General features: G+C 41.2%; 7 protein-coding genes, 1 long non-coding RNA gene, 7 other non-coding genes and 1 pseudogene across 34 annotated transcripts in view; 13 read left to right on the top strand and 3 right to left on the bottom strand.

Moving 5' to 3' along the window:
- Nucleotides 1-487: 487 nt before the first annotated feature.
- Nucleotides 488-37,414, bottom strand: RAD51C (RAD51 paralog C). The gene is made up of 9 exons (XM_015088413.3): nt 37,196-37,414; nt 33,705-33,957; nt 32,916-33,082; nt 31,608-31,741; nt 21,721-21,852; nt 12,955-13,021; nt 11,967-12,027; nt 3,535-3,595; nt 488-2,083 (listed from the first exon to the last, which is right to left on the bottom strand). The coding sequence occupies exons 1-9, from the start codon at nt 37,311-37,313 to the stop codon at nt 1,994-1,996; spliced, it is 1,083 nt and encodes a 360-aa protein (XP_014943899.1). The 5' UTR covers nt 37,314-37,414; the 3' UTR covers nt 488-1,993.
- Nucleotides 37,415-37,464: 50 nt separating this feature from the next.
- On the top strand, nt 37,465-150,089 carry TEX14 (testis expressed 14, intercellular bridge forming factor). 8 transcript variants are annotated; one of them, XM_027034238.2, is made up of 32 exons: nt 37,465-38,005; nt 66,990-67,126; nt 86,354-86,468; nt 92,361-92,526; nt 93,549-93,685; nt 97,688-97,769; nt 98,661-98,791; nt 100,524-100,637; nt 101,693-101,816; nt 104,967-105,145; nt 109,922-110,073; nt 111,212-111,402; nt 112,020-112,170; nt 113,744-114,645; nt 117,952-118,058; nt 120,362-120,450; nt 121,793-122,074; nt 122,940-123,040; nt 124,615-124,734; nt 126,142-126,208; nt 129,134-129,215; nt 132,263-132,325; nt 132,839-132,966; nt 133,881-134,086; nt 135,126-135,222; nt 136,625-136,699; nt 139,406-139,483; nt 140,217-140,316; nt 145,216-145,308; nt 147,563-147,672; nt 148,918-148,969; nt 149,427-150,089. In XM_027034238.2, the coding sequence occupies exons 2-32, from the start codon at nt 66,991-66,993 to the stop codon at nt 149,461-149,463; spliced, it is 4,467 nt and encodes a 1,488-aa protein (XP_026890039.1). In that variant the 5' UTR covers nt 37,465-38,005; nt 66,990; the 3' UTR covers nt 149,464-150,089. The 8 variants fall into 8 exon arrangements, 7 of the variants coding, with proteins under 7 accessions (XP_026890039.1, XP_053068343.1, XP_053068347.1 ...); XM_053212368.1 differs by lacking the exon at nt 37,465-38,005 and adding an exon at nt 53,298-53,340; XR_003412571.2 differs by lacking the exon at nt 37,465-38,005 and adding an exon at nt 147,966-148,042.
- On the top strand, nt 47,434-47,596 carry LOC113592742 (U1 spliceosomal RNA). Its single transcript, XR_003412705.1, has one exon. It is a non-coding gene; the product is annotated as a U1 spliceosomal RNA (small nuclear RNA).
- Nucleotides 51,435-51,983, top strand: LOC113592652 (60S ribosomal protein L10-like; annotated as a pseudogene).
- Nucleotides 54,661-54,795, bottom strand: LOC113592751 (U4 spliceosomal RNA). Its single transcript, XR_003412712.1, has one exon. It is a non-coding gene; the product is annotated as a U4 spliceosomal RNA (small nuclear RNA).
- LOC113592740 (U1 spliceosomal RNA) lies at nt 56,524-56,688 on the top strand. The gene has a single exon (XR_003412703.2). It is a non-coding gene; the product is annotated as a U1 spliceosomal RNA (small nuclear RNA).
- LOC113592773 (U1 spliceosomal RNA) lies at nt 64,342-64,505 on the top strand. Its single transcript, XR_003412728.2, has one exon. It is a non-coding gene; the product is annotated as a U1 spliceosomal RNA (small nuclear RNA).
- Nucleotides 70,674-70,893, top strand: LOC113592750 (small nucleolar RNA U3). Its single transcript, XR_003412711.2, has one exon. It is a non-coding gene; the product is annotated as a small nucleolar RNA U3 (small nucleolar RNA).
- On the top strand, nt 75,712-75,924 carry LOC113592748 (small nucleolar RNA U3). The gene has a single exon (XR_003412708.2). It is a non-coding gene; the product is annotated as a small nucleolar RNA U3 (small nucleolar RNA).
- Nucleotides 85,459-85,673, top strand: LOC113592749 (small nucleolar RNA U3). Its single transcript, XR_003412709.1, has one exon. It is a non-coding gene; the product is annotated as a small nucleolar RNA U3 (small nucleolar RNA).
- LOC113592653 (uncharacterized) lies at nt 149,518-159,801 on the bottom strand. The gene is made up of 4 exons (XR_003412572.2): nt 159,240-159,801; nt 158,794-158,841; nt 152,088-152,361; nt 149,518-149,656 (listed from the first exon to the last, which is right to left on the bottom strand). It is a non-coding gene; the product is annotated as an uncharacterized LOC113592653 (long non-coding RNA).
- Nucleotides 159,802-159,828: 27 nt separating this feature from the next.
- Nucleotides 159,829-162,377, top strand: LOC113592650 (serine/arginine repetitive matrix protein 1). Of its 2 annotated transcripts, none has more exons than XM_027034242.2 (2): nt 159,829-161,552; nt 162,197-162,377. In XM_027034242.2, exons 1-2 carry the CDS (start codon nt 159,968-159,970, stop codon nt 162,247-162,249), a joined length of 1,638 nt encoding a protein of 545 aa, XP_026890043.2. In that variant the 5' UTR covers nt 159,829-159,967; the 3' UTR covers nt 162,250-162,377. The 2 variants fall into 2 exon arrangements, with proteins under 2 accessions (XP_026890043.2, XP_053068355.1); XM_053212380.1 differs by having other exon boundaries at nt 159,829-161,532; nt 162,197-162,243.
- Nucleotides 162,378-171,391: 9,014 nt separating this feature from the next.
- Nucleotides 171,392-183,355, top strand: SEPTIN4 (septin-4). Of its 6 annotated transcripts, none has more exons than XM_027034234.2 (12): nt 171,392-171,552; nt 176,451-176,744; nt 177,124-177,217; nt 177,661-177,747; nt 178,252-178,375; nt 181,301-181,435; nt 181,548-181,665; nt 181,754-181,855; nt 182,042-182,138; nt 182,227-182,389; nt 182,553-182,652; nt 182,864-183,355. In XM_027034234.2, the coding sequence occupies exons 1-12, from the start codon at nt 171,550-171,552 to the stop codon at nt 183,338-183,340; spliced, it is 1,794 nt and encodes a 597-aa protein (XP_026890035.1). In that variant the 5' UTR covers nt 171,392-171,549; the 3' UTR covers nt 183,341-183,355. The 6 variants fall into 6 exon arrangements, with proteins under 6 accessions (XP_026890035.1, XP_053068352.1, XP_026890038.1 ...); XM_053212377.1 differs by lacking the exon at nt 176,451-176,744 and adding an exon at nt 176,777-176,833; XM_027034237.2 differs by having other exon boundaries at nt 182,907-183,134.
- Nucleotides 183,356-184,707: 1,352 nt separating this feature from the next.
- On the top strand, nt 184,708-210,612 carry MTMR4 (myotubularin related protein 4). 5 transcript variants are annotated; one of them, XM_015088405.3, is made up of 19 exons: nt 184,708-184,833; nt 186,024-186,062; nt 189,769-189,858; nt 190,216-190,332; nt 190,872-190,954; nt 192,980-193,140; nt 193,252-193,348; nt 193,519-193,632; nt 194,482-194,678; nt 194,927-195,055; nt 195,484-195,595; nt 196,083-196,278; nt 196,510-196,695; nt 196,772-196,942; nt 197,094-197,248; nt 203,362-204,760; nt 207,435-207,545; nt 207,781-207,869; nt 208,313-210,612. In XM_015088405.3, the coding sequence occupies exons 2-19, from the start codon at nt 186,060-186,062 to the stop codon at nt 208,488-208,490; spliced, it is 3,588 nt and encodes a 1,195-aa protein (XP_014943891.3). In that variant the 5' UTR covers nt 184,708-184,833; nt 186,024-186,059; the 3' UTR covers nt 208,491-210,612. The 5 variants fall into 5 exon arrangements, with proteins under 5 accessions (XP_014943891.3, XP_053068350.1, XP_053068349.1 ...); XM_053212375.1 differs by lacking the exon at nt 184,708-184,833 and adding an exon at nt 185,062-185,080; XM_053212374.1 differs by lacking the exon at nt 184,708-184,833 and adding an exon at nt 185,424-185,657.
- A 257-nt stretch (nt 210,613-210,869) lies between these two features.
- Nucleotides 210,870-261,113, top strand: HSF5 (heat shock transcription factor 5). Its single transcript, XM_027034232.2, is given in 7 exon segments — nt 210,870-211,925; nt 211,928-212,755; nt 217,906-218,280; nt 229,686-229,783; nt 232,357-232,878; nt 235,177-235,354; nt 258,855-261,113. Coding segments are annotated over 7 exon segments (2,280 nt in total). The 5' UTR covers nt 210,870-211,717; the 3' UTR covers nt 258,926-261,113.
- Nucleotides 261,114-263,971: 2,858 nt separating this feature from the next.
- Nucleotides 263,972-287,402, top strand: part of RNF43 (ring finger protein 43) — a 64,145-nt gene continuing 40,714 nt past the window's right edge. Inside the window, exons 1-2 of one of the 3 annotated variants that reach the window (XM_027034231.2) lie at nt 263,972-264,577; nt 265,626-266,265. In XM_027034231.2, the coding sequence (XP_026890032.1) occupies nt 266,014-266,265 (252 nt within the window). In that variant the 5' untranslated portion in view covers nt 263,972-264,577; nt 265,626-266,013. Of the gene's footprint in view, nt 266,266-287,402 lie in introns of all 3 variants that reach the window. The other 2 variants (XM_027034230.2, XM_053211707.1) reach the window with 2 other exon arrangements.

Below are 287,402 nucleotides of genomic sequence, written 5' to 3' on the forward strand. Positions count from 1 at the left end.
AGAGACTCATAAATATGGAGAACAAACTGAGTGTTACTGGAGGGGTTGTGGGAGGGGGGATGGGCTAAATGGGTAAGGGGCACTAAGGAATCTACTCCTGAAATCATTGTTTCACTATATGCTAACTAATTTGGGTGTAGATTTTAAAAAATAAAAAATAAAACAAGTTAAAAAAAAGATATAGATATTAATTAAAAATAAAAAAAAGAAGATGAAGAGAAAAAGATCTCTCTCTCCATGCACATTCACCAAGGAAAGGTCCTGTGAGCACTCAGTAAGTAGATGGTTGTCTACAAGCAAGGAAGAGAAGCTTCACCAGAACCAGATATCCGGGCACACTGATCTTGGACTACCAGCCTCTAAAACTGTGAGAGAATTCTGTTGCTTAAGTTTATGGCATTTTGTTATTGTGGCCCAAGCAGACTAAGATTTAAGTATATTATAACTAGAAGAACAGTGATCTTTTTAGCAAAAACAACTTTGAAAGGATATTTATATAAAGTTTATTTATAAAGAGTTGCACACACACAAAAAAGTTACAACCAAAAAGAAATACACGTGGCTTTGTCTATATCCTGGGTTCTATAGTTCTTTACAGTGGTATGATGCTTTATAAAATGAGATTCGTATAGTTCTGCTCCCTAGTAACACTGATATTTATCACTAATAACCCCCTGTCTTGATTTTGTGATTGGAGCATAGAGAATATAAAATGATGGGTAATTTTTTTATAATGACTGCATTAATAAAAATATATGCCTTAAAGACCTCAAAAATAATTATAATTAGTCATCCTATACTCAAATAGTCATTTGAAATTAGTCTTCTATAATTAGGACAACCATATGCCTGATTTGCCTGGGATGGTCCTGGTTTATGTCCAGTGTCCTGATGTGATTGTTAGCAGTGTCTAATTTCATTCTCAAAAAAGTCCTGGCAAACCCTAGTTATTCTATGAATAATCAATTACAGAATAACTGTGTTTTTTAAAACTTTATAAATTTAGTGTTCACTCTGGGAGAGGAGGAAATACCAATTGCCTCTAAAATGTGGAGACCATGGTTGTCACAGTACATAATATTCAATTATTTAAATAATTTTCTTCCATTGGGAACCAGAGTAAATTTTGTGAATGAATTGAGAAGTACTAAAAAGAATCAGGTGCCAAAACACTTTTAGATGATTTTAAAACCATTCAAGAATCCAAATTTTTAATTCATTCAAACAGTGTTAAGATTATTCAAAGGAAAATGTCAATACATCTAGAATTCTAGAATGGATCACACCGTGTTTCAAAAATATAGAGATAAACAACTGTAAATTTATCAACTTGACTATTCTGGAAGATGTATGTTATAGACAATTTCTAGATAGGGTAACAGCTCCAAAGTCCTTCCCTTAACATTATAAAATAACATTAAAAAAATACACAAATGGGTTAGATTTTAGGATTGGGGTGACTAAAATCACATTGGTCATGTAAAGTTTATATCCTACCATTAAAACTGAATACAATAATATGCTGACTCATGGTGCTGGCTTTTCATTACAATAATAAAAACAAGTCATTTTTAAGAATTATGAAAACTACATTTAAAGAGGAGAACAAAATAGGAATGTGAAAAAAATATTTTCTTCCAAGGGTTTTCTACGCAATTAGCAAAAGAGGAAAAACAGTCTGAATGGTAAATTCACACTGGCCACATGAGATCAGCTTTCCACATCTGCAAAAATACAATACCTGTATCATTTCTGCTGAATGTTACTAAAAAAGAAAATGGGGCAAAATATAATTGTAAAACTGCTTTTGAAAAATTCAGAGAATCATACTAATTAAATGTTTTTCACATTCAGTTCCTATGCTCTTGATTCAAACATCCCATAGTGTGTGTTTACATTTTATAATGAGTCTACTACTTTGTATACATTACATCTTACAGCATCAATACATATGTATACTTTAAGATTAGTCTTTGGATTCCTGTTCTTCTTCTCATTCTCGTGACCGTTTCCGGGAATTCAATGAACCTTCTGTTTGCCAAGAACATGCAGGAGCAACAACAGCATCTCTAAATCCCTGAGGCTGGAAGATGAAAAAATATATATGTATGCTTTAAGAACATCTAAAATAACAACTGGTCTTCCAAATATTTTTAATTGATAAGAGAGCTACTTTACTGAGACAGAAGTTACCAACCACTGTGAATGAAGAAGTTAAACCTCATGAGTACGTGTCCAAACCAGAGCTGTACTAAAGTATTTTATATCTAGAGTATTTTTTATATGTATGCGTGTATTTATTTATACATATATATATACATATATACACACATACACATTTCAGTGCATTATAAACATATACTCTAAAAGACAATCCTTTTATTTATTTATGTTTATTTTTTAGAGAGAGAGAGAGACAGAGCGTGAGCAGGGGAGGGGCAGAGAGAGAGGGAGACACAGAATCTGAAGCAAGCTCCAGGCTCTGAACTATCAGCACAGAGTCTGATGCAGGGCTCGAACTCATGAACCACGAGATTATAACCTGAGCGGGTGGGATGCTTAACCAACTGAGCCACCCAGGTGTCCCTAAAAGACAATCCTAACAAACTTTATGGTGGCTCTATTGGAAGAGGTAAAAGGAAGTAACAGGTATTAATTACTTAGGTGCTTTACAAATTATTTTCACAACTAAATAACATTTTCCAGTTAGGATACTTTACTTTAAATTTTAGTGTTTTATTTATTTTTGAGAGAGAGAGAGAGAGAGAGAGAGACAAAGAGAAAGAGCACACATGAGTAGGAGAGAGGCAGAGACAGAGGGAGACAGAATCAGAAGCAGGCTCCAGACTCTGAGCTGTAAGCACAGAGCCTTATGCAGGGCTTGAACCCACGAACTGCGAGATCATGACCTGAACTAAAGTTAGATGCTTAACCAATTAAGCCACCCAGGTGCCCCTCCAGTTAGGATACTTTAAATGCACCTAGGCAGTACAAAGACTAAATCGATGATTCAATTTCAGAATCTCTACTTCTGTTTTTGTCCTTAAAAATGAGACACCAAGAATATATTTGGCTCAACACTACTGATAAATATGCATATTTCAGCCAAAAAGAGTGTGTTCTATGATTTTAAATTATAGGAAAATTAACATTTTAAAGTAGGATATATTTGGTGGCTATGATAGATCTATAATATCTACAGACTAAAATGAGTAGTGTTAGTATTTTTTCTTGGAAAATCTTTAACAACTTTCACTTAAAAAATTTTTAATATCCTGACATTACATATGGCATGGAACACACTAGCCTACAAATAAGTATTTCCTCTGTTCTTAAGAATAAATTTCAGTCCAATTGTGACTAGAATATTCTGTATATATACTACTATTTTGGGGATAATGTTCTAAGCATCAAAAGCTGTCCTCAAATATGCTTGCTGCCTACAGGAGTTAACAGAAGCAATTTGTAAATGCTCTCTTCAGATAATTACTGCCCACCAACACCAAAATCCCACTCTAATCAAATGATACTGACTGTGATTTGAAACAGTACTGTAGATTCCTTCTGGCTTGGTGATTTGCACAATGTTGCCAACCTGCTTAGAGAAAAAGAATAAATATACACAAATACATGATCTTAATTAATTAGTTCAGATGACTGATTTAATAATTTAAATTTAGTTTTTTCCTACAATTCTATTGCTTTGTTCTCTAAGGGCACAGAAAGTAGAAAGCAAAGAAATATCAAAAATACTCCCTTTAATCAATAGCTATATGTATGCACATAATAATTATTTTATATAATAATAGATTTGTTTACCTAAGTGGAATTTTAAGCAATCTAAAAGTCCAATGACTAATTCAAATAATTTTCGATGTGACAAAATACTATTGATGTTTAAGAAAATAATGTGGAAGAAAATATTTAATTAGATGGGAAAACATTAATAATATATTAAGTAAAAGTTATGCTGTATGATTCCACCTTTATGAATAAGTATGTAAATACACATAGACAGGAAAATTAGTAGAAGACCACAGTCAAAAAGTTAAGCTGTTATTACAGGATAAAAGGAGTTTTTTTGTTTATATTTTTCCAACTTTTTGCAGTCATCATGTATTTTTTGTTATGATAGAAGTATTAAGACAATTTCTTGGGATATAAATGAGGAATACATACTCAATACTAATACAAATAAGCAAGGAAGACACATTCTTTCAAAATGATTACGTCCAGAAGAATCACTGTCATGACAAGAACAAGGTCTGTTTAGGCAGAATTCAAAAAAATTTTTAGTGTTTATTTTTGAGAGAGAGAGAGAAAGCAGGGGAGGGGCAGAGAGGGAGGGAGACACAGAATCCGAAGCACCTGAAACAGCCTCCAGGCTCTGAGCTTCAGCACAGAGCCTGACGCGGAATTCAAACCCACAGACCATGAGATCATGACCTGAGCTGAGGTCGGACACTTAACCGACTGAACCACCCAGGCACCCTGTTTAGGTAGAATTTTATCATGTACTATGCAAAGTAATATAAAACTAAAAGCTGAAAGTAGTTAGAAATAAAATTCTAAGTTCTTATTAACTTTGCTCAAATATTGTAACAGCAAACAAATACAAGAAAAGCTTTTATTTTATTATTTAAAAAAATTTTTAATTAAGTAAGCTCTCTATGCCCAACTTGGGACTCAAACTCATGACCCCAAGATCAAGAAGCACGGCTCTACAGACTGAGCCAGCCAGGTGCCCTAAGCAAAAACTTTTAAAGTTCCTTTTAAAATCACTTTAAAACTGATATAACTTATTCACAATAGGCAAAAGATAGAAGCAACCCAAGTGTCTGACAGATGAATGGAAACATAAAAAGTGGTTTCTATGCATAATGGAGTATTATTTAGTCTTAAAAAGGAAAGAAATTCTTGTCACGTGTTATGATGAACATTGAAAACTATGCTATGTGAAAAAAGGCCAGTCATAATAGGACAAATATTGTATCATTTTACTTATATGAGGTGCCTAGAGTAGTCAAATTCATAGACAGAATGTAGAATAGTGGTTGCCACAAGCTGATGGGAGGGAAGAATAGGGAGTCAGTGTTTAATGGGAAGAGTTTCAGTTGGGGAAGAAGGAAAAGCTGTGGAGATGGATGGTGGTGATGACTGCACAATAATGTGAGTGTACTTCATGTCACTAAACCGTACACTTAAATGAAAAAAATGATGAATTTTATGATATGTACAATTTACCACAATTTTATTAAAAAAAATTTTTTTTAAGTAAGCTCTACGTCCAACATGGGGCTTGAACTCACAACCCCAAAATCAAGAGTGGCATGCTCTACTGACTGAGCCAGGTAGATTTACCACAATTTTTAAAAATGGATAAAACTGCACAAATAGCAGTTTCTAACAGAGAAAAATCACAAACTCTCAGAGTTAAAAGGTTCATTAATTTCCACACAATATAATGTTAATTTTTCTTTCTTTTTTTTTTATTGGCTGCTTGGAGTTTATTTTCCACTTGGTGCAAGGCACAAGGTTACAAGGTATGTCAAGATGCCTTGCGTGTGGCTTAGAAAGTAAAGAGTGGGGTTCTCTCAACTTCCTTTTTGGTGTTTTGCCGTTTTGATATAAAAGAACCCAACTGCTTCTGCTTGCTGCAGCCTACCTAGTCTATGAGGAGGGGAAAGATGGGTAGGGGTTGTGATATGAGCTTAGGGTCTCCTAAAGCCTAGCGGCTGGTAGTGGCCACTCAGGGCTGTGTTGGCTTTGCCAGGCTGGCCACCAGGCTGCTTCCTCATGGTTTCCAGAGCCAAGTCACAGGTGATCGTGCCATTGGAGGCCTGGGGATTCCAACACTGTAGCCATGAACAGGAGAGTAGACTTCCTGAAAAAAGAAGCTTGCTTACCACTGACCCAAGTCAGCCTTGGGGAGACCAGGGTGGTAAGGGATGGCTTCCCCAGGATACTCTGCACTTATGCAGGACCTGTTACTGGAAGTGGAACCCTGGAGGCACCAGTATTAGTCATGGGTGGCCACGAGCGAGCCACTGGAGAGGATGACTGCCATGCTGTTGCTTGTAGGCTGATGGAAACTTTGGCACCAATCCCTTACGGGCCTTGGTGTGTGATCACAGGTGGTAGGGACAGGGACGCTAGGCCACATAGCCCATGGCAGAGGAAGCCACAGAAGGCCACTCCCTGACCAAGATGCAAGCAAAGTCTAATTTGTTTTCAAAGAAAATTCGAAAAGGACATCTTGGTTTATGATCTGTTACTCTTCAAATTTTGAAATTGCCCCTCCACACAGGCACAATTCAAAAGAGAAGCAATCAGAGATCACAGTCCATTAGCTTAATGTCTTAGGTTTGTACTTTTAGGACAAAAATGGCAGAATCCAAAATGTCATATACTCTGTAACTGCAACTGTATACAAAAATGAAATAATTGCTGAGTAATATGTAATATAAGAATGGCATTAGGGACTGAGATTATAAGTTTTTACAATGCTTTAGAGTTGATAATTCTAACTTTAATACAAAATATAACAGAAAAATTGGGGCACCTGGCTGGCTCAGTTGGTACAGCATGGGATTCTTTTTTTAATTTTTTAAAACATTTATTTATTTTCGAAAGACCGAAAGATGGCATAAGAACAGACACTCAGATCAATGGAACAGAATAGAGAACCCAGAAATTGACCCACAAACGTATGGCCAACTAATCTTTGACAAAGCAGGAAAGAATCCAATGGAATAAAGTCTCTTCAGCAAGTGGTGCTGGGAAAACTGAACAGCAACATGAAGAATGAACCTGGAACACTTTCTTACACCATACACAAAAATAAACTCAAAATGGATGAAAGACCTAAACGTAAGACAAGAAGCCATCAAAATCCTCGAGGAGAAAGCAGGCAAAAACCTCTTTGATCTTGCCCACAGCAACTTCTTACTCAATACGTCTCAGGAGGCAAGGGAAACAAAAGCAAAAATGAACTCTTGGGACCTCATCAAAATAAAAAGCTTCTGCACAGTGAAGGAAACAATCAGCAAAACTAAAAGGCAACCGACAGAAAGGGAGAAGATATTTGCAAATGACATAACAGATAAAGGGTTAGTATCCAAAATCTAGAAAGAACTTATCAAACTCAACACCCAAAAAACAAATAATCCAGTGAAGAAATGGGCAAAAGACATGAATAAACACTTCTTCAAGGAAGACATCCAGATGGCCAACCGACACATGAAAAAATGCTCCACATCACTCATCATTGGGAAAATACAAATCAAAACCACAATGAGATACCACCTCACACCTGTCATGAACAACTCAGGCAACAACAGATGTTGGCAAGGATGTGGAGAAAGAGGATCTCTTTTGCATTGCTGGTGGCAATGCAAGCTGGTACAGCCACTCTGGAAAACAGTATGGAAGTTCCTCAAAAAATTAAAAATAGACCTACCCTACGACCCAGCAATTGCACTACTAGGCATTTATCCAAGGGATACAGGTGTGCTGTTTCAAAGGGACACATGCACCCCCACGTTTATAGCAGCACTATTGACAATAGCCAAAGTATGGAAAGAGCCCAAATGTCCATCGATGGATGAATGGATAAAGAAGATGTGGTATATATATATACAATGAAGTATTACTCGGCAATCAAAAAGAATGAAATCTTGCCATTTGCAACTACATGGATGGAACTGGAGGGTATTATGCTAATTGAAATTAGTCAGTCAGAGAAAGACAAAAATCATATGGCTTCACTCATATGAGGACTTTAAGAGACAAAACAGATGAACATAAGGGAAGGGAAACAAAACTAATATAAAAACAGGGAGGGGGACAAAACAGAAGAGACTCATAAATATGGAGAACAAACTGAGGGTTACTGGAGGGGTTGTGGGAGGGGGGATGGGCTAAATGGGTTAAGGGGCACTAAGGAATCTACCCCTGAAATCATTGTTTCACTATATGCTAACTAATTTGGATGTAAATTTTAAAAAATAAAATTTAAAATTAAAAAAAAAAAAAAAAAAAAGACCGAGAAAAACAGAGCATGAGTGGGGGAGGGGCAGAGAGAGAGAGAGACACCGAATCCGAAGCAGGCTCCAGGCTCTAGGCTCTGAGTTGTCAACACAGAGCCCAGTGCAGGGCTCAAACCCATAAACCGTGAGATCGTGACCTGAGCTAAGTCAGACACTTAACCAACTGAGCCACCCAGCCCCCTGAGCATGGGATTCTTGACCTCTGAGTCATGAGTTAGAGGCCCACTTTGGGCACTGAGATTACTTAAAAAAATAAAAATAAAAGTAAAAAAAAAAAATACATATCTATATAGACACATATATGAACACACACATATGTATACACATATATGTATATACATATATATGTAGACACATATATGTATATACATATATATGTATACACATATACATATGTGTGTGTTCATATGTGTCTATATAGATATGTATTTTTTTTACTTTTATTTTTATTTTTTTAAGTATGTATATATACTTTTTACTTTATAAGTATAAAAGTATATATAAGTATACTTTTTACTTTTATTTTTATTTTTTTAAGTATATGTATATATATACATATGTGTGTACATATATGTATATATACATGTACATATACATGTATATATGTATATATACATACGTGTGTGTGTGTGTATATATATATATATGTATATATAAAAAGAGAGGTATGGTGTATTTTAACCTGTCTTGTTAAAAAATCATTCTTTTTGATTCAATAAACATTAGCTAGCCTTCTGAAAAATTATCTAAATCACGTCATATCACAATATGTCCAAAAAGATACCCAATACATCTGAATTTTCTGAGAAAATTATTAAAAAGTAAATGAGCTTTTCAGAAGCATTTGCATGTTTATTAAAAATCCTAAAGTCAAGTAGGCATTAAATATTCAGGGTGAAAATTTTCCTCTAATTTCTAGGTAAAAATAAAATTTTATATTTCATATCTGCATCTCAAGAGATCTTTTTAAACAACAAACTAAACCAAAGAATCACTTGGCTCATGGCCCCAGCTAAGATGAAGCTTAACATATGGCTGAACTACACAGTTTGGGTCAGGAAGAAATAAGACAGAAGCACAATTTGTGCTCTAAAGCTGAGCACACATATGAAACACTATGTGGGGGTGTTGATGTATTACTCCACTCTACCACCAGATCTTTCTGGCAAAAAGTGATATAATTCTGAAAAATCTCAGCCTCATATTATCATGAATATGAAATTTGGAGGAAATCCCACACAATATACAGGACAGAGATAAAAGTATTTATTTGAGTAACTGTTGGAATGTTATTTCATTGTTAGAGGGTAAAAGGGGTTTCTGGTTAAAAGATGGGGACTGAAGCATAAGATAGGACACTTAAGTTCAATTCTCAATATAAATTTGGCTAGTCAAGGTTTTATTTTTCTACTCTAACTGGAAGTGTTCATTTTTATAACTATTTTTCCCCAGTGTGAATTTCTATTTTCATCCTTTCAAGATAAACTAAATGTTAAAACACATACAAGACTTCATGCAACTTTAATGACTTAAAGATAACTGGTTTTAAACAATGAAGAACAAAACTATTTTAATTCTACTAAATGAGGTCAACTTATTCTGATCATAATAGAGTATGCAAATTACTTACATATATATCTAGCTGGGGAGAAAAAAACAGTTGGGAGAAAAAGGATTTTATCTAAAAAGGAGGATAAGAGCTATACTTTCAGATTTGCTGGCAATCAACACAATACTATAATTACATTCTAGAAACAGCAATTATAGGAAAAGAGACTATTATAGAGTCAGCTATAAACTTTGGATACTACTACTTATTTCATAGAGTTATTTGGAAAATAAAATGAAGTATTATATATACATACACATAATGCTTAGTAAAGGATAGTTAATAAATATTCAATAAGTGGTAGCTATTATTTACTACTTAATTAATCTTTCTGGGCAGCCTTGGTATTCTCACTTCTATGTAAGTATAGATCCCTCAAAAAATTATCGAAGGGATTATTGAAGGAAATGTTGTATACAAAAACTGCCCAGTTAAATACCTAGTATCAGCAAGTAGTCACTAAAATAATAGTCTGGGATATAGAAAAAACTTATGGAACAGATTTCCCCTAAATCCATCTAATTCATTGTCAAGTGTTCTACACCATTCTCCAATTTCTTGGAAAGGATCAGTAAGAAGCTGGAAGTCATAAAATGGCTAACTCCTAAAAAGTAAGCATAATCTTCTGATCTCATGGGTACCTAACCAGTGCTAACTTCTACAATCTGACAAAGAAGGCAAACATCTCCTTCCAATGAGTGCATTAAAAGAGGAAACATCTTTGGGGCACCTGGGTGTCTCAGCCAGTTAAGCATCCGACTTCAGCTCAGGTCATTATCTCACAGTGAGTTTGAGCCCCGTGTTGGGCTCTGTGCTACAGAGCCTGGAGCCTGCTTTGGATCCTGTGTCTCTCTCTCTTTTTGCCCCTCCTCTGCTCTCTCTCTCAAAAATAAATAAACATTAAAGAAAAAAAAAAAAGATGGAGCATCTTAAAAAACAAAAAGACCCCAAACAAAAAGACTGAAACATCTTGCTTTGCTTGTATTATTTTTATTTTTTAGATGTATTCTATTAGTGAATATTTAATAGTAGAATAAAAGTGGCCATTTAAAATGGGAATTCCTAAAAACATTTAACAGTGGGATGTACTTTACAGAACACCTAAATCTGAGAAAATACAAGTAATATGTTCATAAGATTCTCATCTGCAGAACTGTTGCCAAATGTTTACAATAGAGTTTGTTGCCAAGGAAAGAATTCCTTTTGTGATCCAGAATACAATGACTTATTTACAGAACTGGGGGATGGAAGTTAATTGTAAAGCACTACGTATTATGGGGGATGAGGGGGGGAGGAGAGTTACCTGAGCTCTTTGGAAATGCCATTTTTAAAAGGGACACAAACCATGTGAATTAGTTTCAAAAGATGTATATAAAAGTAATAAATTCTGCTATGAGTTCAGAGTTAAGTAAAACCTAATTTGGTCAGGCATGATTTTTTTCAGTTTGGAGAACAGAGAAATGTAGATAAAGAACTAGACAATATCACTGACCAAACCTGATTTATATTTAAGCAACTCTTTTTTTTCATCTTTGCCCACCTGCTGTCTCACTTTCCCCCCATTCATTAGAGCACTTCCAAACGAAGTTCTCTCAGTTATACCAATTAATCTCAAAGCAGAGAAGCTGCATAAATCTGACATTTCTAGAAGTGTATAATAAAAGACTCCACAGCTTTCATTTGCCTATTTTAAAGAAAATGAAAGCTGGTTTGTTCACTTGCTCAGCAGCTTTAAAAACAAATACAAAGGTTTCACGCTGCCATAGTTTTATTTTAAAGAACAATACTTGTGAAAGGCAGGTAAGTAACTGGATAACAAAAGTAGGATAGCAAAATACAAAAGAAAACAAAAATAAACACAATTTCATACCCAAAATATATTAAGCAACTAAGAAAAACCATCCTATTTTCCACATAAATTGGCCTAAAGCTAACCTCAAAGTTTTCCTTTTGTCCTGGTTTTATTCTTCTTTCAATCCCTTCTAGGAACAGAGAGTACCCACCTCCTTCTGCAAGACTAATAAATGGTACTTGGTTTCAAAGAGCTTTAGAAGGTAGCATTTCTTGGCCACCTACTCATTTCAGGTGCACCCCATCATTTAAATATTCCAAAGCATTTCCTATGTTAGCTAAATGTGTAGTTTAACAATATGTTTCTATGATTTCTCTAGGTGATAGAGAACAAGGCAACAAAAGCTTTAGTTCATGGGGGCACTGTAGATTTCATCCACTGGAGTAGATCTAAGAAAACATAACTGTTCGTGTAATTAACCCAATATTCAAAATTATTAACTTGTTTCTATACTGACCTTTGATTTTGGTCCCAATGAAAGATTAGCCGTATTGTAGCAGCATGTCCCCAGCTTTCCCCTAGTGGGAACAAGAACAGAACAACTGTATATTACCTTACTGACAAGGTTAGAAGTCTTTCAGAATGCCTCTGACCAAAACAGTTTTATTTTACCTAATTTAACACAAGAATATACTTACACTTTCAAAATCCCTTGTATATGGGTGGCAACTTGAGATTAATAGATTTTTACCTATCTATGGAAATACTGCAGATCATTATCCTTTATTTGCTTTCAGAAAACTTTATAGTTTGAGTCAACATATTTGTCAATCTTCCTTATCACACTTACTAACATATTTCCGGCTATCAGAAGAAAAACTCGGACAGAATATTCTTAAAGAATTTAGTACAAAACAATCTTGAAACACTGTGTCCTAACAAAACCATGACTGAGGTTAGGAAAAATCATAAGTCTATTCACTGTAGTGTGATCAGTATTTAAATGGATTTACCCTTCTTACTGCCTAAGACTTTCTGAGGGCAAGAGTCATCTTATGAATACTGATATGCTCAGTACCTGACACAATGGTTGCCGAATAGTAGATGCTCAATAAATGTTTGTTAAATAACTGAAAGGATGAGTCAGTGTCTAAGGACACTGTGCTCCATGCTCACTTGTCAGTGAGGAAGACAGATACAATCTCTGCTTTCATGGAACCTACAGTACTCAACAAGCATCAAATGAAAGAGGTAGAAAAAACTGTGTTAAATTAAAAATGCGGGGTGCCTGGGTGGTTTAGTTGGTTAAGTATCTGACTCTTGATTTTGGCTCAGGTCACGATCTCACAGTTCTTAAGACTGAGCCCCATGTCAGACTCTGCACTGAGTGAAGCCTGCTTGGGATTCTCTCTCTGGCCCTCCCCTACTCACACACACTCTTTCTCTCTCAAAATAAATAAATAAACTTTAAAAAATTAAAAATTCTTATCTGATTAATTACCCACCCAATGCAGGAACCAGCAAGGCCTGATTTCTATCAATTTTTGTTGTCATCTGATTAGTTAAAAGTACCTAAAAAAGGTGAGAAAATTAGGTGAGTCTCTCCCCCAAATTATCAAATAGTCCTGTGACTTTACTATTCTGAATACAATTTAAAGAAAAACATATTTAGGTAATGAAAACTTTTCTGATAAATTCTTAAAAATTTACCCATTAAAATGACTAATTATCTGAAAACAGGTTCTATTGAACATAAACATTTTTAACAGACAAGAACAAAGTTCTAATTGTGAAAATGGAAGAATAAAAATAGATAATACATAATACATAAAGGTCTCAAGAGACCATGTATAAAAACTTCCTAAATGGGAGTATTGGAAAAACCTCACTTTTAAAAATTAAGTTTTGGATAAGCCAATAGAATCTACCAGACCAACAGTAGCAATATCAGTAGTGGTAATAAACATTTATTGAGTACTTAATAAATATCAGAAGCTATGCTAAGTGCTTTACCTTCATTATCTTATTTAGCCTTCACAACTACTACATGAATGAAGTATTATTATTATTCCAGTTTAACACATGAGAAATCAGAAGCTTACAAAGATTGAGTCTTTTTTTTTTTTAACCACTGTTGCCTCTCTAGAATATATTTAATCAAAAGAGTGTGACATACTTAATAAATACTCACTGTTTCCTCTTCAGGAAAGAGACAAATACAGTTATTACCATTTCTGGTTTTATAGGAAAAAAAAAACTGAAGCAAAAATTATGAGAAAAGACCTAAAATCATAAAGAAAATACAGAAGAAGTGGGAAAAAATGAAACCCAGTAATCAGGTCAAATGACTCCAAATTATGACTATACTCGTCTGCTGATAATAGATATAGGTGTTACTTTATTCAAAGATGGCCCTCAAGGCTAAAAATATTACTAATTCTTTTGGATTAAATAGTGACTTACAGAAAAGATTCCATGGTTTGAAGGAGAGCAATTTTATTATTTTTGGTATTTTAAATTAAATTTATTTATCTAATTAAAAATTTTTGTTAATGTTTATTTTTGAGAAAGAGAGAATATGAGCTGGGGAGGGGCAGAGAGAGAGGGAAAGATGGGGGTTCAAAGTGGTCTCTGCACTGGGGCACCTAGGTGGCTCAGTCAGTTGAGCATTCAACTTCAGCTCAGGTCATGATCTTACGGTTTATGAATTTGAGCTCTGCATTGGGCTCTGTGCTGATGGGTCAGAGCCTAGAGCCTGCTTCAGATTCTGTGTCTCCCTCTCTCTGCCCCTCCCCTGCTCATGCTCTCTCTGTCAAATGTAAATAAACATTAAAACATTTTAAGAGAAACAAAACAAAACAAAGCGGGCTCTGTACTAATAGTGGAGAGCCTGATGCCAGGCTCAAAGTCATGAACTGTGAGATCATGACCTGAGCTGAAGTCACTTAACCGACTGAGCCACCCAGGCACCCCTCTATTTTTTAATTCCAGTATAGTTAACATAGTATTATATTAGCTTCAGGTGTACAATATAGTCATTCAACAATTATATACATACACATACACACACACACACACATCTTCCTTATCAATTCATCTGTTGATAGATACTTGGGTTGCTTCCATATCTTGGCTATTGTAAATAATACTGCAATAAACATGGGGGTGCATATATCCTTTTGAATTAGTGTTTTCTTATTCTTTGGGTAAATACCCAGTAGTGTGATTACTGGATCACATTACTTCTATTTTTAATTTTTCAGGAACCTCCATACTGTTTTTCATAGCGGCCACACCAATTTGCATTCCCACCAATAGTGCTTGAGGACTCCTTTCTCTTTACAACCTCACCAACACTTGCTGTTTCTTGTGTTTTTGATTTTAGTCATTCTGACAGGTATGAGGTGATATCTCACTGTGGTTTTGATTTGCATTTCCGTGATGATTGGTGATGCTGCATCTTTTCATGTGTCTGTTGGCAATTTGTATGTCTTCTTTGGAGAAATATGTGTTCAGGTCTTCTGCCTATTTTTTAACTGGATTATTCAGTGTTTTTTGGTATTGAGTTGTATAAATTTTTTAATTTTCTTTATACTGCCCTAACCCAAAAGACATTTATTCTGCCCTGTAAGCAGTGAGTTGTATAAATTCTTTATATATTTTGGATAACTCCTTATTGGTTATATCATTCACAAGTATCTTTTCCCACTCAGTAGGCTGTCTTTTAGTTTCATTGGTTTCCTTTGCTGGGCAGAAGTTTTTTACTTTGATGTAGTTTCAATAATTTATTTTTGTTTTTGTTTCCCTTACCTCAAAATGAAGGACAGTAATTTTAAAGTAGAGAAAATGAGTGTTTAAAGCTGACTTAATGCAGTAAAAGATTATCTGGCACTTCCCAGCCCCAAATTCTCCAGAAAGAGTTCTTTTAAATATTCTTCCAATACAGACCTTCCCACCAGAAATATGACAGATACAATTGCAAGCTGAAACTGATAAAGAACTTCTATGAAAAGCAATGAAAAAAGGTACCTGTTCTGAAAAAGTCATCAGTTCCATAAGAAAATGGAGAAAGAAAAGGCTGTTTGGCTATTCCCACTGCAGTGGTATTTTTATTTGTCTACAAAGGAGAAATCTGTGCTCCATCTAGATTTCAATTAGCCGCCAACTGGACGACACATTTTCTTCTAGCTCCTCTTCCTTTTAGTGCCACAATGGCTTCCCCATGTACTACCTCATGCCATGCATCTTAGAACAAGCTAAGCGGAATGTAAACTGATAATTACCTGAAATATAGGATTAACTGGCATCCCCAACATGCTGAATAATACCCTTTAAAGACTACCAAGTGTTTAAACTCTAGTAACTGGGATATTTATTTATACCACCACTTTTTGGTTAGAGGTGCACCGTCCAATTCTGCAGCCATTAGCTACACATAGAGCTTTTAAAAATTAAATTAAAATCTGGGACCTCTGGATGACTCAGTCAGTTAAGCATCTGACTCTTGATTTCGGCTCAGATCATGATCTCACAGTTTCTGGGTTCAAGCCCCACACCAGGCTCTATGGTTGATAGCTCAGAGCCTGTTGGGATTCTCTGTCTCCCTCTCTGTCTCTCCCCTTCCCCTGCTCATGCTCTCTCTGAAAAATAATAAACATTTTTTTTAAAAACACTCTTTAAAAAATTAAATTAAAATTAGACATTCAGTTCCTTAGTAGCACTAACCATTTTTCAAGTGCTCAATAGCTATGCAACTGCTATATTACACTGAGCATTTTCATCTTCGCAGAAAAGTACTATCAGACAGCACTGGTTTACAGAGTACAGGTATCTCCTGATTTTCAAAAGTTCCTGTTATGCCATTTCACTTTTATGAAAGACCTATATTAGTACCTGTTTTTGCTAACCAAAATAAATCCAAAGAGGATTCGCACTTTTATGGAAAAAAAAAAAAGCAAAAAGCAAATACAGCATTCAGCATTTGTTTTGCAGTGAACCATTATAGAGGCAGAGAGCACCCAGACAGGGAGAGCAGCATCACCAAGCTCCTTCCCCTAGGAACAATACTCAGCATCTTAGCATCAAGCTGCCATAGCTTTGAACTGTGTCTGTAAGCATCTGTGCTTTATCTTGATTTACTTCGTGCACCAAATTAATCTGTCCTAAGGTATCAGAAAAGCCTAAGAAAAGTTACTTTTTTGGGGCACCTGGGTGGCTCAGTCCCTTCAGTTTCTGACTCTTGATTTCAGTTCAACTCATGATCTCATGGTCATTGAGACTGAGCCCTACATTGGGCTCTGTGCTGGGCCTGGAGCCTGCTTGGGATTTTCTCTCTCCCTCTTTATTTGTCCCTCTCCTGTTTGCACACGTGGGCTCTCTCTTTCTCTCTCTCTCAAAATAAATAAATAAACTTAAAAAAAAATAGTGAAAGTTAAAAAAAAAAACCAAACATCTATATAAAGGTGTTTGGTTGGCTCAGTTGATAGAGCATGCAACTCTTTTTTTTTCTTTTTTTTTTCAATATATGAAATTTATTGTCAAAATGGTTTCCATACAACACCCAGTGCTCATCCCAAAAGGTGCCCTCCTCAATACCCATCACCCACCCTCCCCCTCCCACCCCCCATCAACCCTCAGTTTGCTCTCAGTTTTTAAGAGTCTCTTATGCTTTGGCTTTCTCCCACTCTAACCTCTTTTTTTTTTTTTTTCCTTCCCCTCCCCCATGGGTTTCTGTTAAGTTTCTCAGGATCCACATAAGAGTGAAAACATATGGTATCTGTCTTTCTCTGTATGGCTTATTTCACTTAGCATCACACTCTCCAGTTCCATCCACGTTGCTACAAAGGGCCATATTTCGTTCTTTCTCATTGCCCTGTAGTACTCCATTGTGTATATAAATCACAATTTCTTTATCCATTCATCAGTTGATGGACATTTAGGCTCTTTCCATAGGGCATGCAACTCTTGATACAGGGGTTGTGAGTCTGAGCCCCACTTTTAAACAAAATCTTAGGGGCGCATGAGTGGCTCAATAGGTTAAGTGGCCAATTATAGCTCAGGTCATGATCTCACTGTTCGTGAGTTCAAGCCCCATGTAGGGATCTGTGCTGACAGCTCAGAGCCTGGAGCCTGTTTCAGATTCTGCGTCTCCCTCTCTCTCTGCTCCTCCCTCACTCATGCTCTGTCTCTCTCTCAAAAATAAACAAACATTAAAAACTAAATTTTAAAAAACCTTAAAATAAAAAAAATATGTCCATATACATATATAGAGAAAGGGTAAGTTTGGAAAAATATGTATACCAAACTCAACAATAATCATCTCTGGGTAATAGATAATTTACTTACTTTCTACTTAGAAAGTTTAAAACTTTTTATAGAAAACATATATAACTTAAAATTGTGAAATGTAGGGGTGCCTGGGGGGCTCAATCAGTTACGCATTTGACTCTTGATCTTGGCTCAGGTCATGATCTTGTGGTTTGTCAGTTTGAGGCCCGCGTCAGGCTCCATGCTGACAGTGCACAGCCTGCTTGGTATTCCCTCTCTCCCTCTCTCTCTGCCCTTCCCCTGCTCATGCTCTTGCTCTCTCGCTCTCAAAAATAAAAATAAACTTAAAAAAAAATTGTGAAATATATTTAAAAAAATTTTTTTAATGTTTTTGAGAGAGAGAGAGAGAGAGAGAGCAAGCACACACAAGGAAAGAGAGGGGAAGAAAGAGAGACAGAGGATCCGAGGTGGGCTCTGCGCTAATGTGGGGCTCAAACTCACCAACTGCAAGATCATGATTTTCAAACACATGAACTGCAAGATCATGACCTGGGCTGAAGTCGGACGCTCAACCAACTAAGCCACCCAGGTGCCCCTTAAATTTTTTTGTGATGTTTATTTTTGAGAGAGAGAAAGAGAGCGTACTCCTGCGAAAGCGAGGAAGGGGCAGGGAGAAAGGGACATGGAGAATCTGAAGCAGGCTCTGTACCATCAGCACAAAGCCCGACTGGGGCTCAAACCCATGAACCTTGAGATCATGACCTGAGCCGAAGTCACTCAACCACCTGAGCCACCCAGGCGCCCAGTGAAATGTATTTATTGTCAAAGGTCACACATGATTCTATACATAGAAACTTGGAAATTAAAAATCAAACAAAGAAGAATTTATAAAGTAAGAGGGGAAAGTATGTCCTCAGCCCTACAAAATCCTACTTCTAGAAGTAGTCATTATGACCATTTTGATCCTTTCAGATCTTTTTGTCCATGTAAATATAAATGCACATATATAATTTTTATTTTTCTCAAAAGTGGGATCACATAAAATATATTATAATGTGACTTGAATGTTTTCACTTAATCATATATCTGGATATATCTTGTTCTGTGCTAGTATGTCTACATTTACATTACTCTACTACATTACATTATATATTTACATTACTCTTCTTAAGCACTGCATAGTATTCCACTGTTTAGATTAGTTATTTAGTCAGAAAATCAAAAATATTTCTGTTAAAAAAACAAAAATAAAAAACCCTAAGGAACTATGTAACCCAATAGTCTTGAGTGCCCCCTACTGCGTGCTCTTCACTGATATTAACAGAATGCTAAATTACAAATTAATGACAATAATTCAAACACAGGACACCATGCTTTTTGGTATATGGCAAAAAAAAATAAATAAAAACTCCAAAAAAAAAAGATGTTTTGAAATGATTTCATCAAGGAGTTCTTTATCTACTTGTATCATGGATATGTGCTAAAGACTCTCTAATTAGGGTAAGTACAAAAAAATTAAGCAGTTTACTCTTTTCCCATCTCCCTCCTGGACAAGTGTGTGTATTTGTGTGAGAAAGTGGCATGGGGTTGCAGAAGTGGAAAGTGATGGCAAATAGTCAAAAAAAAAAAAAAAAAAAAGATTGTTACCTCACTCCTTTTTATGTCTTCACTTCTGAACTTATGTTTGTCTAACCTCATATTTGAAATCTAGAAGAGTTAGCTCCATCTCCAATCATCCAGGTTATTCACACTATGTAAATTTTCTATTGGTCTGGGTCTGTGATTATACAACACGTACTAATAAAGGCCCAGAGTAAAAGAAAACTGGGGATGTTAAAAGAGCTTACCTGAAAAACATCAAGCATATTTATTTAAAAATATTTTTTTTAGGGGTGCCTGGGTGGCTTGGTCAGTTAAATGTCCAACGGGCTCAGGTCATGATCTCACAGTTTGTGAGCTCAAGCCCCACGTCAGGCTCTGTGCTGACAGCCCGGAGCCTGGAGCCTGCTTCAGATTCTGTGTTTCCCTCTCTCAGCCCCTCCCCCACTCATGCTCTGTCTCTCAAAAAAACATTTTTTTATATGTTTATTTTTTTGAGAGAGAGAGAGAAGATGGGGGGGAGGGGGGGAACAGAGGATTCGAAGACGGCTCTGCACTGACAGCAGCAAGCCTGATGCAGGGCTCGAACTCATGAAACATGAGATTCTGACCTGAACTGAAGTTGGACATTCAACTCACTCAGCCACTCAGCTGCCTCCCAAAAAATCAGGTATATTTAGACAAGAAAAACCCAACATTGCAATTACCAAAGGTAGTATTTCTTTATCAAACAAGTCCACTTTAAAACATGGCATCTTCAAGACAGTATGGTACTGGCACAAAAACAGGCACTCAGATCAATGGAACAGAATAGAGAACCCAGAAATTGACCCACAAACGTATGGTCAACTAATCTTTGACAAAGCAGGAAAGAATATCCAATGGAATAAAGATAGTCTCTTCAGCAAGCGGTGCTGGGAAAACTGGACAGCAACATGCAGAAAAATGAACCTGGAACACTTTCTTACACCATACACAAAAATAAACTGAAAATGGGTGAAAGATCTAAATGTAAGATAGGAAGCCATCAAAATCCTAGAGGAGAAGGCAGGCAAAAACCTTTTGACCTCAGCTGCAGCAACTTTACTCAACACGTCTCTGGAGGCAAGGGACACAAAAGCAAAAATGAACTTGGGACCTCATCAAAATAAAAAGCTTCTGCACAGTGAAGGAAACAATCAGCAAAACTAAAAGGCAATCAATGGAATGGGAGAAGATATTTGCAAATGATATATCAGATAAAGGGTTAGTATCCAAAATCTAGAAAGAACTTATCAAACTCAACACCCAAAAAACAAATAATCCAGTGAAGAAATGGGCAAAAGACATGAATACACACTTCTCCAAAGATGACATCCAGATGGCCAACCGACACATGAAAAAATGCTCCACATCACTCATCATCAGGGGAACACAAATCAAAACCACAATGAGATACCACCTCACACCTGTCAGAATGGCTAACATTAACCACTCAGGCAACAACAGATGTTGGCAAGGATGTGGAGAAAGAGGATCTCTTTTGCATTGTTGGTAGCAATGCAAGCTGGTGCAGCCACTCTGGAAAACAGTATGGAGGTTCCTCAAAAAACTAAAAATAGAACTACCCTATGGACCCAGCAATTGCACTACTAGGCATTTATCCATGGGATACAGGTGTGGTGTTTTGAAGGGACACATGCACCCCCATGTTTATAGCAGCACCATCGACAATAGCCAAAGTATGGAAAGAGCCCAAATGTCCATCGATGGATGAATGGATAAAGAAGATGTGGTATATATATACAATGGATTATTACTCGGCAAACAAAAAGAATGAAAGCTTGCCATTTGCAACTACGGGGATGGAACTGGAAGGTATTATGTTAAGTGAAATTAGTTAGAGAAAGACAAATATATGACTTCACTCATATAAGGACTTTAAGAGACAAAACAGATGAACACAAGGGAAGGGAAGCAAAAATAATATAAAAACAGGGAGAGGGACAAAACCATAAGAGACTCTTAAATATGGAGAACAAACAGAGGGTTACTGGAGGGATTGTGGGCAGGTGGGTGGGCTAAATGGGTAAGGGGCATTAAGGGATCTATTCCTGAAATCATCATAGCACTATATGCTAACTAACTTGGACGTAAATTTAAAAAATAAAACAAAAATAAATAAATAAATAATAAATAAATAAAAATAAAATACAGCATCTTGATTATGCTTATTATTCTCTAGGAAAACTGATAGAAACATTTATGTCTAGAATTAATTTTTTCCAGAAATCAAACCAAAACTACATTCAAAACTGTGTCTGCATTATTTGCTTTTAGTCAAATTCTATTTTGCTATTTCTAGACATTACTATGTTATACAATCTTGACTTCATTATAAAGTTCTCTTGACTAATAATACTTACAGCTAATCTGTGGTTATTTGCAAGGCTGATCATTTGCTGGGCTAGACCATTTAGTAATCGACTACGAAGGGAGAGGTCATCTAGGTCATGACGAAAAGGAAAAGCAATACCATCCACTATCACTAATCGAACCTAAATGTGGAAGAAATAAGGATATTAGGTTTGGTGTTAAAATTTTAAAAATGACATCCAAAAAGCATAGTTCATTACAGGAAAAAAATTCTTCTATTTCTATTTTTAACTCTCCAAAAGCTTTATTTTGGAGAGTTATAAATCTATTCACCCAATGCTTTCTGCATTAATCATTGAAAGTTAAAATGTACTCTGGTATGATAATTTATCAACTTGGGGCACCTGGGCAGCTCAGTCAGTTAAGTATCCAACTGGATTTTAGCTCAGGTCATAATCTCATGGTTTGCAAGTCTGAGCCCCACACTGAGCGTGGAGCCTGATTAAGATTGAGTTCAGAGTCCTGGGTCTCACTGTCCCTACCCCATGCTCATGCTCTCATGTGCATGCTCTCTCTCTTTCAAAAATAAATAAACTTTAAAAACAAAAGATAATTTATCAATTTAAAAAGGTAATTCAACAAAAGAAAAAGAAACAATTTTCTTATACTTTGCCACTATAACACAATCGTTACAGAGGCATTTTACACTGATAAAAAGCACTTCTAAAGTCTTAGTAAAACAAATTCTTCGATTCAATGTCATTTTACCTTCAAGATTTTTTGGTTAAAAAAATCATCAAATATTAAATTATTATACCTTCTTCAAAACCTAATTCTTAGCACACTTTCTCCCCTTAATTTTAAATATACTATAAGGCAATTAATCATTACAGAATCTGTTATAATATAGAATTCAGCATGAGACAGGTTTGTGTTGAAGTTCTAATCAAGAAGGTTCACTTATAGATAAATATTTTCATCATGACAGTTACAATATAGTCCAAGATCTAAAATCCAAGAACAAACAGAATTTGCGAACTAATCCAAATATAAACAAGTTTTAAAAACCTTAAGATTATATATTTTTCTATCTAATAAGGATTACACTAAAGAAGAGAATTTGATAAAGCCATGTGTAAGGAAGCCATTTTTATCTTTTATTTAGAGTATTCATTCTTTCATTCAGCAAATATTTATTGATACCTACTATATGTTAGTCACTGTTCCAGGCAGTGGGGAACAAGAGACAAGGTCCCTGTTCTCTCGGAGTTTATGGTCTAGTGGAGTAAAGGACAATTAACATGCAAGCAAATACATGAATAATTTCTGATAATACTAGGAGTTATGAAAAAACTACACTGGGTGAAATGATGATGAATAAGTAGGTGATAAAGTAGAGGGAAGTTAACTCAGACCAGATGTGAGAGAAGGCATCAATGAAACAGGAGGCAACAGAACTGAGTCCTGGATAAGAACCTCCAGGAGGGAAAGACAGCCCACATATAAAGACATACACACATACCTTTGTGTATGGTGACAGATGGTAACTAGACATATTGTGGGGATTATTTCATAATGTGTAAAAATACCAAAATACTATAATGTACACCTGTAACTAACAGGATATTTTACATTAATTATACTTCAATTTAAAAAATATGCCTTTGTTGTTTCATTTTCATCACACTTGTTAACATAAGCAAAAATATCAATCAGCATTCATGTTAAAATAGTACTTGTTCACCACGAGGTTAGCAACTTCTTTTGAACTGGATAGCAATCAAATGCTAATTGGTAGTGTGATTTTGCCAAACAATCCCATAGGTTAGATAAGGATACATAAGTTTAGCAAAATTAAAATAACGAAAAACTTCATATGTTGGTGGTAAGAATGTAAAATGGTTCAGCAACTATGAAGAAACAGTTCGGTGGTTCCTCAAAAAATTAAACACAGGGGGCACCTGGGTGGCTCAGTCGGTTGGGCGGCCGACTTCGGCTCAGGTCATGATCTCGCAGTCTGTGAGTTCGAGCCCCGCGTGGGGCTCTGTGCTGACAGCTCAGAGCCTGAAGCCTGTTTCGGATTCTGTGTCTCCCTCTCTCTGCCCCTTCCCCGTTCATGCTCTGTCTCTCTCTGTCTCAAAAATAAATAAACGTTAAAAAAAAAAATTAAAAAAAAATTAAACACAGTATTACCACATGACCCAGAAATTTCATTTTTAGGTATATGCCCCAAAAAACTGAAAACTGGTACCAAAAAAAAAAAAAAAGTATGGATATACATGTTCATAGCAGCACAATTTACAATAATCAAAAGGTAGAAACTGCCCAAATGTCCACCAACAGATAAAAGGATAAACAGATTGTGGTGTATACATACAACAGAATATTACTCCACCATGAAAAGGAATGAAGTACAGATACATGCTACAAAGCAAATGAACTTTGAACCTATTATGCTAAGTGAAAAAGCCAGACCAAAAAGATCATGTATCATATGATTCCATTTTATATGCAATATCCAAAATAGGTAAATCGATAGAGACAGAACACAGACTGGTGGTTGCCAGGGTCTTTGCAGGGGGAGAGGAAAGGGAGCAACTCTTTAATGAGTTTCCTTTTAGGGTAGTAAAAATGTTTTGGAACTAGATACAAGTAGTGGTTGACAACATTGTGAATGTCCTAACTGCACTGAATTGTTCACTTTTATTATTTTTATTTATTTATTTATTTTTAGAAAGAGAGAAAGAGCAGGGGAGAGAGGCAGAAGGAGAGAGAAAAAAAATCCCAAGCAGGCTCCATGCTCAGCATGGAGCCCAATGCGAGGTTCAATCACACAACTCTGGGATCATGACCTGAGGCCAAAATCAAGAGTTGGATGCTCAACCAACTGAGCCACCCAGGTGCCCCTGAATTGTTCACTTTTAAATGGTGAATTTTATTATGTGAAATTAATCTCCATAAAAAAATCAAATCAATGAAAGCTTTCTGTAAGACTTAGTTGGCTACAGATTTACAATATAGAGTACCATTTGGGGGAACCTGCCTGGCTGAGTTGGAAGAGCATGCAACTCCTGATATCCAGATTATGAGTTTGAGCCCCCCACTGGGTGTAGAGATTACTTAAATAAGTAAAACTGAAAAAAAAAAAAAGAGTATTCTACATTTTATTATTATTTATAAATGGTGTACTATACATCCTTTATATCAGCAACTTTATAATAAACATGTATGCATATATGTGCATACATTTTCTTTCCTGGAAAGCCAGTCACTAAACATTTACCAGCATACCAATGGAGAGGTAAAAATGAGATTTTACACACACACACACGCACGCATGTTTGTGTGTATTTATTCATTTACTCATTCATTCATTGGTTCTCAAAGGCCAGAAAGTGATAGGATAACATATACAAATTGCTGAAAGAAAAAATACTGCCAACCAAGAACTGTGAATTTGGCGAAAGTATTCTTCAAAAATGAAGCAGAAATTAAGATATTCCCAGATAAACAGAATTCATTGCTAGATCTATTCTACAAGAAATACTATACAGAGTCCTTCTGGCTGAAAATGAAAGAACACCAGACAGAAACTCAAATCCATATAGAAATAATATAAAAAATAATTATAACTCTATGTTGACGGGTACACAATGTATAAAGAAGCAATTTGTGACAATGACAACATAAAGGGGGGGTAAATGGAGCTATACAGCAGCAAGATTTTTATATACTGTTGCAACTAATCTGGCATTAATTTAAACTAGACTGCTATGAATTAGGATGTTAATTATAATCCCCAGAGCAACTAAGAAAATAACTAAAAAATACATGATAAAAAAATGAGAAGGGAATCAACATGGTACACTGGAAAATATCTAACAAAAAAGAAGACAGTAATGGAGAATTTGAGAAATAAAATAGAAATGTTCCTCAACTCACAATGGGGTTACATCCCAATAAACCTATACCAAGTTGAAAATACTGTTAAGCCAAAAATGCATTTAATACACTTAACTTGCTGAACATCATAGCTTAGTCTAGCCTACCTTAAATGTGCTCAGAACACTTATATTAGCCTACAGTTGGCCAAAATTATCTAACACAAAGCTTATTTTACAGTAAAGCACTGAATATCTCATAATTTACTGAATACTATATTGAAGTTGAAAAACAGAATGGTAATATGGGTATAGAATGGTTGTAAGCATATTGGTTGTTTACCCTTGTGATTGCATGCTGACTGAAAACTGTGGCTCACTGCCACTATCCAGCAACACAAGAGGGTATTGGACCAAGTATCACCAGCCCAGAAAAGATCAAAATTTGAGGTAGTTTTTACTGAATGTGTACCACTTCTGTACCATTGTAAAAGAAAAAAAATTTTAAGTTGAACCACCCTAAGTCAGAGACTTAGGCACAGATTGGCAGATGGATTTTTTAAAAAATGATCTAACTACAGACTTTCTACAAAAGACTCACTTTAGATTCAAAAATACATATAAGTTAAAAGTGGAAGGATAGAAAAAGATATTGCCTGCAAGCAGTAACCAAAAGAGAGCCGTAGCAGCTATACTAATATCAGACAAAAGAGACTTTAAGAGAAAACTTGTTACAAGAGACAAAGAAGAATAATGATAAATAATAATTTACATAAAATAATTATATAATAATAAGTCAATTCATCAAGAAGATATAGCAATTATATAGTGTGATGGCAACTGCAGAACCCTCTCCTCAGCTGCTCCCCAGCATCCTGACTTGCCTACCACCTGCCTGCTTACCAATAAAGAAAAACTGACCTACTTTTTTAAAGAAAGAAACAATCATCAATACATATACACAATAGGGCTAACAACAGAACCTTAAAATATCTAAAGCAAAAACTGACAAAACTAAAGAAAGAAATGAGACAATTCTACAATAACAATTGGAGATTTCAACACCCTACATTCAGTGATGGAGAGAACTGGACAAAAGATAAACAAGGAAAGAAAAAACCTAACACTAGAAGCCAACTAAAATGAACATATAAATATATATAAAACGTTCCATTCAAACAGCAGAATGAATACACATTCTTCTAAAATGCACATGGAACATTCTCCTGGATAGACCTGGATGTTGGGTCACAAAATAAGTCTCAATAAATATAGAAAGATGGAATCACATAAAGTTACCTTCTCTAACCAGAATGGAATGGAATTAGAAACCAGCATCAGGGGTGCCTGGGTGGCTCAGCCAACTAGTGCCTGACTTCGGCTCAAGTCATGATCTCACAGCTCATTGGGTTCAAGCCCCACATTGGGCTCTGTGCTGACAGCTCAGAGCCTGGAGCCTGCTTCTGAGTCTGTGTGTGTGTGTGTGTGTGTGTGTCTGCCTCTCCCCACTCATGCTGTCTCCCTCTCTCTCAAAAATAAACATTAAAAAACAATAAAAAAAAAAAGAAACCAACATCAGAAAGAAATTTGGAAAATTCACAGATATGTGGAAATTAAACAACACACTCTTTTTTTTTTTTAAGTAATCTCTACGGGCACCTGGGTGGCTCAGTCAGTTAAGCATCCAACTCTTGATTTCAGCTCAGGTCATGATCTCACATTTGCCAGGTGGAGCCCTGCATTGGACTCTGTGCTGACAGTGCAGAGCCTGCTTGAGATTCTTGCTCTCCCTCTCTCTCTTGCTTCTCTACCGCTTGCGTGTGTGCTCGCTCTCTCTCTCAAAATAAATAAAAATGAAAAATAAATAAGTAATCTCTACATCCAACATGGGGCTCAAACTCATGACCCCAAGGTTAAAAGTCACATGCTCCACCAACTGAGCCAGCCAGGGGCCCCTATTTCCCCTTTTTGTATCTTCTTTACGTGTTGCATGGCATTAACTGGTCTGATGTATATTTATAGATCAACCTGTATTTCAGGCATGCTACCCCCAAATTTGGCACCTTGGCATACTGAATATCTTAAGTTGAAGTTTGAGAAAACAGAAGCAGGAAGCAGAAGCAGGAAGGTCAAACAGAAGCAGGAAGGTCACTTTGACCTCCTACTCTCTCCCTTCTTCCCTGAAAGGAGATAAATCTCCTGTATGAAAGGTATCAGAAGAAAAGGAGATGCCCTTATCACCAGAGACAGGGTATTTAGGGCTGAGAAGGCATATAAACAAACCTTGTTAAACTAATTTTTTTTAATGTTTATTTCATTTCTGAGAGAGAGAGAGAGAGAGAGAGAGAGAGAACGTGAGTGGGGGAAGGGTGTGTGGGGGGAACAGAGGATCTGAAGGGGGCTCTGCACTGACAACAGTGAGCCTGATGTGGGACTCAAACTCATGAACCTTGAGATCATGACCTGAGCTAAAGTCAGATGCTCAACAGACTGAACCACCCAGGTGCCCCTGTTAAACTAATTCTTATTTTCAAAATTATTTCTTCACAAATTACCACCTCTAGCCCAAATCCCCTCATCAATTCTTCACATATTTACATGTTTTTGCCTAAAAGGTATAAAAGTTTCTTGTTCTGGTCATTTCTTTGGGTTGTCTTGTAGAAGGCTGCCATGTACACATAAAAATTCAGTAAAATTTGTGTGCTTTTCTCCTGTTATGCTGCCTTTGTCGTTTTTTTCAGATCCATCCATGGACTTTCAGAGGGTTGAAGAAAACTTCTTCCTCCCCTACTTAGAGAAGTAAATTTTCATGATCATCTATTTGGCAATAGATTCTTATACATGACACCAAAAACCTAACAACAACTAATAAATAATTGGACTTCACCAAAATTTAACACTTTTGTGTATCAAAGAGCACTATCAAGGGACACCCGGGTGGCTCAGTCAGTTGAGTGTCCGACTCTTGATTTCTCTCTGGTCACAATCTCAAGGTACGCAGGACTGAGCCCTGTGTCATGCTCCGTGCTGACAGTGTGGAGTCTGCTTGGGATTCTCTCTCTCCCTCTCTCTCTCTGCCACCCCCCGCCCCTGCTCTCTCCCTCAAAAAAATAAAAATAAACTTAAAAAAAAAAAAAAGCACTATCAAGAAAGTGAAAAGAAAATTCACAGAATGGAGAAAGGATATTTACAGGAAAGATAAACGGGCCCTTAGAAGAATAGGCAGGAAATCTAATAGATTATGAAAATGTCTATTTTGGTGAAAGTTCCACATGAACTGAGAAGAACATGTATTCTGCTGTTGTTGAAGTAGCCTACGGATATCCACTATATTCAATTGACTGATGGTGTTATTGAGTTCATCTATGTCTTTACTGGTTTTCCGTCCATTTCTAGGAGGTGCTGAAGTCTCCAAATATAATAGTGAAGTCATCTATTTCTCCTTGCACTTCTATCAGTTTTTGCCTCATGTAGTTTGATGTTGTTGTCAGACACATACATGTTAGAAACTGTTATGTCTTTCTGGGGAACTGACCGTTTTATCATTATGTAATGTCCCTCTGTATCCCTGATAACTTTCCTTGGTTTGACGTCTGTTCTCTAAAATAAATACAGCTACTCTTGCTTTCTTTTGATTAGTGTTGGCATGATAGATCTTTCTCTGATCATTTACTTTTAATCTACAAGTATCTTTATATCTAAAATGTTTTTTTTAAGATTTTATTTTTTTTAAGTAATCTCTACACCCAACATGGGGCTCAAACGCACAACCCCAAGATCAAAAGTCACAAGCTCCAGTGACCGAGCCAGCAAGGCAATCCTAAAGTGGGCTTCTTGTAGTCAACATATAGTTCAGTCTTGTTTTTTTGATCCACTGGTACAACCTTTTTAAAGGGCAATTTGTGTAAAAAAAAAAAAAAAAAAAAAAAAAAAATATATATATATATATATATATATATATATATATATATATATATATATTTTCTGGGGCACCGGAAAATAAAATGTCGGACTTGACCTCAGCTCAGGTCTTGATTCAAGCCCCACGTTAGGCTCCATGCTGGGCGTGGAGTCTTCTTAAGAATAAAAAAAAATTTTTTTTAACTAAAAAAGTTATTCTGACGCTTGTTAAAACAGTAATGAAGAATTTATTCAAGAAGATATCAACAGGGTGGCACCTGGGTGGCTCGATCAGTTAAGTATCTCACTCTTGGTTTCAGCTCAGGTCATGATCTCATGGTCTTGAGATCGAGCCCTGCTCTGAGTTGGCAGTGTGGAGCCTACTTAGGATTCTTTCTCTCCCCCTGTCTGTCCCTCCCCCACTTGTGCTCTCTCTCGAAATAAACATTTAAAATTTTTGAAAAACTTAGCAATAGGGGTTTTGCAACAGGAGAGAGAGACTGGGTTTAAACCCAAATACAACAAGGACAAGTGGGGATTTATAGCCAAGAACAGGGTGAGTGTCAGAAAATGGAAAATTACTAAGAGGAGACATCAGGGGTAGGATTCTTGTTAAAGTGACCTAACACAATTCTTGCTACAGGCAGACCAAAGACATATACATCAAAAGTGGGGAATGAGGAACTTGAGATACCAAGGTTGATTAGGTATGAAGGGTAGGAGAGTCTAATTTACAGGATTCTTTATTATTGTACCCCTATATTCACAGCAGGATTATTCACAGTAATGAACTGGATTAGTCAGGCCTAAGACAAGATGTGGATGAAGTTCAAGGCCTATTGAAAAAGAAGGCTCAGAGGAGGCTGACTAAAGTTTGGTCAAAGAGAATCTTTCTCATGCGTAATATTTATCAAAATTAAGTATGCGTATACTCTTTAATGTAATTCTAATACTTAGAATTTATCCTATAAACATACTTACAAATGTATCCCAAGATGGTATGTATAAGGATTATCTTCAAACAATTATTAATAATAGCATCTAAAAGATCACCAATAATAGGATTGGTTAAATAAATTAAGGTACTTAATTTTTCCCCAATTTTTTTAATATAGTAAAATACAAATATTTGTCTTGTAAAACTGAAACTCTATACCCATTAAACAATAACTGCCCATTCTCCTCTCCCCCCTAGGCCCTAATAACTACCATTCTACTTTATGTCTCCATGAGTTTGACTACTCTTGATACCACATATAAGTAGAATACAGCATATCTTTTTTTTTTTTGTGACTGGCTTATTTCACCAACAAAATCAACATTTCAACATAACATCCACAAGATTCATCCAAGTTGTAGCATATGTCAAAATTAGATTGTATGCATATACCACATTTTGCTGATCTATTCATCCATCAACGGACACTTGGGTTCCTACCATGTTTTAGGTAATATTAATATTGTTGCTATGGACACAGGTGTATAAATATCTCTTCAAGACCCTGCTTTCAATCCTTTTGGTTATATACACAGAAGTGGAATTGCTGGGTCATATGGTAATTCTATTTTCAATTTTTGAGGAATTGTCATACTGTTTTCTGAGGCAATTGTATCATTTTATGTTCCCACCAAGAGCAAAAAGCACCTTCTTAAAATGAAATAATATGTAGCTTACAAAAAGAATGAGGTCTATCCACATGTGGTGATATAGAAAGATAGGCAAAACTCTCAACCAAAATGGAAGGTGCAGAACCATATTACAGTCTTATCCCATTAACAAATATTAAAATACTGCAAAATACATAAAAAATTTTTTGGGAAGACACAAAAAAACAATAGTGGTCAACTTTAGGGAGAGGTATTAGGAAACAATAGAAGGGTAGCTTTATTTTCCATTTTATACCTTTCTACAGAGTTTGTTAGAAACTATTCCACCATTACTGGAGGCAGAACCTCTTTCTATATTATTTCAATTTCTTACTTTGGGCATAAAATATATATATGCTAAATATATGAAAATACAAATAAACTGTAGAACAAGGAAGAGATTTTTGAATGGGTTTATGCCACTATACTATTTACTTATTTTTCATGTTACTCAAACACCTCCAAAGATACTCCAAAGGTTAACTATATTTCAATAGTTTGAGCCATACCTTTGAGTGTTCTGAAAGGAAGTCTGGGAGGAGATAAACTTGTGCCAATAGCTCTGTGTAGTCACGACAACGAAAATAGTAAATATGGGAAAGAATATTTTCAAGAGTGAAATCCTCCAAAGCTTTTGGGTGCTCTAAAATAAACAAAACAATCTTAAAATAATTAGTTTTATTTGTTTTGATATATTGGTGATAGTAGGAAAACAATACCTTTGAAAAACAAAATGCTTCACCGTGAATAACAAACTCTCCACTTGAATTGAAAGATAACAAAATTGTAACAAAATTACTATAAACTATCATTGCATAATTCCTGGCCTCTTATTTTCACCTTCTCCACTGTTTCCTTACATACTAGGCTATTGAGAAACTGTTTATACACATATACAACTACAGTCTTAATGCCTGCCTTTTCGTATTTCTAGTTATTACTTTCACTGAATAGAAGTAACATAACGGAATTTCTCTTTGTTTTTTTCATATGACTGCAAATTAAGGGGTGCCTGGGTGGCTCAGCTGGTTAAGCGACCAACTCTTGATTTCAGCTCAGGTCATGATCTCACAGTTGGTGAGATGGAGCCTGCTTGGGATTCTGTCTCTGTCTCTGCCTCTCCCCTGCTCACGCTTTCTCTCTCTCAATCTCTCTCTCTCTCCCTCTCTCTAAATAAATAAATAAATAAATAAATAAATAAATATTTTTAAAAAGTCAGATGCTTAACCGACTGAACCACCCAGGTATCCCATCTTTAAATGTTTTTTAAAAAATCAAACACTCTTTCTACATCACAAGCTTAAAAAAAACTTCCCAAACACTTTAATGATACAATTAAACAGCCATGAAGTCAATTACATTCTACTCAGAGCCCCCTAAAGTCAATCAGCTTAATATTCCAAACATTTCCAACATGGTTTTTCAAAGCTACCTTTGGTTTATTAAAAAAGCCAGTATGGCAGTCAATATAAACTGAATGCATTGAATATACTGAATGCACTGGGATAAGATTTACTTACATTAAATGTCCAACAACATTAATTTACACCTGGCAGGTCAGAGCATGATGATTTGAAATCATACACTGAAATACACACACAAGTTATGTGGCCCAGAAGCAAGGGTCATAAAAGGAAAAGAAAAAGCCAGTCTAGGTTGTGGCATTTCTAATTCTGTAAAAGAGATCTGAAGGTTGAACACTAGGACACTGTCAAGTCATTAAGCTTCATTCTAAATGGTTTCTTGCTGAGGCCTGAAAGGTACAATTGCAAATTACTTTTATTATACAGAAGAAAGAGGATCACTTGCTAACTTACCCTCTCCCATATGTGCTTCTGCTATAAGGTGAAGGTGCTGAATGCAGGCAGTAGCAAGGTCTACCACTCTATCAACCATAAAACTTCCTTCAGTATCAATAAAAACTGCTTCACCTTCCACTCCTCCAAAACATTCTGGTATCTGCACATCTACTGCCAACTGCATACTGTCAAGAGAAAGCTGAATGACCAAATCATAATCATCATCATAATCCTCTAAGACAATGGTTTTCAATGCCACATCACCATCCATTAGGTACCACCATTAGGCTACAGATGTGGCTAACTCTCTGCTCCAAATATATGTATATCAATTGATATCTGGATTAGTGGGGCAGGGGGTGTACTCATAAAACCATGACTAAGGATTTTTTCGTGGTTTTTAGGCCTCTGGGAAGGAAACCCTTTCTTACACATAAATGTAGTTTCAAATATTTGACTTTCAAATATACTCCCAGGAATTAATTATATAATAAAATAGAAGACTGCCTATTTACCCTAATGAACACATTACAATGCTGCAAAAGAAACGTTTTTGGATATCAAAATAATCCATATCAATTTATCAAAATGGGGTGCTGATGTAACACAAATGGCAAATTGATTTTTGTCTGAAGCATGTACACACACAGACACACACACACACACACACACACACACACACACACACAATTAAGAGCACATACATATCATTTTTGGTCTCCTGAATATAGACCCACAGCACCATATTCTATCACTTACATAAAATGTTATTAAGCCTACCCTTAAGAGGGGAACATTTAACTTTACCATAATTGTGTTTTTCCAACACCTGGTACTCCACAAATTTCTGTTGTTTTGGTTAAGGGTATTCCACCCCCAAGAATATTATCTAGTGCTGAACAGAAGGTAATTATGAAGCTCTGGGTATGCTCCTGCTCAAGAAGTTCCAGTGCTGTACACTTCTTGCCTGACTCAGCAGCATATCTTGGTTTATTTGTGAGACATTCTCTTCCTATAATTTGCAGAGTTTCTAATGCTTCCTCTTTAGATATCCCAACTTCTGAAAGTAAAATAAGGAAAAAAAAAACAAAACACGCTGATTTTAGAAATTTAAAAGTCTAACATGTTATTGGATTGTCTTCATTAATTCTAATTTTACATAATAAGAGGGATGCCAAGAGTAAAGAAACATAAAAACGTAACATTCCACTAACTATTGAATTTTTCAAGTTAATAAAGGCAAGTATCTGTATTTTTTACTCTTTACATACTTTATGATTTACTTATTACCTCAAAAATAGAATTCAGAAACCTAAACCTTTAAAGCATTTGAATACTTACAAGAGTATCTAGAGGTAGAAATAAAAAAATTGGGGCGCCTGGGTGGCTCAGTCGGTCAAGCGTCCGACTTCAGCCGGGGTCACGATCTCGCGGTCCCTGAGTTCGAGCCCTGCGTCGGGCTCTGGGCTGATGGCTCAGAGCCTGGAGCCTGCTTCCGATTCTGTGTCTCCCTCTCTCTCTGCCCCTCCCCCATTCATGCTCTGTCTCTCTCTGTCTCAAAAATAAATAAATGTTAAGAAAAAAAATTTTTTTTTAAAAAGAAATAAGGGGCGCCTGGGTGGCTCAGTCGGTTAAGCATTCGACTTCAGCTCAGGTCATGATCTCGCGGTCCGTGAGTTCGAGCCCCGCATCGGGCTCTGTGCTGACAGCTCAGAGCCTGGAGCCTGTTTCAGATTCTGTCTCCCTCTCTCTCTGACCCTCCCCCGTTCATACTCTCTCTCTCCCTGTCTCAAAAATAAATAAACATTAAAAAATAAATAAATAAAAAAAAATTAAAAAGAAATAAAAATGTACCCGCAGTCCCTTTTGGTCCCATGAAGTCATAGTTGTCTTGCTCTAATAAGGTATCTAAATTATTTTCAGAAGAGAACAAAATGGCCTCCAACTGCCTAAAACAAGATTTAACTTTAAGAAATATATGTGCATTGGGTGCCTGGGTGGCTCAGTCGGTTGGCCGTGGGACTTTGGCTCAAGTCATGATCTCACAGTTCGTGGGTTCGAGCCCCACATCAGGCTCTGTGCTGACAGCTCAGAGCCTGGAGCCTGTTTCAGATTCTGTCTCCCTCTCTCTCTGCCCCTCCCCTGTTCAGGCTCTGTCTCTGTCTCAAGAATAAATAAACATTAAAGAAAAAAAAATTGAAAAAAAAAAGAAGTATATGTGCATGTATTATTCATAATAAAAATTTTTATGGAAACACTGTCATGAAAAATTCATATATCACTTCAAAATTATTTACTGAGAATAATTTTAATGCACAAATATTTTAAACAATACACTTATGCTTCCTTATCTACACAATTTCATTCCTATCAGACAATATGGCTTAAGGAAATGGCAATTACAAAAGAAGCTGCTGGGGCATCTGGGTGGCTCAGTCAGTTAAGCACCAGATTTCAGCTGACCTCATGATCTCATGCCTTGTGAGTTCAAGCCCGACATCGGGCTCACTGCTGTCAGTGTGGAGCCCGCTTTGGATCCTCTGTCCTTCTCTTTTTCTCTCTCTCTCTTCCTCTCTGCTCCTTTGCTCATGGTCTGTCTCTCAAAAAGGAATAAACAGGGGCACCTGTGTGGCTCAGGCAGTTAAGCTTCCAACTTTGGCGCAGGTCATGGTCTCACGGTTCATGAGTTCAAGCCCCGCATCGGGCTCTGCACTGACAGCTCTCTCTGCCCCTCCCCTGCTCACACTCTGTCTCTTTCTCTCTGCCCCTCCCCTGCTTGCACTCTCTCTCTCTATCAAAAATAAACATTTAAAAAATGTTTTAAAGGAATAAACATTAAAAATACAAAAACAAGCTGCTAATAAAAGAAATAATGGTGAAGGTGACATCACTTATGAATTTGATATGCCAGTGCTTTAGTTAGGATATGAATGTAAATTTGGTGCTAACAAAAGACAACAATGGTGATAAGGAAATGAAAATCATGCCCAACTAAAGAGTCTAAACTCTGGAGTCAGCTTTCTTGGGTTTGTAAACCCTGACTGAACCACTTACTATGTAGTTACTTAGTATGGGCAAGTTACTTTTTTTGCCTCAGATTTTTTCTTTTGTAAAACGCTCTTAAATTTTTTTTTTTATGTTTATTCATTTTTGAAAGACAGAAACAGAGCACAAGCAGGGGTGGGGCGGAGAGAGAAGGAGACACAGAATCTGAAGCAGGCTCCAGGCTCTGAGCTGTCAGCACAGAGCCCGACGCGGGGCTCGAACTCACCAACTGCAAGATCATGACCTGAGCCAAAGTCGGACGCTCAACTGACTGAGCCACCCAGGCGCCCCATCAGATTTTTTCTTTTGTGAAACGGGAATAACACAATACATGATGAAAAGTTTGATAGAATACAGACGCCATCCAAAATGCTCAATAACTGTTAGCTATTATCATGCAGATTCTCTCATTTCTTTTTTGTAAAATCAATATATTGAAAGAGCCCATTAAAATTTGGGAGGCAATGTGCAGCTTAAATTTAAAAGTTAACTTGGGTCTACATTTATTCTTGAATGACAAGTTGAAACTTCCTTATTTTCCATTGTTGAGGGCCAGGATTTAAAATTTTTTTCTATCTTAAGAGGACAGTTCTGAGCACACCATAATATAGCACGTGGAATGGGACTGACAGCATACAGCTTCATTTTTGTATACCTCATGACACAGTGGTTCCCACCAATGTATCATTTACAGTGTTCTGGAATAAGAGGTTTGCGGGGGCGTTTTGTTTTGTTTTCCAGTGAATGACATAAAAGAAGCAATGTCTTCTTTGTATTGCTTTCTCCAGGTTCTGGGGATTCTGCTCCCTTTCTCGCTCAGTGTCTCAAATCCTCTCACGAATCCTCCATTTCTCAAATGTAATCCCCTGCCCCTTCGATTTTGGAACAGCGAAAACTAGATAAGCTGTCTGGGTACCAATCCTGGCTCCACGATATCCTAGCCCAGTCATCATAAAAAATTACTTAACCTCTCAAGCATCTGTTCCTTCATCAACACATTGCACATAATAATCCACGTTAAAAGGGCTCTTCTTGAGTAATAAATGAGATAATGAGTAAATGTTTTCAAGGCCACAGTTCTAACCGTTCAAACCATGTTTAACTGGAGTCAAGGAGCGGTTTCACTTTACAAACGCAGCGTTGGGCGGAGGAAACTGACGGACACTGGGCTGAAGCCTGAAGGCGGAAGAACCGAGATGGAGGCGGCACAGACGGGGGTCCGTGTACCTCAACTTGCCATCAGGAGTCATTACCTTTGCTGAGCTCGGATGGTTTCATCTCTAGGAGTTCCTCAGCAGTCTGGAAACCTGCAGACACCAGCTTCACCCGCACCGCTGGGGACAGCGGGAAACTCACTAAATCCCGCTGCATTTCAAAGCCCGACACCCACGCGCGCAGCGGCGCCAACCCAAAGTTGCTAAACCCCTGCCACAGCGCCGCACGCTCGCGCCGGCCCGCGCCGTGTGACGTCACGCGTAAGCGGAAGGGGCGGGGTCTGCGGCCTGACTGCTCGAGGCCTAGGACTTGGCCTTACTGAGGAGGAATGCCGGGTTTTCAAGCACCCGCACCATTTTAGTCGTGGTTCTTCCAAATCCCGTCATGTAGGGTTTTCCCATAAAATGCACATCCTGACAGTAAAAAGATGGATGAAGACCGCAAGACAGAGACCAGGCCCTACACACGACATCTCACCTCAGCCCTGCCCCTTGAGTGGAAACCTCAGAGTTATTAATAGGAATGAGCTCCCTGAATGGGGGTAACGCACACCCTGGCTAGTTACCGGTTTGGGGTATAGAATGGCCATATAAGGATTAATCGGTGTTTCCATTATAGGGTTCCACTTTCTTGGCTTTTCTTGTCGGGTGTCCCCCTTGCCTTCCCCCTTCTCCTTTCCGGCCCTCGCCTGCGCGAGGGATTGTGGGCCAGCCCCCCAACGCCGCTGGGAGCACCGGGCGCCCAATCCCCGCACACACCCACGCTTTCTCCGCGAGTCCAGTGTGAAGCATGGTGGTTTTCGAGACCGTTGGTTCAGCGCCTACCTGGCTTAAGAAGTAGCTGGAAAAGTAAGCAAGTAATGTCCCTGTGGTGGGCTGGGCTCCCCGTTCTTAAGAGGAAATAGTTGGGCTACGCAAGATCTCCTACTCTGGTACAGAGTTGAGAAGGGCCCGATTCTGAAAGAGAACTTTGAGGGAATTGAGGCGGTTTGGAAGGTGGTTTATGCAGTCTTTCCTTGGCTAGGTGAGTATGATTTCTTTAGGGGAGTAACTCGTTCACTACCTTTTGGTAAGATTCTTAGCCTTGATTTTTTTTCCCCTAGCTTAAAGGAACTGCCTAAATATTGCAAATCAGAGCTCCCTAACTACTTAAGATCTAAGGAAGGAAACACGTTGAGCACTTTAGCAAATCCCACACATTTTAAGTGCTCACAATCATACCACGAGGTGTAAAACAAGGACATAGAAGCTTAGACAGTTTTCTTGAAACAAAAATTAAAACCTAGTACCCTTTCTTCTACCCTGAACTACCTCCAAATTGTGAACCCATCTTGGGGTGGGGGTTGGGAAGTAGAAAGGAAGAAGTGTTTGTCCCCCATTTGGTAAGGCGGGGAAAGTCTGGTAGGACAAATCAAAATAAGGCTTGTTTGCCACTCAGTGCTAACTACTGGTATGAATCACATCTGGGCACACAGTGGGCATTGCATAAACGTAAGGAGAATTCATGATTATAAAGCAACCAGTCTTGGGTGAAGAAGAGGTGGTGTTAACATATTCAGGGTTAGTCCTTCAGTTAGTTTGCTCAAACTCAGTGGAATCGGTCGTGTTTAGAACTTAGTTTCATTGACAGTGGAGAGTTAAAAGTAGACTCTATCTGTAGTCCTACAATTAAGCGTTATTAATATCTTATTTTGACCCTTGAGTTGCCTATAATTATTGTCAGAAATTGCCTATAATTGTTGTCAGAAAATTTTTAAGATTTCTTTAATGCATTTTGCTCTATAGTTAGGCTTTCAAAGTAGGATCCAGGTTTATGAGGCCAGGCACTAGGAACTAAACAAAGCTATGAGATTTTTATGTACCTTCCTATGCTGTCAGAGTCTCAAAAAAAAAATTTTTTTTTTTGAGAGGAAAGAATTGAATGATTTAACTGGTAAGCTACTTAAAACACATTAAATAAACCAATATATTGTAAAGTAAAATGCAAACATAAATTTTCGGATAAATATAAGACGAAAGATCCAGTTCAAACTGGATACCTCTGTAATCATCCAAAGCCTCCTGGGAATATGGGTGTTTTTTCCTTTGCAATTTGTGGTCACTTGATGAAAAAGTTTGAGAGGCACTGCTATGGACAAATGAGCATGAGCTTTGGAGTCGTACAAATTTGAGTTTCTATCACATCTCAGGAAATTACCATCTGTGAGACTTGCAGCAAGTTACTCAGTTTCATCTCCTTCAGGTGGAAAGTAATATTTCCTGGGGTTATTGGAAAGATCAAATTAACAAATGTAAAGTCTTTAGCACAGAAAAGGTACATAATAAATTTTAGCTTCTTCATTTTAAAATACTCTAATATGTGTATTCAGCTGAATAAAGCTTTGTTACACACTAGCTCAACAGAGTGCTAATGCTGTGAAACATGTTTTTTAAATGCCTACAATTGTAAAGTGCCAGAGAAAGGTGCTTTTATATATATTTAATTGAACTTGATGCTTACAATAATTCTGTGATGCTTACAATAATTCAGTTTACTGGGCCATTTTCTAGAGATACTAGAGAGGAGTAATCTGAATATTTCTGTTATGGCTGAGGAGAAATTTATTTTCTTTTAACCTAAAAATATAGAACTTCTAAAAATGGTGACCTTGCATGTTCAAGTGGATTTGGGAATGGTGAGAGAAATGAGTGCTGTTTGGACTGAGAAAAAACTTTGAATCCAGGCTTAGCTTTAGAGGTGGTTATGATAAGGGTACCTGGGTGGCTCAGTCGGTAAAGCATCTGACTTCAGCCTAGGTCATGATCTCGTGGTTTCCGACTTTAAGTCCCAAGTCAGGCTCTGAGCTGAAAGCTCAGAGCCCGGAGCCCGTTTCAGATTCTGGGTCTCCCTCTCTCTCTCTGCCCTTCTCCCACTCATGCTCTGTCTCTCTGTCTCTCTCAAAAATAAACATTAAAAAAAGGTGTTTATAATAAAGCCTGTAGCCTCAGACACATATTTGGAACATCACTGTCAATTGCACAAAGCCTTATACATGGTAGGAGCTCCATATATATTTGTCCTCCATAAACTCTTGAAACATTCTTCTCATTTCTGTGATGCTACACTCCTCCTTCCTACCCAGCTGGCTTTTCTGTCACCCTTGGAAACTCCTCTTCCATAACCTGGCCCTGAAATGTTACAGTTCTTTTAAAGCCTCATAGCAGACCTGTTGCTAACTATTCTGTCTCTCTCCTCTCTTGTTCCCTCTCATTCTCTCTTTCTCTGTCTCTCTCTGTCTCTCTCTTCTCTTGTTCCCTCTCATTCTCTCTTTCTCTGTCTCTCTCTGTCTCTCTCCTCTCTTGTTCCCTCTCATTCTCTCTCTGTCTCTGTCTCTCTGTCTCCCTCTCTCTCTCCCTTTCTTTGCTATCTTACATTCACAGTTCAGTGACTATATGCCAGTGATTCTTAAATTTATATTTCTAGCCCTGCCCTGTTCTCTGACCTATAGAAGCAAATATCTGATAGCGTTCTGAGCAGTGCAAAGTCTCTCAACTCAGCCTGTCTTAAACCTAACTTATCTTCTTCAGCCCACTCCCAAAACCTTGTCCTTTTCCTGCATTTCCTGCCTCCAGAATTGAATATCCATCCTTCCATGTGCACAGACCACTTCCCTTCCACTCCCCATGTTTGATGCACATGCAAGTACTAACAATTTTCTCTTTGACATATCTTGATGATATTCACGTCTCTACCTCTAGGTCAAGCTGCCACCATTTTGCTTGCAGGTACATAAGATCATTTTAGTTGGTCTCTCTGCATCTTCTCTTCCTCTCTAGTTTGTTCACCCATGCTGCAGCCAAAATGTTCTTTCTACAGTACATTTCAGTTCAGGTCACTTCCTATTTTGCTCTTAGGATACAGAACAAATTTCTTAGACTCCCTTTTAAGGCTATCATAGCACCAAATGCCTCTGTGTGATCGTTTACTTAACATATGTCTCCCCAACTAGATTGAAAACTTCAGTACAGCAGGACCATATGGATTTTACTCACTGTTGTTTTCCTAGAGCCCCTAGCCCATTGTATGACTTTAGTAGGTACTCAGTAGATACCTGTTAAAAGAAAGGATGATTAGATGATTGACCTGCACCTCTCTCCCTATACTTTTCTATTTTGTACCTTGGTGGAAAATATATGGTAGAAAATATATACTTACAGGAAATATATACTTGTAGAAAACAAAATGTAGGAAATATAAAGAAGAAAATAAAATTGAGTCACATTCTGTTTAACTCAGATAAATTTTGGTTTATTTTATTTTTTTGGTTTATTTTAATCTTTCTACAAGTTCACATAAAAGTGTTTATTTTACATATTTGTGGTTAAATTATGAAGAAATTTGTATATCTTTTATTTTACACTTAATATTTTGTCAGAAGCTTTCTCCCGTGTAATTACAAATTATTTGAAAATTAAGTTTAGTGGTTGCATACTGTTCTGTCCTGAGGGCCATCTTTCTAATCAGTGGCCTATAAATGTACAGTTGAATTATTTCCAGTTGTTTTGCTGTGATGAAATAGCATTCTGTCTCTCTCTTTCTCTCTCTGGATACATTTCTGGAAGAATTCCTGGGTCCTCTAGAGAGTATGTACATTTTCATTTTGGATCATACTGCCAAATATTTATACCACTTATACTCCTATTGACAGCATATGAGGGCTAGTTTTCCCACCTCCACCCCAGCACTGGCCCTTAGCAGTCTTTAAGTCTTTTTCCCCCTTCTTTGTTATTGAGGTATAATTAATTTTATTTTTTAATTTTTTTTAATTTTTAAAATATTTTTGAGAGAGAGACAGAGTGTGAGTAGGGGAGGGCAAGAGAGAGAGGGAGACACAGAATGCTTGATTTTAAATTGTTATCTTTTATTACTAAAAGAGGTTAAAAATTTTTTTCATATAGTTTTCATGGATAAATATACCTTATCATTGTAACTATCTCATTTATATCCTTTGCCCACTTTTAATTTGTAAAAATGGTAAAACACACATAACATAAAATTTACCATATTAACCATTTTTAAGTGTACAGTTCAATAATGTTAATTATATTCACAATATTGTGCAACCAATCTCCAGAACATTTTTATCTTTCAAACCTGAAACTCTGTACCTATTAAACAATAACTCCCCAGTCCCCCTTCTCTCAGCGTGTTCTACTTTCTGTTTCTGACTACTCTTGATACCTTACAGAGGTGGAATCATGTAGTATTTGTCTTTTGTGACTGATTTATTTCACTTAGCATAATGTCCTGAAGGTTTATCCATGTTGTAGGATGTGTCAGAGTTTATTTTCTTTTTAAGTCTGAATAATATTCAATTGTATATCCATACCACACTTTGTTTGTCCATTCATCTGTGAATGGACACCTTTTGGCTATTGTGAATAATGGTGCAATGAACATCTGTGTACATTCTTTCCTACTTTATAACTGAAGTACTTTAATTGAAAAAACATATTTGTGGGCACCTAGGTGGCTCAATTGGTTAAGCATCTGACTTTGGCTCAGGTCATAATCTCAGGGTTTGTGAGTTCCAGACCCACATTGGGTAAGCTTGAGCCCCGTATCAGGTGAGCTCGAGCCCCGCTTCAGGTGAGTTCAAGCCACGCTTCAGGTGAGCCCTGCTTGTCTCTCTCTCTCTCTCTCTCTCTCTCTCTCTCCCTCTCTCAAAAATAAATAAATTAATTAAATATATATTTGTAACAGGCCTGTTTTTTTTTAATTATCAGAAACAGTAACTAATATTTATTGTGCTTAGTGTAGGCCAAGCATTCTGCTCATCTTTGACATCAAAACCCATATTCATAATGCGTATGCTGCCTACCCTGTCTGATGTGCATATTGCGTTATATGGGCTATTTGCCTAATCTGTACATCACAAATATCTTCCTACTTTGTCATGTGTATTTAAACTTTGAGGTTTTTGGGATGCCTGAGTGGCTCATTCGGTTAAGCATCTGACTCTTGGTTTTGGCTCAGGTCACAATCTCATGGTTTGTGGTTTCAAGCCCCTCATCGGGCTCTGCGCTGCATGGGATTCTCTCTCTCCTGTTGTCTCTCTCTGCCCCTCCCCTGTTTGCACGTGCTTGCTCTCTCTCAAAATAAATAAACTTTAAAAAAAAAAAAGATTTTAGGGGCACCTGGGTGGGTCAGTCGGTTAAGTGTCTGACTTCAGCTCAGGTCGTGATCTCATGGTTTGTGGGTTCAAGCCCTGCATCGCGCTCTGCATTGATAGCTCAGAGCCTGGAGCCTGCTTCAGATTCTGTGTCTCCCTCTCTCTCTGCCCCTCCCCTGCTCACACTCAGTCTCTCTCTCTCTCTCTAAATAAATAAACATAATAATTTTTAAAAATTAAAAAAAAAAGATTTTAAACTTTAAGATTTTCTACTTTGTTCATGTTTTTTGTATGCAAATATAGTCAGTTTGTATTTAATTCTGACTTTGATAACATGCTTAGGAAGTCTTTTCTTTGGGGCCCCTGACTGGCTCAGTTGAAAGAGCATGTGACTCTTGATCTTGGGATTGTGAATTTGAGCACCACATTGGGTGTAGAGATTACTTTAAATAAGAAAATATTTTAAAAAGTCTCAGGACGCCTGTCTGGCTAAGTTGGAAGAGTGTGAGTGTCTTGATCTTGGGGTTGTGAGTTTGAGCCCCACGTTGGGGGTAGAGATTACTTAAATAAACTTTAGGGGTGTTTGGGTGGCTCAGTCAGTTAAGCATCTGACTCTTGATCTCAGGGTTGTGAGATCAAGCCCTGCGTTGGGCTCTGTGTTGGGCTCTGTGCTGGGCATGGAGCCTACTTAGAAAAAAAAAAAAAAGACTATTCTGAAATAAATAAACTTTAAAAAATAAATCATAGGGGCGCCTGGGTGGCTCAGTCAGTTGGGTGGCCGACTACAGCTCAAGTCATGATCTCATGGTCTGTGAGTTCAAGCCTTGCATCTCTGTGCTGACAGCTCAGAGCCTGGAGCCTGCTTCCAATTCTGTGTCTTCCTCTCTTTCTGCCCCTTCCCTGCTTGTTCTCTCTCTCTCTCTCTCTCCCTCTCTCTCAAAAATAATAAACATTTAAATAAATAAATAAATAAATAATCATAAATAAATAAAAATTAATTTTAAATTTTTCCTTCAAAATTATAAACATAATTACCTGTATTTTTTCTACATATGATTTATAATTTAATTTGGATATTTTAGCCTATCTATTTTTAAATGTAAAGTAGGAGGAAGAAAGTAATTTTTTCCTTATTTCCAGTGGTGAGCCAAATTTCTAAGCACTCTTTTTTTTTTTAAGTTTATTTATTTATTTTGAGAGACAGAGAGAGTGAGTGCATACACACTAGCAGGGAAGGGGCAGAGAAAGAATCCCAAGCAAGTTCTGTGCTGTCAGCGCAGAGCCCAACATGGGGTTCAATATCACCAACCATGAGATCATGACTTGCAAGTCAGAGGCATAACAGCCTGAGCCACACTAGCACCCCTCTAAGCACTCTTTATGAGGTAATCTTTCCCCCCATATGACATGCTACTTTTATACTTTATAAATATAAATACATACATATATACACACACACACTCACACACACTTTTATACATATACTTTTATGTACTTAGGTCCTATATTCCTGGTATAAAACCTATTTAATTTACTGTGTATGTTATGTTAATACTCTACAAGATGTTAATACTCATAAAGATGTTATCAATTTGGTTAAGAGTTTTGCATTTTTATTTGTGAGATTAATTTGTGAAGTTATTATGTCTACTTTGTCTGGTTTTGGCAATAAAGTTTTGCAACCTTTGAAAAATGAACTAAGAAGATTCTTTAGTTTTTCTATGTTAACATGTTATTATTTAACAAACACCTGTATTTCCTTATATTTTTCCAGTCAAAGAAATATGGCTCTCCTCAGGGGATACTGAGTTCTATAGGGCTTCTGTGAGGATTATAGCACTAATGTCTTTTTTTCTTCTTCTTCTTTTTTTTTTAAATGTTTATTGTTTAGAGAGAGAGAGACAGAGCGTGAGTAGGGAAGGGGCAGAGAGAGAGGAAGACACAGAATCCAGAGCAGGCTCCAGGCTCTGAGCTGTCAGCAGAGATCTCTATGTGGGGCTTGAACTCACGAACCGTGAGATCATGACCCAAGCCAAAGTCGGATGCTTAATTGTCTGAGCCACCAGGTGCTCCAGCACTAATGTCTTCCTTAACCTACTTGAGCTACGAGAAAGTGAGAGAAAGTTACCTTTTTTGCCATAAGGCACACTGTGTCAGATGAATGTTTTGATAACTAGGCCGATAGCAATAAGTTCTTGTGAAATATTGGAATTAGTCTCGTGAAGAGTATGGGTGGTTTAAGAGCTGTGTGTTATTTGTTTAAGAAATCTTCTGAAAATGGCATTTTGAATTTAAGAGTTGTTTGGTGGTAACAGTAGTTTAGTTCTTAGACATCATCTTTCTCCCTTACATGAGTGGTTCCTGCCAGATTTCAAGGTATCTTAACTTTTATTTCACAAAACAAAACATAGATATTTTGTTTATAGATTAGACTGTGTATACATATATATGTTTATGTGTATATATGGATATATATTACATAGTTGTTCTTTGGGGGAGAAAATCTATAAAAATCAAACTGGTTACTGTCAAAAGGCCAGATTTGAGGAATAGTTGCAGCTCACATCACAGAGTCTCCTCCCTACTCTGCCCCAGAATGTTTTTCTCTCTCCATGTTAGACACCTGTATGTTCTCAGTTATTACTTGTTAATCTTTAATAAGATTTTTAAACAGCATTTTTTCTTCCTGTTTTAACGATATGAAACTCTGGCTAATTTGTTTTGGCAGAGGACAGAACACCAGAAGAGTTTTGTATAATAAAAAGACTTGGGAAATAAGGTGATTCTGGTGTGGTCTTGGAGAAACAATTGAAGAACAGTTGGAACTTGTAAACTCCAATTTTAATTTACAGTGAAGAAGGCAGGAGAGGATTAAGACTATTTATATGTCGATGTGAAATATTTGAATTATTAACCATTGCCTGAGACAGGATTTACTCCTTTTGAAGAGTCTAATATGAATCAATGAAGGCTGGGTGGCTTCTTGTAGGATGGAATCGCCGGTAGTATTGTTTTGGGTTTCAGAGATATCCGTTCAGGGAAGAGTGGAGGGTTAAGGATATTTGGAAGCACAACTTATTTTTGCTTGGGAAGACATCCTGGTCAGTCAGGCTTCCAGTCCTATAGACCATCATCAGTGCTACCTGAGCTGTTCTCTAATTAACTCAGCTCAGAATTAGAACTAGTGTTTATACAACTGCTCTTTTTTTTTTTAAGAGTTTCTTTTAAAAAGTCACCTCTACCCCAAACGTGGGGCTCACACTCACCCTGAGATCAAGAGTAGCATGACCTACTGAGCCAGCCAGCTGCCCTCCTATACACCTGCTCTTTTAAGTAAGGGTGATCATTTGCTGCATATTTGAAAGAGCATAGTTTGTACTTGTGCTGGAAGCCTTGGACAAGCTATTTAGCAATCTTAGGACTGGATTTTCTTTTCTTTTTTTTTTTTTCATGTTTATTTATTTTTGAGAGAGAGAGAGGAGTGCATGCAAGCGGGGGAGGAGAGAGTGAGGGAGACAGGATCCAAAGAGGGCTCTGTGCTGACAGGAAAGAGCCCGAAGTGGGGCTTGATCTCATGAACTTTGATATCATGACCTGAGCTGAAGTCAGACACTTTACTGACTGAGCAACCCAGGCGCCCCACTAAGACTGGATTTTCATACGCAGTTTTGCCAAATTTAATCTTTTTAGTCTTGGTATTTCAGTCATGTGGATAGCGGCTTACTGAACTGTGCTAGACATCAGTGATGTCATCAGCTCCAAAACCTTAAAAGAAGGAACTCATTTATATCGTTTATCTTTAAATCTGTAGAGCATCTTTACCTTTAAATGTTATTTTAACAGCACCACTAACTATATAGTAGATATAGGATGTGCTAAATGAGATCAACAAAAGGGGTGTGGAATATGTAGATGAGCGCAGTGACTGCTGGTCATGGTTACATTTAGGCATATATTTTCCAAGATTTTGGCAATATTCAGATATACAAAATATTTCTTCATAGTAACTGTAGTTTGGAAACTCTTTATTTCAGAAGCAGTGGGGTGGATAGAATGCATGAGGAAAGTGATCCTATCTGTAGAATGACTTGAATCTGAGGGTGAGGTGCTGGGCAAGGCATGAAGACCCTTACTGGTAGGAGACATACCATGATTATGAGGGTGGCTTTCCCAAGGTGAGGCTTACCCATTAAATCCAGGATGTGCTGACCACAAAGATTTCCCCAAATGTGCGAAGCTCAGCTGTATAACTTGTGATAGTAGGGGATTGCATTTGTGCTTTACCCTGGTCTTCCCTTAAAAAGAAGAAAAAAAAAGAGTATGTCTTGCACATTCCAGGCCACATTAAGATGGAGAGCTTTTCTTAGGGTCTAGTAGTGAGCTGTTTCATTTACCTATAAGGGTATGGCTTGTTCTGTATAATTTTGTGTAAGTGTTTTTTCTATTACAATTTTTATATCCTTTCTTCATACAATAGCCTTATGGTTACATTAGGTATGTGTGGATGATTAGGGACGTCCTACCCTTTGCAGATCTTTTGGCCACACCGTCAGCATCATGCCTCACAAAGTAAGAGAATACTCTCACAGGTTTTTCGAATTAGGAGAGCGGTATTTTTTTGTAGGCAATTATTTAGCATACCACATCATCGAAACCAAGCATACAGCAGTGTCACCCAGAGGGACTTAGAATATGTAAATGAGCAGTGTCTGCTTGTTTATGTTGTACATACATTTGTCTGTTTTGCAAGTATTATGGTACCCAAAATGTTACTGTCTGGCTTTTACAGTTTGGAGAAGTCTTCATTTCCTAAGTGACAATCTAGAGTTTGCATGAAGAGTGAAGAGAATGACCACATGTCTAGTGCTTGGAATGAGGATGAAGTACCAACAATGCCATTTGCTTATACTTACCTGGTAGAGGAGAGATACCAGGATTGCAAAGGTGATATTTTTCTCTGGGCACATCTTACCCGTTGCACTCCAGGTGCACTGGCCTCTGTGATTTTTCTCAACTATGGGAAACTGGACTGCATGATCTGTGGTAGAGAGGGATTATGTCTGTGCTCTCCACTTGTATCTTGCATTTTGAAAAGACAGTTGATGATTGACTTATTACTGCTTGGCTTTTAAGCCATCAATATTTTTTGTAATCATTCTTTTTCTAAAAAAAATGTTTATTTTTGAGAGAGAGAGAGAGAGAGAGAGAGACCGAGTGCGAGTGGGGGAGGGGCAGAGACAGAGGGAGACACAGAATCCAAAGCAGACTCCAGGCTCTGAGCTGTCAGCACAAAGCCTGATGCGGGCTCGAACCCCGGAACCGCTAGATTGTGAGCTGAGCCGTGGTGGGTCGCTTAACCGACTGAGCCACCCCTTTGTAGTCATTTTTCACAGGTTTTTTAAAAATATATATTTATTTTTGAAAGAGAGTGTGAGCGAGGGAGGGGCAGAGAGAGGGGGACAAAGGATTCTAGGACTGAGCCATCCAGGCGTCCCTGTAATCATTTGTGTAACTTGATGTGTGCGGCCGTTATTGCTTGCGTGGGTGTTCACTTTCGTACCAAGTTGTCTAGCCAAATGGAGTGTACTCTTCTGTCGACCACTAGAGGGCTCACTTTGCACCACCTCAAGCTACCTGCATCTGTTTCTGCTCTTGATTGTTCCCTAGGTGTTTACAGTAAAAGAATAGGAAGAAGAGGTTTCTAGGAAAGTTTGAGCACCTAGAAATGCACCTAGGACAGGGGATAAAGGGTGTAAATAATTTAAAGGACTGTCTTCACTTTGTTGATTAACAGTGTGATGTGATGGCTGGCAGTCTCAGTCAGTGGAACATGCAACTCTTGATCTTGGGGTTGTGAGTTTGAGCCCCACACTGGGCGTAAAGATTACTTAAAAATAAAATCTTTTTAAAAAGTGCAAAAGGACAGATTACTTTGAAGAAAGCTGGGAGTTTATAATTTACCACTTATATTCTTAACTGAGTAGTTATAATTTCAGAGGGGTTTTTCACTCCTTTTCAGGTATGTCTCATGAGCAGTATCCTTAGATTTTCCCCAAAATGAGAAACTGGACTACAGGTATAATCTCTGCTAGTGACAGTGTTTTATGTTTTCTCCTAGACCTTGATTTTTGCCCCCAAATAATTTTACTAAAGTAATGTTATGCAAGTGAAAAGCATTATACAGAAAGACTCCATCTGAATAGTAATACTCCCTTGATCCACCCTTTCACACTCTGCCCCCATTCCTCTCCCCAGAGCATTACTTTTTTTTTATTTTTAAAGTAAGCTAGAGGTCCAACATGGGGTTTGAACTCAGGATCCCAAGATCAAGAGTCACATGCTCTACCTACTGAGCTAGGCGACTCCCAGAATACTACTTTTAAAACTTGTTTAGCTGTTTTTTATAGTCAACTACAATAAATGTTTGTGCTAGTGTTTATATGAAGGATTTGGCTGATCTTCCCCACCCTAGTACATTCCTTCCTCTATCCTGTCATTTATATTCCTGGAATAATCTTTTAACTTCTTTAGTCGGTTCCCTTGGTAGCTTTAAGTCATGTATCTTTATTATTTGTTAGGTCCTCAGTAAGAAAGACAAGGATATTAGCAAGACTTTGGGGTTTTAAAACAAAGTGTTATAATTTTTCCCCTTCCAATCATAAAAATAAATTTATTAATAACATTTTTGTAAAAAAATAACATTTTTGTAGACTATGTACAGTCTACAGGAAGAAATGTGAGTGGTAGGAAAATGTGAAGTTTTTACCACTTGTAAATAGTATTGATTTTGAAATTTCATTTCCTTTTTATTTTATTTATTGAGATATAATTGACATACAATATTATATTAGTTTCAGGTGTACAGCATAATGATTGGACATTTGTATACATTGTGAAAAAGTTACAATAGTAAGTCTAGTTACCATCTGTCACCTTACAAAGTTGATACAATACTATTGACCAGATTCCCCATACTGTGTATTATATCCCCATGACTTCTTTATTATATAGCTGGAAGTTTGTACTTCTTAATCCCCTTCAGCCATTACACACCACCATCCCCCCCGCCGACAATCAACCATCAATTTGTTCTCTCTATTGATGAGTCTAACAAACATTTTGTTTTTATAGATGCTACATATAAATGAAATCATGTGGGATTTGTCTTTCTTTAACTTAAAACCTTAATTTTTTAAGTATTCATTGCTGGAGGGTGCCTGGGTGACTCAGTCAGTTAAGTATCCGACTTTAGCTCAGGTCATGATCTCACAGTTCGTGAGTTCAAGCCCCGCATCAGGCTCTGTGCCAACAGCTTAGAGCCTGGAGCCTGTTTCAGATTCTGTGTCTCCCTCTCTCTCTGCCCCTCCCCTGCTTGCACTCTGTCTCTCTCTCAAAAATAAACGTTAAAAATATTTTTTTAAGTGTTCATTGCTGGTATGTAGAAATACAGTTGATTTTTGTGTATTAATCTTGTATCCTGTGACTTTGCTAAATTCAATTATGAATTTTAGTAGGTTTTTTTGGTGTAAATGCTTTAGGATTTTCAACATAAACTGTCATGTCATATGTGAATAGAAACTGTTTTCCTTCTTTCTTTCCAAACTAAGGCTTTTAATTTATTTTCCTTGCCTTAACCTCTAGCTGGAATAAAAGTGGCTAAAGTAATCATGCTTGTTTTTTCCTTATCTGGAAGAAAAATACTTTCACCATAAAGTGTATTAGCTGTAGGATTTTCATAGATACCATTTATCGGTCTAGTGGTACTTTGCTAAGTTTTTTGAAATCATAAATGGATATTGAATTTTGTTTACTACTTTTTCTGCAACTACTTCTTAATCTGTTGATATGATGAATTATATGGCTTGATTTTCTAATGTTAAACCAACTTTGCATTCCTGGGATAAACCCTACTTGATCATGATGTACTATTACTCTTTTTGTTTATTGCTGGATTTGGTTTGCAGTTTTAAAGGAATTAAAGTAATTTTGTATCTATGTCCATGAGGGATAATATTCTGTACTTTTCTTACATGGTCTTCATCTGGTTTAGGTATCAGAGTAATGCTGCTTCATAAAATAAGTTGGCTCCATCCCTTGGGTGCACCATTGAAGGTCCTTGGTGTCACATGGGGCAGAAAAAGGCAAAAGTGGTTGGGTTCCCACTCTGGCCAAATGGTGTTGGATGAATGTGAGCAGCTCTCCTCCCAAGTCCGGGTATTTGTGCCAACGAGTATATGGTGAAAAGCTGTGGCAAAGATGGCTTTCATATTTGTGTGTGGCTCCACTCCTTCCTATCATCCACATCAACAAGATGTTGTCCTGCACTGAGGCTGAGGGGTGTCTTCAGAAAGCTGCAGGGCACATTGGTCCACGTTGGCCAAATTAGCATGTCCATCCACACCAAACTGCAGAACAAGAATCATGTGATAGAGGTCCTATGCAGGGTTGAGTTCAAGTTCCTTGGCTGACAGAACATCTACATCTCCAAGAAGTAGTACTTTACCAAGGTTAATGTGGGTGAATTTGAAGACATTATGGCTGAAAGGCAGCTCATCTCTGGTGGCTGTGGGATCAGATATATCCCTAATTGTGTCCCCCTGGATAAATGTCAGGCCCTGCACTCATGAGGGTTTCAGTGCTGCCCCTCCTTACTCATACCCACCAATAAAACCTACTTCTTGTCCAAAAAAATTGGGGGGGGGGGGTAGGTAAGGAGGTAGGAAATGTTTCCTTCTCTTCTGTTTTCTCAGATTAGTTTTGTGCAGAAGAGTGACATGATTGAATTTAGGCTTTAGCAGGATACTTGGCTACTGTGTTAATAGACTGGGAGTGGTGAAAGGATGGAAGAAGAGAGATTACTTAGAATGTCACTGCACTCTTCTAGGCAGGAAATGAGAATGGCTTGTACCAAAGTGGTAGCACTGGAGGTGGTGAGAAGGGGTCAGATTCTGAACATATTTTTAAAGGAAAAATGATAAAGACTTGCTGTGGATTGAATGTGTTATATAAGAGGAAAGAAAGGAGAAAAATATGACCCCTAAGTTTTATCTGTACCTTTAATTTTTTTTTCACCTATTAAATGTAGAATCCAGGAAGCTGTACCTCCTGCTCCTCCTCTCCATCATTCTTATTCACAGATGGGGAGGCCAGGGTATCAACATCTCAAGGTACTTAAAATCATGTGGGAAAGGATGGTCTCCTTCTTTACATTGTAAAAAAACTTTTTTGCGTGAAAAACTTCTAATGTAAATTAAAATAGATTAATAATAATAGTATTCTATTTAGCAACACTAAGTTAAGCTTCAGCAATGAACAACTCAAGGCCAATCTTGTTTCATCTATACCTCTACACTTTAAACCTCCAAACCTATCTTGAAATAAACCCATACATCATGGTGTTTCAGGCATGATTATTTCAGTATGTATCTCTAAATATAATGGCTGTACTTTTTCTTGACATTTTAGCTACTTTATTGAAGTATGATATAAAATAACATTCAACCATTATTTGGTTTAATGATTAGTATTTTATACAGTTGTCAAACCATTACCACAATCCAGTTTTAGCACATTTTTATGACCCTCCCCACCCAAATTCTCCTGTGCCCATTTGCAGTTGCCCTGGTTCCCATGCCCCAACCCTAGCCATGGGCAACAATGGATCTATCTCTTATAGATTTGCCTTATCTAGAAATTTCATATAAAATGGAATCACATAGTGTATAGTGTGTCTTACTTCTTTCATGTAGCATAATGTTTTTGAGTTCATTCATACTGATAAATTTATCATTATTTTATTCCTTTTTATTGCTAAATAGTATTCTGTTGTTCTGCTTATTTTTCTATTCTGTATTTTTATCAAGCAGGTAAGCCTGTACCACCTAATTTGTGGCACTGGAATGCTAACTTTATTTGTTGTTTTTCCTGATTTTATCTCTTGTGAAAAAGGAGGTTTAAGATTTATTTCTGGCTGGTTTGTTTTTCTCTAGGTCAGTTTGAATTCTGGACTCTTGAGGCTGTTAAAATAACCAGGTATATTACTCTTTTTTTTTTTAAATGTTTATTTGTTTTTGAAAGAGAGACAGAGCATGAGCAGAGGAGGGGCAGAGAGAGAGGGAGACACAATCCGAAGCAGGCTCCAGACTCTGAGCTGTCAGCACAGAGCCCAACATGGGGCTCAAACCCCCAAACTGTGAGATCATGACCTGAGCTGAAGTCAGACGCTTAACTGACTGAGCCACCCAGGCACCCTATCGGCTTTTTTGTTTGTTTATTTACTTCTGAGAGAGAGGGAGAGCATGACCAGGGGAGAGGCGCAGAGAGAGAGAGAGAGAGAGAGAGAGAGAGAGAGAGAGAGAATCCCAAGCAGGCTCCCTGCTGTCAGCATAGACAATTTCCATGAACCATGGAATAGACAATCCCATGAACCATGAGATCTTGACCTAAGCCAAAACCCGAGTCAGACCACAACCAACCCAGCCACACAGTTACCCGGAGCATCCAACTCTTGATTTTGGCTCAGGTCATGATCCCAAGGTCGTGGGATCGAACCCCGCAATGGGCTCGCGTCAGGCTTGTATCAGGCTCTGTGCTGAGCATGGAGCCTGCTTGGGATTCTCTTTCTCTCTCTCTCTCCCTCTGCCCCTGTCCCCCACTTGAACTCTCTCTCTCTCTCTCTAAAAAGAAAAAATAAAAAACATTTTTTCCACCTACATGTTTTTTCCCAACCTGTATATTCAGTTTTTTATTTCTACAATCATATATTTAAGATCTTTATTTGTTTTTCTTTTCTATCCATATACTTTCTTGTACTTGTTTTTCAGGTGCAAGGTGTTTTAGCTGAGGATTTTTTTTTTAATTTTTGTTAATGTTTATTTATTTTGAGGGAGAGAGAGACAGAGTGCAAACTGGGGAGGGGCAGAGAGAGAGGGAGATACAGAATCTGAAGAAGGCTCCAGACTCCGTGCTGTCAGCACAGAGCCCCTTGTGGGTTCAAAATCACAAGCTGCGAGATCATGACCTGAGCAGAAGTCGGACACTTAACCGACTGAGCCACCCAGGTGTCCCAGCTCTCTAATGATAGTTTTTATTTTCATTTTTAGTTTTCTTCCCTTTGCATAATCTGCCTTCTCCAAACTGTCTTCTTGTGGTTGGTTTGTTTAGCTTCTTTCATGTTAGAGGCTTTTGTCTGACCAGATGTCTGGTCATCCTTGGTGGTTCAGTGTTCCTTGATTATTTATAAATGTTCAATGTACCATCTCTACCCATTACCCAGAATTATTTACAGTGGTGAAAAATTGAACCAACCTAAGTGTCCACCATTAGGGGAATGATTATATAAATTATGGGCCATCCATAAGATGGATTGTCATGCCGAAATTAAAAAAAAAATTTTAAGTTTATTCATTTTTGGGAAAAGTTTTCAATTAGCAATAATCGCGCCTCGGATAAACCTCATTGGCTACGATACTGCCACTGTGCAAAGCTTAAGTTTATTCATTTTTGAGAGAGAGACAGTGTGAGTGGGAGGGGGGCAGAGAGAGAGGGAGACACAGAGTCCGAAGCAGGCTCCAGGCTCTGTTGAGCTGTCAGCACAGAGCCCGACACGGGGCTTGAACTTGGGAATGGTGAGATCATGACCTAGGCTGAAGTCGGGTGCTTAACCAGCTGAGCCACCCAGGTGCCCCAGAAATTTAAAATTATATTAACAAGTAGGGAGTTAATTGGAAGCACTTAGGGCCAAGGCAAGGGCTTCCTTGTAGAGTAATCTGCCTAGGCCCTTGTAGCAGAGAAAGCCCATGGCTGACATCTTTGGGACTTTGTTTTAGGGTGTTCACATTTTTCAGAGGAAATTTCCAGTATCCTAGAAGGTAAAGGTTTGTTGCCAGTGTCCTGGAAATCAAATGGAAGTTGAGAGGGAGGTCTCAGCATTCAGCCTTTGGAAAGTATATGTACATTTTCTTTTCAGTAAAAGTTTGAGTTTTCATCTGAGCTTCTCCAGAGAGCTCCAGAGATGCAGAAATTTAAAGTCCTGCTTCCTGTATATTTTTAATGAGAATGAAGTTAGTTGGTAAAATAATGTATGCATTAATTATATGTTATAATTATATGTTGTATTGTCTTCACTATTTTGTTTTTCTAATTTTTTAAAGTTTGTTTCTTTTGAGAGAGAGAACACACGCAGCCCAATTCAGGGCTTGAACTCAGGTACCATGATATCAGTACCTGAGCCGACATCCAGAGTCAGCCTAATCGATGCTTAACTGACTGAGCCACCCAGGTGCCCCTGTCTTGACTATTTGAAAAAAAACAAACAAAAACCCTGCTCTAGAGACCCAGAGTCTAGTGAGTAAGGGAATTGAATGCCAGGCAGAGAGAAAGTAAAGAAGCAATATAGGCACAGGCTAAACTGCTCTCAAGGAAAGCAGTCCGTCCTTAGGGGGCTAGGTGTTAACAGACCATGGGCAGGAGTAGGAGACAAAGCTTGGAGCCTGAGCTGGGTGGGAGAGCTGGCTCAATAGTTCTTCCCCCTTCTGTACAAACTGAGGAACAGATTCAGAGGCTAAAAGCTTATCTAGAATTGTGCAGTGTGTACGCTGAATTGCATTCAAGATCTTGGATGCCAAAACCCTCACTCTGCAATACACCCTGCCAGCATGTAGCCGCAACATTCTCCACTCCTTGCTCTTCCACCTCCTGGAATAGGAGAAAATGGTATGGAGCATTGATATCCCTAGAAACCCTGAAGCTAAACTGGCTTGCGGCTAAAGGCTCATTTGTGTTGGTTTGCTGAAGGGTACTTCACACAGGGAGATCTGAAGACCAGCTACACCAAAATTCGGGAGAGGGATGGATGGATTTTTGTCAAGAAAATAGCCTGTAGACATCAGTTAGGTTGGGGCAAATAGGAGGAGGAGCTGGTCTGAAGAGGCAGCCTCAAGGGGACTCACTCAGGTGTAGGCTTAACCCGCCCAGGGTGTATGACGTTATAGTTGGAAGTGGAGTATGTAGACTCAAGACTCAGGGCATTTTGGAACTGTGTTTTCTGGAGAGATGTGCGTGATTATTTGCCGTTACCAATTAAGGTACGTAGTAAGAAAATCAGGCTTTGAGTGTCGCTATATGGATAAAAGCCAATTAGAGTCGTTTCAGGAGTGACCCCAACCTCAAAGTGGTGTGCGCAGCAGTGGGTATCACTGTGATCACTTTCATCTCATACTTACCTAACAGGGGAAATAACCATGGTTACAAAGGTAGCTGCTCAGGGTGAGGTTTATCCATTGTACTCTAGGTGTGCTGCTGGTCCCTGTGATTTCCCCAAATGTGGGAAGCTAAGCTGCATGACTTCTGGTAGTGGGGAACTGTGTTCTGGTTTCCCCTATGTGGTTGTGTCCCAAGAACAGTTACTATAGTTGTTTTTTGGTGCGTTACTAAGGCATTTTGGAGGAGATTGGCCTGAAATTCTTGCTACTAAGATTGCTCTGTTTTAGCCTATTCAGTTGGTAATGCTTTTTGGTGGTAGTGAATTGCTTATGTTTGGGTAAGTTAATTCTATAATTACTAAGCTTGTTTCTTTATACCATGTTAAACTTGTTTTATATCCTATTGGACAGCACTGCTACCCTTACCTAAAAAGTTCCCACATTCAGCTTTCTTTTGTGAAAGCTGCGGGGTGCGGGTACGGGGCGGGCCTAGAGTTCTAGAGAGTGAGCCAGTGTGGAGCCTCTCCCCTGCTTGCTCAAGGACGGGTGCATGCGCGTGTGCTCTCTCTCTCTCTCTCTCTCTCTCAAGATAAATGAAGTTTAAAAATATATGTTAAAAAGAAAAAGAGCTACCTGGGATCCACAGAAGCCACTATTGAATTCAGGGTTGGTTTAAACATTTAGGTACTGTAGGCAGGGTGCCTAAAACAGTTTTAAAATCAAAGAAAAAAGGTGAATTTTTAAAAAAAAAAATTTTTTTTTCAACGTTTATTTATTTTTTTGGGACAGAGAGAGACATAGCATGAACGGGGGAGGGGCAGAGAGAGAGGGAGACACAGAATCGGAAACAGGCTCCAGGCTCTGAGCCATCAGCCCAGAGCCTGACGCGGGGCTCGAACTCACGGACTGCGAGATCCTGACCTGGCTGAAGTCGGACGCTTAACCGACTGCGCCACCCAGGCGCCCCCCAAAAAAAGGTGAATTTTTAGGTGGAAGAAAATGTCATATATGGGAATGCTTGGCTGGCTCAGTCGGTAGAGCATGCAACTTTTGCTCTCAGGTTCATTATGAGTTCGAGCCCATCTTGGGGGTAGAGGTTACTTTCAAAAAAAAGAAAAGAAATGTCATGTATAATAATATATTTATCTTCTTATAAATGCAGTCACATAATTTTAATGTGTATGGTTTTTTTAATGGAGGAAGGGTCCATGAAGGCAAAAGTGTAGGGCCCTTTAAAATCATAACATAGTCCTGACTGAAGCTGATTCTTACTTTCATTAGTTCTCACCACTTTTCATATAGTTCTGGCAGGCAGGTCTATTTTCCTTACAGGTTGTGATCTTATTATTGAAGGCAGAATTGTTTCTTTTAGTATCTCTAGTGCTTAGGCTGGTAGCTGGCACCTTAAAAGTTTAGGTGGCTTGGGGTGCCTGGGTGGCTCGGTGGGTTGAATGTCCAACTTCAGCTCAGGTCATGATCTTATGGTTCGTGGGTTCGAGCCCCATATTGGGCTTTGTGCTGGCAGCATGGAGCGTGCTTAGGATTCTGTGTCTCCTTCTCTGTCACTGCCCCTCCCCCACTCGTGCGCAGGTGCTCGCTCTCTGTCTCTCTCTCTCAAAAATAAATATTTTTTAAAAAGCTTAGGTAGCTGTGAGAAGTGTGTACTACATACATTTAAGTAATGACTTGAGAACAGTTTTTCATTTTGCTTAATCATTAGCAGTACTGATAGAAATTCAAGAATACTTTGTGAATACTGAAGATACTAGAGTAGACGGTGTGGCCCTCGGAATAGCAAAAAGTCTCTGAGTACTTACGAAGTCAAATCTGTGGGGGACACAAATAGCCCTAGAGGCCTCAGGGCTATAGCTAGCCTGGCATTCATGGATACCATGGAAACAGCCGAAGTTTTACCTTCCTTCTGTGAAATCAAATCTCCTGGAATGAAATTAGGAAGGTAGTTCAATAATGAAATGATACTTTATATAACTGAAGTGGGCTGGGTCACACTTTGTTGATGAAGTTATCTAGCAAATGTCTAACTAGCGTGACTGAAGCCAGGGCCGATGTGTGAATGGGATCAGCTACCTGCAACCCCGGGTAGAGTGGCTGTAGAGTGTTACTCATGCTTTCCTGGTAGTGGATTAGATTCCGTTTGTTTGTGCTGTGGGCAACTTCTTGACAGTTACACCTGCTTTATAAACTTACATAACAAAACTCAGCTTTTAAAAATTGAATATACATGCCACCCTCATTATATTTCTACATATCACTCCTTCTCTGGTCCCATGAGTCTAAGGAATGGATGGAGATTGAGAGATGGAGATGAGACTCACAGACTGAGGGGCTTGTCAATTGGAACAGAACATCTGAATTGGCAGAGAAGCCATGATCTAGGAACTCTCCAAATACTCACTGTACTGAGGGAGGGGCTGTGTTTCTCCATCTTGGCTTATTTGGGGCCTTTGATTTAGTTGGTCATTGTAGTTGGTTGTTTTATTCTCTATGTATATACAAATTATTACTGATAATTATCATTGTTTCTAGAAGGTATATTCAAGCACTGATACCTAAAATATGGTTAAATCACAATTTCAACCTAAGACTATTTGATGTTAAACCCAGTATTCAAAACTCTTTATTTTTAAAAAAAAATTTTAATGTTTATTTTTTTGAGACAGAGAGAGAGCATGAGTGGGAGAGGGGCAGAGAGAGAGAGAGAGTCAGACACAGAATCTGAAGCAGGCTCCAGGCTCTGAGCTGTCAGCACAGAGCCAGACGTGGGGCCCGAACCCATGAACTGTGAGATCATGACCAATGCTTAACAGACTGAGCCACCCAGGCACTCTGCGTTCGAAACTCTTTAAATACTATGCAATACTCCTGCAGTGATTCAACTAGGATTTGGTGGTCCCCATATTTTTTTTAAGTTAATTTATTTGTTTATTTTGAGAGAGAGTGAGAGTGCATGGGAGGGACAGAGAGAGAGGTGGGGGGGGAGAGAGAGAGAACCCCAAGCAGGCTCCACACAGCTCGGAGCCCAATGCCGGGCTCAAACCCACAAACCACAAGATCATGACCTGAGCCAAAATCATTACCTGATGCTTAATGGACTGAGCCATCCAGGCACCCCTGGTATTTCCTTATTATTCATAATCTCCTTATTATGGAGAAGAAACAGTCTATTATGAAGAAAAAACAGTCTAACAATATTATTGAAATTCTGTAACCTGTATTTCACAACTAATAAAATTTATGTCTTTTGCATTTCCTTTCAGTAATTTTCATTAAGGATACACATTTTTACAAAATTGTGGTCATGGTATACATACCATTTCATATTCTGTTTCCTCCTAACCTTTTATATAATTTTTTCATGTTGTTAATTGTTATTATTTACTATTACGTTTTTTTAATATTTCCCCTATTGTTTTGACGTCAAAGGTTTTTGGGCTACTTTGGTTTTTGCAATGGTAAATAAATCTATGATGAATACCTTTGTACATAGGACATTGTCTTTCTCTAGAATTACTTCCTTCAGGTAAATTAAAAGAAATTTCTGGGTCAAAAAGCATTTTTTGGCATGAGATGTATATTAAAAAATGTAAAAGATGTATATAATTAGGGTTATTTATTTATTTATTTATTTTGCTGTAAGTAATATTACAGTCATGTTACAGAATATTTAGGGGAAAAATATTAGTCCATAGTTCTTTGATGACACTAACATAATTATATTAGTTTGCATTTTGGTGTATTTCCCTTAAGTCTCTTAAAGTTAGAAATAGCTTTAGAAATAGCTTTTTTTTTTTTTTTTGAGAGAGAGAGAGAGAGACAGAGGAGAGAGAATCCCAAGCAGACTCTGCACTGTTAGCATGGAACCCAACAAGGGGGCTTGAACTCACAAACAGTGAGATTATGACCTGAGCCAAAATCAAGACTCAGATGCTTAACTGACTGAGCCACCCAGGTGTCCCAGAAATAGTTTTAATCATATTATATATTCAATTTCGTATGCTGCTTTTATGGCATGCAACATTATATAATTTAGGCTTTCTTCTCATTCTTAACAAACTTGAAGTTAGTTTTATAATTAGCTATGAACCCTGAAATTAGAGATCTAGACTTTGAAAGATAAAAGAAAAGTTGTTTCTAAAGAACTTGAAAATATTTATCACATGTCACCTCTTCTCCCCACACCCACCCCCAATAATTTAAGGCACTTCTTAAGATGACTGTAAAATAACAGGGAAAAAAACTATTAAAAATTACCCCAAGGGGTATGCCTGGCTGGCTCAGTTGGTAGCATATGTGACTCTTGATCTCAGGGTCGTGTTTTTGAGCTCCACTTTGGGTATGCAGTATACGTAAAAATTTATTTAATTAAATAAGTAAACAAATAAAATTAAAATTACCTTAAAAATCATCATTAATTACTTACAAAGATATATCTACAATGCTGTTCATATATATATGAACAGTGGCAATAAACTAGAAGCAATAGAATACTGATTATACAGTTATCTGTGACCCAGTATATGTAGCAAAAGGAATGGAAAACATAAAGCAGCACATGAAGTATAATCCTATTAAAATATATATTTATATTGAAATTAACCATGTTTAATATCAAAGTGTTAACAGTAATAATTTTGTAGTGTAATTGTGGGTTTTTAAAATTTAATGTTTATTTTTGAGAGAGAGAGAGACAGAGTGCGAGTGGGGGAGGGTCGGAGAGAGAGGGAGACAGAATCTGAAGCAGCTTCCAGGCTCTCAGCTGTCAGCACAGAGCCCCAAACGGGGCTCAAACTCATAAACCACGAGATCATGACCTGATCTGATCATGACCTGATCTGACCTGACCTGATCTGATCTGACCTGATCGGTTTGGATGCCTAACCGACTGAGCCAGCCTTTTTTTTTTTTTTTCTCCTCCAGCATCTAAATAGGCTTTTATTTTTTCTTTTACTTATTTGGACAGAAAAGAAAATTCATCAGCTTTCATTATAGTCTCCCTAAGTGTTGGAAACACATTAAACTCACCAATAGTGGACATTGTAGAAAAGCATCACAAATTAAAAATATATTTCTCCATGTGGTAAAAGTACTTTCAATCCAATTAAAGGACACGGCGAAGGTATTTTGAAACACAGTTTTAAAATTTGGCCTACAATCCGTGGCATCGAATTCAAACCATAGGGCAAGGGGGATCATCACGAACGCAGGCTACAGGAATGGCATGGAGTTCAGGAGCATGCTGCCAGCAACACGTTTAATTAACTGAGTGTGAACAAGGAAAAAAGTCCCAAAGCCTGAGTAGAATAGATTTTGCATTTCTAAAAAAAAAAAAAAATGAGGGGGCTATATAAACCAGGCTGGAGGGGGATCATGTAACTCCAGGAATCACTCATTTCTTGTCTGTGGGAGATGGTCAGACCAGTGGACCACCCTGGTAGAGGTCTCCCCTGGAGACACGCAGACCTGGGCTAAGAAGGAGCCCCAGATGTCATGGGAAATAATGGAGCCCTTGCTCCCTGTGGTTTAATTTTTTAAAAACACTTTTCTGCCTTTGGGGTGCCTGGGTGGCTCAGTCAGTTAAGTGTCTGACTCTTTATTTTGGCTCAGGTCATGATCTCATGGTTCCTGAGATCACAACCCTCATCCGGCTCTGCGCAGACAGCGCAGGGCCTACTTGGGATTCTCTCCGTCTCTTTGCCCTTTGCCTGCTCAAGCAGTCTGTCTGTCTCTCTCTCTGCCTCTAAATAAGTAAATAAATAAATAAAATTTAATAACACTTTTCTGCCTTTTCCAAATTATCTACAAGGGACATTTATCAGAATTGTAATAGTTTAAAATACCCTCAGGGTGCCTGGGTGGCTCAGTTGGTTAAGCATCTGACTTCGGCTCAGGTCATGATCTTGCGGTTTGTAAGGTCAAGCCCTGTATCGGGCTCTGTGCTGACAGCTCAGAGAATTGGATTCTGTGTCTGCCTCTCCCCCACTCACGCTCTGTCTCTCTCTCAAAAATAAATAAACATTAAAAGAAATTTTTTTTAATGCCCTCAAAAATTTTAAACAAAGGAAAGCTTTTTACTTATTTTTTTTAATGTTTATTTTTGAGCAAGTGCTTGTGCCTGTGCACAAGAGGGGGAGGGGGAGAGAGAGAGGGAGACAGAGAATTCCCACAGTCAGGCTCCCACAGTCAGAGCAGAGCCCCATGCAGGGCTCAGACTGTGAGATCATGACCTGAGCCGAAATCAAGAGTTGGCTGCTTAATGAACTGAGCCACCCAGGTGCCCCAAAGCAAAGCTGTTTTAAAAAAAATCACATGTACTGGGGTTCCTGGCTAGCTCAGTTGGTAGAGCATGCAACTGTTGCTTTCGGAGTTGTGAATTCAAGTTGCACGTTGGGCATAGAGACTACTTAAAAAAAAATGAAGGGTAGCAGAATATGCCACCCCCAAATATGCCCACCTTGGCATAAGGATTCTTTTGAGCTAAAAGCACGTGAAAAACAGCATATAAGAAGAGGGTCTTGACCTACCCTTTTCTTCCTGAGATCAGGAAATAAAACTCCCATGTAAAAGATGTCTTCCCTATACCAGGGGATAAGAAATGTTCTCAGAAAAGGGGAGTCAGACCTGAGAGAATTTTGTACAAACCTTGTTAAAAAGAATTCGTGTCTATCTATAACCTCCTCATTTATGTTACTTTTGCACAATTGCCTCTCCTTGTTTAATCTAATATGAAAGCATTTAGTTTTGCCATTTCTTTATTTCCTTATAAGAACTTCTGTGTCAGGTAAATTTCTGTTAAATTTCTAATGCCTTAATCCTGCTGACCTGTCTATGCCAATCTAATTCTCAGGCCCAGCCAGAGACGCTAACAGGGCAGAGGTAAAGTTTTGCCTCTCTACACCATGAAAGCCTTCAATACTACAGTTGTTGCAAACACGATGGTTTTGCCCAGAGCACCTGGTCAGCAGGGGCAGAAAGGATAACCTAATGTGCTATTTATTTTTGTTCTCTAAAAAGAAGGAGGCGCACTTGGTTTGTTATCAAATCCAGGCTGGTTGCTTTTTCCCTTTGTGTGGAAAATTGCAGGCTCAAATCATGGCGAAGCCATCTTTGGGTCCCCAACTACACAGGGCACCTAACCCTGGAATGTGGCCGGGGTGGAGGTGGAGAGGCTTGAGGCTGCATTTCACATGTATTCTCTTATTCCGTCCTCACAGAAACCTTGTGAGGTAAAGGTAGGCAGGCAGTATTATTTCTTTACAATTTTGGGAAATGGAGGCTGAGGGAGACTGGGAGTATGACCTAGGCCCTCAGTGGAAGAGCAATTCAGACCAGCGTAACGGACCGTGCTATTTTCCCTCCCGGTGGCAAGTCACTGCCTCCCAAACTGCTCTGTCCTGCAGCACAGAATTTAGACTCGTGACAGATGCAAGGCCGGAACCTTTGCGTACGCGGTTGGGAAGGCAAGGATTTTAAAATCTAACCAGCTACACCCGTGGGTGACAGTCTTTTGAATCGTTTCGAGGAATAGCTAAAATGAATTTTTCCGTTTCTCTAACAAGTGGAGTGACGTCAATAGTGACGACAAGTGACAAGAGGCGGGCATATGGAGATGAAGGGTGAGGTGACTGCGTGTTGGAGCTCATTTTTCACGAGGCAGAGTTTCCACTAAATATCCACTGGTGTGTTCTGGTCAGTGTCATGTGAATAATGCCATAGTTTCGAACCAAGAGCCTAAAGAACTTGGAATATAATTGACCATGACTGTATAGTGTGTTGAGGACGAGGGTGAAGTACCAGGCAAGTGTCAGAATTCATACTTACCTGGCAGGGGAGATACCATGATCATGAAGGTGGTTTTCCCAGGGCGAGGCTCACCCATTGCACTCCGGGTGTGCTGACCCCTGCGATTTCCCCAAATGTGGGAAACTCGACTGCATAATTTGTGGTAGTGGGGGACTGCGTTCGCGCTTTCCCCTGGCAAAAGTCCTAAAAGCAGAATTGTCATCTGGGCTATAGTTTCTCTTTCTTGCCTGCTGTGTATGGCTTGGTGGTGTGTGTTACATGTAAGTTTTAGGAGTACCTGGGTTAAGTCAGTAGTTTAGGTTTCCATTTCAGGTCATGATATTATGGAAATGACATGGTACAAAAAGATGCCTGAAATAAGTTTTATCCTGCTCATTGACGCATGCAAATTTCAGCGATTAGTCTTCTAGTGTTGGGATGTTGATTGTTCTGCAGAGGAACGTGGACAGCAAGGTTAAAGAGCTGGATAAAAGCTGTCTTACCTTGCTCCTGCAGTGCTGATTCCACACCTTGTATAGGCTTTAAGGTCCACTCCTTCCTAGAGACTATTTTTTGACAGTAAGCTCTGGTGGTTACTGGAAAAAAAGGAAGACTAGAAATACTAAGGGAATGAATGTCAATCCATGCTTCAGTTCTCAAGGGATGTATGTGTTCTGGAGTTTTAAGAAAAAATAATCCTGTGACACTGAAGTGGGTCTCAGGGTTTTTACTTATGTTTTATTTGAACTTATTATGTTAAGAATGTAGTCATGTATTTGTGTAAATGCAATTATATAAAAAATAACTTTAGAGAGATCAAAAACCATTAAGATGACTATTATTAAGCGGCACCTGGTTGGCTCAGTGGGTTAAGCATTCAACTCTTGATCTCACCTCAGGTCTTTGTTGTTGTTGTTGTTTATTTTGTTTTTAATGTTTTTTATTTATTCTTGAGAGAGAGAGAGCATGAACAGGGGAGAGGCAGAGAGAGGGAGACACAATCTAAAGCAGGCTTGGGGCTCTGAGCTGTCAGCACAGAGCCTGATGCAGGGCTCAAACCCATGAACCGTGAGATCATAACCTGAGCCGGTCAGACGCTTAACCAACTGAGCCACCCAGGTGCCCTGAGCTCGGGTCTTGATCAGGGTCATGAGTTCAAGCCCCATGTTGGGCTCCCCAGTGTGGAGCCTACTTTAAAAAAAAAAAAAAAAAAAAAAAAGATGGCTACTAAAGAAAAGGAAAAAAAACAAAACAAAACAGGAAATAACACCTATTGATGAGGATCTGGAAAAACCAGACCCCTTGTATAACTGTGGTGAGAATGTAAAATGGTATAGCCAGTATAGAAAACAGTTCCTCAGAAAATTAAACATAGAGTTACCACGTGATCTAGCCATCCCACTTCTTTGGTATATACCCAAAAGAATTGAAAACAGGGGTGCCTGGCTGGCTCAGAAGAGCATGCGACTTTTGATTTTGGGGTCATGAGTTTGAGCCCCACAGTGAGTATAGAGATTACTAGAAAAATAAGTTTAGAGTTAAAAGAAAAAGAATTGAAAATGGGATTTGAAGAGAGATTTGTACACCCATGTTCATAGCAGCGTTATTTACAATAGCCAACAGTAGAATCGACCCAAATGGTCCATTGATGGATAAATAAGCAAAACATTGTATATACACACAGTGGAATATTATTCACCCTTAAAAAGGAAAGAAATTCTTAGATAAGCTTCCTGTATGGTGAAAACCTACTGAATGTGTTAGCCTTCTTGGCTTTTTCTTTTGCTTTACCTCTTTTACACCCTCTATGTCTCTCCATACAAGAAACAGTTACGCCCCTGATGTGCATGTTGTCAACTCATGTAGTTGCGGATTCCCTCTCTAATCCACTGTCCATGGAGCATCAACATGATACCTCTTGTCTGGCCCCTGCTAGACCAAGCATTTGTGATGGCAGAGATCCAATTTTAGGTGTCTTACACAGTACCTGTCACGTTTGAGACACATGGTAGGTATACCACAAACTTGATTGTATATGATGGTCAGGTGTGGTTGCAACACATGGAAACTTATAATTTCTCTGCACGGATCTTATTGTGCATACTAACAGCTAACAACTACACAGAGCTAGCTTGGTGCCAGGCACATTTCTAAGCACTTTACACATATTAGCTCATTTAAACCTCTCAGCAACCCTCTGGTTATTATTATCTCCATTTACAGATGAAGAAATTGAGGCCTATCAGGGTTAAATAATTTCTTCAAGGTTACAGTTAAGGAGGTGACAGGGCCAGGACCAGAGCTTCGGAGTCTGAACTGTGAACTTAACCCACTACAGTATACTCTCTACATCCCCACACAGTAACTGCATTTGTGTACTAACCTTTCAAAGTTAATAGGCTCTTAGTTAATGATACAACAAACATATATATTTCTAATTTTACTTCCTAGGAGTCATCACTTTTTAGTCCTGGGAATTAGTGCTAAATATATTGTTTTTCAATTTCACCAGTAATACTGAGAATAAAATTAATCTTGTAGGGTTTCAGTAATTGTTTCCCTAATCCTGTTAATTATAAATGAAAGTGGACAAAAAGTGAAAGAAATGTGAAAGAATCTAAGTTGCGTGCTTGCATTTCTGATTCAGTTAAAATAGCATGTTGCTTTCTTTTAAAACAGGATGTCTAGGGTTGTTCATCTTCCAGTCCCCTGTCCTGTTCAACTTGGTTCCTTAAGAAATGACTCATTGGAAGCTCAGCTTCATGAGTATGTCAAACAAGGGAACTATGTGAAAGTGAAGAAGATTCTTAAGAAAGGTAAGCACTGTACTGAAATTGCAGCACATTTCTCTCTCTCTCTCTCTCTCTCTCTTTTTTTTTTTTTTGTTTATTTTTGAGAGAGACAGCAGGAGCTGGGGGAAAGGTAGAGAAAGAGAGGGACAGAGGATCTGAAGGGGTCTCTGCGCTGATAGCAGAGTCTGATCGGAGCTCAAATTCACAAACAGTGAGATCATGATCTGAGCCAAAGTTGGACGCTTAACCGACTGAGCCACCCAGGTGCCTTGGTCCACATTTCTGAATAGTGTTGGAAGGAAAATCATAAAACTTGGAGTTCTTGGAGAAATAGAAAGTTAAATTTAGAGATGAGATGTTCTCTACCAGTGCAATCATATTGCTCAGTAGAGGTTTTAAATTGTTTTTGGAGACTGTTTTGTTTTGTACTAGGGAACCATAAGTCTTCCAACTATTAGACTCCTAAGATTTCTCCTCAGGCCCCAGCCACCCACTTTTTTTTTTTCAATAAAGTTTGTTTGTTTATTTATTTATTTTGTATTTTTTAAGCTATTGCCACACACAACACACCCACTTTTAATTCTACCTGATTAACTTTTCTTCTTCTTAAAAAAATTTTTTTTTTAACGTTTATTTTTTTGAGGGACAGAGAGACAGAGTACGAGTGGGGGAGAGGCAGAGAGAAAGGGAGACACAGAATCAGAAGTGGGCTTCAGGTTCTGAGCTGTCAGCACAGAGCCCAATGCAGGGCTCGAACTCATGGACAGAGAGATCATGACCTGAGCCAAAGTTGGACACCAAACCGACTGAGCCACCTAGGTGCCCCAACTTTTCTTTAATCTACACCATCTGATGGAGTCTTCTGAAGCCTGTGGTGGAGTGAGGAGACCGGCTTTCACAGTTCTCTTCCCCCTTTGCTCCTCCAAGGCTCTTGGTGCTTTTGGTTTCCAGGGTTTTTTGTTTGTTTGTTTGTTTGTTTGTTTGTTTTGCTGGATGCTATAGGCAGCTCTGCCTACAAGGGAGATGGAAATAGCAGATGTAGCTCAGGCAATCTTCAAAAGAACAAACACACACTAAACCATACATGGACAAAACCACTGCTGGTATTTGTCCTCTATCTACAGATCCAGACCTGCTTTTTTTAGAGTAACTAGAAGTCCTGCTGAATTCCCCCCTCTCCCTACTTAGTATAAAGGGAGAGGTTTATGAAGGTTCTCTCAGCTGGTTTGTGAGACAGTCAGGATGACCTAATTTCCCTGCAGTGTTTCTCCTATTTGCTTTAACGGCATTCCTGAGGACTTCCAGAAAGGTAACTCCCAATTTTTGCAGGATCCAACTATCCCACAAAATAATTCACCCAGAAGGTTCTCAAATATTTCCATGTATCAGCCCTGGAGTCTACAGATGACATAGCTGACAGTGAATTCAGTAATTTATTTGAAAGGTCCTGTTGGTTTTCCCCGTCAAAATTTTGCATTTTATTCCATAACACATTCATGTGTTTGTTAACATAAAAATGGATGTTTAGGATAGGTATACTATGACTCCTAGTGTCTGTCTATCCACACTCTCCAGTGTGGGAAGCAGAATATTAGAACATTTATTATATCTTAGACATCTGAACGTCCTGCATCTTCAAATTCATGACACTACAGCAGGAGATGGGGTTGACAGGTATAACTGGATATGAAACAGGACTTCATCTGTGTCTGGGAATTTCATCTAAAGCCTCAGAGTAGAGAACAAGGGGTGACAAGTTCCTCCACAGTCTCAAGCAGGGCTTCTTAGGAGATAGCCAAAATAGTCCTTGGACCTTAAACTCCATCACCCACCTCGGGCCTATCTAGGAGAAGGCAGTGGGGTAGTGGTGGGGTATCAGTGGAAAAGATTCCCTAAAAGGCATTCATAGGAATAGAAAACTGTGGTTTTTTCCCCTCCTTCCCAGCTCCAAGCCAGTAAGAGGCCCTTCAGGTGAATCTCATGCAGAGAACTGTAGCACTTGCAAGCAGGATAGCTGGGAGCCTTTGTCTCAGCCTCCTGAACAGTTTAGACGTCAGCCCACACCAGCTGTCACCAAGGTGGTGTGAAGAGAACCTGGGATGTGACCTGGAATTTAGGGGTCGGGAGGATTGTCATCTGCCTCCTTCCTGGAGCTGCTCTTGATGGTTGGGTAAGCATGAGAAGCCAGCAGTTGGATTAGCTACACTACAGAGCATTCTGTTAGAAGTGGTTAGATGAGGGGCGCCTGGGTGGTGCAGTCGGTTAAGCGTCCGACTTTAGCCAGGTCACGATCTCGCGGTCCGTGAGTTCGAGCCCCGCGTCAGGCTCTGGGCTGATGGCTCAGAACCTGGAGCCTGTTTCCGATTCTGTGTCTCCCTCTCTCTCTGCCCCTCCCCCGTTCATGCTCTGTCTCTCTCTGTCCCAAAAATAAAAATAAAACGTTGAAAAAAAAGAAGTGGTTAGATGAGATAAACCTGATGGTCATATTAGTCATATTAGTATGAAGCAACTGAAAAATGTGGTTCATTAAGAAAGCCATGGGCATGGCCACATGGCACTGTGCTTCCTAGCATCCTGGAAGATACGGGGCAGAAGCATTTTTACAACAGAGTTAAGTAATAAAAACAGTTAACACACATTCGTATATAAGGTGTGTTCTTTGAGGAGAAACTGGGAGTAACTTTTGCCACAGTAAATGGGTAGGCTGTTTCTGAGATTTACATACAAATCAGGAATACAAATCATTCACTACTGAACTACTTTGAGGGACGATGTACTCAGTGCTTTATTAGAGAAATTGATTTGATTGGAGACTAGACTTCCTGAGGAAGACCACTATGGCTTACCAGAAAGAATCCAGACTTAATTTAGTACCAGACATACCTAGGTTCCAACAACAATGGTTCGTTCCCCCAGCTGTGTAACTGATGTTATAGCCTGCATCTGTAAGAACGAGAAAATAATGACACCTTTCTTCAGTTGTTTAGAGGATGAAATGAAACAACGGATTAAAGTGCCTGTCATCAAGTAGGCATTCAATAAATCATCATGGTTATGATTACTATTATGTGGTAGTAGAAGTGTACACTGGTTCTTAATTCTGCTTCTATCTCCTCGCTGCCTCTTCCCCCCTCTTCTCTCTTTCGAGTCAAAGGAAACCTGGCCTCCTCAAGTCAGCGGGACTGTAGCAAGCAAGAGGCAGTGCAACGCTAACCAGTGGCCTAAACACCGTTTTCTTAGCCTGTAGTGGGGCGGCGCGACCTGACTGGGACCCATTTGGTGCCTAGCGCGGTGGGCGGGGTAATACAGTTCCCTCTGGGCTGGAGTCGGCAGCATGCAGCGTGTGATTGGCTGCTAGGAAGCCGCATGTTAATAAGGCTTGTTACTGTTTTAAGTGTTTCTGGAAGATTTCCAGGCAAAAACTGGTATTTTGAACTTTGTCATTTGCCTGAATTGTTATGAAATAGAAAATAAGACGTATTTAAGTAGGCAAATGAATTGACAAAAATGTCGCCATGACTACAAAGTATGTGACTGTCGTAGACCTGCAAGAGGCAGCAGCCTGGGGGGTAAGACTATACTTTCAGGGATCATTTTTATAGTTCGCTACTAGAGAAATTTCTCTGAAAGTGTAGAGTACTCGGAACCACGAGGAGGAGGTGTAGTGTCCTTTCCTGAGCGTGAGGTTGACTTTGGGTGTTGCTTTTACAGCTGCCTTTTGTCGTTGATGATCGTTCTTCTCCCCTTTTTTTTTAGGGAGAGAAAGAGGGAAAGGATACTGTCTGAGTGGTTCCTTATTGGCTTAAGTGTCTCTAGGAGTGAATTTTGCTGTGTTGCTCCAGAGGTTAATTGTGTGTCTAGCTGTGGTTGTTGGTAATTGACTTAGCGGTTGCATAGAGCTTTTTGGGTTTGGGCCTTTTCTTATTAATTTTTTTTTAACTTATGTATGGCTATGTGTTTTTAGAGAGCGTTTATTTTTTTCTATGTATGGTTGTACTTTGTATTTGTTTTTCTACACCTTTGCCGCACTGGTCTTACAACTTTTTTGAGGTAGGTATTCAGCCTTACAAACTAATTTCTGGAGTACCCAACTTTTCGTTTTCTTAGTTTGTGTTACTTTCTGGGTCTTTTGGTTTTCATTACTAAATTTTGTATTAAATCCTTTGTGTGTTTTAGTTTTCAAGAGTATTTTTTAAAGATTTGTTATAATTGACATGAACGTTTGTTTCTATACAACGTGATTGTGCATTTGCCTATATTGCAAAATGATAACCACAGTGTTTAACATCTGTCGCTATACATACAGAAATTTTTCTTGTGGTGAGCATTTTTTTTAAAGATTTTAAGTAATCTCTATGCCCAAGGTGGGGCTCAGACTCAGGACACTGAAGGATCAAGAGGCACATACTGTACCCGCTCTACCCAGGGCCAGCCAGGTACCACATGATGAGCACTTTTAAGATATATTCTGTTAAGGGCGCTTTGATGGCTTGATTTTGGCTCGGGTCATGATCTTGCGGTTTGTGAGTTCCAGCCCCACCCCCCCATCCCCCCACCAGGTTCCACGCTGAATGAGGAGCCCTGATTGGGATTCTCTTTCTCCCTTTCTCTGCCTGTTCTGCTTGTTCTCTCTCTCCCCAAATAAGTAAACTTTTTTTTTTTTTTTTTTTTTTTTAAGTAAAGTAAGAAGAAAACAACCCTTCCTGGGGCACCTGGCTGGCTCAGTTGGAGGAGCAGGTGACTCTTGATCTCAGAGTCTCAAGTTCGAGCCCCATGTGGAATGTAGAAAATAAATAAATAAAACTTTTAAATGATCTGGCAGTTTGTGAGTTCGAGCCCTGCACAGAGCCTGCTTGGGATTCTTTCCCTCTCCTCTCTCTCTGCCCTTCCCTCACTCCTGCTCTCTCTCTCAAAATAAACTTTACTTTTTTTTTTTTTTTTTAAGTTATTTATTTATTTTGAGAGAGAGGGAGAAAGAGCTCGGAAGGGGAAGAAAGAAAGGGAGAGAGAATCCCAAGCAGGCTCTGCACCATCAGCATGGAGCCTGATGGTGGGGCTCAAACTCATGAACCCTGAGTCATGAGCTGAGCCGAAGTCCGATGCTTGAACAACTGAGCCACCTAGGCACCCCAACTTAAAAAAATGTAAAAAAAAGTTTGAAAGGGAACTTGGTCTCTGCTTGGGGAATGGATTAGATAGAGAAGGGCAATGGTGAGTATAGGCTAATCTCTGTCCATCTGAAAGATGATCACTTGACCAGCCAGGGAGGTGGTAGTGGTGAAGAAAAGTGGAGGAATCTGAGAGGTATTTGGGGGATAAATCATCAGCCTTATGACAGGTTGGTGTGAAGGAAGCTGTCAGAGATGACCCTTGTTTTCTGGTTTGTGCTCCTGGTGGGGTAGACAGTGATACCATCACCAAGGCAGGGAACTGGAAGAGGCCTGGTTTTAGGAAGCAGACGAGTAGTTTAGTCATGTTGAGTTCAAGGTGCTTTTGAGACATTCAATTCAAGATGTCAGTCAACTAGATGTCAGGTAAGCAGATCTACAGCTGGGGTCTGGTGTCTGCTATGTGCTGCATGTGAGTCAGACCTCTTGGATTGAAACCTGGTCTGGCATTGTCTCTCAGCAAACAGAAGTTTCTTAAGTTCAGTGTGCCTCCATTTCTTTGTAGAACAGAAGTAATAACAATAACACCCCTCATACAGGTATTGTAGATAATAAATAAAGTACTTTGAAATTATCAGAGTTAGAAGGGACTATCAAAGCAGGTCATTTAGTCCAATTCCTTATTTCAACATTTTATAAAAGTTATGTTTCTTTTTCTCCCCCCACTACCTTTATCTCACTCTTGTACTCAGAAGTGGGGTGTTTCTGTGTGTGTGTGTGTGTGTGTGTGTGTGTGTGTGTGTGTATCACATGGGTGTGAGATATGCAGGGCGAAGTCTCAGCTTCCTCCAGGGAGGCCTACCTTGTCTGAGTACCCAGTTGATGACTCGCTAAGTCTACTGAAGACAAACTGCCGTTAGTTAGTAATCTCCTTGAGAAGGACAGGAGTTTGGGGTGTCATTTTCTTTTTGATCTGTCACAGAGTTGCCCAGTACTGTTCACTGGGCAAACAATACATGGCTGTTGTCTGTCAGGAAATGACCAGAGGGCCTTCAGGTCAGGATATCCTGTATCCTTAGCCTTTTTCTTTTTGTAGCACTTCTGACGAGTAAGCCAACTCCCATCAGTGGTTCATTCCCAGCCACCCTTTCTCAGGAATGACAGCCCTATGATTTGCTTCCTTAGCATCTGTAAGAAATGCCTAAAAATGATGTGTCACTGCTCCTCAGTGCACCTGGATTCCCCCTTTTTTTCCCTTTGCAACTTCTGCACCCCCTACGCCACCCCCCAGTACTTCTGCCTATTTCTCTCCTTATGGGTTTACTTTAGCTAGGTCAGTTTATTGAGTTTACCTAGTTCTAGTCTTAGGCAAAACACAAAGAGCCTCTCATGTGAATTACTGGAAAGAGATAAGGATTTACAAGATACAGAAAGGTACAATGTCAGTGCTGAAGGCAGCAGGAGACAGCCTTCTGGCCTTGGTGAGCCACTTAATAACATTTTAAGTTTGTTTCCTTAAACTCTTAGGGTTATTTCCAAGATTAAATCGGATGATCTATGTAAAAGGGTTTAGTAGAAGGTCTGGAACATCGTAAAGTAGTGGAGAAATGATAGGGTTTTTTTTGTTTTGTTTTGTTTTTGTGTTTTTGTTTCTTTTTTTAACAAATAAGAAATCACATTTAAGTCTGGGTTTTTTGGAGGGGAAGGGTAGAGGTTTGTAACCTGTCAGACTCACCTGGCAACTTATTTAAAAAAAAAAAAAAAATCTAAGGGGCGCCTGGGTGGCTCAGTCAGCTCAGGTCATGATCTCACGGTTTGTGAGTTCGAGCCCGCATTGAGCTCTGTGCTGACAGCTCGGAGCCTGGAGCCTACTTTGGATTCTGTGTCTCCCTCTCTCTCGGCCCCTCACCCACTCATGCTCTGTCTCTCCCTCTCAAAAATAAATAAACATTAAAAAAAAAAATCTAAGACTTACTTAGGTTGAGGGGTGTAATGCCCCGATTTCGAATCCGAGAGACCACCAAGGAGCCCATACCGATGCAAACGCATGAGGGTTTATTTGCAGGCTCGAGCTTGGGCCCAAGTATACCCGACACAGCGGAGCAGGGACTTGGACTCCTAGGTTAACAGGCGTAGCAGTTTTATGGGGGCCAGTGGCCAATGAAATTGTAACACACACAGAAGGTTGCACATTCATGTCAGTCCACACGCAGGTGGCCAATTGAATTACAGTTTACCCTATAGTAACTGTTTGAACTAGCCTATCACTCTGGTCAGAATTGGCGCGCAAGTTTGGCGAGCAAAAGGCGGGATTTACATTCTTTGGCGGTTAGGGGTTCCACATTCCTAAATGAGCCGGTTTCCAGTAAGGGTGTGCTCAGCGGCTTGACTAGGGTGGGGGAGTGTCTTAAGCAATAAGTAGGTCATATGGGGGTTATACATGAGATGGTGGGTGTAGCACAAAATGGAGTTAGTCTTGCTCTGCTTGTCCAGGGGTAGGGGATTTTTGTTAAATTTCTTGGGTCCCACAAAGGGCAGTTGGGTAGCTCAGTTGGTTAAGCGTCCCACTCTTGATCTGAGCTCAGGTCTTGATCTCAGTGTGGTGAGTTCAAGCCCTGCATTTGTGCTCCCCACTAGACCTGGAGCCTGCTTAAAAAAAAAAAAAATTATTTAGGTGGATTTGTTATTAATACTGAGCTGCACCGGGAAGAAAGCTAAAAATAGGCTGTGATCTGTCTAGACAGACCTGATGATATGTGAAATAAAGGTGATACAATTTAAGATTTAAAAAAATTCAAACAATACAAAAATATACAAAATTACTAATTAAAGCAGACCTCTCCTTCCCTAAAGTCCCCAAAGTAACCACACTACAGTCGTTACTTTTTTCCTAATTAAAAAAAAAAAATTGGGAGGAAAAAACGTTTTTCAAAATAAACTAATACGTTCCCCATTTAAGACTGGCCTGGATACATTGTTTTGAAAAGCTACCCAGGTGAATCTGGTTAAGTGCCCCTCAGGTCCACACTCAAGTGAGTAACCAGCAGCCCGTCTCAAAGTAAAAATGTCAAATTAACCTACCTATTAGCTTTCGAAATTTCGGATCTTAGAGGCTTAAAAAATTTAAAAAAATTAAAAAAAAAATCCCACCCACAGACGCTGCGTGTCGTACTTGAGATGCAAATATTAATTGGCGCCGCCAAGCGCACCTAGTCTCCAACTAGTCCGGAAGTGCTTGTGTTTAATTTAGAGTCAGAAAGACAAGAGCTTCTGATTGGCTGTCAATCCGTAATAGGTTAATTACAAACTAAAAGGCTTAGCATCTTAAAGAAAAAGCCTCATAAGAGTATTCAGAATTTTTTTTAAAGGTGGCGTATGAAACAATACTTTGGAAATATGTTTATGTGGTATTTCTCAAGCAGGAGGAATGTGGAAAAATGTCGCCATCAGCGTAAAGTGGACGGCTGCTATAGACCAAGCAAAGGTTGGCAGTCAGACGCTAAGACTATACTTTCAGGGATCATTTCTATAGTTTGTTACTAGAGAAGTTTCTCTGAACGTGTAGAGTACCCGAAACCATGAGGAGGAAATGCAGTGTCCTTTCCTGAGCGTGAAGTTGATACTGGGTGTTGCTTCTGCAGCTACCCTTTGTCGTTGATGATCGTTCTCCTTCTCTTTGGAGAAGGAAGAGGGAAAGGATGCAGTCTGAGTGGTTTCTACTAGCGTAGTTGATTAAATACGTGCAATATTTCTTTCGTATTTGGGGCTTCTTGGTAGGTTTTTTTTTTTTTGAGTGGGTGACTGTAGTTGTAAATTTCCAACCACGTTGTTTAATTTTTATTTGAAATCGCTCCTTCCTGTTATTTTCAAGTTGGTTTTTTTTTTCTTTTAAACAGCTCACTTATATTTTAAGGCGGGTGGGGGGATGTAGAATCCAAAGCAGGCTTGAGCTGCCTGCACAGGTCCCGTGGTGGGGTTCGAATTCCGGAAGGGTGAGTTCTGAGCTCGAGACCTGAGCCAAAGTTGAATGTCTAGGCGACTGAGCCATCCAGGCACCGCTAGTTGTTTGTGTGTGTGTGTGTGATTGTGTTAGATTAAATGGAAAGATTTGGCCTTAAGCCTTTGTGAGAACTCAATTTTCCTTGCCATCCTAAAGTTAGTAGTATGCTATTAAAAGAATGACTTAGTGCCCTGTGTAGCTTAAAGTCACTAACACCGCGTTGGCAATTAGCGGCAGGAGTTGAGGTGCAAATGTGAGGCCAGGTTAGGCACCTACCTTCTGCATTCATCAACATGGAAGGAGGATGGTGGTGGTGATGGAGAAAGATAAATTGTTCAGATCTGAAAGATATTTGAGTAATATTGGCAGAATTGGGGGGATTGGTTCAATGTAGGTATGAGTGAGAGGGGCTATTAAGGATAATTATCAGGGGCGCCTGGGTGACTCAGTCAATAAAGCATCCGACTTCGGCTCAGGTTATGGTCTCGCAGTTTGTGAGTTCAAGCCCTGCGTTGTTGGCCTTGGTGCTGGTAGCTCAGAGCCTGGAGCCTGCTTTGGATTCTGTTTCCCTCTTTCTCTCCCCCTACCCCCTCTCTCAAAAATAAACATTTAAAAAATAAAAAATAAAAAAAGGATAATTGTCAGGATTTATGACTTGTGCAAATGGGTTCCTTGTGTTAAGATGGGGAGAGTGGAAGAAGAACTGAATTAGGTAGGGCAGTGGGGTGGGAAGTGATGATAGAATTCAGTTTAGGGCACATTTAGGAGAGATTTCTGACCTTTAACACATGAATGGCATAAGGGACAGCCAGACAGGTAGAAGGGAAACCACATGAGCCGTGCTTGACCAAAGCCAAGGAAGGGGAGTGGGGACAGAGAAATGTGTAGAAAGCAGATGAGAGATTAAGAGGCAGTTAGAAAGGTATCCATGGCATTTAATGGTGACTTTCTTGGTCTTGTGATAGAGAAACTGTTTTGGGATGAGCTGATCAGTGAAGGGGTGGGAGGGCTTGCCACTAAATGGGTGTAAAGAGCTCCCAGAAGAAAATCAAGTTGTGATGGAGAGTATAGAGGTAGATGTGCATTTAGCTGGGGGGTGAAGGGGGGTGGTGAGGGGGGCGGCAGGTAGGGGTGAGGGGGTTGGGGAGTGAGGGAGGTGGGGGTGGGGGTATATGGGATATAGATGGGGTTTAATTAAAGATAGGAGAACAAATCTGAGTGCAGATGGAAGGATTGGGTAGAGCAGGAGAAATTGAGATTTAGGAGAGAGCCACTCCCAGTGGGCAGCCAGAGTTGATGGGGAGTGCAGGTGTAGGTGGTTTGTCCCTGTAGTGAGACCACACTGAGGGTTTTTCAACTGCTAGCTTCAAGTTCTGGGCCAAGTGTGAGGCAAAATCATTGCTGAGGTAGGCTGATGAGGAGGGTTGAGAATAGAGTTGAGAAAAAAGAAGGAATGAAGGGTATTTGGCTGGCTCAGTCGGTAGAACATGAGACTCTTGATCTCAGGATTGTGAGTTCAAGCCCCACTTTGGGTGTAGAGATTACTCAAAAATAAAATCTTAAATTTTTGTTTTAATGTTTATTTATTTTTGAGAGAGAGAGAGAGAGAGAGAGAGCGCAGCAAAGGGGCAGAGAGAGGAAACACAGAATCTGAAGCAGGCTCCAGGCTCTGAACTGTCAGCACAGAGCCCGACTCAGGGCTCAGACTCACGAACTGTGAGATCATGACCTGAGCCAAAGTTGGACACCCAACCAACTGAGCCACCCAGGCGCCCCTTAAAAATAAAATCTTAAAAAAGAAAAAAAAAAGGGGGAGGACTGAAGTAATCATTCCAGGGTGCAGGTGTGGAAAAGGTACCTCCTGAGGGGCACCTGGCTGGCTCAGTTGGTGGAGTACAATGGGTAAAGAGATAACTTAAAAATAAAGTTAAAAGGAAAGAGGGGGTGCCTGGGTGGCTCAGTTGGTGGAGCATCTCTCTCGCTCTTTTTTTTTTTTTAATTTTTTAACATTTATTTATTTTTGAGAGACAGAGTACAAGCGGGGGAGGGGCAGAGAGAAGGAGACACAGAATCCGAAGCAGACTCCAGGCTCTCTGCTGTCAGCACAGAGCCCAATGCGGGGCTCTAACCCACAAACCGCGAGATCATGACCTGAGCCCAAGTCGGACACTTAACCGACTGAGCCACCCAGGTCCCCCGAGCATCTGACTCTTGATATTAGTTCAGGTCGTGATCTCATATGTGGGATTGAGCCCAAGTCAGGCTTCATGTTAGGTTTGGAGCCTGCTTGGGATTCTCTCTCTCCCTCCCTCTCTCTCTGTCCCTCCCCCACTCATTCTCTCTGTCTGTCCTTCTCTCTCTCTCTCTCAAAATAAACTTTAAAAAAGAAAAGAAGAGAAAGAAAGAAACAGCACCTCCTGAGGGTGTACCTCCTTTCTTTTCCTGGCGTTGAAGCTTTGAGATTGCTTCCTGGTTTTGGAAGTACCTCCCCAGACCACAGTTAATTTCTCTTTCTTCCACTCTAGCTATGTACCATGTAGTTCCTCCTTGATTTTCTCCTTTTGGATCTACAGTGACTAGGCTTTTACTGTGAGCCGTAAATTAGTTCTTGGTCATCTTTACAGGTTGGGGGCTATGAGGGAAGTATATGCTCTGGAGTTGGCTCCTTGGTTTGTTATTTTCTAGCTGTGGGTTCTTGGGAAGTTTTTAAAAATTTTTTTAAAGATTTTTTTTTTAGTTTATTTAATTTTGAGAGAGACAGAGTGCGAGCAGGGGAGGGGCAGAGAGAGAGAGGGAGACACAGAATCCAAAACAGGCTCTAGGCTCTGAACTGTCAGCAGTACTCATGAACTGTGAGATCATCACCTGAGCTGAAGTCAGACACTTGACTGAGCCACCCAGGCCCTGGGAAGTTTCTTAACCTCAGTCTTTCCCTCTAACCTAGGTAGATGTAGTAGTAATAGCATCGATACGTGGGATTCTTGTAAAGGTAAATTAGATAAAGCAAGTGGAGTAGAATACTCCCCCCATTCTAAAAAAGCCCCTCCCTGAGATGAGAAATCCCTGTCTCTTCCCCAGTCTTTCCTATTATCAGCACCATGCACCAAGTTGTTCCAGGCACAAACCAACTTGTCACCTTTGAAACCTTTTTTCCTTCACCCATCAGTGTGTCCATCAACGTGTCCTATTGATTCAACTTCCAGAACAGGTCAAGTTTCTCCTTACAAATGCAAGCCATGATGATGACTCCAATAGACACCTGAGGCAGTGGCCTCAGAACTAGTCCCCACAGCTTTAAACTTCTCAGTGGCTTTCTGTCACACTTAAAATCCAGACTCCCCTGGCCTTGCCCTTGCCTAGAAATCCTTCAGATATCTGGGCCCTGCCTAACCTCCCCTCTCCCTCATACCCGTATGCTCTCTAGCTACCCTCAAGTTGCTGGAACGTACCACTTTGTTCCCTTCTTTGAATCTTTGCATTAGTTATTTTTCCTGTTTAAATGTAACGTCCAAAGAGAGGCTTCTTTGACTACCTAAATTTAAAGTAGCCACCAATCTCTCTGTTTCAACACTTAAAAAATCCTCAGCATGCCTCATTATCTGACATCCTCTCTCCCTCACTAGAGTATAAGCTCAGTGTGAGAGTAGGGACCTTTACTCACCTCCATACCTCTGTATATCCAATTCCTAGAATAGTACTTTAGCACATAGAAAAGTGGAATAATGGTTAAGGTAACCTCTGCTATTTAAGAGCTGTGTGACCTTTGGCAAGTTACCTAATCTTTCTGTGTCTGTTTCTCCATCCATAAAACTGGGATGACTAACAATTAATTGCATTTATCTAATATGCAAAGCACTGAGAACGATGCCTGGTACCTGGCAAGCCCTCAATAAATAGTAGCTAGTATTATCAAGAGTTGGCACTCAAATTGTAGCTGGCGCCCAGGAGTGTAAGGGGTGCAAGAGCACCTGGGTCTGTGGTTCCCAGATAGACCAGCTTAGCCATTTGCCACTGACAAAACCCAAAGGCAGAGAAGCGAATGGAGGTGAAACAAGAAAGGAATCTATTTCAGTGAGGCCCACACCGGGAAGACAGCAGGCTAGTGTGTGAGACTGTCTCCAAAATGTCCCAAATCCTTCCAGGTTTATATAAGGAAAACGTGGGGTAAAGGTGGGTGGGCACATGCAGGTAGGCAGTGAAGGTTAAATCGATAATTGTCTTGAAGTTAATCCCAGGTAGGGTCTTGCTGGCTCAGGGAAGTCCTTGTTGCTTGAGGGAGTAGTTTTGGTTCCCAACAGGTTATGCTTTTTCTGCAGGATCTTTGCCTGAGTTAAGAGATAAGCTAGAAAGAAAAGCTTAGGGGAGCCTTTGTGGCTACTGAGTTAAGCACCTGACTCTTGATTTCGGCTCAGGTCATGGTCTCACAGTTTGTGCATTTGAGCCCCACATAGGGCTCTGCACTGTCCCATGGAGCCTGCTTGGAATTCTCTGTCTCTCCCTCTCTCTCTGCCCCTCCCTGCCATCTCAGAATAAATAAAAATTAAAAAAAAAAAAAAAAAACTTGAGAAAAAAACTTTAATCAGTTAGAAAGTTTGAGGTCATAGGTGTCTGGCTGGCTCAGTCAGTAGAGCATGCAATTCTTGTTCTCAGGGTTATGAGTTTAAGCCCCACACTGGGCATAGAGCTTACTTAAAAAATACATACACACATACTCAAAAAGTGTGAATAGGTAGTGCAAACATATGGCACAAAACCCAAAAGGTTTTGTTTTTCGGCACTGGTTCTCAGCCACCTGGTTCCCCTCCCTGCCACAGTCATAGTGCCCTGTCTCTAATTTACCAGTATTTGAAAGTCAAACTCTTAGGACAGCTGTTTCATGCAACTGCTAAAATTTACTGATCACTCCAAACAGCTTGCTTCTCACTAACAAAGGCCAAGGCCTACCATTTCCTTTAGCTTTCGGTGTGGGTGAGGCTGCTTTAACAGAAGGGAATGTTTCCTCAGCTTTAAAGATGCAGGCTGTGATTGGCTGGCATTCAGTATTATGTTAATTAAGCATGGCCATTAAATATATTTTTTTAAGATGTTACGTTTCCACTTAAAACACTATCATTTTTTTTTCCAACGTTTTTATTTATTTTTGGGACAGAGAGAGACAGAGCATGAATGGGGGAGGGGCAGAGAGAGAGAGGGAGACACAGAATCGGAAACAGGCTCCAGGCTCTGAGCCATCAGCCCAGAGCCTGACGCGGGGCTCGAACTCCCGGACCGCGAGATTGTGACCTGAGCCGAAGTTGGCCGCCCAACCGACTGAGCCACCCAGGCGCCCCAACATAATGGGTTTTTAATATTCAAAATGGGATTTCTGGATCCAGCTTTTAATAGATATTTAATAGATATTGCCATATTGCTTTCCACAAGCATTATAACACTTCATACTCCTAACTGCATTTAGGAAAGTGTCAACTTTCCCACCTCTTCTCCAACTGTGAATGTTTTCTCATTTTTAAATTTTTTTCAGGCTTCACAGGAAGTTTCATGTTTTTTTCCTCTATTTCAGCCCAGACACCATTTTATATTGGTTCATGGACTATTGCAGAGTAGAGTGAAATATCTATCCTTCCTATACAACCATTATTTGTTTTATCCTCTCATTCCCTTTACCCTCCATCATCCTACTTCCACCCAAAGCTGTCGAGGTTTCCTGCTCTCAGAAATTAACACTTTCTCTCCCCTTTGTGTTTAACGCCATGGACAGCATTGTTTAGTTACTAAAGGCTTCTGTAATACTGAGCAGCAAGGCTGAGAAATTAGGATGAGAGGAAGACAATATGTTGCAGTGCAGGGACTTTGGAGCCAGATTGTTTTGTGATCCCTGGAAAATTGCTGAACCTCTCTAAACCTTGTTTTTTCAATCCATAAAACAGTGATAATAGTATCTTCCTCCCATTGTACTGTTGTGAGGATCGAGTTAGAATGGTGCCTGGCACACATGGTTATTAATATCAGGTCTTGGGGCGCCTGGGTGGCTCAGTTGGTTAAGCGTCTGCCTTCAGCTCAGATCATGATCTCAGGGTTCGTGAGTTCAGGTCCTGCATTAGGCTGTATGCTGACAGCTCGGAGCCTGAGGTCTGCTTTGGATTCTGTATCTTCCTCTCTCTCTCTCTGTCCTTTCCCTGCCCATGCTTTCTCTCTCATTCTCTGTTTCTCTCAAAAATACATAAACATTAAATAAAAAAAGTTAAAAAAATAATATCAGGTCTTGCTTCCTAGGAGGCCCAGAAATTAGGTCACTGACCCATCTGGAGGCCCCAGGCTAAAAAAGTTGTCATTAGGACTTCAACACTTGAACCCAGTTCTTTTGACCTTTTTAGTCAGTCTTTGTGAAAGCTGCCTTTGGCCACTTGTTGGGGGGGTTACTTTGGTCACCTTTATATCAGTCCCAACATGGCTACAGTGGGACTGGCCTGAAATAAATATTTGTTGAATGAATGAATTAATGAGTAAATGAATAAATGTTTTCTACTAGGAAATCACCGAAAAGCCGTTGTTTGTGTAAGTTGTGGGGACACTGGTTTTCAACCTATTTTTCTCTGCAGCTATCTGTATATTCTCAAGACTTTGTTGCTCATTGCCTCCCTAAGTGTTTCTCTAAGCCTTCAGAGGCCCTGGTTGGTTTAATGTGTTACTTCATGAACCCCAGGGATTAACCAGTCTGCTTCCCTAAACTGTAGTTCCTTCCTGTCAAGAATTATGAATAGTCTGCAGTTTTACAAATTCGCCTGCTACAGGTTTATCAATTCAGGCAGCAAACATGAGATTCCTGGGTAGAGAATTGAATGATAATTTATTACTCATAGCAGCAGCAATAGCTACACTTTTAGTTTTTTTGGTCCTGGTTCCTCAGGCCCTAATTCCCTCAGAGCCATGCAAAGAGCTATATAATATTGCACACGTAGTGGGTTGCTTTACAGCAGAAGTATCCTGAGCTTGGGGAATCCAAATCTTCTATAATAGACAGTATGCCCTTTGCTCCACAAAGAGCCATTATCTTTATTACACTGGGCAGTAAGCATGACTGCACTTTGCTCTAAAGGAGATACTGTATCTTCCGAAGTTTGGTATACAGACATCTTCAAAAAGATAGTCTGGGGAGCCTTGGCTCACTCATGGGTAGAGCATGTGACTCTCAATCTCAGGGTCATGAGTTCAAGCCCCACGTTGGGCATGGAGCCTACTTTAAAAAAAGTCTAGAACACAGGGTAGTTAGTGCCTCACTCTCATGACATGTAGACACAGGAGCCATCCACGGAGAATGTGGGAGAATTGTCTTCCCACATTGTTCTTTGCTGCTCTTCTCTACCCTTAGGCTTGCTTTTGTTGGTCAGATAAGTTTACTTGGAACCAAAGGACTAATTTGGCAGTTTCTGCCCTCAAGGTTAGGGGAGAAGGTTTGGTAAAGAAGACAGACATGGCACAAATACTTGTAACACGGTGAGACCTGAGCAATAAGAAATATGAACCCCACTAGTACTGCTCTCACCAAGAACATTGATCCTTCTTACTAGATTTCTCCAGCTCTGATGCTGTTGACTGATCCTCCTTATCTCCCTGGAGCATCTGGGTGGCTCAGTCATTTGAGGGCTCAGATCATGATCTCATAATTCCTGAGTTCCAGCCCCATATTGGGCTTTGCATTGCCTGTGTGGAGCCTGCTTGGGATTCTCTCTCTCGCCCCCTCTTTCTCTCTCTCAAAATAAATAAATAAGCTTTTTAAAAAAGTTAAATGAAACTCTTATTTCCCTTGTCACTGTGACCCACTTGTTCTAGGTTTTCTCTTACCTCTTTTGGTTTCCTTCTCCCTACTTTTTGGCTTTGTCCTCTCGGCTTGCCCCTTAGATGTGAGTGGGCCTCAGGGCTCCATACTCAACTCTTTGTTATTTAGGTAGGATATTTTGTGACTCCTTTTCACCCATGGCTTAAAATGGCCAATTACAATGTTTACAACCCCTATCTTGCCCAGTTCTCTGCACTGACACCTTTGCTTGGATTCATTATTCGATACTAGGTGTTTGGGATATTGTTGGTATACAAGGGCAGTTCATAGTCTCTGCTCTTCTGAGACACAGTCTTGTGCAAAGAGCAGGCATTAAAGAAACACACAGAGAAGATGTTTGATGTAGTTAAGGAGGTCAGGGAAGGGTGCCCTTAGAGGACACTTGGACAGATGTCTTAATGATGAATTGAAGTTAAGTTGAGAAGGGGTTTGGAGAGAATTCCTGTAAGAGAACAGCTTGTGCAAAGGCTCTGTGGCAGAAGGTAAAATGGTGAGCCTAAGAGCTGTTAAGTTCAGTACGGCTGAAGTGAGAGGGAATTTGGTGCAAAATAAGGCTGGAGAGCTGATTGTGGGCCAGACCGTGAACGGCCTAGTAAGCTATGTGTATTGTCCTTAGCCCAAGAGCTGAGAGCTCCTGAAACTTTAAGCAGGAGAATTATGTATTGTGTTTATTTAAACACAACTTTTATGTAAATAAAAATTTCTTCATTTGTTAAAAAAAATCTCCAAAAGAACATTTATGTCTGGTATTTTGATCACAGGATTAAGTTTAAAAACAGGGAGTGGTAGGGCGCCTGGGTGGGTCAGCCTGATAAGCCTCCAATTTAGGTCATGATCTCACGGTTATGAGTTCCAGCTGCATGGGGTCTCTGCTGTCAGCACGGAGCCCACTTAAGATTTTCCGTCCCCTGTCTTTGCCCCTCCTCAGTTTACACTACCTCTCAAAAATAAACATCAAAAAATAAAAATAAAAAAGGAGTGCTTTGCAAATGCAAGTCTTTGGTTTTGGGCTTAAGTTTCATCATCTACTTCTTAACATATTTCTCGCAAAAGGATTCCTCACTTACACGGTTGGTCTAAACTGAGGCGCATCCTGGACTTCCGGCGCGCTTTGTAGTCGTCATCATTCACCTAAACCTGACGCTGCGGCAACGGGGGTGGAGGTTGCAGAAAAATGGCGTGTGATTGGCTGCTTATCAACTGTATGGTAATCAAAGTGATGACTTGAATTGTCTTCTGAAATGCAATTTATTTAAAAACGCTTTGTCTAACTTTGGTAATGAATAATTCTTTGGTAAACACATAACAGTATACACCTGAAAAATTATTGACGTTTAAAGAAAAAAAACTTCACCATCAGTGTAATGTAGGTGGGTTTCTTTCACTCTGGAAAGTTGGGTTATTTGCTGTTAAGACTATACTTTCAGGGATCATTTCTATAGTTCGTTACTAGAGAAGTTTCTCTGAATGTGTAGAGTACCCGAAACCACGAGGAGGAGGCAAAATGTTCTCTCCTGAGCGTGAAGTTGGCTTTTGGTACTGTCGTTACAGTTGCTGATTGCCGTTGATGATCGTTCTTTCTCTCTTTTGGAGAGAGTTAGAGGGAGAGAGCATAGTCTGAGTGGTTTTCCTTTGTTTCAGTCGTGATAGGTTAGGACGCTTTTATGGTAAGTTAAAGCTATTGGCCCGTTGGGCTTTTGTGTTGTAAGACTGTAGTTGGTGTGGGAACACTTTGTAGTGGTGTTTTTTTGGTATGTATCTTTTAATGCTTGTGTTTATTTTCTGATGGTTGGTGTTTTTTTGTTTGGGGATTTTTTTCTTTTTTTAATGACATTTCTTGAGTGTTAAGCTAGTTCTGTAGTTTAGCGCTGGTTTGTGTGTTTTTGAACCAATTACGTTGTTGGTCATGGAACCTGATAGTTTAAACCCATTTCATAGTAAGAAAGGGAAAGCACAGGTGCGGGAGACTGGGAGGGTACGGAGGGAATCTGAAGTAGGCTCCACAAGAGTCAGATGTTCAAATTATTTAGCCACCCAGGTGCCCCATAACCTGGAAATAATTTTAATTGGGCTTTTAGAGTGCTGGGGTGGGATGCTTTCATACAACCTTCTGTAAGTAGTATTTTTGATGAGTGGAATGCTGGTTGCCTTTAGCTAATTTGTGAGTTTTTATGTTTGAAAAAAAGCTTACAGTAGTAAAACATAAAAATACTGTATAAGGGAATTCAAATTTTCTCCTGGTAGGAACTTCTCTAGTTTTACGGGATTTCGTGATGTTTGTATTGACCCTTGCATTTGTTTTGCAGGAATTTATGTTGATGCAGTTAACTCCCTGGGCCAGACTGCACTTTTTGTTGCGGCATTACTAGGCCTTACGAAGGTAGTTGATGTTCTGGTGGATTATGGATCAGATCCAAATCAGTAAGTACAGTAACATCGCTGTCTAGAAAATGAGTAGTATGCTTTTATTTAAAAATTTTTTTAATGATTATTTTTTGAGAGAGAGAGCGAGCAGGGGAGGAGTAGAGAGAGGGAGACACAGAAACCAAAGCAGGCTCCAGGCTCTGAGCCATCAGCAGAACAGAGCCTGATGTGGGGCTCGAACTCACGAACCACGAGATCATGACCTGAGCCAAAGTTCAACATTTAACCGTCTGGGCCATCCAGGCAACCCCCCTCCAAAATTTTTTTTAATGTTTATTTTATTTTTGAGAGAGAGGGTGTGAGTGAGTGAGGGAGGGGCAGAGAGTGTAGGAAACACGGAATCTGAAGCAGGCTCCAGGCTCTGAGCTGTCAGCACAGAGCCCAATGTGAGGGCTTGAACGTGAGATCATCTCCTTAGCTTAACCAACTGAGCCACTCAGGTGGCCCAGTAGTATGTTTTTAAAATGAGTTGGGGCATTTAGGAAATTATTTGGGAAGATATTAAAAGAGTCTTACTAATTCATATCAGTGAAAAATAGTTGTATTAGCTATGTTGAGACATACTTTTAACTGCTAATAAAAAGCTTTCTAAGCAGTTTTACTAGGCCCAGTGAAATAATGCGATCTTAATTAATTAGTTATTAACAGCACAATTGCCATATTTCCACCCCAGGTTACAATTTGTATGATTCACTTAAGCAGTTTAATATACCCACCAACCAAGTTCTTCTTTAATATACTTGGCATCAGTTTCTCAGGATGACTTGTAATTGTGGTCTAAAAGAATCTGAGTTTAATCGTTGGCCCAACTTATAATATGGTACAGCAGTGTAATGTAATCAATAAGCTACGCTTGAACATCTCTTCTCTGTGTAGCACTTTTGCTTTTCCCAGGGCTTTCCCAGGCACCAGCTCATTTGATCTTTACAACCACCTTCTCAAGAGGGAGGGGACAGTAGGTATTTTTACAGTTCCTATTGGACAGAACCAGAAACAGATTTTGAATACTTACTTGATTCTGGCTGATTTTCACAGGAATTCCAGAATACAATAATAAAAGTCATAAAATAGCATTCCCATCTCACATGAGGAGGCCCTGTTTAATGTACTTTAAAAAGTATTGATGTCAGGGGCGCCTGGGTGGCTCAGTCGGTTGAGTGTCCGACTTCGGGTCAGGTCATGATCTCATGTTTCATGGGTTCGAGCCCCGCATAGGGCTCTGTGCTAACAGCTCAGAGCCAGGAGCCTGCTTCAGATTCTGTCTCCCTTGTTCTCTCCTCCACTCATGATCTCTTTCTTTCTCAAAAATAAATAAACATTAAAAAAAATTATTGATGTCAGAAGATTTGGGGGGGAGGTTTTATTTGTTTTTTGTTATAAGATTGCTTGCTTAGTGGGAGAAAACTTGGAAGCTTGCAAAAGTATAATGAAAAAATGCCAATTGACAAGTATTAGGTTTGTATAACCCAGATATAACTTAATACAGTGAACATTTTGCTGTTTCCTTCTAGACTCACATACACTCTCCTGTCCTGTATTAATGTTTAATTTCAAAGCTCAGGGGCTCAGGGTTTAATTTCAAAGCCTGAGTGGCTCAGTCTGTTAAGTGTCTGATTTAGGCTCAGTTCGTGATCTCGCAGTCCATGAGTTCAAGCCCTGTGTGGGGCTTTGTGCTGACAGCTCAGAGCCTGGAGCCTGCTTCAGATTCTGATTCTTCCTCTCTCTTTCTCTCTCTCTGCCTCTCCCCTGCTCATGCTCATGCTCTCTCTCTCTCAAAAATGAATAAATGTTAAAAAAAATAATAATTTCAAAGCTCAGAAAGGAAAGGCTGTCTCACCTGTTTGTAGGTAAGAGCATTGTAGGAAGCCACACTGGGGAATCCCTGGAGTTCTCAGCAAAAATGCAGTATTTTCCAGTCATCTTCAATTACATCTGTTTTGTGCAGACTTAGAGTTGGGCTCATTAAAGATCAAATCATTCAAACATTTAATATTCCAGTTTAGGGAACTGAGGCCCAGAAAATTTAAGTGACTGGCCCATAATGGTGCATTAATGATAGAGATGAGACCAGGAGCCCAGGCCTTAAGAACTCAGTTTGACTTTCCTTTTTTAGAAGTCCCCATGGTACCAGGGGGAGGTAGGAAAGGATGTTGTCAAAGGGAGGAAGGCAAACCACATGGGTTTGTATTTTGTGATAGGACCATTTTCACATTTATCTTCTTCTGAACTTCTGATCAAGGTGAAGGAAAATTTCTGGGGGGAAGCTGTATTCTTAAGTACTCAAAGGAAATGCTGTGGTGGCTGGAGCCTACTGAATGCCCAGGGTCAGATGCCTGTGGGACCAAGTGGAGTCAATGAGTACAGACTCTAAGAAGGGTTAGGAATTTGTTGCTGGGCAGGAAAGGGAGCCAGGGAGACCAGATCTTCCAAATTTCCAAGTGGCTGAAAATTCTAGTTTTTAATGTGAAGTCTCCCAGTATTAAATATTGTCTGTTGTTAGGGCACCTGGGTGGCTCAATCCAACCTTGGCTCAGGTCATGATCTCACAGTGTGAGTTCGAGCCCTGCATCGGGCTCTGTGCTGACAGCTCAGAACCTGGAGCCTGCTTGGGATTCTGTGTCTCCCTCTCTCTCTGCCCCTCCCCTACTTGTGCTCTGTCTCTCAAAAATAAATACAATGTAAATATTGTCTGTTGTTTTAAATTCCTTTTTATTATTTATTAATTTTTTTAAAGTTTATTTATTTACATTGAGAGAGTGAACACAAGCTGGGGAGGAACAGAGAGAAGGAGAGACAGAATCCCAGAGAGGCTCTGTGCCATCAGTGCACAGCCTGATGCAGGGCTTGAACTCATGAACCATGAGAACATGACCTGAGCCAAGATCAAGAGTCAGACGTTTAGCCACCTGTACTACCCAGGCACCCCTTAAATTCCTTTTTACAACATTGTGTGGGCCAAATAAAACATGCTTCTGGGTTGCCAAATCAGTCTGCAGGCCTCTAGTTTCATCCTCTAGGAGGATATTATAGTTCCTACAGTTTAGTGTGCCATTGGAGACTGACCCAGAAACAGGAGAGTGTTCACAATGAAATCTCAAGTGTGTACAGGCCAACCTTGTTGGCACCACCTGGGGAACTTGTAAAAAACACACATTCCTGGGCCTCATGCTTGCAGATTCTGACTCAGTCTGGTGTGTTCTTTGACAATCTGTATTTTTGACAAATATCCTAATGGCTCATTAACTAAATTATGGTATACCCACACATTAGAACATTATGCAGCTGTTTAAAATAATTGAGATGTCTTGGGACAACTGGGTGGCTCAGTTGGTTGAGCGTCTGACTCTTGATTTCGGCTCAGGTCATGATCTCATGGTTTGTGAGTGTGAGCTCCACATTGGGCTTTGTTCTGTCAGTTTGGGATTCTGTCTCTTCCTCTCTAGCCCTCCCTAGCTTTTGCTCACACTCTCGTTCTCTCTCAAAATAAAAAAAAAAAAAAAAAAAAAAAAAGAAAGAATTGGAGTGACTTGTATGTTGTCATATGGAAATTTCTCCAAGATACATTAAGTGAAAAAACTTAAATGCAGAACAGTTTATGTAGCATATTCTTATTCCTACTTGTATATGCAGAGAACATTTCTTTTTAAAAATTTTTCTTTAAAGTTTATTTATTTGGAGAGAGAGAGTACGCGTGTGTGCCAGTGGGGTTGGGGCAGAGAGAAAGGGAGAGAAAGGGTCTGAAACAGAATCTGCAACAGGATCTGCGCTGTCAGCATGGAGCCTGGCCCATTCAGTGCTCAATCTCACGAACCTGTGAGATTACTCATAAGCTGAGCCAAAATCAAGGTTGAGGCCTAACTGCTTAATCGACTAAGCCACCCAGGCACCCCTGCAGAGAAGACTTCTGAAAGGATATAAAAACTTGTAACAATAGTTGTCTTTGAGCAAGAGAACTGAGGATCTAGAACTAGGAGACTTTTTTTTCTTTAAAGATTTTATTTATTTATTTATTTATTTATTTATTTATTTATTTATTTAGAGTGCAAGTGGGGGAAAAGGGCAGAGGGAGAGAAAGAGAGAATCTCAAGAAGATTTCATGCTCAGCGCAGAGTCTGATGTGGGGTTTGATGCCATGACCGTGAGATCATGACCTAAGCCGAAATCAAGAGTTGGAGGCTTAACCACTGAGCCACCCAGAAACTCCTAAAGATTTTGTTTTATTTTTTATTTTTCTAAATACTTTGTCTTTCTTTCTTTTTCTTTTCTTTTCTTTTTTTTTAGTTCATTTAATTTTGAGAGAGAAAGAGACTGTGAGCAGGGGAGAGAGAGAGAGAGAGAGAGAGAGTGAGTCCCAAGCAGTCTCAGTGCTGTCAGCGCAAGCCCAATGTGGGACTTGAACTCATGAACTGTGAGATCATGACCTGAGCTGAAATCAAGAGTCAGACACTTAACTGACTGAGCCACCTATGTGCACCAACATTTTATTTTTAAGTAATCTGTCTACCTAACATGGGACTCAAACTTAGAACCCTGAGATCAAGAATCATATGCTTTACAGACTAAGCCATCCAGGGAGACTTTTTCTTTTTCCTTTTTTTTTTTTTTTAACTTTTTAAAGTAGGCTCCACACCCAGTGTGGGGCTTGAACTCATGACCTCAAGATTCACATCACCTCAAGAGTCACATGCTCTACTAACTGAGCCAGTCAGGCACTACCACCTTAAGACTCCTCTCTTTCTTCTCAACTTCCTCCTCCGTTTTCATTTTGTTTCTTCTTCTCCTTCTCTTTTCCCTCTGCCTTCTCCTGTTTGTGTTTCTTTTTCACAAGAACCACAGTAAGCTTCCTGTGTGGTCCTAATGTGCAGCCAGGTTAAGAAACCACAGCTATATATCACATATCACTGTTTTCTGAACACAATAAATGCCACCCCCTTATGCTTCAGATTGTTAATTGGCTTTGGTGACGTTTTCCTGAGTTGCAGGAAAGTTTTGTTAAGTTTATTTATTTATTTATTTATTTATTTATTTTGAGAGAGAGAGAACACAAGCAAGGAAGGGGCAGAGATGGAGAGAATCTCAAGCAGGCTCAGTACCCTCAGCACAGAGCCCCATGTGGGGCTTGAACTCACAAACCATGAGATCATGAATTGAGCCAAAACCAAGAGTCAATACTTAACCAACTGAGCCACCCAGCTGCCCTGTAGATTCTTTTTTTTTTTTTAATTTTCTTTTTTTTTTAATGTTTATTTTTGAGAGAGAGAGTATGAGCGGAGTACGGGCAGAGAGAGGGAGACACAGAATCAGAAGCAGGCTCCAGGCTCTGAGCTGTCAAGCACAGAGTCCGACACGATGTTCGAACTCACGAATCATGAGATCATGACCTGAGCCAAAGTCGGACGCTCAACCCTACTGAGCCACCCAGGCATCCCTGGGCCCTGTAGATTCTTGATCAGATTGCTGGTGCCAAGGTTTTGCGGGCCTCTACTGGGGGATTTGGGAGATAGAGACATTCTCACAAGAGAGGGATGGTGTCTGGTTAGGTTGTGCTTCACCAGCCTGACCTCGAGACCCTACACACATGAAGAAATTGTTTCAGAGCAGCCAGTATCAAAGGGCAATGGGAAAAGGGATACCAGATTTGGAACCAGACCCATACTTGGGTATGAATTTCAGCTTTGCCCTTTTGTTTCCTTATCTGTATATTGGAAAATGATACCACCTTGAAGGGTAGAGGTAGGGTGGAAAAAGAGGATGTGTATAAAGCTCCTGTTGGCAAAGCCTCACAAATGATATTATTATAATCCTCCCAAAGGTTTCCTTTGTAAAAAGAGAGCTTTTTCTGTCACCCATTGAATCCCCCCCACCTTATACTGCTACTTTCCCCTCCAGCCGCTGCTTTGATGGGAGCACCCCTGTTCATGCAGCAGCATTTTCAGGGAATCAGTGGATCCTCAGTAAACTGCTGGATGCAGGGGGTGATCTTCGACTCCACGACGAGAAGGGTCAAAATCCACAGACCTGGGCCCTGACAGCAGGGAAGGAGCGCAGCACTGTGGTAAGGTTGGGCCCACTCTGTAGCCACAGCCAAGGCAGAGCACTGGGCTGGGAACCAGGAGCCCAGGGATCAGGGGCTGATCCTGGGGACAGCACAGGGCTTGTAGTGGTCTTGCTTTCGGCACTGGACACACAGGCCTGGGTTGAAGCAAGTTACCCAGCTATAAAACCTCAGGCAAGATTAGTGAACTTTTCTTTCCTGGCCATCCATTCAGTGAGAAGGAAGAAGAGTTTTTTTTGAGAGACCATGTGCAACAGGGGAGGGACAGAGGGAGAAGGAGACACAATCCAAATCATCCTCCAGGCTCTGAGCTGTCAGCACAGAGCCTGATGCGGGGCTTGAACCCACAAACTGTGAGTGAGATCATGACCTGAGCTGAAGTTGGCCGCTTAACCGACTGAGCCTCCCAAGCACCTGAGGAGGGAGAACAGTTGTAATTTTGACCCTTGACTAGCACTTAACTACACATCAGAGGTTCTGAATTAAATTAGCTCAGTATTAAGTCATTTAATCTTCACAATAAATCGGTCATGTAGATGCCGTTATTGTCCCCATTTAACAGATGAGGAAACTGAGGCCCACTGACATTACATAACCTGTTGAGGCTGCACATTGGCAGGTGTGATGCGTTTGAGGTCTAAATAACATAACAGATGTAAAGCATAAAGTGCGTGCACAATACTTGGCATGTGGAGGGAGGAGGGAGGTGGGTAGAGGCCTTCCTTCCCTCCCCCTGGTTCTCCAACTCATTAGCTGTTCGCCTTAGACAAGTAATTTTGCTCCTTCTGCTTCAGTTTCCTCATCTGTTAATGGAGGGAGTTGGAGGAAATGATTGCCAAATCACCTCTCTGGAAACATTCTGTAAAAAAAAAAAATCACTTGAGCCCTTCCCTTTCCAGAGATTTCCCTGTCAGGGGCTCCTGGCTCCTCAGCTCCATTCATGTCAGACTCTTCCAGTTGCACTGAAAGCCAGGGTAGCCACTAGTTGCCTCAGCACTGAGCATCTTCACGCTGTGTTGCAGATGGTGGAGTTCATGCAGCGCTGTGCCTCGCACATGCAGGCCATCATACAGGGCTTCTCCTATGACCTCCTAAAGAAGATTGACTCCCCTCAGCGGCTCATCAGTGGCCCACCCCGGCTTGGTGGCCTCATACAGGGGTGAGTGCTGCCTTGAGCTGAGCCAAGTGGAATATTCGGCGGGCATCATCCCAGCCTTTCTTGTAGGAGTCCTGCACCGTGAGCCACCATGGTCCCCTCCATATTGGTCCCCTCCAGGATCTGGCCCACCCTGAGTGGTGAGCTCTGAAGGAGAGGATGTGGCCGCTTAAAAATGTACCCAGAGGAGCACCTTCAGCTGTCGTGTCCCTATCCAGGAATGTCCAGGGGAAATGAGTTCTGGGCTCTAGTGGGCACCACCCTGTGGTTAGCAAAGAAAGAACTTTTCAGGTCTGAGGAGCCCTGCAGAAAACTCCTTCCCAGCAGAGCAGCCAACTGGATTTTTTGTCCTCTCCCAAACCATGGAAAGAGTGTTCCTTTATCTCTAAGACTACAAAAGAATACAAATGCTTAACCTAGCGTCCTCAGGCTGTGTTAAGCTGGCGTGATTTGCTGCCAGCTAGTGGGCAGCCCACCTAACCCCATCACAGCTGCAGGAGGTGGGCCTCAGGTTTATCTCCATGCTCAACTGCCTAGCTATTTGAAATTCTTAGGGCTTAAAACAAAACAAAATAAAATAAAGTTCTTAGGGCTTTATTAATTCAGGGTTTGTATCCAGAGAATCCTTTCCATTTTGATTTTCTCTGATGGCATCACTTTCTGTAGTCAGAGTTGCAAGACTTGTCACACCCTCGCAGGCTTCCTTGTCCTGTCCCTCCCTGCACAAGTCCTGGTTTTCTTTCTGGGTGCCGTTGGCTTCTTAGGAAAAATGAGTTAATTCCCTTGAGGTCTAGTTACTTCTAACTGCTCCCCCCATGCCCCCCTGCCACTCTTGCCAGTCTCTGCCAAAAACCCTTTAGGTCATTCCCCATAGCTATCAGAATAAACTCCTACTTCCTCATCTGACCTTGGAGGCCCTGCTGAGCTCGGCTCCTTGCCTGTCCTTGCCCTCCCCCTTGTGTGGAGTTCCCTCCTTCAGAGTTTGGAGAGACTTGTCCCAGTTTGTAATGATTTTATTTATATATGTTCTTGCCTGTTTCTAATAAGACTGAACACTGCTAACTGAGAAAAGGAGGCAAAACTGAACAAGACACAAAGACCTTTTATTTGGGGTCTCAGAATTGCAATTCAGGGAGCACAGATTCTGGTACCAAGCAGAAAAGTGGGGGAAAGTGAGTCTTTTTTGTGAGAAAGAAGGGGGCTAATTATAGAACTTAGATAAAGAAGAGAAGAGGAAAAAGCCTGTTAACTGGTACTAAGTAACTGCTTGAGCTGTTTTTTTTTTTTTTTTTAACCTTTCTTTATTTTTGAGAGAGAGAGAGAGAGAGAGAAAGTAGGGGAGCAACAGAGAGAGAAGGAGACACAGGGTCCAAAGCAGGCTCCAGGCTCTGAGCTGTCAGCACAGAGCCCAACGCTGGGCTCGAACTCACGATCAGTGGGTTCATGACCTGAGCTGAAGTCAGCTCAACCAGCTGAGCCACCCAGGCACCCCTTGAGCTATTTTTTATTACTCTCTGTTTTTTTTGGTGCTGTCAAATAAAACTATTCTTGGTGTGCATTAGTAAACTATTCTGTCTTAAAGTTCATACCAACAGTTTTATGGCGTGAATGCCATTTGTTCTGTTGAATTTTATGGGCAACTGCTTTGTGAAACCATTGCTGCTTCTGGCCCAGTTCAGGAGTTCATTAGTTGGAAAAGAAGATGGAACTTCAAAATGGAGTCTGTCACATTCAGAAATTTTATACAGTTCCACAACCCCAAGAGGGCAAGGCCTGTGTGTGTCTTGCTCACCATCACCAGCCCTTCACTGCTTGTTGTATGGTAGGGCTGAGTACAAGGTGAGGGGGTACAAGGGCCAGCCTAAAGGAAAATCCAAGTTAAGTGTTAAAAAACCTAACAAATTTCAGATACTAATCTAGATGTAGCATTTATTTTATAGTTAGATGAAACATTATTTTTTTAATGGGGTTGGACCATGCAGTACTTAATGGAAAGTAGAGTGGAAGTACATACATCCCCCCCCTTTTTTTTTTTTTACATCCCCCTTTTTAATGTGAAGAAAACACATGAATCCTTGAGATAAGAACTGGCTTCTCAGATCTGTGAGTGAGGCCCATGTCGGTAAGATTCCTCACAGGTACGTGTTTACGTAGAGCCTGGTTGGGGGGAAAGAAAAAGCACTGAATTGAGAAGAACAGATGGTTGTATTGTTATAGATAACGGAAGTCAGTTTTCCCCCTTCCACCCAGCTGAATTTACTTAAATAGACATGGCCCGAGAAATTCAGGTAAAAGAGCAAGAAATGTTGATCTGATTGTAGTTATAGTCCAGGTCCCTGCTGGAGAACAGCCAGTTCCTCTGCTTAAACGGAGCTCATAGCCTTTAAAAAGCCACTCACATACCTGAGAAGCCCCAGATGGGAAGGGGGAGTAGTGTCAATGGTATCCTCCTGTTCTGGTGCTGCTGGGGAGGCATGCCGTTGCTGCCACCTCAAAATCTGTTCCCCTGGGCAGGAAACAGTTGTTGTCCCCTGGATATTTGAGGCCTGAGCATGTAGCCTCTGTTTCTAGAGGAGATTAAGAATTTGGTGTAAGAAGGGGGCATGTCCACTCAGATTACGTTGACCAGATAGCTTATGCTCCATGCTGGGCTGCTTTTCGAGTGAAGGGGATGCTACCACGAATGATACTGGAACATTACGTATAAATTGGGATGTCCAGTTTATCTCAGTCCAAACTGTGGAGTCTTCATTTAAACCTCACAGCAGCTAAAAGTGAGGAAGGGACAGCCTGGCCTAAGTTGCTAATGAGATAGAGCCTAAAAGTATCTCTGAAAGCAGAGTAAAGAATTTGCTTCTGTGCATGAAAAGTGGGCACATGGAGCCTCACAGAGCTGATGTGGGGTGAGGATGAGTACACACTGTTACCTGCAGCTCCTTTGCCATTTGCTGAGGGAGGGAAAATGGCTCCAGCACTAGCAGAATGTTTTGTCCTTCAACCTGAGCCTAAACTACTCATTCGGAAAGCATTAAGTAAGCACCTACTACATGCATGGCACCATGCCAGCCTTGGGGAGCCAAAGAAATATAAGCCATTCCTTGCCAGACTCTCAGTTCATGGGGGGGTCCCAGTGTGCAGTGTCCCACAGTGGTGGTTTGGGTGTGGTATGTGGAAAGAGCAGTGGCTGGAATGAGTATCAGGGTCTGTCTGGCCATTCCTGCTGCTCTGTGACCTCAGACCAGCAGGTTCCCCCTCTCTGGGCTCCATTTGTCCCATCTATAAAAATAAAAGCTGGATAAGATGTTTTGTTCTTAAAAGAAAAAAAGACATGTTTTGATTCTTTCCAACTTTGACCATTTGAACTCATCATCTATTGCTGCATATTGAATCCACCCCCAAGCCACCCAAACTTAGCCGTTTCAAACAGCAGTAAACATTTGTATCTCACACAATCTCTGTGGGTCAGAATTCAGGGAATGGCTTAGCTACGTGGATCTGGCTTAGGGTTTCTTACGAAGTTGTAGTCAAGATGTCAGGTAGGGCTTTATCATATGAAGGCTTCACTGGGACTGGAGGATCCAGTTCCAAGATAGCATACTCACATGGCTGGCAAATTGGTAGTGGGTGTTGGGCCTCTCCATAGGGCTGCTAGAGTGTCCTCACAACATGGTAGCTGGCCTCCTTCAGAGCAAGGGATCCGAGAGTGATCAGAACAGAAGCTCTGGTGGATCTAGCCTTGGAAATCAATCACTCCATCATTTATTCAGTGCCCAGTTGGCCTAACAGGTCTGCCCTATCTGAAACCCACAAAGGCAAGATTACCAGGAGGTGGAAATCACAGGGTCCTCTCATAGGCTGGCTCTTACGTAGTTTCATGATAAAAAGTCAAGTAGTAAAGACAAAATGAACTACACTTTCTCATAGCTCTGGATATGGTTAATTCATAGCTCAGTTCCTCTGGATATGGTTAATTCTTACTTTTCTTCCTTTTAAAAATACTTCTAGAAACCCTAATGGCTCTCCTAACCGACTGCTTAAAGCTGGAGTCATTTCTGCACAAAATATCTACAGCTTTGGCTTTGGGAAGGTAAGAGGTTGCCACGGACACCCAGCATTTGCAGGGCCAACTGGAGAGCCAACTGGCCCTGACTCTGGCCCCACTTCCCCCAACCCTGTCCAACTCTTTCTTCCTTACCCTCTCCAGAGTGTTATGTTTCTTCTTTACTACTTTTGCAGGACAGATAACTCTTGGTCTTCTTGTCCTTACTGAAAAATGGAGAAAGCCCTGGAAAGTTCCCTTGAATGACATTGGGCTAGATTTGGGGAGTTTAGAAAATGATCCTTTCATTAATTCCCAGTGAGGGCCCCAGACATGTCTCCCTGAAGAGAAGCAGAGAGCTACACTGACCCTGTAGGTCTTATTGGTGGTTGACTTGCCCTCCCTAACTTTTTGTTGGAATGCCTTTAAGGCATTGAGATTTTGAACTGAGAAATGTGTTGAGGGAAAATATCTTTTGGGTTCTTGGTTCTGCCCATCAAAGAGAGACATTTGGGAATGTAACTGGGTGTCTGGGTGATGTTTGCTGACAGTTTTCCCTAGCCCCGCATCTGTTGGTTGTGCCTAGGCAGCCTTGGGTGGGAAGGAGGGAGCAGGAATGTTGGCTTTGGCTGCACATAGGTCTGGGTCCTGTGGGGGCACAAGAGGCCTGTGAGCCCCAGCCTGGTACTTCAGGCAGGCGTCTGACCTCTCTTCATGAGCCTTGGTTTCCTCACTAGTAAAAGGGAAAGAATATTACAACCTTGCAGGGTTTCTAGGCAGATTAAAGATAGTACAAATTAAAGAATAGTGTCCAGTGCATAGGGGAATTCAGCAACTTTTGGTAAATAGCAGTTATTATTTTTAGCTGGCACAGGATTCTGAGGGCATTTTGCTTTTCCTCTTTTCTCCCCTCAATTTGAAGCTGTGCTCTGCTCTCAGTTTTATCTCACAGGGGGAGCACAGCTGGCCTACCTGGGATCTCTTCCAGTAATTGGAGAAAAGGAAGTGATTCAAGCTGATGATGAGCCTACCTTCTCTTTCTTCAGTGGCCCCTACATGGTCATGACCAAGTAAGCAGAAGCTGGCCAGTGGGAGGTCTGATTTAGTCCCATAGGAAGGGTGGGCTTCATGTGATTCCCTTATGTGTGGAGGGTTTCCCCCAAAACACAAACAATGAAGAATATACGTCAAAATCAGGGTTTTTCAACCTGGACACCATTGATGTTTTTGGCTGGTATCCTTCGTTGTTGGGGGCTGTCCTGTGCAGTGTAGGATGTTTAAGAGCATCTCTGGTTTCTACTCACTGGATGCCGGTACCAGCCTCTGCTGACCCCTTTCCACCATTGTGACTGTGACAACTCAGAGCGTCTACAGACATTGCCAGATGCCCCCCATCCCCCCACCCCAGAACAACTTATCTAAAAGATTACTCATGATGATGTTCTAATCTCTCTGTTTTCTGGAGTTAGAGGCAGCTTAGTGGTTACCGTCTGGCCTCTGATATAGGCCAGAGGGTATTGATTGAGACCTCTGTGGAAGCCAGCTGCGGGGCGGGGGAAGCAGTAATGGGATTTGTCTATGACAAAAGTGCCTGGGGTATTCTCAGTCCTCAGAGACCTGGCACCTGCAGGGTCCCAAGAGTTGTCTTGGCCAAGGTTTCTTGGCCTGCTTGAACCTGGATGCTTCTTCCCTGCCTAGAAGAAACACCTTTCCAAAAAGGCCTCTGCCAGACTCCTGAGGCCCTCTATCCCTTAGTTTCCTGCCTGTGCCACAGATTTGTTACCAGGTCCCCCCTCCTTTCTGTCCTACTGCTGTGGTCTTTGTTCAAGTCATCAGTGCCCCTCACACAGACTAGCTTCCTAGCCAGTTCCCCATTTTCTGACCACCCCTCCCTACCATTCCCCACACTGCTGGTGCTGTTATCTTTTTTTTTTTTTTAATGTTTATTTATTTTTGAGAGAGAGAGAGACAGAGAATGAGCAGGAGAGGGGCAGAGAGAGAGGAAGACACAGAGTCCAAAGCAGGCTCCAGGCTCTGTGTTGTCAGCACAGAGCTCAATGCGGGGCTCAAACCCACGAACTGTGAGATCATGACCTGAGCTGAAGTCAGACACTTAACTGACTGAGCCACCCAGGTGCCCCTAATGCTGTTGTCTTTCTAAAATGCAAACCCAGGGGCACCTGGCTAGCATTCTACTCTTGATTTCGGCTCAGGTCATAATCTCATGGTTCGATTCATGAGATAGAGGCCTCACGTTGGGCTCTGTGCTAACAGCATGGATGCTGCTTAGGATTTTCTCTCTCCCTTTCTTTCTGCCCACCCTGCCCCCCCCCCCCCAAATAAATAAATAGGGGCTCCTGGGTGGCTCAGTTGGTTGGACGTCCAACTTTTGATTTCAGCTCAGGTCTCTCAGTTTTCTGAGTTTGAGCCCAGCATGGGCTGATAGCGCAGCTAAAGCTTGAGATTCTCCCTCTTTCTCTGCCCCTTTCCCACTCACACTCTCTGTGTCCCTCTCAAAATAAATAAAATAAACTTGAAATAAGTAAATAAATAGACAAACATTGAAAAATGAAAAAGAAATGCAAACCTGGTGGAGTCACTCCCTCCCTCAAATCCTTCAGTGACTTCCTGCCACTCATACTAAGTTCCAGAGGGTGCTTTAGGACTAGGGGGTAGGGGAAGGGAGGACCCAATGGTGCAGAGTGGAGTTGCTTTATAGATTCTGTGTAAATGCCACTTCTCCTGTTTTTGCCTGGGAGAGCTGCTCATTCCTTGCTCTCACACTTTCTCCTGCCCTTGTAGTCTGGTGTGGAATGGGAGCAGGGTCACAGTGAAGGAGCTGAATCTCCCCACCCATCCTCACTGCAGCAGGGTTCGGCTGGCTGACTTGTTAATTGCAGAGCAGGAACACAGCAGGTGAGAAAGAAGCCCAAGAGCCTGGTGCATTACAATCCACGTCTCTTTACAGACCCAAGTTCAGGGCTGTACGGTACTGATGCTGGTGCTGTTGCAGAGGTGTGGAGACCAGCCCCCCTCAGCCTCAGCATTTCCTGACTGTTGGAATGGGCTCATTTGACTTCTAGAGAAAGAGAGAGAGAGAGAAAGGGAAATTAATGGATAGCCTGAGGGGTGGGAATGGTGGTGCTGAGGGGCTTAATTCTGTTAGCTGATTGACTTCCCATAACACTTGTCTCCAAGCCGCCTCCAAGCCAGTAGCCCCTGAGGCTTTTTGGCCCTGTGCCCAAGAGGACAGCATGCACAGTCCTGTCTTCATAGATGATGGCTGTGCATGAGTTCCACACAACTGAGGAACTGAGTCTCTGCCATTGAGGACATGCCCATGGGTGTACCTTAGTACCTTAAGTTTCCTACGGCTCCAGGGTTAATCCTTTAGCTCTTGCTAAAGCAGGATCTTGGTTCATGGTTTCACACCAGGACTGCTGAATGAATGGACCCAGTTCCTTGAGTAGGACACTCAACCCCTGCAAGAGATGTATCAGAGGCCAAACTCTTCCTTTTGGGGGAAATCAGCCTAAAGGGACCCCAGGAGGCTGGAAGGATACATATACACAATGTGGGCTTTGATGTGAGACTGAGGGGTGTGTGACTTTGGGCAAGTTTCTGACATCTCCCTGACCTTGTTTTCCTTATCTCAAAAATGAGTATAAAGTATTTCGTACAGGTGGTTGTTGAGATGATGCATGTAAAGTACCTTGATCAGTAGCTCTTGGTGATGTTGTGTCTTGTCATCATCATTGTCGATGACTAAGCCCTCAGGTTCTGATCAGTGAGAGACCATAGATTCCCCTATCCCTATCTCACCCCACCCATCCTGTTTTCTTAGAAAGACATTAGGTACAAATGGTATTTGTTTAGAATGTGTTCAAGGGGCCTAGGAGGAAGGAAAGCACTCATTTTTTCATCATATCTTTCTGCCCTCTACCTCATGTGAAGCTGCTTTTGTTTTGTAGTAAGCTGCGGCACCCGCACCTGCTACAGCTGATGGCTGTGTGCCTGTCCCAAGACCTAGAGAAGACCCGCCTTGTTTACGAGCGCATCGCTGTCGGCACACTGTTTGGTGTCCTCCACGAACGGGTAAATGGCTGTTTTTGGTGAATTTTCTCTTGCTGCCCTCTCTGCTTCTCACCGCTGCCCTCTTCCCCCTACCCCAGAAATGGAGTTCCCATTTGTGTATGTGAGGACGATAAACCTCCTAATTCTTTACTTTCTAAGGGTATATAATGCACCACTTAAGGACCTGATTGGAACTAGTGTGATTTTATTGTCTGTCCTGTTTCTTCATCAAACTTCTAAGAGTTCAGCAGACCCAGAAAACACACAGATGCATTTCTAGCTAACTGTAATCACACAGCCCCTGGCTTTGTTTTCCTGTAGTTTCACTTATTTCTTTCAGGGCCTTTGCTGTAGAGAGAGGTTTGTTTATATACAGACCTGTATCACTCCCTTTCACTTTTCAGATTTCTTTGTAGGAACATCTTTCAGGGCCCATTGACTCCCTAGGAAGTGTGCTTTGGGCTGAGATGTGCCTTCAGAGAGGTCCTGAAGCATTTGTTTTTCTTTCTCTATGACTTTATTCTAAAGATCCTAGGCTGGAATGAGAAGAGACCCTCCAGAAAGAGTCCTTTCCCAAAATGGCTAGCCATTCCTCCTGCCTAAGAACTTACTAGTGTTATTTCTCTTCCCCTCCCTTTCCCTCTCCTCCCCTTTCTTCTCCTGTCATTTGATGAAGGCATACCTTAAAATGCTGTTTCTCTGGGGAATAGGATAGAGAGGTCAGAAATAAACCCAGGCTTATATGGTCAGTTAATGTGCAACCAAGGAGGCAAGAACATACAATAGGGAAAAGACAGTTTCTTTACCAGATGGTGTTGGGAAAACTGGACAGCTATGTGCAAAAGAATGAAATTGGACCACTTTGTTAGACCATACACAAAAATAAGCTCAAAATGGATTGAAGATCTAAACGTGAGACCTGAAACCATCACAGTATTAAAAGAAATCATAGGTAGTAATCTCTTGGATATGGGCTTTAGCAACAAATTTATGGATATGTCTCCTCAGGCAAGGGAAACACAAACAAAAATAAACTATTGGGACCACACTGAAATAAAAAGCTTTTGCACAGCCAGGGAAACCATCAATAGAACAAAAAGCCAATTGACTATAAATGGAAGAAGATATTTGCAAATGATATATTGCAACTAAATACCAAAAAAAAAAAAAAAAAAAAAAGAGGGGGGCCAAATGATCAGATTAAAATGGGTAGAGGACTCGAATAGACATTTTTCTAGAGGAGACATACAGTTAGCAAACACACATGAAAAGATGTTCAGTATCACCAAACATCAGGAAAATGCAAATCAAAACCACAATAAGATATCACCTCATACCTGTCAGAATGGCTAGTATCAGAAAGACAAGATATAATAAGTGTTGGTGAGGATGTAGAGAAAAAGGAACCCTTTGGGGTGCCTGAGTGGTTCAGTTGGTTAAGCATCTGACTTCGGCTCAGGTCATAATCTTGCAGGCCGTGAATTCGAGCCCCACATTAAGCTCTGTGCTGATAGCTCAGAGCCTGAAGCCTGCTTCAGATTCTGTGTCTTTCTCTCTTTGCCCCTCCCCCGCACATACTCTGTCTCTCTCAAAAATAAAGAAATTTTTTTGAAAAAAGAAAAAGGAACCATTTTGCACTGTTGATAGGCATGTAAATTGGTGCAACCACTGTTGAAAATAGCATGGAGGTTTCTCAAATAATTAAAAATAGAACTACTATATGATATAGCAATTCCACTACCAGGTATTTATGAAAAGAAAATGAAAATACCAATTCAAAAAGATATATGCACCCCTAAGCATTATTTATAATAGCCAAGATATGGAAACAACTTAAGTGTCCAGAAATAGATGAATGGATAAAGAAGAGGTGAGATATATGTATATATCTATATGATATGTGTATAATGATATGTGTATATATGTATATATAATATATATGGTAAATATACATATATATAATGTGAAATTATGATAATATGAAATATGTTTCACAGATGGAATATTACTCAGCCATAAAAAAGATTGAGATCTTGCCATTTTCAACAATGTGGATGGACCTAGAGAGGATATTATGCTAAGTGAAATAAGTCAGACTAAGACAAATGTCATATCATTTCACTTGTGTATGGAAACTAAACAACCAACCAACCAAACAGAAATAGACTCATAAATACAAACTAGTGGTTGCCAGAGGGGTAGAGGGTAGGGGTGGGAAAAATAGGTGAAGAGGATTAAGAGGTACAGACTTAACAGTTACAAAACAAATCATGGAGAGGCACCTGGGTGGCTCAGTCAGTTAAACATTGGACTTTGGCTCAGATCATCATCTCACGGTTTTGTGAGCTCAAGCCCTGCTTCAGGTGAGCCCCGCTTATCTCCCCCCACCTCTCTCCCTCTCCCCCCCCCTCCTTCCCTCTTCACCCCTTGTGGGATTCTCTCTCTTACCCTCCCTATCTGCTCCTCGCTCACTTGCACCCTCTCTCAAAAAAGCAAAAACAAAAACAAGCCAAAATACATCATGGAGATGAAAGGTATAGCATGGGGAATATAGTCATGTCGTAGTAATGTATGGTGACTAAACTTACCATGGTGAGCATTATATAACGTATAGAACTGTTGAAATATTGTGTTGTACACCTGAAATTAATATAACATTATATGTCAATCATATTTCAATAATTTTTTTTTTAAAAAAGAATGCCATTTCTCTGAGGAGAGACCAGTATGACTTTGATCAGTCAGCTACATTGGTGTGAGTGAATTTCTTTCCCCTTAGGATCAGTCATTCTGCCCGGGGCAGGGGCTGGACTGGTCCTTTAAGCTTCCAAGTTCTCAGCAGCACAGGCTTAGATGGATGCAGGGCAGGCTCATTGGTGGTGGTGGTGAGCCCACCCTGGATGTACGTACCAGGCTTTCAGAACTGTCTCTTCAGTTTTTGTGGTGTGAAACAGCTCAGTTCAGAGAAAGGAGTCTAGGCTTGGAGCCAGAGGGCCAGGGTCAGTGGGACCTTAAGCCAGTCATTTAACCTTCAGCTTTTGGGTCCCCGTTTATAAAATGAGGACCCTAGGTAGCTGTGAGGATCAGTTGAAAAGACTTTGGAAACTGCAAAGCATTCTGTAGTGTCCAGAGCCCAGCGTTGTTCCTTGCTGTTTTATCCCTTGCTTCTAGCGTTCCCAGTTCCCCGTGCTCCACATGGAGGTGATTGTGCATCTGCTGCTCCAGATCTCTGATGCCCTGAGATACTTGCATTCCCGGGGGTTTATCCACCGCTCCCTCAGCTCCTATGCCATCCACGTTGTCTCCGCTGGGGAAGCAAGGCTGACCAACCTGGAGTACATGATGGAAAGGTGGGTGCTCTAGAGAAAGAATCTGATCTGGACAGGACTCTTCCTCATTGGTGGGCTGAACTCTTCATTTTTGGGGAAAGAGGTTTCCCAAATGCTTGACCTGTCTGTCAACGTTAGAGGGACTTTAGGGAAGTTACTTCTGCTCAGGACATTATCATTTTAATGCACATTTAACAAGCAAGGAGCCCATATTAGCCAATATGTGTAAATGCCCTAACTATTCAACTCAAAATTTTAAGTGGCTTAATAAACCAAGGTGTGTTTCTCACTCACATTGCAGTCTAGTGTGTGTATTGGGGCGCCCATTGGGTTCTAGGTTCCTCCCATCCATGGTTCACTTGTCCCCAAGTCTCAGTCCCCCACTGTGTCCTCTGCATTGCTGGTCAGTGAAGAGAGAACATGGAGGGGCACATGGTGTTTAAGGTCCAGTCTGAATTGGCTAAGTCATGGCTTCCCACTTTGCAGTCACCTCTGCACTGCAGAGAGGCTGGGAAATGTGCCATAGCTGTGCATCTTGGAAGGAGAGAGAAGGTGATGGGTGCTGATGAGCCTCACAATTGGTCACACCTCCTACTCCTGGGCCAGGTGCTTGGCTAGGTGGGCACTAAGGCCATTCCCTGCCCTCGAGGGCCTAAGCACAGTGAGGTAGGTGGAGACAAAACAACACCCTCATTCAGGGTTGGTGGATGGGATTCATTTCCTTGTTGGCAAGAGTCAAAGTCCTCCAGAGAGTTGGGGGCATGTGCCATCTCCTGCCCCTAGGTTCTGGAAGGCAGAGGATCTCCCCTGTGCTTATGTGCTGCCTTCTGCCTTCTGAGCCTCAGCCTGTTGTTGGTTCTGCTCTGCTGTGAAGCTTGAGCCACTGGGCAGAGCTCATGATCAGACCTGCCTATGTTGGCTTATCCTTGCCCCCACCTACCCACCAATCACTGAGGCTTTGTTTCGGAGGCTCTCTGCTGGTCATTCCTTCTTGCATACCCTCTAATGTTTTTCTCACTATGTGAAAAGCTCTATGAGGGCAGGGATTTCCGTTTTTTTCTTTAAATGTTTTGTTTATTTTTGAGAGAGACAGAGAGAGCATGAGCAGGGAAGGGGCAGAGAGAGAAAGGGAGACACAGAACCTGAAGCAGGCTCCAGGCTTCAAACTGTCAGTACAGAAACCAATGCAGGGCTCAAACCCACGAACTAGGAGATCATGACCTGAATGGAAGTCAGAAGTTTAACCCGCTGAGCCACCCAGGTGCTCCAGGGATTTCCATTTTATCCATTGCTGTATCTCAAATGCCCAGAGCAGGCCTTCATGTGGTGGGCACTCCGCATATGTTTTTTGAATGAATGAAACAGAAAGTCTTGCTTCCCAAACCACGCATGCCCTTAGTCCTTTAAGGGGGGAATTGGTTGTGTTTGGCTCTGTGGACCTTGGTAAAGAGTTTTTATTTTATCCTAAGAACATTGGGATGCTTGAAGGGCTTTATTTATTTATTTATTTATTTATTTATTTATTTATTTAGCGGATGGTGTCATGGATGATTGACAGGCTAAGATCCTTCTCGTTCCTACATGTGAAGAAGGGGCTGAGAGGAGACAGGAGAGAGGCAGGGAAGCAGTTAGGGTGTAACTGTAGTACTTGTCCACATGAGAACTGGTAGAGGCCAGACAGCTGTCCCCAGTTGAGCTGCACAGCCTTGGATCAAGTCCATTCTCAGTTCCAGTGAAAACCTTTCAGTGTCTCCCCATTGCCTACATGATTTAAGTCCAGGCACTTTGCAGGGTGTGGAAGCCTTCCAACGTGAGGCTCTACCCACAGTGCCAACCTTCTCACTTCCCATTCCCTGCTTGGCCTTCCAAAGCCTCTTTCAGTATAGGCCACCTCTCAGTGAATAACTTGCCTGTTTATCCTTTAAATTTTCCTCAGGCACAGTCTCTCACCACACCCGTGAAGCCTGTACTGAAGTTCTGGTCCCTGAGTACTTAGCATATTCCTTTCCTCCACAGCTATGTGTCTGTCCCACCAGATGGTGACCTTTGAGAGGGCAGGAACGGTGCATGTTCATTTTCAGCTCAGGGCCTGTCATGTAGTAAGTCCTCGGTATTTGTTGGTTAAGTGAACAGATGAGTGTAGATGATGGGAAAACTTGAAATTGTTCAGAATGGGATTGGTCACTTTGGCTATGTGCTCAGCAGCAGTGAAAGCTAAGGTGTTTGGACATTTTTGTCTTCCATAACAAAGGCTTTTCAGGAAGCCTGTGAAAGAATACAATCTATTTGCTGGTGATGGAGCACCATCTGTTGTTTACATGGAGGTATAACAGTTTCTTCTGCCTGAGCTCTCTGTAGAAATGTGAATCCTAGAGTGAACTAGAACTTTGGAGATGCCCCAGCCCAATCTTGTCTTTTACAGATGAGGAAACCAAGGCCCAGAAAGGTGAAGAGCTGGTCTGAAGTTACCCAGCTATGGCTACAACCAAGTGGTAGAGGGCTATCAGGAGAGAATGGATCAGAGGTTGAGGATAGGAAGCCCAACTAGGAGGCCACTGTGTAGGGTGTGGTGGTGACTACAGAATCAGAATAGAAGTGAAAAATGTGAGATGCATTGAGAAGCTGGTGTTCACAGATTAGTCAAATGAGGGGCTGGGAGATAACTGAGTAGGAAGGTGTGTGTTTCCTTTTGGGTTTGCTGACCTCAGAATGGAATCTCAGGCAGAAATGTCAGTCAGCGAGCAGTTACAGCCACAACGGCACATCCTTCTTTGACAGCTGATAACATGAGCTGGGATCCAAGAATCCAAAATAGCTTTCAATTCCACATTTATTTTTGGAAACATTTTATTTGTTGAATGTCATTGTCAAGGGTAACACTCCATCTCATGGTATGAAAATGACAGAGCAGTTTTTCTTATTCTTCAACTCCTTCTTAATGGAATCTTTAGAGCTGGGATTGACCTTGCAAGTGGTATCACATAGCTGTAGCCAAATGTAATTTTAATGATGTCAGAGCTGAAGCTTAGAAAAATAACTGCCCCAGAATGACAGCCAGAAAAGAAGCGCCACCCCCCCACCCCCCCTACGACTATCTTTAACAGAGAGGAAAGGAGGATTGTAAGAGAAGAAGGTGAGTGGAAGTAAAAGAGAAAGGATATAAATACTGGTTGTAAGTGACTTACCCTTATCTGAACCTTAGACAAGCCTAAGAGGTCTGAGAATGTAGTGAGTGTTTCCCTTGGAGAATCAGCCTGTGAAGTGAAGAGCCAAACATACTAGGTCTTCAGAGTAGGACTAGGACTTCATACTAGGACTTCAGGGTTCTCTGGTGGGAAAACACTCCATTGCTTTTCCTGTGATATTGGCATGCTTGTATGCTGTTCACATTATACTAGGCCACATCTAACTATTTAGCAATACAACCAAAAAGTCAATACCAGCTTTCATTTCATGATTTCCTGAACTCACTGCCATCTACCAAAAGCTCTGCTGGAAGAAATATTATTTAGGGAGGTTTGCTCAAAGTCCAAGAAGCCCATCCCATCCTCAAATCTGGCCTTCACTAGACCAGCAAAGAACTTCTGGTCACTTGCTTTAAAAAAAATTTTTTTAATGTTTATTTTTGAGGCAGGGGGAGGGACAGAGCATGAGTGGGGGAAGGGTCAGGGAAAGATGGAGACACAGAATCCGAAGCAGGCTCCAGGCTCTGAGCTGTCAGCACAGAGCCCAATGCAGGACTTGAACTCATAAGCTGTGAGATCATGACCTGAGCCAAAGTCAGATGTTTAACCAACTGAGCCACACAGGTGCCTCAAAAACTTAATTCTTAACTTAGCAGTCCTCAGTCTTTACCAAATGCCTACCATAACATTCATATTAATAACTTACTTGCATAGTGCTTTATGGCTCAGAGAGTTCTCCACATACAAGGTCTCATTAGATTTTCATGACACCTGTAGATGGAAGTGGGCGCTAACTTCACCCTGAGGACTCTTGTTGGCTCAGCAGATATTGAGGATGCTATGACTTAGTTCTCAAGGAGTCTAGTTGGGACCCAGTTGAGTTTTTCAAACACATCAGTGAAACTTTGAGTGATGAACTGAAAGGACTTGTTCCCAAGAGGGCAGAGTTCAGAAGAGAAGCAATCACAGGAATTGGAGGAGTCCCACAAGGGACTTTGATAAAGCAGATGGAGCTTGAGGGGGGTCTTGACAGAGTCTTAAGTAGGCATTGAGGCCCTCATGTAAGTTTAGAGATACATGATATAAAAGACAGATAAGGTGCCTCTTCTCATGGAGCTGACTCTAGCAGAGGGGAGACAGATAATAAACAGAAGTAAATGAACAAAACTTCAGATAATATGTGCTCTGAAGCCAATAAAACAGGACTACAGGTGGTCAGGGAAGGCCTTTCTGAAGAGGTAATTTTCAAGCTAATACCTTTCTTATAAGAAGCAGCCAGTCAAGCTAGGATCTCTGGGGAGAGCATGGCATGCAGAAGAAGCCAGTTTCCAGTGCAAAGACCTGAAATGGTGATGTACTTGGCATGCTGGAGAAACTCAAAGAGGGCCCCCGTGACTTGAGTGAGAGAGAGCCAGATGAGGTTGGAGGGTGGGCAGGGCCCACTCAGGTAGGTTGAAACAGCAGGCAGCGAGGGTTAGCTCAGGGTCTAGCTGGGTTTCTAGAAGCTCAAGGAGGTTGCCAGTCTTCAGAGGTAGATGTTTCACAGAGGTACTGTGTGATGGTCATGATGATCCTTTAAGACATGAGTCTGACCTTGTGTTTCCTTCTGTAGCCAGGATGGACGTGTACACAGGGACCTGACTCGAGTGCCCCTCCCATCCCAGCTGTACAACTGGGCTGCCCCGGAGGTGATCTTAGAGAAGGCAGCCACAGTGAAGTCGGACATCTACAGCTTTTCGATGATCATACAGGAGATTTTAACAGGTAGATCCAAGAGCACATTCACTATGACCAGAGTCTCTACTCTTGGGTTGGGTTTTTGTTTTTTTTTCACAGGAGTTACTTTTATGAAAATTCAGAACATAGGAAAAAGAGATTTCTTCACGGAAACTTCTTTGTACTTAATAGAAGATATGAGGTGATTGTCCAGAAATGTCTTTTGTTCTTTGAGACTCAGCAAAGCCAACCTATCCTCCTATTAGTGGTGATGCATTTAATCCAAGCAAAGTTGTTTTTTTTTTTTTAATGTTTATTTATTTTTGAGAAAGAGAGCGCATGAGAAGGGGAGGAGCAGAGAGAAAGGGGAACAGAGGATCCGAAGTAGGTTCCACGCTGACAGCAGCAAGCCTGATGGGCCTGGACTCACAAGCTGTGAGATCATGACCTGAGCCAAAGTCAGGCGCTCAATCGACTAAGCCACCCAGGTGTCCCAATCCAAACATAGTTTTTAAACTGAATATTGCTGTCAGTGCTTAAGGGTCTCTGTGAGGTGCCCTTTAAGAACTTGTAAACGAGGGGAAAAGACTGGCCTCTGAGAAATAAACTATGAAACCAAATACACCTAGAGTTCAATGTGTATATAAGCAGTGTCACCTGACAGATATGGAAGCCATTCAATCCTTCAAGACCCTAATGCTAAGGAAGTGATCACATATCTGAAGATAGAAGGAATCTTTCAGGAGAGGGCACACACACACACACACATACAGTAAAACCACATTCACTGAGGAGGTAAGTGAGTGTTCCCTCTCATTTAGCAGTGTTTACAATCTGAGAGGCAAAACCACACCTTCCATGAGAGGAGTGCACTGAGCTGCCCATCCTGATGCCATGAAACATTTCCTGTGGTCTCCAGGTCTGCCAGCAGGGAGCCCACATGTACATAATTCTGACAGTACTTGTTCCTGTCTCCGTAGCAGGGATTTCCCTGGTAAATGGGTAAAGTGGTTTCTTGTCTATGACTGGTCATCCAGATAGTTTTTTCTATAAAGAGAAATTAATGTTTAAAGGGGTTGAGTGACTTAACTAAGGTTACCCCAATTACCCAATTTTACATGATTTCTTCTTTTTTTAAAACATCATCTCTTTATGTTACTTTTTCCTGTGACTTTTTCTTTACCAGATAACATACCCTGGAATGGCTTAGATGGCTCAGTTATTAAAGAAGCCATCGTCTTGGGAAATTATTTAGAAGCTGATGTAAGGCTTCCAAAACCTTATTATGATATTGTTAAGTCAGGCATCCAGGTCAAGCAGAAAGACCGAACTATGAACCTTCAAGATATCCGGTACATTTTGAAGAACGACTTAAAGGTAAGCTCTGAAGCTGTTAGGACTTTATTTCGGCTTACTCGTCACAGAGGCATAGGGGGTTAGAGATGAGGAAGAAGCTAGTTGAAAGAAGTTTTGGAAATCCTCATTTCATCATATCCCTTCTGTGCTCCCAAGAAAAGGAGCTGCTAGCTGCTTCACTTGGTTAGGGCAGCAGGAAATTGATGAGGGAGGCTGGAGAAGGTTGGCACATAGTAGAGGTATCCTGTAGGCACATAATGCTATTCAGTGACTGGAAGCTATTGTTACTGTTTAAAAAATATTAGGGGTGCCTGGGTGGCTCAGTTGGTTGAACGTCTGACTCTTGATTTGGCTCAGGTCATGATCCCAGGGTCATGGGATAGAGCCCCATGTCGGGCTTCTTGCTGAACGGAGATTAAGATTCCCCCCGTCTCACCCTCTGCCCCTCACTCCTGCTCACGCTCTCTCTCTAAAATTAAAAAAATATATATTGGCAATAACAATGAATTAGCTAATTTGGATTACAGTCAGTCTACCCAACAGGAAGAAGTTTATTTGATACCTAGACCTGCTTAAAAAATACTAGTAACATTCAGATAATTGCAAATATGTCCTTGATGATATTTCCCTTATTATAGGATTTTCTCGGAGCCCAGAGAACTCAGCCAACTGAGAGCCCCAAGATGCAGAGATATGAACTCCATCCTGATGTCAATGTTTGTCTAGGACTGATGTCAGAACATTTGAAAGAGACCCCTAACTTGGAAATAAAAGAGCTAAAGGAAACAGGTATGGCCTTAACCCACAGGGTAAGCATTAATTGACATGAATGGGTTCCAAGAGTTGCAGGCTACAACTAATCAACTCCTCCAGACTGTACACATCACTTATACCGGGAAAAGATTGATGCCTTCAAGAAAAATCAAGATCCTTGAAATTACTAAGTTAAATATTTTTGGCTCCAGAACTAAGCAGTAATAGCCAGTTTATTTCTAGTATGATTATTCTTAGGAATTTATTTAATTGCTTCACAAATAAAAACGGTGATTTTTTTAAAAAGTTAATTTCATTTTGAGAGAGAGGGAGAGAGAGAATCTCAAGCAGGCAGAGCCCGACATAGGGCTCAATATTCTGAACTGTGAGATTATGACCTGAGCCAAAATCAAGAGTCAGATGCTTAACTGACTGAGCCAGCCAGGCATCCCCCAAAATGGTGATTTTTATATTTAAAACTATTATCTGCTCATTATAGAAAACTTGAAATCATACAAAGAAGAAAATTACTTATTTTAATTCTGCCACTTAGAAATAATTTGTTAATATTTTGGTGTTTCCCTCCAAGCTTTTCATATAGTTTTATAGCTTTGTTCGTACATTTAGAAATCTTAGGGGCACTTAGGTGGCTCAGTCGGTTGAGTGTCTGACTTCAGCTCAGGTCATGATCTTGCAGTCAGTGAGTTTGAGCCCCGCATTGGGCTCTATGCTGACAGCTCAGAGCTTGGAACCTGCTTTTGGATTCTGTCCCCTTCTCTTTCTGCTTCTTCCCCACTCGTGCTCTGTTCTGTCTCTCAAAAATGAATAAACGTTAAAAAAAAAAAAAAAGAAATCTTAGAATGCAGAGCTGAAAAGGACCTTGCAGTCATCTGGCTTAATATCCTCATATTCCAGATGAGAACACTAAAGTTGAGAGAGGTTATGGCTTGCTCAGGATTCCAGAACTTACTAGAGAGCTGGAATCCAGGCCAAGTGACCATTCTTTCTGCCTCTCTTTGGACAGGGCTGGAGGCCTCCAGAATGACCTCCAACAAGCTTTCATTACTTTGGCTCGTCCATCCCATTCTCTGCAAGCTGTATACCATCAACCAGAGGTGATGGGTGATCAGTTCTAGTGGTATTTTTTGAATTAATTATTCTTCCCATTATGTAGTGGCTTCTCGGGCAGTGTCTTGGCTACTTTTATCAGATGCTCACCAAGAGCATAACTTTGACATGAATATTCAAACTCCTGTGTGTGTAAAGAAAGCTATGAATTTAGTTTTTAAGATTCAGGGGCCTGTAATTTGCATGTCCTGATAGTTAGGCATGTTTTGAACACATTGTAACTTAAGCTTAGAACATTTTCCCCAGGGTTTGACCCCTCCCCAATTTTCTACCTCAACTCATGTCAAAATGGGAATTTTCATCACTTAGAAATACTCCCTCACCTCCTGGAAGTGTATCTTGTAGTCTTCCACACCTGGGAAGGGAATGGGAAACTAAAAAGTTTCTTTCTCCATTCTCATATCGCTGGAGCAACATGCTAAGGCTACTAAGTTGCTGCGTGTGATCACTTTAATCAGTTGCATGTTGCCACTCTTTCCAGCAGGCAGTCGGCTTCATTCACCCACGGAGAAAGCAACACCAGATCCTCAGGTCCTAGATCCAGGTCTGATGGCCAAGGAGACTCAGAACCGAGATGCTGCTTCTCCTGCCTGCTCTGTGATGGAAGAGGACTCCAGGGGGCCCAGCCCAGGTCAGGCTAGCCTCTGCAGCTTTGAAATCAATGAAATCTACTCAGGCTGCCTGGACAGGGGAGATAACACGAAGGAGGAGCCCCCAGGAGCTGATTCATCTGTTGTGGGAGCTGGACCAAGCCAAGCAGATGAACTAAAGTCCATGGAAGAAGAGTTGGAAAAGATGGAGAGAGAAGCATGCTGTTTTTATGATGAGGACGAGAGCTCTTCAGAAGCTGACACAGAGCTCTCCTTTGAGGACTGGGATTGGCAAAATGGTTCTCTTAGTTCACCCAGCCTACCTGAGCTAGCCAGAGAAGGCAAGGGCAATGGGAGCAATAGGTGCATGACCGAGGAGTACATCAGTAAGTGTGTGCTGAATCTGAAGATTTCACAGACATTAATGTACCAGAATGCCGATTTGCTGAGGAATACTGAACAGAGAATTGATAAACTTGAGATGATACAAAAGGGGCAGGAGGAGTACAGGTCTTTGTGGGCTTCTTCAAGAGAGTTTACGAACATTTATGACTCACCTTCAGCCTTGGGCCCCCCAGCTTCCACCTATGTTCCACCTGTCATGCAGCTGCTGAGAGGCCAGCAGCTGGACACCAGTGGCAATTGCCAAACCCTGACAAGATCTTCCATGGTGAGAGACTTTCAAGGAGGACATTTTGGCAAAAGGTCCAGGAAAAGAAGTGACTGTGGCTGGAAACCTGTCATCCAAGTCTCTGAAGAAAGCACTGGGGATCAGTCAGAGAAGAACCATCAGGTACAGCTAAGTGGGAGGCAGGGCAGCATGAGCAGGATCTGGAACATGATTCAGCATAGCCCCTAATCCATGTGCAAGGACTAACCTAAATACAACCAACTCATAGTGGGGTCCTCTTGGCTTTGGGAAATAAGGCCTCTAGGATGGAATTCCAAGGTAGATACTCTTCATCTCTCATTCCAAACCCAACATACAGCCCATGTTCTTTGTAATCCATGCATCAGATTGAACTATTTGAAATTGCTGTCTTATAGGTCAAAATATTCAAGTATTGACAATTATACGTGGTTCAACTTACTAAATATGGTATCTTGGGCAGGTATTAATCTCCATTCTAAATTGTTTAGTCATTCATTTACTCACTCATTCAATAAACATTTATAGAGCCAGAGGCTATGCATTAGACTCTGGGATATGATGATGCATGAGCCACAGACTCTACCTATGAGTAGCCCCAGTATGGGACAGATGGACCTGGTCATCAAAGAAGACACCTCAAAGGAGGTGAGAAGATACCATGGGAGCTGGCTTGACAGGTGTAGCTTGAGGCTTAGTGAGGTTGTAGCTCTTCCATGAGCTCCTTAAGGACAGGGTCTGTGTCTTACTCATTCTGTGTCCTAGCAAGGGTGCCTGGCACATAGTAGGTACTTGGCAAATGGTCACTGAGGGAATGAATAAATGAATGAGTCTGAACAAGTTCACACATGGAATGCTGGCTGCCTCTTGAACCAGGATTTTAGAGATGGATCAACCCCATCATTTTACAGAGTATGAAGCTCAAGTTCAGTGCCTTAAACTTCCTAATGTCCAGGTGTTACAGAGGTGGGGTTGAGGTAGGAGAGGTCAGCCTCATTTAGAAGGAGGACTTTTTACTGAAATTATTTAGAATTGCTGGCCTGCAGTGATAAAAAGCTGGCCAGCTTTTAGTGGGTTTTATTATAGTTTAAAAATTCTCTACCTGTAGTACATCCTTTAATTGTCTGCACAGGGCAGACCGCTCCCCTCACCACCCCCCCCCCCCCCCTTACTACACTACTGCCAAGGCCCACAACTGATTAGGGGCAGAGTTCTTCACTCCTAGTTTAGTGTTCTTTCACTGTGCCCTGCTGAATGTCAGACTTCAGTCCTCACTTAAAACATTTGCAAAAGTGTTGGCTTTTTTTTTTTGTATGAAAAGAAGGCACAAAGAACTTAATTAGACTCTAATTTCTGTTTATATTGAAATTTCAAATTTATTAGAAAACAATTAGAAATAAGTTTTCTTGGGGCGCCTGGGTAGCTCAGTTTGTTGAGCATCCTACTGTTGGTTTTGTCTCAGGTCATGATCCCAGGGTCATGGGATTGAGTCCTCTGTCAGGCTCCATGCTGACCGTGGAGCCTACTTAAGATTCTCTTCTTGCTCTCTCTCTCTCTCTCTTTGTCTCACTCTCTCCCTCTCTCCTCTCCTCCCCTCCTTCTCTCTCCTACCCGCCCTCCCTCATCCACCTCTCCTGCCAGCCATCTCTCTCTCTCTCTGTCTCTCTCTCTCTCTCAAATAATAATAATAAAAAGGTTCCTTGTATGTTATGTTTTGGTTATTTATCACTATGTAATAACAGCAACAAAAACCCAAACTTTGTGGCTTAAAACAATAATTTATTTCTCACAATTCTGTGGGTCAGGAATATGACAGGGCTTACCTGGTGATTCTCTCTGTGTGGCATGGGCTGGGATCACTCTCTTGACTGTATTCAGCTGAAGGCTGGGATAGGCAAGAAGGTTCAAGGCCTCATTGACATGCCTGGTGCCTTGGCCTCCTCCAAGCAGCCCCTCTCTGCACTTGGCTTCTCATCATCCAATAAATAATCTCATCCAAGCTTCTCTACAGCATGGCAGCTGCCTTCCCAAGTGAAAGCTGAAACTGCTAAGCCTCTTTAAAAACTAGTCCCAGCCCTAGGACAGTATTACTGCTGCTACTTTCTGTTGGTCAAAGTCGCAAGGCCAGCCCAGATTCAAGAGGAGGGAAATAGGTTCCAGCTATCTTGTGGCAGTGTGGACAACAAGGGAAGGAATTCATGGCAAGCCTCATATGACTATGGATATGACTAATACATATGACTATGGATAAAACAATTGTACCATATTGAATTTTTCTTTAAAAAATCTACGCTGCTTTTCTAGCATAATCAGGGAATAAGGCATTTCCATCTAAATGGATTTTTCAGTTAATTGAAATCCATTAATTTATCAGTTCTTAAATTTTTAATCATACTAAATGAAAACATTACAACCTTCCCATTATCCTAAATACCTATTTTGAATATATTCTAATCTTTCCTTGGTGACCATGACATTTTTCAGAACATCTGTTACTTGATGCTCCATGATAAAGTTGTTGCCCTTAGCCCCTGCTAAGGAATCTTCTCCCCCACACAGAGTCCTCTGGAGCTCATACTTTAGGGAGCTTATGATCATATTTGTGCATCCTCTCACTTTTAGGCATCTTGATGTCATCCCAAAATACCACATTTGTTGTCTCAATTTGCCGAAGGTTAGGAAGTACAATGAACTAAGTTTGTTAAACTTGGAATGAGCAGATCCAAAATTCTCTCTTTGGGATAAAATATACAGTGTTTAATTTACCTTTTTTTTTTTTTTTTTTAGATAGAGAACATGAGTGGGGGAGAAGGGCAGAGGGAGAGACAGACACAGAGAATCTTAAGCAGGCTCCGTGTGGAGCCTGAGGCAGGGCTGGATCTCACGACCCTGGGATCATGACCTGAGCTGAAATCAAGAGTCGGACACTCAACTGACTGAGCCATACAGGCGCCTGTGATTTAATTTACTTCTATTTCCAAAGTATTGTAGCTTTTATTTTAGTGTGCTTTATTTTCATAGCATCCTCACTGGTGGACTCAGATAGATACTACATCCCAGTTTTATGGATGAGGAAACTGAAGCACAAGACTTTCTTAGGTTATTCTGAGTAAGGGTTTGACTAGAACCCAGGGCCCCGGTTTCCTGCCACAAAGCTTGCTGCCTCAATAATAATATAGGGGAAAGTTTTGGGATTTTTTATGTCTGTTTTGTCTGCTTATTCTTCACTTGCTCCCAGTCTGTATTGGGTTCTTGGGGGCCAGCTTCTCTACGTAAAGACCTCCACGCAATATATGAGTTATTAGGTATGAAACATGAAAAGGGAAATCATCTTAGTAGGTTCAATAATTTCTGCACATTTAGCAAGAATGGCTTGAAAAATAGAATGTGAGAGTGAAGAGAAGAGGAATTCCTTCATCAAAGCACTGAAACAGGTCTACTCTTTTTAAGCTGCCAACTTTTAGTGGACCTGGAAAACAGGGCACAAGTGAACAATCGCAGCCCTCTCAAGGAGCCAAGCACAGTTTGGAAAGAAACAGGAGCCCAAATACCAGCAGGTGGGTTAACATTTTGTTCTTAGACTCTCATGTGACCCCAAAACCACTTAATGATCTTCATGTGTCTTGTCACAAAGAGACTGTGAGTGATGAAAAACAGTAACACAGAAACAGATCTTGGCAGGTTTTCTCCTTTGAATGGGTGGAAGGACCTATGTAATGGGAACCTGTAGGAGAAAACATCAAAGGTAAAGGACCTGGCAGGTTAATCAGACAGAATTCATCATTTATCAAAAGCAAAGCACCTTGCCTTTCCAAAGCTGCCAAAATTGTTTTTCTTATAAAAAGAGATGCCAGGTACCCCATTTGCCAGTGCTCCAGAAACCAAACTGTTTGGAAACCAGGGTTGTTCAAAATAAACATCCCTGACGTCGGAGCAGGGTTGAACAATACAACTGTTAACCATGCAGCTTCTGATTTCCAGCCAAATCAATGAAATGAATTGGCTTCAGCACAAATCACAGGAAGGAGAGCATATGTGTACAGTGAGTTTTTAAGAACTTATGTAAAACATTTTATTTTGCATAGGGGCAAAACTATTAAAGGGCCGATTATTAAAGGGCCAATAAGTGTGTTTCAAGATAGACTAGTCCATCAATTTCAGTTTTTCTTTTCTGTGGTTAAATGATTTTAATCCATGGTTTTGAAGTCAGTTCTCCTGGAAAGAAGTAACTTTTTGTTTCTCTCCCAGTGTTGACTTGAGACTAGCAACAAGAGTTTGCTGTTCCTTTCATGTTGGTAAATGTGTTCACTAAGGGAGTATCAAGGAGAATCCCCAGACATCTTAGTTCAGTGTATGTTACCTTTACAAAGAGAATTACTGGAGAACCAACTAACTGGCACCAAAGGGGTTAGAGCTCACATCATTGAGAGAAGCAGATGCGGTGACAGTATAGGCATTAGGTGGTAAATCAAAGCCCCTATTCACTGTGTTCCCCCAAAACACAAAAAAACAGACCAAAGAAAAGTTTGACATTTTGCTGCCAATCCACCTAGTCTTTTTATATCTTTTTTAGACATAAAATTATAATTCCGTGTAAACATATATAGGTACTTTTATATCCTGATTTTTCCCCTTACATTAGAACAAGAGCATTATCTCACATTATTGGAAAACCTTCTGTGAACTCATAATTGTTGGATTTCCCCCATTGTTGAATTTTAGGTTGTGTTATTTTTTTGTCCATTTTGAATAGGGCCACAGCGACTTGTCAGTGCAACTGTTTCTGCACTTTGGAATTATGTCCTTGATGGATTGCCAGAAGCAGAGTTACTAGGTGAAGGGTTTAAACATTTTAAAGATAACTTGATAGCTGCTGTCAGATTGCTCTTTAAAGAAGCCAATCAGATTTGACCTTTCTAATTCAGTCTCTCTGCTTTCTGGTCCAGCAGGGAAGTAGGGCATTCAGGATAACAAGGAATTCATATATATGCCACAAGTCACACATTTTCAAAGGGTTAGTTTAATAGATGATAAGATACATATATAATCATGGATGTGTAGAGGAAAAGAGATTCCCTTGTTTTTCAGATGAGGAAACCTTTGTACAGAGAGATTAAAGTGTGCCAAAGGCAGGCAGCTAATTAGTGGTGGGTAGGGTCTGGAACTCAGTGAAACTAAGCTGAAGATCTCTGAATGTTCTTCAGGTTCCCTGGTGCCTTAAGACCATGCTTACAAATGTTAGTTATTGTGCTATCACTGATATGCAGGTGGGCCTGTTATAAAAGAATTCTGAACAAAGGGTAGGAACAGTTACTGAACCATCACCTGTGTTCTGTGGCATTGTTGGGGTCGGGGGCTCTGCAATAGCTCAGGGACTAGAAGTCTGTCTACTGAAACTGTGTTTCAATTGTGGGGTTTCTTCTACCTCTGAAAAATTTTCAAGAGTACTTTTAGAATCATGTAATCTGAATTTGGAAACTGAAAAAAACCTCAGAGGTCTTCTAGCCCAGTCCTTTCATTTCCTAGCCAGGGAAGGTCTAAAGAGTCTAGTGCCCGAACCAAGTTGACTCAGCTTAATAGTGTACTTTTCCCTGTGCCAAGCCACCTGAAGGGACCTCTGGTGTCATCCAGCCCTGGCCAGGCCTCTGCTAGGTAAGGAGTCTTGCTGTCAGAACGCTGGGGAGTCTGACACTCTCTGGTGGCAGGCAGGAGTCAGTGCAACCCCAGGAATGACTCTGAGAGGAGAGGATGGTCCGGGTGGGCTGGAGCTGCAGGGCTCAGGGTTGTGTCAGGAACTTGAGCAAACTACTATATTTGTGTCTACCCTGTACCCCCCCCCCCACCCCTTTACATAATTTAGGATCAGTGTGGAATCTGTGTCTTCTGAAATCTGTCATACAAAGTTAAGAAATAACGAAGATGATGGAGAGGTACACTTAAAATGGAAATGTGAGTAAAACATCCTAAGTTCTGTTGGGCAAAATGAAATTTAAAGTATATTTCTAACCTGCTTGTTATCTCTAAGTACACAGCCTGTATTGCACCAGCCTCCCACATTCTTTTCTACTGTTGGATCGTTCCAGTTTAAAAGCAAGGCTTTCTGGGGTGCCTGGGTGGCTCTGTTGGTTAAGTGTCTGACTCTTGATTTGGGCTCAGGTCATGATCTCACGGCTTGTGAGTTCAAGCCCTGTCAGGCTCCATGCTGACTTCTTAGGACTCTCTCTTTCCCTTTCTCTCTGCTTCTCTCCCTCTCTCTCTCTTTCTCTCTCTCTCAAAATAAATAAACTTAAAAAAATACATTAAAAAAATAAAAGCAAGGCCTTTCTGACTACAAATTACAGAAGGGAAATGCTTTTTTCTTTCTTCTTTCTTTTTTTACCATCTAGTCAGGAAAGATAACCTATGTCTTTTAACATTGTTTAAATGAACATATTTTGTGTTATTAGTCCAAAGAAAAGAGATTATCAAGTCCACCACTGTGTATACTGTTTTGTTCAGTGATTTTTTTTTCTGGAAAAAACTTTTTTCATTTCTAGACTTTATAGGAATATTTCCATTATATATATATACTATGTATATCACTATATATATATAGTATATACTATATATATCAGTATATAATACTGATGATTATAATACTAATATATATATACATATGTATATATACTGATGCATATTACATAACAACTATAGCAAAAACAGTACACGATATAGAAATTTAATATATAACATTCATTATTAAAGAACATTCAGTGTCACTTGGATATACCTTGTGGGCATTTTCCTTTCGTATCAGTTTTATCTTTAAAAGGGTACGGTGTCTATGTATTTTAATCCTAATGTTAAATGACATTAGCAAAAGTATAGAACATTTGGAATGAAGACACATGCACATAAGCACACATATATATACACACTCCCAAAATATGAACTCAGCATAGTCCAGAGAGGCTAGACAAACTCAAATAGAATCCTTTCCACTAGTTTCTACAGGCTGCAGATGTTATTTTCTTGTAAAATCTTCATAGCAGGAAGGTCTGTCTACAAGTTTTCTGCTACCTTCTACTCCAGAATTCAGAAATTAACTGAAGATTCTGTCCTTCCCTGTTATCACTTCTTTTCTCTCCTCCCCTTCGAACCAAAAAGCACAAGCTAAGGATGATGCAGTTCTAAAAAGGCAATTACTGTGATAATATGAACTTTAAAAGTATTTTGTAGCTCTTCAAGAAGCAAAAGCTTTTGTCTCCAATGTTCACAGTTCTGTTTTAAATGCTACTTTCTCTCTGTCCAGTGGAGGTGAAAGAAATGGCAGAGAGAGCAGCCACCGGGCAGCTGGCAGTACCACCATGGCATCCTCAGAGTAGTGCGACTTTAGAGGATGAAGCTAAAGATGAGCCTGATTCCCTGCTGCAGCCCCCGCTTGGGGACCCTGAGAAAGTGGGTTGGCAGTGCACTGTAGAGTATCCCAGGGAAAATGATGAGTCAAGAGAAAATGGAAAATGTAACAAAATGGGTAACAGTGACTGTGACAGTGACCAGTATGGCAAACAGCCTGGACCTCAAAGCTTCAACAGTAAGTGCAGTTGGAGGAATTGGGATGGTTGAGCTCTATCAAGTTATTAGCTCTCAAATATAAGTAAGCATCCTGGAATATTTCCTTTGCTTGGTCTTCTCCCCTTTCCCATATATCTGGGATCCCTGAATTCCAGGGGCATACCCTTTTGATTCCATTGTCCTTCCTGTAGGTAAAGAAAATCCAGAAATTCGTGAGTTTTTCTGTTACTGGAGCAGACCATTTGCTCAAAGGAAGAAAAATAATCTGTATACCATGACCCTGTTGTTGGCTCTAACTTGGCAAGGAATTGAACCTTTTTTTTTTTTTTTTTTTTTTACCTGAGTACAGTAGTAGATGGCCATTCCCTACTGCCCATTTCTTTGCATTTTCAGCCAGAAAAACTTCACTGGCTCCTAGAGATTCTGTGCTAGAGGAATCTAGAGACAAATGGCATTGACTGTCATCACTTTGTAGATTTGCAGGTTAAAACTGAAGGCTATGCATTTCTACCTGGTAATTTGCATGCAATCAGGGCATGGAATATTATTTCACAGTTGTTTACAAATCAAAGAAAGGTACATCTAAAATTTTCATTTATGTTAGGTAGAAAACCTACTGGCTTGAGGTCTTTTGGTATTTAGAATCTGTTCCTTATCAAGCATCCCCCTTGAATGGGTGGGCCAAAGGATTGATGATACAGGACCACGTGTTGGGGCCAGGCCAAACTTACAGTCTCCACTTTCTGGACTGAACCTGACATATGGGACATGGCCATCCTTGGCAGAATATTCACAGATCTCTTCTCTCCTGCCACTCCTCTTCCCTTCCATGCCATCTGAATATCATGGAATGACTATGGCCCTGGTTGTGTTATAATCATTAGGTATCAGGCACCTGTCTCCCAGCAAAACTGTGTATCCAGAGCATAGTGAAGTCTTTCAAGCAAGTTCTGACGCATCTGTGGTCATTGAGAAATCTTACAGTGTAAGTAATATGGCCTGCAGAACCAGGTTGAACCCAAGGACCTAATAAAGTAGAACTGAGTTGTTGTTATATATTATGACATTGAAATAATATCTATAGTAGTTCTTTTTTGTTGGAGTATGTGCTTCGCATGAATGGAAAAGTATTTTCTCCCTGCCTAAATACTGTTTGAGTCAATTCAACTCAAAGCATTGTGTATCTTGGGGCTTGGGTGGAACACAGACGAGTGTCAGATTCTGGAAACTCTTGAGCTTTCTTTCTAGCTGCGTAGATGATGAGACCAACTCTGGAATCACAGTGTGAGGTCAGGTATCAAAGCTCATGGCCCAGCAGGTGACTGAGGTCCAATTGGAGTAGGAAGAGCAAGGCCAGGGTTGTGATGAGAGGGCCTTCTTCACCTAGAGTGTCCTCTGAGACCCAAATTCAGCTCTCAGTAGAAGGAATGTGTTTCTGCCTGGCAACTGCACCTCAGCAGGATCTGTGCATTGAGGCTGCAGCCCTGCGTCAGGGGTTTAACACATCCTTGAGGTATGTAATTGGGCCACAGTCCAGCCAGGCTAAGGAACCAGAGTGTGTTATCATTGTGATAGGAGGACACAGTCACTTAAAGAATATAAACAGCAACTGAAAATGAAATAATATAAAAATACAATTGTGGTAACATTTGAGATCTTTCAAAGAACATACTATTATATTTAATCACGGCACACAAACCACCCACAGGACAATTTAGGACAATTTATTCTTTTTCTCACATGGGGGCTGGAAGGATAGGCCATGTTAAGCATACTGGCTTGGCTGGAGAAGCAGGTCTGTCAGGGAAGCGGGGAAGGTATGTGAGGCCAGGTTTGTCTGAGAAGTTTCAATTTGATACAAGAGGTGAAGGGGAGCAGCTGCCAAGTGTGCAGGAAGAGGAAGCATGTGGCAAAAGCAGCATCCAAGGAAATAAATCATAAAACCTCTGCAAAGGGATCATTGAAGGTGTGGAAAGAAGCTAGTTAGTTGCCTGTGCATGTGGTGATCAGGGCCTGAACATGGAGAAATAAGCATAAAAGGAAGGGGTGGAATGGAGATGGTGAAGAAATAGCTGTTACTTTTGAATCTTCAAGTTTTATTTTTATTATTGAGATTGCATTGCTATTTTTAACATTATACTCCTTCACTTTTAAACTGTAGTGCCCACGGGACTCCTTATTTTTGAGCGGCCTCAGCTTCCTCATCTGGAAGACGATGCCAACACACGGACTGCGTCTGTGGGTGTTCAAACTCAGTGCCAGCTTGAGTTGTCTAGGGCCTTTCTTCTTAGAATTTCAGAGCAGAAAGGTCACCTAACTCCCTCCCCCTCCATTGTACAGATGAGGATGATGAGTCCCAGGATTTTCATTTGCCTCACTTGCTTCAATGGTTCACAGCTTGCTGTGGGGAAGGAAGGCAGAGGCAGGTGGTGCAAGCAGGTGGGGGGGGGGCGGCCCAAGTGATTTTAGATAACCCCGTTATTAACACTGTATCCAACTATAAAGGGATTTGTTTACAATGAACACCGACCTAAAAGTGATTTCCTACATTATTAATAGGATCAGTCCATACAATCAACTTGTTCACCAGAGTCTTCTGAGGATGTAACAGATGAATTTTTAACTCCAGACTATGAATATTTTCATTCTTCAACTGCTCAAGAAAACTTAGCTCTAGAGGTAAAAACCACAGTTTAGGGTAAAGTACTTTTCAGCTTTCTCTATTGCCTTATTTCTTTTAAATTATTTTTATTGAGAAAAATAGCTTACACATAAAAGCGTCTAATTTCGACTTAGTGTTTTCATGTGTTTTGAAAAGACATCTGAAAAATAAGATTTGTGAGAATGGAAAGTCATATGCAGTTTCTCCCAAAACTGTGGTTCCTGTATTTGTACAGCACTTTGTACTTTTTTTAAAAACACTTTTCTTCATGTCACCTAATTCACATATCCTTCCTGTGGGGAAGAGAAGAAGGCCTGCTGTTATTCCTCTGTGTGAAGAAGTGGTGATCCACAGATGTAGGGAATTAGCCCTGGCCTGCCAAGCTTTAGTGGCAAGAGAGCCAGGATTAGAGGCCAGGGCTCAGCATGAATGTGGGGCTGTGCAGTGCATGGGGCTTTCTTGGGAACCTGCCCTACTTTTGCAAACATCTATTTGTACAGAGTATTTTCATTTATAAAATGAAGCTCCTTACATTTTCTTACATATTTGTTTGTTTGTTTGTTTATTTATTTATTTATTTATATAATTTCTACCTCACCTTCTACTGACCTACCATTTTTTGGACCTTTTACCACTATGGAAGGTGGGGTAGAGGAAAGGGAGGATTGTAGATCTCAAACACAATATTTGACTGGCAGGAATTCAGTGATGCAACAAAAGCATCACTTCCACTCTTCTGCACGTCTGATAACAGTTTTCTGTTGTTAATCCTTCAGCTATTCTGGCTTTTAATGTGAGCAGACTGGCATGTTAAGAAAATCTTTAATAAAAAGATATACAGTACATATACACATATTATGTATACATATACGTATAAAGTGTAACATAGAGGAGAGTACACAGCTCTTAAGTGTACAGCCTATTGACTTTCCCAGACTTGAACACATTCATGTAACCAACCAGATCAAGAAGCAGAACATTATGGGTCCTCCAGAAGACCCCTGTGGGCTTCTTCCCAGTCACTGTCACCTCTCAAAGGAACCAGTGTTCTGACTTCTCACCCCCCAGAAAGTAGCTTTGCAGTCTGGGCCATTTTTCCAACTTTCTAGCTTTTCTGATAAAAGTCCTAGGAATCAAAACATCTTTGTGGGAAGGTTGGGGGAGTGGAGGGGATAATATAAAGAAGGGAAAAGTCACACAGTTCTTCCTCACAGTGGGGGCTGGGGAGGGCTTGTTGAGGAGGAACATAAAGTTCAAATGAGCACTTAATGTCTTCGAAGCAGGTTTATTCTTTTTCTATAAAAGATGCAGGAACCTTAGGAAGATTTTCAAGGTTTAAGAACATCAAGAAGTTCTCCCTCTACTTTTGATGATATGATGGCCTCCAGTGACCCTTCTTTCTTTGCTCTTTTATTCTTTTGTAGACTTCAAGTCCTATAGAAGAAGACTTTGAAGGAATACGAGATGCATTTGCCCAACCTCGAGGTTCTGGTAATAAGCTCTTAAGGCAGATTCCTTTTCACTTGCCTTTACTTTCTGTTGGATGACAGATCTTTAAAGCTGGAACAGTTCTTAGAGATAACCTCCTCCAGGCCTTTGATTTTACAGATGAGGAAACCTAGGCTTTGTGATTTCTCCTCATTAGAATGAATCTCCTGCTCCTCACCAGCCTCATAACATCCGCATATCATGTTTTCTGTACTTCCCCTTGCATCCTTATAGCATATGTTTAGTGGTTGCTGCTGCTTCCCCGCCTTCCCAGCCTTTCATTAGATTTCTGGCCCCTTTGTGGCACATAGCAGGTGCTTGGTTATATTCACTGAGCTGACCTGAGGGATTGACCCAGGCTGTACAACTGGTTATTGATGTAACAAAAACTAGAACTAGCTTTTCATGTCCTTCACCCTAAGAGGCAGAGTTTGACTGTCATTTTCCTTTGCTTGCTTAGAATCTTGGCAAAGAGTTAATAACAGCCAATAGTGCATAGTCAACATAACATCCTTCCCTCGGGAGGCCTTGGGTTCTGTATAACTCAGCAACTGCTTTCCATTACATGGGAAGTTAACCTTGAATCAGCAACCCGGGTGTGGCACAAGATAAGATAGAAGTCAACCACTGATTCTGATACAGACATTTAAAAAATTGTGTACTTTTACTCTTTTAAGGTATACAACTGTCTATTTTAAAGTTTATTTATTTGGAGAGAGGGAGAGAGAGAGCACAAGTGGGGGGGGGCAGAGAACAAGGGAGAGAGAGAGAATTCCAAGCAGGCTCCATACTGTCAGCACAGAGCCCAGCGTGGGGCCTGAACCCATGAACTGTGAGATCATGACCTGAGTCGAAATGAAGAGTCGGATGCTTAACCCACTGAGCCACCCAGGTGCCCCTACAACTGTCTATTTAAAAAAATTGTTTTTAATGTTTATTTATTCCTGAGACAGAGAGAGACAGAGCATGAGTGGGGGAGGGGCGGAGAGAGAGGGAGACACAGAATCAGAAGCAGGCTCCAGGCTCTGGGCTGTTAACACAGCCTGACGTGGGGCTCTAACTCACAAGCCGTGAGATCATGACCTGAGCCAAAGTCGGTCATTCAACCGACTGAGCCACCCAGACATCCCTACAACTGTCTATTTTAAACTCAGAGTTACCTATCTACTGAGCCAGGTAGCTATTTTCAGTCATGTCTCAACATTCTGAACCCAGACAACGTGGGCTTGGATTCTGAACTTACTGCCTTCCTCCTGCTATATACTCTGGTTTCTATCTCTAACCTGATTCATGCCCCTGTCACAGTTGACATCATCTTAAGCAGTAGGCTTTTAGATGAAAAGTTAAATTCTCAGGACAACGTGTATTAAAAGTCTGCAGACCTGGATCTTGGGTCACCCACTTCTTTCATGTGGCCTCTGCCTGCAGTTACTTTCTGTGTGAGCCTGACCTGCACATAGCCATTTCACTTCTGTTTAGAAGAAGGTTGAGTGGGATAGAGAAGTTGTGGGGCAGGTAGGTCAGAAATCCAGGGCTACTTTGATACGTCATCTGAAGTACACGAAGAAACCTCTGATTTCCACTCATGTCCCGCTTTCACCCTTCTCTTCCTCCTTTTCCACTAGGGCTCTGACATATACCCCGTCCACACCAGGCGATGCCACAGGTGAAAATCGGACACATGCCAGGTTCCAAGCCCAGTTTTGCCACTGATTTTTTTTTTTCATGCATGATCATTTCACCCCAGGGCTCCATTCTCTCTTTGTATAAAGTAAAGGAGAGGGTCAGACTGCAAAATCTCTTAAGTTTTTTTCCAGCTGTAATGGTGCTTATTAGGAATTCCTTAATGCTTTCTAGGGCTTTATGCCTCCTAGGTATTTGAAAGAGGGTCACAGGAAGAAGAGCCCTCATGCTTCTGTACTGACGTTTCAGACCTCCTTGGTACCTGCTAAAGGTGACACTGTTTTGGTGAGCCTCCCCATCGTCCACCATACTACTTGCTTTAAGAAATGGCCTTGGGATCATGAGCATTTGCCGAGAGGGCAGGCTGCTCTGCCTGTCCCCTTCTCTATAAACAAAGCAGTACACTGGTGGGAAGAATAATGAATAGTGGCCCTGTCTGCCCAGAGGTCTGCATAGTATCTAACCTGAGAACTGGTGGGGAGTAACTTTGGATACTTGATATCAAGAAGAACAGAAGAGGTGCACCTGGGTGGCTCAGCCAGTTAGGCATCTGACTCTTGGTTTCAGCTCAGGGCATGATCTCACAGTTTCATGAGTTCAAGCCCCATGTTGGGCTGCTCCGTGCTGTCAGTGCCGTGCCTGCTTGGGATTTTCTGTCTGTCTCTCTCTCTGCCCCTCCCTCACTCACACTGTCTCTCTGTCTCTCTCTCTCTCTCTCAAAATAAATAAACTTAAAAAAAGAACGGAAGATAGTTGAATTAGCTCCTTAGTACTCAAGCCCCCCACCCCCATTCTTAAAGTGGAGTATGATGGCCAAGAGGCTCAGCACTCTGGGAATGCCCAGCTAATGGTCTTTTCTATTTGGAATCTTTAGTGAACAAACAGTTCTTGGTTTCAACGCCCCCTGGTGTCTGTTGACAGGAACCAGGTCAGTTTGCCTTCCTGAAAAGACAAAACAACATTTGTCTCCAGAAATAACTGTGCTGTTATAACTGAAAGGCCAGTAAATGGCTTGATTGTATTTTGAGTGTCAGAATATAGTTACTCCCTCTGAGCAAGGAAAATAAACTTTCAGAGCAAAAACCTCTCCTATAGCACTCAATCCAAACCCAATTAGGAAGTACTTTGTTTATCCAGATTATTTCTCATTCTGAACCAGACCAAGGGAAATTCTAGAGAATGAAAACAATAATTTGAGTTGGTAAAAATTCAGTAAAAAAAGATGCATTTACTTTATTCTTTCAGGCGAAGAAAAGTTCCAAATGAGAAAAAGCCTTGGAAGGAATGCTGAGATTTTGACCAGGTCTCAATTCCAACCTATACGAACGTATGTGCTAGTATTTTAGTCACAGTTTCAGACTCACAGAAGTAATGTTAAATGTTGATAATGTCCCATATTTATATATTGCTTGTCTTCAAATATATTTGTCACCACATTATAAAAATTTGCTTTGGGGAATTTAACTTTCTTAGGACTTTTTCAGCAGGATTGTGAGGGATCGTGAAAAGGAGTCATTATCTGTATTCAGATCCTGACTCTGCCTTTCCTATCCCTATGACCTTGGTTAAGTTTCTCAACTCCTCTCTTCTATTTCCCCATTTATAAAATTAGGAATAAGAATCCTTATAACTCCTGGCATTCTTTACAGAGGAATGAAGACTTATGTTCACATAAAAACATATACATGAGGGGCGCCTGGGTGGTTTAGTCCGTTGAGCTTCCGACTTCAGCCTAGGTCATGATCTCACTATTCCGGAATTCGAGCCCCACGTGGGGCTCTGTGCTGACAGCTCAGAGCCTGGAGCCTGTTTCAAATACTGTGTCTCCCTCTCTCTCTCTGCCCCTTCCCGACTTGAGCTCTGTCTTGGTCCCTCAAAAATAAATAAACATTTGAAAATTAAAAAAAAAAAACACATACATGAATGTTTATAGCAACTTTATTTGTAATAGCCAAAAACTGGAAACCCAAACATTGTCTAACAAGTGAATGATTTAACAGACTGGTACATCCATACTATGGAATACTTCTCAGCAGTAAAAAAGAATGAACTATTGATACCTTCAACAACCTGGATAAATCTCCAGAGAAGTGTGCTGGATGGAAAGCACAATCCCTCAAAGTTATTTACTATATGATTCCACTTATATGGCATTCTTGAAATGATAAGATTATAGAAATAAAGAACAAATGAGTGGTTTCCAGGGGATAGGGAAGAGGTAAGGAGTAGGAGGGAAGTAGACATGCCTATAAAAGGGGCAGCCTAAGGGGATCCCTGTGGTGGTAGAAATGTTCTGTATCTTGACTGTATCAGTGTTGATATCTTGGTTGTTCTGTAGATTTGCAAGATACTACCATTCAGGGACACTTGGGTCAAGTGTGTTTCTTTAAACGTCATTACCTCAAAATAAAAAGTTTAATTAAAAACACTAATAATAGAGGTAAAGTACCTGACACAATAACATTCATTTTACTTTCCCTCTCTCTAGGTCTCAATTTCCTTACCTATAATAATTACAGCTGGTGTTTCCTAAGTAACTACCATATTCAGTCCTGTGAGGCACATACTGGCATCTCCATTTTGCAAATAAGGAAAGCAAAGTTCTGAGAGTTTTAAGTATTTTTTCTAAGGTCGCAGTTAGTAAGTGGCTAACTGTAAGTTAGCAAATGGTTAGTAAGTGGTCAGGATAGGCTAGATTATGCTATATAACAAACAACCTCCAGATTTTCATGGCTTAAAACAGCAAACATTTATTTTTTGCTCATGCTACAAGTCCACCATGGGTTGGCCAGGAGTGTGCAGTGCTCTATTACCTTCTATCCAAGATCCAGGCTTAGGGAGACTCCATCCTTGTGCTTCCTTGATTGCTGAGGCAGGAAAGGGAACATGAGTTGTGCACTATCCTTAAGGTTTCTGCCCAAAGTGACTCACATCACTTTTGCTTATACTTCACTGGTTAAAACAAGTGAGGTAGCCATTTATATAAATTAGGAGGGCCAAAAAGTGCTGTTGTACTTGTATACTTGAAAGGAGAAACAAATACTCTAGTGAACAGAATTAATAAAGTCATAACTCAATCCAAAACCCATGTTCTTTCCTTTGTACCTTTGGTCTCCGGATTGAACCCATGTTCTTTCCTTTGTACCTTTGGTCTCAGGATTGTTGCAAAGATTAAAAATATGAAAACATATGGAAGGATTTCGCATGGGAGCTGACTTATAGTTTATATTTAGTGGATATTGAAATTGAATCCTACCTATTAGTTAAAGTAGAAAAAGGTCAAGTCTGTCTTCAGTATTCTTTTCTGGCCGTTTTTTGGCATAAGTCTTTCTTGGCCCCACCTGATGTTCCATGTAGGACGCTGTCTCACAGCTGGTAAGGCCCCACCACTGTGCCCTTTGCTCCAGCCTCCATCCCCAGCAAATTTCCTGTGATCCATTGATTTCCTCAGGAATTTACTCACTGTCATGTAGTATCATCAGCTGATTTCAGATGGGCTGAAAGGAGACTGAGGCCCAGAGTAAGGCCCAGACATGCCTGAAAACATATGGCTAATCAGTAGCAGAGCCAGGACCAGAACCAACTTCCTACTTTTTTTTTTTAATTTTATTTTTTATTTTTTAAAATTTACATCCAAATTAGTTAGCATATAGTACAACAATGATTTCAGGAGTAGATTCCTTAGTGCCTCTTAGCCATTTACCCCATCTGCCCTCCCACAACCCCTCCAGTAACCCTGTTTGTTCTCCATATTTATGAGTCTCTTCTGTTTTGTCCCCCTCCCTGTTTTTATATTATTTTTGTTTCCCTTCCCTTATGTTTATCTGTTTTGTCTCTTAAAGTCCTCATACAAGTGAAATCATATGATTTTTGTCTTTTTCTGACTAATTTCACTTAGCATAATACCCTCCAGTTCTATCCATGTAGCTGCAGATGGCAAGATTTCATTCTTTTTGATTGTCGAGTAATATTTCATTGTATATATATACCACACCTTCTTTATCCATTCATCCATCAATGGACATTTGGCTTCTTTCCATACTTTGGCTATTGTTGATAGTGCTGCTATAAACATGGGGGTGCATATGTCCCTTCAAAACAGCACACCTGTATCCCCCTAGTATTTACTACTAGGATAAATACCTAGTAGTGCAATTGCTGGGTCGTAGGGTAGTTGTTTTTAGTTTTTTGAGGAACCTCCATACTGTTTTCCAGAGTGGCTGTACCAGCTTGCATTCCCACCAACTTTCTATTTTTGATTTAGCGCCCTTTCTGCTGCTTCTTACACTGGGCTGACAAACTGGTCCATTGTACCAGGTTAGTGCACTCTGCTGACTGGGGATTCATATGATTTTCTCATTTTCTCTCCTACAGTGCTGAAGGTGAACAAGAGGAGACATTAAAGGAATCACCAAAGGAGCTGAAAGAGAAAGACATGTAGGGCCACCAAAGGGTTGCCTAAGGATGCTGTGTAAAGTCTTGGTTTTAGGGAAAAATGAGGAATTTCCTTATTTGTGGGAAAATATATTCCTCCCGTTTTTATTCATACATTTAATGTGAGCGTGTTTCTTCTTTCACCAAAAAGCTGTTAACGATATGATCTAAATTAATAGCATCTTACAATCAAGGAAATATAATGATGATGATGATGATATTAATAAGTTTATACTGGAGGTAAATGAAATCTGTTTTCCATGTAAATATACCTTCATCTATGGAAATAGTTTTATTTTTAGTTTCTGAGATATGTTTAAAGTTAGTACTCTTTTTAGGATATTCTCTGAGATTCTGTTTAAGATACATAAGATATTCTAAGATAGTCTCTAATTCTGGTCTGCTGCCAAGTAAAGATTGTTGTCAAGAGCATCCTTAAAAAGCACCCCTCAGGAAAATATTGTTTGATTTTTCTAAACATCTTCTCCTAATTACTTTGTACTTTAAATTTCTTAGATCACTGACAGACATTCAAGACCTGTCTAGTATTTCCTATGAACAAGATGGTTCCTTTAAGGAAGTCTCATGCAAAACACCCAAAATAAACCATGCACCTACAAGTGTCAGCACTCCACTCAGCCCAGGTAATCACTGCGGGAGAAGTGTTTGGGGAGAAGAACTAACAGCCCCTGCCCCATTGGCTTTGGGAAGCCAGGCTGTGAGAAAAGACTGCCAGGTGTTTCCTCAGTGTAGAGGTGTCTCCTTAGCACCAGAGTTGAAGGGGATAATCCCATGGGGGGCCAGGTAGGGGTTGGTGGTACTGGTTATAAGCAGCTCTAAGGAGTTTTTTTACTTTAGTGGTAGAGACAGGCAAATGCAAACTGTACTTTGTACTCTAGCACTACTTAAAACCTATCTTGTGCTTAAACACACAGGTTTTTTTTTTTATGAAACACTTCTTATTTTTAAATTTTTTAAATATATAATTTACTGTCAAGTTAGCTAACATACAGTGTATATACAGTGTGCTCTTGGTTTTTCAGGTAGATTCCTATGATTCATCACTTACATACAACACCCAGTGCTCATCCCACAAGTGTCCTCCTAAATGCTCATCACCCATTTCCCCCCTTCCCCACCCCCCATCAACCCTCAGTTTGTTGTATTTAAGAGTCTCTTATGGTTTGCCTCCCTCTCTGTTTGAAACTAGTTTTTCTCCTTCCCTTCCCTCATGGTCTTCTGCTGTGTTTCTCAAGTTCCACATATGAGTAAACACACATAGTTTTGAGTCTTGCAACCTCAATGGCCAGCATCACATAGCCTCTCTCTGGTGTCCTTAGTTCCAGTATATTTGTGGTTCAAATAATCTCCCTTTCTTTGGATGGCCAAATTTAGAGACTGTCATTGTTTTTATACTTTGAGAAGCTATATCTCATATCTGTGATTATTTTAGTTATTAACAACTTGGAGAATCCCTGGTATAGATACATAGTTTTGTGGTTTTGTTTTTAAATAATGTAGAGGATTCAGAAACTAATTGCCCTCTTTTCTACAACAGGGTCAAGTTCTTCAGCTGCCAGTCGGTATAAAGACTGCCTTGAAACTATCACATTTCAGATTAAAACAGGTTCTACCTCATGCTGGAACAGTCAGGAATCCATTCAAACTTCATCTGATAGATTTACAACTGTTCGAGAGAAAGCAAAGAGCCTAGATTCCTTTCTTACTTCCTCTGAAACTGCCCCTTCAGGACTGACCGATCTCGTAAGTATACTGATTCTGCTTTCCACACTCATGGAGTCAGCCCAAAGGCCTCAGGGATCCAAAGTGCCAAGATTTCTCCAAATCCATTATACAAAGAAAGCAAGAAATAAATTGGATCTTCTCTGGGCTTCCCTGAGGTATCTTTCTGAGTCTGTATTCTAGGATAGATCCTAGGTTTTTGTGCCTTTTTTTGCCCCAGAGATAACATCTGGCAATTTCTCCAAAGAGCCAAATTGTCATAGCTTAGGATGCTGCCTTCACCTGCATTGTACTCTCTGTCTACCCACATCCTACTTACTTGAGGAGGCTTGGGTTCTGCTTCCTCTTTGATGCCTCCTCTGCTTAGTTCCCTGAGAGGTTTGATTGCTCTCTACCTTCTCTGAACTCCTGAACTAACAGTCTGCAATAAAAACACATAATTGTGTGCTACCTTTTCCTCCCCTCCTCCTTCTCCCCCTGCCGTCCTTCTTTCTTTTTCTCTTCTCTCTCCCTTATATTCCATATGTGTAGACTCTTCAAGAAAACTACAAATTCCTTACTTGGCACTGTTCATTAAAAATGTTGACCATTCTATAGGCAGACTGATTACTTGCTTTGGCCCTCAATTAAAAATCAATTGTTATCTTCTTTGGGCATTTGACTCACAAAAGATTCACTCTAAAGTAGGGAGATAAAGAGTTTTATGCTTTCATTCAATAAATTGTTAACTGGGCAGGTTTTAAGTGCCAGGTACCCTGCCAAGCCTTCTTCTAGGCACCAAATGTGAATAAGATAAACCTAGTCCCTGCCCCAGAGGAGCTCCCCACCTAGTGAGAAAGGCTGGCTAACACAATACAGAGGTAAGTACTGGGTGCTCTGGAGGCAAAGACTGGGTGAGAAGGGATCCCAGAGGAGGGGACATTTGAAAGAGTTTGACTCAACAAAACAAGTGGCTTATTCCATCAATGAAACACAGGCTTAATCTTGGAAATGATTGAACTGCATTTGCCTTTTGAGCTCAGTACATGTGTCAATTACCATGTTTACATCTTACTTATAGAAAAGATTGCCTGCATTTACTGGGGCCGGTTCCTCCAGCATTGCTAAGTCACCTGACACATCATCCCATGCCACCCAGAGAAGGAGCCTGCAGAAAGGTACCCTGTGTTTAATATGAAAATACAACCAAAATACAAAATAATAGTAAGCCAATTTAAGGGAACTTTAGTCTCATCGTTGATGCTACATTAAATTCAAACAAAAATGCTATTTTCCATCTGATTATAAAAGTAAAATATACTCATTAAACTTGGAGAATAAAAAGAGCTTTAAAAGAAAACTATCATTTAATTCTACCACCATTTTTTAACCTCTTGTACTATTCAGTACATAGTTTTTCTTTTTAAAATAAAAAAAAAATTTTTATTTTTAGAGAGAGAGAGCATGCAAGTGGGGGAAAGGAGGAGAGGGGGAGAGAAAGAGAATCTTAAGCAGTGTGGAGCCTGATGACGGGCTTGATCCCACGACCCTGGGATCATGACCTGAGCTGAAATCAAGAATCTGATGCTCAACCAGCTGAGCCACCCAGGTGACCCCATTTTTTTAAAGTAAACTGTGCCCAATGTAGGGCTCGAACTCACAACCCTGAGATGAAGAGTTTCAGGCTCTGCCTACTGAGCCAGCCAGGCACTCTCTCTTTCATATTTCTAGAAATGTACAAAAATGTATGTATTTTTAGCATAGTTGATATCATATTGTGTATTATCTCCAGCCTATTTTTTTTCTTTTGATGCTATGTTTTGAGGATCTCCCCTTAGTGAAAATTATTTGTTAAATATATGTAATGGCTTCATAATAGTCCGTTCTACATATGTTGCTTAACTATGCCATTATGTTGAAGATTTATATTGTTTTCTAATTTTTGTTCTTTGTATAAAAATCTTTGTACCTCTGATCCCTTTTTTAGGATAGATTCTTAGGAGATGGTTTTCAGATCAAAGGATATGAGAATGTTAACAACTCTTGAGGCATATTGCCTTTGCTATATTAATTTTAATGTCTTATGTTTTGGTACAATTCTTGGATTTTGTGAATTAAGCTGAGGGGTTTTATTTAAGGTTATAAGGAGGGGAAGGCCCAAAGAGTGGTTGTTCTTATATCCCCTGGCCTGGTAACCTATAAAAGACCTTCCATTTTATTTTTTATTCATTTTGACTGGCCCAGACTGTATCCCTCCAGGAGCCCTATGCCAGATTAGACCCCCAGCCTCTTAGTAAGAATTTATACTTCCCCTACCCTAAATATCTTTGGGAGGGAGAGACACAGATCAAGAAATGCTGGGATAAGGGGTAAAGCAGGAAAGGATTTGGAGTAAAAAGGGGAGTAAATCCATTCACATGTTAGGAGGTCTCAACTAGAACTGCTAATGTAAGAGGCTGTCTTCCTGCCTCAGTTTGTTTCATTGCTGAGAAGTCCTATGTCAAATTCATGTGGAAGCCTGGAAAATCCAGTTCAGGGTCAGAAAGGTGTTAAGCCATTTTTCTCTTTATGTTTTTTAAGCATTAGTAGAAGCCATTTCACAGCATCATGTTGATGAGCTACCACCACCATCTCAGGAGATGCTTGACGAAATTGGTAAGGGATGTTCAATACAGAATGTACTCCATGGCCCTGTTATGGTCACTGACCACAATATAGTTCTTTGTCTCAGGTGTAGGTACTAGTACAAATGGCCCTAATAAGAAGGTCTAACTGAATGAACAATTCAGGAAGGAGCAGTTTTCCAATAAAGTGGGCCTCACATTACTACTGAAACCTGGCCAGGATATTAGCCTGTGTCTGTGGTCATTTTGTTACTTTAAAGGGCCTATGGTAATGATTCTAAGAAGAATAACAATATTTAAGTGGTTTATTATGATGAAATTGTTTTATTAAAGGAATATTTCACCTCCTTTTGGAACCAAACCAGCTATACCTTGGAGGCCTGAAGTCTGGCTACTAAGGTTGAGACATCCTGTACTTTCAGTTTTGCCATTAGCAGGAGGTATTAGAGGTATTGGCATCATGGATGAATCACCTTCTCAGGGGCAGAGATGTCAGTGGCACAAGATGTAATGAGACCAGAATTTTCCATCTCAGACAGGGACCCAGCTATACCAGCTCAATTTTACTTGTAGCTGGATTGGCTGGCCCTGCCCAGCTGAGCCAATGCTGAAAGTACATGGAGGCATTGGGCCAGGTGGTTTCTCACTTGAAGAGTGAGAAGAGACGTGATTGTTCTCTCCTTGACAGCCTGGTTGACCAGCTTCTTATTCTGAAAGGACGCATCTTGGCAGACCTCTCACAGTCCAGTTCTTGGTATGGGGCCTCTAGAGAATTTCCCGATATGCACCAGCTATTTTTCAGGGTCTCTTAGGTTTTGTGTCTCATCAGGAAGAAGGAGGTAAATGAGGACTTATGTGGTCTGACTCAATGGACAGCTACCATCTAGGCTATCACAACCCCCAGCCCCTGATTATTGGTCTGATGAACTAGGGTGGAGCCAGTCAGAGCTGCCAGACCTTCCTTTTTTCTTTTTCTGTACTCATAGACCCCTTCACCTCATCACACCTCTTCCCCAAAGCCACAGGGTCATAGCGTTGTTGGGTCAGGCTCTTAGGGTGCCTACCCCTTAGGGCTACCGCTAGGGCTTTCCTTCTCTAGAATGCCCCAAGGAGTCCTTGCAAATTCTTTCTCTCCAGTTGTTTTTCTTAGTACAGTAATAGAACTGCTGCTTATGAGAGTAGAGGTCACCCACACATGTCCAGCTCAGATAGATTCTCAGTGTCATTTTTCTTTTGTCATGACTTAAGGCAGTATTTGTAGGCTCCTTTGCAGTTTGACCTTAGTGATACTTTTCTTCTGGATCCTGCTGTCTTCTCTCTTAGTCACCATATAGACTCCCCCATTTCAGCAGCTGTTAGCAGCCTTCCTCCTAGGTTCCAGCCTCATGGCACAGCTGTACCCCAACACACTCTGCAGAAACCTTTTCTCATTTTACTCATGGGAATTATCTGGACCAGGTTTCTAGGTGATGTCTGTACTTTGACACAGGTCAGTAATTTCCCAGAAAGACAAAATTGAGAGGTCACTTGGGTAGTTTCTTCTAATAATGGGCACTCCCACCTGATTATTATAAATCATCATTCCATTGTTTCACCTCAAGAGAGCTTTGGAGAGTGACCTGGTGCTGACACCTGTGCTCTTTTGGAGGGCCCACATCCACAGCTCTAGGCTTCTGACAAGGGCCTAACAGGGAGGATCCTCTCGAACTCTAGGATATAGGTGATCTTTTAAGATTAATAAAGGACTATCTTTAACAAGGATAAAAATGATTTTTTTATTTCAAGTTATTTCAAGTGATCAAATGGGGGCCCCTTGATGCCCAGGAGCTGCCAGGAAAGGCCTGCTTCCTGACCTGCAGGAAGAGAGGCCCCTGTGCCTGCACACAACAGGGCTGCACCAGGGAGTCCAGGGTCCCTGTGTGTGCCGCCTCGCAGCTGTCTCACTGCTCTGCTGTGGGGAGCACTTGAAGGATACTGTGCAGCCACAAATGCAAAGCAGTATGCAATTTGGCAGATGCTTGTCTTGGTGTAATGGTCAGTTCTTTAGGAAATGGAGATTATTTTCTTTGCCTTCTATCTTTTCATAAACTAAGTAAAAAAATAGGAAATATAGGCCATAGAGATGGGGGAAATTGGAACCTGCTTTGATGTGTTACAAACTTGACAGAGTATAAAATAAAGATTAACAGCATAAATCTTAGAGCTGGACATCCTGGGTTCAGACCCCATCTCTGCTTCTTACGCTGTGTGTGATTCCAGACTAGGTCCTCAACGTTTCTTTACCTTCATTTCCTCATCGGCTCAACAGGAATGACAATCACACGATGAGTCTTGTAAGGTTGTTATGAAGATTGTGAACATGAATCTTGAATGAATGTGTGTAAGTTAAAAACAGTAACTGCCACCTAGGGCTTTGCAAGTGTTACCTATCATTGTTATCATTATTATTTTTATTTTTAGTGTTGGATAGAATTGGATGCTCTAGACCAGTGGTTCTCAAAGGTTATTAGCTGTCAGAATCACCAGGAGGGCTTATAAAATATGATTGATGGGCCCCACCCCCAGAGCTTCTGCCTCAGTAGGTCAGGGATGAGGTCTAAGGCTTTGCATATCTAAGTACTGAGTATACTGAGGCTGCTGATCCAAGGACCACCCTTTGAGAACCACTGCCCTAGAGAATGGTATGACATCTGAAGGAAGAAATAAGTTGTGTTTTGCTTTTGTATTATTGTGACAGAGCACTTGAAGCGACAGCAGGCCTCATCCACAGTGTTGCGGGAGAACACAGCAAGTTATCTCGGTGTCACTGTAAATGGTAAGCCAGCTGCCCAGACCCTTTTCATCAGGTCCTTGCTATAACACTGCCCTTGGCAGCACAATGGTACATGTGGGACACTGTGGGCATTGAGGTCAGGCACAATTCCACCTCATTAAGCTGTTTAATGTCTCCGAGCCTCTGTCATCCTCATCTGTAAAATGGGGATGATAATTCTTACCTCCTGGTTTACACAATAGCTCTATGAACAGTGTCTGGTACATTGTAAGATACTGAACAAACTTTCCCTTCATAGGACCATTGGCAGGATGAAATGAGACAGTATTGTAAAATGCCTGGCATACATTAAAGGGTACTAACTACCTTTCCCCACCCAAATTCTTTCCTTGGGGCTCCAACCTAGAAACATTTACAGGTGAGAATAGGGTGGTCACCCAAAGTGAATCAGTGCAATTTGTTTTCAGGGTGTCTTGGCTCCTCTTTTATGTGCCCTCTCTTTCCTCTGCTTTTTCTGTCTCTCTTGAGTCTTGGCACAGGTAAGGTTTCCTATTGCTTCATCTGGCACCAGAGAGCTCCCAAGACCCCAGAAGCAGCTTCTGTGAATGCAGGCACCCTGCAGACTGCCACCTGGCCCCTGCTCTCCTGGGAAGAAGTAGTGCAATATATACTTCAGGGACCACTGATTAGCTTTAATTTTTTGCACTCCATTTCAAGGCAGGCTTTCTCAATTTGTTGTTGTTCTAATAAAGTTAAGTCTTTCAACCATTTTTAGATCAAAGGCACTTAGAAGAACAAGAAACTAACAGTAAAAAAGAAGATAGCAGTATGCTCTGGACCAAAGAAACTCAGGATCTAGAAGAGGACACAGAGAGGTAACAGAAAAAGCTGGGCTTCTAAAAGGATTTAATAAACTGTATTAGTGTGTTCATTTTTCTTCCGATACTGACAAATAAGAATGGGGAAAAAAGGTCTTTCTTCCTACTAGCCTGATAGCCCCTATTCCTAAAGGTTTTTTGTTTTTAATTGTAATTGTGATAAAATACACATAAACATAAAATTTTCAAGTGTACAGTTCACTAGTGTTAAGTATATTAACATTGTTGTGCAACCGATCTCCTGAACTTTTTCATCTTACAATACTGAAATTCTATGCCCATTAAAAACCCAACTGCTCCCTTTCCTCAGTTCTATCAACCACTATTCTGCTTTCTGACTACTCTTGATACCTCACATAAGTGAAATCATACAGTATTTGACTTTTTGTAGCTGGTTTACTTCACTTAACATACTGTCCTCAGGGTTCATCCATGCAACATGGTCAGAATTTCCTTCTTTTTAAATTTAATTTTTTAAATTTACATCCAAGTTAGTTAGCATATAGTGCAACAGTGATTTCAGGACTAGATTCCTTAATGCCCATTTAGCCCATCCCCCCTCCCACAACCCCTCTATTAGTCCTCTGTTTGTTCTCCACATTTAAGAGTCTCTTATGTTTTGTTCCCCTCCCTGTTTTATATTATTGTTGCTTCCTTTCCCTTATGTTCATCTGTTCTGTGTCTTAAAGTCCTCATATGAGTGAAGTCATATGATATTTATCTTTAACTGACTAATTTCACTTAGCCTAATACCCTCTAGTTCCATCCACGTAGTTGCAAATGGCAAGATTTCATTCTTTTTGATTGCCAAGTAATACTCCATTGTACAGATATACCACATCTTCTTTTTCCATTCATCAGTTGATGGACATTTGGGCTCTTTCCATACTTTGCCTATTGTTGATAGTGCTTCTATAAACATTGGGGTGGGTGCATGTGCCCCTTTGAGACAGCATACCTGTATCCCTTGGATAAATACCTAGTAGTGCAATTGCTGGGTTGTAGGATAGTTCTATTTTTAATTTTTTGAGGAAACTCTATACTGTTTTCCAGAGTGGCTGCACCAGTTTGCATTTCCACCAGCAGTGCAAAAGAGATCCTCTTTCTCCACATCCTCACCTGAGTTATTAATGTTAACCATTCTGACAGGTGTGAGGTGGTATCTCATTGTGGTTTTGATTTGTATTTCCCTGATGAGTGATGTGGAGCACTTTTTCATGTGTTGGTTTGCCATCTGGATGTCTTCTTTGGAGAAGTGTCTATTCATGTCTTTTGCCCATTTCTTCACTGGATTATTTGTTTTTTGGGTGTTGAGTTAGAGAAATTCTTTATAGATTTTGGATACTAGCCCTTTATCTGATATTTCATTTGCAAATATCTTCTCCCATTCCATCAGTTGCCTTTTAGTTTTGCTGATTGTTTCCTTCGCTGTGCAGAAGCTTTTTATTTTGATGAGGTCCCAATAGTTCATCTTGCTTTTGTTTCCCTTGCCTCTGGAGATGTATTGAGTAAGAAGTTGCTGCAGCCAACAGAATTTCCTTCTTTATTTATATTTGAGAGAGAGAGAGAGAGAGAGAGAGAGTGCGTGTGTGTGTGTGTGTGTGTGTGTGTGTGTGTGTGTGTGTGTGAGAGAGAGAGAGAGAGAGCAGGGAGGGGCAGAGAGATAGCCGGAGACACAGAATCCGAAGCAGGCTCCAGGCTCTGAGCTGTCAGCACAGAGCCTAATGTGGGGCTTGAACTCACAAACTGAGATCATGACCTGAGCTGAAGTCAGACACTCAATCAACTGAGCCACCCAGGCACCCCGAGAATTTCCTTCTTTTTTAAGGCTGAATTACAGTGTGTGTGTGCGTGTGTGTGTGTGTGTGTGTGTGTCTGTGTGTGTGTGTATCAAATTTTGTTTATCTGTTCATTTATTGGTAGACACTGGGTTGCTTTTACCTTTTTGCCTACTGTGAATAATACTGCTAGAATATGGGTATACAGTATTTCTCCTGGACATCTTGCTTTCATTTATTTTGGATATGTAACCTGATGTGGTAATGCTGGATCATATGGTAAATCTATTTTTAATTTTTTGAGGAAATACCATACTGTTTTCCACAGCAGCTGCACCATTTTACATTCCTACCAACAGTGCATAAGGGCTCCAATTTCTTTACATCCTTGCCAGTACTTGCTATTTTCTGTTTTTTTGATAGTACCCATTCTAATGGAACAAGTGTGAGGTGATATCTCATTGTGGTTTTGATTTGCATTTCCCTAATTAAGAGTGATGTTGAGCATCTTTTCATATGCCTCCATGGCCATTTGGCAGGCAAGAATTCTACCACTGAACCACCAGTTCTCCAGGTATCCATGGCCATTTGTATATTTTCTCTGGAGAAGTAACTATTCAAGTCCTTTACCCATTTTTTAATATTTTTTTCTTGTCAAGTTGTTTTTGTTTTCGTTTTTCATTTTGTAAGGCAGACACAGGCTTCAGCTTCTTTCAAGACGTTTTATTATTTTTTAAATTTTTAAAAAATATTTTAAAATTATTTATTTATTTATTTATTTTTGAGAGATACAGAGTGAGTGGGGGAGGGGCAGAGAGAGAATCCCAAGCAGGCTCTGCACTGTCAGCACAGAGCCTGATGTGGGGCTGGAACTCACAAACCATGAAATCATGACCTGAGCTAAAGTTGGAGGCTTAACCAACTGAACCACCCAGGCACCCCTAAAAGTATTTTTATATTTATTTTGAGAGAGAAAAAGAGAGAGAGAGTGTATGTGTGTGTGAGAGAGTGAGTGAGCATGAGTGGGGGAGGGGCAGAGAGAGAATACCAAGCAGGCTCTGTGCTCACAGTGCAGATGAGGCTGACATTGGGCTTGATCCCATCAACCATGAGATCATGACCTGGACCAAAATCAAGAGTCCAACGCTTAACTGACTGAGCTACCCAGGTGCCCCCAAACATTTTAATTAAAGGCCTTGGAAGAGAAGTTTTAGATCTTTGTGGCCAGATAAGAGAAAATGGGGGCAGCCATCCAGACAATTCAGTCTAAAAACACAGGGTTGCCTCAAGAAACCCGATTCTGTTCCCAATTCACTTCAGCTCACCTCCTGTGCCTCCTGACTTCTCTTACCTTGCCCTAACCATCATTCAGGGCCAGGACTGGCATGAAGCGAGTGAGACACTCCTTGGGCACAAAATTAAAGGAGACACCAAAAAATTCAGGGTCAAGATAAATTGTTTGAATACATTATTTTAAAAAATAAAAACTGATGCCAAGAAATCAATGATGAGCAAAGTATCTAAATTTTGTTGAAGAAAAAGAGGATCTGAACTTGTCCTTGCAACACTTGCCTTATCCTAATCCTGGTCCTGTGGATCCTTAAGGTAGCTCTGCAGAATTCTTTCAACTGCAAATGATGGATAACTCTACCTTCATGCTTAAATGAGTTTGTCTCACACAGGAGGCAGTCCCACAGGTTGGCAGGTCATGCCTTGTGTAGCAGCTCAGTGATGCCACCAGGGACTTAGACTCTTTGGATATTCCTGCTCTGCTACCTTACTATGTTGGCTTTTATTTTCAGACTTGTCACCTCCTGGTTTCAGGATCGCTGCTATCTACACACCAGGCAGGTGGGGAAAAGGAATATTCTGACTCTGCCCCTTTTTTTATCTGGAAAGCAGAAACTTTCCCAGAAGCCCTCCCAGCAGATGCCCACTTATATTACACTGGCCAAATGTGATGCATGACCACCCTCATTTGCAAGGGAGACTAGAAATTGAGGTTTTAGCTTTTCAGCTGCTGTAGAAGAGGAAGGGAAGGAAGAAGAGTGCTACGAATAACTTTTAGGTAGTGAATCTAGTTCCTGCCCCACTCTTTAAAGGCTAAATTATTCTCTATGAGGAAGAAAAAGAAAGAGACCTGGAAGGGAAAGTTTGGGAGGTGGAAGAGGAGATGAGCCCTGGGACCTGCAAGGAAGGTCCTGGGGAGACAGAAAAGACAAGGGCAAAGGGAGAGGAAGAGAAATACATTTTAAAAGTTTTAGAAATCTTTTTATCTATAATGTATGATGTAACTCCAGTCCTCCCATCTCCTCAAAACACCTTCAGTAAAAATCTACATCATTATTCAAGCCAAGGAAGATTAGCTCAAGAAGGCCGAGTTAAACTTGGTTGTATAAAGTACTTTACATGTGGGGCGCCTGGGTGGCGCAGTCAGTTAAGCGTCCGACTTCAGCCAGGTCACGATCTCGCGACCCGTGAGTTCGAGCCCTGCGTCGGGCTCTGGGCTGATGGCTCAGAGCCTGGAGCCTGTTTCCGATTCTGTGTCTCCCTCTCTCTCTGCCCCTCCCCCGTTCATGTTCTGTCTCTCTCTGTCCCAAAAATAAATAAACGAAAAAAAAAATTAAAAAATAAAGTACTTTACATGTGATCAAAAGTTAGCTACTATTATTATTTTCCAAAAGGGCTGGCTGTGCTGGACATAGATAGATGCCCAGAGTGGGACTTTTCAGTCCTTCTGAAAACACTGTGCATCCTTTAGCTTCTGAGGTAGTTCTTCATTCAAAAAACTTACAGGAATGAGTGTACAGTTCTAGCCCAGGGTGGAAATTAACTTAATGGCCTAGAATTGAGACTGAGTCTGGCATTGGACTTTGGGAGGTGGCTATTCTCATGGGTGCTGAGGCTTTTTATTAAGAAGCTAAAGAAGAGTTTTTGGTGTGCATCTAAATTGTATGTAAGTGACCTCTGCAACTGTAAATACAGTCTCACCTAGCTATCATTTTCTTATCTGTACAGTGAAAACACATGTTTTAAGGTCCTTTCCCACTCTAAAACACTGTACCTCCTTGTCATGGAATAAGAATTGTCTCAGTTCTCTTCACTTGTCCTTGGACAGAGCTCACTCTACTCTTGATGAGGACCTAGAAAGATGGCTACAGCCACCTGAGGACAGCACGGAGCTACAGGATCTCCCCGGAGGCTCTACAAGGTTATTGTTTTCCATCAGGGGGTCATTTTCTTTTTTGTCAAGAAGGAGGACTAGATTTTAGTCATTAAAAAAAAAATACCTTGACTCTTTGGAGAATGAGTGTTTGTAGATAAGCCAGCCTTGACTCCTGTCTGCCCCTCTTCCTCCACACACAGTGCTCAAGATACTGATTAGCAGATGGATATCAGTATACAGAGAGGCCTCTAAGATTGCTATATCTTGGCCTTGTCACCTTCAACATTTTCATCAGCCATTTGAATTAAATCAGAAAAGGCACGCTTATCAAATTTTTAGGTAACAAAAATCTAAGAATGAATACTAATGTGATAGACTGGATTCAAAATGGCCTTGACAAGTGGAAATGTTAAATGCTTCTAAAAGATGAAAGTGAGCATTCAGATGTGTAGAATGCAAGGGATCTGACCTAATGGAGAATTTTTGACTGGAATCTCCTCCTCACTGGTTTCATTGAAGGTAGGAAGTATGTCGTTTTATTTTTATATGCTCAGCACTTAGCATGCATTTTGAGACATGGTAAGAATTCAAAAAATTTTTCTTGAAGAAGGCATAAATAGCGACTCCATGAGGCCTCATTGATGCAGTTGCTAAAATGGTCAATGCAGCATTAATGCTGAACAAACAACAGCATCTTGCCCAGGCCAAGGTGATGTCTCATGCTAAAGAGAGGACTCGTAGGACACAGTGTGGGGTTACTTTCTGGGCAAAATATTTTATTACTTTTTAAAATTATTTATTTATTTATTTTGAGAGAGAGTGAGGGAGAGGGGCAGAGAGAGAGAGAGAGAGAGAGAGAATATCCCAAGCAGGCTTCGCACTGTCAGTACAGAGTCTGGGTGCAATATTTTATTTTATTATTTTATTTTATTTTATTTTATTTTATTTTATTTTTTGTTTTGTTTTGTTTTGTTTTATTTTAAAGATATAGGCTTGTTTTTTTAAAGTGTATCTATTTTGAGAAAGAGAGAGCAGGGGAAGGGCAGAAAGAGAATCTCAAGCAGGCTCCACACTGTCAGCACAGAGCCAGATGTGCTCAAGCTCACGAACTGTGAGATCATGACCTGAGCCGAAATCAAGAGTCAGATGCTTAACTGACTGAGCCACTCAGGTGCCCCTGGGTGCCGTATTTTAAAAGCGATGTTGACAAACAGAAGAGGGTGGCCATCGAATAGTCAGAGGTCTGAAAACCATATCATGTGAGAATAGCTGAAGGAGTTGGGGAGGCTCAGCTGGAGAAGTGCAGGTGGAGTGGAGAATATTTGATAGTTACCCTCAAATACCTGAAATGTAAAGTTAAGAGAGTCAGCTTACTCTCTTCTGCCCCAAAGGGCAGAGCTAGTGACTAGAAACTGCACTTCGAGATTTTATCCAGTAAAGCACATGCTTTTTAATAGCTATTGCTATCTGATAGAAAAAGCAGGTGCCTTTACAGTTTATCAACAGCTCCTCCCACTCAAGCACAGGCTAGACAACTCTGGTTCTGGGCATTTGGACAGAGGTGGAAGAGAACCTGAAGGCTTCCTCCAGTTGTAGAACTTATGATTCTATTAGAGGTTAGGAGGGAAAAAAATCGTTTTTGCTTTAGGTGGCTTTATTTTCTCTCTTGTTTTACATATTTTGTTTTGAATATTTAGTAAATAAAAAAAGAATAAAAATCCCTGTACAGTGTCAAATTGGTTCAGCCAGCATCTGTTGAGTGCTGACAACCAAGTGCTGTGCTGCAGGAGCAGAGGAGTGGGATGTCTCTGCCCTTCAGGAGCTTACACTTGAGCAGGGGAGATGATTTCTGCTTACTAGTTTGGCAAATATGGTCTTATTGTTAGATACTTCAATCAGAGATACTTGAGAGTTTCAGGAAATGAAGTAAGGTAATAAAATAAATGGTGGTTACAAAAAAGGGCACCAATTACAACATAAGTGAAATGCTTTTGTTGGGAAGGGAGGTAGATAATATAGCCTAGAGGTTGATAGAGTCTGAATCAGACTGCCTGGGTCAGATCCCAGATCCAGGATTCCTGAGGCACATAACTTCTGTGTACCTCAGTTTCCTTATTACTTGCTGGGAATGGTAATGGTAACTATATAGTTGTGATAAGAATTAAATGGCTTACTGTACATTATAGCACATGTGCCAATGCCTGGCCAGTAGTGCTAGCTATTATGTTTCCTTTGGAGTAGTCCTGTTACCCTGGCCATTGTGCATATGGTTTGATGCCCCAAATCATTGTCTTTGAAGGGAGGCAAATACCAAGGATCAAGAAGTTGGTGAAAAGAAGAGAAAAGGGGAAGAAAGCTTCAAGTCAGAGAGAAGGAAATCAGACAGCTTTTTAGGCAATTCTGAAGAAGGTATGAATGAATGGTTGTTTATAATGTAACCTGGAGTCCTTGGGCTATGATGAGCATCAGAGTTATTTAGAAATATTTCCCAGATGCTATACATAATCCTTCTATGCTTTCCTCCTGTAGTTCAGCCCAGGTTTTCTGTTAATTGCCAGTTACACCTTAATCACAAAACAGTAACATCCTATTTTATTTCTAAAGCAAGCCTTTGGCCAATCTCATCATCTTGTCTTGCACATTGTCTAGAAAGATGTTTTGCTTCTAATTGTCTAATGTCTTCAAAAGAGTTCTAAATTTAGCTCACACAGAGGCTGCAGAATCTGAGAAGGAATTATAAACTGTGGAATTTAAGTGGAATCTACAAGTAATGTGAAAGGTATAAATTGATCTTAATTTCAAAACTATTTTGATAGAGCTTTAGGCACCATTCACAAATGACACCCTCCTATATTTAAGTTCCTCCTACTTAAGAAGTTAGAGATACTGATTTTTTCAGAACACCTGGAATCCCTTTCATTCCTTCGCCAATTCATTCTCATTCTCCTTTCTCTGCCCTATTTTGTGCTTTGTGAACTATCTCCTGGGCTTTCTGGCCAACAGGCTTCCTGTTGGCCAGTGGGAAGAGGGCAGAGGAGTGGTTGGGTATTACTTCCCCTACCTGCCTACTTCAGCACCTTATCTCTGGATAGAAGTGGTGTCCCTTCACCACACAGCTTCTGTAAGGCAGCCTGTCCTCAATTCCAGCTCTCACTGGGTTCCAGTAACTGTTCTGCCCTAGCTCCACCCTAGTCCCTTTTGACTTAGCATTGATAATGGCTTCCCACTGCTGCTAGTCACTGGGTGCCTTGCCATCCTTTGTTTGCTCCCTTAACTCTGACTATACCTATGTAAGTAGTCACTTCATTAAAGGGCCTGCGAGTGTATTCTTTTTCCTCTGGGACCCTGGACTGGCACAGGACCCAGAGTGTGTAAGCATTTAGCTAGTGTTGAATTCACTGAGAACATAATGCAGAGACTTTGTGAATTAACATCATTAGTATCCATTGCTGTGACAGGGAGCTGCAGAATGTTAGGTGGGGAAGCCCATTAACTATTTTTGGAAAGATTCTGTCTCTAGCAGAAAACAACTATTACCGGTAAAACAGTCCACCCTAAACTAGAGAGAGAGCACTAAAGCAATTTCTGGATACTGGCACCTTTAGACCCAGAAAGTAACCTGGTTGTGTTTTCTTCTTTCTATATTTCATCAAGAGGAACTAAAACCCTGTTTTTGGAAGCGACTGGGTTGGTCTGAACCATCCAGGTAATGAGTTGGCATATGTTTGTAGGTCCAAGTTCACTGTCTCTAGACCACATGAACAGGCTTTAAACATTTATCAGCATGTAAATAAACATTAATGTTAAAGTTATTGATAAAGTTGTTTGAATGATAATTAATTCAAAGTTGCTCAATTTTTTATGTGTTAATGTTTACAGCTAATTAAAATACAAGGTGAAATTAATGCCAGGTTTGATTAAGTCATCAGTAGAGTCAGCACAAGAACAGTTTTGGACAGAGGGAGGACAGGATGATGCTATCAATTGCTTTGTAGTCATTGTACATTCCCATGACATACTAATTGATTATCCCCCTTGACTATAAAGATCAAAATCCCTTCCCTTGAACTCAGTTGAATAGAAGGAAACTGTTGTTTGTGTCTTTAAAAAACATAGATACTCACTTGAAACTCTTTTTTTGTGTGTGTTTAAAAAATACACAGAATAATCGTGCTGGATCAGAGTGACTTGTCAGACTGATGGGAGTTGGATCGTACATGAACTCCTGGCCTGAGTTTGAGCATCCTGCTTGTGAGCTCCCGTCTCTCCTCATCTGCTTCAGTCACCATCAGGGCAGTGATTCTGTAGCTCACACTTTGTTCAGCTGCCACAATAGACAGAACGGCTGGCCCTGTCTGCACCACAGTTAACCATCTGTTTTCAGTTCAGATTTCTGAAAAGTGAAAGGTAGCTTTTATTGTAAAATTTCCTCATTGTTCCCAGAATGGCTTTGGTTTTGGTTTTGTTGGTACAGATTTTTGAAAACTTTAATTCCTGTTATATAATAAAATGTTTACTTTTAATACCATTTAGGTTTTAGCTGTGTAAGACATTTCTGTGTTTTAGTTATTGGGAGAGGAACTGCCACCCAAAGAGGCTTCAATATCTGTTATAAAGTTTGACAGATAAGCAATGACTGCTACCACCTCTCATATAAGCCAGCACCAGTCATCCATAGTTTAGAACAGAAATACTGCCCTCCTCTTGGCCAGGATTGTCATATTCCCATTCCAGCTAGAATTTACTTACATGATGAAAGTACAGGTCGGAGTAAAAGTCCAAGATATTTTGAACCCTTTAAAGTGAATAAACATCATTTCTGAGTATTTTGGATTGTATACCTCACATCATTTGTGTCTTAGAGGAGTGAAATTGTGGGAAGATGAAGATCACAACGTTTTCTCTAATTTAGCCTCTAGTGACTCCTGGGCAGATGCATACATGTGTCTGGCATGGTATTTAGAGGATTGATATACCTTCATCTGCCTCAAGTTTGGAGCTTTTACATGTGAATAAAAACCTTTTCTTAGAAGTTATGTGCTGTTGTGCAGTACTAGCCAGCTACCAGCTAACATTTTATTCTTAGCAAGTGAATGATAGGTCTTTTGTTTGTGAAAACTGGATAGTTCCTGTTGAGGATGGTCATATCATACAGTTTTTATTAGCACCCCAGAATTCTACCCTGCACAAATAAAATAGGAAGGTACAAATCTATTTGACTACTTTGAAACAAGGAAACAGTTGCTTGCCACTGTAACCAGAGCAAAACCAAAGCAAATTACTTTACAAATAATACTGTATATAAGAAACTTGGGGGGATACGGAGACTTGTAGTACATAGTCCTTCCTCTCAAAAACTTTTAATTGGTGCAACAAAACCAACATACATAAATATGTAAGGACTTTGTGTCCAGGACCCACAGGAAAAAAAATGTATGGAGTGATAGACATATCATGTTAAATAGTGAGTTGTGATATTACAGCATTATCTATTAGTATTCATAAAGGCTACAAGTCCTACATAAACTCTCACTGATGTGGTTTATAATCACTAATATTGGCCAACATTAACAATAATAATGTTGGTAGATAATGTTTATTGGTTATGGAGTAACTGTTAGGTGCCAGGGTTCCATGATCTGCCCAAGACCATACTGGAGCAAACATGTTTGTATACTTCACAGTAAAACAGAGTAGCTTTCCCTGAGGCTGTAGTTCAAGAGTGCCCTGCGCACTCTTGGAAGTGAACCAAGAGCAAATTTAAGTTAAAACTGATGGTGATATATCCTTTATGAACTTAGTCCCCATCCTCACATCTGTCTGGTGGGTTTGGTGCTGAGTTTTTAGAGTATACGGAGTCCTTCACTTTTCCTCAATATGTGGAAATATAATGAATACATAAACGGTTCTAGACACATAGTAGATGGCTAATAAATTATTGTTGGCTCACTATTGAATGGAATTTTCCCCTTGGAAAATTTGATTATTAGAAATTTCCAGATTAGATTTTAGTTGCTGTTGTTGTTGTTATTGTTTTCAAATACATAGCTTTTGGCCCTTTTCTGGATGCTAATAGTACTCTTTTATTACTTGCTATTAGAGGGGTGTTTTAGTTGTGCCTGGCTGCCTCACTCAGAGGAGCATGTAACTTGATCTCATGCCCTATGTTCAAGCCCTATGTTTGGTGTAGAGATTACTTAAATAAATAAACTTAAAAAAAAAAAAAGAATTGGGTTTTAGAGATGTGCCTCCCAAGAACTTAGAAATAAGTTGGTCCTCTGGGAGTTATATAAGTAAAAATCCAGTGTCCCACTGAATATGATTAATTGTATAGTGGGGTAAAATTAAAGGACCTTCTATAAATGTGTGACTTAACAGATATTTGGAAATAATATTGAAAAAATAGAGTAAGGAGGAGGGATGTGTCCTACCAGATGTGAAAGCATAGCATAAGGCTGCAATAATTAACAGAATATGGTATTGACATCAGAATGGAAACCTGATCCTTTAGTTCCATCTCCACCCCTTTCAGTTGTCATGAAATTACATCTTTATGTAAAGTGTGGCCAAAAATAAAAGCTAATAATATTTTTAATGCGTTACTCTCTTAAATTATGTAAAAAATAAACCAGGATTTGGAGTTATAAATCAAAGTTACAGTAACACTAACTTTTATACTAATTATTGCTGTTTTCTTGCTTTAAATGTATTGATCTCCTAAATCATGGAGAAAACAAAAAGTGCAGTTACAAACCATTGTAATGGTTGTAACCAAAATTAGTATAAAAACTAATACTGGTTTTTATAATTGCCCATGTACTTACCTTTATTGAGACCTTTTATTTCTCCATATGGCTTTGAGTTACTATGCAGTGTCCTTTTATTTCAACTTGAAGCATTTCTTGAACATTTCTGGTAGGGTAGATCTAGTGCTTACAAACTCCCTCAGCTTTAGTTTTTCTAGGAATGTCTTAATTTACCCCTCACATTTGAAGGACAGCTTTTCTGGATATAGGATTCTTGGTTGACAAGGGTTTTTATTTTTTATTTTTAGCACTTTGAATATATTGGCCTACTGTCTTCTGTCTTTCAGAGTTTCTGTATATAAAAGAATCATTAGTTTATATTTAGGGGCACACTATACACAAGAATGTAACTCTGTCACATCAACAATTAATAGGGGTAGGATGAAGCTGTAAAGGGAGAGAGTTTTTTTATTGTTATTGAAGTTAAGCTGGTATAAATTCAAATTAGAGTGTTACACATTTAGGATGCAAAATGTAATCTTCATGGTCACCACAAAGAAAATAGCTATGGAATATACACAAAAGGAAAAGAGAAAATAATTTAAACATTTCACTACAGAAAGTCAACTAAATACAAAAGGAGACAGTAATGCAAGAAATGTGGGACAAAAAACAAATAGCGTAATGACAGACGATCTCATCAGTAATTCGTTTAAGCATAAATGAATCAGGGGCGCCTGGGTAGTTCAGTCGGTTAAGCGTCCAACTTTGGCTCAAGTCATGATCTTGTGGTTCATGAGTTCCAGCCCCACATCAGGCTCTGTGCTGACAGCTCCAAGCCTGGAACCTGTTTCAGATTCTGTGTCTCCCTCTCTCTCTGCCCCTCCCCTACTCACTCTCTCTCTCAAAAATAACACTAAAAAAATTTTTAAACATAAATGAATCAAACTCTCCAATCAAAAGACAGAGATTGGAAATGGATAAAAACACATTAACTATATGCTATCTATAAGAGACATTCAAAGCCATAAATAGATTGAAAGTGAAAAGATCAAAAAGATATTCCATGCAAGTAGTAAACAGAAGAGCAGGGGTGGCTATACTAATATCAGACAAAGTAAACTTTAAATCAAAAAAGGTTACAAGAGACCAGGATATTATATACAAAAGGTTCAATAGGGAAAGAATATATTACAGTTATATTTATATACCTAATGACAGACCACCAAAATATATGAAGCAAAACTGATGGAATTGAAGGGAGAGAATAGACGATTCTATAACAATAATTGGAGACTTCAAAAACTCACAATAATGGATAGAACAACCAGACAGAAGATAAGTAAGGAAACAGAGGAGTTAACAAACCAACTAGATCATACAGATATATATAGAACACGCTAGCCAACAACAAAAAAATACACATTCTTCTCAAGCACACATGGGACATGTTTTAGGATAGGCCATATTGTAGGCCACTTAAGTCTCAACAGATGTTAAAAGATAGATATGATAAAGTATCTTCTCTGACCACAACAGGATGAAATTATAAATTAATAACCAAAGGAAGGAAACGTGGAAAATTCATAAAATTGTGCAAGTTAACACTTTTAAAATGACCAATGGATAAAAGAAATTACAAGGAAATTAGAAAATACTTTGAGATGCAGGAAAACAAAAGTAACATCAAAACTTATGGGATGCAGCAAAAACTGTGCTAAGAGGGAAACTTCTAAGTTATAAATACATTAAAAAAATCTTAAATCAACAACGTAACTTTACAACTTAAGAAACTAGAAAAAGAACAAACTAAATCCAAACTAGCAGAAGGAAGGTATAATAGAGATTAGAGCAGAGATAGAAAAACAATAGAGAAATGAAACCAAAGGCTAATTCTTCAAAAAGATCGACAAAATTGACAAACTTTAGCTAGATAGACTAAGAAAAGGGAAGACTCAAATTACCAAAATCAGAAATTAAAGTGGGGACATTACTACTTATTCTACAGAAATAAAAAGGATTATACGGGAGTACTATGAACAATTGTATGCCAACAAATTGGATAACAGATGAAATGGACAATTTCCTAGAAACACAAAACCTGCAAGACTAAATCATGAAGAGAAAATCTGAATAGACCTATAACTAGTAAGGAGATTGAATCAGTAATCAAAATCCTCCCAATAAAGAAAAGCCCTGAACTTGATGGCTTCACTGATGAATTCTACCAAACATCTTAGGGACTAATACCAATCCTTCTCAAACTTTTCCAAAAAATTGAAGAGAAGACACTTTCTAAATCATTCTGAGGCCAGCATTACCCTCATACCAAAGCTAGACAAAGACACTCGCAAGAAAACTACAGATCAGATCCCTTAGGAACATTGATGCAAAAATCCTCAACACGAGCAAACAAAATTAAGCATATTGAAAAGATTATACACTATGATCAAATGAGATTTATTCCTGGAATGCAAGTATAGCTCTACATGAAAATCATAATATGTACTGTTATGCAACAATGTAATATGTGATATGCCACATCAATAGAATAAAGAGGGGGAAAAGCCTCATCATTTCAACTTGATGCAGAAAAAGCATTTGACAAAATCAACACCTTTTCATGACACTCAACAAACTGGGAGTAGAAGGAAGCTCAATATGATTAAAGCCACATGTGAAAAGCCTCTGGCAAACATCTTACTCAATGGTATGGAAAGACTGAAAGGTTTTCCTCTAAGATCAGACACTAGAGAAGGATGCCTGCTTTCACCACTTCTATTTAACATAGTAGTAGAAGTTCTGGCCAGAGCATTTAGGCAAGAAAAGTAAATAAAAGTAAATAAAAATAAAATAAAAAAAAGTAAAAAAAAGTAAATCCTAATTGGAAAGGAAATAGTAATCTCAAATAGTAATAGTAATCTCAAATAGTAATCTCTGTTTGCAGATGATATGAATTTAGAAAACTCTAAAGACATAACCAAGAAAACTGTTGGAACTAACAAATGAATTCAGCAAAGTGGCAGGATACAAAGGCAACACACAAGATTCCATTGCATTTCCATACATGAACAAGGAAGAATGTGAAAGGGAAATTACAAAAACAATTCCATTTACAGTAGCATCAAAAAGAATAAAATACTTAAGAATTAACCAGGGAGGTGAAACACTTGTACTATGAAAACTACAAAACAGTGCTGAAAGAAATTAAAGAAGACATAGATAAATGGGAGCACATCCTATGTTCATGTAATGGAAGACACTATATTGTTAAAATGTCAATACTGCCCAGAGCCATTTATAGATTCCATGCAATACCTATCAAAACCCCAATGATGTTCTTTGCAGAAATAGAAAAACCCATCCTAAAATTCATATGAAATCTCCAAATAACCAAAGCAATTTTTCAAAAGAACAACAGAATTGAAGGGCTCACACTTCCTGATTTCAAAACTTACAAAGCTACACTAACCAAAATAATGTGGTATTGGCATATAGACATATAGATCCATGGAATAGAATAGAGAGCCTAGACGTAAAACTTTGCAAATATGTTCAAATGATTTCTGACAAGGATGCCAAGACCATGGGGAAAGGACAGTCTCTTCAACAAATGGTGCTGGGAAAACTGGATATCCACATGCAAAAGAGTGAAATTCTTACCTCACATTTATCTAACACCATATACAAAAATTAATTCAAAATTGATCAAATACCTAAATCTAAGGCCAAAAACAATAAAACTCTTAGAAGAAAACATAGGACAAAAGCTTTAAGTATTGGATTTGGCAATGATTTCTTGGACATGACATCAAAGGTACAGGCAACAAAATAAAAAAAATAGATATATTGAACTTCATGAAAATTTAAAACTTCACTATCCACGGAGTAAAAAAGCAAACCCCTAGAATGAGAGAAATAACTTGCAAATCATATATCTGATAAGGGATTAATAGCCAGAATATACAGAGAACTCCTAAATTCAACAACAAAAAACAATTCAAGATTGGGCACAGGACTTGGAATAGACATTTTTCCAAAGAAGTTATATGAATGGTCAAAATGAGCACATGAAAAGATGTTCAACATGACTAATTATTAGGGAAATGCAAATCAAAACCACCATGCAATACCACCTCACATTCTTTAAGATGGTTACTATGAAAAATACAAAACAAGTGTTGGCAAGAATGTTTTTAAATTAGAACCTCTGTGCACTGTTGGTGTGAATGTAAGATGGCACAGTCATTATGGAAAGCAGTATGGTGGTTCCTCAACAAATTAAAAATAGAATTATCATATGACCCAGCAATATATTCCACTTGTGAATAGAGTCTCCAACAGATAGTTCTGCACCAATGTTCATAGCAGCATTATAGCTCAAATGTGGAAACATCAGTGTCCATAAATGGATGAAGGGATAAACAAACTGTGGTAAATATGATGGAATATTATTGAACTTTAAAAGGGAAAGAAATTCTGCAATATGCTACGACATAGATGAACCTTGAGGACATTATGCTAAGTGAAAGAAGCCAATCACAAAAATAAAATAATGTATGATTCCACTTACATGAGTTACTTACAGTAGTCCAAATCATAAGGACAGAAAGTATAGTGGTTGTCAAGGCTGGGGTAAGGGGGCATTGGGAGTTACTGTTTAATAGGTATGGAGTTTTTATTTGGGATTCTGAGAAAGTTCTTGAAATGGATAGTGAGTGGTGATGACTGCACAACATTGTTAATGTACTTAATGCCAATGCATTGTGCATTTAAAAATGGCTAAAACAGTAAATTTACAAGATGAGAAGAGTTATGGGGATGGATGGTGATGATGGTTGCGTAACAATGTAAATGTATTTAATACCACTGAACTGTACACTTCAGAATAGTTAAGATGGTAAATGTTATGTGTGTTTTACCACAATAATTTTTTTAATTATGGAAAAGCATAAGTGGACTAAGTAGAAAGGTGTCCGGGACATATTATGGACTCATGCTAGTAGGTATAATATGACCCCATGAAAATTTATACATAAATGTCTACATTTGATAAATGCATAGATATCTGGAGGGATGCTTATTAAAGTAGTAAAATAGTCCTTTCAGGAAAGATGCTTATTAAAGTAGTAAAATAGTCCTTTCAACTTTTCATAATTCTTTTAGCTGTTTTCTGTTTGGAGAATAGAAGGTTTAGGAATACTTAAATCAGTGGGAGGCAGAACTATAATGTCATAGTTAAGTAACTATAAACTTAGTCAATTTTATTAGAACTCATTTGAAGGAAAACTGCTTAATAGAAAGGAATGGTTAGTGTCAAGCATAAGAAAAGGAAGTTTTAGGTGCCAGACATGGGGATGGATGCTCAGCTAAAGCTGTATGGATGAGTGGATGGGGAGTGCACTAGGTATGCCTAGTGCTTTGTGACAGGTGTTGCCCTCTTGTGGGATATCATACTGACTTCTTGATCCGGTTCCATGTTCACCAAGCAACTTTTCTTCCTCTTGAAGTTGGTGTGTCTATAGGGAAAGAATGACCTGGCTTCCAATCAGTTCAATAGTGTGTTTCTCAAAGTATATTAGTGGGTTGTTATTCTGGTTTATATATTGGTCTCTGTGCTTGGTTAATGACAGTTGACACTAGAGAAATTGATTTACATAATCTATTACTTCATAAGAAATTACCTCCAAAACTTAGTGACTTAAAATAGCAATAACCATTTATCTTTAACAGTTTTTATATATCAGGAATTTGGAAGTGACCCAGGTGGGCAGTTGTGGCGCAGGGTTTCTCCTGACGTTGCAGTTTAATGCATTTACTAGTTGACTCACTCATATGACTGGCAATTTTGTCTTGGCTATTGACTAGGGACCTCAGTTTCTTTCCACCTGGGTCTCCCATTGAGTTTCCTCACCACATGGCAACTGGTTTTCCCCAGAGTGAGCAATCCAAGAGATTTTGCCTACACCAAGGCAAAAGGTGCAGTGCCATTATGATCAGCTTCAGAAGTCCTAGACCATCATTTCTGCTATAAACTGTTGGTCGCAGAGGGCAAGCCCTGATTCAGAATGAGAGAGGCCTACACAAAGGCATGAATACTAGCAGATGAGAATCACTGGGGGCCATCTTGGAGACTGGCTACCACAAATCCCATCAACCAAGTGGCAATTCCTGGCAATCCTGTCCTTTGCTGTATGCTTTCCATTCAAAATAAAACAGTTTAATATAGCTTTTACATCTCATCACATTTTATCTTCATCATACCCCTGCCAGTAGGAAGAGCAGGAGAAGTGAGAGTGTGATTACCCTGAAAGAACCTACTTGTGACTCAAGCATGGATTAATACAAGTTAGATTATTCATGATGAGGAAAATATCAAGATTCTGTATTTTGTTTTGCCCATTTTTGCAAGAATCACCCTTTTGTGTTTACTTGTGCTGAAATTGAACACTGAAAAAAATATTTTCCCCAATATTAAGAGAATGTAAACAATTATTCAAACAAGTACTGAGATGATTTTAATAAGAACAAAAAAGTGATAGCAGACTTAACGTTACATGTTGATGGAGAAATTAAAACTCAATAAATTTATAAAGAGAAATATAATCTTCCCAGACAAACAGATAAGCATTATAGCATCGTGGTTAAAGGTTATAAATCAACAAGTCACCGTATTGAAAGGAGAATCTCCTAGGAAAGCTTTTTTAAGTCAGCCAGTCTCAATTTTATAACAAGATATCAAATAAGTATAAACAGGAACCATCTTCATTTCAACCTGGCTTACCCTTAGTGTCTTCAAGATATCTGACTTGTATTCTACTTTTATCCTTTTCTGTAAAACAAGATATAATGGTTAGCCAAATGTTTTATATTCTAAAGACGTGTCAGTAGCTCAAGGTTTCTTGGCCTATTGAGATTCCTGTTACCTAAGAACGTGTTGGTTTTTGTTTCAACTTTGTCTTTAATCAAAGCTGATTTTAAAGATCCAGAAACAATGAATCTGACTGTCCTGTAACCATGAAGACCCTTCAGAGTCAATAGTGGAATGTGGATATGGTAGAGAGCAGCATGTGAAAGGGAAAGAAAGATGACAGTGTCTCCCATCCAAAATGGTATCCAAGATGCAAAGGCACTTTTCAAATCAAGAAAGAACCAAAGTCCAGCTAATTAGGAGAATTGAGAGGAGAGGATTGTGAGAAAAGACACTCACATTTTTTGAGTGACACTTACCTACCAGATGTTGGTTTCCAGATGAAGAAACCAAGGCTCAGACAAGTCAAATAACTTGTCTAAGGTGCACAGTCATTTACGATTGAAACCAATGACTAATTCCAAATCTTTCCTACAATCCTATACTCACTCCTAGGCCAAGAATGTGAGACTTTATGATTTGAGAAATCTGGATTTTTACCCCAGGGTCAACCAAACCACTTCTGATACCTGGAAAAGTATGGGGCTCTATTTTTTTACTTCTATACAACTAAATTGGGGACAACTTTGTACTTGCATCTTATTAAAACTGGTACTAACACAGAGTGATTGAGTTGAGTAGCCTTGCCTTAGCAGGATATTCAGACTGATTCCTTCTCTAGATGAGTCTGGGAATTCCTAGAATCTGTGGAGAGTAATGGAGAGTCTGGAGCCTTCCCTGTGTACTAGGGAAAACTGGTTTTACTAAGAACTTGACCAAAGATCTGGTGGTGTCAACTCCAAAGACAAGTCGCAGTTTCCTTGCAGTTACTGCTTGAGATTCTCTGAAGAACTGTGGCAGTATGCCAGGATGTTTAGTAGGAAGCTCTTTCCTTTATGACATCACCAGGCAGGTAGCTAAGGGGACTATTTGAGACACTCTTAGAATAACAGCCACTTTTGTGGGAGTACAAGAGCAGCAGCTTTTAAAGCCAAGGGTAAACATTCAGACTTCATTAGGATCCTCAATACAAGCCAGCCAGTAAAATATGGGATCTACCCAGAGGAGCTCAGTCTATCGGATGGTCAAGACAAATAAAACTGGGTCCAAGGTAGCAGTTTCAGCACAGAAAGGGTCTGAGGTTACTAACACAACCCCTCAGCGGGGACAAGGATATATGATTGCCTCGAGCTCACGAACCGCTGCAGCCCCCCGAAGTCCTTCGCCCCATCGAAGATCAGAAGCTGGGCATCTCCCCTCTTTCCATTCAGCATCAGACTATCCACGTTCTATCTCCCCCCAGTCAGGGCCCAGTGGAACACCCATCCCTCGAGGAAGCGAGGCCCGATCAAAATCAGAATCATACCGCCATCCCTCTATTCATCGAAAGATCCAGCAAACTCAAACATCAGCTTCCCATGCTGTCCAGACGCAACGGAATGTTAGCCCATCCAGAGAGGACTCAGCACGAAGAGGGGGTGAGAGCAAGCCAGGGCGTGACATCAGTAATCGCTACTCATTAACCTCTGATGCCAAATCCTCTCGCCGGTTGAGTTTTGTAGACCAGAAGGGTAACTTACAAATCTTGCAAGAAGACCCACCCTCCAAGGTCCAGTACCCACAAGGGGTCAGAGTTCCCCGTAGGACTTTGGTTTACCCAAAGGATGAAGCAGTTCAAACTGAACCCATCCAAAAGGGTTTGACTGCTACTGAGATCAGATCTCCAAGAAGACCCTCTAGCCCAGAACATAGCAGTGGCCGAGTCAGTGCAGACTCTCGGACAGCCCAAAGAAAGATCCCTGGCCAAGAGTGTGAAATGAGTCATCCCAGCCCAATTTACACAGAACCCAATACTTTGCATAGGAATATGAACTTGGAATCATCCCTCAGACTCTCTATCCTAAAGGATTTGAGTGGTGGACACCGAGTTCCTAGGCGTTCAGATCCTGAGACTATCCCTAAGCAGTCTGTCTACACTGACACCAAGAGCTCCCCAAAGAACTTAATATCATCAGAAGTAGAGTCCAACCTGAGGTCCTCAACTAGAGGAGATGGCGAGGTCAGCCGCAGGGTCACCATCTCTTCAGCGGAACAGTTATACTCAGCTCCCCGTGTGACATCTCGAGCAGTGTCTGAGAACCCCCACAAATCTATGTTTGTCACTCCAGAACCCAGCTATAAGCAGCACACCCAAAGACCCTCAGAAAGTGTCTGCATGTCCCCAGGACCTGCACTCAGGTATCCAGAACCCTCCCCAAAGCCCTCGGTCCATGCAGAACTGGAACTGACCCCTCGGCCCTTACCCCCTCGGGCCTTACCTAGGTATGGACCTGACTGTTCATGGTGGGCCTTACTCAATCCTGAAGTTGAAACATCCCAAAGCCGGCCAACAACACCTGATTTTGAGTCTAAGTCCCCTCTTCCCCCAGACCCTTTATTGTCCTTTTTTGAAATGGACTCAAGTCCTTTCTGTGAGGAAATGATGTTCCAGAGAGAGAAGGCAAGTCCAGCAACACCACCACCACTATCACCACCAAAGGAGTCTCCAAACCAGGCACCATTGAGAGAAATGCCACAAGCCCTCAAGCAGACCTCCAAACAACCCATTCAAAGGTTTAGTGCTTTCTTCTTGGGTATGTGAAGAAGCAGACTGCCCAGGTGCAGCCCCAATTTAGTGAGGTGGGACATTGGGGTGGGTAGGAAAGTCAGTCCCCTTCTTCATTCTGGGCCTCAGAGCTGCTCTCCTGCCAGTGCTCAAGCTAAACCTTGAGCCTGTTGCCCCATTCCTTCCCTGCCAGCTTTTTTGAGCTCCAAGCTAATGACATCAGTAACGATGCTTGGGCAGGCATCAGGCATTGATTCTTCCAGGCAACGCTGCTTAACCTTTCAATGGAAAGTAATAGAGAGTGGTTTTCAGGGTAGGAAGCGCTTCCCAAGAATGGAGATAAAGAACTGAGTTGGGACTAGGGCTGGTTAGGGCTAGTAAAGAAAATAAGGTTCTCAGGTAAATATTCTGACAACAAAGTGGAGAAGGGGAAGCACAGATACGCTAGGACCTAGACTTCCAAGAGGGGAAAGGCATTAACAGTGGCACAGAGGGTGGAGAAAAGGGTGGGGCAGGATTTAGTCCTAGACTGCAGGGGCTTCTTGGAGAGGATCAAGGGCTGAGGGCACCTTTGGATGGAGAAATGTAGAGCCTAAAAGGGAAATGTTAAGTAGTGGGGAGAGAGGTATACATCCCACAGTGAAAAAGAGCAACAATTTCTGTTACTTTCAGATGTGTCTGAGGAAATGTATAATCGTGTCATCTGGTGGCTAAAAGGTCTGTGATTTTCCCTCCTGTGGGTCCGTTGTTGGGGTTTGGGAGGCAGGAGGACAGGTGGAAGGATGACCGCTATGTATCTACAGAGCTAGGTCTATTAGCACCACACATACTAGAGGGTTGACTATAATTCCACTATTAGAGTCATTCCTTTGGGACTTGGAACCTTTTTCATTTTCGAGAGCCTCCTTTCAAAGGGAAGTAGTCATTTCTGAAATGGAGAACAATTTAAGCCTATGCCTTTCAGTTTAGCTAGTCTTACCTCTTGTGATTTTTAACCCCCCCCCCCCCGCAAAAAAAAGTCACCAAGACAAACTACCTGTTTCACAGTCTTACTCAGGGTTTACCCTGCCCTAATGTAGGTTGATGGGTCTCCTCTTGGGTCTTGTGTCAGAACTCTCCTCAAGCCCCCTTGTCCAGACTTGGGAGGTATTTATTGGCTTCTTCCCAGGCACAATCTCCAGGGATGTCCAGGCCTCTGTCTTGAGGCCATCAGTGGGTCCTGTAGCCAACTCTAGAATCCTTAAGTATCCCCAGGGCCTCGTGACACCCTCCCCCCCTTTGTACTCTTGACCTCTCTGTTGGAGAGAGAGGGGACCAACCCTCATAAAGTGAATATTAGTAACAAAGAGTTCCTGCCTTGAATGTTGTGGCCCAAGATATGCTTTATTCCTGTGAGCATGAGGGAGGCCAGGGCTCTGGATGAGGAAGTCCCTAGGGAGGAGAGAGTCCTGTGAATGCAATCCAGTCCCAACCGCATGAGCTATCAAATTGGCAGCAAAGAGCAGAGAAAGGCGTCCCTGCCCCTCAGAGAGAGCAAAGCTCTATAAAGCTGAGGTTTAGTAGTGTGGACTCTGGAGTTATAGTATTAGGTTTGAGTCCTGTGTCTAGTATTTTTTCACTGTGACCTTGGGTAAGTTATTTTATTTTTCAGTTGTTAGTTGCCCCAACTGTCAGTGGGAACAATGGCTACCTCTAGGATTTATAAGAGGACTAACCAAGCTACTACATGTATAGCACTTAGCATGGTGCCTGGTAACAGTGAGTCCTCAGTATTTACTGCTGTAAATTTACTAGCTGTTGCTATTTGGGCCACTTTCACTAGAAAGGATGTTGGGCCAGGTTATGCCAAAGTCCACTGGAGATCTTTAGTAAAATTCTCTTTTTCCCTTCCTGTTGGTACTCTCTGAATTCCATTTGCTGCCTCTTGGGAATGCCTGACTTCTACTTCTCCATTATGACAGATGAGGAGGTAAGAACACTGCTGGGAAGTTACTTCCAGTTTTCCCATGCTCCCCCTTATCCAAGTCTCTCTCTTAACCTCTTATGGAAGCAGGAATGGAGGGAGACAGACAGAACTCTCCCTATAGTTGGGCAAGTTGTTCACTGCACAAGGGTACCTAGCAGAGAGGGCAAGTGGGGGCTGAAATCTAGCCTGTGTTCTACTTGCCATGCTGTGCACTTGGCGGGGTGGGGGGAGCTGCATCTCCCCAGAAGGAGATTTGCACAAAGGTGATCTAAAAGCTGTCTGGGAAACCATACATTGGATCAGCCCCCACTCGGCTCTCCCCTCTTCAGCCTAGGGCAATCCAGAAAGGGAACACTTTTCTGGGTTACACACTATTTGAGTCCTCAACTTGGAAAGGCACAAGGTAAACTCTGCTCTCAGCAGCCCTGTGTCCTGAATTTGGCAAAGAGTGTCCTGATTTCAGAGTGCATTATTCCTATAACTACTTTAGTTCTTCTTGGCCCATGTTTGATAAGATAGTCTGAGCTCTTCCTGCCTCCATTCTTTCTCTTACCCTATCTCTCCCTTACCTAGAGCCTAGCATGGCTTTTAATGGGTCCCATCCATAGGTTAGCCCAGGATGGACAGTTAATTACAGATAGAAAACAAATAAAGGAGGTGGAGCAGGACAGCCTGAGCTCAGATGATGGAACAGCTGAAGGGGAGGTGCCAAAAATGTGGCTGCCACTCCCTCTGCCATGGCTTCTTATTCAGCCCCATGCCCTGAGCTCAACTGTGGGTGGGAACAACTACATTTAGAGATCACCTCCACGAGAGACAGTAAATCCTTCTCTCCCTCTTTCCTTTTACTCTTCCTTCCTTCCTCCCTCTCTCCCTTCCTTTCATAAACAACTTCATTCAGATGCCTAGCACTCTGCTAGGCACTACTGGAGAGAGCATTGAAGCCTCAGAGCACACACATTCTTTGGCCATGAGAAACTTACCATCTGGTTGGGGAGATAAGACATGGACAGGAAACATTTAAACAACAATATGAAATAGTTTGTGCTCAAATGTCCAAATAAATGCAACAGACTGAATATGTGCTCTTGGAGGAACTTTGGAGAGAAGGAGTCATTAGGGGATGTGTGTGTGTGTGTGGGGGGGGTGGTCAGGTTACACTCGCCTTCTCAAAGCTAGAGATATCTTAATAGCTAGTCTCTTACCTTTGGGAAGGGGTTAGTGTTTTCCCTCATTCTGGATATGACGGTTTTGACTGAGAAAGTTCTTCCCTTTTCTCCCCCATCCTCACCCCCTTTCTTTGTGCATCTTGTTTTAGTTTAGAAAGTCAAAAGCCTTGGCAGCAGAATGGCTCCTTCCCAAAATAGCTCTTATCCTGTCTGGATAATTGCAGCTCTCCAGCCCTGTTCAGCGGCAGAGCTGCTCCCCAGAAGCTGGGAAAAGAAGCTGGGGAGAGACCAGCTGGGCCTGCTGGTCTTCTCTGGCTCTTTGGAAGTGCGGTGTCATGGAGGTGGGCCAGGGACTCCTCACAAACCATGAGAGTGCTAGGCTTTCCCCAGCCTGTCCTCCAGGCTGAATGGCCAACAGACCTTCCCACATTAGAGACGATGGTGCTAGTGTCCAAGGCCTCTAGTTCCTCCGATCTGGGAATGGTTGACTGTAGAGTCTGTTCCAGATTCCATTCCTGGCAGGAATTCTCTGGTGGCCAGCCACAGCTCCTGGCTTGTGAACAGCAGCATGTTTGTTGTTGAACTTCACAGGCCCTTCTGGGTCCATAGTTGAGGATGGAGCCTGATTCAACCATCTCTCTCTCTCTCTCTCTCTCTCTCTCTGTTAAGTGTCAGTCTCCTCCCAAGTGGCTCCTCAAGGCCCTTTTGTCTAAGGAGCAGGGATTACAGATGCTTCTCATCCTTGGATTGGTAATTTAGGGGCTGGAATCTCCCCAGAGAAGGTTATGCTGGAATGAGGGAATCATTCCTAATGATTTTGTTTTTTTGTATCAAGACTAGCAGAAGCTCAACAGGAAGGTCTTGAGGGTGCCCTATGGTGTCAGCTGGGGCTGTCTTCCCACACGGTCCTGGGGAATTCCTTGGAATAAAGCAGCTCTTGATGGGAGGGGCTTCAATGCTCCAATGGATGGAGCTGCCTTGGCCCTAAGAACCTTGTCCTCAAAGCACCTAACCTACTTGCCCTTGCAAATGACTTCTCAGGCTGTCAGCAGACAAGGTGGTTTACTCCCTTCTATCTCTATCAATTATGCAAGAAACCAACTCTGGAAAACAGGCCAGGAAACAGGGGAGGCCATCTCAGTGATACCTAAGGCAAACTTCAGTGTCTTTAGAGTGACCTGTCATTTGGCCCCTGGGGGATGGTATGGCCAGCCTCCTGTTGGCTTTTGAGTCTCAGGGAAGTTTTGCTCAGACTTCCTCGACAGAGAAAAATCCAGAGTCCAGGAGGAACACAGGGAGTCTCTGCATTCATGGGAATGTTAACAGAATCCCAGGATATGGGCTGTCTGAAAGGAACCTTAGAACCATCTTTCCCACTCCCCTTATTTTCTCTTGCTTTGTACCAAGGCTTATAGTTGAGAGGAGAGATAACTGAAAGAATGGAGCAGAGCTGCTAAAAATGGGGCAGGGCACCTCGGGAGGCTTTTCATAGCAGCCTGACCCTTGATACCCAGCTTCTTTTCGTGTCAGATGGCACCTTGTTCATTTTCAGCTACCATGGGCAGCAAAGTCCAGAGCTGGATGGGAGGCTGGTAACCTCTGACCCACATTGCTATTCTGGGGACAGGCTAGGTTGACCCAACTCAGGGTTTGCCTGGGATGTTCCTGGTTTTAGCATCCTGTGTCCTGGGACCCCCACCAGTCCTGGGCAAACTAGGACAAATGGTGACCGTAGGACAGGCTAAAGTGCATTATGCCTCAGCAAGAGCCACTGGAAGCACAGGGCAGGGGGGTGATGTCCTGCCTTCACTGTGAGATCTGAGCAGATTGCTCCCTCTGACTATAAAATGGGGGCAGGAAAATCCTATGCCCCTCCCTTGTGGTCGATGGTAGAACTGAGGCCAGAATCCTTTAGATTTTTACTCTTCTCAGAATGATCCCACATAGGGAAGAACCTGCCACATTTATTTTGGACTTTCTGGTGTATTTCCAGAAGTTACTTGGTTCCCTGCTTGGAACCCATCTCCAACATTCTATCTTTCTATCAGAGAAGTTTGGTGGTGTTTGAAATGGTGGGGTTTTCAAGTAAGAGGAGAAATAGCAGGCCTGGATAGATTAGGGAGCTTGGCCTCAGAGAGCAAGGAAGCATACTTGGGCGAGGAAGAAAATCTGTAACACAGAAGCCACCCTGACAGCTGCTCAGCCAGAGGAAGGCTATCCTGAGTGACGAAATGACCATGTCCCTTTACCCTCTTCTGCTCAGCTGCCTTTGGCCCAGCTGCCATGAGGGGAGAGGCCAGAGACAGCTGCACCTTGGGGGCCAAGTGCGCCCTTGAAGGAAGGGGACAGAATGTGAGGCAGCTCCTGAGAGAAGCTCAGGCTCTGACGCTGAAGGTGGGAGGGCAGGGCCAAAGTCATTTCCTTGGCACACCCACCACAGGCAAAGTCATTTAGCTCCAAGAGTCTCTATGATGGCTGTTTTTGGGAATTCAGCTCAGTAAGTCTGAAACCAAGACTAGTTTTCTAGAGATGGCGTGGGGTTCAGCTGGAGAAGCTGACTCTACAGTTGGTGGCAGCATGGTCATTCCAATGTCACTTTAGTCAAGGGCTCTTTTCCCATCCCTCTACACTATTACACATGCACATTCCTAATTGTTTGTAGAGAAAGCATTTGAAATGGTCACAGTGATAGCTGCTGATTTGGTGTTGATAATTTTCTCATTAGCTGAGATAGTAGCTACCACTCATTTTAGTGCCTGCACCATTCTAAGTGTGTTACCTTAGTGAATCTTCACGGCAACCTTATGAAGTGAACTTTTGCTCCCCATTTTGCAGAGCTGGCTCCTCAAGACTGAGAGTATTTTAGGGAGCACCCTGCCCCAGGGATTCATATGTGGTGTAGAAACCCTTCTTCCATAGCCACATCTTCCTGGAAAGTAACTTATCAATATTTCAGCAGCACCTTCAGATATCACAAAATATGAAGGGAAAGGTTTTAGTGAGGGTAACATTTGTGTCTTTGCATGGAAATTACAAGGCTGGGAGACAAAGTATGAGCTGGCAAGCAGCCAGAATGAAGGGCAAGTTATGGATGGGTCAGTGAGGCCCAGAGCCTCAAGGCTTGTCTGTGCTCCAAAATCAGAGTGGAAAACTAATCAATGAATCCTTTCAGTCAATTCATATTGATCAGACACCTCCTGGGGGCAGAGTCCTGGGCATCCAGGAGGACATTATATCACATGTTCATTGAATTGAAGTGAGTAGAGGTCATACTCGCTGTCCTTGAGGGGCTTATGGTTAGTTTGGAAGAGAAAAGTCTATAGATGGGTCACTTGAAAGAGTGTGGACATCAAAGAACAAAACAAAGTCCAGTGAAATGAGTTAGCAAAGCTTCTAGCATGGAGGCACTTGGAGGGTAAAGTCCAGGTACACACAGGTTTCAACTCCAGGTAATGAAGACCTTTGATAACACACTGCCCAAAGATTGAAGGGCAGTAGAGTCAGTTTTTAGTCGTGGGAAACTTTTAAGAAGATGGGATGTAGGGTGGGGGCTCTTGAAGGGGGTCACACACCAATGCATATGTAAGTCTCTTCCATCTCTCAGCTCCTGTGCCCTGCCCTACTGCAGAGAAGGTGTTGGAAAGGCCCTCTGGCAGGCCTCTGGCAGGCCTCTGGCACTCTACTGGCTCCAGAACTGCCTCTTACCACAGCTAGACAACAGGTGCCAGGAAACAGTGCTCCCTGACATTACCACCCACATTTCATGCCTGATCCAGGATCATGAGACACTGGGGAACATTAGGGGTGGGAGTGAGGTTGAGGGTATTTTGGTTTCTTGCCTTTGCACAGAACTTTCTGGACAGGCTGGCTAAGGTTTCCTTGAAGGACACAACCCGGTAATAGTTCTTTGCCCCTACCAGAGCTCTCTGACTATATCATCAGTGACTCATCACCTCTGAGGGAAGGGAGATACAATTAGTTCTTGTGCCACTTAAGAAAACTCTGCTACTGAGAGGCAAAAGTGGCCTTTGCTAGTCATACAGATCCGAAATCCTGATTTCCTGTGATAATCACTCTTTATTCTTGGCTTTTGAACCTGGACCTTGACTTTGCCCAAGTACAGCATCCTTATTTAGTTTGGTGCCACACAACCTTCACCCATGGGTAGGCAGGCCAGGAGTTTTTCCACATAGACCATGCTAGCCTGACCTAAGCAGAGGGACCTCCTGATAGCAGACTGGAGGTGTGTGCTGATCTGAGTTCCCAGAAGAGTCATCCCTTGTGCCAAACAAAGTGTTCATTCCCCAGACCCTTGGCTTGAAATCCCCACTCCAGCAGTGCATGGGAAATTGTACTCTAGTCAAGGATATCATTTCCTGGTGGGATGTTGAATTTCAAGGAAGAGTCAGACTCTAAGGACTGAGGGGTACCAGAGGCAAGGTTGGCCAGTCCACATGCTAACTGGAGATGGGGAGGAGCACTCAATGGTCAGTGACTCATACAAGGGCAGCTATATTTTGGCCCTGCTTCTGACCAGGTGTCAGACGCTACCTGCACCATCACAGAACACAAGAGCTGGAGTTGGGGGGAGTCCAGTTCTCTCTCAGTGGGGGAAAAAGAGGCCCATGAAGGAGAAGGGATATTCAGGCAGTGAGCTAATTGCCAAAGCTGGTGTGGGGTCCTAAGCCAAGGCCAAGTTCTCTCAGAAACTCACAGTGCTTCAGAGTTAGTATGCGAGATTTATGTAGATGGAATGGCTCAAAGTCTGTCTTTAGCTTTTACTTCACCCAACATGCCTCATGTTGGGCAGCTGATGTAGTGATTACAAAGACACTGGTGAGCATCAAGACCCTAAGAGTCTTGGTGTAGAGATGAGTTCCACAGTCCCAGGCCTCTCTTTGGGGCTCACTTCCCTCAAAACAAGCTGGCACCAACATGCCTCAGGACACACAGGGCTTGCTGGGGGCCAGGGCAGCTGGTGCCAGAGCAGAGTTGGGATTCCAGCCACAGCTGAGGATGAGCTAGCTGGGCTGCCTTCTGAGACGTGTCTGTGTCCACACTTGGACTACAACCAGGACTGGGGGGAGGAGGGAAGTACACTTGCGGAAAACAAGGGTTTGTTTGTGATGGGGCCTGTCTTCCTTGACATAGGTTTTCTCCCCTCGGCCCAGCACTCCCAGCCCAGGCCATGCAGAATGCCAGTGGAAGCACTCAAGAAGCAGTCTTATGAGTGCATACGTGAGTGTTAGTGGCCTATAGCTAGTTCCCAACAGTGGGGCTTTGTGTAGTGAGTTTGATGTTCAGGTCTGACGGCAGCAGCTGCTGCTACTTCTGTAGCCTTCCAATAGCCATTGGTTTCTCTCTAAGGAAACTCTTTCATGTCTTTGTTTTCCTGAGTACAGCTTCAGATCTCTTCATCTACCCCAGGCCTTTTCCAGGAAACTCTCTATACATTCAGAGGCTCCCTCTTATCTGAGCCAAGCTGCTGGCGATATCCTAGTTTAATCCCCTCATTTTCTGGTGTGGGAACTGAAGTCCAGAGAGGTAAAGTGAGTTGCCCAAGGTCACCCAGCTAGGAAGGTTCCTCCTCAACTTGCTAGCCCGTGAATGCCCCTGATTTCTTTAAGCAATGGCACTCCTTCCGTCCTTCAGTCCACCAGTGCCAAATATCTAATAACGTCTCCAATAGCCATCCCATGTTTGCTGAACGTGTTCTCATCTGTATACCTAGGCCCCCCTCCGTCCCTCTGCTAAGTTCTAACTTGATCCCAACCATGACCACTGGTCACAGATCAGACTGAAATAGAGTAGGCAGGCTTCTGGGTGTTCTACCAATAGAGAGGGCCATGTCTGTGGACCTGTTTTATTCAAAGTGTATTCAGGCAAATCAGCATGCCCTGGAGGAGAGTTTGTGGGAGTCAGGAAGAGGCATACTTCTGCAAACTTTCACAGAAGCCTGACCAGCTCAGCCCTGTATTAGCTCGGAAAATCCTCACCAACCCCCACCCTCTAAGCATCTACTTCTTCCTTGCTGCTGCTGACCCTTCTGAGCCTCTAATGCTTCTAAAGCTGCTGAGGCATCTGTCCCCACAGCATCTCACCTGCTTGCCCAGCATAGACTGGCTCACACCTGGGCTGCCACTTCCCACTTCCCTCAGCCCCAGACAAGACTCTACTGCCCCATAAAGGCCACTCAGCCTCTTCCCTTCCACCTTTCCAGCAGATGATCCCTGGATAATTTATGCAGCAAATTCTCTTTAATCTTTAATCTAGGGTCCTGCAGGAAGGGAACATTTTGTCTCTTCTTCATAGCTTGGGTAAAGGTAGAGAAAGTCTGACATTCTACCTTAGGAGGTGTAGAGGGGGTAGGGACAATCAGTTAACTTGGACATCAGTTAGGTTCATTTCCTGAAAACCTTCGGTAACTAATGGAGTCTCTCCCGACTCGTGGGGCAAACCCCTCTCCTTCGAAAGACCTCTCCTGGGGATGCTAGGTTGGCCTTTCCCTTTTCTTGGGGGATTTGCTCAAGCCCCCACGGTGATGCGCTGCCTGAAGAGGCTACTCTTAGGGGCTGAGTAAGGAAGAGCCAGGTGAGCAGTGCTGCGCTGTCCTGAGCGCCTCTGCTCATCCGGGGGGGGTCACGGGCTGCAAGGCCCGCCTCTCCCCGCAGCCAGCCGCCCGCGGCCGCCTTCAGCTTTGCAGGCGTCCGCGCCTCAGAGGGCAGGCCCCGCCCCAGGGCCGACTCGCCCCGCCCCCGGCCCCGCCCCCGGCCGGTCCGCACTCTGGGCGGCGGGCGGGGGCCGGCGGTCCCTCGAGGTCGGCTCGCAGCTCCGGCCGCGGGTCGCTCGGACGCTGTCCCTGCGGAGCTGGCCCGGCCCGGGCTGCAGCCATGGTAAGGCGCGCGGGCGCGGGGCAGGGCCGGGGCGCGCAGGGCCCGCTGCTCCCAGCGGCTCCGCGGGGACCAGCGGCGCAGCAGCCCCGGCTGTGCCGGGCGGGAGGCGCTGTCTCTGGCTGCTGGTGGTGGACGGCGTTGCGTCGCCGCTTCCAAGTTTCTCGCTCTGATCCGAGCAACGGCGGAGCGGCCCCCGAGGGCTGGGGTGCTGCCCGCGTTTTGGGACCGGGGAGTGGGTCGGTGCTGACGGGAGGTGGGGGGGCCAGCCGGCAGAGACGCGCGTGTTAGGCTGGGGAAGGCGCGTCAGCGACACGCGGAGGTGAGGGTCCCCCGCCCTTTCCTGAGTCAGCTGTTACCTGGATGACCCCTCCTCACCCACCTACCCTGGGCTCAGGGACAGCACCAACTTCCTTGGGAAGACACACAGAGGAGGCCTACAAACACTGCCTGCCTCTCGGAGAGGGATGGTGAGACGCATGGGCCCTCCTCCTTCCCGCAGCCTGGCAAAGGGCATCTCCTGGCTCTTCCCACAGCGCCCTCTGCCCAGGGACCCCTGAGAGAGGGAAGCCTAGCCTACCATCCTACCCTTGGGATCATCTATACATCACTGCCTCTGAGACAGGACCCATGGGGAAGCTTCCTCCTGCTGCATCCTACACTACCCCAAACCAGGTCCCTCTGCAGTGGTGGGGGTGGGGGAACTCATTCCTGCCACCCGCCTGTACTGGAAGGAGAGATACTAACCCCAGTCAGCCTCCTGGATACCCCCAGGTAGGAAGTTTTGATGTCTGACTGTAAGGGTGCCAGCTCTTCTGCCATCCTTGCCAGAGCCTGCCACAAACACATTATGCTGGGTGTCAATGCCTCCAGGCCCCATGCCAGCCTCTCCTCCCAGGTTGGAGGCCCCCCAACATTTGCCCACTGCATTAGGAGGCACAGGCTGTTTACAATAGGAGGAGATCCATGACCAGCCTGTGGGGCAGGATGTTGGCTGTGGGCAGCCTCCAGAAGGGAACTCCCTGGGCCCCATGGAATCAGAAGCTTCCAGGTCTGGAAAGGCCAACCTTTTGGGCTTTTGTCTTTCAAGCTGTTTCCAGGCTGAGGCCCAAGCTTTGGCTAGGAAGTCTTGGTGACTCTGTGACCTTCCCCAGAGGGGGTTCCTGGGAGAGGCCAAGCGGTACTGGTCTTTATCCCTGCCCCACTTCCCTCCACATGGGTACCGTCACACTGATTGTTCCAGTGATAGAAGCCTGGGGAGAACTGACTGTCCCCATTGCCAAGCCCAGCAGGGACCAAGAGGGGCTTTTCTGCCACACACTAAGTTCAGTTCAGCTGAGGTCTTGGTGCTTTCAACTTGGCTGAAGCCACCCTCTAATTAAAAGACATCCCCACCATCACCACAGTCCTCAGCTTTAGGCCTCTTAGGCCGAGTTCTTAGGCTGACTGATATATGTCAAGCCAGACTTCTCTATAAGAGGTCTCTCTGTGAAAGGAGATCAGTGTCCCAGCCACTATGGAGGTCAGTGGGTACAGTGGGGAGAGCTCCCCAGCCTCCCCTGGAAACCTCCCCAGGGGGTTTTAGTTTGCATGGGAAAAGAATGATACGCCAACATTAATAACAGTCCTATGACTTGAGATGTACACTCTCTCTTCTCAGCTTCAAAACAGCTTGAGTTATCTCTCCCCAGCCTTCCTGGGAGGCAAGGAAGGGCCATTCACAACTGGACATTAGAGGCCTGAAATTAAGACAATATTCAAAATCACAAAGGTTTCTGGACAAACCAGAAACACTGGCCTCCTGATTCCCAGTCAGGTGCTCCATCTGCACCCTTCCAGCCAAGCCCTTCAGTTTGTCTCCCACCTAATTGGCAACTCTGAAGCCTCTGGGATGCCAGCCTCCCTTTGGTCTCTCAGAGAACGAGTGCTAGCAGCTCTTCCATTGACTCTCTAGAAGCAGTGGGGTGATGGAAGTGATATGGGTCCCCATGAGTCAGAGGTCAGGTATCCTAGGGTGGGAGGAGTCCTTTTGTGGCTGGGACTCTGCAGGGAAATCTAGGGGCAGATGTCTGAAGAGACTGGGGTTCTCTGCTGGAAAACACAAAGGGACGCTTAGGAAGAAAAGCAGGGCTGTTCTCATGAGAACATATTTCTAGGGGATTGTAGGACATCCCACCCTACTTCAGCACTGCTTAAAGTTAAGGTGAAAGAGATTGGAGTCCTTTGACAGTGGAGTCTCCTGGGTGGCTGTCCCCGTGCCCATGTACTGATGGGCCAGGTCACCTTGGGGACAGCTCATGACCCTCTGGCAGGCCTCGGTGCCCTTGGGGGTTAACAGGCCAGGTGGATCAAGAGCCTGTGCTGCAGACAGACTCGGGAGGCTGGTGCTGTGCCCACCGGGGTAGGCAGCGGGCAGGCGTCATGAGACAGCCAATCAGAGTTGGAGGGGACTGCAGAGAGACAGAGTGATCCTGCTGCAGCCGAGCTGTCCTTGGAGGGTGGGAGCCAAGGGAAAGGGAGGAGGATGGGGTGGGGAACGACATTCCACAAGCTGTTTTGGCCCCTGACAGAGACAGGGAGGGGGGAGGGGGGGCCAAAGAGAAAGGGAAAGGAGCAAGCCAGGAAGCTGGATTACAAGAGCATTGAGACCAGGTTGTTTCCGTGTGTGAGCAACTTTTCCTGGGGGATAAAATTAGACCTAGAGCTTGCCGACAGGGTATCTGAAGTGTGGGAGGGACATGGACCATTCACTGGGATGGCAAGGTAGTTCTGTCCCTGAGGACAGGACTGAAGCTGGGGTAAGGTGCTACCCTGGGAGCTGGGGGTGGGGAAGGACAGGCAGCAGGTGAGGAGGAGCCTAGTGCCTGACGCCTTGTCTAGGGCCTCTGTGGGCCGCTTCCTGCTGACAAGTAGCCAGGACTGGCAGGGAGAATGATGCTGGGTTCCTGGTGACTTTTGGAAGACTGGATGGTAGGGGTCCCAATCAGGGCCTTCCTTTCTCTTTTAACTGCTGCCCCTCTGCTCAGTGCTCCTGGGGAAACCAGGTGGAACACAGTCTTCTTTCTTCCACCCTGACCAACTGCTGGGTCACTGTGGGGTCATGCAGAGAGGCGGGATTTCCTGGAATTCCCCAGACTCTAGCTGCCAGAAAACAGGACCTGTGGGACCCCACCCTCCTCAGTCCCATCTCTTCTGTTGCATATAATTAATTGTCCAAGCCGGGACACTTTTGAGAGTGAAAAGGGCACAATTAATCATTATGCTGCAACAAGAAACAAACTGAGATGTACAGTTGCTCCATGGGATCCCATAAATACTTTTGCTGAGAAGAGCCTGTTAGGTCAGGCTTGCTTCAGGACACCCTCTTTTGGTCACTAAGCCCCCACATGCTGGTTCCAGTTTCAGTCTAAAGGGCCTCTTTCCTCCCCTCTGTCCAGGCAAGCCTTGGAGATGATGGCTATAAGCAGGTGTGGGGACTTGAGAGGTGACAGCCTAGAAGTAGTTCTTAGGGGACTTTTCCCTGTAGCCTCTAAATCACTTCCCTCTAGCATAAACCTGGCAATGTGTATGTCTGCCTCCTTCAATTCTTCCCTTTGTAAAAAGGGGACCTGCAGAAGACTGTGGCCATCTTCTCTCCCTCCACCCTGGCCGGGTCTCCACAGTGGTCTGGGATAGCCCCCACTGGCTTGGCCAATCCCCAGGGAGTGAGTCAGCCTCTGAAGCCAGCCCTTGTCCATTGTCTGGAGGTGGCATGTGGGTATTGTGAGGCAGAGCTGAGCCCAGCACTGCCAGGCACTCCACAAAGGGGACTGGCCCCCAAAGGAGAGAGGAAGTTTTAGGGTCTAGAGTTGGTGGCAGGAGTGGGGGGAAGTGGCCTCTCTTCCAGGTTGGGAGATGGGGTGGAACAGGTCTCTACACAGAGCCAGTCATTGTTTGTCCACCCCACTGTGGTTCACCATTGGGGCCAGATCCCTTCCTGCGTGGCTGGCTGAATCTTACTCCAGGCAGAGGGGGCAAAAGACAACCGATGGGTGCTGTCTCCTATGTGTCCCTCACAGGTAGGGGCTGTCAGCAGCCTAGTGTCCTCCCATCCTCCCTCACTGGGTCCCTTCCAGCTCCCTTCTACCCTGCACTCAGCATCCACTGGCGGGTTTGCCCTAGTCTCCTGGGGCCTACCCTCAGGCTCTGGTGTGGCACAGTGTCTGGAATAAGGGACAGAGGTGTCAGATCAACTGTACTGAGCTCTGGGCAGTGAGCCCTGGAGAGTGAGCACCCCCAGTAGAGTCTGCATCTCCCTCCCAGAGCTCACTGACCTGCAGTGACAGGAGGCACAGGGCCCTCTGCTGGCTCTTGATTTACCTGGGGCTGGCAGGTCCCTTCTCCCCTCCCTACTTCCCTCCTGCCCCTGTCCCATTCTGACTGACTCTCTGCACTGTCCTTGGATCCTGAGCCCGCATCCTCATCTCAGTTCTAATGCCTCTGTTGCTCCCCCTTATTCAGTCTGACTTCCTGGCCTTTAGGGCATTCACTGGCCTCTGGCTTGGCCAGACCCCCCAGGAAGGGCAGGGCAGCAGGCACCCTGTCAAGAGGGAACATCAGGACTGGAGCTTCTCTGATCCCAAGAACAGTTGCTGCCTGCAACAACTGGGGGCTGCCTAGGGCTGCTCCAGGACTCCAGGGTCTTTCCTGGCATCTCGGCTGGGGAGGCACATGAGCAGGTGAGGGAGGAATGGTGAGCACTTCCTCTGGCTTGGCTGCTAGTGCAGTTTCTTTTCCCTTCTAACCACAATCACTTTCCTCTCTCTCCCTCTCACCTTCTCTGGACTTCCTCCTTCATTCTTCCCTTCATGCCACCTACCCACTCCCCCCCATCCTCCCACCACCTCCCCTCCAACCCCCAGATCAAGCGCTTCCTGGAGGCCACGGATGACACAGAACTGAACAAGTTCGTGAAGGATTTCCCAGGAAGCGAGAGCTGCCACCAACCAGAGGCCAAGACCTGGGTGTCCAGGCCCCAAGTTCTGGAGCCAAAGCCCCAGGCCCCGGACCTCTACCAGGATGATCTGGAGTTCAAAGGCCCCTCGTGGCCCCAGCCCTCTGACAGCCAGCAGTACTTCTCTGCCTCAGCCCCTCTCAGCCCCTCAGCCCGACCCCGCAGCCCATGGGGCAAGCTTGATCCCTATGACTCCTCTGAGGTAGAGCCTCCAGCCCTGTCTTTGCCTTTCAGTGGGCTGGTGCTGGAAGACCCAGGGAGGGAGCAGAGAGATCCCGAGTGTCTGTGCATGTATGTGCATGTGTGTGTATAGGTGTGCACATACGCATGCATGCATGTTGAGCTGGGGCCTCTCCTGTCTAGTGTCAGCACCAGTTCTGAGGTGTTGGCCCCCAGGTGCATTGGAAACTGACTATCAGCAGGGGCAGGAGCCCTGCTGGTGGCCCCAGATGGGGCCTCAAGGGAGTTTGACACCATTCCTCTAGGGCTGGGGCAAAGACCTAGGAGGGAGGGAGAAGGTGTTGGGTCCTGGGACCCCTCCTGCCTCTCACTCTGACACACTCTGCCTTCCTGTCCATTAGGATGACAAGGAGTATGTGGGCTTTGCGACCCTCCCCAATCAAGTTCACCGAAAGTCTGTGAAGAAAGGCTTTGACTTTACCCTCATGGTGGCAGGTAGAGCTGGGGAAGGGCTGTGCTAGGCAGGGGGTGTTTCAGGTGGGGCTGGTATGTATTTGGGGAGGAGGTATAGGTAAGGAAGGAAGAAGCAGCCAGAAGCCGTGCAGTTTTGCAAAGTAGCCAGGAGCCATGGGTGGCCAAAAGTGTGTATGTGTGTGTTGGGGGGAGGGGGGTTGAAGTGGTACAAAGAACACCTGACCAACAGTTTTCTAGTATTTGCCTTGTTCTGTGTGACCTTGGGCAACCTCTTATCCTCACTGAGCCTCATTCAAATAAGAAGGCTAGACAAGCTGTTTTCTCTGCTTCCTTCTGGCTCTAAAACGCTATGGTTCAGTTGGTCTCTTCCCAATTTGATGAAAAAGCAGCTCTCTACACACCTTGTTCTGGTGGGGTTGCCTTTTGGCTATAGATCTTATCTTCTGTCCTCTCTCGCCTGTCAGGAGAGTCTGGACTGGGGAAATCCACTCTTGTCAATAGCCTCTTCCTCACTGATCTGTACCGGGACCGGAAACTCCTCGGTGCTGAAGGTAAGGCAAGGAGAGGGGCATGGAGACTGGCATGCAGACTTGACTTAGGAAATCAAACTCATGCCACAGCCTGGGGGCTGGGGCCTTCCCCAGCATGCAGGAAACCATGGCTTCTTAGAGGGCCTTGACGGCATCTCTCCATAGGCCTATCTAGCCTGGCAGCCCACCAGCCAGCTCCCTAAAGATTTGGGTGCTGAAGCCAGGCAGGGACCAGAATCCTGCTCTCTGAGTGAGTCTCTGACCCCCAAAGGATTCCAGGAATCCAAGAAAAGAGCCGGGAGCAGAGAAGAGGCTGGGGCCAGAGCCAACAGCCACCGGCATTTCCTGTGTTGGGAAATGTGCTCCTTGCTGGTTCCCAGAGAACAGGCCCCCAGGCGGCCTGGGGTGGGAAGGGGGGCAGTGTGGATGAGGCATTCTGGGCAGCAAAGCTGATTGGGGTGGGCGGTTTGTCCTGACTGGGCAGGTCCTTGCCCTTGCCCTGGTCTCAGTTTCCCTTTCCTGCAGAGCGGATCATGCAAACTGTGGATATCACTAAACATGCAGTGGACATAGAAGAGAAGGGTGTGAGGCTACGGCTCACCATTGTGGACACGCCGGGTTTTGGGGATGCAGTCAACAACACAGAGTGGTATGTCTGACCACGCACAGCCCCAGCTGCCCCCTTCCCATTACACACACACATACATCCACGGATGCACACATAAGCACAGACATAGCCACAATTGTCAGGAGTTTATGGCCTTTGAGCATGCCACCACCCTTTACAGGGCAGCTGAAGTGAGAGGAAAAGAGTGGGAATAGAAGATCTTTTTTTGTTTATTTTTTCCTATTTATTTATTTATTTATTTTTAATTTACATCCAACTTAGTTAGCATATAGTGCAATAATGATTTCTGGAGTAGATTCCAGTGATTCATCCCCTATGTATAACACCCAGTGCTCATCCCAACAAGTGTCTTCCTTAATGCCCCTTGCCCATTTAACTCATCCCCCCACCCACAACCCCTCTAGCAATCCTCAGTTTGTTCTCTGTATTTAAGAGTCTCTTATGTTTTGACCCCCTCCTTGTTTTTATATTATTTTTGCTTCCCTTCCTTTATGTTCGTCTGTTTTGTATCTTAAATTCCACATACGAGTGAAGTCATATGATATTTGTCTTTCTCTGACTAATTTCACTTAGCATAATACTTAGCATCTTGCAAATGGCAAGATTTCATTCTTTTTGATTGCTGAATAATACTCCATTGTGTGTGTGTGTGTGTGTGTGTGTGTGTGTGTGTGTGTGTCACATCTTCTTTATCTGGGAATAGATGATCTTTAATGAACTTTCTGACTCTGACATAAAGTACTTTCTGTAATGGGGGTGAAGACACAAGATAAGAAAGAAGAGCCTCAAAAAAAGCAAACACATGTGGAAACATGTAGCACAGGGCCAGACATCTAGTAGTGGCTCAATAAACACCACCTCCCCTCCTTCCTTTTCTTTCACCAGCAACATTTTAGGTGCCACAAACAAGTTTATTAAAGGGATGAGAGTGCACTGAGGGAGTGGTGAGGAGGAGAAAGAGGAGGCAAAGGGTAAAAAAATAGGTTGAACTTTGTTTAAATTCCAGGCGTCCTCTAGGCTACCTTCCAGAAGAAGAGGTGGCTTTGCCACATACCCCATCATCCTTGGCTTTATTTTTTCAGAAACTGGAGGGATGCTTAGATAATGGTCAGAACTAAGTGAGTAGATGAGAAGGAGGATGAATGATAAAGACAGGAGAAAAGGTGGTGCCCTTGATGAAGAAGTTAGGCAGGCAGTGTTAAGATGGCTAGCCCAAGAGTTCAGATCTTGGGTCAGCATATAGTAACTGCGTGGTCTTCAGCAAATGACTGCATTCCTGTTTCTTCAGTTGAAACATACTGGCCCTTACCATCTTATCCAGTTGATCTGAAAATCACCCAGAATGGTGCATGTGAATGTGTATTAGCAACTAAAGTAGGGTGTCCAGGTGGCTCAGTCGGTTAAGTGTCCAACTCTTGGTTTCAGCTCAGGTCATGATCTCACGGTTCATGAGATGGAGCCCTGTGTTGGTCTCTGGGCTGACAGTGTTGAGCCTGCTCAGGATTCTCTCTCTCCCTTTCTCTCTCTCTGCTCCTTCCCTGCTCACGTGCATGCTCTCTCTCTCTCTCTCTCTCTCAAAACAAATAAACATAAAAAAACCCCTAAAGTAAAGGGTTGTTTACATTATACCTATTATAATTGCAGCACCAGTACAAAATGTAAATGCAGGGCCCCTTGGTTAGAATGATTAAGAATTTCAAGACAGCCACAGCAGAGAAGTAAACCAAGCATAGGCCCTTCTGAGATCAGGACCTGGTGTCGATTGCACAGTTTGCATTCTCAGAAAGCTGACCCTGGGTAATTGCCTCACAGACTCATCAGACTCTTACAGACCTTTCTGTGCTCTGAGTCCTCAGCACATGCTTTATCATTAAAACGTGATTTTCAGCTCAGCACACTGGTTCATCTTCAGCTTCAGTGCCTTAGTCTTGAGGGGAGGGCCATTTTTTCTTATATTCTTGCCACAGCACTGTGCTGGCACATGGTACATGGTCTCCTGATGTAAATATTCCTGATGGATCGAGGTGGCCTCCGTGTCATCATCACCCTTTTTATTCTCGGTATATGCCTCAGTACACTGGGCTTGCCACGACACTGTACCCAAACCAGCACCTGGTTCGTACTGTAGCAAGTATCACCCTCTCCTTCAATCAACCTACGTACCTTTCCTTTCCTTCCACAAGAATAATCATTTCATTTGCTTGGCACTTCACAGTATACAGTGCACCTCCACATAAACTTTAGTCAACAAGTAGGAGTTTATTGAGCATATACTAGGTGTCCAACCAGTGCTGGGCATTTTAAGGGATACAGAACAAGTATGAATCATCCTTGTCACTGAGAGGCTTATGGTCTAGTGGCAGCGGGGATGGGAAGGGTTGGCAGCAGTTCTGTAACATATGTGTCAATCAACTTCAGTTAGTAAATAGGTCAGACAGTGTCGTGGCAGACACAGAGACAAGTCAGAAGGCCAAGTGTGTATATGTATACATATATATTTACAGTGTGGTGGAGAGAAGGGGAGAATAGTGTACATAGATGTACACTGGAAGGAGCCTTCATGGAAGGGTGGGTTTAGAGTAGAAACACATAAATAAAGATTCTGAGGCTGGACTGTGAACCTGACTGAGGGCTGTCCTGGCTTCCAATTGGTGTTCACCTGCAGGCACCTTATTCTTATTGGTTCGTTTGGTCACCTAGGCTTTTTTCCTCTCATCAAACTAGCATTTATTGAACTTTGCCTGTGTGCTTAGTCTGATTTTCTATTGGGACATGTCAGATGCACCCCTGTCCCACCCAGGGACCTCCCTGAAGATGTAGTAAAGCAAGCCAGGGGATAACAGAGTCTTGAAAACACTGCTCAGGATGTGGGCTACTCTGTAGTCCCAAAGCTCACGAGGCAGCCCCCACTCCCACAGTTTCTCTGCTTGTCTGTCCCTGCTCCAGCTGGAAGCCTGTGGCAGAATACATCGATCAGCAGTTTGAGCAGTATTTCCGAGATGAGAGTGGCCTGAACCGCAAGAACATTCAAGACAACAGGGTGCACTGCTGCCTGTACTTCATCTCACCCTTCGGCCACGGGTATGGTCTGAGCCTGAGGCTCCCAACACTACCAGGTGCTGCCAAGGGAACAGGCTGGGAGCACCAGGGCAGGGCTGCCACTAGCAGGTGGTCACAGATTCCTATCTCCCAGGCTCCGGCCGTTGGATGTTGAATTCATGAAGGCCCTGCATCAGCGGGTCAACATCGTGCCTATCTTGGCTAAGGCGGACACACTGACCCCTCCTGAAGTGGAGCGCAAGAAACGCAAAGTGAGGGAAGCCGGTGGGGGGAGGGTAGCAACTGGGCTTCTGGAAAGGATGGGGTCCCCAGAACTGTGGGCCCTCATGTGTTTGCCAGATCCGAGAGGAGATTGAGCACTTTGGAATCAAGGTCTATCAGTTCCCAGACTGTGACTCTGATGAGGATGAAGACTTCAAATTACAGGACCAAGCCCTAAAGGTGGGGCTACGTGAGGGCATCCCTTTCCATCTTGTTTCTTCTGGGCAGAAGAGGGAAGTGGAATTCTATATAAGGGGTGGGAGAGCACGCTGCTTTTCTAGAGTGAAGCAGAAAAGATAAAGATATAGGTGAAAAAGAACAGGTGAGAACAGGGAGTATTGACCAGGCACCCTTAACTTCTTCCAGGAAAGTATCCCATTTGCTGTAATTGGCAGCAACACTGTGGTAGAGGCCAGAGGGCGGCGAGTTCGGGGCCGTCTCTACCCTTGGGGCATTGTGGAAGGTAAAGCATTGAGCTGGTGACCTGGGTATCTCCTTGCCCTCAGTGGCTCTCCCAGTGCTCCTGGTTGACCCCTAGCCTTGCTGTGCAGTGGAAAATCCAGGACACTGCGACTTTGTGAAGCTGAGGACAATGCTGGTGCGTACTCACATGCAGGACCTGAAGGATGTGACACGGGAGACACATTATGAGAACTACCGGGCACAGTGCATCCAGAGCATGACCCGCCTGGTGGTGAAAGAGAGGAATCGCAAGTATGACCAGAAGCCAGGACAGAGCTGGCAAGGGTGGGGATCCCAAGCACAGCCTTGAGTGAGACCAAGCCCTTCCTTTGTTCTTCTACAGACCCTGGGCTCAGTCCAAGCAGGTGCTGGGGTCCCCCTAGCCTTACCAACCCTCCTTTTCCCTTCCCCTCAGCAAACTGACTCGAGAGAGTGGTACCGACTTCCCCATCCCTGCTGTCCCACCAGGGACAGATCCAGAAACTGAGAGGCTGATCCGAGAGAAAGATGAGGAGGTGAGAGCAGTGTGAGGTGGTAGGGGTTGACAGCCTGGGGGCAGTCCCTGCTTAACTATAAACCTCAGTATTTCTATCTGGGTTTAATGGTCCATTAAACCACCTGGACTTGTGGTTTAATGGTTCTACCCAGGGTCTCCATCACACCTCTGGGCTTCCATGGCCCTGGCTCAAGGGATTAGAGCTTGGGGGCACTTTGTTAACACTATAGGACTCTCTAAAAGGCCCCATTTTGATGGGTGTGCCTGTTCCAGCTGCGGCGGATGCAGGAGATGCTGCACAAAATCCAAAGACAGATGAAGGAGACCCATTAGCTGGCTTTCAATCCTGGATATTTAAATCTCCTCTTCATCCTGCCCAGGCCGGCCCGTCCCAGCACCAGCTCTGCTCAGGCCCCTGCAGCTACTGCCACTTCGCCTTACATCCCTGCTGCCTCCCCAGAGACTCAGAGGAAATAAAGTTTAACAAATCTATGGCTGCCATATGGTGTCACTGTCTGTATTTTTACCAGCCCCTGGAGACCAAGAAGATCCTAGGACCCACTTTTGAAAGGGTGCTGAAGGAGGGTGCTGGTTTCTGGCTTTTAGTAGGGAAAACTTTCCTTTCCTATGACAGGTTTCAGTCCCTGCCTAGAATCCAATCTGGCCTCTCCATCACACTGACCACAGCTCTATTATCTAGGGCCTGATCCCCTCTTCATCTTTCCCACATACAGTAGTTTCAGTTCTATAGAAGATTTGGATCTGAAATCTGCTCTTGGGAAAACATGTATTACCTGCATGCAGCCTCCTGACTTCCTTTTTTCCCTGATTTGGGGAAAGGGATATACAGAATTAAACTCTGCACTCTAGGAAGCCTGTGATACAACACTGAACAGTACGGAAACCCTTGTGATCTTCAAAAACTGTAGTAAGTGCTAGGAGTAAAGTACAATCGTTGTCCTGGAAGAGTTCAGTAGTCATTTAACAAATATTAAGCATCTGCTAGGTTGCAGACACTGTTCTAGATCCTGGAGTTAAAGCGAACACGGGCAAGGTTCCTGTTTTGCTGGAATTTACCAGCTGTGGTAAAAGTTCCAATGTTCTATAAACAAAGACACGTGAAGATAGTTTTGTCCCCAGGGGCTAGTATTAAAGCATTCAGGCCAACTCCCAAAGTGAAGCTATCGGTCGAGAGTCTGAATCAACGGTTCTCCATTTAGGCTGGGTTGGTGGTGTCGCACGGCCACGGCGACCTCCAGCGGCCACCTTCAGCCATGCTGCCTGCTCTGGTTCCCCGGGGCCGGGGAGGGAGAAAGGGAGGAGCGAAGAGCGGGGTGAGTCCTGTTCCCACTCCTTACAGACCAGGTGGTCGCAGCTAGCTAGTGGCAACCTGAGATCCAGATTTCATCTCTCACAAGTGAGAGATCTTTACTCAGGACTGACGGCACCATGCAGGTCCCGAAGGACGGCAGGGTCGATTCACCGATGCAAAGTGAGGGTTGGAGGAACCCGTCAAGATGCAGAAGAGAGGAAACCCTTTCGCCTCTAGTCGAAGAAGACCGAGGCAGAGCCTCGAGCCTAGGCCTGCCTCCTCCCTTAGCCCGCGGGTCTTTTCTCCCTTTCTGGGTTTGGGACGCGATGACCGCAGCGAAACCAAAACTGAAATGGATAAACTGAGGTGCCACCGGGGATCTATTTGAGAACTACACCCAAAGCACGGTCGTTGCCGGAAGTGGCTGTAGGGCCACTACCAGGCCCCGCCTCCAATTGCGCTACCAGAAGGCGACAGCCACCCCCCACTTCCGGCCCCTGGAGCCTAAGCCAGCAGCCCCCCTTTTACTGCTCTCCCATTGGCTGCCGCAGGGACGCGCTGTGATTTCTCATTGGTCGAGCCTCCTCTCCGGGGCCGCACCTCCTCCTCCCAGGTACTGTCTTGTCTTCCGACACCCGATAGGCTAAAGGCTGGGAGGGCGTCTGCCCTATTTGACCAATGAGCGGAGTGAAGAGTGAGGGCGGCGGCTGCGTGGTGGGGGCAGGGCGGGACTTGGTGTGGCTATTGGCCAGGGCGCGCACAGACCGGAGATACGATTGGTTGGGGTAAGAGGCACCGTGGTGGGGTCGAAGCTGCGCGGCCTCAGCAGCTGGGGGAGACGGAAGTGGTGAGAGCGCGGCCTCGGAGGGTCGGGCGGACGCCGCCTGGGTGAGTCACCGTGCCCCGTGCACTGCCAGTCTGGGAACCGCAACGACTGCGTCTTGCCCCGCCCCGCCCCAGCCCCTCCGCTTTTCATGAGCCCCGCCCTCTGTCATTCGGGGCCCCGCCTCCGAATCTTTAGGCTCCGCCCCTAGAACCTGGACACCTGGGCCCTTATGCCAGCCTGGCCCGCCCCCCCTCCCCCCCCTCGCCCCGGGGCCAGATCCCCTTGGTCTGGGAGCCCTGGGCATCGCAGGTCTGGTCCTTGTCCTTCCCTTCCTCCCTCCCTCCGTTTCCCTGAGGCTGCGTGCCAGTGGGCGGTGAGGCAGCACCTCTGGCTTGCCGCTTGCTGGCTCCCCCGTGAGGAAGGGTGGGCTGTGATCAGGGAGGCGGGCAACACCACAGATGGAGGCTTTTATCCCCACAGACTTGGCGCAGGGCACTGCTGGACTGCTTCTGAGCTCGGATAGCAGGCATGAAGGAAAGTGTCAGTAAAACCGGGGCCTGGCTCCCTAAGTGGGCCAAGGAGGCCCATCCTGAATTTCTGTTGCTTAGGCCCATTTGACAGGTACTGACTGACTCGGAGGCCTTGAACTGGCCTGATTCCGTCCCTGTTGTGTGTGGCCTCCCACAATCCTGCATCCCACTTGGTGTCAAGTACACTCAGCAGGACCTATCCAACGCCGCTGCCTTCTGCTCACAGGTTGTGGTCCCCTCCCTCTTGTCCTCTGCTCTGGACTCTGCCCCCAGTAAACAGGTCAGGTGGGTGCTACTCCCAGACTTAGAGGCTGGCAGAGCATTCCTGTGGATTCATATCCCTACCAAGGCCTGAAGTAAGTCTTGGTTGTGCAGCCTCTCGTTTCAGAGTTGGAAGTTCCTTTGCTCTCCCAAAAAGAATAGGGTTTGGAGTGTTCTCCTTCGGGTCTCAGAATCAGGACTCTTGAATTTTGCTGAATAATCTTGGATGACACTCATTCCTGCTGCAGAACTTTGTAACTGACTTCATGCCCTGCAGAATCACTTGTTGCTTTTCTCCCCATGTAGCTCGCATTGCCTCTGTCTGGCATGGGGACTTGTGGAGAGGCTGGATTCTCTGTGAGATTCTCTGTTAGAGGTCCGGAGTAGGTGTGTGGCATTTGCTGATTCTAAGGTAATATTAACGGTGCTCTTGAATCCTATGTTTCTCTGTCTTCTTACAGTAAGAAGCAGGCAGCCAGGACCCTCACCACAGTAGAATGGTGAGTACTCTCCCTTTCCTCAGATCGTTGTGTTTTCTGTAATCCTGTCTTTCTCCATGAAGCTGCCCTGCCCCTCCTGGACCTTGAGCTCCAGGCTACTCTGTTCAGCTCCTAAACGGGTTCATCTGTGCTGGAAATAAATTAGGGTTTCTGTAGATTGCAAAACATCAGCCAGTATATGGCCCTGGGACAGGGAGCCTGTAGAAGTCTTTTTTTGCACATGCTATGCCATGCGTTCCCTATACTACCTACCACTGGCACTCTTAGCCTTTTATAATGGCCCTTCTCTTGCTTTTCTTGGGTCCCTGGTGGAAGCTCTCTGTTCTCTTTGTTCTGGCCTGAAAAACCAGGCCTCCTTTATCTCAAGATTCTTGTACTTCCTAGTGGGCCCCTTGGATATTGTGGGTCCTGTATCAGGAGTGACTCCACCAAAACACTGGGGCTTCTCCAGCTCTAAGGTGCTGCTGTCTGTTAAGCTACTGCAGCCAATAGCTGACTGGATATACAGCAGGACAGCAGCCTCAAGATGCCCAGAATATCACTGGGCTGTGCTGGGGATGGGTTAGGGAGGGGGTTGTAATGATCCTGTATACTCTTCCACTGACTGTAAGTGCCCTTGTCTCACCTCAAGTTCAGGGAACCCCTTACTTTATCCCTGAGAACTAGGAGAGGAAGCAGTGAGATGAGAAGAGAGTGGAGAATTGTAGGCCCTGGCCCATACCAGGCCCTTGCTCTTTTCAGTTCCTTTAGGTATCTTCTGTACTTAGGGACATGTTAGGGAATTCAGCTGGTGAGAGGACTCTCTCCTTCCCTCCCTAGGCATGTGGGTATGTGGTGTGTGCGGTACTGTTCTGGTATCTTCTTAGAAAGCTTGCTGGTCTTGGTCCCCACCAACTGATAGCCCCTTTCCTTTTTCTTTTCTGTAATACTGTGAATAGACTGTTGGCTTCAGGGTTAGCCTAGTTTAATTTTGAATCCTAGCACCACCACTTAAATAGCTTAGGTAAATGGCATACTTTCTTTTTAAGCCTGATGTCTCACCAGTAAAACAGGATAAGGCTTAATTCTTGGGGAGCTGAAAGGTTTTAGTGAGATAATATTTGGAACATGTATGGCTCATAGTAGATGCTTAATGCAATGTCAGGTTTTCTCCTATTCCTCCCTTGCCCTCAAATCCAAACCAAAGCCCTGGTTTCTGAAAGTAACCAGGCACAGGAAAGTGTGGGATTCTCACCAGCTCCTTCTGTGACTCCTGGTGGCACTTTGAGCCTTTCACTGCTCCCTATTCCTCGGCCCTCTACCCAACTCCCTCCATACTCTCGGGTTTCAAGTTTTATTCTGCATGCTTCTGTGGTCTGTAGTTCCAGTCTTCTCTTTCCCAGCCTAAAAAATTCTTTTCCAAGAAAGACTTTCTTACCCAGATGTCAGAGGATGTGAAACAAGGGAGATGTGGAGCTTAAAGAGTAGGGTTGGGCAGGGGTCTTAGAATAAAAACAGAGAACTTCCCTTTCAGGAGTGTGGAGTGACTAACTGGCATAGATCAGTGTACGTTCTAAGGGGCAAAAAAAGGGAACGGGATTTAGTGACGTTAGGGGATGGGAGGACACTGATGGACAGGGGTATGGTGGGTGGTGGTTTGGGAGGGAAAGGAAGAAGCCTTGGAACTGGAAAGGTCACTGGGTGGAGGTAGGCGAGCTCCATTTTGAGAATTCAGAACAGGCTTTGAGGGAACTCAAGGTGGGGAGAGCATGGGGATGGAGTGGGAAAAGGGGGGTGTGGGGTGGCTCACCTGGGAATATGGGAAATGAAAAGATGTAGGAGGTCTTGCCTTACCTTTTCACGCTATCTGGGGGCAGTCCCGCACCCCAGACTTCAAAAGCCCCTAGACTTCCCCAGAGGACGCCCTCGCACGCTGCGGAGGGGCTCCGAGGAGGGAGGAGCCTTTGGAACTGTGGGCGGGGCCGCAAGGTTCCGCCCCATCCCTCCTCTAGCAGCCTGGGTCTCTCCCCTCTCTTATGCGCTCGTGCGGGAGGGCGGAGCCGGGCTCGCTCCATTGTGGAGAGTAGGGGAGAGGCGCGCGGGAGTCCGCGGAGGCCCTGCTACCAGCGCGCTCGCCTCCTGGCCGCCGCGGCTGCCCCTGGCAGGCACCGCAGCCGGGATGCGGCGGGCGCCCGGCACTGGCGGGCAGCGCAGCGGCTCCGGGGACATGTGCGCTGGCCCAGACCGCCCGCGACCATGAGCCTGACCGCCCGCGTCTCCTGCTCTATGCTCAGCTGCTTCGTAAGTGTTGGCCTCGCCTGCGGGGGCCCAGGGGTCCTAATGCATGCTGCACCCCCAGCCCCGCCCAGGTCCAACCCTTGAGATGCCGGATTTTCGCCCATCCCCCTTCCCTAGGCCCCTGGCAGGGGAGCGGGGGGGGGAGTGTGGGGGGGGGGCGGCGGGTGGTTCCCTTTTCTTTCTTGGACTTGCTTTCATCTTCGGGTGCCGGGGGATGTGGAAGGACGGGGTGGAAATTCTTTGACCCATCTTGGCCCCAGAGCCACTGCCCTTGACTGCAGATCTCCAGGCCCCGCCCTGCAGGGGTACATCCCTTTACCTCCACCTCTCCATCTTGGTCCCACCCGCTGCATCCTTGCATGGGGATGTGGGATGTGGCTGGGATGTTAGGGGGGCAGGTCGGGGAGCACAGAATGTCTGAGCTGTTCCCCTGGCTCCAGTCCCCTCCCCCTTCTACCACTCCAACCCTCACCTGACACGCCAGTCTTCTCCTTGACTGTCCCCCAGACAGCCTCTCTTCTCCATCTTCCCTGCCTCTGCAGGGCTCTGTACCTCTGCATCATTCCCAGTCCTCCCCCACCCCCTTTGGCTTAATGCTCCTTCCCAGCTTCCCCCATCTGTCCTCTCAGATGTTCCCACCCTTCCCCTCTCACCGCCCCCCTCCCCCATCCCTCGTGGGTGGCTGCCAGGCCTCCTCTCTCTCTCCCCTGGCCTTCCTTGGGTCTCCCGGTTTCTCCCAGGTGCGTGGATCCCCTCTTCACCCCTCCCTGGTGGTTGGGAGAGGAGTTACTTCTGCTTGCTGTGGTTATTCCTTAGGAATTCCCCTCTGATCAGGGGGCAGGGCAGGTTGCTTGGCAGGTGGTGGGGGCTCTTTAGCAGTGTGGGCCTAACTGGAAGATAAGCTCAGCTCCAAAAGACATCCTCCTTTTGAAAGCAACCATGAAGGCCCTCTAGAGGCTTGGGACTGAATCCCCCAACCCACTCCTCTTTGTCTCCTTCACCCACCAGATTGACAGGTCGTGGTCTTAGGTGCCTGTTTTCCCTCTCATCTCTAAAACCAGCAACCACACCTGGTTCCTTTTTCTCAGGGCAGCACTTCCCATTCTCACTTCTGTCTTACCCTCACATTAGTCTTTTTCTTAGTTTTCTCTCTTCTTCCGTTTGGGAAATTTTGGTTCTTTTTGGTTCTGCTGCTTTTTGAGGAGTGCAGATTCCCAGGTCCTCTTTGGACCTTACTCTTCCCTTAGGCTTAATAGGCTTGAGTACCCCCCTGTCCCAACCAAGCCAGGCCTCTTTTCTCTCCTCTGGTGACCAGACCCTTTATAAGTGTGTATGGGGTGTATCCCGGTTTGTTGAGGGGAGGGGAGCAGAATGAGACCTAATGGGCCAAATGGAGCCTGGTGACTTAGGGCTGAGGCCTTCCCCACAGGGTGAGGAAGGGCCCCCCAGCCTGGAGTACATCCAAGCCAAGGATCTGTTTCCCCCCAAGGAACTAGTGAAAGAGGAGGAGAATCTGCAGGTAAGGAGGAGTTGGGGGCCCAGGGTGGGTTGAACTCTCTGCCCAATTAAAAACACCTTTTTTCCCCTCCCTTCAAAAAATATCTCCAAGGGAATCTATTTCTGGGCTTTGGCTTCCTGTTTCCAGGTCTCTGGAGGGAGGGGAATCTGTCTACATGTGCATTGTAGAGCCTTTGGCCCCAGGAAGGGAAAGGCAGCTTTCCTGTACAGCTGTTGCCTGGTGCTGTTACCGTGGAGAGGACTCTTCTGTTCTGCCTTGGCCCAGCTTTTCCAGAGGGAATCCCACAGATCAGGGTTTGGGGAGGGGAATGGAGGGGTGACTCACTTCTGGACTGAGGGTTCCTCTGCCCTTCAACAGGTGCCCTTTACAGTGCTGCAGGGTGAGGGAGTGGAGTTCCTGGGCCGGGCAGCTGATGCCCTCATTGCCATCTCCAACTACCGACTGCATATCAAGTTTAAAGATTCTGTCATCAACGTGAGTTCCTGTCTTGTTCTCCCACAACCACGGTAGAATCCCTGTCTGGTTCAAGGTGGGATTGTTCCAATGCTCTACTTGATCGTGTCTCCAAACAGTTGGGGTTCCCTTCTTTTTCTCACCAACCTTTTATTTTCCTGCCTCGTTCTCCTAGCTATAGGTCTGTCTTTCTGCCTGTCTCTTATTCTTCCATCCCCTCTTCTCTCTTTCCTTTTACTCTGTTCCTGGCCCTTCTAAGGGGTGCAGTGGCACTGTTGGAAGAGTGCCACTTACCAACCGTGTGGCCTTGGTCAAGTCACCCTACTCAGGTCAATTTCTTCCCTAATAGTTTGTTGTGAAAACACTTGGCTTGCAGGGTTCTTGTGATTATTAATTAAGGCCCTGTATGTAGAGGACCCAGCACAGTTCCTAGGCACTTAACTGGCCCTCAGTAAATGTGGGTTTCCTTCCTAGTGTTGATATATCCGCATCTGGGCTGGGGTGGGCATGAGGAGGGGTGAGAGTGGGGATCTGAGCTTTCGTTTGCCCTTCCTCTGAAGGTCCCCCTCCGGATGATTGACAGTGTAGAGAGCCGTGATATGTTCCAGTTGCACATTGCCTGCAAGGACTCCAAAGTGGTGAGGTGAGAACAATGGGGCTGCACGCAGGTCCTCTGGCCCTAGTCTTGCCCAGGCCTCTCTGATGCAGGGTTTCTCTGCAGCAAGAAAGGAAAAATCCTGCCTCACTTTCCCTATTTGGAAGAAAAGGTAGAAGCCCTGTCTAGGTTGGGAGGTCAGTTTACTGACCCACAGTATCTTGACCTGGAAAAATGGGGATAATGCATAGCTCATGGGGTTGTCATAAGGATTAAATAGGATAATGTATGAGAAAGCACCTAGGGTTAGCATACAGCACTTACTTTATTGTTGGTTTGTTTATTAATTCACTTAACATACATTTATTGAGTACTCTCCTCTATGGCAGACTGTTCTTTTTTTTTTTTTTTTTAACGTTTATTTATTTTTGAGACAGAGACAGAACATGAATGGGGGAGGGTCAGAGAGAGAGACAGAGAGACACAGAATCTGAAACAGGTTCCAGGCTCCGAGCTGTCAGCACAGAGCCCAATGCGGGGCCTGAACTCACGGACCACGAGATCATGACCTGATCCGAAGTTGGATGCTTAACCCACTGAGCCACCCAGGTGCCCCTATGGCAGGCTGTTCTAAGCACTGGAGATACAGCAGGAACAAAGAGACAAAATTTCCTACCCTCATGGAGCTTATATTCCATCGGAGAGATAGCCAGCAGTAAATAATGAGTAAAATATGTTAAATGATGGTAAATGAAAGGTGAAAAATAAAGCAGGTAAAAGGGATATGGAGTGCTATGGAGGTGAAGGTTGTAGTTTTAAACAATGTGATCACAGAAGGTTGCATTGCAAAGGTGACATTTGAGTCAAGACCTAAAGAGAGTGACCATGTGGATATTTGAGTGAAGAGGGTGCCAGAGAGAGAGCAGCGAGTGCAAAGGCCCTGAGGTGGGTATGTACCTAGCATATTGGAAGAAGAGCAAGGAAGCTAGTGTATAGCTGGAGTGGAGTGCATGTGGGTGAGGGTGGTGGAATGTAAGATCTGAGAGGTAAGGGGGGGTGTCAGGTTGTCATAATGACTGGCTTTTACTTTGAGGTAAATGAGAAACCACTGCAGGGTTTTGAGCAAAGGAGAGATGTGATCTGATTAAATGTTTTATAGAATTGCTTTGGCCGCTATATTGTGAATAGATGGAAGTGAGTTGGGGGCAAAAGCAAGGGCAGAAGCCGAGGGATTAGTTAAGCTATTGCAGTTAGCCAAGTGACAGAGCATGATGGCCTTGCTAGCGTGGTGGTGGTCAAACTGGTGAGGAATGGTCAGATTTTTGAAGGTAGAGATGACAGAATTTGCTCTCAGATTGGATATGAGAGAAAGAGGAATCTGGAATGATTCCACGGATTATTAAAAGAATGCTCAGTTTAGAGGCTGTCATGTGCTCAGGTCTGTAGGGATTCAGAAAGAGAATCCACAGTGGCCTTGCCTTCAGGGAGGTTGAGGTCTAGTTGCTGAAGGAAGATTTAACAGTGGCAGTATGCTATGGAAAAACATACTGTTTAATACTCTAAGCATATTAAGAATAAAAGAGGAAGGGGTCTTAAAATGAGCTGGGAAGGCTTCAAAAAAGAATTGTGACCAGAACTATCTTCAAAGTGTCAGTAGGATGTGGCTTGGCCAAGACGAGGTATAATCAAGCAGAAGTGAAGAAACAAGGAGACAGGAATGATGTGAACAGGACTTCCTGCCTGAAGCAGGAGTCATGGGAGATAACGTGGAATAGCAGACATTCAGGGACATGCGGTAGCATTTAGATTTGATATGAGAAATGAAATGGTAGGGCCCCCCACTAGAAGGTACAAGTATGTCTCAAGGACTAGAGTTCTTGGGAAGAGAATTGTCAAAAAGATAAATTCTCTTGGGTATTCACCAGTATCCCTGGTTCTCCTCAGGATCCCCATGCCTTACCTCCTGCTTTAAAGCCTCCTCTCCCCACAGCCTTCTTGTGGCCTTGTTTTTGACCCTTATGGCCCCAGTGCACACCTGCCTCTTATCTCACTCTGTGGCTTCTTGCCTGGCAGGTGCCACTTCTCCACTTTCAAGCAGTGCCAAGAGTGGCTGTCACGGCTAAGCCGGGCCACGGCGAGACCTGCCAAGCCTGAAGACCTCTTTGCCTTTGCCTACCATGCCTGGTGCCTGGGGCTGACTGAGGAGGACCAGCATACTCACCTATGTCAGCCAGGTAAGGCCAGGCTGTTTTCTTTGGAAGATTTCCTGTCTCTTGATTCTTACCCTCCTCCACCCCTGGCCATGGTTCTGTTGGATGCTGACAGGCGTGGGGGCTGTGTTGCAGGAGAGCACATAAGATGTCGCCAGGAGGCTGAGCTCGCAAGGATGGGCTTTGATTTGCAGAATGTCTGGAGAGTCTCCCACATCAACAGTAACTACAAGTGAGAGGGCAGGGGTGGGGGAACCAAAATACCAATCTAGACCTAGACCTTGCCGGGCACAGCCCCTGGTTCTGTGAGGGGAGGACTCCTGACTCACAAAGCCATCCCTGGGGATCTTGTCATCACATGTCTTAGATCAAGCTTGGTGATCCCATCTGTTCTCTTCGCAGATTGTGCCCCAGTTACCCCCAGAAGCTGCTGGTTCCTGTGTGGATCACAGACAAAGAGCTGGAGAACGTGGCTTCCTTCCGCTCCTGGAAGCGGATCCCGGTGGTTGTGTATAGGTGAGGCGGTAGGGGACAGGAAGTAGAGAGGATACTTTTTATGCAATAAGGAAAGAGTCAAAACTGGAGATTTGTCCTAGTTGACCGGGAATTGACACCCCGCAGGGAATGAAATAATTTCAAATCAAAAACTGCCTCAGTTTTTTTCTCCTAAAGATGAGGCTTTTGGAGAGTACATTCACTTTACTCTTTTTTGGAGGGTGTGTGTGTGTGTGTGTGTGTGTGTGTGTGTGTGTGTGTGTGTGTAAAATGTTGCATTAGAACAAGAGTTGGCAAACTGTCACCTGTGAACCAAATCTAGCCTGCAGCCTGTTTTATGTACAGCCCAGAACTACGAATGATTTTTATATTTTTAAAAAGTTATTTTAAAAAAAACAAAAACCAAGAAAACCAGAAAGGAGAATGTATGACAGAGACTGGCTATGATGTGTGAAGCTGCACATTTATTGTTTGTTTCTGTCTGAAAAAGCTTGCGGGTTCCCTGCAGTAGAACATTATAGCTAACATAGAGCAAGGCATATAATAGCGAGGAGGTTTGGAGTTGTTCTGCTCTCGGCTCAGCCTTGCTTTCCTGCTGGTGTCTGTACCTGGAGCAGGTGCTGTGCAGATTCAAGAAGTCAAGGTCACCCTGGCAATACAGAGCCTATTTGAGAAATGTGTATGACAGCACTTTCTAAACTATAAAGCCCTCTAGATATGTCAAGGGCTCTTGGTGTTTATTATCATGGCCTGGGTGAACTGGTAGCCCCTGTTGGCTCTGGAGATCTTAGTTCTTGGGGCCTTGGTAGTAGGCCTGGGGGGTGGGAGCTGCAACTGGCAAGGGCATGATGGCTTCTTCCATTTTGTCAGACACCTACGCAATGGGGCTGCAATTGCCCGCTGCAGCCAGCCTGAGATCAGCTGGTGGGGCTGGCGCAATGCTGATGATGAGTATCTGGTCACGTCCATCGCTAAAGCTTGTGCTCTGGACCCGGGGACAAGGGCCACTGGGGGCTCCCTCAGCACTGGGAATAGTGATGCCAGCGAGGCATGTGACACTGACTTCGGTAAGGTGTGGGTGGTGCTTACGCCCTGGGGAGCAGGTCCCCTCCTTGGTCTCATTGGCTTTCAGGGAGTCCCCAGTGAGAGGATGGGAAGAAGATGACAACACACAGGGTGCCAGGGTCCCTGCCCTTTGGGAAGCTGTGGGGTGGCAGGGGACTATAGTTGTATGTTCTCCTCTGAAAGGGAGTGTCCCAGGGTAGGGTGAGGCTGGGCTGGCTGACCCAGGGTCTGCTCCCTGCCACATGTTTAGATTCTTCCTTGACTGCATGCTCTGGAGTGGAGAGCACAGCGGCCCCCCAGAAACTGCTGATCCTGGATGCTAGATCCTACACGGCGGCTGTGGCCAACCGGGCCAAGGGTGGAGGCTGTGAGTGTGAAGGTACTGCTGTTACCCCAGTGTCTGCAGTCAGTCTGTGCTCTGGGTGGCTTTGGTGAGGAGGGACCTGGGGGCAGCTCGTGCAGTGGAAAGAGCCAAACACTTGGCTTGGAATCGGGACTCTGCCACTTAACTAGCTATGACTAAATTGCTTAATCTAAGTTTTATTTTCTTATCTGTCAAATGGGGATGATAATAACAATTATTGGCTAGAGAAGCTACTATATATTGAGAGTTTACTATGTATTGCCATTGCTAGTAGTAATAGGACTATCATTTGTCATTAACATCATTATTACTACCGTTAGTATATGGCTCCTGAGCATCCAGACATAAGTGGTCTGCACTGCCAAGGAAGCCTGGCCCACTTGTCCTGGACGCCTGTTTTCAGGACATGCTCTTATGCTCCACTCTCCTCTGTATGTCTACAGAATACTATCCCAACTGTGAGGTCGTGTTCATGGGAATGGCCAATATCCATGCCATCCGGAACAGCTTCCAGTACCTTCGGGCTGTGTGTAGCCAGATGCCTGATCCCAGCAAGTAGGTGGTCCCTGCCCCAGTTCCATCCTCTCTTGTCTTGTCCTTCACCCAGTTCTAGTTCTTAGGAGGTGAGAGAGGGAACTGGGGAGTATAGAGGTATGGGAGACCTGAGAGCCTGGATGCAGTGGGCCAGTTCCAAGATCACTTCTTCTGCTTTTTAGCCAACACTTTGGAACAGCCACAGGACACTGGGCTCCCTTTGTTTGGATCCTCTCCTACTTAAAGAACACAGAGGACTGGGGAAAGAATGGCTAAATGTGCATGTGATGCTTCCCGTTCTCCCTCGGTCCCTAGTCTCTTGTCTACCTCAGGTCTTGTCTTCCTTCCTTTCCTGCCAGATACCTCCTGGCAGAAAGGCCACAGACTGGACCGCTTGGCTTCAGCCCTCCCTAGGGACTTCATTAGTTGTGGCTGGCCATGGGCGGTGGAAGAGACTGTTGGATCCTCAGTGCCCTTGGTGACAGACTTGATTTCTGCTCTTGCGTAGCTGGTTGTCGGCACTGGAGAGCACCAAATGGCTACAGCACTTGTCGGTGATGCTAAAGGCAGCTGTGCTTGTGGCTAATACTGTAGACCGGGAAGGCCGGCCTGTGTTGGTGCACTGCTCAGATGGCTGGGACCGGACACCGCAGATTGTAGCCCTGGCCAAAATACTACTGGACCCATATTATAGGACGTTGGAGGTATTGAGTGGGGTTGGGTGGGAAAGAACAGAGGGAAAGGGGGGCGGAGAAGGCGTTGGGTCCTCTGGATCTGTCTTGGGGATCTTTCAGTGGAGGCCATGGGTGGCTTTGAGTCGTAGGATTGGTTCTGCTCTTCTCTGAAGCTGCCAGCTCCTTGCTTCGGGCATCCCCTGGGGAGTAGCATACCAGCCTTTCCAGAAAGGACCTGTACTTGGACTGTCTTTTTTGCAGGGCTTCCAAGTTTTAGTAGAGTCTGACTGGCTGGATTTTGGGCACAAGTTTGGAGATCGCTGTGGCCACCAGGAGAATGCAGAGGACCAAAATGAGCAATGCCCTGTGTTCCTCCAGTGGCTTGATTCCGTTCATCAGCTGCTCAAGCAGTTCCCCTGCCTGTTTGAGTTTAATGAAGCATTCCTGGTAAGTTAAAGCCTGTGGCCAGGGTCAGGGAGAAGGTGGCCGAGGCTCCCAGTTGCAAGCTGTCTTGGCCCTCTAGGTAAAGCTGGTGCAGCACACATACTCCTGCCTCTACGGCACGTTCCTGGCCAACAACCCTTGGGAGCGAGAGAAGCGCAACATCTATAAGCGGACCTGCTCTGTGTGGGCTCTCCTGCGAGCTGGCAATAAGAACTTCCATAACTTCCTCTACACACCTGGCTCAGACATGGTAAGTCCAAACCCTTATCCTGTCAGTGCTTCTTCGAGACCTATAAGGAGAACAGGGTGAGTCAGTGGGGAGAACGTAGAGCCAAAAGCTTGGGGAAGGAAGAGGGACCCGGAACAGCTCACAAAACACTAGTATGGTGCTGCTTCCCTAGGTCCTGCATCCTGTGTGTCACGTACGGGCCCTACACCTCTGGACAGCTGTTTATTTGCCAGCGTCGTCTCCATGTACACTTGGGGAAGAGACCGTGGATCTTTACCTTTCCCCGGTGGCTCAGAGCCAGGAGTTTTCTGGCCGTTCTCTGGACAGGTAAGAAGATCCTTTCTTGCTCTCTTCTCTCCCCACCAGGAAGGCAATACTGCTTTGTGTCTAGCCTAACGTTCTCCTTCTTTTATGAGATATTTAAAAGCAACTTCTTGATATAGTTGAAGGAGAAACTTGGCCCAGGACTTGCAGCTAGCATGGAGTGTACTCTGTGTGTCTTCAAGGTCCTCTCCTAAGATAAGATTGGTTACCTTCTTTCCTGGAGCTGCTCTCACCCTTTGTGACCTAGCCAAGCAGAGGACAGGAGAATAGAACAGAAAGGACTGTTTCAGGAAGGTTTGTGGGAATGGGCTTGATTTATGTTCACTGATAGAAGGCATTGATGGGGCACTTCCAGAAGCATCTGATTCTCAGGGAAGTGGGTTTCCAGAAGAGGGATGGCCTTCATGTTCTCCCACAGGAAAAGGCCAGAATTTAAAGTTTTTATCTTTTTGATTTATTTTGAGAGAGAGAAAGAGGAGGAAAAAAAAAAAAAAAGCGTGAGCTGGGGAGGGGCAGAGAGAAGAGAGAGAGAGAGGAGAGAGAGCATCCCAAGCAGGCTCCTTGCCATCAGTACAGAGCCTAATGCAGGGCTCGATCCCTTCAATTGTGAGATCATGACCTGAGCCAAAAATCAAGAGTTGGATGCTCACCAGGTGAGCCACCTGTCCAAAAAGGCCAGAAGTTAAAGGGAGACATAAAAATTAAAGTTTATCTTCTGGCTGAATATTTGGGGGAAGTACAGTCAATGTTGTTTACGTTATAAGAGTAACACAAGTTCCTATTTTAGAAAAACTTGAACGATGTAAAAGTAGAAAATGAAAGTCCTCCCTCCCTGATCCTTGTCCCCACAGGCTGGTAACACTTTGCGTGTCTTTCCTGATGTTTATGTTTACAGACATGTATCCACGCTTTCATATAGAAACGTTTTTAAAATACAAAAACAGGGGCACCTGGGTGGCTTATTTGGTTGAGCGGCCAACTTCAGCTCAGGTCAGCTCAGGTCATGATCTTGAGGTTTGTGAGTTCGAGTGGGCTCGCTGCTGTCAGCACGGAGCCTGCTTTGGATCCTACTTTGGATCCTCTGTTCCTCCCTCCCTCCCTCTCTCTCTCTCTCTTTCTCTCTCTCTCTCTGTCCCTGTCCCTCTGCCGCTCGTGCTCTGTTCCAAAAGTAAATAAACCTTAACAAAATAAAATACAAAAACGGAACCATATTTTGCATACTGATCTGCAAAATGTTTTGCCCGCTTTGTATTAGGCTGTCACCCCTGTAAAGCACATGTAAAGCTGCTGTTTTTTTTTTGCTTTAGCGGCTGCATATGTTAGTCTAAAATTAGAGTGTAGCATTATTTATATAACCAGTTTCCAACTGGTGATCATTCAGGTGATTTTTTTTTTTTAACTTACTGGGAGTGCTTTAAATAACATCCTTAACTGTGTGTAAGTTTTTTAAAACAGTTGTCAAATACACATAATAATTATCATCTGAACCATTTTTTTTAAATAATTTTTTTAAGTTTATTTATTTTGAGAGAGAGACAGCATGAGCCGGGGAGAGACAGAGAGAGTGGGAGAGAGAGAGAAAGAATCCAAGTAGGCTCCATGCTGTCAGCACAGAGTCCGATGTGGGGCTCAAACTCACAAAACTGTGAGATCACGACCTGAGCTGAAACAAAGATTTGGTTGCTTAACCAACCAACTGAGCCACCCAGGTGCCCCATCAACTGAACCATTTTTAGGTGTACAATTAAGTAATATCACCTTATATGTGTATCTTGGCATTTGTGCTAGTGTTTTTGCCAGATAAATTTCTAAGCAATGAAAATGCTGGGTTCAAAGGATATGTATGATCTTTGTTTCTTGGTGGAAGATTTTTATTTTTTATTTATTTGTTTATTTATTAAAGTTTATTTATTTATTTAGAGAGAGCACATATGTGAGCAGGGGAGGGGCAGACAGACAGAGGGAGAGAGAGAATCTCAAGCAGGCTCTGTGCTGTCACCATGGAGCCCAATGTGGGACTTGATCTTATAAACTGTGAGATCATGACCTGAGCCAAAATCAAGAGTCTGACACTTAACTGATTGAGCCACCCAGGCACCCCTTGTGGAAGACTTTTAAAGCTAAAATATAGCTTAAATTACTGGTTGAATATTATAAAGGAAAACAAAAAAAAAACATGCCCCTATAAATTACTGGTTTTAGGGTCTTGAGTCCATGGTCAGCTGCCCAGGGATAGGCTTCAAGAATTCTGTGATTTTCCTCTTTCCCCAAACTATGCAGAATTTGAGTATACTCAAATTTATAAGTTTACTTTGCCAGGGAGAGGGCTCAGAACTTTTTATCAAATTCTCAGTAAGTTCTGTGACTTGTGTAAAAATCACTGTCTTAAATTAATATCTAATTTTTCAATTCAATCAGTGTTTTTTTTTTTTTTAAACCTACTAGTTGTCTAATACTAGGTTTATGGGCCAAAGAAATACAAGATATTGATTCTATTTAAGATATTCTTTAAAAGCTGTAATAAGATAGACATAGGAGAACTACTACTAGAGAACATTTCTAAGTCAGCATCCAAGCAAGTAAGAATGTGTATAGTTCAAAGCTATTAGAGAAATGAGAAGTCAGAAAGGGGTCATTTGGTGACTGTTTACTCAGAGAAGTTTTAATGGAAGACCAAGCAGGAAACCTTGGCTTTTTTGTCTAGCATCTGGTGCAGGGCCTGGCACATAATAGGTGCTTTAGTAAATGCTTAAATGAACAAACAAATGAATGGAATACCTGGTAATAAGTAGTGGAGAGGGGTCCAAAGGAATTGGATACATGAGAGTTAGTTGTTTTGTTTCAAAAAAAATTTTTTTTTAATGTTTGTTTATTTTTGAGAGAAAGAGAGACAACGTGAGCAGGGGAGGGGCAGAGAGAGACACACACAGAATCTGAAGCAGGCGCCAGTCTCTGAGCTGTCAACACAGATCCTGACATGGGGCTCAAACCCATGAACTATGAGATCATGATCTGGGTCAAAGTTGATGCTTAACCAACTGAGCCACCCATGCACCTCTACATGAGAGATAGTTCAAAGAAAAAAAGAGACACCTCTTTGGAACTGGCAGGGGTTAGGAAGGGGCCATTCTGAGGAATAGAAAGAAAGAAATATGGGATGGTTCATTGAGGGCTTTAAACATTTCCCTGAGGAGTTTGAGTCAGTTGTCAATAGGAAGTCATTGTGGGAAGTCATTGTGACCTGGTGACCATGGGATTTTTGGAGAATGAACCACTGAGCTGGGTAGTTGGGGACACAGAGAACAGCCAACACTATTGTAATTCAGATATGAGGGGAAGAGTCCTTGGAAAAGGAAAGAATTAAAATCCTCGAAGAGGAGTCATTAGCAGATTATGGAGTGACTGAGTGTGGGAGTGTGGAAGTGAAGAGGACTCGTCAAAGGTCATGACTCTCCGAGCCTAGAAACTAGATGGATATTAGTACTAACCTAAAGACATTGGGAAGTTGAGAAGACGAGTCAGTTCGGGGAAGAGGAGATACAGGCAGGTTGGGATTGAAATATTAGCAAAGAGAAGGTGTGCTATAGGCAGTTCAAGATGGAGAGTTGGATTTGGAGGACTAAGTAGCATGCAAATTAAAAAAAAAAAAATGCTTTCTTTAACAGCTGGCCTGACTTGGTTCTACCTTTCTCTAGATCAAAAATATCCTGCCCTATTTTCTCTTTTTCCATTAAAGTACAAGACATTCTGGTATACCCAGCTCAAATCCTACCTTCTCTACGTAGCTTTCTTTGACCACCCTCGTTGGATGAGTTGTCTCTGTTCTAAACTCCTCAGGCATTATTGTCTCTACCAGCATTATTGATTAAACCTTCTGTGTAGGTAGTAATTGGCTGTTGAGGATTTCAGACTGTTGATACTGTTGAATTTGGGTCAAGAATACATGGGAGGTCTTCATACTCTTCTACTTCTTTTGTATGTTTGAAAGTTTCCATGATAAAAAAGTAAAACAAAATAAAGGGGGGGGGGAACCAAAGTTAGCTGTGGTACTTTTTAAAAATACAGATGCCTGGGTCTCACTCTTGGCCATTCTCATTCATAGGTCTTTGATGGATCTGGTTGTCTATATATCTAGAAGATCTATAGGAGCTCCTAATGTGCACCAAATATTGAATCTCACTTGTCTTTTTCATTCAGTTGGTACCTAGCTGTGAACACTTGATGTTAGATTTTCAGCTCACTACTCATTTCTCAAATTGTTTGATTGGCCAGTGTTGGGAATTCAAATAAGAAACAGTGCTACCCTCAAGGCACTTTTATAGCAGGAGAGAAACAAGTAAATAGTAAGTGCAGTATGTAGGAAGTACTGAGCGATGTGCTTTGAAGTGGATTGTTTTGTTTAATCTTCACCATGGTTTTAAGAGATAGATACTGTTACCTTTCTCTGATAGATGAGGGGATGGAGGCTTAGAGAAAGAAGTTAAGGTCACATAGTTAAAAAATTGCCAAGCTAGGATTTGAGCCGAGGCTATGGGACTCCAGAGACTGTGTAATCATAACCATTGCCATTGCCATCCTGGAATTTCATACCATACACATACACAAAATCAAAATTGATCACAAAAGTAAAATCACACATAAAAATACTTAAAAAACATAATAAGGTGTTTTTTAAACCTGGGTGGCACAGTCGGTTGAGTGTCTGACTTTTTTACATTTTTTAAATGTTTTTTATTATTTTTGAGAGAGAGAGAGAGAGAGACAGAGCATGAGCGGGGGAGGGGCAGAGAGAGAGGGAGACACAGGATCTGAAACAGGCTCCAGCACAGAGCCTGAGGTGGAGCTCAAACTCAGGAACCATGAGATCATGACCCGAGCCAAAGTCGGCACTTAACTGACTGAGCCACCTAGGTGCCGCCCCCCTCCCCCACATAAAAAAAAAATTTTTTTTTAATGTGAGCGTCTGACTCTTGGTTTTGGTCCAGGTCATATCTCATAGTACACAGGATTGAGCCCTGGGTCAGGCTCTGTGCTGACAGCTTGGAGCCTGGTTGGGGTTTCTCTCTTCTCCCTCTGCCCCTCCCCCCACTTGTACATGTGCACGTGCTCTCTGTCTCTCTCTCTCAAAATAAACACTTAAAAAACCTAAAAAAACCCCATAAGTTTCAAAAACCCAACACTTAAAAAATCAGCTATATTTTAACTCCATCTTTGAGGGATTTTTCTGTGTGGGCTGGACTGACTGAGGCATCTGAAAATAGGAGTCCAATTAAGTCTCCACTGTTTCCTGGCAAATTTCCCTGAAGTTTTCGTTGCTCAAAGGACTTTTGAAATGTTTTAAGAATCAGACATTCTTGAAAATGTCTGTTACCCGTTTGGTGTGCACGAATGCTTCTAGAACTCTTTTGAGTGCTTTATGCTAGGGGAATTTTCCATGGTGACTTAGGACTCTAAGGCATGCACTGCTGCTAAGGGGTTGTAAAAGGCTGTGCTGGTTACTACTGTGATGGAAAGATCATTTCTAACAAGGAAGGCAGTAAAAACGAGAAGTTGTGAGTGTAGTCTTAGTAAGTTTGCTTTTGGCTGCCTATAGTTTGAATCCTCATAGCATCTCTATAAGGTATAATTTATGATGATCATTTTACAGAGGATGATAGTACATGTCTAAAAGGTTAAATAACTTTCTTGTAGTCATATGGCTAATCATTGTCAGAACCAGTATTGTCTAGCTCCAAAACTGTCTTGCTTCCATCTTACCGAGTGTGATAGAGGTAGTTGGACATTAGATTTAGGCTCAGGTATAGTCCTGGCTAGCATAGTCGATTTAGATGGCATCAACATAGAAAGCATTGCAACCATGGGAGTGGTCAAGATCGCCCAGGGAGATTGTGTAGAGTGAGGACTGATAAAAGTTGGGGGCAGATGCTCAGTTCTGGAGGACAGAGTTCATGTCCTTCACTTTTTGCAGAGTAGACTTGTTGCAGTGAACATTGGTTGTTTGTAATCTTAAATGTTGTATCTTGGGAACTCTGGCTTTGATGTTGCTTTGATGGCCTGATTCTGCATATTAGAGGTAGCTCCCATTTACTGACCTGGAGGTGTGTTTGTCTTTCCAGATTACCTAAAACCAGATCTATGGATGATCTGCTTTCTGCCTGTGACACAAGCAGCCCCCTGACTCGCACATCCAGTGACCCTAACCTGAATAACCACTGTCAGGAGGCCAGAGTAGGCCTGGAGCCCCGGCACAGCAATCCTGAGGGCTCAGAGACCTTTGTGGAATCTGTGGTAGGAGGTCCTCAGCAGACCGTAGGAGAAATGGGTCTTCCTTCCCCTCTGCCCAGCAGCCAGAAAGACTACTTGAGCAAGAAACCTTTCAAGAGTCAGAGAAGCTGTTCTCCAAGTTACAAACTGTTTAGTACTGCAGTGCCCCAGGAAATGAAGAGCAACATCTCTGATCCTGAGATCAAAGTCCTGGAAGAGACTGAAGCAGCATTTCCAGACCCTCCTGCCCACAATGAGATGAATAGGACTTTAGATGGCACAGAGGAGCCACCTGAACATTGTCCTGAGAAAGAAGCTGTCAGCACATTCTCCGAAGTTGTTTCCAACAAATGGAATGGAGTTTGTGATTTTCCTGAGTCTTCCCAGGACTCCCTTTCAGGTGCCCCCCAACAGGCCCTGCTAGATTCCATGCTAGGTGTGCCCTCTGGATGTGCTGCAGATCACAGTCTGGGTACCCTTTGTGACCCACTGAGTGCTACCAGCCAAACTCCTTCGGAGCCAAGCACTGACTTCCTCAGCCAAGATCCCCCAGGGTCTGTGGCAAGGAGTTCCCACCAGGAACAGCCCAGTTCTGTGCCAGATCTGATTCATAGGGAGGAATACGCTGGCAAAAGAGGGAATAATAGGAATGGGCAGTTATTGGAAAATCCTCGCTTTGGGAAAGTGCCATTGGAATGGGCCCGAAAGCCAATTTCTCAGAGCCAGATCAGTGAGTTTTCCTTTTTAGGATCCAACTGGGATAGCTTCCAAGGGATGGTGACTTCATTCCCAAGTGGGGAGACCACCCCTCGGCGGCTGCTTTCCTATGGCTGTTGCAGCAAAAGGTCAAGCAACAAGCAGGTGCGGGCAATAGGGCCCTGCTTTGGGGGCCAGTGGGCTCAGAGAGAAGGGGTGAAATCACCGGTCTGTTCTAGTCATTCCAATGGACACTGTACTGGTCCAGGGGGAAAAAACAACCGGATGTGGTTGTCCGGTCACCCAAAGCAGGTCTCCAGCACAAAGCCTGTTCCACTGAGCTGCCCTTCTCCAGTGCCTCCTCTCTACCTGGATGATGATGGACTGCCCTTTCCCACGGATGTGATTCAGCATAGATTACGGCAAATCGAAGCAGGGTACAAGCAAGAGGTAGAGCAGCTACGCCGACAGGTGCGTGAGCTTCAGATGAGGTTGGATATCCGTCACTGCTGTGCCCCTCCAGCAGAGCCCCCCATGGACTATGAGGATGATTTTGTAAGTATTCACCACTGCTATCCATCCATTCATTCATTCTTTCCATCCAGCCTTCCATGCATTCAACATTTATTCATTGGGTACTTGCTATGTGCCACTGTGTTAGGTGGCTGGTTTGTAGGATGAAGGACATAGTCCCTGCTCTCAAGGAGCTCACAGTCTATAGGAGAGAGAAGCAGACAACTAGAATGATTTTTTTAAATGTTATCCTGGAAGGAAGCATCAGGTGTTGGGGGCTCAGGCTTTCCTGAGAATATAATACTTGAGGTGAGTGCTGAAGAACTTGTCATATTTGGCTAGGTGGACCATGAAAAGGAAATACCATTCTCAAAAGCATGGAGGCAGTAAGTATTCTGATGGGATGACTCGAACAAAGGGATGGGGGTATGTGTGTGTGTGCACATGTGCATGTGTGAGACATGCATGTACAGGTGTGCTGGGGCCATGGAGGAGGGAGTTGGGTAGTGAGGTGGGAGCTGATATTGGAGAAGTAGACAGGGATTGGAAAGGTCAGCTCGAGATCCCTTCTTGTGTGGATTCTACCCTCAAGGCAGCATGATTTTGGCCACTGAGAATCATGATCAGATCTGTATTTTTTTTTTCAATGTTTATTTTTTTTTTTAATTTTTTTTCAACGTTTATTTATTTTTGGGACAGAGAGAGACAGAGCATGAATGGGGGAGGGGCAGAGAAAGAGGGAGACACAGAATCGGAAACAGGCTCCAGGCTCTGAGCCATCAGCCCAGAGCCCGACGCGGGGCTCGAACTCACGGACCGCGAGATTGTGACCTGGCTGAAGTCGGACGCTTAACCGACTGCGCCACCCAGGCGCCCCTCAATGTTTATTTTTGAGAGAGAGAGAGTGTGTGTGTGAGCAGGGGAGGGGCAGAGAGAGAGGGAGACAGAGGATCCGAAGTGGGCTCTGTGCTGACAGGAGACAGCCTGACATGGGGCTCAAACTCACAAACCGTGAGATCATGACCTGAACTGAAGACGGACACTTAACTAACTGAGCCACCCAAGTACCCCAGATTTGTATTTTTTAAAATATTTTTTAAAGCTTATTTATTTATTTTGAGAGAGTACCCACGTGGGGGAGGGACAGAGAGAGAGGGAGAGAGAGAGAATCTGAAGCAGGGTCTCCATGCTGTCAGTGCAGACCCTGATGCAGGACTCAAACTCATGAACTGTGAAATCCTGACCTGAGCCAAAAACCAAGACTTGGATGCTCAACTGACTGAGCTACCCAGGCACCCCATCAGATTTGTATTTTAAGAATACTACTCTAGCAATGGTGTGTCGAGTGGATGAGGCACTTGAAATGCAGGTTGGGAGGCTGGTTAAGATGTTTTGGAATAATCCAGGGGTGCCTGGGTGGCTCAGCTTGTTAAGCTTCCCACTTCAGCTCAGGTCATGATCTCATGGTTCGTGGCTTCAAGCCCAATGTCGGGTTCCGTGCTGACAACTCAAACCTGAGCCTGCTTCAGATCCTGTGTCTCTTGTCTGTCTCTGCCCCTCCCCCATTCACGCTCTGTCTCTGTCTCTCTCAAAAATAAACATTTAAAAAAAAAAAAGATGTTTTGGAATAATCAAAGTGAGAGATGATGAAGACTATCTAAGCTTTGCTGTGTTGGGAGCCTTCAGATTTGGGTCCACAATTCTTAAGAAGCTTCTAGGAGTCAGTTTCTTGGCCACAGTATCATGTCGTCAACACGGACACTTCCCTTCCTTCTGTTAACACATTCCCACTTGCCTGCTGCCCACTTACTGGGATGGGATGGTCAGGGCTAACAACTTCCTAATATTCGGAGTGTTGGTTTAGAACAGGAGTCAGCAAACTTTCTGGTAAAGGGCCATATTAAATACTTTAGACTTTGTGGGACATATAGTCTCTGTCCCAGCTGCTTGTCTCTGCTGTCACAGCACACAAACAGCCATAGACAATACGTATAAAAATGAGTGTAGCTGTCTTCCAGTAAAACTTGATTTACAAAAACAGGCAGTGGGCTAGATTTGGCCTGTGGGCCATAGTTTGTGAATCTCTGGTTTAGAATGTAATGAGAAATATGTCCGTGCTGTGATAAAGCATATTGGTTAAGAGCATAGGTCTGAATCCAAAATACATTTGACCCTTGAACAATGCAGGGGTTAGGGTGCTGAACCCTCATGTAGTCAAAAATCCACATACAACTTTTGAGTTCCCCAAAACTTAACTAGTAATAGCCTAAGAAGCCTGATAATACAGTAATTAACATATATTTTGTATGTTAGATGTATTGTATGCTGTGTTCTTACAATAAAGTAAGCTGGAAAAAAGAAAACGTTACTAAGAAAATCATAAGGAAGAGAAAATAATACATTCATAGGACTATACTATATTTATTGAAAAATCTCTGCATACAAGTGGACCTGTGCAATTCAAACCTGTGTTGTTCAAGGGTCAACTGTACAACGTTGAAAATTCAGGTTTACTACTTACTACCTTTTAATTTTCTCAGTGCTTAATTTCCTTATTTGTAAAATAAGGATGATGATAATAATATACATCATACGATTCTTGGGAGGAATTAAAGAAGTTCATGCATCTAATATTCTTAGAATAGTACCTAATGCATAGGAAACAGTACATGTTAGTGATGGTGAAGATGGTGTTGATGTCTTTGCCTTTCTTCAGACATGTTTGAAGGAGTCCGATGGCAGTGATATAGAAGATTTTGGCTCTGATCACAGTGAAGACTGCCTTTCAGAAGCAAGCTGGGAACCTGTTGATAAGAAAGAGACTGAGGTATGTCCAGGCAAATACATGCTTTTGTGAAGCACTGAATTCTCATATTTCTCAGAGATGAGTGACATGCTATAAACTGAACCTTCTCTTGGGCGAGTGTCTTCTTTTTAGGCAAGTAGAGGCCAACTATAAAGACAGACCTCATCATTTTCTCCTGGAATGCTTTCCTTGTTGCAATGTTGCTCTTCTACTTTGTTGACAAGGACCTGGAATTTTTCCTTGTGCCTTCTGTTAGGTGACTCGCTGGGTTCCAGACCATATGGCATCACATTGCTATAACTGTGACTGTGAGTTCTGGTTGGCCAAACGAAGACACCATTGCCGGTAAGATGTTTTATATGATTCTGTAAGGCTCAAAAAGGAGTGATTGATGTATGTGTATCTGAGCTAAATAGAGTTAATCTGAAAATAGAGATATCTTTATAGGGACTACTTTTGTTTTCTGCCAACTTTTCTCTTTATTTACTCATGTAAGGCCTTTTAGAGTATCCTTCATGGTTTTTTTTTTTTTTTTTTTTTTTTAGTGTTTATTTTGAAAGAGCAAGAGAGAGCATATGCAAACAGGGGAGGGACAGAGGGAGAGGAGAGAGAATCCCAAACAGGCTCTGCACTGTCAGCACAGAACCTGATGTGGGGCTTGAACTCATGAACCATGAGATCATGACCCGAGCTGAAACCAAGAGTTGGATGTTTAACTGACTGAGCCACTCAGGGGCCGTGAGGATCATTCATTTCTGATGAGCTCTTCCCTCTTTGTTCTTTGGCAGAAATTGTGGGAATGTATTTTGTGCTGGCTGCTGCCACCTGAAGCTGCCCATTCCTGATCAACAGCTCTATGACCCAGTTCTCGTCTGTAACTCCTGTTATGAACACATCCAAGTATCTCGTGCCAGGGAACTCATGAGCCAACATCTGAAGAAACCCATTGCTACAGCTTCCAGCTGAATGCCACAGGAGATGACCTGTCCAATTTTAGCAGGTTTGAAGGGAGGATCTGCTTCAGGTGTAGTTTTGAAGGTTCCTTGGTGTGGCTCATGAAATAACAGAGCTCAAAGATACCGTCTTGAGAAATCCTCCGTGGTACCATGAGACTGGAGCAGAGGAATTCCAATTTGGCAGGAGGTCTTCTATTGGTGAGACCCTCACCTTGGGGTAATGGTCCTGATCCAGACCCAGAGTCTGGAAGCTTAATGTTGAGCTGGTGACTCCAGCTTTTGTCCTAGGGGCCACAAGATGATGATTTCATAGATACCGCCTGGTGATACATGCCCAAACAGCAATAGAAAGGCATAAGTATAACCAAACTCCAAGTGATAAACAGATCCATCTCTCCTCCACCTTGAAAAAAGCAGATTTTAGTATACAAGATAGGAATTCCTATCCTATTTGAAATGAACTATATCCTGTTCCTCTGTGCTCTGTGTCTGTGCATGAAGGCTCAGTCTTTAGAGGCACTCCCTCTAGTTGCAGTAGTTCTGTCTCTCTGTGGAGTTTGGTTTAAAGACTGGTTCAGCAAGTGGAGGTTTTGCTGTATTTTTCACTTGGCTTATCGGCCAACATCAGTGAATTTTCAGTTTAGAGGGACAGTTCTAAGGAGTCAGACATTCTTGGGAGCAGAGGAAAGCTCTGCTGATGTTCAGTCCTGGCAAAAATCAGTTATTTTGAGCTGCGAAGGCAGTCGTCTCTGTTACTCAGTGGCAGCTCTTGAGGTATGCACTGTGAAGAATGAGAAGGGAAAAGCAGAAATGATCCTTGTCAAATATTTGCTGATCGTGCCCTGCCCTTTGCGCCTGACTTTTCCTAGTTGTCCTGGTGCTAACACAGGAGTTACACCTTGATCCTCTCCTGGCATGAAAACGAAACAATGGATTTTTGTTGTTGTTCCATTGCCCACTTCCCTCATGTTGTCTTTCCCTTGGCTGCTGCCTCCTCTGGGTCACACTGCTTCTTATCCTGAACACTTGACACCTTGAGGGTAGAATTTAGCATTTGGTTTTTACCTCCTAGAATATGCTGTTTGGTATGTGAGGGTTTCAGTACAAATGCTGCTGTCTATTTCTGTGCACTTAACAATGGAACCCAAACAGAAGAGAATAAAGCCTTGATACCAAAATTGGGAGAGAAAATGTGTCCATTTGGACCAAACATTGTTTTTTTTTTGTTGTTGTTGTTGTTGTTTTGTTTCATCTTAATATGTACCAGTGGCACTTAACCAAAAGATACAGTGATATAGCCATGTACTGTGGTTGGGACAGATATAGTCTCCTTGATCTATAATGAAACCACTAGTATTTCCTTTATACATTTTCCTTAATCCATTGGTGTATAAAAGGTGAATTACACTTAGGCTTATCCTGTTTTAAAACTATGGTAGCTGTCTGTCTAACTGCTACTTTCATGTTACTTCCTAGAAAAAAATTTTTCATTTGAAAATAACTAGGATCTGCATTTAGAACAAGAATTGTTATTTGTCCTGACCTTTTCTTTAGTCCTACAGAGAAGCATCTGTGCTTTTATACTTGTCATGGATGTAACCTAAAAAGTTTTGGCGTATTTAGGTCAGCCTAGCAGAACTTTTTTTTTTTTTTTTTTTTTTTTTTTTTCATTTAAATGGAGTTGAATAATGGAGATTTGTGTCTGGGAAATTCCTGAGATCATTGAAAAAGTAACAAACTATTCCTTGTCTCTGATACGTGAAATTCTAAGCATTTTCTCAATCATTAAAATTTACTGCCAGTTGCGAGTGGCTTTTTAATTAACTTTCATTGCACTTCACTCTGCCCATTTTCAGGGGGAGTAAGATTGGTGGTAACATTTGAGGAGACTGTATCTGTCTACTTCGTGTGGCTGTTTTGAGGGACTGTCCCATCAGTGAACATACTGCATGGCCTTGGAGAGAGACTCTGGGCTCTCAGCTCAGATGTATTCATCAAATACTCCTTTCAGAGCTCTTGTGGGTGTAAGTGACATGATGTGGCCAAAAATCCAAACTGTGCAGTTGCGTTGTGACAAACATGCAATGTGCTGTAAAAACTCAATACAATTTAAATAAAATCTCTATATTAGTGCTGCTTTGTTGGGTCTTTTTATTCATTTTAATTTCTAAGTAAACTTAATACTCATTTTTTCTTTGACCATGAGAAAGGACTAAAACATTATACTCCTTCCTCCCAACCATTTCCATTTTTAAAGTTTTTAAAATTTATTTATTTATTTTGAAAGTGAGGAGGGGGAAGGGCAGAGAGAGAGAGAGGGAGGGAGAGAATTCCCAGCAGGCTCCACGCTGTTGGTGCAGAGCTGGAAGGTGGGGGTGAGGGGGGAGGGAGATGAGTGCTGGATTTCATGAAACATGAGATCATGACCTGAGCAGAAATCAACAGATAGAGGCTTAACCCACTGAGCCACACAGGTGTCCCAATTTCCATTTTTAAATGGACCTTTCTTTTCTTTTTTTATAATTTTTCTTCAATGTTTATTTACTTTTGAGAGAAAGAGATTGCCAGCTGGGGAGGGGCAGAGAGAGAGAAAGAGAGGGAGAGAGAGAGAGGCAGAGGATCCCGAGAAGCAGGCTCCACATTGTCAGCGCAGAGCCCACTGCTGGGCTCCAGCTCACAAAGTGTTGAGTGAGATCATGACCTGAACCAAAATCAGAAGCTTAACTTACTGAGTCACCCAGGTGCTCCAAATGGACCTTTCTATCAGCATAGCTCTCACCATATTCTTATCTATTGATAGAAAGGGATTTATCATTATGGCTACCGTAGAATTCTACCCCATCTCATGTCAGGTTTCTCTTCAATGTCTAAAATAGCATCAGCTGGTTGACCAGGTACAGAGGATTGTAATTATATTCTGATTCCCTCCTCATTGCCACCTCAGTTCTCATCCCACCTTGAATAAACCTGTCCTGAGCAAAATATTGACGTAAAAGAGTATATCTAAAAACATAAAATGCTACTCTTTAAAAGATCACTTTGTTTACTCAGGATACCATACCCCCATCACCATTCTTATTTTGGGAAGGCAAGCAATTAAACTGTTCGTTTATACTTAGTTTATGGCTACTCAGATTATAGAGTTAGACCCTTTGTTCTCAAGAATGGCTGACTTTGAATTGGCAAGTGCACAGTTTCCGAATTCTAAAACCTCACACGCTGGTTGCGGTGATCAGCATGAATCTTGGTATTCCACCATGGATAATCAGGTTTATTTATTTTCAGGACTTAATAGTACCTGGTGGGCTGCAACACCACGGAGTCTGGCGGTTTGGGGACGTCGCCGAGGAAACGTGCCTTGCTGCCGCCGCGCCCCACGCTGCTGCAAGGGTCCGAAGACGCGGAGTCCAGGGGGAGGGTTGGCTCGCGCCACGTCCGGCCGCGCGGTGGGAACTCGAGGCCCCATTGGCCGCGTTGGAAGGCGCGGCAGAGGCTCGTGCGCCAACGGTCCCGGGGTACGCGGCGGGCCTGGCGCAGGCAGGAGGGGGCAGGGCGCAGCGAAGGCCGGGCAAGGGGGAGGGGATCGAGAACGGGGTGGAAGAGCCAGGCTCTGCGGGGCGAGGCCCAGTGCCCGGGCGGGGGCGATGGAGGAGGCGCTGCTCTCCACCCCCATCAACCCCAACAACTTCCCCGCCAAGCTGTGGCGGTTGGTGAACAGTCCCCGGTACCGCTCGATCCGCTGGGACGGCCGTGGCGAGGGGCTGCTCATCGACCAGCCGCTCTTCGAGGCCGAGCTGCTCAGCCCGCCCGGGGCGGGGGCCGGGGGCGGCGGCGGCGGCGGCGGCGGCGGTGTGGGGGGCAACGGGGCCGAGCCCGAGCTCTTCAAAACCACCAACTTCACCAGCTTCATCCGCCAGCTCAACCTCTACGGCTTCCGCAAGGTGGTGCTGGGCGGGCCGGGCGCGGCGGGGCCCGGGCCGGGGCCGGGGGGCGGCGGACCGGCGGGCGACGGGCCGCTCCACCACTTCCACAGCCCACACTTCCGCCGCGACCAGCCGCAGCTGCTGGTGCACCTCAAGAGGCTCACCAGCGCCAACAAGGCCAAGCTGGCCGCCGGCCTGGAGGTGCCCTGCCGGCCGCCCAACCGCTTCCAGAGGCTCCTCATTACGTCGGCCTCCGCCTCGGCCTCGGCCTCGGCCTCGGCCTCGGCCTCCACCTCCCCGCTGCAGCACCAAGAGCCGCCGCCACCCGCGGGGCCCCGGCCCGAGCCGCATGGTGAGTCCATGACCACTACCAGGCACATGGGGCGACGGGGAGCAACCGCCGCTTCCGAGGGCATTTCACACATCCTCAGGTGCGAAGGTGATCCACTGTCTGCTGGGCTTCCCGAGAAATAGGTCACGTCGCCCCCACCGTTTCCCACGACCGCCAGCACCCCCTTTCCGCCGGTTGTGTCCCCTGGAAGGACTTGGCATTTTTAGTCCGTTCTGGTTAATTGTCCACTGGCAGCCAAAGGGACCTCTGCTGTAGTCTTTCTGCTGTACCTGGCCTCTCTTGAACTCCAATCCCGCATAGCCATCTACCTTCTTGAGACTCTTCCCTTCCCTTCTCCAGCATCTAGAATAAGTAGCCCTTTGTTGAAGCACTAGGTCGGGAAGAAACACCGGAGGGTCTCCCTTTGCTCTAATGGGAAGCAAAACAGTTACTGTAGAGGGTGAGGATATGATGGCCAAGGTGGGAAGGAACAAAGTCAGCCAGGAATACGTAGAACATTTATACCGACCGAAGGGAACCACGGTACCTTGAGTGGAAGTTTGCCCTTGAAGAGACATGCCATCTTCTACCCATTGACACATCTAAGAAGTCTGAAGAGATGTTCTGACAATAATCATATTTTAGGTTCCAAGTAATATATAGAAAGGTAAACATTGTGTATGTTAAGGGCAAATATATAATAATATATTAATTCTTCATAAGATACTGTTCCTGCATAGAACAAATTGGCCAAACGTTTCTTTCATCATAGCTAATTAGAGCTGATCTTTACTTGAGGTGTTATGGTTAGACAAACAGAAGGCAAAATGGTTTTCTTTACTGTCAAGTTGTAGTTAAAAGGAATTTTAGGAAGTTCACATTTATGTCTTTGAATCTTTCACTATTGGCTACAACCTTTCAGTCATGAAAAAACTTTGTATAAATATGTTTACTAAAAACTCCAAAATTCTTTCTGATAGAAAATTATTTTGTAAACTTGGCTTCCGATGCTCTTCCCCCTCTTCCAGGAAGGTGAGGGTGGCAAATATTCCTTTTCTCTGTTTAAAGAGTCCATGATATGAGGCAGTATTTCAAAACAGCAACTGGATATAATAGTGAGAATTCATTCTTGTCTTCAACAGAAACATTTTCACCATGTTAATTTGGATCTAACATAAATATGTAAGGATTATTTTTTAGTTATGGGAAGCTAAAAATATACAAATAAAAGTAACACTTTGTTTGATTTAACCTAGGCCCAGGGTTATGAATGAGGCAGCATTTTGTTCATTTGGAATTTAGAAGATAAGAGATTAGCTTGTGTGTGGAGTTTAGAAGATAAGGGATTAGGTTAGAGTTCTAGTAACAAGTTGGAAAAATAGCAGTGGCAAAGGAATGTTCTAAAGGAATTCTAAAGGAATATTAAGCCACTTCCATGTGATGGCCATTGATTTTGGTGGGGAATTGCATGGGGAAAGGCACTGGAGACAATACCCTGTCATGCATTTGACAGAATCTCTGACGTGGGTATTTGTTTTTTAGGTTGTGTATCTGGTGGGTGTAAGGAGAAAAGACTGGAAAGTGTGTTCTTGGGAGTAATAGGGTAACTACTTCAGGCAAAGAAACATACAAATGTGCATACATAAAAACCAAGTCTTGCTCACTTTTTTCACTTCTCTTTTTCTCCTGACGTATCCTAAACCCAGTTGTATTCTAAGAATAGAGTCCATTTTAATGAAAGAAGTACAGGGGCTGCCAACGGTCAGATTTTCTTATAGTTGAACTCATATATATATATGTATATATATATATATACATATATATATATATGTATATATATAGTTATAGAAATTCAATGTGTGTGTGTATATATATATATATACAGAGTTTATATATATAATATATATATATACAGAGTTTATATATATAATATATATAGAGTTTATATATATATAATATATATATATATATAAAGAGTTTATATATATATATATACACACACACATTGAACTTCTATAACTATATAGATGAACTTTAGTTCAGTTGGTCAGCATTTTGAAGATTTGTTGAATAACATGAATTTAATTCATATTTTTGCAGTGTAGATATTACATCAATCCACATATACCTAGATTATTGTAGTTTTCACACATTCCCTATTTTTTACCATTCTGCCTGTTGGTATGTATGTCAGTTGTGTATTGTCTACACGATAGGCTTGGTTCACTAGGGAATTGTGTTTCTGATGTGGGTGGAATGTAATTCTAAGTTCAAGAATACTGGGCCAACTTCGTTCGCTTTAATTCTGTGTTCTAAGCCCTTGGCTCTTCTGTTTCTCTTCACCTAGTTTTTATTCTGCTTGACCATTTCTTTAGTTATATGTCTGACTGTACTGCTACTTCTTAGTCTCCACTTTGTTTTCTGTGTTCTACTTCAGCTTATGGTTTGAATACTTATGTCATTTTTTTTTTTTTTTTTTACAATAGCATCCTCTGTTCTAGTACCTTTTTATCTAGATCCATTGAAATAGTTGTCTTGTTCACCTTTCAGGAATGTCCTTGATAAGAAATGTGAAAATCACATGTTTTTCCCTTTTTTTTTCTTTTGCTCCACTTTGTTATTTTGTTTTTAGTGGCAATTTATTTTACAATATTTGTTAAAACTTTCTAAACTAAGTAACAAGTCTGAGTAATAGTAGATAATCTGTTTTGGCCTGGGGATATCAAGCTCTCAAGAGGCAGACTTTTTTCCTGGGGATTGATTAGTTCAGAGCCATTTATATAAAAGGAATAAGACCTTTATGAACAGAAATGCATCCTGCCTTATATTTCTAAAATTCTGGATTTAAACTTTGTCAAATATATCTTGCAGATGTTCTGAAAACATACAGACGATATTCTGTGAAGTTAGTCAGAATAGAGCCCTATGAGGTAACCCTTAACAATAAATAAGAGCTGAATGTGTTTTAGTTCTTTATTTTTAAAAAACAAATGTAAAAGAATGCCCTTCTAATCCTATCAGTCTTCATATGCATCTAAAAACATCTAAAAGTATATGAATGTTTGGCCATCACTTTATCATGATAGAAGTAGATTTTATATTTTGATAAATCAAGGTAAAGAATTCTTTAATTAGCTGTTTAAGTTACTGACAATCTGAAAATTCATCAATATCTTAACCCTAAAGAAGGTGGAAGAAGGGTTAGCTATTTCACACTGTAGCGATATATAGTTTTAGCATGTGAAGCATCCAAGGAAGAATCAAGTGGTGGGTAGTTTTAGATCTCAGAAACACCTGTTGTGAAGAGCAAAAAATGTTTCTTTAGGTCTTAAAGGATTGTTTCTGGTAGTTCAAAGTGTGTATACATATGGAATTGCTAGTCCAGTATCATAAAAACTGTTTTTTTGTACTTTAAAGGAAAAAAAAAGAAAAGCAGTTTTTAAGAGGTATGTATCATTTGAATACATTCAGTCTTCTGAATTAGACTTTTTTTCCCCCGTTAGATTTAGACTTCTTGATTTCCAGGTTACTTTAGAATTTGTGTGTGTGTGTGTGTGTGTGTATGTGTGTGTGTGTGTGTGTGTGTGTATATATATATACACACACACACACATACATGTATTTGTTTTTGTCATTAATGCTTTATTTTTTTAATTTTTATTATTTTTTAAGAGTTTATATTAAGAAAATTGGCTTGAATCAGACAGTGCCAAACCAGAAGTGGTTAGGAGTGCTCCTAGTGCTCTATTCTTTAGAGGAAATTAAACACCACAGAAATAGAATGAAAGATGTATAACATGTTGAATGGGTTTACAATTAAAATATTTGGAAAAGTAGGTATTTGAGTGCCATATTTTACCATATAGTTTAATAGAGGAGTAGCACATGAATTAGACGCCCCCTCTGTTTTATAGATTAGTTTAATAGAACAAATTGAAAGGAATTTGTGAACCACATAATTTAACATCCTCCCTGGGAAAATAAAGCTAGCTTTTTTTTTTTTTTAATTTTTATTTATTTACTTTGAGAGAGAGAGAGAGAGAGAGAACCACTGGGGGAGGGGCAGAGAAAGAGAGAAAGAGGGAGAGAGAATCCCATATGGGCTCTGCAGGTTCCATGCTCAGCTCAGAGCCCAATATGGGGCTTGATCCCATGACTGTGAGATCATGACCTGAGCTGAAATCAAGAGTCAGACGCTCAACCAACTGAGCCACCCAGGCACCCCAGGCTAGTTTTGTTTATTGTGTTCAAGAATCACAGTCTGAAAAATAATTTCAGCCTGCAACATGTATATTTTCTTTTTTCCTCATTATATAGTAATGCCCTTTCTCTCTCTTTATCATCTCCACTTTTGAATTCCTTTCTACCTTACTAGATAGGAGAAAGCAAATATCAGAATCCCTGGGCTTGAGTATATGGATTTTTAACAAACTCTACAGGTGATTTCAGATGTAAATCAGTGTTTGAGAGCTGCCGATACCTAGGATATCTAGGAAGGGACTCTACTGGGGATACTCTGAGGAAAAAAAGACTATGGAAAATAAATTTTTTTTTGATCATAGAAAATTTTTGATTAAGAAAGGAAGAAAAGAACTGAGTCAAAGTTTTCAAGCCTGACTTTTCTGCAAAGATGAGCTTTAAAAAAAATTGAAAAGGAGTAAAGAGCATTTTCTTTTTGGTTTGTGTTATAGTTCTTATTTGATCCCCACTTATTTCTTTTATGTATATGGTTAAGTGTTTACTTCTGTGCATATTATTAAGGTTTCTCAATGATCTGAAAGACTGAGTGGAATTTCTAAAACTTCTACGAAGTAGCTTATAGATTGGAAAAATCTGGGTTAATCAACTGAGGTTAAAAAGGTAAGATGACTGAATCATCTATAAAAGTCTTTGAACATTGAATTTGATTTAACATTTGATTTAATATTGGAGTTTGGCTACTTTGTCTCTTACTAAGATTGAGAACCAAGCAAAAGTTTATTTGATTATTTTTTTAGCATTGTATGTGTAATCTTGTATTCTGGATTCTGAACTTGTTTTTACCAGAACTAAATTTCTGTTGTGTTAAACATGGCTGAGAATTGAACATATTCATGTTTTGTAACTTTTAGTTTACTACATCCAGTGGTACAATATAAAATTAGTAAACGCGCTCTTCCTCTTTTATGCAGGACCAGTGGCTGTAGGACAATTCCACCGGTCATTCCGGCGAGATAGTTTGTCTCCTTACTCCTACGTATCAACTTCATCCCACAACCATAGTACTTTCCCTCTGAAAGGTTTAGATCGGACCCCGATTCCTCCTAGAACATGGCAGAACTCCCTTGGAATGCATCCAGGACAAGTGGAAACGTCTCCCACTTTTTCAGATAAAGGGGTTCCATTTCCTGTACTGCAGAGGTTTCCAACTGAGGTTACCTATACCCTGCAGCCAAGCGCCACATCTGTACACGTTCAGCAAGGTCCTCAAACAATGGTCAGCTCCTCCCAAAAATACAGTAACTACACACCCTCAGCGCAGTACTCCCAAGCCTACTATCCAACAGGTATGAGAAATTCAAGTTCAGTGGCTTCTCTTAAAGTATTTTATAATGGGCATTTGTATTTCTAAATGCATTTCTGCATTCTTAAAAATAGTATGAATATGCACATAAGAAATGTCAAAGATTTCTCATCAGAACATATTTTTGAGCAATATATAAAATTTCATTGTGTTCTTAAAGATTGTGAACATTTTGTTGGTACAGAAAGATGTATGTTTTTAGTGAAACTTTTATATCTTCAAAATGGGTCCTAGTAATGAAATTAGGACATAACTACACTGGGACCTTGTTCTGACTCTGCTCTTGTTGCAGTATTTTGTTTCTTTAAAAAACATTTATATACATGTTATAGTTGACCCTTGAACAATGCAGGGTTGGGATGCTGACCCCATGCAGTTGAAAATCTGTGTGTAACTTTTCATCCTCCCAAAACTTAACTAGTAACCTCTTTTCACTGGAAGCCTTACCTAAGATAACATAAACTGTTGGTTAGCACATTTTTTGTATGTTATGTGTATTATGTACTATATTCTTATAACATAGTAAGTTAGAGAAAAGAAAATGTTAAGAAAATCATAAGAGAAAATACATTTACAATACTGTACTGTATCAAAAATATCCAAAAATACCCACATAGTTCAAACTCATGTTATTCAAGGGTCAACTGTATATATTACATTTTTTAATGTTATAGGTGAGATTACCTCATAATGAAATCATTTTAGCATCTCAGTAATGAAGTTTAATGAAAGAGCATACTTTCTATCTCTTAAAACTAAATTATATTCTTCTAGTAAAAACGTGATGGTGTGGTTTGACAGGGCAGTCCCTGCAGTGTTAATCCCAGCCAACTAAGAACTGCAGAGTAGCAGAGAAGAGAACCTGACAGTGACAGCTGACCTAGAGCTCAACCAAGGGTAATGAAGGCATACTGTAGATCTCAAGCCACTAATCAGGAATCCTTATGATAGTGACCATGTGTTTAGCTTCTTGGGGTGGGTGGGGAGAGTGGTTTTTTTTTTGGGAGGGGGGTACACTTTTGCAAGATAATAGCCTTACCTTTCCATTCAAATGTATTTTCTGTTTTGCAGGAACACCATATAATCGTGGTGTATTTCATCATGTAAAGTGCTTTAATACTGAGTGACAAAAGGGGCAATAGACATATGACAAGGGTCAAGGCTTTCAGAAAAGACCAGAGAGAGAAGAAAGAGGGTATTCCTTTGCCCAATGAATTAAGGGTCTAGGAATATTAATTTTCTCAAATATGTAGATCTGGAAGCACCATTTCTGCCAGGCAGGAGGAAATCCAAAGCTAGAATAGGTGAAAAGAATGTAAATTAGGGGAATTAAATAATTTGTTGACTTTTAAAAGTTATAAATCTGTTAACTTCTGTTTGTAACAGTACTCACTATTTTCTAGCTGTATCACCCAACTGTATTCTTTTACTATCGGCTTATTGCATTCTACCTAAATATAGCAGTAAAAGAGATTGCTTGATTTTCCCAAAATATATAATATTTTGATATTAAAATAATAAAACAAGAATTTAAATTAGATTGGGTTTTGTATATTTTTAGAGCTGCTACTGTTTTGGTGGATGGAATTGAGAAGGAAAAGGCAAAGGAAGTATATGGATTAAGGATGACTTAGCACTTTTATTCATTTTGCCTATTAGAAATTTTTTTTAAATGTTTATTTTTGAGAGAGACAGAGCGCCCATGCGTGCACAAGCACGGGAGGGGCAGAGAGAGGGGGACAGAGGGTCTGAAGTGGGCTCTGCGCTGACAGCAGTGAGCCTGATGTGGGGCTCAAACTCACCAACCAAGAGATTATGACCTGAAATGAGAGATAATGACCTGAACTGAGAGATCATGACCTGATGTTCAACCGACTTAGCCACCCCAGTGCCCCTTGCCTATTAGAAATTTTAAAAAAGGTTGAAGCCTAGTATTTTTTCATATTTTCAGCTACTTCTTTGAAAAACAAAAAATAGATGACTAAATTCATGTTAGAAGTTTTATATCTTCTAGTGAATAGTATAGTTCAACATTTTAATGAACAGATTAGGCATTACTATCTAAATTATAATTTCAGCTGTGTTCCATGCATGCATACAATACATATGCATATAGAGAGAGACAGTCTGTGTCTTCCTTACACTTGTTTTACATTCTGTAGCCCATCAACTGGATAATACCCTTACCTCCCTTCCCTTTACCAGTAAGTGTTTCCTTTCCTAAACTCCCTCCAAACCCCCTTCCTCAAACTACTAAAGACTCAGAAGCTGTTGGGGAGTTTAAATTTGGAAGGCCTGCAGCAAGAGAAATGTAGAAATGTACTTGGCTTTCCAATTTGGAATTTTGGAGGCATTTTCCTATGGACATATTAGATATGGTGGTTAGGTTCTATATTATTAGTCCTACACTTATGGTACAGGTGGTTATAATCTGGTCTAGGAGCCAAATTAACTTATATGATGTTGTTTCTATGGGAACATGTATTTCAAGTTCCAGACAATCTTCTCAGAAACACCTAGTTCTAAATTTTTTGAGAACCACTTAAGTATCATTTACCAGAAAACACTACAAATAGTTACTATTATTCATTCATTATAGAAATACTGTTTGTTAAATTATTATGATTTAGGATATGTTATTTAAAAAATATTTTATGTTAGCTTGGATGTAAAATTATAAGTTGAAAATTGTCAAATAAAGAAATAAATAGGTGAATAGATTAATTAATTGAAAATTATGTCCAAGAGTTCAAGGTAAGGGCTAGGAAACAGACATTAAAAGAACAGGTAAGTGCTGCTGATGTTTTGATAGTGTACAGTACATGTGAAATAGAATCTTGTGTTACCTGAATTTTTGTTTTGGGAACGTTGAAGTGACTATAAAGTTTCTGAGGTTCTGAAAATAAGTTTCATGATCTCATGATGATACCTACTACATAGACTAGGTCTATGCTATAATGTAATAAGCAAGACTGCTTTGAACATTCTAAAGTACTATATAAATAAAAAGTTGTATTGTTGGGGTGCCTGGGTGGCTCAGTTGGTTGAGCATCAACTCTTGGTTTCAGGTCGGGTCATGATCTCAGAGTTCGTGAGATTGAGCCCCGCATGAGGCTCTGTGCTGGCAGGGTGGGGACTGCCTGGGATTCTCTCTCCTTCAGCGCCCCCCACCTCAAAAATACATAAATAAACTTAAAAAAAAAAAGGTTGTATTCGTAAGTAAAAGAGACCTACTATGGAAAAGAAAGTGCCATAAAAATACTGTAGAAGTATTTGACTCCTCCAAATTTTAGGTGAAGGAGGCAAAAAGTAGTGAGCAACTTAACCAGTAGTTAATGAGTACCTGTTTATGAAGAGCATTACAAATGACTTAACCAAAGTTAAATAGAATATCATTCTCAGAGGCAGGATAATGATCATTTTCAAACTCAGCTCTTGAAATAATAATGAAGTAACTAATTTTGGAATAATGGTCACACTTGAATCTTTTTGAAGTGAACTACATGATTTGAAATTTGGATCAAATTTTAGTAAACAGCAACAGCTGACTTCATTTAAAAATTCTATTGATAATAGAGGCTCCTGGGTTGGCTCAGTTGGTTGAGCATCCAACTTGGGCTCAGGTCATGATTTCCGGGTTCGTGGGTTTGAGCCCCACACCAGGCTCTGTGCTGACAGCTCAGAGCCTGGAGCCTGCTTCAGATTCTGTGTCTTCCTCTCTCTCTGCCCTCCCCCTCTCACACTCTGTCTATATCTCTGTCTCTCAAGAAAATAAATAAACATTAAAATTTTTTTTAAATTATATTGTTAATAAACTTGAATCTGGTCTTCAAATATTATAGTCAGTAAAGTTTGAGTTTTGTATTACTTTATAAATTAATTTCTTTAGTAAAGCCAAACATTGAGACTAGAACATTGCTGTCCAACTGACTCAGAATGACTCATCTGAATCGTTTCTTACATTTGTCATTCCTCTCTTGAAGTGCTTATTTTCTTTGCCTAGTTGATGACATTTTTTCCACTCTTATCGTCGCTTCAAAGACAAAATGTTGTAGATCCAGTATTGATTGACTCTTTTTAGTCTTGTCCTATCTTAGATTCATTTCTTTCTTTTGATATTATTTTCGTAGCATGCTACTGTAATTTAATTTCCTTTTTAAAAAAGTTTTTATTTACTTATTTTGAGAGACAGAGAGAAAAAAAGTGTGAGTGGGAAAGGGGCAGAGAGAGAGGAGAGAGAGAGAGAATGCCAAGCAGGTTCCACACTGAACTGTCAGCAGGGAGCCCAACTTGGAGCTTGAACTCATGAAGTACAAGATCATAATCTGAGCAGAAGTCAGATGCTTAACCTGCTGAGCCACCCAGGTGCCCCAGTTTCCCTTTTGTATACGAAACTTTTAGACCTTTTTATTTTTTATTTTATATTTTTAATTAAAAAAATTTTTTAATGTTTATTTTTGAGAGAGACAGAAACAGAGCAGAGTTGGGGGAGGGGCAGAAAGGTGTGGGGGAGACACAGAATCCAAAGCAGGCTCCAGGCCCAGAGCTGTCAGCACAAAGAGCCTGACATGGGGCTCGAACTCATGAGCTGTGAGATCATGACCTGAGCCAAAGTTGGACACTTAACTGACAGAGCCACCCAGGTGCCCCATATATTTTTAATTTTTTGTAAGCAAGCTCTACACCCAGTGTGGGGCTTGAACTCATGATCCTGAGATCAGGGGTCATGTATGTGCTTCACCAGAAGCACCAACCAAGCCAGCCAGGTGCCCCTAGATCTTTTTATTGTATTAATTCTCTACATATCTGAACATACATAATAATATTGATTGATTGATTGATTCATCCATTCATTCATTCATTCATTCATTCATTTTTAAGTAGGCTCCACGCTCATCTCAATGTGGGCTTGAACTCATGCCACTGAGATCAAGAGTCACATGCTCCACTGACTGAATCAGCCAGGTGCCCCAAAAATACTCATATTTATATAGAGGCCTATATTGAGGAATGTTTTCCTTTAACTAATGTTATAATGCTGAATTGACCCAAAGTCAGTTTTGCATTGTTTTTAAAGTTAAGTTTTAAGCTTAAAGCAGTGATGAGTAATTTGTAGCTGCCCTTCATCTCATTTCTTTTCTTTATTTTTGAGGGAGAGAGGACACAGAATCTGAAGCAGGCTCCAGGCTCTGAGCTGTCAGCACAGAGCCCTATGTGGGGCTCAAACTCATGAACTGGGAGATCATGACCTCATAACCGACTGAGCCACCTAGTCGCCCCAAAAGAATAAAATATTTTAAAAGCTATCTTTCAAAAGACCCTACATATTAACATCTTAAAGGTTAAATACAATCATGTGTAAGAATATACAACTTCCTCTGCAAGGTGCCTATGATATTTTATTTTTTATTGAAAAAATAAATATTGTATCATTTTTTTTTGAATTGAATATTGGGCAAAAAGTATTGATTATTATTGTTTTAAAGTATATTTAAATTCTCAAGAATTTATTTTTTTTATTCTATATAATGTACATAGACAAATATAGAACTGAAGTTATAAGAGCTTTCCAATACTCTTATTCTTGTGCTCAGGCAGCCTTTATTGTCTGTTTCTTTGAAAAGGTCTGATTTTCTTCTTATGGAAAGAGGAAGTTCTCTTTAGCTGCCAGAAGAAACTAAGCAAAAGCACAATTATATTTGTCTTTCTTTTTATTGAGGTAAAATATAAATAATGTAGAATTTACCATTTTAAACATTTTTAAGTCTACAGTTTTGTGGCATTAAATACAATCACATTGTTGTACTAGCATTATCACCTTCCATCTCCAGGACTTTTTCATCTTCTCCAGCTGAGACTCCATACTGTTAAACACTAATATCATATTCCCTTCTTCCCCTAGCTCCTGGCAACCACCATTCTACCTTCTGTCTATGAACTTGACAACTCTCTGACACTCATATAAGAAGAATCATACAGTGGTGCCTGGGTGGCTCAGTCAGTTGAGCATCTGACTCTTGATTTCAGCTCATGTCATGATCCCAGGGTAATGGGATCGATCCCCACGTCTGGCTCCACACTCAGCGTGGAGAGACTTTTATGATTCTCTCTCTTCCTCTGCCCCTCTCCCCCAATTTTGCGCTCTCCCCTCTCTAAAAAAGAAAAATAATTAAAAAAAAAAAGAATCATACAATATTTGCCCTTTTGAGATTGGCTTACTTCACTAAGCATACTGTTTTCAAGATTCATCGATATTTTTACATGGGCCAAAATTTCCTTATTTAAAAATTTTTTTTTAATGTTTACTTATTTTTGAGAGAGAGAGAGAGACAGGGTATGAGCAGGGGCAGGGGAGGGGCAGAGAGAGAGGGAGAGACACAGAACTCGAAGTGGGCTCTAGGCTCCTTGCTGGACTGAGCCACCCAGGCATCCCTAAAATTTCCTGATTTTTTAATGCTGAATAATTTTCCATTGTATGTATATACCACATTTTGTTTATCCATTCATCTGTTGGTAGACATTGGGTTGCTTCCACTTTTTGGCTATTGTGAACAATACTGCTGTGAATATGGGTGCACAAATATTAGTTTGAGTGCCTGCTTTCACTTTTTTGGGGTATATTCCCAGAAGACCTTTACCTTACTACAAATGAGGAAGTGTTGGGGTTCTAGACATATATAGTAACTTATCTTGAAACTAAATTTACTATTAGGATGTTTTTCCTGCTGAGCATTTATATTGAGAATTTTCTCACTGCTAACACTACTATTCTGGAGTAGATTCAAGTCCAAAACATTTTAATTATATATTTGAATAACTTCCATAGGATAAACAAGTATGAACTTGTTTTCCTTACCTGTAGTAGGAGTGAAAATTTTTACTTTTGGATAATTTTTAGTAATCCTGAATTTTTCTAATTACCAGAATTCTTTTAAAAATTTCATTAACCATTATATTTATATCTGAAATAGAATTCTTTTTTTTTAAGTTTTATTATTTATTTTGGGAGAGAGAGAGAGAGAGAATCCTAAGTAGGCTCTGCATTGGAAGTAAGGAACCCGACGTGGGGCTCAATCTCATGAACCATGAGATCATGAGTGGGAAGCTTAACCAACTGAGCCACCCAGGCGCCCCTGAAATAGAATTCTGTCCATTATTTCCAGTTTATATTCTACATGCAATTTAATACCTTAAGTGAACAATGCCTTCAGGAAGATAGTGGAAGTTCTTTATGCAGATGAATGTACCTTAGGACATAGTGATAAATTCAGTTTTATAAATGTCAGTGCCTTCACAATGCTTTCATAATACACACTAGGTTAATTTTTCATGTACTAAGCAACAGTTGCTGTTCTATAGCTAAGTTTTTCATATTCTGTAAGCTAACTAGTATCTTACTTTGTTCTATTTTGTTGATTATACAAAATGGGATTGCACTGGTAAGGAAATAGCCATTGAGGAATCTTTTTGGATTATCTATTCATGTTCCCCTTTTCTTCATGCAGGTAACTTTCTACTTTCCATTTGTTACTGGACACTTAAAAGGATAGTATCCATTTTGCTGTTTCCTTAGATAATAAATCAGCTATCAACTATATACTAATATATTCTCTATTGTTTATTTTACTTTGTTTATCCAATAAATTTTACTATTATTATTTTTAATGTTTATTCATTTTTGAGAGAGAGACACAGAGTGTGAGTGGGGAGGGGCAGAGAGAGAGGGAGACACAGAACTCGAAGCAGGCTCCAGGCTCTGAGCTGTCTGCTCAGATGTGGGGCTTGAACTCATGAACTATGAGATCATTACTTGAGCTGAAGTTGGACACTCAACCAACTGAGCCACCCAGGTGCTCCGTATTATTTTATTTTTAATGTTTTTAATTTTGAGAGGGAGAGCATGTATGCATTCGGGGGAAGGACAGAGAGACAGGGAGACAGAGGATCTGAAGCAGGCTCTGTGCTGACAGCAGACAGCCTGAGGAGGGGCTTGAACTCACAAACCAGAGATCAGGACCTGAGCTGAAGTCGGACACTTAACTGACTCAGCCACCCAGGAGCCCCCAAGAGATTTATTTTAATGTACACTTTAACAACTATTCAAAATATGTAAGCAATGGAATCAGAGCAGTATTAGCAAAGTAAACCTAATACCTTTTGTTGTTTTATTTGTAATGAAAACACTATTTTATGGTACCCTGAAGGGTAAATACTGCAGCTCCTGACTGAGGGTTTTCCTGCCACTAGGGGGCTAGGTTTTCCTTAGCTGTTAAAACTCTAGAAAAAAGTCCCAGTTTTTTTTCAGAGTTTTGGCAAACCCTACAGATGCTTCCTTGGTGTTTTCCTTTTGGATTTAAGTTATTTCCCAGGATGTTTGAAAGCATAAATATCCTGGGAAATCAAATTCAAATCCATAACATTGAAATTATATGCTTGAATAATCTTCAAAGGTTAAAGTGTAAGAACCTGTTTGCCTAACCTATATTGGAAGTGATAAGAATATGAATTTTATATGGCCATCTTAGTCATGTCTGGCTTTTTAAATCACTGGAACTGTTAAAATGATGTAATTCAGAAAACATCAACCCTTACATGTGTACTGGAACTAGAATTCTGTCCATTATTTCAGGTTTTTCCTTCCATGTGCAAGATTTAATGGCTTAAACTGCATATGATATTAGAAAATATTTATTTTTAGCATACCTTTATGAACTTCTGACATTTAAAATTTTTTCTCATGTTTATTATTTTGAGGGGGAGGAAGGGTAGAGAGAGAGGGAGACACAGAAACCAAAACAGGCTCCAGGCTCTGAGCTGTCAGCACAGAGCCCTACATGGAGCTTGAACTCATGGACTGTGAGATCGTGTCCTGAGCCGAGGTCAAACACTTAACCAACTGAGCCACCCAGGTACCCCCGAACTTCTGACATTTTAAAAATCAGTAGTCAATAATAGATAAGTTGGGAAACATTGCAATGAATTTTTGTAACACTTGGGCTGATTTACTTTCAAAGATTATAGAATAAGTTTTTTTTAAGTAATTTTATTAGCATATACAAAATATGAAAAATGTGGACATAAAAGTAGAAAGCTGCCATCTTATAACAAAGACAAAAATATTCATCAAATGGAGTTCTAGTAACATTAAAGTGTTACATTTTAGGAAGAAGAAAAGATTTGGGAAGTATTGTGGTACACTAAAGAGCATGTGGGGGCACCTGGGTGGCTCAGTTGGTTGAGTCCAACTCTTCATTTTGGCTCAGGTCTTGATCTTATGGTTGTGGGACTGGTGCTGGGTGTGGAACCTGCTTGGGATTCTCTCTCTCTACCTCTCCCTCTGCCCCTCCCCTGCTCTCACACTCTCTCTCTCAAAAAAAAAAAAAAAAAAAAAAAAAGCTTGGGCTTTGGAGTTTGATGCTGACCCTGTCAATATCAGCTTTGTGACTTTCAGCAAATTATTTAACATCTCTGAGCTTTAGTTTCCTTATTTTTGTAAAGTAATGTTAATACCTCATTTAATTGTTGTTGGATTAAATGAAGCAATATATGTAAAGCACCTACTACTGTGCCTGGAACATGGTAGGCGCTCAATAAATACCATCCTCTGTGTAATCCAAAGGTGTGATGTGTTATAACTGATTCTCATTCATTCTGGAGAGTCTCTCTCTGGAAAAGAGGAAACTCAACCGATTATTAAGACTGCATCTGCCTGGGTGGCTCAGTCGGTTGAGCGTCCAGCTTCAGCTCAGGTCACGATCTCGCCGTCCGTGAGTTCGAGGCCCGCGTCGGGCTCTGGGCTGATGGCTCAGAGCCTGGAGCCTGGTTCCAATTCCGTGTCTCCCTCTCTCTCTGCCCCTCCCCGTTCATGCTCTGTCTCTCTCTGTCTCAAAAATAAATAAACGTTAAAAAAAAAAAAAAAAAGACTGCATCTGTGGGGCACCTGGGTGGCTCAGTTGGTTAAGCGTCCAACTTCGGCTCAGGTCATGATCTCACGGTTCATGGGTTTGAACCCCATATCGGGATCTGTGCTGACATCTCAGAGCCTGGAGCCTGCTTCAGGTTCTGTGTCCCCCTCTCTCTCTGCCCCTCCCTCACTCACACTCTGTCTCTCTCTCAAAAATAAACAAACGTTAAAAAAAAAAAAAAAGACTGCATCTGTAAGTGTAACTATCCCAATACAAAGAGTTCAATCTTTTTATGGTATCCTAACTGTAAAGAGAAAACTAGGAAAACCTACTTTTTTAGTTAAAATAATGGCATTAGCTATTTATTTTTTGATTGCTTACTGTATTCCAGTACTATTCTAAGTGCTTTATGCCTATTAGCTCATTCATTCCTCACAAGAAACATACTAGGGTATGTGCTATTATTACCCCGATTTTAATAAGATGCAGAAACTGAGGCCCAAAGAGATTAACCTTGCTCAAGTTTATGTAGCAATTAAGATTTTGGTCTTGGATCCAAATTCTTAGTAATTTCTTTAAGTGGTTAAAACATTTTTGCCTGGATTTTACTGGATGCGTTATATAATGGTAAGAACATTTGGACAGTATTTCGCTTATTTTATCCTTAAAATCACACCCTCCTCCAAATGTTTGTTACTACTAAAATATTTGAAACAATTATTTTGGAATTCCAAACATGTTCTGATATTTTCAGTAAAATGAAATTTTTTTTAATGTTTATTTTTGAGAGAGACAGGAACAGAGCTTGAATGGGGGAGGGGCAGAGAGAGAGGGAGACAGAATCCGAAGCATGTTCCAGGCTCTGAGCTGTCAGCACAGAGCCCGATGCAGGGCTCGAATCCATGGACGGTGAGATCATGACCTGAGCCAAAGTCGGATGCCCAACCAACTGAGCCACCCAGGCACGCCTTCAGTAAAATGAAATTACATTCAATAAGAATAAATATTTGGTTAGAAAGGTGACAAAATGTTTAGGTGCCAGAGAAATCATTTAGAAAAGTAGACATGACCCTTTAAAATGACTTAAAAAAATTTTTTTTAAGTTTGTTTATTTTAAGAGAGCGAGTACAAGCAGGGGAGGGTCATAGAGAAGGAGAGACAGAATCCCAAGCAGGCCCTGCATCATCAGCACCAAGCCTGATGCTGGGCTTGAACTCATGAACCATGAGATCATGACCTGAGCCAAGATTAAGAGTCAGACGTTTAACTGCACCACCCAGGTGCCCCTAAAATGACTTTTTAAATTAGTTAATTACCATGTTGTTTTCAACAAATAATAGCACCTGATTGTACTAAATCTAATTTTATTGCATCCCCAAAGGAAAACCTTTGGAATTTTTCTTTCCAAGTTGAAAGGGGAGTGCTTTAAATGCTACACAGGTTAACTTGGTTGATGCCTCTTCTCTGTTTGAATTTGTCCCAGCTGTACTACAGTGCTGCTCTCCTTCTACCCACATGGACGCTCTAAGTAGTTGTGTGACTCCCACTGCCTCTTCCTATGCACACTGCAACTACTTCCAGGTAATATTCTTGGAACAATGGACACACTCTGTACTTCACGTGTAATACGATTGACCTTGCACAGTTTTAAAGTGTAATTTTATCTGAACGAGTAGCCAGAGGTAAGCTGTGGATTATGGCTTCAGTTTTCTCAAATCTAAAAAAAGGGAGTGGATATGAATGGTGTCTGAGGATTCTTCTAGGCCTGCACTGTCCAAAACAGTAGGCACTAGCTACATCTGGCTGTTTAAATTTAAATTAATTAAAACTAAATAAAATCTAAAATTCATTTCTAGAGCTCAAAGTCTCATGGCCAGTGGCTACCAAATTGTACAGCAGAGATAGCATTTTCATCATTGCTGAAAATTAGTTTGAACATTGCTGTTCTAGGCTCTTCTATGGTAAAATGAATACCAGGTAAATTTTAAAAGTGTATGTCACTATTAACAGATTCTTCCAAGATAGTACAGATAATTACTTTTTTTTTAATGAGAAAGGATAAATGAAATAAAAAATGAGAAATTTAAGTGGTGATCCCCTTTTGCCCCCATATTGTACACACTATATTTTAATTATTTTCTGATTATTTATTGTTAAGCAATTGCATTGATTTAAGTGTTTCAGACTGCTATTTCTAGGATAAGGCTAAGTTCTATGCTTTGTCTTTTTATGCTATAATTGCTTAAAGATTGGAATTATGTGTTTGCCTTTGATATCATCCAGTTGAGATAGCTTCTGTGTTAACTGACTGAGCCACCCAGGCGCCCCTATAGCTTCTGTTTTAAATGCTTATTTATTTTTGAGACAGAGAGAGCGCATGTATGTGTGCACAAGCAGGAGAGGGGCAGAGAGAGAGGGAGACACAGAAACTGAAGCAGGCTCCAGGGACCAAGCTGTCAGTGCAGAGCCTGACATGAGGCTCGATGCGGCGCTTGAACCCACGAACTGTGAGATCATGATCTGAGCTGAAGTCAGATGCTTAACTGACTGAGCCACCCAGGCGTCCCTGAGATAGCTTCTGTTTTTAAGAGAATATCTTTCTAGTGGCATTCCAGTATGTAAAGGAACATTACTTTTTTGTGGGGTTTTTTTTTTTTTTGACAAAGCTACGTAGGAAGTCAGATTGTTGTTCAAAGAGTATAGAATCAGATCAAATGGACTTAGTTGGATATTTTTAAAGGCAGGTACCATCGGGCATGATAGTCCAGTCTGTTCATCTTCACTAGAGGGACATATCTGTCCCACAAATTAGATGTTTTTGTTTGTGGATCCAGATGCTGTCTCCCTTGGATCATGCTGGAGATTCTCTGACAGTATTTATGTCTTGATTATGTTTATGTTTTAAATAAATTTTTAAAAATATCTTTAAAAGACCTTTTCTTACTACAAAGACAATACATGTTACAGGAAAATAAAGATAGGTAGACATAAAATTTTTTAAATGGAAAAAAGAACATGTTTTAGGTGTCATTCTGGAATTAAAGGATTTGGTTGAATTGCAGATATTGGTGAGAGTGTGCATGCATGGTCAGGATAGCATAATGGTTAGGAGCAAGAGCTCTTGAGCTAGGCAACCTATGTTTGAAACTTGGATATGTCAGTTATTTCATTGTGACTTTGGGTAAATTACAGAGTTTCTCTGAACTTCAATTTCATCATTTGGAAATGGAGATGATCACATTTTATAGACCTCTTAAGAGGAATACTGTATATGAAGTACTTTGCATGTGCTTGGCACATAGTAAGAACTCAATAAATGGTGCTATTGGCTACAGTAAAGTGGCTTGATGCTTACACCACTTAAATTTACATTATTTGGAATTAATGTCCTTTGAATAATTGACACAGTCTTTGTAGTGTGTTTGGCAATATCAACCCATTATGTGTTTTATTTAGTTGTTACTCTTTAGTATTTATGTTCATAGCTTGAGATTATTTATCACTAAACATGTAATTGTATGTCTACTCTGTGCAAAGTACTAGGTATAAGAGAATGCATCTTAAAGGTATAAAGGATACATCTAAAAGTGACAGCTATTTTTAATCTATTGTTTTATTATTAAAAATAAACAATCTCAGGAACCAAAGGACATTCGATATTCCATCCATTTTTTCCCAGATCATTTGGAACAGAATATCAGTACCTCCCCCTGAATGTATAGAAGCATTGGTGGACTTGTGAGCATCCTGTGTTTGAAATTTCACTACTACATTCCTAAAACAGTATATGATAGATATAAGTGATGTTTTTGTCAACTTTTATGGAAGAATTTGGTATATAGACATTTTATCAGCAAATAGGTATTTGAGTACTATAGCTTTTTGATTTTGTGTACTTTAACCCTGAAAATTATTGGTCCTTTCCAGTATTGAACTTGGCATAGTGGTTGACATCTATTAGTTGCTAAGTAAATGTTAACAATAGAATTGAAGCTACCATTGCTGAAAAGTTGATTGGTGTTCATGTTGTTTCAGTGAGCTTTAGTTAAATTTAATCTATTTGTTTAACATTTATGAGCCTAAACATTGTTGCTTTCTTCCTTAATCTCATATTCAATTTTCTATCCAAACAATCCTGTTTTCTCTTTTCCCAGAATCCTCCAATGCAATCCTCCTATCCAGTTGAATTTCTGCCTTCTAATTGGCCTTGCAGTACTACTGATGAAAATAAAAAGACAGAAGTTAACCTAGAGGCTGTTTTTCAGATAGTAGATGAGTTGCATTCCTCCCCTAAATTGGAGATGGTGAAGGTGGAGCCTGTTGAGAATCAGTGCCCAACATCTCAGTCTAACAGAGGCCAGCATATCGTAGCTAATTCAAACAACAGCAATCCATCTTCCACAAGTCAGGCTAGCCAGCTGGAGCCACTTACTCCTGTAGGCTCAGACATTACATCTTTCGTAGTCGGAACAGAACAAGCAATTACCTGCTCTCTACCACAGTCACCTGAGTACATCTATACCATCCACACAGCTCAGCCTGTTGAAAATACTACAATGCAGGAATCTGCAGCCATCCAACAAGCTCATGTCAAACTGAAGGAGCAGCTAAGTCATAATCCATCTCCATCTTCAGTAGTATTTGTGCAAGAAGGGCTACCATTCAGCACACACCAGGTAAGGGGGCAAAGAAAAAATCCTAATAAAGCTCAAAGTACCTAGTGCTTCTTGCTATAAACTGGTCTAGTGGAGAGTTTGTCCACTGTTAATTTGGGTTTAATACTGGTTCATTATGCTTTCCAGAAGGATCATGTCCCAGTGATTCTGCACAAAAAATTCAGAAGTAACCTTAAGTCCCAGACGTGTTCTTACTATGTTATGGTCTGAAGTCAGCCTCTAGAGAGGCAGTCTGAGCATTGTGGTATAAAACTTACTTTCATGTTAAAAGCATCCCTTGAGTTTTGCTTGCTATCTTAATTTGAATGGACGAGGTGTGCCTGGCTGATTCAAATCCACTACTCAGAAAGGATGGTTTATCTGACAGATAGTATCAGGACTTTCCAAGCTATTTGTAGCCTGGGGGTAAAGAGATGGTTAGAAGTCTGTTCATAGTTTCTTACAGCATTATTGAATTCTTATTTCACTTGTGAGCATACTGTGTTTGAATTTCCTTACTAATATCTACATTCTTAAAGCAGAATTCTGACTAGTTTGAGAGACATATTCTGAAGGTAGAAGCTAATTCCTTTATTGTTTATGACCAGAAAATGAATAAAGTTGATTCTAAATAAAAGCACATCTAAATTACAGTCACTTTTTGTGAATTAAGTATTTTTCCTACTTTAAATTTTTTTTCTTGATCTTAGCCTGATATGTATTTTTAAATTTTTGTTTTTTTTTTCTTTAATGGGACTGAAAATATTGTCACTGTTAGATTCCCAAGATAACATTTAGATAGTTGTGTTTTGTTTTTGTTTTTTAATTAAAAAAAAGTTTTTTATTTTGTTTATTTGTTTATTTTGTTTTGTTTATTTTGTGTATTTTTGTTTTATTTATTTATGTTTGTTTATTTTTGAGAGAAAGAGAGACTGCAAGCAGGCGAGGGGCAGAGAGAGGGAGACACAGAATCTGAAGCAGGCTCCAGGCTCTGAGCTGTCAGTGCAGAGCCCAACATGGGGTTCAAACTCAAGGACAGTGAGATCATGACTTGAGCAGAAGTCGGATGCGACTGAGCCACCCAGGCACCTGATAGTTGTTTTTTAATGCATTCTTTTTTAGCTCTAATTTTGGATCCAAAGTCTTAACGTATCTATCAACTCATTGTCCTTTTTGAGTCCAGCTGTGGAAATCCAGTATATCATGTGTTAAAATAATATTATAAATTCAGTAGATCAAAGATAGGCCCATTGTGTTTCAAATGTGTTGTGGAAAGAACATAAAATTTGTCTTTGTTCCTTCATAGTTCACATCCAAAATATTATATTTCATACCTTAAAATTGCATTTATAAAGTTACTTTCTCTTTAAAAAATATATTTGAACAACAGCTGTTAAAAGTTGTGCTTTTAACTTTTAGCTTTATTTCATTATATAGTTTCATTTAAAAAATGTTTTTTAATGTTTATTTTTGAGAGAGACAGAGTGTGAGTGGGGGAGGGGCAGAGAGAGAGAAAAAGACACAGAATCTGAAGAGGCTCCAGGCTTTGAGCCATCAGCACAGAGCCCGATGTGGGGCTCGAACTCACAAGCTGTGAGATCATGACCTGAGCCGAAGTCGGATGCTCAACTGACTGAGCCACCCAGGTGCCCCATATAGTTTTATTTAAAATAAATTCATAAAGAAATAAGAATATTTCAGAAGTTGGTCACCTTTATGAAAGGATTTGACATTCCAAAGAAAACTTAGGAACTCTAAAAAAGAAACTCATATCTCATAAGCAGAACAGATCTAGATTTTGTAGGGGTTGAAGCTTATACAATTTTGAGGGCTTCTCTAAGACAAAGAATACAAAATTAGTAGAATAAAGTGTCCTCAGCTCCACTGACATTATCCAACAAGATTATGCCTATGCCCATCTCAATGTTACCAATGGGGGTGGAAATCTGATGGAAGAGATACTAGAATGGAAAAAGATAGTGGTCTTAACCAGTTGTAAATTTGTGTGTGTGTGTGAATTGTACCAAAAAAAAAAAAAAAATCAACAAGCTTCATGGTTAATCTTCCTCTGATCATAAGTAAATGTTTTAACTCCATATACATTTCAGTGGTTTGTGTATAGGGAAATAGATATCTTACTAATGAATATTCAGATTAGCTCAACAAAATTAAACGTGGTATCATTCATAAGAATGAAAAGCCTTTACAAACATGTTTGTTGTATCATGTGTCAATAATAGAACTCCTCTAATAAACTATCTTAACTTTTAGTAGATATTTGAGGGAAATTCATAATAATTAGTGGGTTTAATATTTTAGGTGGATGCCAGTATAAAATGCCAGGCCAATCCACCTGAGAATATCTTGCCTTCAGAACAGATGGGATTCTTCATTTCAGAAATGGGCCCTGCTAGCAAGCCTAGTAAAGACACAGGTTTATCCACTCCAGCCAGATACAGAGAGCGAAGAAGCAACTCACAGCAAGGAAAGTCCCCTGGTAAGGATTACTGTGCTCAGAATACTAGAATTAGAACCATGGTGTAAAATAAATGTATGAATGACAGTTTTTTTTTTCTGAGCCTTCATTTTTTTTATTCATAATTGTATGATACTTATCACATTGCTTTTTTACATAACTGTAATTTTAACTCTATATGTTTTCTTAATTGTCCTTATAAAGTATGTAAAAGTTATTTTCCTAATATTGCATGTAAAAATTTGAGCTTTTGAAGAGCTAGAACATATTAAGTAAAAACACAGGAATTTGGGTTATTTAACTTGGAGAAGGCAAAGATGAAGGGTGATTTAATCACTGCTTCAGATGCCAAAGACTTTGTAATTATTGATGTACTTGTTCTCTTATTAGCAGACTGTAGGATAAGAGGGAATATACTTAAAATTGTAGCAGTAAAGAATTAGATAGTCATTAATAACATTATTCTGAACACATTATGATAATAGTATCAAGAGTGGCTTTTGCAGTGGCATTGTTTTTCCTGTAATTTATAGGAACCCAAAATTAATGATTGTTTTAGGCACATAGAGTTGGTTCTATTGTTTGTAAGGCAATTGGACAAAACCATTTTTTAAGAAAATAGTAACATCTAATAAGACATGTTTCTTTATGTGATTCAAAAACAAGTCATCAGAGTCTTCAATGGCCAGCTTTAATATTCTCAAATTGTATGCATGTCAGAGGCATGCAATCCAGGTAGAATTAATCAGGTCAGACGATCATTTTAGCCATAAAAAATTAAAAAATATTGAGAAATTATTTGAGAATTTCTCCAAAAAGTAAACTAATAGTGATATGATCAAGATCTTGCTCAGACTCATAGGGTTCTTTCTGCAAAACACCTTTTAGGCAAAGAACTATCCTGATCACTACTCTTATTCATTGGACTTAGCTTGTACTGTCACTTTTAGTTGAATATATATGGTCCAATCCATGATAAAAGATTAAGAGATTAAGATTCCTTACCACTGGAGATGTTTAAAACAATGGCATAGACTTTGAAGGTGATTTAGAAAAGGACAGGAACTAATATTTGTGCATACCCACTTTTAATGCCATAACCAAACTTAATGAAAGTGGTATTGTCATCATTTTGAAGATTGGGAAGTTTAGGCTTGGAGAGGATTAATAACTTGTTCAAGGTCATACATTAACTAATGTAGCTAATATTCTACTCACAATCACTCTGTGTCCTTACATAAAGGACTGTGTCAAAACATAAAAGTTTTTAAATTTGATGTAGTCCAATTTGTTTTTGTTTTGTTTTGGATTTTGTTTTGTTTTGTTTTGCTTTTGTTGCTTATGCTTTTGGTGTCATTTCCAAGAGATCATTGCTAAGTCCAATGTCATGAAGTTTTTCCTCTGTGTTTTCTTCTAGGAGTTTTACAGTTTAGGTCTTACATTTAGGTCTTTAATCCATTTTGAGTTACTTTTTGTATATGATGTAAGATAAGGGTCCAACTTCATGCTTTTGCATGTGGATATACAGTTTTTCCAACACCGTTTGTTGAAGAGATGGTCCTTTCCTCATTGAGTGATCTTGGTGTCTTAGTGAAAGATCATCTGATCATATAAGTAAGCATTTGTTTCTGGTTTCTCTATTCTAGCCCATTGGTCTATTTGTCTCTCTTTATGCTAGTACCATATGATCTGTTTAACCTCTCATTTCTGCCCTTGTAGCACAAAACCAGCCATAGAGAATATGTAGATGAACAGTTATGGTGATGTTCCAGTGAAGCTATATTTACAAAAACAGGCGCAGGGCCCAGTTTAACCCAGTGGTCATAATTTGCCAACATCTGAATTAAACTAACAGCTTCTTTCTGAACAGCAATAATGGAAGCCAGAAAAGGGTAGAATCACATTTTAATATACTGAAAGAAAACTGCAACCTCAGAAGTCTCTACCCACGAAAATGATCATTCAAGAATGAAGGCAAGACCATGAAGACATTTTCAGATAAACACAAAATTGAGCGCATGTGCCACACCAGATCAACACTAAAGGAAATTCAACTGGGTGTTCTTTTTTTTTTTAAGTTTTTTTTTTTTTCTTCTGAGAAAGAGAGAGAGAGCAAGTAGGGGAGGGGCAGAGAGAGGGAGAGAGAGGACCCAAAGCGGGCTCTGTGCTGACAATGTGGGGCCTGACACAGGGCTCAAAGTGGGACTCAAACCCATGAACCATGAGATGGTGACCTGAGTCAAAACCAAGAGTTGGACACTTAACTGACTGAGTCACCCAGACACCCCTACAGGGTGTTCTTCAGGCAGAAGGAAACTGTGGTAGAGGTATTGATTAATATGGGCGTTGATGAACCAAGAGTAGGTACTGTAGTTTCTAGGATAATCACCAACACAATAGAAATAATCCAAAAGAAGGCAGGAAAGGGGGAAGGAAGGAAAAATAAAGAAGACAATGAGAAAACAAATAATACAATGGTTGATCCAAATTCAACCAATACAATGATTATATGTAAATGGTTTTAAAAACATTAATTCGAAGGCAGAAATTGCTAAAGTGGATAAAAGAGCAAACTCCTACAATAGACTGACTATAGGAGACACATAGGTTAAAAGTAAGTGTATGGGGAAAGATATAATATGCAAACAGGAAGTATGAGAAGCCTGGTATGGTTATTTTTAAATATCAGATAAAACAGCCTTTAAGACAGAGTATTATAAAGAGAGTCTGCTTCATAATGGTGGACAGTTAATCAGTGAAGCATATCAATTATAAATGTGTTTTTGTGTAGTAATAGGGCCTCAAAATGTATGAAACAAAAATTGACAAAAGGAAAAACAGGCAATGCCCCAATATAGTAGGATATTTTAATACACCATCTAAGTAATTGATAGAATAACTAGACAAAATATTAGTAAAGACATAGGAGATCTGAACAACATAATCAGCCACCTTGATTTAATTGGCATTTATAGAACACTGCATCCACCAACTACAGAATATGCATTATTTTCAAGTGCACATAGTACATTCACCAAGAGATGTCGTATACTGGGCCATAAAACAAGTCTTAATAAATTTACAAGAATTACAGTAATACAAAGTGTATTCTCTTAATATAACAGAAGTAAATTAGAAATCAATGACAGTAAAGTAACCAGGGAAACCTCCAATATCCGGAAATACAGTGACATACTTCTAAACCATAACTCAAAAACAAAATCTCAAGAAAAATTAGAAAATATTTGGAACTGAGTGACAATGAAAATATATCAGTTTGTGAGATGCATCTAAAACAATGTTAGCCGGGTGCCTGGGTGGCTCAGTCGGTTGAGCATCGGACTCTTGATTTTGGCTCAAATCATGATCTCGTGGTTCATGAGTTCAAGCCCCATGTGGGGCTCTGAGCTGATGGTGCAAAGCCTGCTTGGGATTCTCTCTCATTCTCTCTCTGCCCCACACCTGCTCGTACTCTCTCTTTCTCTCTCAAAATAAATAAATCAACATTTTTTAAAAACTTAAAAAAATAAAACAATGTTAGCATGAAGTGTGTAGCTTTAATATTAAATTAAATTAGAAATTTTAATATTAGAAAATATTAGCTAATATTAGAAAAGAAGTAAGATCTAAAATCAATGACCTGAAGTTTCAATATAAGAAACTAGGAAAAAAAAAAAAAAGAGGAAAGTAAACCCAAAGTAAACATGAGGAAGGAAATGATAAAATAAGAATAGAAATCAATGAAATAGAAAACAATTGAGAAAATTAACAAATATAAAACTGGCTCTTTGGAAAGATCAACAAAGTTGACAAGCCTCTAGCTAGACTGATCAAGAAAAAAGAGAACCCAAATCATAACTATCAAGAGTGAAAAAGAGGGGCACCTGGGTGGCTTTGGTGTCTAAACATCCGATTTTGGGTCAGGTCATGATTTCACAGTTCGTGAGATCAAACCCCACATCGGGCTCTGCACTGACAGCTCAGAGCCTAGCGCCTGCTTCTAATTCTGTGTCTTTCTCTCTCTGTCTGCCCCTCCCCTACTTGTGTGGGCCCTCTCTGTCTCTCTCAAAAGAAACAAACATTAAAAAAAAAAAAAAGAAGAATGAGAAAGAGATTACCAGGGTGCCTGGCTGGCTCAGTTGGTGGAGCATGTGACTCTTGATCTTGTGGTCATAAGTTCAGGCCCCACATTGACTTGTAGAGGCTACTTAAATAAATAAAACTTAAAAAAAAAGAAAGAGATTGCCACCTCAGAATTTATGGATATTAAAGGAATAAGAGAATACTGTGGACAGTCTTACATCAATGAATACAAATGGAATAGACACATTTTTTGAAAAATATAACTTACCAAAATTCACACACTTCTATTAAAGAAGTTGAATTGGTTATTAAAAACTTTCCTCAAAATAAGAACAAATATTATAGACCAATTAATCCTCTTGAATATAGATGCAAAAATCATTAACAAAATAGTAAATTGAGTCCAACAATATTTAAAAAGGATAATACTCTACAACCAAATAGAATTTATCGGAGGAATGCAAGGCTTGATTGATTTTCAAATGTTAAACAATGTTATTTCCTATATTAACAGAATAAAGGAGAAAAACTCTACGATGATTTTAAAAGATGCAGGGAAAGCACTTGACAAAAGTCAGTACTTATTCATAATAAAAACTCTCAACAAAGTAGGAATAGTAGAAAATTCCTCAAACTGATAAATAGCACCTATAAAATATGTATGGCAAAGATCATAATTAATGGTGAAAACCAAACTTTATACTTTAGAGACTGGGAACAAGGCAAGGATGCCTACAGTCACCACTTATATATTCAGTATTATACTGGTGGGCCTAGCCATTGCAATAGGAAAGAAAAATAAATAAAAGGCATAAAAATTGAAAAGAAAGAAGTAAAAGTACCTGTTGATGATATGATTACTTATATAAAAAAAAAATCTAGGGAATCTACAACAGAACAAATAAATGAATTTAGCAAGGTTTTAGGACATAAGATTGATATATAAAAAGCAATTGTATTTTAATAAACTAGCAGCACACAATTGGAAAATGAAATTAAAATACCAAACATTTACAGTAAGACCAAAATCCTAAGATACCTAGGAATAGGTCGAACCAAAGATGCCCAAGACCTCTACATTGAAAACTATAAATTTTGCTGAAAGAAATTAAAGAAGACATAAATAAAGTGGAAAGATATGCCATATTCATGGATAATAAGATCCAACATTGTTAAAGTGACAGCTCTCTCTAAACTGATCTATAAATTCAGTGCAATCTCAATCAAAATTCCAGTAGACTTTTTTTTTAAGGTTTTTTTTTAAATTATTTATTTTTTGAGAGAGAGACAGAGAGACAGTGCGATTAGGGGAAGAACAGAGAGAGAGGGAGACACAGAATCCGAAGCAGGCTCCAGGCTCCGAGCTGTCAGCCCAGATCCCAATGCGGGGCTCAAACTCACCAACTATGAGATCGTGACCTGAGCCGAAGTCGGACACTTAACCCACTGAGCCACCCAGGCGCCCCTGTGGTCAATTGGTTTTCAACAATGGTGCCAGGGCAATGCAGTAGAGAGAGGTAAGTCTTTTCAACAAAAATTAGCGTTGATCCATACCTCACACCATAATTAAAAATTAACTCAAAATGAATTACAGATCTAAATATAAAACCCAAATATATAACACTCCTTGAAAAAAAAGGAGAAAACCTTTGCTACTTTGGAGTGAACAAACCTAAATATAAAACTCAAACATACAAAGCTTGGTGAAAAATAACAGAAAGGCTTTGCTACTTTGGAGCGGACAAAGATGTCTTAGAACACAAAAACATGATCAATAAAGAAAAAATTGATAAATTGGATTTCACCAAAATTTAAAACTTTTGCTCTTGGAAAGGCATCATTCAGAAAATGGAAAGACAAACCAAAGTCTCGGAGAAAATATCGACAACACATATGTGAAAACAAAGGACATATTTAGAATATAAAAAGAACTCTTACAGTGCAATTCAAAAGTGGGGGGAATATATGAACAGACATACCACTAAGTGGTACAAGTGGTCAATAAACACATGAAGAAATGCTTAACATGTTAAATAATCAGGGAAGTCATTGGGAGTCACAGGGAGACATCACTACCTGCCCATTAGAATGGCTAAAATTTTTAAAGAAAAAAACAAGACCGTACCAAGCGTTGATGAGGCAGCTAGAACTCTTCATACACTGCTAGTGGGGAATAAAAATAGTGTAACCATTTTTGGAAACCATTTGGCAGTTTCTTAAAAATTAAATTAAGCATACACTCATCACAAGTTATGAATTACATATAAATTACAGTGTATCCATACAACAACAGAATAATATTCAGCAATAAAAAGGAACACATTATCAATACATACAAATCATTACGTTCATGTGGTCCTTGGGGAATATACATTTCTTTTCTTTCTTTTTTTTTTTAACATTTTATTATTTTTAAAATAATCTCTACACCCAACGTGGGGCTTGAACTCACAATCCCGAGATCAAGAGTCACATTCTTTATGGAGCTAGCTAGGCACCCCTGGAATATACATGGTTTCGGAGCAGTCCAGTTTTTGTTGCCTATATTTTGTTAGAGAGTGTGTAAAGGGTGTGAGGATTACTTAAGAAGCTGAACAGTCCTGTATCTTAGCAGGGCATGTTTGTTATTTCTCTGGCATTTCAATTCTTAAAAAAAAAAAAAAGGGTAGACTACTGATTTGTTTGCCTTTGTTCATTCCAAATGTGAGTTATAGCAGAGATCTTATTTAGGTAGTTTTTAAGCCTGAAAAGTCTGGTATTTGATTTACTGTCTGTACTTTGCTCATCCCTTTCATTCAACCTAATGGAACCTATATTGAGGTCATCTATAAGAATGGGTTCCATTGGAAAGATAATATTCTTAATCTGATCTTTGCCACAGAGCTCTCTCCCATTGTCTATCAGAAGTACTTGAGAAAAGCTTCAGGCCCTCTTACTATTATTTCATGTTGGGATAATGAAGTGGTTGGGTGCACAGTCCAAATTGCTGATCTCTAGACAATAGGTTATCAACTACAGGCAGAGAAGTATTCCCTTCTATCTTTGCTTGTGTTTTGGCTACCTCTAGCCTGAGTTCATCTCTTATTTTAGGACTTTGCTGAATGTGTCAAGAAACAACTAACACTGTGAATTTTGTCAGCCTTTTCCCTTATGGTTACTTGCTCACTTTGCATGTGGCCTGTCTTCCAGGGTATCACAGTAACAATTTTATCAAATGTTTTGACATGGGTTACAAAGATCACCAGTGTTCTAGCTAGTGTCTAGTGTCATAATTACCTGCTGTCTGACCACCAAGCTCATAACGTGTATTTTAATTTGAATAATAGCAGTACCTCACTTCTAGATTCCAAATTCCGTATTAGTCCATGTATAAGTTAGGCTGCTGTAACAAAACAAAAAACTAGTAGCTTAAACAGTTTAGAAGTTTGTTCTTCCCTTATGATATATTCTGAGGATAAGCTGTCTAGAGCTGATGTGGCAGCTTTACCTCTCTCTGGTAGCCCTCAGGTGTTGCAGGGTTAAAAATGGCTCACCACTATATCAGTATGTTGGCCAGCAGACTGCTATAAATATCCTTTCCTTTTATGAGCATAATCATCACTTATGCTCTCATCAGTTTGACTAGAACTTGGTCACATGGTCAAACTAGCTGAAGGGGAGCTTGGAAATGTAGTCTTTACCTGGGGACCATTTGCCTAGTTAAACAACACCATGATTTAAAGGAGGAATAAATATCAGGAGACAAGTAGAAGTTTCTGTTACATGGACTAAGAGAAAATATTTACAACAAAATACAAAGTATTCTATTCATCATACATAAAAACTCCTACAAATCAATAAGAAAAGTCAACCCAATAAAAGTAAAGAAAATGATATTAATGTGCAGGTCAGAAGAAATAAAGTGGCCAATATGCTTGTAGAATGATGTTGAACCCCTCAGAGAAATCAAGTAGAGAAATGCAAATTAAATCAACCCAAAAGATTTTTTTTTGATTGGCAAAACTTAAGCTGTTGATAATATCCAGGTTTGATAAAAGTTTAGGGAAAAAGGAACGTCTTAATACACTGTAACTGGAATGTAAATTTGTATAGCCTTTTGGAGGGCATTTGGCATTATTTGTAAATAACTAAAATGCTCATGTGCTTTGACTCAGGAATTCCAGTCCTGGCAGAGTTCACTGTTGTGTCATGTATGATAGCACAAATTTGGAAAAAGTATAATTGCCTAATAGGGAGCTAGATAAATTATAAAAAATTAATGTAATGAAATACTATGCAACCATTTAAGAAAATTAGCTTGATATGTTGTTACCTAGAAAGGTAGTAAGTGTTCATAACATGTGTTAAGTGGATGAGGCAAGTTGCAGCACAATATGTCTAGGACAGCCTGAGGCAAGTTGCAGCACAATATGTCTAGGACAGCCTCCTTTCTAGGAGGAAAAAAAGGAAGTATATACTATATAATTATAGAAAAAAGTATAGCAGTATATGATAAAATGGATTCATGTAATAGTGGTTACCTCTAGGAAAGTAGAATTGGAGGTGAAGAGAGGTACTTTTTTACTTTTCAATTTGTGTATGAATATACACAATAGTAGGATTATGGGAAATTTTTACTCCCTTTTTGTATTTTTATAGATTTTTAAAATTGAAAAAAAATCCAAAAATACTAAAAATTGTTTAAATATTTTAAAGTATTCTTTCAGTGTAAATTTAAAACCATCAAAATAATAGGAATGGGAAACTAAAAAGAATATTTTGAAAAAATATTTATATCCCGGTTATTAACCTGACTTCAAGGTTTAGATATGATTGACTCAAGCTAACTGTATCCCCCACCTAAAATGCTTTTCCAAGATTTTTTAGAATTTCTAGGGCTTACAATGACTTTTAGTTTTAAATTTCCTGTTTCTGTTTAATTCCAAAGTCATCCATTTCTCACCTCCTACAGCTCTTCTCTCTTATCTGCTTCATGCTGTTCCAGATGTAGAACTTGGCCCTCTTCCTTTGTTTCCAACCTTTCCCCATGCATTTACATTAGGCATTTGTATGTGTTCAACTCCTTTCTGAAGTTTTGGGGAGGTAAAAAGGGTTTGCATTTAAAATACTGCATATAATTTTAGATGGAATGTTATCCACCTTTCTTTTTAAAAGGCTGTCAGTCACTTTGCCATTTTCTCACCTTTCTTTGTCACTAATCACTATGGCCTCTGCCATGTTGTCATCTTTACTTGTACCAGCACTGTATCTTCTCTTCTCTGGTCTTTTTTTCTGTGCCTTAGGGTGAGACGTTAGATATTTCCTCTATTTCCTAATGTCTTTGAGACCTTACTTTCTCCAACCAAAACAGCTTGTCAAGTATAGTCTCTACAAAGATAGTTACGTGCCCAAGAGGAACTCTGGTGCCTACTGTTAAAATAATCACTTCATCTCTTTCACTATTAAGGTTGTAAGTGTAACTGATAAAATAATTAGGACATTATCTTTATTATCTCTTCATTTTCTTTTTTTCCTTAAGTAAAGACTTATCCTTTGGTCAGTGTTGTTGATAGCCGAGTCTTAATTGGCCTTGAATTCTTGCTGTGAAATAGAAGAGTTGTGACATATTAGCATTATTATGACAACTGGTCACATTTCCATTTATTAGGGGCAAGGAGTAAATTACTTAAGCTAGAACGTCTTTACTAAAAAGTTAGCTTTTGTAATGAGAGTGTAAGCAGAAATACAGTTCATGAAGTACAAAATTATTCTACCTTGATAGAATTTAACCTAATGGTTGGCTTATGAAAACATGGCTATAAATAAGGTTCGATGGGATTAAAGATCTTAACCAAAGTCAGTTTAAGTTTTATGTACTATCTGTTAGAGTCTGTATAGCATAGCTGATACGAAGAAGGTTTTTGGTATTAGAGAAACCTTCTATTTATTATTTTTCTCCCCTCTTTACAGGTAGTTCCATGAGGGAAAGGCCTTTCTTTTGTTAAACGATGTATCCTCAGCACCTACAGTATTAGCATTAGCTGTGGCACTCAGTGTTTGTTGAATGAATGACATGCTTTTCCACCCCACTTTAATCTTACTGATGTACTTCAAAAAAAATCCTTGGAAAAAAGCAATCTTTTAAAAAAAATGTGGTAAAATATATATAACATACAGTTTACCATTTTAGCCATATTTAAGTATATAGTTCAGTAGCATTAAGTACATTCACATTGTTTTGCTCCCATTACCACTATCCATCTCCAGAACTCTTTTCATTTTGCAAAATGAAACTGTGTACTCATTAAATAATAACTCCCTATTCTTGCTCACCCCCAAGCCACTGGAAGCCACTATTCTACTTTCTATCTGAGCAATCTTTTAGTTAGCCACCAAAAGATAAGTTTTGAACATATGAGGAGTCAAAGCACTCCTCAGGTTTCTTTTAAAAAGTACTTATTGAACAATTGCCTAGGGCTTGGTACCATACTAGGTACAATAGAGACAAGTCGTGTCCTCTATAGTTCTATTCTTCTGGAACCAAGACATTACTAAGATGTCATTCCATATCCCGTTATTATGCTCTGACATTTATTTTATATATTTTTTTAATGTTTATTTATTTTTGAGAGAGGAGACAGAGCACAAGTGGGAGAGGGGCAGAGAGAGAGAGAGGGAGACACAGAATCCGAAATATGCTCCAGGCTCTGAGCTGTCAGCACAGAACCCAACAGCGCGGAGCTCAAACTCGGAAACCAGGACCTGAGCGGAAGTCGGACACTCAACCAGGCGCCCCCTGTGTTCTGACATTTAAAACCAAGATATGTTTGGCTATGAATTTTACTTTTTGTAGCCATTTATTTTCTGTTTTCCCCTTCTTTTTGTCTGGTCATTTCAAATTAATAGGAAAATATACATTAAAAATTTTTTTTTTAACGTTTATTTATTTTTGAGACAGAGAGAGACAGAGCATGAACGGGGGAGGGGCAGAGAGAGAGGGCGACACAGAATCCGAAGCAGGCTCCAGGCTCTGAGCCATCAGCCCAGAGCCCGACGCGGGGCTCGAACTCACGGACCACGAGATCGTGACGTGAGCTGAAGTCGGAAGCTTAACCGACTGAGCCACCCAGGCACCCCGGAAAATATACATTTTTAGATAAAATTCACAAAACATAAAATTAACCATTTTAAAGTGCAAAATTCAGTGGCATTTAGTATATTCACAATGTTGTGCAACCTCTACCTCTATCTAGTTACAAAACATTTTCATCACTCCTAAAGAAAACCCCGTATTCATTAAGCGGTTACTTCCAATTCCTACTCCCCCAAGCTCTTGGTAGCCTCCAATCTGTGTTCTGTCTCTATGGATTTACCCCTTCTGGATATTTCATATACATGAAATCATGTAATATGTGACCTTTTGTGTCTGGCTTATTTTACTTAGCGTAATGTTTTCAAGGCTCACCCGTGTCATAACATTTGTATCAGAACTTTCTTTGTATGGCAAAATAATATTACATTGTATATATATACCACAATTCATTTATCCATTCATCTGCTGACGGACATTTGGGCTGTTCTTACCTTTTGGTTATTGTGAATAGTGCTGCTGTGAACATGTGTGCGTGTAGTGGAGTATCTGTTTACAAGTCTTTTGGGTATATACCTAGGAGTAGAATTGCTGGGTCATATGGTAATTCTGTGTTTAACTATCGGCCAAACTATTTTCCATAAAAGCTCTAGCATTTACGTTTCCTACAGCAGTGTAGAAGGGTTCCCATTTTTTTCATATCCTCGCTAGCACTTGTTATTTTCCCCCTTTTATTATTGTTATGACCATCCTCATAGGTGTGAAGTGTTATCTCATTGTGGTTTTGATCGCATTTCCCTAATGATTAGTGATGTTGAGCATCTTTTCATACGCTTGTTGGCCATCTGTATATCTTCTTTGGAGAAAAGATAATTTTTTTTACAACTATTATAACAATATTCTGTTTGATGAAATCTTCTGTTTTGGTTAAAAATCTCTTGATTATAGCCCTAGTGAGTGTTACAAGTTGGTAAACTATGGCCTGTGAACCAAATCTGACATACTGCCTGTTTTTATTTTATTTTATTTTATTTTTTTTCTCCGTTTTTATTTATTTTTGGGACAGAGGGAGACAGAGCATGAACGGGGGAAGGCAGAGAGAGAGGGAGACACAGAATCGGAAACAGGCTCCAGGCTCCGAGCCATCAGCCCAGATCCCGACGCGGGGCTCGAACTCACGGACTGCGAGATCGCGAGATCGTGACCTGGCTGAAGTCGGACACTTAACAGACTGCGCCACCCAGGCGCCCCGTACTGCCTGTTTTTAAATGGCCTGCAACATAAGCATGTTTTCATATTTCAAAATTTTTTTTAGTACTTATTTATTGTTTTGAGACAGAGAGACAGAGCATGAGCAGGGGAGGGGCAGAGAGCGAGGGAGACACAGAACCCAAAGCAGGCTCCAGGCTCTGAGCTGTCAGCACAGATCTCGGCGCAGGGCTCAAACCCACAAACTGTGACCTGAGCTGAAGTTGGATGCTTTTTAAAAAACTTTTTTTTCTTTAATGTTTTATTTATTTTTGAGAGAGAGAGAGACAGAGCACGGGTGGGGAAGGGGCAGAGAGAGGTAGACACAGAATCCAAAGCAGGCTCCAGGCTCTGAGCTATCAGTACAGAGCCTGACGCAGGGCTTGAACTCACGAGCTGTGAAATCATGACCTGAGCTGAAGTTGGATGCTTAACTGACCGAGCCACCCAGGCGTCCCATAGTTTTCATATTTTAAATGGCTGGAGGAAAATCAAAAGAAGAATATTTCATGTCACATAAAGATGATATGAAATTCACATTTCAGTGTCTATAATAAATGAAGTTTAGTTGAGCTGCCTCACATGGCAGGAGGGATGAGGGAGCTCTCTGGGATCTCTTTTATAGGGGCACTAATATCATTCATAAAGCTCCGCTGTCATGACCTAATCACCTCCCAGAGGTCCAGCTTCTAACACCCATCACAGTGGGGTTAGGTTTCAACATATGAATTTCAGGGAGTTAAACATTCAGTCTGTTGCACCCTGTGTTAGAAAGTTCTTGTTCTTAGCTTCTGATCTTTTCACAGCCCTGATCCTTGATGACCAGAGAAGCCCGTAAGACGGTAAGGAGGTACTTGTGAGGAGGGCTCAAATTGACTAGTATTCAGTTTAGTTCTTACAGATGACCACATGTTTTTTTATTTTGATACTAAAAGGTTAAAGAAGTAATGATAGAAACCAAAGGTAAAATTCCTAAAGTATCACTTAAATTTCAACTGTCGCTATCATTAGGACTATCTCCCCTCAGTATGGTTTCAACTCTCACAGTGCATTATTTATGATAAAAATAAGGAAATTTCATGAAATCACCTCTAAGGACTCCTTTGCTTCCAAATTCTGAAATACTATGATTCTAACATTAACTGTTGGATGTCATTTTGTTGCTCGATATCTCATTGAGCAGGGGCATCCTATATTCCAGAATTTATCAGTGCCCTTCTGTAACTGAGTTATTTTGAAGATGTCTGCCATGTTTAAGTAGGAACATGTCACACTTCAAACTTTCTTTGAGGTTTTGTTTTTTTTTTTCAAATAGACTACAAGTTGATTAAATAATCCAGATTGTATTGATTTCAATAGATGTGTATTTTGTTAGAAGGAGATGGTCAGTCACAATCTTTGCCATGCTGTGCATAGGCTGTTTTTTTTTTTAATATATGAAATTTATTGTAAATTGGTTTCCATACAACACCCAGTGCTCATCCCAAAAGGTGCCCTCCTCAATACCCATCACCCACCCTCCCCTCCCTCCCACCCCCCATCAACCCTCAGTTTGTTCTCAGTTTTTAACAGTCTCTTATGCTTTGGCTCTCTCCCACTCTAACCTCTTTTTTTTTTTTTCCTTCCCCTCCCCCATGGGTTTCTGTTAAGTTTCTCAGGATCCACATAAGAGTGAAACCATATGGTATCTGTCTTTGTCTGTATGGCTTATTTCACTTAGCATCACACTCTCCAGTTCCATCCACGTTGCTACAAAAGGCCATATTTCATTTTTTCTCATTGCCACGTAGTATTCCATTGTGTATATAAACCACAATTTCTTTATCCATTCATCAGTTGATGGACATTTAGGCTCTTTCCATAATTTGGCTATTGTTGAGAGTGCTGCTATAAACATTGGGGTACAAGTGCCCCTATGCATCAGTACTCCTGTATTCCTTGGATAAATTCCTAGCAGTGCTATTGCTGGGTCATAGGGTAGGTCTATTTTTAATTTTCTGAGGAACCTCCACACTGCTTTCCAGAGCGGCTGCACCAATTTGCATTCCCACCAACAGTGCAAGAGCGTTCCCGTTTCTCCACATCCTCTCCAGCATCTAGAGTCTCCTGATTTGTTCATTTTGGCCCCTCTGACTGGCATGAGGTGATATCTGAGTGTGGTTTTGATTTGTATTTCCCTGATAAGGAGCGACGTTGAACATCTTTTCATGTGCCTCTTGGCCATCCGGATGTCTTCTTTAGAGAAGTGTCTATTCATGTTTTCTGCCCATTTCTTCACTGGGTTATTTGTTTTTCGGGTGTGGAGTTTGGTGAGCTCTTTATAGATTTTGGATACTAGCCCTTTGTCCGATATGTCATTTGCAAATATCTTTTCCCATTCCGTTGGTTGCCTTTTAGTTTTGTTGGTTGTTTCCTTTGCCGTGCAGAAGCTTTTTATCTTCATAAGGTCCCAGTAATTCACTTTTGCTTTTAATTCCCTTGCCTTTGGGGATGTGTCGAGTAAGAGATTACTACGGCTGAGGTCAGAGAGGTCTTTTCCTGCTTTCTCCTCTAAGGTTTTGATGGTTTCCTGTCTCACATTCAGGTCCTTTATCCATTTTGAGTTTCTTTTTGTGAATGGTGTGAGAAAGTGGTCTAGTTTCAACCTTCTGCATGTTGCTGTCCAGTTCTCCCAGCACCATTTGTTAAAGAGGCTGTCTTTTTTCCATTTGGATGTTCTTTCCTGCTTTGTCAAAGATGAGTTGGCCATACGTTTGTGGGTCTAGTTCTGGGGTTTCTATTCTATTCCATTGGTCTATGTGTCTGTTTTTGTGCCAATACCATGCTGTCTTGATGATGACAGCTTTGTAGTAGAGGCTAAAGTCTGGGATTGTGATGCCTCCTGCTTTGGATTTCTTCTTCTTAATTACTTTGGCTGTTCGGGGCCTTTTGTGGTTCCATATGAATTTTAGGATTGCTTGTTCTAGTTTCGAGAAGAATGCTGGTGCAATTTTGATTGGGATTGCATTGAATGTGTAGATAGCTTTGGGTAGTATTGACATTTTGACAATATTTATTCTTCCAATCCATGATCAGGGAATGTCTTTCCATTTCTTTAAATCTTCTTCAATTACCTTCATAAGCTTTCTATAGTTTTCAGCATACAGATCTTTTACATCTTTGGTTAGATTTATTCCTAGGTATTTCATGCTTCTTGGTGCAATTGTGAATGGGATCAGTTTCTTTATTTGTCTTTCTGTTGCTTCATTGTTAGTGTATAAGAATGCAACTGATTTCTGTACATTGATTTTGTATCCTGCAACTTTGCTAAATTCATGTATCAGTTCTAGCAGACTTTTGGTGGAGTCTATCGGATTTTCCATGTATAATATCATGTCATCTGCAAAAAGCGAAACCTTGACTTCATCTTTGCTAATTTTGATGCCTTTGATTTCCTTTTGTTGTCTGATTGCTGATGCTAGAACTTCCAGCACTATGTTAAACAACAGCGGTGAGGGTGGGCATCCCTGTCGTGTTCCTGATCTCAGGGAAAAAGCTCTCAGTTTTTCCCCGTTGAGGATGATGTTAGCTGTGGGCTTTTCATAAATGGCTTTTATGATCTTTAAGTATGTTCCTTCTATCCCGACTTTCTCAAGGGTTTTTATTAAGAAAGGGTGCTGGATTTTGTCAAAGGCCTTTTCTGCATCGATTGACAGGATCATATGGTTCTTCTCTTTTTTTTGTTGTTAATGTGATGTATCACGTTGATTGATTTGCGAATGTTGAACCAGCCCTGCATCCCAGGAATGAATCCCACTTGATCATGGTGAATAATTCTTTTTATATGCCGTTGAATTCGATTTGCTAGTATCTTATTGAGAATTTTTGCATCCATATTCGTCAGGGATATTGGCCTGTCGTTCTCTTTTTTTACTGGGTCTCTGTCTGGTTTAGGAATCAAAATAATACTGGCTTCGTAGAATGAGTCTGGAAGTTTTCCTTCCCTTTCTATTTCTTGGAATAGCTTGAGAAGGATAGGTATTATCTCTGCTTTAAACGTCTGGTAGAACTCCCCTGGGAAGCCATCTGGTCCTGGACTCTTATTTGTTGGGAGATTTTTGATAACCGATTCAATTTCTTCACTGGTTATGGGTCTGTTCAAGCTTTCTATTTCCTCCTGATTGAGTTTTGGAAGAGTGTGGGTGTTTAGGAATTTGTCCATTTCTTCCAGGTTGTCCAATTTGTTGGCATATAATTTTTCATAGTATTCCCTGATAATTGTTTGTATCTCTGAGGGATTGGTTGTAATAATTCCATTTTCATTCATGATTTTATCTATTTGGGTCATCTCCCTTTTCTTTTTGAGAAGCCTGGCTAGAGGTTTGTCAATTTTGTTTATTTTTTCAAAAAACCAACTCTTGGTTTCGTTGATCTGCTCTACAGTTTTTTTAGATTCTACATTGTTTATTTCTGCTCTGATCTTTATTATTTCTCTTCTTCTGCTGGGTTTAGGCTGCCTTTGCTGTTCTGCTTCTATTTCCTTTAGGTGTGCTGTTAGATTTTGTATTTGGGATTTTTCTTGTTTCTTGAGATAGGCCTGGATTGCAATGTATTTTCCTCTCAGGACTGCCTTCGCTGCGTCCCAAAGCGTTTGGATTGTTGTATTTTCATTTTCGTTTGTTTCCATATATTTTTTAATTTCTTCTCTAATTGCCTGGTTGACCCACTCATTCGTTAGTAGGGTGTTCTTTAACCTCCACGCTTTTGGAGGTTTTCCAGACTTTTTCCTGTGGTTGATTTCAAGCTTCATAGCATTGTGGTCCGAAAGTATGCATGGTATAATTTCAATTCTTGTAAACTTATGAAGGGCTGTTTTGTGACCCAGTATATGATCTATCTTGGAGAATGTTCCATGTGCACTCGAGAAGAAAGTATATTCTGTTGCTTTGGGATGCAGAGTTCTAAATATATCTGTCAAGTCCATCTGATCCAATGTATCATTCAGGGCCCTTGTTTCTTTATTGACCGTGTGTCTAGATAATCTATTCATTTCTGTAAGTGGGGTGTTAAAGTCCTCTGCAATTACCACATTCTTATCAATAAGGTTGCTTATGTTTATGAGTAATTGTTTTATATATTTGGGGGCTCCGGTATTCGGCGCATAGACATTTATAATTGTTAGCTCTTCCTGATGGATGGACCCTGTAATTATTATATAATGCCCTTCTTCATCTCTTGTTACAGCCTTTAATTTAAAGTCTAGTTTGTCTGACATAAGTATGGCTACTCCAGCTTTCTTTTGGCTTCCAATAGCATGATAAATAGTTCTCCATCCCCTCACTCTCAATCTAAAGGTGTCCTCAGGTCTAAAATGAGTTTCTTGTAGACAGCAAATAGATAGGTCTTGTTTTTTTATCCATTCTGATACCCTATGTCTTTTGGTTGGCGCATTTAATCCATTTACATTCAGTGTTATTATAGAAAGATACGGGTTTAGAGTCATTGTGATGTCTGTATGTTTTATGCTTGTAGTGATGTCTCTGGTACTTTGTCTCACAGGATCCCCCTTAGGATCTCTTGTAAGGCTGGTTTGGTGGTGACAAATTCCTTCAGTTTTTGTTTGTTTGGGAAGACCTTTATCTCTCCTTCTATTCTAAATGACAGACTTGCTGGATCAAGGATTCTCGGCTGCATATTTTTTCTGTTTAGCACACTGAAGATATCGTGCCAATTCTTTCTGGCCTGCCAAGTTTCAAAAGAGAGATCAGTCACAAGTCTTATAGGTCTCCCTTTATATGTGAGGGCACATTTATCCCTTGCTGCTTTCAGAATTTTCTCTTTATCCTTGTATTTTGCCAGTTTCACTATGATATGTCGTGCAGAAGATCGATTCAAGTTACGTCTGAAAGGAGTTCTCTGTGCCTCTTGGATTTCAGTGCCTTTTTCCTTCCCCAGTTCAGGGAAGTTCTCAGCTATAATTTCTTCAAGTACCCCTTCAGCATCTTTCCCTCTCTCTTCCTCCTCTGGGATACCAATTATGCGTATATTATTTCTTTTTAGTGTATCACTTAGTTCTCTAATTTTCCCCTCATACTCCTGGATTTTTTTATCTCTCTTTCTCTCAGCTTCCTCTTTTTCCATAACTTTATCTTCTAGTTCACCTATTCTCTCATCTGCCTCTTCAATCCGAGCTGTCGTCGTTTCCATTTTGCTTTGCATTTCGTTTAAAGTGCTTTTCAGCTCCTCGTGACTATTCCTTAGTCCCTTGATCTCTGTAGCAAGAGATTCTCTGCTGTCCTCTATACTGTTTTCAAGCCCAGTGATTAATTTTATGACTATTATTCTAAATTCACTTTCTGTTATATTATTTAAATCCTTTTTGATCAGTTCATTAGCTGTTGTTATTTCCTGGAGATTCTTCTGAGGGGAATTCTTCTGTTTGGTCATTTTGGATAGTCCCTGGCGTGGTGAGGACCTGCAGGGCACTTCCCCTGTGCTGTGGTGTATAACTGGAGTTGGTGGGCGGGGCCGCTGTCCGACCTGATGTCTGCCCCCAGCCCACCGCTGGGGCCACAGTCAGACTGGTGTGTGCTTTCTCTTCCCCTCTCCTAGGGGCGGGATTCACTGTGGGGTGGCGTGGCCCGTCTGGGCTACTTGCACACTGCCAGGCTTGTGGTGCTGGGGATCTGGTGTATTAGCTGGGGTGGGTAGGCAAGGTGCATGGGGGCAGGAGGGGCAGGCTTAGCTCGCTTCTCCTTCGGTGATCCACTTCAGGAGGGGCCCTGTGGCCGCGGGAGGGAGTCAGACCCACCACCGGAGGGGTGGGTCCGAAGAAGCACAGCGTTGTGTGTTTGCTCGGAGCAAGCAAGTTCCCTGGCAGGAACTGGTTCCCTTTGGGATTTTGGCTGGGGGATGGGCGGGGGAGATGGCGCTGGCGAGCGCCTTTGTTCCCCACCAAACTGAGCTCTGTCGTGGGGGGGGGGGGGGCTCAGCAACTCTCCCTCCCCTTTGTCCTCCAGCCTTCCCGCTTTCCGAGCAGAGCTGTTCACTTATGACCTCCCAGATGCTAAGTCGCGCTTGCTGTCAGAACACAGTCCGTCAGGCCCCTCTGCTTTTGCCAGCCAGACTCGGGGGCTCTGCTTGGCCTGCGAGCCGCCCCTCCGCCCCGGCTCCCTCCCGCCAGTCCGTGCAGCGCGCACCACCTCGCCGCCCTTCCTACCCTCTTCCGTGGGCCTCTCGTCTGCGCTTGGCTCTGGCGACTCCGTTCTGCTAATCCTCTGGCGGTTTTCTGGGTTATTTAGGCAGGTGTAGGTGGAATCTAAGTGATCAGCAGGACGCACGGTGAGCCCAGCGTCCTCCTACGCCGCCATCTTCCCTCAGCCCCTCTCTGCATAGGCTTTTTGAGCACAAGTTAACTTAAGGAAATACGTTTTGGATCAAAAATACCAAAAGGTAAAGGAAATTAGATTCAGTCATGCGCCTCCAATTTCTTTGATGATATCACTCTAAACTGAATATACCCAAATATTAATTTTATAGTAGAAGCTACACTCATTCATGTTCTCATGGGATGTTAACTTTCTGGTTAAGGGAAATTGAAGGTTTACAAGCAAAGTTCTATTCATTCCTAAAGGAAGGACTTCTCATTTTGTAGCTATTGGATTATGGATGAGATTTCATTTAGATAATAACCCCCAAGCCCTAGAGGGTGCTCTTGGACGGAATTAACATTCCCAAACAAGTAGATGCAATGCTCTTGGCCCTCAAGGCCTTTCAACTCTCAAACCAACCGAGCTACTGTGATCCCCAAATACTTACCTTCTCTGGTGAGTATGCAAGCTTCTCTTCTAAATGAAGTCATATAAACCTCTAGTAGCACCAGGCTAGTCTGTCTTTTCATATTTTTATTGGTCTCTATACTCTTTTAACTCCTTGATTGGCAGCTTTGCTAATGAAGGAAGTTCACTTTAATAAAATTACTATGTTTAGATGCTCATTATTAGAAACTGTGTGCCAAGGGCTATTTTAAAGCCCAATCATTAAGGTTAAGAGGGTTTGTTGTTCACACTACTTTACATAACTAATTCTGAGGCTATTAAAGAGCCACACAGGCTATTTCTATTTTAAACATGCCTATCTATGATGTGTTCTTGTCCATTATTTGAACCTATCAATATGGTAAAGTCTTAATAAGCAATGAAATGAATGACATTTGTTCACTGATTTAAAAAAAAAAAAGGGTTTGAGGCACCTCGGTGGCTTCATAGGTTAAGCCTCTGACTCTTGGTTTCAGCTCAGGTCATGATCTCACAAATTATGAGATGGAGCTTCGTGTTGGCCTCTGCACAGTGCAGAACCTGCTTGGGATTCTCTCTCTCTGCCCTCCCTTGTGCTGTCTCTCTCTTTCTCAAAATAAACTTAAAAAAAGAGGGAGTTTGTTGCTGCTGTTTTTCAGTTTACCTCCCCATGTGAAATCTGTAGTTGCTTTAATAGCCTTTACCTTTGTCATTGTCAAGAATTCCTACTTTCTGCTTTCAAAGCTGGGTTATAACTGGGTCTATTCATATTCCCAAGTCTTATTTTAATATGTTCTATTACCATTTGGCCTGTCCTTCCCCCTTCCCCTCCCCCCCCCCAATATGGAGCTGAGATGTTTAGAGAATAATCATTAGGTGTTACTCCTACATCTTCTGGTCAGCTTTTAGAGATCCTGATGCCTAAGTAGCACTCCACACCAATTAAATCAGAATGTATGGGGGTAGGAGTCCTATGCATCAGTATTTTTTTTATTTTAAATCTTTTAGTGTTTATTCATTTTTGGGAGAGAGAGAGAGAGCACGAGCATGGTAGGGGCAGAGAAAGAGGAAGACACAGAATGTGAAGCAGGCGCCAGGCTCTGAGCTGTCAGCACAGAGCCTGACACGGGGCTCGAACTCACAACCCGTGAGATCATGACCTGAGCCGAAGTCAGATGCTTAACCAACCGAGCCACCGAGGTGCCCCTGCATCAGTATTTTTTAAAAGATCCTCCAGGTGATTCCAATGTGCAACAAGGTTTAGAAACCACTGGCTTTACTTAATAACCATGTAGACTTAGCGTAGAGGTTCTTGCTCCCAGTATCAATTTACGCCTCAGAATTAATTAGATGACCTTATAATAATGCACTTTAAACTATTTGGAAAAAAAGATATTATATAAATATAACCTATCACTATTTTTGTTATTATATAGACTTTAAAGAAAGACTTTTGTGGTAAAATATACATATCATAAAATTTATCATTTTAACCATTTTTAAGTGTACAGTTCAGTGGTACTAAGTCCATTCACATTTGTTGCACAACCATCACCACCAACCACCTCCAGAACTTCTTCATCTACCCAAACTGAAACTGTCCGTTGCACAGTAACTCCCATAACAGCCCCTGGCAACCACCATGCCACTTTCTGTCTCTATACATGTGACTGCTCTCGGTACCTTACGTAAGTGGAATTATGCAGTATTTGTCCTTTTGTGACTGACTGATTTCAGTTAGCACAATATTTTCAAGGTTTATCCATGTTGTAGCATGTATCAGAATTTCCTAATTTTAAAAGCTAAATAATATTTCAATGTATGTATATACCACATTTGATGTGTCCATTCATCGGTCCTTGGACACTTGGATTGCTTCTGCCTTTTGCCTACTATGAATAATGCTGCTATGATCATGGATATACAAGAAGCCAATTTTAAGTGATAAAATTATGGCCTTTCTCCCACTATAAGATGCTCATCTGGATAAATTGCTTGTTCTTTATGGTTAGGTTGTAGTGTAATTCACCAGATGAGATGACCTGCCCCTAGTGACTGGTCTACCTTTTACAAAATATGGCAAAAATTAGCTATTGTTCCATATTCTTTCTGGATTTTCTCAAATATGGTGGTAGAATTATTTTGTTGAATCAGCTCTCTTGCCCAGTCTGTGGATCAGTCCCACAGAGGCTGTGTTCTAGAAATACAGTGACAAAAGTCTGTGTCTAGAATGAAATAAAGGACTTATGCTATATAGTTTAGTTTAATTTCATTCCCAAATGCTACTATGGCAAAATCGTAAGCTTCAAAACAAACCTAGAAAGGTTGGTTCCCCTAGAAATTATAAACTAGAAGTCTGTATGTTGCTCTGGAAGTTGTAAACTAATTAGCTTGAGTCTAGAAGCCACAGTAAGATCCTCTGACTTCTGCCTGTGTTACTCAGGCCATTTAGCTCTACTCCCATACATGGCGTCTTTGTATTACAAAACCTAGTACTTGAGCTGAGAGTTCAGTTTTTTAGTTCTTTCCATTCTTAGTGGACCCTTTTTGTCTCTTGACCTCCATGAAGGGTATGCTTTCTTTTTTACAGACAGTTCAGGTAGGTGTTTCTTCTGCAAGAGATCAGCTGTGTTGTAAGGGGAAATTGTATGGAGTCAATCAACTTTGGAAAAGTAGTGATTATTTATTTTAACATTGTGTTTCTGAAGGCATTATTTTCTCATATTCCCACAACCCACCCACCCACTCATCTTTATAGGATCAAAGAAATGAATTTTCATTTGTGTGTGTATATTTCACTTTGATCCCTTTGACACTTTTCCTTAATTTTTCACTTATAATAAAAAGCAGTTGACGTGAAAAGAGGCTTAGCTGTATCATTGAAAAGATACCAACTGTACACTTTTTGGTCTCACTGGGTTAACAACTGGGCTGCATCTGTGTTCCTTAGAGATACAGGAATGTCCCAAAACTGAGATCATAGAATTTTAGAACCAATTCTACACTTTTTTTTTTAAATTTTTTTTTTTTAACGTTTATTTATTTTTGAGACAGAGAGACACGGAGCATGAATGGGGGAGGGTCAGAGAAAGGGAGACACAGAATCTGAAACAGGCTCCGGGCTCTGAGCTGTCAGCACAGGGGCCCGATGTGGGGCTCGAACTCACGGACCGCGAGATCGTGACCTGAGCCGAAGTCGGTGCTCAACCGACTGAGCCACCCAGGCGCCCCAAACCAATTCTACACTTGACCACGAGCAACTTGTTCTTCTTGTCTGAAGACTGGTCTATCAAACTCTCCAATCTGAGAGGCCAAGAGTGAGTAAACAAATCTTCTTTCTTTCTAGATCTTCATCTGCTGGTGGACGTGGCCTGCAAACAGGAGCACTTTCCAAAGGAGGAAGAATTAAAAGAGTGAGGAATGGAGGACATACGTGACATTGTGCACTAGCTGTAGCTGAGGGCAGACTAGCCTTGCACATGACACACTGTTCGGAGTTTTTCAGTTCTGTTAAGGAAAAAAAAAGTATTTTTGTTTTGTTAATTGAGAATTTTGTTAATTGAGAATTAGGATTTTGGTATTTACTACAGCTTTTCAGTTCAGATTATTTACCTTGACAAACTATTAAACATCTAGCAGCCTTTTTTTTTTTTTTTTTTTTTTTTTTTTGCGCCCAGATCCCTTTCAAATGGAAAGTCCTGGCCTTCTGTTACAGTCAAGAAGCATCTAAAAACTGCTGCATCTATGGTACTGGAGAATAATCTGTGTGTGTGTGTGTGTGTGTTGATTTGCTGTCTTGCCACTCTCAAACTTTAGTCAGCACAATTCCAGAGGGGGAGTTCAGTCTATCTGTTTCAAGTCACACTGTGATCCTTCTAGAGAAGACTGTGCGAAACAAAGGCATGTGTGGTCACCAAGATCGCAGGTCTAAATGGGTCAGGAATTCCAGGAAAGAAACTCTGAGAAAGAGCTAATTTTCTAACTGATTAACCAGGAAATGCTCTTACTTCCTAACCCAACATTCTGTTTCAAAAGCGAGGCACCTGGACTTGGACCATCCACCACACTTAACAGCTCCTGATTGTTTTATATTAATGGGAGCATTCTTCTATTTTCATATCTTTCTTTAATTTTAATGATACATTATCATAAATGGTAAGAAGGTTTTGTTATATATCACTTATTTAAATGTCTTCTAAAATTTTTTTAATTTGTTTAATATATTTATAAATGCTGGTAGAGTTAAAAGTTTTAAAGCTTTATATTTTTATTAAGATTGCACAATAGAAGGATAAAGGATGCATGTGTAAGATACTTATTTTGAAGGGGAAATGTGTGAACAAAAACATTAAGAGATTTAACACTGTTTTCTTACTTTAGATTTTTACATTTGGTACATGTAAATTCTCATCTATATATACTGTGTGCAAAATTTTGGGAAAACCTGATCAGTCATTTAACAGAAGCTATACCTCTGACATTTGTAATAGTTTATGTCTGGTTTAAGCTTCTGAGAGAATTTTGGATAGTGGGATATACCATAGCATTTTTATTTTATCCCCTCTGCAGGATTCTAAATTCAAGTAGTAGGATTGTGGGACCGGTTTTTAGGAGAGGTATCTTGGGTGTCCACTTTCTGTGGTTCATCCCTCACTTGCTCATCTAGTGATAGCAAGAAACTTTATGATTTTAAAGTCTTTTACACTGACTAGAACTTTCTTATTGGATTCTGCTTTGGTTGTCCTAATAAGAATTGCAGAAACAAAAGGAAAGTGTAGGAATATGAAACTAATTAAAAAGAAAAGGCACTTAGTGATATGACATAAATACTATGCTAGTCATTGTGGGTGTAACAATTCATCTCTTAAATTGCATTGTGCCTTCCCAATGATGTCAAACCATAGACGTGTTAACAGAGATAGTAGTTTTTTGGAAAAGGATGAGTTCTGTATTGGTCTGCAGTGACTCAGTTTAGATATGAAAGTAGGTTCTGAAAAGTGACCTGTTTGGTCCATCTGATTAGATTAGTTGATGTCCACGTGATGGGCATTTATTAATCTTTATTAGCAAGGTTTAAAAAAGATGAACAGAATATCAAGACTCCTCCATCTTTTGGCCAGACTATGTATTTTGGCAGAGTATGTGAAGAGGAGACCCAATTTCCAAATGAAGGAACTTTGCCTTTTCTCTGTCATGTTGAGAAGCTGACAAACTGTGTAGGTGACATTCCTTCCCTTAATATGCCTTTTTAGCTTTGTATCTGTTGAAAGAGATAATATCCTTTGAGGAACATATGTCAAGCAGAAACCTTGGCATGGCTTAATTAATGAAATGCCTTTATCAGCTTTCCAAACTTTTTTATATGTGAATACAACAGACCAAGGAGCTGGATCTCCTGTTATACTCACATGCCTGCTATCTATCAACTAAAGCTATCATCGCTGACTTGGGAAAAATGTCAGAAGATAAAATAAAATCTTTGTGTGAATTGGCCAGTAGGGTCTGACGCATACTAACAAGGTTTCTGACTAGCTCCTCACTATTTCAGCACCTTAAGCACAATAAATTTCAATCAGTCAACAATAAAGTGAGTGTTTCAACTGGAGTTGTCTTGCTTGTTTTTACTGTTTAACTGGTGATCAATACAAAACTAAGTCATTATGACTAGTATTAATAATAGCAAAATTTGAAAGATAATGTATTACAGAGAAAGACAGATACCATATGGTTTCACTCTTATGTGGATCCTGAGAAACTTAACAGAAACCCATGGGGGAGGGGAAGGAAAAAAAAAAAGGTTAGAGTGGAAGGGAGCCAAAGCATAAGAGACTCTTAAAAACTGAGAACAAACTGAGGGTTGATGGGGGGTGGGAGGGAGGGGAGGGTGGGTGATGGATATTGAGGAGGGCACCTTTTGGGATGCACTGGGTGTTGTATGGAAACCAATTTGACAATAAACTTCATATATTGAAAAAAAAACAAAAACAAAAACAAACAAAAACAAAAAAAGAAAGAGAATGTATTCTGTTTTTCAAAGAATCTACTTAAAAAAATGTCCTGGCTTTTTTTGTTTTTCTTCATTTGTGATTGAATGGAGATTGAATCTTTAAAATGCCATTAAGGATAAGGACAATTCTTGGACATATTTATAAAAATCTGTTTTTTTAGGAAAAGGACTCATGTCTTCAGTAACTTTAGTCAATCCAGATGTGAAAATAGATCCTGAAGGATGATATTTCTCATGGGTAAGATTAGGTAGTAAATATTAGTGACATGGCATTTCATTACCATGGTAATGACATCTTTATGATATCTCTGTGGACGTTGTAGTAGATAACCTGAGGGATAAGCCAGAGAATAATTTTTCTTGTTTGTCAGCTCTGGTGACCCAATAAATACAGTGTATCAGTGAAGTAAAGTGCATTGGGCTGTTTAGTTTGATCCTGAGTATCTAAGTGGATATCCAGGTTCATGATACATATTTTCATCATTCCTAGATCTTGGAGTTTCCTCAAGAGAGGGCAACCACATCTATATTTTCTTCCTTCTTTCAACTAAGTGTGTTTATTAACTCTTAGGTTTAGGTCTCTTATTAACTCCTTTCTAAGTTTCAAGCAGGAATAGGTGAGGTAAAGTCCATTAGTAGGTCACTTTTTGTTTAAGATAATTTTGCATATATCAAATATATAGTAATGTGTATTTTGCATTTTTTATGCTATACTATTACACAACATACATAAAATAAAAATATAAAACCACAGATGTAAAAAATTCTCTCTAGAAGAATTAGATATATTCTTTTTTTAAAATTTAATTTATTTTTTAAATTTACATCCAAGTTAGTTAGCATATGGTGCAACAATGATTTCAAGAGTAGATTCCTTAATGCCCCTTACCCATTTAGCCCATCCCCCCTCCCACAACCCCTCCATATTTGTTTGTTCTCCATATTTCAGAGACTTCTGTTTTGTCCCCTTCCCTGTTTTTATATTATTTTTGCTTCCCTTCCCTTATGTTCATCTGTTTTGTATCTTAAAGTCCTCATATGAGTGAGGTCATGATATTTGTCTTTCTTTGACTAATTTTGCTTAGCATAAGACCCTCTAGTTCCATCCACGTAGTTGCGAAAGGCAAGATTGCATTCTTTTTGATTGAGAATTAGATATATTCTTTTGGAAAGAGCTGTAAAGGTCTATACTTGCATTGTATTCCTAAGGTCCAAGCAACAAAGAAACATGCTAAATTAAGAATTTATTTTATTCTGCTGTATGTCAGTCATTAGGCCTAAAATGTCAAAAGTGTTCCCATAAACCTTCTCTAGGGAAAAAATGCTCAAGGTGAAGAGAGCTCCTATACTTTTTGCTTTCAGAGGTATTATGTCATTTAAGTTTTACAACCAACCTACAATGCAATTATTGTTATCCACATTTTACAGATGATCAATTTGTATGCTTTCATTTGTAAAATCAAAACATTTTTAAAGCTTATATGCTTCTTACCACAATTTAAAACATTAAAGTGTACATTCAGTAGTGTTAACCACATTCATACTGTTGTACATTTGTACCATTTGGAAAGATTATTGTCAAAAGGTCAAAAATAAAATGTCTGGCCACAGTCAAATATAATCTGGTAAATATGAAAATTCAAATTTTAGAAACACATATGAGAAATGTTTGCATTCTAATGACAAGGTAACTAAAAGGGTTATATATAATTCATGAATGTGGTTATTAGCCAAAATGGATTTTCTTTTTGCCTACAGGCTTCTCATTAATCATATATATTTTGCCCCTTTGGTTGCATTTATGACATAGACTTACTTGCAATCTTACATTGAGGGCATAGGTCTGACCTCCCAAAGATGTGGGAAGAAAATAACAGGCTCAAGACCTCTGACATCAACCTGACTAAAAGCTCCATACAGGAACAGTTTTAGAAAGGAGATACTGAATTTAAAGTAAGTAAAAGCAGAAGAAAAAGTATGCATAAAATGGACAGAGTTTCTGCCAGGGTAGCAGACATAAGACAGCAGTAAACACTACAGCACTGGATGACTTTATTCTGGCTTTGTGCCACTTATAGACACGAAAGCCCCAAAAGAGCAGAAACCCCTTTGAACTTACATTTGCAAAGCCCTGTGTCCCCTCTTTCATGTTCCGCGTTTTCATTATTTTGTTCTCTTTATTTCTTTTTACCACCATTTATGTTCTCTTGGGTGCAATCTGCTTAGATACCTGCTTGAGTGAACCTGACTTACCTGTGGTAGCTTGCTTACCCATTGAACTGGATGCAATTTGGCTGTGGCTCAATAGAGGGAGTAGAGGAGCTGAGAGAGGAGAGAGCAAAAGAACATGTCTGGCTCAGTTAAGTGTGCGCGCACTCCAGCCCTTGCCCTAGCCAGCCAGGAGGAGGAGGGGCGGGAGGGGGGGTGGTTGCCTGTAGCTGCTCCACCCTCACTTTGTGTCAGCAGGTAGAGAGCGTGCTTGCAGTCCCAGGGGAGGGAGTCAGAGCTAGAACACCAATTACAAACCACAGGCTTCCTCCTCTAGGGAGTTGATCCAGAATTGTCTTTCTGGAAGGGAAGCACTCGAATCTTTCCGAACTTTCCAAGCCCATCCATGATTCAGAGATACTGCTTTCTCCCTCTGGGATTTTCTGTGTTCCTGGTAGTGAATTGTTGCTGATGTATTTGCTACTTTGCTCCTTTTCTCTCTCAAGATTTGATCATTTTATATGCTGTTCGGGGAGAAAAAGAACTTTTGTTAGAAAGGAGATTTCAGAAATGATTTTGGATCCTTTATAAGTGCTTTTAGAGTCTTGGGAACAGTAGCTCTAACCCTGGAGTAAATGTTTGCCTTTGACCTGCATGGATTATTTTTTCAGGCTGCGGAATTTCTCGGCACCTACCTACAGTGTGGGGCACTTGGTTTGGTTGCAGTGTAAGAAGGTGGAAGAATGAGCTGTACTTGGTTAAGCAGTTGAAACCTTTTTTGAGCAGGACCTTATAAAAGCATAATTGAATTTGTTTCACCCCCGTGGATTCCAGTGGGCCCGACAGCGCAACAGGTTTGCAGATTTCTTTTGAAATTCTTATTTTTCTCCCTCTGCCTCAGCAAAAGAAAAGGATCTATGTAACAGGTTCATGTTCAATTGCTTGGCTTTTCAGCACTTTTTCTGAAGACTTTATAAGACTTTTTAACTTGACCTCTGAACACGGCGGGCTTTATGGTTGAAGTGCATTTATATTTACTTAAGGGTGCACATTTTAATATCTTAGAACTCAGATTTTGTTTGTACAAAGACCCAAATTCTCAAGTGTGCCTAGAAATAGCACAGATCTACTCTACTCAGGCTTATTTATACTTTTTCAGGGTGTTCTACTTAGAGCCTGTAGACTAATCACCTCCCTACTCCCCCTATCTTTTATTCCCCGCCCCCTCAAGGAATTTGAAAACGTGTTAGGAATGGTCCTTTGTTTTACTTATGAACCTAGAAAATTACAGATTATAAAATCTGGATAATAAAGTAGTTTCCAAAATCATCTCATGGGAAATCAAAGTACTTGACATTCTCAAGCAGGAGAATAAAAGCTGGAATCCCTAACAGAGAAAGGAAAATAAAGATAGAAATATCAATTTTAACCGGGAAAAATAATTGGAAAGCTAAACTTTTCAAATATTCTTCGAATTTTGAAAGTTGGAAAAAGCGGTGATACTCAGGATTATCCTGTAATATGTGAAGACATATAAATTAGCATCTAATTTATAGACAAATTTAGGTAGAACATTAAAAATGATAGTATATTTAAGTTCATGAAAAGTATTATAAATTCAGTGGGTCTAGAACTTTGGCTACCCTAAAATACAGTTTAATGTGGAAACTTTTATGAATACGTATTATAGCATCTTTGGACATCCCTCACGGTGTGGCCTGAAATATATTGTACCCTCTCCTTCTCCATTAAAACAAAAATCCTCCTATGACCATTGACAAGTTTTGTGGCTTAAAAAGGACCATCTCTTCATTTTCCGAGCTGGCGTGTTTCACTCTCACCTTCAGTGCATGGCTTTAGTTGTTTACTTTGCCTTGTTTTGTTCATTAACATTGGATTTAGTGGCTCAGCAACTTGATGCATATGGAAGACCAGCACCAAGTGATCTGACATAATAAAAATTCAGGATGTGACATTCAACCTCAAGCAAAGTTGGAAATTCCAAACAGAAGTGGTGATATCTTTACTAATCATAGTGAAGATGGGAGAAAATGACATCCCTGCAGCAGAAGTGGGCTGAAAACACCTTCTTCTCTGCCAGATCAGGAATGACACCTGTTCTTGGGAATATACTTTAGAGAAAGGAAGGGCCAAAACTACGACTTGGCTTTCAGAAACTGAAGCATAAATTCTCTTTTCCTCCATATTTGTCTGGATCTGAGAACCTGCATTTGGTATTAGCTAGTGGAAGCAGTATGTATGGCCGAGGTGCATTGCTGCAGCTGGTAGCATGAGTGGTGGCCACCAGCTGCAGCTGGCTGCCCTCTGGCCCTGGCTGCTGATGGCTACCCTGCAGGCAGGCTTTGGACGTACAGGACTGGTATTGGCAGCAGCGGTGGAGTCTGAAAGATCAGCAGAGCAGAAAGCTATTATCAGAGTGATCCCCTTGAAAATGGACCCCACAGGAAAACTGAATCTCACTTTGGAAGGTGTTTTTGCTGGTGTTGCTGAAATAACTCCAGCAGAAGGAAAATTAATGCAGGTAAGGATAACTTTATTATGTTTCACTTTCCATCTGTTTGAAATGTGTCTTTCTTCTTTTGTCTCCCAAACCAAATACCATACAAGAGCTTCTGCTGTTGAGTTTGCTGTTTGTTCCATCTTTTAAGGATATTGCGTTATTGGCATTCTAAAGCAAATTCTTATTCTAAAAAAGAAACATACAAATTCCACATTTTAGAAGATCATCTGCTTATTTTTAACTCTGGTGTTACGTTGCCATTTTAGATCCACGTAAGACCTTTCTTTGCAAGTCCAGTACTCTGGACGCTATTTTTTGATAGATTAAATATACGGACTTGTATTTAATTGACATGAGGATCATACTTTATATCCTGTTTAAATTTGAAGTGAACACTGAGGAGGTTGATATTTTTTTTATTGAGTTAAAATTGGTATATAACATTATATTAATTTCAGGTGTACAACATAATAATTTGATATTGTATGCATTACAAAGTGATCACCACAATAAGTCTAGCTACCATCTGTTACCCATACAATTGTAAGGAGGTTACAATGGTCAGCAGCACCCTGAAATTCTAGAATGCCCTTGGAGCATATCTGATTACTGTGTCACTTTTAAAATTCAGCCAAGCTTGAATGCTATGGCTGGCTTTATACCACGTGGAGCACCCTATAGCTAAGCCCAAAATGGAGAGGACTGAATTACAAAATGGGCACAAGGTGTAAACTTGCCTCCTTTGGTCTTGTCTATACATAATTTTATTTTTGAAAAATTTTTAATTTAACATCTATTTTTTATTGACCCACAGATCTTTTCAGACACAGTTTCTTAGGCTTTCAGGCTGTGAATTTTGCCTGTGATTCATTCATAGCCTACTCTTTATGTGTTGAATTTATGAACTGACTGGGTCCATAGCATTTCATAGATGAATTACCATTCCCCATGGTGAAGATAGAGCCCAAAGTGCTATACCTTTTTGCTGTGGCGTTCTAGTGTCTTATTCCATAAAATTATGTTGCTTATTGATTACAATTCATTTTATGAAAGGACACTTGCTGTAGCTCTTGGATATAGGTTAAAATGTTATTAAATGTGATTTATTCCAGTATCCAAACTCAGATTTTAATTTTGTGATTTGAACAGAACCAAAGTATTGTATGAATTGCAATTTTTGTCTACTTAAAGGAGGTGAGAAAATTTAACAAAGTATAGAACTCTCTTTTCCAAACATGGATTTTAGCATATATGATTTAGTGGTTCTTCATGGTCACTTTTTAAGCAATATTTTGAAACTGGGATAAATTAAGTAGAAGAAGAATTGGATGACATGGAAGGCTTAACTATTCAGAGAAATAAACAGGCAAAAATAATGTATCTGGGAAAAATGGCCAAAGGCTTTTTGGGTGAGTCTATACATATAATTTGAACTGTAGGATGGAATTAGGAATATTTAAAAATTGAAGTCACAAAGAATTTTGAATACAATTGGAAAGGAGACTTCCTGGCCTTGCCTAGTTAATACCCTAAAGCATGAGGTATGTGTTCCATTTTCATTTTTTACCCTAAGTAGTTTTACTATAGAACCATATTTTAATATCTCTGTGGTCTTTGGGAGCCATACTAAGCTTTGTGTCTTATTAATGTCCTGTGGCAGCATGTTCAATGGGTTAATTATATGCTGTATAAAATAGTGCCTCTTTTATTTTAAATGTGTTACCTTTTATTATCATAAACCTCTGTGTATTCAGAAAGGAAAAGGTATATAACAGAGACTAGCTGGTGTTCTCTTTGCCATTCATTATTTTACCAATCTTTATCATATCTTCTCTTGCTCTACCCTTTTTCTCTGGTAAATCCTGCCAATCTTTTTATTATTATTATTATTATTATTATTATTATTATTATTATTATTAACTATTAACTTTGAGCCTATCAGTATACTTTACACGTTGTTTCTTTACTTTGTGAAGAGGGAATTTCATTGTATCTATTATTTAGCAAGGCCTTTCACCCTTTATTATAGGGTGGTTTGCATCATTGGCAATTTTTAGTCTTTCTTCACTTTTTCTGTCCACGTAAGCTTCTTTTAGGTCATTAATAAACTTGTACACAGGTCTAGTATTAATCACTGGACACTGTCAGCATTGGTCTTGGTTTATTGTCTATTAACCAATTCTTAATCCACAATAGCTACTAAATTTTCTTAATAGCTTCTTATGAGAGACTTTATTTTAAAAATACAAAGACAACTATTTGAATAATATGCACCAGTTTTTCTTTATCCACTATTTGATTAACTCTTTCAAAGAACTCTAGAGTGGCGATACATGGTTTCTAATTCTAGCATTCATGCTATTTGTTCCTTATCAGATTACACTACAACTCAGGTTTACTCAACTGTGGTTAACCAAGCCTTCCATTTAACTGAAGTTTATATCTCTTAAAGTTGTGCTTTGCTGCACTTTAGTTTGCTTGATAGATAGCTGTAACCTGGTGTCACAAATCTGAAGACAGTCTTCTCTATTGGCTTTGAGGAATTTTGGATAATTCTATGTATCCTTCTGCCTGTGAATTACTCTAGCTGCCTGTTAAGTTTGATTGTCTTCAAAGATGTCGTCAGGTCTTTTTAAGATTGAGGATGTAAGATTGGGGATGTAGGCATTGGGAAATGTAAAAGTACAAGAACAATGATTTCAAAAAATAGTAACCTTGTCATGGTTTCTGGAATTCTCAGAGAGCTTCAGAAAATCTAACATTTCTTTATATTTTGCTCAATTAATCCATGTCAAGGAAATTTTCTAGATTTCCTAATTCTTTGTCTATGTCTGATAAAAAGGACTAGATAATAGTGATTATGATTTATTACTGTTTTTATTTTTCATTTGAGTATATTCTTTTCTCCTGGTTTATACCATTGTAGATGGAAAATGTGCTAGAGCTTATGCATGGCCTAATTGTCCAGTTTTCTGGTTTATTTACCTCTTGTTGAGGTTTATTTCTATTATTTCTAGTAATGGTGTTGCTACCTCTTCTGTAAATGATTACAGTCCTATTTTCTTTTTCAATTCTTGTTCATTATTTATAAATGTCATTTGAAGGGCCAACTTGAAATCAATCTTTTTTAAAAAAATTTTTTTTATTTTTTATTTTTTTAAGTTTATTTATTTTTGACAGAGGCAGAGTGGAAGCATGAGCTGGGGAGGGGCAGAGAGAGAGGGAGACACAGAATCCGAAGCAGGCTCCAGGCTCTGAGCTGTCAGCACAGAGCCTGACACAGGGGCTCGAACTCATGAACCGTGAGACCATGACCTGGGCTGAAGTCAGACACTTAACTGACTGAGCCACCCAAGTGCCCCTCAATCTTTTTTCTTAAAAAACAAAAACACAAAAAAACAAAAAAAACAAGAGGATTTTAGCATAGCACAAGAGAGCTCAACAATTCTTTGACTATCACACTCTTCCTGCTCAGCTGGTTGTCTTGGATTTTCTTAGGCTGTAGGATAAAGTTATGATCAAGATTAGAATGTACTGTCCTGTGGCTTCATCCCTACAGTGGGAGTTGTGGTGATTTGGCATTTGGCCACTAGCAGTGAACACCTCCTGGACAGATTCCCCCATACACAGTGTCTCTGCTTGTCCCTTAATTTACCTATTAGTCAACAAGTAGCTATCCTATCTTTGCATTTTTGCTTTATTTGTAGTCAGGGCCTGAAATAAATTATTTGAGGAGGGAGAGAAATCTTAATAGTTAAAGTTTTGGCCAAAGCCAGTGAGACGATGCTTTAGCAAACTGTAGTTGACAAAGTGACTACATTGTGGCTCAAGGGATTTGATTTTAGCTCTGGCTCTGTCACTAAGTAGTTGGGTGATTTGGGTCAAAATAGTTACTACAGTTTTCTAGGCTTTAGATTCCCCATCTGTAAAATTGAGAGATTCAAATATAATAATGCATAGCAAATTCGTGCTATTCAGTTTGCGTGTATTAGCTTATTGCAGTCTCATAATAACTTTGTGAGAGAAGCACAATACTTTTATTCTTCATATTTTATGGATAAGGAAATTGAGGCTCAAATATTAGTATCTGCCAAGGTTATGTGGCTAGTAGGGTGGCATAGTTGGAACTTGAACCCGAAAGCCCAAGCTTTTCTTTCTCTAAAATTCTGTACATCAAAGAATGCCACAGATGACCAGAACACCAGTGTAGACTTTGTATAAATGATTTATTTCCAGACTAGAAAGGAATGAAAATGATGAGTACTAGTTTCTGAGGTTGATCCAGAATACACAGTATCCTGCTAGTTTCTAAGAATCTCTGTATTCTGTATTCATTCTATTTCTCTCATTTGTGTTTCATTTGCAAAGATATTTGTAAACCAGAATGTTTATTTAAATTTTTTTCATGTTTATTTGTTTATTTTAGAGAGAGAGAGAGAGAGAGAGAGAGAGAGAGAGAAAGAGAGAGAACATGAGCAGAGGAAGGGAGACAGATGAGAGAGAGGGAGACAGAATTCTAAGCAGGCTCCATGCTGTCAGCACAGAACCTGACATGGGGCTCAATAACATGAACTGCGAGATCATGACCTGAGCTGAAATTAACAGCCAGACACTCAACCGACTGAGCCACCCAGGCACCCAAAGAATGTTTACTTAATCAGTATCTACTTTGTTTTTAATTTAAAAATTTTTTTAATGTTTATTTATTTTTGATAGAGAGACAGAGCACGAGTCGGGGAGGGGCAGAGAGAGAGGGAGACAGAATCTAAAGCAGGCTCCAGGCTCCGAGATGTCAGCACAGAGCCTGACACAGGGTTCAAATTCATGAATCATGAGATCATGACCTGAGCCAAAGTTGGATGCTCAACTGACTGAGCCACCGAAGCATGCCCAAAGTTTACTTTTTATACGGTATTAAAGACATTTCTGGAGCTCATGGTTTTGTTTTTGTGTTTAAAAAAATTTTTTAATGTTTATTTTTGAGAGAGAGAGACAGAGCGTGAGCAGGGGAAGGGCAGAGAGAGAGGGGATTCTGAAGCAGGCTTCAGGCTCTGAGCTGTCAGCACAGAGCCTGATTAGGAGCTTGAACTCAGAAGCCGTGAGATCATGACCTGAGCCGAAGTCGGACGCTCAACCAACTGAGCCACCCAGATGTCCCTGTTTGTTTTTGTTTTTAATAGAAGGCCCTTTACATTTTATTCATTGGAAAATGTTGGAACTTTTTGGTACTTTTTTTCCCTTTAAATTGCTAAGTACAGTAGAGGAAAAAGATGTTATAAATGAGTGCTGTACTATTATAAATGTCCTGTTAGGAACCAGAATTGGTAGTACAGGGTATTGTTAGAGAAGAGTATAGTAATGATGTTCCATTGAATTTATATAGTAGTTTTCTTCCAAGAAGCTTAAAATGATTCACAAATACCTGCAAGCCAAATAAGAATAGGTGATATATACTCCATTTTACAGAAAAGGAAACGTAATGGGGGAGAGAAAGCAAATAAATTATCCAAGAACAAAGTTGCACAGAGATGGGCCCAATCTGCTTTGCAGGAGATAAAGGAGTAATCCAATTTTTAAGGTATCCAAGGATATGGATTTCTCTGGGATCAATTCTGCAGAGTGGCAATCCTAAAAAGCTAAAATATTGTCAAAGAGTGAAATATCTACTCTATTTGAGCCTATGTTGCTCAGTGTGATAATTCAGTCAAAAAACTATTGGTGAAGCAATTTGCCAACATTATGTCTCAAAAAGCCCTATGAGCCACTGCTCTAACCTGCATTCATTGTTCTTTTCAGCATTGTTATTACGGTAAAAGTCAAAGTCTTTGCAACGACTTGTAAGGCTCATCAGGATCTGACCTGGCATTCTGATGTTTTGCTTCTTCTGCCCTCACTCAGTTCTCATCGCTCTGACCTCCTTGCTGTCCTTCAGTTAAACCAGGCATACTCCCACCTCGGGGCCTTTCCACATGCCAGTCCCACTTATGGGATTTATGCCCCAGGTATTTTCTTCTCTTAGTCTCTCAAATGTCACCCCCCAAGTGTCAAATATGTCACCTTCTCAGTGAGGTCTTCCTAGACCATCCTATTCTGAAGGGCTCTTCCTATTCCCTCTGGGGCTCATATTCTCCTTCTCTGCTTTGTTTTTCTTTATGAACTTATTGCCATGTAACATATTGTAGTATTTTACTTTTGTACTTGTCTCTGCCCCCTCAGTGAAATATGAGCTCTGTGAAAGTAGGGATTTTTGTCTTCTTAGTTCAGAGCTATATTCTTGGGAGTAATGCCTTAGTATACTTAGTGCCTTAGACATAATAGGTACTCAATAAACATTTATTGAATAAATGTAAGGAACATGATGGTGGTGCTAAGTAACTCTAATAGCTGGGAGATAACTTTAGGATAAAACAGATTTATTATGTCATCACATTTCTAAGTATACCGTGAGGTCAATTATTTTGAGTGCTTTGCGTTTGAAAGAACATGCTCTATTCCTTCACTCTGACTTATAGACAGCATAGTAGCTCCTTGATTGCCTCTTCCAAATTGTAAACATGGCTATAATCAATACATTTGCGGTGCTCCTTTACACAGCATTTTTACACAACATTTATTTGATTTAATAGATAGCTCAACATCTGCTTTTCAGGAGATTCTGATTTTCCAAGAAAGATTTATTGAGATATTGACTTTAAATCTGTGATTATCAGATATTGGTATATATCCAAAGGACCTCACCTTCTTAGTCTTTAAGCTTGTGATTCCTAATTCTGGTTTTGAGCTACCCCTAACACAGTGATTCTTTATCCTTTTTTGGTGCCACAGACCCCTTTGAGGATTTGAGAAAAATTGCTGACTACATGTATTTGAACATATAATTTTGCATAAAATCTCAGTGAGTTGAATCTTTGAGATGTAGGGATCTAAGGACTCCAGATTAATGGCTGCTATCCTAGAATAATCCCTATTATTTCAAGAAATGATATCAAATTCTCAAAACTAATTTACCCTCAGTTTACTTAATTTAAAAAGTATTTATAGGGCGCCTGGGTGGCTCAGTTGGTTAAGTGTGTGACTTTGCCTCGGGTCATGGTATTGCGGTTCGTGGGTTCAAGCCCCGCATTGAGCTGACAGCCTGCTTCAGATCCTCTGTCCTCCTCTCTCCCTTTGCCCCTCCCCCACTCCTCTCTCTCTCCCTCTCTCTCAAAAATAAATAAACACTAAAAAAAGTATTTGTATATATTACTTGAAGTCAAACAGACAACAATATTATTAGGCAGTTATAAGAAGGTTGGCCTAAGATTACCTCAGATGTAAAAACTGGCATGTGAGAAAGATCTGCTCATGTTTATTTAGTGAAGGAATTGTGCTTTCCAAATATTAAGTGAAACTCCATCAATTCAAGAAATGCTTACAACCCTTTCATCATGGTGGTTTCACTAAAAGGTCCATACGAATAAAGGATATTTTACTGATTTGTTTTGATGTAGGTAGAACAATTGTAGCTGTATGTGTCTGTTTGATTACTAAATTCAAAAAACAGGCTGTAACACTAACTTTGGTTACTTTCTATTTTTTTGGTTTCTATCCTTTAAGCTTCACTTCTACCCTAGGGTAGAATTCTTTGAGCCCTTAAAATTTGCTATAATGGAAAACTTTGAATCTTTTTTAAAAAGGTTTATTCTTGCTAAGTTACTTTATATACTCTAATTTTTGTCTGGGCTCTAAACATTACAGTTCATGAATACATTTTGTTTTGATACTTTTTAGTAAGAGTTTGTGTTTAATATGCAAATTCAGGAACACCAAAATAATAAAAATGATTTAAGTTAGAGGGTTTTTTTTTCCCTGAGAATTATAAACACAAGGCTCACATTTTCCTTGGAGATAGGAAATTAGATTCTTTAGAAATTCTAATTCCTAAAGGCAGCTTGGGTAGCTCAGTTGGTTAAGCGTCCCACTCTTGATTTCAGCTCAGGTCATGATCTCACAGTTTGCAGGTTCAAGTCCCACATTGGGCTCGATGCTGGCAGCATAGAGCCTGCTTGGGATTCTCTCTCTCTCTCTCTCTCTCTCTCTCTCTCTCTCTCTCTGCCCCTTCCCCGCTCATGCTCTCTTTCTCTGTCTCTCACTCAAAAAAAAAAAAAAAAATCAAATCCCTGGATTTTGAAGCAGTGGTAGTTAAGACAGCAATATAACTATCTTCAAGACCATTGTCTGTTTTTTTTTAATCTAGGATACTTCTGTTATGATGTAAATCAACCATAATATAACTGTAATTTAAGTAGCATATTCAGTTATCATATGCCTGTCAATTTCGTGCATGCTTATATATCAAAAGGTTACTATTATGCATATTTAAATATATGATAATTGAGAAACACTGTTGCTATTGTTATTTCTGTAGAATAATTTGGATGAGACTGAAGGCCTTATGTTTTACGCCTATTTATCTTGCTAGTTCCTAAAAACTGATTATGGATTCCCATTCTTTTTTCCCTAAAAAGTACAGTTTGTGTACAGTCTTGTGAATTAGCCACTCAGAAAAATATTTTACATGATTCAGGTTTTAGGTTTTAGGTCCTTTAATTTTTGTATCTTCTATCTAGAACCATATAGGTATCTGACTTTACAATTCTGTGGCCAGTTTTTTTTAAACTTGGTGAAATACTTCTTTGGACTTGCACTAGAATTAAGTCCTATTAAGTTTTCCATACCTAGGGTAAAATACAGTTTGGAGAGGGGAAGGGCAGAAGGGCAGCCTATTCCATTTATAAAATATAACCAGCAAATTTCAAGCTAGAAAAACACCTAATCCAATCATTTGATTTTACAGATGAAGAAATAGACTCAGATTAGTAGTTTGCCAAGGAGCTGCCAATCTACTGCCATATCTTACTGGCCAGCATTTTTAGCAAACCTTATTTATTTATTTATTTTAAACTTTTTGGGGGGTCATTGCAAGGAGATTAAAAAGCAGATGTTGGCAGAGATTTTCCCCTGAGCATTCCATTAAGAAGATATTATAAACTGCCATAGGGTCTTTCTCCTCTTTGATCCCTAGTCAACCAGAAGGCATACTTTAAAATAAGTGAACAAACATAAAGTATCTTACCACAACTTAGCATTACTTCACATGGTGCTTATGTCATTTATTCTGCTGTAGAGTCACTGTGCACCACATGGCCTGTTGACCTGGATTGTCTCCTCAAAGCAGTGGAGGCTTCTTATGAAATCTAGGCCAAGAACTGTACCCAGACTGGGGGCAGCACTGGAGTCTCTCAGTGTCTTATAATGTGGATCTCCTAGTGCATACCAAACACTGTGGCAGTTCCTGTAGGAGTACAAAGAACAGGACCCTAGCCTAGTCTATCGGGGGAGAACAGCAGAAGCCAGTATGAGATGAATGCCAAGCAAGAGGCTCAGGCATAGATGCTCTAGAGTGCTGATTTTCATTCTTTCAGGAGTCTTTCAAATGACTGTGGTAGTTCTGTTTCACAGTCCCCTAGGACCAAAGGAAAAACAAACAAAAAACACAAAATTTTAACCCAGACAACTTCAAGTGGCTTAAAGCTAGAGGACAAGTACAACCCAAACAATCATACCTTCTAATTTTACTGTTATCAGTTAAATATAGGTTATAATATTGTCTGTGTAAATATTCCTGTATGTATAATACTCATCTGTAGCATTTTCTTTAGAAATGCTACATTTTCTTTAGTTAGTTGAACTAAACACCATGGTTTTCTTCTCAAGTTGCAAACTGTCTTTCTAAAATGTACAAGAAGTTTCTGTTAAGTTGTAGTGAAATTAAAACAGAACATTTAGCTTTAAACAGAGTGCAACGTATTAGTTCTGTTTGAATGGAGAATCTCAGTAGCTCAGTTTTAATTCTTTAATAACTGCATAAAAGAAGAAATAAATACTATGTAAAAGGTGAATATTTGAATATCATCTCTATTCAGCAAAATTTATTTCTAATTTTTTTTAACGTTTACTCATTTTTGAGCGAGAGAGAGAGAGAGAGAGAGCGCAAGTGGGGGAGAGAGAGGGAGACACAGAATCTGAAGCAGGCTCCAGGCTCTGAGCCGTCAGCACAGAGCCCAATGTGGGGCTTGAACCACAAACCACGAAATCATGAACTGAGCCAAAGTTGGACACTTAACCGACTAAGCCAACCAGGCACCCCCAGCAAAATTTATTCATCATACCAAGATATTAAAAAATCATTGACTTTAGTCCTCTGTATCTGTTATTTCCATTCTCTAAAATGTGTTGTGATTTTAGTATAATATGAGGAATATAGACACTTAACTCTAGAAGAATGTACATATCTGCTATGACAGCAGCAACAGGTTATTACCTGCTCTGAAGTTAGTAAACTGTATGGTTATACATCATATATTTTGATCATTGGAGATTATGTGGAGTGTAATTGTCCCCTTTGTAACTATGCAAAGTCCCTAGGTGCCTCATGACCATTTAAAAAATAAGAGTAAGTTGTGAAACCTATCTGTTGGGGTATAGTTGGTTGGGTAAGTAAATAATCTTTAAGATCCTTTCCAGCTCTAAACATTGAGAGTTTATGTTTACTTTAGAAATAGACTTATTGTATTAAAGAGACATGTAACTTGCTTATTGATTTCTCTTCCCTGAGATAAAATTTGTTTTGCAGGTGGTACAAAAATCTGACCAAATTCCTTAAAATCACACAACAGATTGGTAGCAAAACGAAGTGTCAGACTCAGGTGCACTCTGCGTCCTCTGGTCCTATACTGTCTCTACATTCAGTTACACACACAAAAAGGAATTTTTCTCTGGAGATTTAGATTTTAAAATATCTGTTGTGGATTGAGGACCCTTATTCTAAATTCTTCATCAAGGTGTCTCAGTGATCAAACCACACTGACTTCAATCATGAGCCTACATCTAAGTGAATCTGAACCTTTGGAAAGGCTTGGAAAAGCCACGTATAACCTAGAGCCAGTCTGGACCATAGTAGTAAAAGGAGGATGATGCATCTGATTCTAAAATATTTGGCGGGGGGGGGGGCGCCTGGGTGGCTCAGTCGGTTAAGCGTCCGACTTCAGCTCAGGTCATGATCTGATCTGTGAGTTCGAGCCCCGCGTCGAGCTCTGTGCTGACCGCTCGGAGCCTGGAGCCTGCTTCAGATTCTGTGTCTCCTTCTCTCTCTGCCCCTTCCCCGCTCATGCTCTGTCTCTTTCTGTCTCAAAAATAAATAAAAACATTTAAAAAAATTAAAAAAATATTTGGTAAAGTTGAATTATTGGAGATAAGCTAAGTAATTACACTAGAAATAAGACTTTCAGAGCAGCTGGTAGGTGTCCATGTGTGGGGCTGTGGGATAGAGCTCTAGTATATTAAGCATCTGGAGGCATCTGGGAGGAGTGGAAATGGGGCCATCTGATTAGTAACTATGCCTTGTTATTAAACCGTGACTTTCTGCATTGTACATCCTCAGAGTTGGAAAACTTCCGCTGGCAAAAAAAAAGAAGAGAAGGGCTGCAGTGCTGTTACTGAGGGCCATACAGTAGACACAAAAGCGCCTTCTTAGAGGCCTGCAGCAGAGGCAGCCTGTACAGGCAGGCCCAGTCCTCTCAAAGACTGGGAATCAGATTCTTTCCCCAGGGGGTTTCCAACTAGTTTGCACTTCAGAAAAATCTTTTCTTTCTCCTGCTGTTCACGCCCTGCAAAGAATTTTCTTCCAACCAAAGAAATTGTTTTATAATAAAAGATCCTTCCTTGTCCTTAGTTGTTGGACATCAAAGAAAGTTTGGAGGAGACTGGGGGATTATGTGAATGCCTCGAATTTATTTTGAATGCAAACTTGCAACATTAGCAGGTCCCCCAAAGAATATACTCATCTCAGACTTGGGAGAGAGCCTAATATAACTAAGTCTGTATTCTTCCTTGGTTGGATGTGCCCCAGTAAGATACAAATGAGTTGAATAGCTCTATCTGGACTTAATTCCTGTATTTGGTTCTTGAGGTTCTTACTGGAAGAGAGACTCTTACTCCACCTGCCCTTTTAAAACCTGATATTGGGAAACGTGAACATTTGTTGGCAAACTTGAAACAACAACAACAAAAATCTTTTTTAACCTTCAACACTTCAACTCTTGGGAATTTGGGGTTTCTCCCAGGGCAGTTGATGATATCACCAATGTTGGGAGCCACATTCCCCGCATTCTCTGCTGTCTCCGAGGTGTTGATGATGTCATTTTCTCTCACAAAGGAAAACCTCAGCACCCTGAGGGCCTGAACTCAGGTCTTGGCAGGTAAATGAAGGAGGAACTTACTTCTGGATTTAAACTGTTTGGCACAACCATGTTAAATACTAGGGAGAATTAACACTGTAACTTTAAGAAATTATTTTCTGGGTCAGAGCAATGATTGATTTAATATTTTGGTTCTTGCAATTGGGACATTTATAGGCTGTTGTTCTAAGACATTATGGCAGCTCCTCCTCCTCCTCCTTCTTTTAGAGAAAAAGAGTGAGAGTGTGAGTGGGGGTTAGGGGCAGAGGGAGAGAGAGCCTAAGCAGGCTCCACACTCAGTGAGGAGCTGATGCAGGACTCGATCCCATGACCCTAGGATCATGACCGAAGCCGAAATCAAGAGTTGGATGCTCAACCGACTGAAGGGCTCCTTCTTAAATATCCTCTGAGTCTATGAATTTTTCCAAGCTTTTCTGGAATCCAGTTATAAATTATCTGACTTTCCTTCCTAAAGCGGATTAACAACAACAAAAACAAGAATTAGAAAAAAATAAAGTGATGGATAGGACAAATTTAGGCAGAATTATGCCCTGGGCAAAGTACATTCTTGTTATTTTAATCTTGGCTCTGTGGTTATGAACAGAAGAGAGTATTTGGTCTAGGAGACTTCCAATCTCTTCTGTCCCTTCATTGCAACCACAAAGTAGTGGTTGGAAATAGAATTCCAGGAACACCAAAAATGCTCACAGTTTCCAATAGTGGCAGCTCCAGTGCCCCAACAAGGATTCTTTGAGCACTCTTCCTCAGAAACTTCTTGTGGTGTCCTTGTGGTTAGGAGCCTACATCATCAATCACAAAGGCTTGTCCTGAAGACAAACCTGGTAAAAATGTCAGTTGTCTATCTTTGCCACCAAAAACAATCCTTTATGTTTTTACTCTGTTCTAAACGAATATGCTCTATAGGTTTTTAGAGGAAGACAGTTTCTTTGAAGGAATCATCAACTGCCCATTCTCACAAAATTTTAAATGCACTAGTTTGTTCTAGAAAGGTAAGTCAGGAGGTATAGGTTAGGCAGGATTTGACAGAGGTTTTTATTCCACTCAGCAGTGTTAAACTAACTTCCCCGTGTTACTCCAATGCAGACATTAGATTATAGTTTTGGGTTTTTTTTTTTTTTACACTAAGAATATATGGGTAAAATTCACTGAAATACAAGAATATCCCTTTAGTTTATATAGGGGAACAGGGAATTGAACTGAAGGGAAGAGCCTGCAACTCTTCATTATTATAATCTGATGTCTCCTGAGTTGATGTGTACTGGAACTAAATTAATATTATTATATGAAATGCCCTAGTTTTTGCAGCAAAGGTATGGAACAGGATTTGGCATTTTGTTTCCATTTTTATTGTTTTGTTTTCTAAAGGGAAGTTTGAGTTGGAGCCTGTCTGGCAGGATTCCATACTTCTACCAAACCACCTGCCCTGGCAGAGACAATGGAATCAAAAGTCAAGTTCTTTATGGAATCAAAAGTCAAGTTCTTTATGGCTGCACCTACCTTGTCAGTGCTACCAGAAGATCTGGTTTTCTCCTGTAGCCAAACTCTACCCAGAAACTATAGTATTTGGCACCTAAACAGTGGGTACATATACCCCAAAACTTGGATGTCCCAATTTTAGGAGGACACTAGTACTAGTTCTCCATTGACATCTAAGGTAGTCTTTTGTATTGCATTCAGTGACTATTTTATTACTTATCAAATGGAGGAGATGTAACTTTCTGGTTCACTGGTTTTTAAGATTTTTGTCAGGGTCTATCAATGATGGTGAATCATTTGGTAATTTATGTGTAGAAATTGCCTTGCACAATTATGTCTCTGCTAAGCATGAAGGAGAATTTGAACTATCTAAAAGAGATCAGGAACATGATCTCCAAAGTCAGAACACCATGCAGTGTTTGCCGGGAGAAGAAGCTACCATTTGTCCCTGCTGCTCTTTCCGTCTCCCAGAAATGTAAGTTACCCTCTGGGTCACCAGGTGAATGCTCTCTGATTAGGTAATTGTTTTGGAGGCCATCTAACTTCCATGATGAGGACATTTTCCTTTTGAATTATCAGCGTGTATTTTGGGTTCCCTTAGGGTAGAGTTACTTCATTATGTTCTAACTTTATGTATAACTGGAGGCCTTCTGGCCTAAGAACATAATTTCTGTCACCAATCAGATCATTGAAAATAACACACCCACCAAACTCTTTGCACAGTATTCACATATAATGATATAATATAATAAGGCATAAAGGGTGTTCTAAAATGAGTGGCAACATCTCACAGTAAAAAGAGTTCTCAGTAGTCTTGTGTTTTAATCACAGCTCTAATCCTTAAGGAAAATTGTTGAACTTCTTTGAGTCTGTATCCTCATGATTAAAATGGGGATAATAGTAATAGTCTGCCGACCTGAAATGAAATGAGGATTGTCTTTGGAAATTACAAATGTAAGGTATTATTATTATTATTAATAGTAATTAGACGAGCTCTTTCTTATTCACCTAATGACTGTTAAGAAATATGAAGTTTCAGGGTTATGGATTTTAGCTCAGTTAACCTATTTGAATTCAATTTGGCATTATCCTGAAATAACTAAGTATAAGACTATTTATATTTTTTATGTGACCAAAAAGACAAAGCTTTAGATTCAAAATTTGTGGGTTAAAGGGCTGATTAAATGTTACCATAATGTAGTGGCAGGTAGCCTTAATGGCTTAGAGAATGACTAATGGCATATATGTTCTAGGGTGGGAACTTAAGTCCTGTTATGGCCTTGCTTGTGCCATGGTGAATCACTTGCCCTCCCTGGACCTTTGTACATGTGGCTGTTCTGTATTGGTGAGCCCATTAAGTTCCTTCCAGGACCAATGAGGTGGTCACTGACACAACACAACACAGCTACTTTCTAAGTTTTTACTTCTCAGCGTCAGAGGGATCCTAGAACCATATTATACATATTACTCTTACATTTTCCCTTTTGGAAATTTTGGAGTATTCTTTTCATTGCTGCTGCCGTGAAATGATTGCTCAGAATGCTGAAGCTCTCAGCCTCCTGTGTAGGTTTACAGTTGTTTTCCAAGGGATAGAAGGAAAGGAGTTCAGGATTGAGAAGGGAACTAATTTACCCAGTTCATTATACTTGTACTGTGCTGGTCCCAACATGTTATTCTTTGAAGCTTGGCAGATAAGGTTCTAAAGCCTGCTTGGAAATTATCCCACAGGTCCCTGAGACTCTCGGCTCCCCATCTGAGAAGTGTTAGATCAAAATGAGAATAAACAGTTTTAAGCATAGCACCTATCAAATATTTGTAGCCCGGAAATCATTTTTGGGTAAAGATATCCTTTGAGGCATCTCAGAGACTAATATTCTGCACTATGGAAAAATCTGTATTCCATGCAGTTACTTTATGAAGTCTACCCCCAAAATAGGTAAATAATGGGATAAAGGTAATTATGGGGTTTCTCATCTTTTCTGCTTGCCTGTTCCTTGTTGTGATTAAACACATGTGGCTTATAACTCTTTTAGAAACCAACTGAATTACCATTATTATACTTTCAACACTTGCATGGTATTATAATCCATTTCAATCATAGTGCAATATAGTGGGAGTCAGGAGACAAGTGTGTATGGGGATGATGGAGAGGGCAAATGTTTTCTCTTGTGTTGGTTTTGAGAAGTGTCTTTCTTCTCTTAAGGTATTTCTTGGGGAGGGGCGCTTGGGTGGCTCAGTTGGTTAAGCATCTGACTTTGGTTTGGCTCAGGTCAGGATCTCACGGTTCATGGCTTCAAGCCCCGTGTTGGGCTCTGCACTGACAGCTCAGAACCTGGAGCCTGCTTCAGATACTCTGCTTCAGATTCTGTGTCTCCCTCTCCCTCTGCCCCTCCCTCACTTGTGTGTGCACAAACATGAGCATGCCCGCCCGGCTCGCGCGCTCTCTCTCTCTCTCTCTCTCTCTCTCAAAAATAAATAAGTAAACATTAAAAAAAAAAAAAAAAGACTTCTTGGGGAAAGCTGTTTTCTTCCCGAGGCCTAATAAAGATTAGTGAGAGAGGTCTGTAAAGCTTTTGAAGCTCTTTGAAATAAAGGCATGGATAAACATTCAGTATCATTGTTATTATCATTACAAAGGAAAACCCAGCATGTGATGTTTTGGGTCACTTCCAGCGGCATTTTTTGATGTTCCTGATTCCTTTTTTGACCTTTGCCTCTTGATAGCTTTATACATTTATTGAGGCTATTGGACAAAGTCTTGCGATCCTAAGTAATAGGGTGTTAACAATGAATGACTGCTAGCCTCCATTTCTATGGGTCAAATGTCTGAAAATGTGTTTAAAGTAAGTAGGTGTCTGTCTGTCTTTGGATACCTTGTTGTTCAAGTTTGGCAATCTTGGTGGCAAACTTAATTTAATATCTGATCATTTGAATTTTTATTTCCAATTCTATTCCTTAGAACCAGAGTTTTATAGGGAAATTTTCATTAACTACAGTAATTACTAAATAAACTGGGATATTTTTCTGTATTGTGCTTATAAGTTAGAGATAAATTAAAAGGAAGAAGCAGATAGAAAGGATATAAAAAAACAAATAATATGAGAACTTCCAGAAATAATACAAGAATTTCCTAGGGGCACCATAATAAGTTCAGCCAATCTCCTATACTTCAGAATATAAATTATTTCATGCTAAAAATGATCATAATGATATCTTTATAGTGTTAGAAGATACCAAAGATACCAAATAAAGGCTATGTTATGTTCAGCATAATGTATTTAGGCAGGAAAGTATACTAAACATTTTGGAAAGGGTTTGTCTGGTACAGATTAAATTGGTCCTTAGCAAGCTAAATAAATCACAAACTTTTATTTTGTGCCTTCTGTATTCAAGGACTCATGCTAATCAGAATATTCTCTTCCCTGATTGGCAGCTATATTTGAGAATTGAGTAGAACTAATGCTCAATTTTTTTTAAATGCTGCTGGTCTTTCCTTTTGAGTTTGTGGGGTTGCTATGTGTTGCTAAAAAAAAAGAAAAGACAACCCTAGTTGATGAGTTGGGGTTTTTTGTTTTTGATTTAAAATGGTTATACACACACATATATTTTCCCCTCAATTTTTTCAGTTGAGTTTGGTTTTTTTTCAATCCCCACCCCAATTTATGCATCTATACACACACAGGTTTTTGTATTTCTAAGCTTAGCTTTTGCCAAAGAAATGTAGAAAAAAGAATTGAATATTTGCATCAGAACCAAAGGAAACTCAACAAATTCTTTTTTTTTTTAATTTTTTTTCAATGTTTATTTATTTTTGGGACAGAGAGAGACAGAGCATGAACGGGGGAGGGGCAGAGAGAGAGGGAGACACAGAATCGGAAACAGGCTCCAGGCTCCGAGCCATCAGCCCAGAGCCTGACGCGGGGCTCGAACTCACGGACCGCGAGATCGTGACCTGGCTGAAGTCGGACGCTTAACCGACTGCGCCACCCAGGCGCCCCAAAACTCAACAAATTCTATAGGAAATTGGATATGAGGATGGTATACATTGTGCCAACCACTAATATAAAATTATTTGAAATTGGGGTACCTGGGTGGCTCAGTGGGATAAGTGTCTGACTTCGGCTCAGGTCATGATCTCATGGTTTGTGAGTTCCAGCCCCACATCAAGCCCTGCATGGGGCTGTCAGGGCAGAGGCTCCTTCAGATCCTCTGTCCCCTTCTCTCTTTGCCCCTCCCCGTCGTGTGTGTGTGTGTGTGTGTGTGTGTGTGTGTGTGTATGCGCGCGCGCATAGGCGCGAGCGTGTGTGCGTGGGTGTATGCGCACACACGTGCGCACACTCCCTCAAAAATAAATAAAATTAAAAAATAAAATTATTTGAAATTAACAGCATGTTTAGCCACCCTGAAACTACTAATAATGGTAAATATGTGTTTATGTGTATATACACTTGAAGAATTGAAGATGAGTGTTTAGATTAGAATGAATAATATGTATTAGATATACTTATAAATGACATATTTTTAAAATGTTATTTACAGTATTATATTTTTAAATATATTTTTTAATGTTTATTTTTGACAGAAAGAGCGTGAGTGGGGGAGGAGCAGAGAGAGAGGGAGACACAGAATCTGAAGCTGGCTCCAGGCTCTGAGCTGTCAGCACAGAGCCTGATGCTGGGCTCAAACTTATGAAGCATAAGATCATGACCTGAGCCGAAGTCTGATACTTAACCCACCAAGCCACCCAGGCACCCTTATAAACGACATATTGTATATGCTCTATAGAGAATATATGTTATTTATATTATATATAGAACATGTATATGGAATATAGAATACATGTATATATTCTAAATACTTATTTTCCATCCTTTATAGGAAGCTTCTTCCTCTATGCGAACCTTAGACCAGTCTCTGAAAACAGTTGCCTTTGGAGACCCTAAAGGCAAATTACTTATGTGGCTTTTGAAATTTTTCCTATTGAGAGGATGGTCACAGGCAAAATGGATAACCTTAGGACAGTCCCCCTCTATGTCCCTTTTCCCTGATACCTGTCTTTCAGTTAAATTTACCTAGCAGAAAACAATCAATTCTACCCCCAAAGTGGTGTCTTTTGCTTTGTTTCAGCCTTGTCTCAGATTCAGGATGTTGGGGTTGACTTTCTTCTCTTTCTTGTTGACTATCTCCTTAAGAATTTTTATCTACATAATGGTCCTGTTTCTTTTCTCTCATTTTCATTTTGGGGTCATTAAAGAATCTGTGCCCACTGTCAAATCAAATGTCTCTTCTCACTATGAAAATTTGCTATCACTTTTGTATCCTCCATATCATGTTGGTCTTACTTAGTTTGGGATTTTGACAACCAGGCCTGTTTCTCTGTATGCCATGTACTGCACCCGACTCACTGTATAGGTTCACTCATAATTTTGTCTAATAAATTGGTGTGTTGCTACTATTGTTCCTCTGGAGATAGTTTTCTGCAGGCAGCATTAACAGACAGCTGCACATCAGATTACATTCGTGCTGACAGCAGTGTCTTCCCATCAGAAAAAAAATCCTTTTTTCCTCCCTACCAAATGAAAGCTCAGATTTTAGAGAAAATTACAAAATACAGAAAATGAAAGAGAAGAATTGAAATCACAGTATCTGTGGTTTTCTCTATCCTTAATGATAAAGCAGCTTCCTAGAGAATTTTATTATAATATGTTGATGAAATGTTTATAGTCATCCCTTTGCAGTTTATTTAGAAAGTAGCTTCTAAGCAGCAGTTCCTGCATCATCTAGAAAACTTTTAGCTAGAGAAACCACATTTCTTTTCTTTCTCAAGCTGCAGAACCGGTCTAATCTTTTTTTTTTTTTTTTTTTGAGTTTGTTTAATACTTGATATTTATGGTGAGGGACTAAGTTACATGATCTTTCTTCCAAAAGAATATTTCTCAGATCTTTGTGTTTCATAGCCTTCTGATTTCATTGCCATAATAGATTTACTTGTCAGGAAACTGTGGATATCTCTAGGAGTTCAAGTGTACACAATAATAAACTATCTTTCATGAAGAAGGGATAACTTCATGGTATTGCTATGATAGTAGGTTTGGGTGCATCTTACCATGCATGGACCCAGAGCTCTGATCAGAAATAGTTGAGTCATGTGTATGTTGAAACTAGGAACCTACCAACACATTATATTGCCTCATATTGACAATACCGTTTCCATAATCTTTGGATAGATAGGTCATGCTATGACAGACCATTTGGCTGCCTCAGAACTTTTACCTTATATTTTTACTCAAAGGAATTTCAGATCCTATTTAATATTTGCTAGTTTTGCTAAGTAGTGAAGGCATGGAGGTTGTAGTAGTAATCTTGTGAAGAAGGAAATCAGTGTTTCTTATCTATTTTCCATATATTGTCAATCTGTGCAAGTAAACCTATTATATGGAAAACTGATAAAGAACTTTGTTTTCTTCTTGATATACTTGCCTGCACAGCACCATGCCCCACTTTGGAGAACCCTGTGGTGGAGTTTCAGCTTTCTAGATAAGGTGGAATATCTGTAAAATAGCCGAACCATTGTGCTTCCACAGATTTTCACAACCCTGAAGGTGAAAGGAGTTGGGAGGATGAAAGAGGGTCATCCCCCCACCCCCAAGACTCCTAAAATTGAAAGACACAGCTGCTGTTCCAGTAGAACCAGTGCATCTGGAGCAGTCCAATTACTAGAGAGGTGACACTACAGCCTTCCTGGTATCCTCTAAAGTGTTCATCTGGTGGCTCTTATCCTTCCCTGGGAATCATCTCCTCAAGTCCTTCTACCCTTTTGTTGGCCTGCTTTGAACTTCTTGGGTATTCCTCTCTTTTACAAAGCAAGGGCTATAAGCAGTACAGAGTAAGTACTGCAGGTGTACTCTCTTCCATGCCGTATAAGGAGAATTGTTGAACTATCTTGTTTCTGCATATTAAAAACTGCAATAGCATCATCCTCTGAGCTCTTGTTTGTGTGACTTCTTCAGTTTCCCTAACAATTTTCTAAATTATTTCTTTTCATTTGCGCAATATCCAGTGCATTGATTTTTTATTCTATGTGATATCAAGTCATTGGTAACTACCTACATAGAGAGGCTAGAAGCATGTTCTCTTCCTTCTTTGAGGCTATTTTCTAGAAGAGTATGGAGCCATATTCTGTGAGATTATCTGGAATTTCCTCATAAAATTCAACATCAACTGATAGGATTTTCTTTTGTAATTTTACCCCTCAAGCTTACCACTCACTGGGTCATATTGTTTCTATGATTTCTGTGCAAACAATATTTTTATTTGTATTCTTTTTTTTTTGTATTCTAAAAATAAAATGGGACTCCATCTAATCTTACCCCAGGAGAGAAA

The sequence above is a fragment of the Acinonyx jubatus genome, chromosome E1 (genome assembly GCF_027475565.1).
Source record: "Acinonyx jubatus isolate Ajub_Pintada_27869175 chromosome E1, VMU_Ajub_asm_v1.0, whole genome shotgun sequence".
NCBI classification, from domain to species: Eukaryota; Metazoa; Chordata; class Mammalia; order Carnivora; family Felidae; genus Acinonyx; species Acinonyx jubatus.

What these genes read in the sequence shown, in the direction of transcription:
- TEX14 (XM_053212372.1), top strand. Translation starts at nt 66,991, where the DNA reads ATGTCTAGGGTTGTTCATCTTCCAGTCCCCTGTCCTGTTCAACTTGGT. An exon ending in CTTCAGGACTGACCGATCTC is followed by an intron (nt 134,087 to 135,125) that starts GTAAGTATACTG and finishes TCTTACTTATAG; the next exon opens with AAAAGATTGCCTGCATTTAC. An exon ending in CTCCCCGGAGGCTCTACAAG is followed by an intron (nt 145,309 to 147,562) that starts GTTATTGTTTTC and finishes TTGTCTTTGAAG; the next exon opens with GGAGGCAAATACCAAGGATC.
- SEPTIN4 (XM_027034234.2), top strand. An exon ending in CTTTACCCTCATGGTGGCAG is followed by an intron (nt 177,218 to 177,660) that starts GTAGAGCTGGGG and finishes CTCGCCTGTCAG; the next exon opens with GAGAGTCTGGACTGGGGAAA. An exon ending in TGGAGCGCAAGAAACGCAAA is followed by an intron (nt 181,666 to 181,753) that starts GTGAGGGAAGCC and finishes TGTGTTTGCCAG; the next exon opens with ATCCGAGAGGAGATTGAGCA.
- RAD51C (XM_015088413.3), bottom strand. Translation starts at nt 37,313, where the DNA reads ATGCAGCGGGATTTAGTGAGTTTCCCGCTGTCCCCAGCGGTGCGGGTG. An exon ending in AGAAGCACATATGGGAGAGG is followed by an intron (nt 31,742 to 32,915) that starts GTAAGTTAGCAA and finishes TGTTTATTTTAG; the next exon opens with AGCACCCAAAAGCTTTGGAG. An exon ending in CTTGCTGGTTCCTGCATTGG is followed by an intron (nt 12,028 to 12,954) that starts GTGGGTAATTAA and finishes TGTTCCCACTAG; the next exon opens with GGGAAAGCTGGGGACATGCT.
- LOC113592650 (XM_027034242.2), top strand. Translation starts at nt 159,968, where the DNA reads ATGGGATCTACCCAGAGGAGCTCAGTCTATCGGATGGTCAAGACAAAT. An exon ending in GTTTAGTGCTTTCTTCTTGG is followed by an intron (nt 161,553 to 162,196) that starts GTATGTGAAGAA and finishes TGTTACTTTCAG; the next exon opens with ATGTGTCTGAGGAAATGTAT.
- MTMR4 (XM_027034233.2), top strand. Translation starts at nt 188,298, where the DNA reads ATGAGCCTGACCGCCCGCGTCTCCTGCTCTATGCTCAGCTGCTTC. An exon ending in TGGAGGCTGTGAGTGTGAAG is followed by an intron (nt 195,056 to 195,483) that starts GTACTGCTGTTA and finishes GTATGTCTACAG; the next exon opens with AATACTATCCCAACTGTGAG. An exon ending in AAACGAAGACACCATTGCCG is followed by an intron (nt 207,870 to 208,312) that starts GTAAGATGTTTT and finishes GTTCTTTGGCAG; the next exon opens with AAATTGTGGGAATGTATTTT.